General features: G+C 44.5%; 1 protein-coding gene across 1 annotated transcript; it reads right to left on the reverse strand.

The window, feature by feature from the left end:
* Nucleotides 1-26,593: 26,593 nt before the first annotated feature.
* Tacr1 (tachykinin receptor 1) lies at nt 26,594-187,845 on the reverse strand. The gene is made up of 5 exons (XM_032906306.1): nt 186,832-187,845; nt 94,953-95,147; nt 33,449-33,599; nt 31,446-31,642; nt 26,594-29,729 (listed from the first exon to the last, which is right to left on the reverse strand). Exons 1-5 carry the CDS (start codon nt 187,218-187,220, stop codon nt 29,438-29,440), a joined length of 1,224 nt encoding a protein of 407 aa, XP_032762197.1. The 5' UTR covers nt 187,221-187,845; the 3' UTR covers nt 26,594-29,437.
* Between the last annotated feature and the right edge of the window lie 100,513 nt (nt 187,846-288,358).

Genomic DNA, 288,358 nt, shown 5'->3' on the forward strand with positions numbered 1-288,358 from the left:
TGCTGAATTAGGTGGTAGCAGATACGACAAAGGACATCTGGGTAGACTAAGGGAGACAGCTCAGTTGGTAAAGTGCTTGTTGCACAAGCATGAGGACCTGAGTTCAGATCCTTGGAACCCTTGTACAAAGCCAGGTTCGATGGTACACTAAGGAGACTGGGGGTGGTAGGTAGAGCCCTGAAGTTCATTGGTTAGCTAGCCTAGCCAAACAGATAATCTTCAGGTTCAGGGAGAGACACTGACTTAAAAAAAGAGATTGGGGAACAGAGAGCTATCCAGGAAAGATACTTGACATTAACCTCTGACCTCCAAACACATGTATGTGCACACACCCACATTATGACTCACACACACAGACAGACACACACAGACACACACACACACATACACACACACACACTAATAGGTAGGTAGATAGATAGATAGATAGATAGATATAAACTACAGGGAGAGAGGAAAGAGGCAATGAGAACAGGGGTAGGAAGTAGTGGTTTTTAGGTAGGGTTATAAGGAAAGCCACATTGCCACAGTAATAAGGTGACAGGTGAGTAGGAAGTGGACATGCCTGGAAATGATGCCCTGAGTAGAAGGCACAAAATATAAAAGCCCAGAGAAAGGAACGCCTCTTTGCCTTCCTCCCTGTACTGGCTGGTTTTGTGTGTTAACTTGACACAAGCTGGAGTTATCACAGAGAAAGGAACTTCCCTTGAGGAAATGCCTCCATGAGACCCAGCTGTAAGGCATTTTCTCAATTAGTGATCAAGGGTGGGAGGGCCCATTGTGGGTGGTGCCATCCTGGGCTGGTAGTCCTGGGTTCCATAAGAAAGCAAGCTAAGCAAGCCAGGGGAAGCAATCCTGTAAGCAGCATCCCTTCATGGCCTCTATCTGCATCAGCTCCTGCCTCAAAGTTCCTGCCCTATGTGAGTTCCTGTCTTGACTTCTTTGGGTGATGAACAGCAATGTGGAAGTGTAAGTTGGATAAATTCTTTCCTCCCCAATGTGCTTTTTGATGATGATGTTTTCTGCAGGAATAGGAATCCTTACTAAGACACTCCCTTCTTCTTCCCTCTCCTCCACTCCCCTCCTCTGTGTTGCCTTCCCTCCCCTCAGATTTCTTCTATCATCTTTCTCTTGTTGTCTTTACTCTTACACATTATGCACTTACTCATTGACTTACTGTGGTGTCAGGCTAAAGAGGTTTGCTAACTTCTCATGTTAATCAAGATGCTTTAGTAAAAGAATCAGAAACTTATAAGGCAAACAAAACAGGACCAAACAGGAATTTTCACAAGAGGATAGTGCTGTCTTGAAGATCCAGAGCCTGGAGGGACATCCCTACAAATCACTTCCAAGAGCAACATTCAGCTCACCCATGTCTCCCCATGGGCTTCTCTTCTTACAGAATCATCTAGGGGCTGGAGAGATGGTATTAGGAGCACTTGCTGTTATTTCAAAGGACAAGAGTTTGGCTCCCAGCACCCATGTTGGGTGGCTCACAATTGTCCGTAACTCCAGTTCCAGGGGATCTGATGCCCTCTTCTGGACTTCGTACCTACCTACATGCATCTGAGTACACACAGACACACAGAGACAGACAGACAGACACACACACAGAAATACACACATATGTACAGATGCACATACACAGACATATACACATATGTACAGATGCAGACACACACACACACACACATATGTACAGATGCACACACACACAGAGACATACACACAAAATCAATCAGTCCTGGCTTCATGGGCCTGCAAAGTATACTTCAAAAGGAGTCACCTGGTTTTTGTTTGTTTGTTTGTTTTTTAGTTTTCTATCAGCACCTTAAGCTTTTTAATATTGTTGAATGAATGTCATTGAAATTTTGTTTTATACAAATTGTGTCCCAGATCCAGCTTAGATTGTATAACCACTAAGCCCGTTTCATCTTTGGTCAAGGGGTAGGGGCAGGGCCACTATGCCTGATGGTCCTTGCCTTAGTTACTGTTCTATTGCTGTTATGAGTCACCGTTACACGAATTCTTACTAAAGAAAGCATTTAATTGGGTCCTTGCTTATAGTTTAGAGGGTGAATCCATAACCATCAAGGTGGGAGCTTGGCAGCAGGCAAGCAGGCATGGTACTGGAGCAGTAGCTTAGAGCTTACATTTTATTAGCAAGTTGTAGGCAGAGAGAGATGGGGAGGGTTCAGGGAGGGAGAGGGAGGGAGAGGGAGGGGAGAGGGATGGGGAGGGAAAGAGACTATGCCTGGCATGGGCTTTGAAACCTTTAAGTCCACTTCGAGTGACACACCTCCTCTGACAAGGTCACACCCCTTTCAACAAGGCCATATGTTCTAATCCTTCCTAAACAGTCCACCAACTGGGAACCAGGCATGCAAACATATGAGCCGGTCAAACCACTATAGTCCCTCACAACTTACCCTCAAGAAAAAAGGAAAGGAGCTGGCTGGCCAGGTTAGAACAGATAACATGAACTAGATTTCTAAGCATGAGGTGAGGAGAGGGAGGAAGTGGGATTAGCCTGCTTCTAACTCAGAAGCCAGATCTCCAGCCTGTTTCTATTTTCACCCACCCATGCTTTCCCCATACCCAGCTAGGCTTGAAAGCCTGCCGCCTGCCCCAAGTGTCAGCAATGATTTCCCAGTACTTCTATGTAAGATGTTGAAAAAGAAGGTGTGTCCCAGGTGGCAAGAAAGTACAATTCTTATTTGTAAATTATATGTAATGTAAAACATAGTATTTTCTCAATCGAATGCAGCCCTTTGTTTTATGGAAATCAAATAGAACTTGACGTAAAAAAGAAACTTGACTGTCTGCATAATTAATTGTATGCTATCTTAACTCCCCTAGTGACTGTTTCTCCGCCTCTCTCCCATGTACATTTAGATCTTCAAAAGCACATTCCCGAGGTCCCTTTTGTATGCGCTTCACTTAGTACCCACTTCCTGCCACTTGAGAAAAGCAGGGAGCTTCGTAGATTGTTCTTCACAGGCAAGTTAGGGACAATTGCACAGTTCTGGCTTTGTTATTGCATTGCTATGGGTTTTCAAACCCACAACGAGCTGCTCCCCAGAGCCTTCGAAAACCTTCTCCCAGCTCTCACTGTTAAGCGATGTGCTCTCTGCTTGGTCCAGTGTCATCTGTGAAGCTCCCATGATTACTTCTATGCTCTCACTGCATCTGAGAGAAAAGAAGGAATATAGTTAATAGATATGAGCATTGTTTCATTTTCTGTTGCTGTGATAAAATAGCATGACCAAAAGCGACGTCAGAAGACTTTATGTTGCCTTATGGTTCCAGGGCTAGAATGTCATAATGGTGGCCATGGTGGTTTGACTGAGAATGGCTAATAAGTCTGAACACTTGGTTCTCCGGTTGGTGGAACTGTTTGGGAAGGATTAGGTAGTGTGCTTTGTTAGAGGAGGTGTGCTTCTAGGGGTGGTCCTTGAACTTTGAAAAGACTCTGGTCCTATTTCTGTCTTTCTCTCTGTCCCCTACTTGTGAATCAAGACATAAGCTTTTATCCTGTTCCTGACCTTTGCTCCACTACCATGGACTCTAATCCTCTGAAATTATAAGCCCAGATTAAACATTTTCTCTTAAAATTGCCTTGGTTATGGTGTCTTATCACAGCATTGGAAAAGTATCTAAGACAGCAGCAGGAGGAGGAGGCTCAGGGATCACATCTTAGCGGCATAAAGGAAGCAGAGAGCAGGAAGTGGGGAGAGACTATCAATCCTCCAAGTCTACCCCACTAATGTATGTTCTCCAGCAATGCTACACTTCCTAAAGGTTCTACAAACTCCCTAAACTTTAGGGACAAATAAAGAAGCAACTGTGACTGAACACATGACCAAATACATGACCCTACAGGGACATTTATCATTCCAACCCCGGTGATGCTAATACAAATTTAAGTAGAAAATCATGCATTGGCAAAACCATTGCCCATAAGATCAATTGAGATGTGTTCATAGTCTTAAGGCTGTAGACCAAACATGTTATGTATTAGAGATTTTGAGGGTTGGGGATAATAAGATGGCTTGGTCAACTAGCTTGTCTTGTAACCATGAATACCTGACTTCAATCCCCAGCCCCTATGTAAAAACCCCATTGTTGGGGCATGTGCTTGCAATCCCAGCATGAGGGAGGCGGGGACAGGCAGTTATTTGGGTATTACTGCCCAGGTAGCCCAGACTATTTGGCTACTTGGAAAGTTCTAGGCAGGTCCGTGAGAGATCCTGTCTCAAAGGACACACACACACACACACACACACACACACACACACACACACACACACACACACACACACACACACACAGTAGTGATGATGATGATGGCGACAATGGTGATGATGATGGTGTCTTAGGGTTTCCATTGCTGTGAAGAGACACTATGACCAAGGCAACTCTTATAAAGGACAACATTTAAATGAAGCTGGCTTACACGTTCAGAGGTTCAGTCCATTATCATTAAAGTGGCAGTGTCCAGTCAGGCATGGCACTAGAGGAGCTGAGAGTTCTACATCTTGTTCTGAAGGCAACCAGAAGTCTGTCTTCCAGACAGCTAGGGGAGGGTCTCAGAGAAACACCCACAATGACACACCTCCTCCAACAAGGCCACACCTACTCTGGTAGATAGATAGGTAGGTAGATAGGTAGACAGACAGACAGATCAAGGTATTTGAGCATTTCTAGAGGATAGAACATAGGCTAATTAGTGGAGAAAACAGCAGAAGGAAAATAGCAGGCCCCAGTGTGCTGTGTGGGTGGAGAGGGAAGAACAGTTCTCCTTCCTGGCCCCTGGAGGCTGTCATGGCGCTGTCATGGCTCAGTCATGGCTCAGTGGCTACAGGTCCCCAGCACGGATGACTGTGTGAGACATGCACACTTTACAGAAATGAGAATCGCAAAACAAGCAAACGAAGATCAAAGAAAGCCCAAGTGCCCAGCAGAGAAAAGGCAAATGTTCTTCAGAGAAAAAGCACAGAAAAATGGTTAAACCATAAAATGTGAACAACTTTGAAAATGGGTGTGGCAGCAAATCCTATAATTCCAATACTGTGTAGTTGAGGCAGGAGGATCCTGAATTTGAGCTCAACCTTAGTTACATAGATACTTAAAGTCCAGCCTGGTCTATAGGAAACCTTGTCTCAAACTAACTAACTAAATATTTGGATGCAGTGGTATATTCCTGTAACCCCAACACTCTGTAGGGTGAGGCAGGAGGATCTTGCGCTAGAGGCCATCTTCAGTTACTTAGGTAGTTTGAGGTCAGCTTGGATTACATAAGAACTTGACTCATATTTTTTGTTAACTGAAACATAACAAATTGAAACTAAGCAGATCGTGGTTGCTTACATAGGTTTGGTCTCCATAGATTCATGTGTTTCAATGCTTGGCCGTGGAGAATGGCCCTGTTAGGGAATGTGGCTTGATTGGAGTAGGCATGGCCTTTTTGGAGGAGCTGCATCACTGTATAGGTGGGCTTCAGGGTCTCCTATGTTCAAGTTCCACCCATCATGGAATCAGCCTTCTCTTGACTGCTTGCATGGGACAGTCTCCTTCTGCTGCCTTTGGATGAAGATGTAGAACTCTCAGCTCCTCCAGCACTAGGTCTACCTGCAAGATGCCATGCTTCCCACTATGATGATAATGGATTAAACTTGTAAGCCATTCCCTATTAAATATTTGTCTTTATTAAAAATTGCCTTTGTTATGGTGTTTTTCAGGGCAATAAAACCCAAACCTAGACACAGATATTACAACCTTTTACTAAACAAATGTATTAATCAGTATTCTCAAGGACTATAGGAGCCTCTCTCTCTCTCTCTCTCTCTCTCTCTCTCTCTCTCTCTCTCTAAAATGACGCATATTGGCAGAAGTCAATGCTGAGCTCAAGCCTGAAGGCAGTATGGGGGTTGCATGCCTTCTCTGGGGCCCTTGGTCTTTTTCTCTTAAGGTTTTCAAATGATTGGATAAAGCACACACATTAAAGGCCAGTCACATCTGCTTTATTCAAGATCTGCTGATTCAAATATTGGTCTCACTTTTCAAGCACATTTGGACCACTGCTCAGCCTAGGGAGCTGACAAAATTAGCAATGGACAATTGTTTTTTTTAAATGAAGATTGATCATATCCATCATGTTCCTGAGAAAGGGATCCTTTGCTATATCCTTGGTGGGAGAATAAGCAGATAGACCTGGGGACAAGTGAAACAGCATTCTGGGAATGTCTACAGAACCTTAAAGTATACATCACTCTCAGTCCAGGGACCCAACTTTTAGGTGTCTCATTCTAGAGACACTTGCACAGATGTACAGCAGGGATAGAACCTCTGTAGCCGTCCACAGGGAGCTGGAGAATTCACAGACCACAATGTCAACAAATAATTAAAACATGAAATTTATATGGACTGGCCAAACTTTTTTTTATTGGATATATTTCTTTATTTACATTTCAAATGTTATTCCCTTTGCCCCTTAACCACTCCCCCTCCCCTTCTATATAGGTATTCCCTTCCCCATCCACCTTCCATTTCTACCCCCTACATTCCCCTGTACTGGTGGTCCAACTTTGGCAGGACCCCTTCTACTGGTGCCCCAACAAGGCCATCCACTGCTACATATGCAGTTGGAGCCCAGGATCAGTCCATGTGTAGTCTTTGGGTAATGGTTTAGTCCCTGGAAGCTCTGGTTGGTTGACATTGTTGTTCTTATGGGGTTGCAAGCCCCTTCAACTCTTCTAATCCTTTCTCTAATTCCCCTAAAGGAGGTCCTGTTCTCAGTTCAGTGGTTTGCTGCTAGCATTCACCTCTGTATTTGACATGTTCTGGTTGTGTCTCTCAGGAGAGGTCTATATCCGGTTCCTTTCAGCATGCACTTTTTAGCTTCATCAATCTTATCCAGTTTTGGTGGATATATACACACACACATATATATATATATATATATATATATATATATATATATATATATATATATATATATATATATATCGCATCATGTGTGGGCAGGCTCTGAATGGCTGTTTCTTCAATCTCTGCTCTAAACTTTGCCTCCATATCCACTTCCTATGAATATTTTTGTTCCCCCTTTTAAGAAGGACTAGAAGCAACTGCATTTTGGTCATCCTTCTTCTTGAGCTTCCTGTGGTCTGTGGATTTCATTTTGGGTAATCCGAGCATTTGGGCTAATATTCACTTATCAATGAGTACATATCATGTGTGCTTTTCTATGATTGAGTTACCTCACTCAGGATGATATTTTCTATTCCATTTGCCTATGAATTTCATGAAGTCATTGTTTTTGATAGCTGAGTAATATTTCATTGTGTAGATGTACCACATTTTCTGTATCCATTCCTCTGTTGAAGGGCATCTGGGTTTTTTCCAGCTTCTGGCTATTATAAATAAGGCTGCTATGAACAGAGTGGAGCATGTGTCTTTGTTGTATGTTGGAGGATCTTTTGCTATACTCAGGAGAGGTATAGCTAGGTTCTCAGGTAGTGCAATGTTCAGTTTTCTGTGGAACCTCCAGACTGATTTCCAGAGTGATTTTACCAGTTTGCAGTCCCACCAACAATGGAGGAGTGTTCCTCTTTCTCCACATCCTTGCCAGCATCTGTTGTCACCTGAGTTTTTTTTTTTCATCTTTATAAATTGGGTATTTCTTATTTACATTTCAAATGCTATTCCCTTTCCCGGTTTCTATGCCAACATCCCCCTAGCCCCTCCCCCTCCCATTCTATATAGGTGTTCCCCTCCCAATCCTCCCCCCATTACCACCCTCCCCCCCAAGAATCCCGTTCACTGGGGGCCAACCTTGGCAGGACCAAGGGCTTCCCTTCCTTACTAGCTATTCATTGCTACTTATGCAGTTGGAGCCATGTGTAGTCCATGTGTAGTCTTTGGGTAGTGGCTTAGTCCCTGGAAGCTCTGGTTGGTTGGCATTGTTGTGTCACCTGAGTTTTTGATCTTAGCCATTCGACTGGTGTTAGGTTGAATCTCAAGGTTGTTTTGATTTTCATTTCCCTGATGACTAAGGATGTTGAACATTTCTTTAGGTACTTCTCAGACATTCGATAATCCTCAGCTGAGAATTTTTTGTTTAGCTCTGTACACCATTTTTAATAGTTATTTGGCTCTCAGGAGTCTAACTTCTTTAGTTCTTTGTATATTTTGGATATTAGCCCTCTATCAGATGTAGGATTGGTAAAGATCTTTTCCCAATCTGTTGGTTGCCGTTTTGTCCTAATGACAGTGTCCTTTGCCTTACAGAACCTTTGCAGTTTTATGAGGCCAATTTGTTGAATGGCTTATGATCTTAGAGCATAAGCCATTGGTGTTTTGTTCAGGAAATTTTCCCCAGTGCCCATGTGTTTGAGACTCTTTCCCACTCTTTCTTCTATTAGTTTGAGTATATCTGGTTTGATGTGGTCCTTGATCCACTTGGATTTAAGCTTTGTACATGGTGATAAGAATGGATCAATTTGCATTCTTCTACATGCTGACCTCCAATTGAACCAGCACCATTTGTTGAAAATGCTATCTTTTTTTTCCCATTGGATGGTTTTGGCTCCTTTGTCAAAAATCAAGTGACCATAGGTGTGTGGGTTCATTTCTGGGTCTTCAATTCTATTCCACTGATCTATCTGCCTGTCTCTGTACCAATACCAGGCAGTTTTTATCACTATTGCTCTGTAATACTGCTTGAGGTCAGGGATGGTGATTCCCCCAGAAGTTCTTGTATTGTTGAGTATAGTTTTCGCTATCCTGGGTTTTTTGTTATTCCAAATGAATTTGCAAATTGCTCTTTCTATCTCTATAAATAATTGAGTAGGAATTTTGATGGGGATTGCATTGAATCTGTAGATTGCTTTTGGCAAAATCTGGCCAAACTCTTGATCCTCTTTGCCTCTACCTTCCAGGGGCCAGCGCATGCATGATACTGTGCACTGAGAGAGCTTGCACATGCTACATAAGTGCTCTACTACAGAACTACTGCTCCAGCCTGGAAGCCAGCACTTTCAAGGAAACAATCGAAACCGTTGGAATTGTAACAAAGCTTGACACCCTGAGCTGTCACTTCTCTGCTTGCAGGCACCGTTGCAGAGACGACTTGGAACCATGGCAGTGATCATAGAGTTGAGTTGTCTAGAATTCTAGAGGGGCTGCATAGAACTCCAGCATGAAGCACTAGAGAAACTCTACAGGACAGTCTCCCCTCTTCATTCCAGAAGGGAGTGCAGCAGACTAGTTCTCTCTCCTCATTACTTTATCTTTTTACAATTTTATTTCTGGTGAAATTTGAATGACAAACGTGTCTTGCTATCAAACTTGAACAAAGATGGTTTTATTTTCCTGTGTATGTATGTAGTGGATTTCTATTGCTGCGATGAGACACCATGATCAAAGCACTTGGGGAGTAAAGAGTTTATTTGGCTTACACTTCCATATTGCTGTTCTTCACTGAAGGAAGTCAGGGCAGGAACTCAAACAGTGTGGGAGTCTGGAGGCAGGAGCTGGTATAGAGGCCATGGAGGGGTGCTGCTTACCGGCTTAATCAAGTCTTTTTTAAAATAAATAAAGCCCAGGACCACCAGCCCAGCAGTGGCCCCATCCACCGTGGGCTGAGTCCTCTCACAGCAATCACTAATTAAGAAAATGCCCCACAGATATACCTACTGTTCATCTTATGGTGACATTTTCACAGCTGAGGCTCCCTTCGCTATGATGCCTGCAGCTTGAGTTAAGTTGGCCTAAAGCTAGCTGGAACTGTATGTGTGCCTGCTTGTATGTATGAACACCCACAGTGCGCATGCCTAGAGCCCGTGGAGGCCAGAAGAGGGTGTTGGATGTTGGATCCCCTGAAACTGGAGTTACAGGTGGTTGTGATCTGTCATGTAGGTGCTGGGAACCGAACTTGGATCTTCTGAAAGAGCCGCTGGTGGTTCTAGCCACTGAACCATCTCCCCAGTGTGGGATCATCAGAGGTCATAATACACCTCCCGAGGTCATTCAGCCGTGCTGAAGAGACAGCAGCAATGCCTTTGTACCACAGCTGTCGCAGCGAAGCACCTCCTGGCATTTCTAGATCTCCAGTTTGAGAACAACGAACAGTACTAAATCCCCTTAGGTGGAGGGAAGGGTTACAGCGTAGCTCGCTTATTCTGAATGCATTTTAAGGTTTTGCTCATATGCTGACCCTTATGGGCAGCCGTACTCATTTTCCAGGGAAAACAGAGCACAGTAGTGACCAAGTCCTTTGCCATCTTGATCCCAGGCATACACACATGCATGTCTAAATTCAAAGTATTTAGTAGAGAAGATATTTTCTTTAAACAGAAATATATTCATAGCATAAGGATTACATAATATCAGCTTTTAACACAATTCTGTAATAGAATTCTATGTCCTTTAGGACCTCTGAGGCTCTGACCAAAAGTTTTTCTTTCGTTTTTGTTTTTGTTTTTGTTTTTTTAGATCTCAGGGGTTTCCAAAGAACAAATCCAGCGGCTCCATCTTCTTTAGATATATGAATCTTGAACACCAGAAGGTATAGTGGCACATCATATTTTAATCCAAGCCTTTGGAAGGCAGAGGCAGGAGGATCACTAACTCTGGACCGGTCTGTGATACACACACAGTGAGACTGTCTTTAACAAAACCCAAAGCTAAAATAAAAAGAGAACAATAAATCTGTGTCTGGAATGATAATCTACTCATCTCAAATAGTGGCTGTTGTTCTTAACCTCCCCCCCACTGGCCGCTGCCACTGGACTCAGGATACACTCGCCGTGCATTCTCATGTGTTTACTTGTATTTATCTCTGTTTTGACCCTCTCCCAAAGGTTGTGAGGCTGTCAACATCGAGGAGCAGTGCAACCCAGCAAATCAAGTCAGGACAGTGAAGCCTCACTGATAAGACGCCTCGGCTGAGTGTGAGGGCCAGCTGCTCTTGTGCGCTTCCTGGAATCCAGGAATGAAAGGCAAGCCATCAACCACAACAACTCTGCCCCGGGAAAGCGGAAGCTGACTGCTTCCTTCAGAGCGCCAGAAAGTCCCTGGCACTAAACCACAGAAAAACATTCTCATACACACGTTATTTAAGGAGTATAGCTTGAAACCTTGGGAAGAAATGGGTTAATAATAGCACCTTTCTCCCTAGGGACTAGGGAAGAGTAACTGAGGCAAAATGTGCTACAAGGGTGATTGGCGCTTAGGAAGAGAAATGGATGTGAACTACCTTCAGGATGCTGATTACATAAAACTCACATGCAGATTACTTAAGAACACAGAGCGCAGGAACTGCAGTGGCTATGGTTAATGCAGAAGTGGATTTCAGTTAGCTGAGCCAAGAGTATGGACACAATTCCATGCAAGTGGCCAACAGAAGCTGTCAGTGTGGGCCAGCATGGGGCTGTTCGATCTCTATATTGGATTAGAAGATATAGCAGAGGGGACTTTGGCATGATTGGTTTGCACACCTTTTAGAGCAGTGATCTCACATAAGTTTCTTGGTCATCCAATAAGGCATGAGGCTAGATCCTGTGAGTAGGGAACACATTGATAGTAAAACTCAAGTTCTTATAGGTGAACACTTTGTTAACTAATAACTGCTAAGTGAATTATCAAGAGTTAATAAAATCTGGCACTTCAAAATTTTCTAAAGAGTTTAACAGCCCTGCATCAAGGTGTCTGGCATGTTCCACGATGCTATAAAGATCACGATGTGAGATAGCCTGTTACTGATCAATCGTTAGCAATATGCAGGGTTTATTGTGCTTTTTAGTGGACAGTGTTCTTGGTTTTGTGTGTGTGTGTGTGTGTGTGTGTGTGTGTGTGTGTGTGTGGTGTACCCATGTGTGTATGTTCCTGTTTTTACTCATCATCATGCCTGCATTTGCACACGTGTACACGTGGATACCAGGGACGAACACTAAGCGTCTTCTGCCCATGCCCTCCTCATTGCTCTGAGACAGGATCTCTCCCTGGAGCAGGAGTTCAGTGACTCAGGTTGATTAGTTGACAGAAAGCACCAGTGATCCTTCTTTCTCTGCCTGGGCTCTGGGGTCACAGACCCACACTACCATGCTTGGCTTTGTACGTAGGTGAGGAGGAAGTGAATATTTACCAGCCGAGCCATCTCCTCAACCTCAGCTCTTGATCTTTAAACTTGTACTTTTCAGTGGGTTCATACTGGAATTTGTATTGTTCAAGATAACATCTGTACGCTCTGCTTGCTCCAGCGTGCTAGTCTCACGACCCCTTATCTCACGGAGTTCTCTGGCTTTCTCTGGCAGCAGCAGTCCTACTTATACCCATAAGATCCAGAAGCTTCTTCAAGCCTTCTTCAGTGGAAAAGGATTGAATGAAAGCACCTTTCCTGGAGAGACAGTTCTTACAATACAGCTGCCCAGGCAGCCATTCTTCCTGGAGACAAATCCAAAAATGTCCACTGTTTACTCGCTCCCCATGTTAACGAGACTTTTCATCATTACAACGTTGTGATGAAAGCAACATGGAAGGATTTAGAGAGGTTACAGAGGTTTCATTCAATGGTTGACTGGTTCTGTTGCTGTGGCCTTAGGTGGGGCTGAACATCATGGCCGATAGGGTACCAGAGAGCAAACCAGCTCATCTCATGGGACAGGAAGCAGAGGGAGAGGCAGGAAGTGGCTAGGACAAAGTATTCTGAGGACCCAGTGCTGCCTGGTGACCCTTTAAGCGATGGCTCTCTGCCCCAACTTGCCAGTATTTCTCAAAATGCCATCAGTAGGTAAGGACCAAGATTGCAAACTCAAACCTTATCTCATTTCTTTCCCTTGGTGTTGAAATTACTGATGGAGTCATCACTGTCTTCAGTAGCTACAGCATTGCCATCTCCACCAGGAAGATACCTACTCTGACAACTGGCTTTCTGTGCTTACGCATCGATGTGATGGTGACTGGGCCATGACCAACCACACCAGCCTGCTTGTTACACACCTCCAGTACTCTGTGATGTGGCTTAGAAGTGAAGCCACCATCAATACTGATGCCAATGGAATCCTTGGTGTCTCTCTGAGGATGAGAGGATAGAGAGGAGGACCACTTTGTCCCCCTTTTTTTATGCGATAAGTCATTGAGCACCGCAATCCAAATCAAAAGCGATTTTCAAGAAAGAATTTAAACAACAGCACAAAGTGCTGGATTAAACCTACAGCTCTAAGGATGCGCCTACCCTGGCAGAGACTTAATGCACGGGGTAGGGGGCTATCCAGAGGGGAGAAGGAGAGGGAGTATGGGGACAGGGTCTCTGTGAGGGGGGACTGGGAATGGGGAGCATTTAGGATGTAAATAAATAAACAAAAAGACAAAAAAAAAAAAAAAAGAGTCTACATTGTCCCGAATATGGGAGCTTTGCTAGGAGAATGCCTGAAGGATGGGGGTGGCGACTCTTCCTGCTCACGGTGCTTTTTCAGGTCCCGCCACTAAAGAGGTTGATTAAGCCAATGCAAGCACAGATGTAGCGCCCGTCCTACAACAAAACACATAAGGATCCAATTTTGTAGCAAATTATGGGCCGTTTTTAAGTTAAGCTGTTAGCGCAAATTGCTGGCAAGTTTCAGGACTTGAATGTGGAACATTTGCAGAGGAAAGGAAATAACGTCACGTCTCTACGTTGTAAATGGAAAGGTACAATGTGTTTACAAGAGCCCATTTAACACTGGGAATGAAAACGATTTATTAACTCTCCACAGGAGGTCAGGGATGGCTCCTGGGCTACACAAGCAAATAGCTCCAGAGGGAGGAGAGCGCACGAGGATGTAGTACCACAGAGATGACTGCGTGCCCTCGTGCAACATCCTTGGGAACTCTTACTTAAGACACATCAGACACATTCTGGTGTAGCCCAGGTTGGCCTCCAGCTTGCTATGTAGCCACAGATGCCCTTTAACTCTTGATCCTCCTCCCTTATGTCCTGGATGTTGCCATTGTGAGTGCTCCCCACAAAGCCCAGTCCGTGAGGTTCTAGAGACTGAAGCCAGGGCTTTGTGCATGCTAGGCGCGTATGCTAGCAGCTGAGCTACATTCTCTACACACACACACACACACACACACACACACACACACACACACACACACACAGAGCAGAGAGAGACAGAGAGACAGAGAGAGACAGAGAGACAGAGACGGACAGACATTTACTTTTTCGTGTGTGCACGTGCCTGTGTATACAATGATCATGCCACGGCACCCTTGTGTGGTCAGAGAACAAACTGAAGAGTTGGTTTTCCGCTTCTACATGTGGTTTCTGGGGCTTGAATTCAGACTGTCAGTCTTGGGGGTAGATGGCTTTATCTGTGGGGCCCTCCCTCTTCCCCCCTCACTTTGTTCCACTCTTTAAAGCGCATTTCAGGTGGGTCAGAAAATGGGTATCTTCAGAACCATGGCATGGTTCTCAAAGCCTGGTCCCAGAATCAGCATCCGTCTGTGGTCTGTCAGGGTTTGGAGGTACCTCCTGAACCTGCTGACTCATGGAGTCTAGGGAATCCCCACCAGTTTATGCTCACAGAGTGCGGTGCAACCTCTGGCCATAGCCACGGCACACCTCACTTTCTGCTTCTCAGAAAATTGAAACAATCATCCAGGGAGGTTTTTCTGACAGTTTTCCATTGAGCTGCCTTCACCCTTTGTCTCCTCTGTTCCCTCTGTGCTCAGCATAGCAGCATCCTGCTTTCCCAGAAATGGTTGGCCAAGAGTTCTTGCCTTTCCCTCCTGTAAACTTCAACTGCTATCTCTAGAGTCATCCCCACAGGCAAGGAAGCAAGTTCAAGATATGACCAGCAAATGCAAATTAAAAACCTGTCCTTGACTCCACACTCCCTCTAGCTACTGTGTTATTTTTAAACAATTCTTTATTTGTTTTCTTTATTTATTGCTAAGATATGACCTCGCTATTGTAGCCCTGGCTGACCCAGAACTCACAATATCAACCAGGCTGACCTCAAACTCACAGAGCTTGAGAGTCCACAGAGAGCCTCCAGGCGTTGGATTAAAGGTGCACGCCACCACATCCAGATATATATATATTTATTTTGAGATTTAATTTTAATTTGTGAGATTGTATTTTAATTACAACATTTTCTTCTTCCCTTTCCTCCCTCCTAATCCTGACAGAGCCACACATCCCTCCCAGCTCTCCTTCATATCTGTGGCCTCTGTCTGATCAATTGTTATTGGATGCGTATGTATTTATATCTATATCTTTATCTACATCTATATATATTCCTAATTATAACCTGTTGAGTCCATGTAATGTTACTTGTGTGTCTGTTTTTCAAGCTGGCCATCTGACACTGGACAGCCAGTCGGGATGCTCTTCCTGGGGAGGACCACCTCTTTTGTTCCCAGATTTACTCAGTTGCCTGAGGTTCTTTGTGTAGGGTCGAGGCCTGGTGGACTTTTCTCTGTCCAGTGTGACATGTTTGTTGGTCCTGTAGGTGAGACTTTATGGGTACGGCTTCTGATGTTACTAGGGGGCCCAGGCTCACAGCAAAGTCTATGATCCTCCGGCTCTTACAATCTTTCTGCCCCCTCTTCTGAAATGTTTCCTGAGCCTTAAGTATGGGAGGACATGGTAGATGGCATCCACTGGGACTGGGCTCCACAACCCTGGATATTGATTGGTTGTGGTTTTCTCTAATGGTCTCTGTCTGTTGCAAAGAGAAGTTTCCTTGAGGAGGGGTGAAGACTCTACCTCGTCAGGCTAGACTCTGGAGGAGAACGTGCGGAGTCTCGATGCTGATTTTTTTTAAGTTGTATGGATATGTGTATCGATACAGGTACATGAATGCAATGTAAGAGGCCGGAGAGGCTGCTGATTCCCCTGGAGCTGGAGTTACAGGCCACTGCGAGCTGCCTGACACAGCTGCTGGGACCTGAACCCGTGTCCTCTGCAAGAGCAACACATTCTCAAGTGCTAAGCCATCTCTCCTGCTCCTAAATACCACATTCTTCATTTTCTCCTAAATTAGGGATTCTGTAGCTTTGGGTCTGTATTTCTTTCTTGTTGTTTATGTATACTTATTTTTAATTTTATGTATATAAGTGTTTGTGCCATGTGTATGTAGTGCCTCTGGAAGCCAGCAGAGGATATTGGGTCCTATGGCCCCGGAGTTACAGATATTGAGTTGTCGTGTAGATGCTGGAATTGAACCCAGGTCCTCTGCAAGAGCAGTTCATGCCCTTAACCACTGAGACATCTCTCTGGCTCTGGGTCTGTCTGTCTTTATCAGTCACTCTTCCTTTCATTCTCCATGATCTGCTTCTATCTTCTGAGTCCGTCTCCACAGCCCTTATCAAGTGCAGCTCTGAGATCTTCATCACAGACCTCCCGGCACTGTTTCCCCGCTGGTTCTAGTTGTCAGTCCTCACACTCAGAGCTTCTTGAAACACATCCTTTCATTGGATGACACCACATCCCCTCAGTTTGCTTCTCGTCTCTCTAATGCTGTGACATTTTATTTCAGTTCTTCATGCTGTGGTGACCCCCAACCATGACATTATTTTTGTCGCTACTTCAAAACTGTAATTTTGCTACTGTTATGAATTGTAACGTGAATATCTGTGTTTTCCGGTGATTTGGGCGACTCCTAAGGGGTTGCCACCCACCGGTTGAGAACTGCTGCTGTAGTGGATCTGATTCTTCCTCTACCCAGCTGTTGGGATTTGCTGGTGACTATCATTACTCATGCCTAAAGCATCATCTGCCATCTGCCATTGACTTGGTGACTGCTGTTCTCAGTCAGACTGCTTACTGAACGGCAGTCCGGCATCTCCAACTCTTCCTTGGCATTTCCTCTGATGTCTCATTATCACCTTACTTTCAATATGCTCAAGATGAAGTTTATGTTTCTCAACCTTCCCCATGGCATTAGTATCATAATGTTCTCTGTTTCCAAGAATGGCTCCACCATTCAACTCTACACGAGAAGTATTAAATTTCCCTCTGGAATATCCTTCTTCCCTACGGACAGGGTAGTCCAATTGCAGAACACTGAACTGAACTCTTAGGTCTATCTTCTTTCCCTCATCTGTCCTCACTAATTTAGTTTGAGATCTTGATACAGCGAAAACAGATTTAGGGTCAGAAGGAATTAGGTTAAAATGCCAAGGCTTGGGACATTGTGGATGGTTAATCAGAGGGCTTGCAGCTAGTATGGATAGCTAAGATGTCTAGTGAAGAGGAGGGACTGGGCTCTGAGGCAAACAAGCCAGTCTCTGCAGGATCCTACTGGTTCCCATGAAGCCCACTTTGAGGATCACGCATGAGGCATTGTTATCCTTTCTCATACTCTTCTACCTAATGTAGCTAATTAAGCAGACTAAGTTGTAAGCAGAGATGAATGGTTTCTAAAATGCCCCCGCTAATCTGAAGGAGACCATTTCAGATTGCCTAAGTGAACAGGGAGTAAAGATGAGGTAACTAAGGAACTTCACAGCTACGTCTTGGTAGCTGTGGTAGGGCTTCGTTCCAGCTACACAGGCAGTAAAGACAGGTTACATGGTGAAATGTAGGCTGGTCATGTAAGTGGGTGAAGAAAGAGTATGGTATGGTTACCAGGTAGTAGACCCGGCTGCATTTGTGTCTAGCAGACCTAGTCAAGACCAGTGACTGGTAAACCAAGCCAAGTTCAAGAAATATTCAACAGGGCCACTTAACCATTCCACTGACAGGGAACATCGCACGGTCATCTCCCCAGTTGGGTAAGGGGCATGCACAGAGCCCCTTGACTTGTAATATTGGCTTGACTTGTAATATTCCCAAGAATGAACCAATTTCCATAGAAACACCCCAGTCTTTTTCCGGTTTGTTGGAAATCCTATGTAAAGTTCCTAGGAACTGGTTATGGGAGTCTCTGCTGGTTAGTTTTAATTAATTAACTAAATTAATTAAATTAATTAATTTTGAGAGTGTAATTTGACACAAATGAGAGTGATTTGGAAAGAGAGAACCACAACTAAGGAATGGACACCATTAGATTGCCTTGTGAGCGTATCCGTGGAGGCATTTTCTTTATTGATGATTAATGTCGGAAGGCTCAGCCTACTGTGGGAGATGCCATCCCTGGGCAGGTGCCACCCATGGACTTTGTAAGAAAGCGAGCTGAGCAAGCCAGTATTCTTCCCCTGCAGAGGACCTACTGATCAAACCCTTTCCTTCCCAAGTGCTTTTAGTCATGGTCTTATCACAGTAATAAAAACCTAATGAGGACAGGGTCTTAGTTTTCCCTGATTTTGATTTCTTAAATCGTGTGTGTGCTCATATGCACATCACAGCTTGTAAACATGTGCATAGGTCAGAAAACACCTGGCAGCACCAGTTCTTGCTTATCACATGGGTTCCGGGAATTGAACTCAGGTCGGCCTTGATGATGACAGACATCTTTATGTACCGATCCATCCTATGGACCCTTTCCTGGTTTTTAGCGCCTTTGCCTTCCCTTGCTCAGGTCTCCTCTGTCTACATCTTTACTTCAGCCCCTCTCAGATCGACTCTTGGTGACCGTTGATTGGCCTGCACCTTAGTTCCCAGGTCAAGTCCAACTAGAGAGGGTCTATCACTCTAAGTGGCATTTTCTAAAAGTAGATCACTGCTGTTGGCTCCTGAGTCTTTTGGTGACATCCTTTGTCTTAAGACTAAAGACCCAGATTGTTTTCTGGTTTCTGCTGATGTGACCAAACACCATGACCAAAAAGCAAGCTGGGGAGGAGAGGGTTTATTCATCTTCCACTTCTACATGGCTGTTCATCACCAAAGGAAGTCAGGACAGGGACTTAAACAGGGCAGGAACCCAGAAGTGGGAGCTGAGGCAGAGGCCATGGAGAGATGCCACTTATTGGATCACTCAATCTGCTTTTTAATAAAACCCAGGACCGCCAGTCCAGAGGTGGCACCACCCACAAAGGGCTGGGCCCTTCCACCTTGATCACTAGTTGAGAAATTGCCCTACAGGTGGATCTCATGGAGGCATTTCCTCAACCGAGCCTCCTTTCTCTCGGATGACTCCAGATTGTGTCAAGTTGACACACAAAACCAACCAGGACACATCAACCTGAAAGCTGTTTCCTATGGGAATCTGGGCTCTTTTTGTGCATGTTGCAGCCTGATGCCCAGCACATATCTTGTTGCACTGTGGTGTGGGTCCAAGACGGAAAGGGTGAAGGCCAGGTGTCCTCTGACTAAGAGGAAGCTCCCTACATTTTGGTCACAGTGACCTTTGTAGTTATTTCCGGGGTGTAGAAATGCCAGCGTAGCCTTTCTGTTGGTGAACAAGTCATGAAGTATAAGGGGAACATTTATACAGAGTTGGTGAGTGTCTGTTGTCAGGGTGAGTTTCAGGACATGTCACAATTACCCTTGTTGTCATTGTACAGCCCGGTTCTGAAGCACAGCTCTGATGTTATTCATGTCGTGAGGAGATTCAGGCACCATTATCTGAAGAGGGATGATGTTGGGGACCGTTGTGGTTTATAGTGCTTTTTATTTACTTGTAAAAAGGAAATGTGCCCTACTCCAACTGCATTTGTCTTGGTTATTTTTTATTGTTTTCTTTTCTTCGCTGTCCACATAAGCAACACTGCTATGATATATAGACCTTCCCCTTGGTTGGACACGAATCAAAGTTTAGTGTAGCGGAAAGCTATAAATAACCACCATGGTCATAAGACTGGAGTCTTAGGATGGCACAGAAATGAAACGTCTGTGGTGGTTTTAATAAGGAATCCCCCGTAGGCTCACACGCACTGGTTCCCAGGTTGGTGATGCTGTCTGAGGCTGTGGAGTCTTGAACAACTGGAGCTGTGCTGGAGGAAGCACTCCTGGGGGTGGGCTTGCAGGGTTTACAACCTCACCCCACTTCCTGTTCACTGCGTTTGCACCATGTTTGTGGCTGAAGACTTGATCTTTCAGCTGCCTGGTGCCATGCTTTCCCCACCATCATGGGCTCTCCCTCTGGAACCTTAAGCCAAAATAAACACTCTCTTCCATAAGCTGCATTGGTCATGGTGTTTAATCACAGCAGCAAAGATATACCTTAGTACACCATAAAAGGCACTGAGAATTGTTACAGAGTGTAGGGGAGCCAAACAATTCCACTCTGAGTCAGATAGACTTTAAAGATCAGGGTCTCATTAGTTCATGACTATAGTGTTTGTCTGGGAATCTAGAAAGTGCAGATTCCACATCCATTTTGATTTTGTAAACCTTCACAAAGGAAGGCTAAAATAGGGTAGGAGGCAGGTGAGCGACATGGAGGTTCTTTGTATAAGAGGGGTAATATTGAAATGTTGGAAGAAAAATTAGAAATGGGCCACATGGGATAGAGAAGGACTGTGTTGTAACCCCACCTTCCCATGCCTCCTCCTATTGCACCCCTCTGTCTTGTGGTGTCCAACCTGAAACCTTGCTCCTAACTAAGTTCACATGACCAGGCTTTTGAGTCCCTAGTTCTAGAGAGGCAAACCCCTGTATTAGGAAAAATGTGCACCATTTCCCTGGTTACAATTTATTCTTTGCTTTGAATCCTATCTTGCTGACTTTCTAAACCATTTTTTTGTTTTAATTCAGCCAGTCTACTAGTCCCATGGGTCATCTGCACAGTAACTACTGATGTGCTCACTAAATTCAGTTCCTGGGCTTGGTGGTGACTTACGAAGCCAAACACTCTGAGGATGAAGCTAGGAATCTAGACTATAGCGAACCCTTTCATTCCACCATGATTACAAGATTTGAAAATCATTAACCTGGTGCCCTCGGATTCTTTGCTTGAGTTCTGACTTCACCCTATTCCCTGATTCAGAAACTATTTGGACAACCTCTTGGGTGATCTTCCAGTACAGCCTGGCTCCAGCGAGCCCTTTAGTGTGCTCAATTCTCACAGACAATCAAGAGGTCCCTGCTTTACCCCTCAATGCCTCCAGTACCCAAGAAAACCTAGCCTGAGGGGGAGGGCATAGATCTCCAAGTTGCTTCTTGTAAACGTATTATTTTTCCCAGTGACATTTTTATTGCAAAGAAACCTTTATATTCCAAAGAAATGCCTTATCTAGGAATTTTTATGCACCCAAGACTGAAGGTGCCAAGATTACTTTCAGCAGGACACATTTGCTGAGCTCTCTCCAAACACCATGATCAGGGCCTGGCTGCATAGCTTGCCTGACTGTAGGAACATTTATAGCCACAAGGACAGTTTACTCTTTGGATCTTCTTCTTCTGATCCTACAAAAATTTGCTGCTTCTGAAAACACCACTTCCTGAACTAGCTTCCTGAAAATCTGTCTGGGGAGGAAAGACCCAACCAGACTATGGCAACTTGAAGAGAAATGGTACTATGAAGAATAAAGGGGACTCAGACTCAGGGCTTTGGAGTTGGGTGTCAGTGGGAATTGTGTTTCATCAGTGGGATCTCAGACAGCTTACTTCAACTATGCCCCATTATTTTCATGTTAAGGACAGTGACATTGACTTCATGTGGAGGTAGATCTTGCTAATGCACCTACTGTGCTTGGCCCCAGAGACACAGCGCAATGCTTGTTAACATATTTCATCTGAGATGGAGAGAGGGGAGGGATTAGCCATGTCCTTCAACATTTGGAGTCTGCAGACTAGTGTCCAGCTCACCAGCCATCCGGCGCTTTCACTAACATGACTCCTTTACTTTGTCAGGCAAAGGCTGAGGGAGACGTAGCTTTGCCTTCTCTACTCTGTGGAATACACAGACACAATGCAGGCTATATGGGCATGTGGGGGGAGCATTTAAAGTGGTCTTAAGCATGAGGAGAACATGGAGGGGAAATGCTGTTCACTCACGGTGATGGCTAAAGACCCTTCTGAATTTACTGTGGCTATTGGGTGGTTACTATCAGTTCTCAACTTGAAATCTCAAATCTCCTAAGAGAAGAGTTTCCTGGGAGGAATTTTCTAGATTATGGCTAGCCCCTGAGAATGTTTGTGAGGGATTAGCTTTAAAAAAGTATTCTTGATAATCTCATACATATATACATATGATATATAATTATATCTATCTCCCTATCCCTTCTCCAACTTTCACCATATCCCCCCATATGTTCCTTTTCTAACTCATAGCTGTTTAAAGACCCACTAAGTCCATTCTCTTCTGCCCATATGTGCATGGGTGTAGGGCCATCCCCTATATGATGGTAATTCTCTCAGTGGCCACATCCTCAAAAAAAGAATAATTCATCAGCTGCCAATAGCTCCTTAATAAGGCCTGGGGGCTGGTGATCATCGACCCCATCTATGCTGGGATTTTGGCTAGCTTGATCTTGTGCAGGTAGCCACAGCTGGTGTGAGTTTGTGAATGTGTGATAGTCATGTCATGTCCAGAGGACAACAATTCTTAGCATTCCTCCCCATCCCGTGACTCTTATGTCCTTTCTACCCTCTTTTCCAAGATGTCCTCGGCCTTGGCCAGGAGGAGAGAGTACTATGGTGTCCCATCATGACTGAGCACTCTGTCTCTTACTCTGTGAAGGATCGTTGTGACTGAGTTAATGGATGTGGGAAAACCCACTTTAACCATTTCCCCGGGCTGGGATCCAAGGCTGAATAAAAAGGAGAACGTGAACTGAGCGTTGGCATTCATTGTGTTTGCTTCCTGGCTACAGGTGCAGTGTGACCCGCTTCCTCAAGTTCCTGCCACCAGCCAGGATTTCCCCACCATGATGGGCTACACCCTTGACTGTCAGTCAACACAAACCCCTCCTCCTCTAAGCTGCATTCATCAGGGTGTTTTATCACTGCAGTAGGCAAAGTTAATAATACTGTCCTGCAATAGACCTTCACAGTCATCCTTGCTTCGGCTGCTTCTTTTAAGACTAACACTGAAGCCCTGTCCTGGGAATCAATTTAGAAAGGACTTGGGAATGGGGGTAGGGTTGCATGAGGTTGGAGTTTTGAGAGGGATTGGAAATGGAGTGATTTGGGGGTGGTGTCATGGTTGGATTGGTGATGTCTCCTTCTCTCTCTCTCTCCCCCTCGCTCTCTCTCTCTCTCTCTCATAGGTCATATTATAAGGGCACAAATCCTACCATAAATGCACCATCTTTATGGGAAAATTACTCCCTAAAGTTCTTTCCTTACTTAATACTGTCACATGACTAGGGGCTAGTCATGAACTGGGACTCAGAGATGTCCAGTTCTGTATTAGAGACAGGAAAGGTGACATTTCAGCAAGGAGAAGTTAGGAAGGGTATTTCAGGTTCAGAAACTGTGTTGGATTAAGGAGTGGAGAACATAATCAACTGGAAATAGAAAGGGGTTCTTGGATGAGTGGTCCTCCCTTGGAGTGTGGTTGACTCACCAAAGAAAGTACTCATAGAGAGAACTGACTCACCCTCTCCCAGCCCAGCACTCATCAATTGCCAATAGCCTCTTGGATGGGAGTAGGACTTCAGTATGGACACAAAGTTGGGTGGCTAGGGTAGTTGGGTGGCTCTAGAAAGTGCTGGATGGTGGAAGGGTGAGTATGGTTCAAACGTACACATTTTAAAATATCTAATAAAATATTTTTGAAATTAAAGACAAAATTTTTAAAAGGGGGAAAAGAAGTACAAAGAGCCCAGGCTTGACCCTGAATGGACTCCAGAGCTAGTTAAATGGGCAACACCAGCATTTGCCTCTGATGTCCTCTGTCACTTCTTGCTCATCAGCAATCCTTTCTCCTCCCAAGCTGTGCTGCTTGAGAGGGAAGCCAGTGTGACATCTGTGACCCCTGTCTCATGAGGCTGCAGAACCTAGGCCTCTTTCCCTCCCCTCTGCTCTCCTGAACTGGGTAGAAATAAGTTCTGTGTGGGATGATGTCATCATACAGGTGAGGCAGGTACAGGATAGAAGGAGACCTGTCATTGGACAAGAAGGAAGGATGGGCGGGAGAAAAGTTTGAAGGAAGAGGAGGAGACTGGGATGGAAAGGAGGAGGAAGAGACAGTCGGAGACAGAGTAGTGCAGGACAACATGGAAGCTGATGTTAAGATTCCACACTGTACCTTTACAGGTCGTTATGAATGTTCTTAAGGGATGGATGTGTACAGGGCTTTGTATGTTTAGGTGGGCAATTATGTCTTATCAATTGGGTCAAAGGTTATTGTGTTGTGTGTTGTTTCATGTAGCCATTTAAGTGTAAGAAAGTATGTGGAGGCTAGAGACACTGGGCCACTGTGGAGTTGGGATGTGTGTTTCTGGCATGGAAACCTGCCTTGGGAACTAGATAGGTAGAGAGATTACTGCCAGGTTCAGAGAGAGGCCTTTGGCAGTGTGATATGGGATGGAGCAAAGCGGGTGAGAGGCTTTGCTGTCAGAGACTTAAGATTTCTAGCAGATATCTTGGAGCACTGAGGTGCTGGACCTAGTGGGGGACAAAAGACAGGTTTTTATTTTTTATAATTTTACAGTAACAGTGCTGGTGTCAGCGTATTGCCTGTGGGGTCAGATGTTCCATTTACCCTGGAAGATGGGGAAGGACATTCTCCACATGTGTCCATTTCATCCCCCTGTGCTCAAGGCCTTGACTGAACTATCACACTAGGGTTCAGCACTGAGGAGGTCCGATTATTTTGTACCAAAAGGATTGAAGGAGTTCAGGGAGGAGTATTACCAAACCCTGCTCTAGCTACTGGGATGGATATTTCTAAGATGCCTGTCACACATTGCTGGAACAAATGAAAACATCTTTGTGTGTCCATATCTATTTTCCATACCTTGAGTTATCTGTTGACCTATAACTAAGGCGTATTACTGCTTATTCAAGGGGCATGTCTTTCAATGGAGAAAAGAGAGCACACCCCTTTACCATGAACCCGGTGGTTTTATCTAAAGCTTTAAATCACTGGGATACCTGAGAGAAAGTATGATTTTATTCCAAAAACTGTTTCCCTGCAGTTCACCCCTCTCTTAGAAACAACCCACAGCTTCTTTTGTTAGACATCACAGAGTTAAGGATTGTTTTAGAGGACAGTCCTATGTATGCCTTCCCCCACCCTGCAGAGAGAACCTGAGAGGTGGGGATCTTGAAGGGGACTTGTGGATTCCTTGAAGCTTATCCAAGGAACTGTCTCTAAGATGTCTTAATTTTAAAAGGAACATCTTCACTGTTCATCTTGAATACCTTGGACAACTGTATCTGTTTCCCCCTTGCCCTCTCTCTCCCACATAGTAAGTGTTTGCAACATTTCGTGGCTCCCTTGGTGGCACTGCCTGAGGGAGGTGTCCCAGCAGTGGGGAGCAGGCTGTCAGTGCTCACAGTGATTACCACTGCTTTCCTATCTGCAGGGGGTCTCCTGCCATGTTTGCAAATGTAGAGGTCCGGACCAAAGCTGTTGCAGCAGTTCTGCAGCTGTATGGCACAGGTCTACCTGGAGAAAAATATGGGTGAGGAGTGCCATTGGCTGGCAGCCACTCCCACCAGCCCAGGTGCAGCACTATGGGCCTGTCATTCAAGTGTGGACCCCTTCTCTAGGCAGGCACTGAGCATGCCCGGTGCCAGCTTGACAATTTCTGCTAAAGCAAATGTGAGCTTCTCTTGAGTAGTCTGCATGCACTGGGTTTCTCTTCCCCTTCTCGTTAGTTACTCCTCTGTTGTGATAAAACACCATGACCAAGGTAACTTACAGAACAAAAAGGTCATTTGGGACCATGATCTGGACTAATAGTTTCAGAGGGTTAGAATCATGATACCCTCAGTGATGTACATCCTAGCAGGGCTCCACCTCTGAAACGTTCTACAACCTTCCCAAATAGCACACTCTAAAGTAAGGAACTGTCTTAGTTAGGGTTTGCTGCTGTGAACAGACACCATGACCAAGGCAACTCTTATAAGGACAACATTTAATTGGGGCTGCTTATAGGTCCAGAGGTTTAGTCCAAGGTGGGAACATCCAGGCAGACATGGTGCAAGAGGAACTGAGAGTTCTACATCTTCATCTGAAGGCTGCTAGCAGAATACTGGCTTCCAGGCAGCAAGGACTAGGGTCTTAAAGCCCACACCCACAGTGACACACCCACTCCAACAAGACTACCCCTCCTAATAGTGCCAATTCATGGGCCAAACATATACAAATCATCAAAGGGACTAAACGTTTAAACACCGAAGCCCATAGGAGATGTTTCTCATTCAAACCTCCATACCCTATCTCCATGCATGTGGTGGTCTAGAGTTCTCCCCTTTCTCCCACTGTGCTGCTGGCTTGACCCTCTTCTCTTCCCATATGGTCTGCCTTGACCTTGCCTCTAGAACATCTCTTGTACATCTAACTGCCTTGTCATCTTCTCCATGGACAGCTTGAACTGACACCTATGTATTTCATGGGTGGCATCGTTGGTGTCGCCACACCACCCCGAGTTCCTGTTTCCCAGTCTGGAACCATATCTCAGATCTTGGCAGCCCAAACCCATGCCATCCTAGCATGGAGTAGATGTTGGGTTTCATCCTTCTGGCTGTGAAATTTGTGAGATTTCCCATCACTGTCCTATCCCACCCCCAGCAGGGTTCCTGATCCCTAGAGAAGGGACAAAAGCATGAGATAGCCAAAGCATACTTTATTTGCATGAGATTTTCTTTCCAGGATCCCAGGCCTCAAACACAGATGCCCCAGGAATGACTCCTTTCTACAGACACTCTTTTCTCCCGTGCCCTCTCCTTTCCCAGAACTCCACTCAGCCCCATGTCTCAGCATTCTGCTGAAGGGCTAAGGGTGTTCCTTCTATAAAGGTCCTCCCACAGCCTTCAGTTTCATTGAGTGTGGGGCAGACCTCAGAGCTCCTCTCCAGGCAAGAGCAGTGGCAGGAGAAGGACGTGCCTAACAGGAACCATGGCACTGGGATCCCACAGGTTGGAGGTGATGCAGGAAGGATGGCCCCATGGTATCTCCCAGCCTATAGATAGTGGAGGGTCCATCAAGAAAACTCAGGAGATAAACACGAACACATTTCAATAAGAGACCCAAGCACAGAGCACAAATCACAGTGTTCTCACAAATTGGAATTGACAACATCACTACAAGTTAAATGGTCTTTGGGGCAGGGGTGGTGGGGAGCTTTCTGGTCCTCTCTGAGGGATGCTTCAGCATATCCATGAAGCCCGGGCCACCTTGTCTTCCCTCACACTACACATGGAACAGAATTTCTCATCTCAGTCCTTTAGGGACCCTGGGCTGACTGGCGTCTCCCTTCAGAGTTACCTCAGAGAACTGCCATTGCAAAGGTTCTCTGAAAGCCCCACCCCTTGGCTTGAGTCCCCAAGTTGAAAGTCAGCTTTTAAAATCCTAGGAAGAATCTGCTTCTCAATGCCTCCATGCCTGGTGAGCAGGCTGGCTTCACCAGGACTGGTGCCTCAGGAACGTCAGGCATAGGAATCTCCTCAGGGTGGAAGGAGCTGTGTGTCCTCAGTTTAGGCAAAGTCCAGAGCAGACACTCCATACATCCTTGCGAACTTTACCCTAACCTTCTCTTCTGTAGATAAGATGCTGTGTGTCTTCTTCTTGGCTACTTTTCATAGCCACATTTCTTTACATCTGCACATAGCAAGATTCTTATTGGAAGTATAATATAAAATCTGGGCATTGGCTTTTGTTGTTCCTACACTTTATTTTCAACTGATAGGTTCTCATTCAGCAGCCCTTACTTAGTTTATTAAACTTTTCCATAATCCTCTGCAGAATATGGTTCTTGTTTCTTTTCCTTTTCTTTTTTTCTGGTTTATATTACTTCTGTATAAACCTTGCCTTCTCCAGGTATGCTGATGTCCTCAAAAGGTTTGATTCAACAAGGCTGGCAGAATTTATAAATCCTGGTGGTGGTGGCCTTGTTTTTTCTGACACGATGGACAGAGCTTTTGTGCATCCAATTACCTGAACCATGAGGATGCTCACGGATGTCACATGAAGCTTTCACTTCCAGTCACATCTGAGACAGAAAGGAACAGCATGCTCACCTGCGGGGACCCTGAAGCTGTATCAGAATGAGAAGTTTCAGTTCTTGGCTCTTGGCAGACTAAGTGTCCTTTCGGATTGGTGGATCCTTTAACTTCTTATAGACAGAGATCGGCAAAGCGGAGCAGGAGGGCAAGGTTCAGAGTCTGAAGAGAAGACGCAAGGCTCCTCTTTCCAGGAGTGTAGCTCTGGAGGACAGCCTCCCTACTCTCCACTGTGTGCAGCAAAAAGTGAAGAACATGCACAAAGACGCAAACAGCCAGAGCAGGAAGTCCACACACTTGTCCTCCTCAGTGCTGCTCTCAGCGCTGGGATGCAGCCTGCTGGAGACATCAAGTTTTCCTGTGAAGTTCTCTGCTCTGTCAAAGAGGAGAAACTTCCTGGAGAAGGAAATTTTGAAGCAGGCCTTTTGGATCAATGGGGGGATATTTATACACACCCATCTCTAAGTATTGACACCCCTGGTATTTTTGAGGCTGCCATTGCTTTTTTTAAAAGTGTGTGTTTGTGTGTGTGTGTGAGAGAGAGAGAGAGAGAGAGAGAGAGAGAGAGAGAGAGAGAGAGAGAGAGAGAGAGAGAGAGGGAGGGAGGGGGGAGAGAGAGGGAGAGAGGGGGGAGAGATAGGGGGGGAGGGAGAGGGAGAGGGAGAGGGAGAGGGAGAGGTAAAATGAACTATATACACCATTAAACCAGGGAACACTGAGATTCAAAGGAACACTTAAGAGTATTTGGTTCAGTTCTGATGCTTTGCAAAGAAGGAAAAGAAGCTCAGATAGCCTGGCAGGGATCTCCTGACTCTTGGTTAGAACATCAGCTGGCCTGTGTAGATGTATTCAGTCCGTGTTGGTTGCACTGGGGACACAATGCAGAAGAATCCAGTATTGTCAAGCCCGTGATGTTTGAATGGACTGAAACATCGGCGTGTCACAATGGCTGGTGTCCTCTCTTCACGTGTGCTTAGGTGGGGGTAGAGCTTTCATTGCAGTTTAGGTGGCACCTTCTTTTGCTCACACTGTCCTGTGGAAGGCTGGAGTGGTGTGAGCTAGTCCACGAATGGCTGAGACTGACTTCGCTGAAGAAAGACAGACGCTCCAGACAAATAGGTCAGGTGCCTTGCAGAATTCCTCCCCAGATAAGCACCTTGCATGCAGATGAAGTCATTTCAGGAATCATGGGATGGCTGCAGGGGAAAGCAAGGATGGCCTTCTCACTTTATAGAAGTTTACTAGTCTGCCTTGGGTCACCAGCATGGAGGATGGTTGACAAAGACAGGAAGGAATCCAGATTGCATACAGCATGGAACATTTTCCTTAAACCATTGTGACCCTTCCCCAAAGGCCCCAGTGCTAGGGTATTTCCAACAAAGTCCAAATCAAAGGCTTCCATGAATAAACAACACAAGATGGGTTAGAGGCCATGCCTTGGAAATATGCCTAGGCCAGCATGTTAGAGTAGAAGCTGGAGCTTTCTGTCATGGTCTTGGAGTTGCTGCGAGAGGAGCCGTTGGAGGTGAGATCCAAGGATGAGGGTGTGGCCTTGGGGCCTTCCTCGGGCTCCTCTTCATGGGCTCCCACCACAGTGGAGACGGTGGTCTCCAGGCGGCTGACCTTGTACACGCTGCTCTGCGTCTGGAGGTATCGGGTGGATTTCATTTCCAGCCCCTCATAATCACCAGCACTGATGAAGGGGCAGCAGCGAAAGGCGTGCTTGAAGCCCAGACGGAACCTGGAGAGGAAGGAAGGAGAGGTGAGCCCTGGGATGGCCTGCTTTAAGAGGGCATTCCTGCCCACGGTGTCAGCTCCTCAACGTGGGATCTACCCAGGCCTGGTCTGTGTCATTACAAGTGCAAATGAATTCACATCTGGACACGGGCAGCTGTCAAGGTGCAATAAAAGCCTTTATGGGGGTGTCCCAGAATTAGGTTGTTTCCTCAGGCAGGTAGACAGAAGACATTGGGTTAACTGAACATCAACGAAAACCAGCCCATACCATAGGAATTTGTGTGCGTTTACTGAACCCGTTGCCAGGGGCTGTGGTTTGAATGAGAAATGTTCCCCAAAGTGTTGGGCATTTGGATATTTGGTCCCCTGTTGGTGGTGCTATTTGGATAGACTTAGAAGGTGAAGCCTTGCTAGGCAAAATATGCCACTGGCTTGGAGATTTCAAAGCCTCCATCATTCCGGGCTTGCTTTCTGCTTCCTGTTTGCTGTTGGAGATGTGAGCTCTTAAGCTGTTTTTGCCACCATGTATACTCTCTGCTGTCATAGTTCCCTGCCACGATGGACTCTTATTCCCCTGGAACCACAGGTCTGTATGAATCCTTTCTCCTCATAAGTCACTTTGGCCATGGTGTCTTATTTCAGCCAATAGAAAGGTAACTAACACACTGGGCTCACGGTAAAAGTATGTATCAAGACACAGCCCTTGACTGCCAGTGAGGTTTTATTACTGTTTCCTCACTGGTTAAACATGGAGAATCATCTTCACTTACAGAGATGCTAGGAGAGTTAACCAAAAGAATTGGAACCAGGCCATCAAGCTCTTAGGAGACAGAACTGCGGGATGACAGACGGTGGGCAGAGACAAGTTCAAGAGGGAGTCATTCACGTACGCCTAAGCTTAACCGTCTCCTTCTATTCCCACCTCATCTCTGCATCCTTCCCCGGATAGGGGTTGGATGGTTCTTTGGGTGACAAGTACACTGTAGCCTGGTGTCTCTACCTGGTGCTCTCTACCTGGAAACCCTGACTTCTTTGCTTACTCTGTGTTCCTGGACATGCAAGACGAGTCTTAGGAAATGACCCCGATGAAACAGTAGGGTGAGGAAACCATCAAGTGTGCAGGCTTGTTTACGTGCAAGAGTCCCAACATGCCCCCAGCCCGCTAATGTAGTCTCTAACTTCTAAAAACCAGAAGACTAAACATTGGGAAGATGGCTCAATGGGTTCGAGGGCTCGCTTCACGAATGTGAAGGCCTGATTCAAATCCACAGAACCCATGCAAAAAGCCAGGTATGTTTGTACAGTACTTTCCCAGATGTGCATGCGTGTGGTGGGGTGTGCAGACAGAGAGATCACTGCAACTTACTGGCTGCCAGCCTAGATCTAGGTTTAGTTAAAGTCCTGTCTCAAGGGAATAAAGTGGGGGATGACAGAGCAGGACATCTGACATCCTTCTCTGACCTCCACCTGCAAGCACAGATACCCCCCCACACATACAGATTTGCACCTCTGTGAGGAAACAAATCATGTCACGCACGAAATTAAAGATACCTGGTTTGTTTGGTTTTTTTGTTTTGGAAAAGAAAACCAGCTCAATCTGGGCTCATGGTGTTGCAGAGCCCCGATGGGCATGGCTTCGAATGTGTGTTAGCTTGCTGCAGACCCGCCACTCCCTGTTCATGCTGGGTGTGGCTTGGGTGTGAGAGCATGGTCTGCTCACCTGTCGTTGAGGCAACAGTAGATGATGGGGTTGTACATGGTAGAACTCATGGCCAGCCACATGCTGGCCAGGTAGACCTGCTGGATGAACTTCTTCAGGTAGAGATCTGGGTTGATGTAGGGCAGGAGGAAGAAGACGTGGAAGGGCAGCCAGCAGATGGCGAAGGTACACACAACCACGATCATCATTTTGACCACCTGGGGAGAGGGCACAGCAGGCCTGTCAGCACTGTGGGGTGGCTTCTCTCCTCTCCCTGTCTCTGTACAGTGTGGGTAGGAACAGAGGTGTTTATAATACCGTCTTCTAAGGAGGCTGAAAGACCTTTGACACTCAGGCTTAAGGATCCTGGTTACAGTTCTCGGAGTGTGGCCCGGGACTGCCATTGTTGCTATCACGTGGGACTTGTTAGGAATTAAAGGTTCCTGGATGAATCCCTGTAGATTTATAGCTGAGGGTGGAGCAGGAACCCTTCAGAGGACTGTGGTGTGCTGTTATGTGACCTGTTGGTCAATATGTAGGGAAGACAGGGGAGAGATAGTGAGACGTACATGGGTTCTCAAGAGAGAAGGCACAGGGAAGGGAGCAGAGGCCTGGGCCAGGGGAGGAAGGGGCTGGGGAAGGTGTCTCGTCTGGAGACTGAAGCAGAGGAAGGAGAAGGGAGAGCAATGGAGAGTTCCTGTAGGGCACATCCTGTGTTTAAAGAGGGTTGGAGAAAGGTCTGTGAGACCCAGGAGCCTGAACGTTCATGTCAGGCCCCATCATATGCTGAATCTCAGCCGCCAGTGACATGTGGTATGTGACAGTATTAGGTCATAGGCCTTTGGGAAGCAGTTAGCCACCGAGAGCAAAGCTTTATAGACAGGATTAAAGCACTAATAAGAGAGGGCCTGGAGCTCCCTTGCCTTTCTAATGTGTGAGCCATGAGCAGGAAGAGCCCTCACCAAACTCTGCCTTGGTCTTGGACTCCTGGCCTCTAGAGCCGTGAAGACCAATTTCTCTTGCTTATAAATTCTCAGGCCAAGTGTATAGGCATGTGTGTGTGTAAAACTTGTATGTAGTTGAGTAGTATATATGTGTATGTATAGGTGTATGCATATGTGCATGTGTGTATGAAAATTATACATGTGTATGAGTTTGTGTATGTTATCACATGTGTATATGTATATGAACATGTATGGGCATAGATGTGCATGTATATATGTATGTGTGTATGTTAGTGTGTATATGAATGTATATGAGTGTCTGCATATGAAGGATTGTGTGAATACACATGAGTGTATATATACATATATATGTATATATTTGTTTCTGTGTATAAGTATGTATGTGTATGAGTGTGTATATTTGAGTTTACATGTTTGTATATGAGTATGTACACATGTGATATATATGTATATATATAAATTTATGTGTATGAGTGTACTTAGATGTGTATGGCATATGAGTATATGTATAGAATGTTCATGAGTGTATATATATATATATATGAGCATTTGTATGTGCATGTGTACATATGTATGGGTGTTTGTGTGTATGTGTATGGGTGTCTCTGTGTACATATGTATGTGTGTATCTGTATATGTGTGCATATGTGTATGAGTGTATGTGTGTGTATATATGTATGTGTATGAGTCTGTTTTTGTGTGTATATGTACATGTGTATGAATGTTTATGTGTGTGTATGTGTAAGAGTGTCTATATATGGATATATAGATGTATATGAGTGCTAGTGTGTATTTATTGAATATGATGTGTGTATATATATGAATGAATGTATGTGTATGATTATGTATATATATATGTGTATAATTATGTATATATATATGAGGGTTTGTACACGTGTATGACTGTATATGACTGTGTACATGTACACATGAGCATGAAGGAAGGCCCTGATTTTCTCTCCTGTTTCTGAGGTCCAGAGGTGCTTTATGGCTTTGGGGCTTCAAGCCGCCCACACTGTCAGTGCCAGGGTGAGCTATGCCTACTTGGCTTTTGCTCACCTTGCGCTTGGCAGAGACTTGCTCATGGTAGCGGTCAGAGGAGTCACCAGGGATCTCACTGGCCCACAGTGTAATCCCCACCACAGTGTACGCGTAGCCGATCACCAGTAGAGGCAGGAAGTAGATCAGTACAGTCACGCAGATGTGGTACCTATAAGGTAGAGAGAGGAGTCAGTCTTAGCAATAGCAGCAATTACAGTCTGTGGACTCCTTTCTCAGCCTTGGCCACCGTATGGGGAGGAAAACCATCCATTATCAAGAATGAATGGGTGATGGGCAGGAAAGAACAAGTCGATTTAATTTATATTCTTCATGTGGCCTTTCCATATGTTCATAACTTTTCTTGTTTCTGTGAGCAAATAAATATCTGACAGGAGGCAACTTAGCGGAGGCAGTGTTGATTTTGGCTTACACTTTGAAGGGATACAGTCCACCACGGCAGGAAGCATGGCAGCAGGAGAGGCGGTTGGTCACACTGTTGCTGTAGTCAGGAAGCAGAGAAAAGAACTAGGCCTGGGCTGTAAAACTGGGGGCTCCTAGCATCTCACTTTCCCCAGCAAGGCTCCATCTCCTAAGGTTGTACAAACGTCCAAGGATAGTGTCACCAGCCGATGACCAACTGTACTAACACGGGAGCCTGTGGGGGACATTTCACACTCAAACTACAGCAGTAGCTGAGGTTGGAGGAGGGCCTGGAGGTCCAGGTCTTTCTCCTCTGCCTCCAGAACAGATTGGGGTTGTAGGCATGCACTACATCTTTCTGGCCCAGAACCAACTTCTCACCACTGGGGAAAAGACCCGTTTTCTCCTACTCTCTTACAGCCAAAGCTAACTCTCCCTTTTCAGTAGGGAGCCCATGTAGCCACGCCTCTCAGCTTCACCAGCACTCCACTTGCTTTCAATCATTTCTTTGTAATTCTCCACAGCACTGCCACATCTCCAGCCTTCTGTGAATATGAAAAATTGGCAATTTGGAAATACTTGAGGAGTCCTGAGCTGCGAGCTGCAGAATTGGTGAGGCAGAGCGGAAACACATTTCTTATATGTAGGCAGGCGGATCTCAGTTCCTGGAGCTCTCAGGGTCCCCTGGGTAGTAGTCACCTCTTTCTATAGCCACCACAGCAGTGACTATGTGTGGTGTACCCAATTTGTTTTCTGTTTTCCCTTCAGGTCTCCGTGCTGTCCGTGCTTGCAAAGGAAGCATTTAGAGATGACAGGGATGGAAAGAAGCAGAGAACACACCAAGAGTTTCCCAAGGGCCCCTTCCTGAAAGAACAGCTCTGTCCCTTATTGACTGGTTGAAAATTACCCAATGACCCAACACTCAGGCTATGCCTTGACCGGTCACTGCTTTGGGTTTCTCTTTGGGATTGTCTCTCGAGGGATGCGTGGGACCCTATGTTAGTTCTACTGTTGTCTAATTGGTGCCTTGTTCTTTGGCTCCACGTGGCCCTCATAGTTGGCCCTAGAATCCCCTAGAGGAATTGAGTGATTGCAAAGGGCTTGGCATAAAAAACCAGCATTTATTTATTTTATGTATTTGTATGTGTGGTGCATACATGTGTGTACATGTGTATATGTAAGTACCTGTTATGTGTATGAGAATCTGCAGGCCATGGGTCGACCTTGATTATTTATTCTATGGCTCTCTACCTTAATTTTTGAGATAGGGTCTCTTATTCAACATGGAGCTCACTGATTGGCTAGACTGGGTGGCCGGCAAGCTCTGGGGATTGTCCTGTGTCTGCCTCCCAATTCTGCAATTGAACCATCTCACTGGGCTTTTGGCATGGGTCCTGGGAATCTAAATCCAAGTTCTCATGATTGCACAGAACTTTACCCACTATTTTCCTTATGCCAAATCCCTGCCCTTATAGCAAATTCCCAGGAGATGCTGCTTCTGTTCCTGGTTCAGAAATTGAAAAACATCGCCCTGCACCAGTGGGTCTCAGCTTCAAACGCACAGAAGAGTCTCTACTGGAACTTTTAATGCCCAGTGGCTGAAGGTGTTTATTCAATCAGCCAGGGTGTGGGAATATGAGAGTATAATCTGGAAAATTACCTAATTTATCATAATAGATAGCGAAAATGGGGAATTTCTATTTTCGGCTTTGAATCTGCAAGACTGATGAGTCCCTATGGGGAACCGATGGGTTTGTAATTGAATGACTTCATTAAAGTATGTGTTAAATTCGTTTTTTTTTTTCCTACAACTCATCCTCTGGCATCTGGGATCTTGTCGATCGGATGGGCCTGTGCTTACAGGGTAGCTAAAACCTAGAGATAATAACAATAACACTTATCCTCCCTTCCCCCTCCCTGATACAGGATCCCACTTATGTAGCCCAGCCCGGTCTATGATCTTGTGGTTATCTTCCTTCCTTGGGTTCCCTCAGATCCATGTACCATGATGGATCTTTAGTTTTCAATGAATAAATAAGCGATTTTGTTATTTCTTTGGAAATAACGAGCAATATGGACTTAATTTTGTTGTAAAAGGTGTTGCAGGGGCTGAAGAGGTGGTTCAGGTGCCGCGATGCTTTCTTCCCAAGAACGAGGGTCTGAGTTTAAATCTGCAGAACGAATAAAGCTCAGATGTGGCTGTACCCATGTGTAATCCAAACGCCATGGAGATGGAAACAGGCAGATCCCTGGAGCACACCACACAGACAGCCTAGCTCGACTGGTGACCTCCAGGCGCAGCGAGAGACCAAAACATAAGGTGGATGGTGATGGTGACTGAGGAAGACCAGATGTCAACCTCTGGCTTCCACGTGAGTGTTCAAACCTGTGTGTGCGTGCACATAACATGGACATGTTCACAAACACATAGTGTTACAGTCAGGTTAACCATTGCTGTTTCCATTGCTTAACAGATAATTAAAGATACTATAAAAATCATCAGTTCTATTTCTAGGCACACACTTAAAGAAACAGAAACCCCGAGCACAGGTACTTATGCAATAATGTTTGTGTATAACATGGAAATGGCAAGATACAAGTCAACAGATGAATGGATAAAGAAATTGTGAATGTTCTGTACTTAAGGTGCTACTCAGCCAGAAAGAGGAGAAGCATCCTGGTATATGACCCGGGCAAGCACTAGGCTAAGTGAAAAAGTGAGAACATAAGCATAAAAGGGTATTCTGAGGGATTTCACGTCATATGACACATATGCCATAGACCCAGAAGGCAGAAAGGCTTTCAGGGACTTGGGACACAGGGTAGGGATTCATACTCAGTGGGCACTGACTTCCTGATTGGGATCAAGAAAATTATCTAAAAATGGACTGATGGGGGTGTTATAGCTTTGTGAATGTTCTAACAACACTGAACTGTACACTTTGAAAATTATTTTTATTTTAAATTATGTGTCTCATATGTGGCTGGGTGTACATCTGTGTACATCAGTGCAGCGCCCACAGCGGCCAGAAGGGAGTGTCAGATTCCTTGGGATTCCTTTAGGGACCTGAACTTATGTCCACTGCAAGAGAGCTGTGTGTTCTTACCCACTGGGCCATCTCTCCAGCCCTGAACTGTGCACTTTAAGATGGTTAAAATGACAGGTCTTAAAGTACATTTTTCATAAAAAAACTATATAAAGTATTTTAGTGTGACCCTCCTGACCAGACTTCTCCAGATACACAGATTGCCAGCTCCTGTTTTATTCCTCCATGCACTCCCCAAGATGGAGTTAATCCTTGGACGATGTTACCGTCTTAACAAATTCATAAACCTTACTCTGATAGACTCCTATTACACAGAAATTATTTAAAAGAAACCCTGTCCAAATCGTGTCTGGGACATAAAACTTCTGAATGAGTGTAATTAAAATGAATGAAATCCCATCATTAGAAAACATAAAAGTAAATACATGACACCATGGTATGTGGTGTGTGTTTGAAGACTTTGTACCATACTATGTAGTTAAGTGGAGTTACACAACGTGTGTGTGTGTGTGTGTGTGTGTGTGTGTGTGTGTGTGCGTGTGCGTGTACTCCAAGTTTATTCTTTTAGAAAGCTGGTCAATAAACCCACGTAATACTGCTTTGTGTGGCTTCACACCTGTTTTGGCTTTCCATTTTGATGTTTCTTAAGTTCTTTTCAGGCAATGCTCTATGAGCTCTCAGAAGTGATATCTGCTTTGGGAAAAGAGCTTTGGGGCCAGCGATGCTTTAAAAGTGAGCCAGAGAAAGAGGCAGTCATGGGGACAACAGGCAGTGATGGGAGGAACAGCTTGCATAATAGTGGAGGCGAAGACACAGGTAGGACAGCACTTTGGCTTTAATTGTCTTAGAGACATGTCTACGGGAGATTCAGAAAGGGGGCGTGGATACCTTCCTGGCTTTGTTCCATCTACTTTACTCCTTTAAGCAGCTGAGGAGGCTTGAAACACTTCATATGAGGGAGCTTGCCAAAGACAGACCACGTGGCCCCCAAATCCCACAGGTTCCCTGCCTCCGATACCTTAGTACCTTAATGCACACAAATCCAGGTTTCCCTGTATCTCACTAACACGAGTCACTTAGTGTTTAAAGCATCAACAGTGTCAGTTTCTGAAACAGTCCTCAACATGTGAAACCAGTGTTGCTATGTTAATTAAATAGCATGATGGTGTCTTCAGAATGCACTTGGTGGGGGACGCTAGGTGCCCTGCAGCAGGGAATGAAGGAGGCCAGGCAGGCATGGACCTATGTTCCCCATCTTCGCTCCAAGGAGATAACTCTGAGGGTTGATGTGTTGGTGCCTGGAAGGCAGTAGGTAGAAGTTTCTAGTTGCTGAAGAACACAGACGTGATCCTAATTCCATGCAGCCCATTAGCTGCCTCTTGAGTATCCACTCCATGCAGGCATCATCCAGCGTCCCCTTGTCTACCCCATCACACGCCGCTCACTACCTCCAAAGCTGAGCCACCCCAGCTACCCTGGGGAGCTTTTCAGAGGTGCAGCCTCACAGACTCCACCTTCCAGAATGTGCACTTCAGACTCATGTGCCAGGGGAAGCGGGAAGCACACTGTTCTCTCGGTGCACATTGGGAACCAGCTGCAGCGCAAACACTGGGGGAAGGGGTATGGGAAGCCCTTTGTTGATATAGAGACAATGTAAAATAGATTAACAGACAATCATTTAGCAACAGCCTTAGCTATGTAGTGTTTTGTTACTAAGTGTATGGGGGGTGAGATGAGTGCATAGTTTCCATCCCACTGGTCAGGGGAGCTCCCTGGAAGAGGAGCTTCTGGGCCAGTAGACAGAAGAAGGAAGCAGCAGACCCAGGACAGCAAGGGGATGTAGTAGGAACAAAAACCTTGTGAGCATGAAGGCACTGAGGGAGGGTCTAGGCGTGAAGGGGTGACGTCACCGATGCCCCAAAGTGAATAAAATGTGGATGCTATGTGTGTGGAGCGTCACTGGGGGTTCTTAGCTACAAAGGAAGGCAGAAGACAGATCGTGAGGGACATGTTGTGACAGGTTAGAGAATTGTTAATTCTGAAGCTGATGGGCAACCATGAAGCTGCTTCTGACGAGGAATTAGCTGGCTCAGGACATGGTAGAACTTCGGTGGAGGTGGACAAGGCCAGAAGAACCAGTGTTTTGGATGCTCTGCGGTGATCTGGCAGCAGGAGACATAAAGGACATAGAGGACAAACCGATGGATAGGAGGGAAGGAATCACATTCTGTACATGCCACAGTGGGATGAAGTAGATCTGGGTACATGGCTGCTAAAATATAGCTGACTTGGCTTTCTGTCTTAGAGGAGGAGAGACTGGGGTTTTACATATATGCCCACTCAAGGCCAAGGCAGGCCTGTTAACCATCTGCCTACAGAGGAGCTAATGTGTACATGTACAAACATGCACTCTTAGCAGGCTTATGGGGGAATTGACCTTGAGGGGAGACAGGTAGATGTCTGGATCTAGAGCAAGAGGAGACGTCTGGGCTGGTATTAGATGAGAGGTCCATGAGATGGTGAAGTGATGTGAATGGCCACAAGAAGGGAAGAGGCCAACTTTAGATGTACAGGCCACAGATTAAGAGGCTCCAGGGAAGACGGCATCTACCTTAGAGAAGAGGGAGGATGAGGTTGTGAACCTTCTGTCTGGCTTTGGGACACTGAATTAGGAGGACGGCGATTAAAACAGGTGGGATGAGTCATGGGGAGTGCGGAAGAGGAGACGGTGTCTGGAGACTCCATTCTTAATGGTATTAGCCATGAGAGGGAGGCTGGAGGGCAGTAGGTAAGTGGAGGTCAAGTGCCAAGAGATGATGGCATACATGTAGTTGAAGAGGCAGGAGAAACAAAGACCCCTGTCCCTTGTCATGCTGTATGCCTTCAGAGTTGAAAATGCTGTAGAGAGAAATCTCGCAAAATAGGCTCCAGCAGAGAGAAGCCAAGCTCCCCAATCTACGCCCCTTCTCCTTCTGTCCTCAGGGACAGGGGGATGGGGTGGTGAGGGAGGGGGATGGGGATGAGGGAGGTGTATGGTAGGGAGGCAGGGAGTGCTTGTCTGTGCTCCTGTGCAGGCAAGGTGGTCAACAGTCCTCACTAGGGTTTGACTAGGCGGATGTGTCAAACAAACCCCACAGGAAGAGCTTCCATCCACTTCGTATTTCTGGAGGGCAAATGAGAGAGCTTTTGGTGAGGCTGAGGAGCCCACTGTGATTTGGGATAGGTATAGGAAGACAGAAGTCTAATTTGGGGTGAGGTAGAAAGGCTGTGGAGTTGGTGGGGGAATAAAACCACCAGGAATGGAAGTAACAGTGGGAAGGATATGGGAGAGAGAAACTCAAGCCCAATTGCTGGAAGAAGGACTTGACTAACATCTGGCAAGGGATTTCCTGTGGGCACCGACTCCGTGCTTTGTAAGGAATGGTGGTATCTGGTGAGTCTGACCAGCCTTATGCTGTCCTACACTGATTTTACTCTCCAAATCTCCGGTAAAATGTGCACTACCGAACAGCTCCATATAGTGTGGGAGTAGAGGAGAACTGGTTTAGTCTAGAGGTGGCTGACTTGGGAATCTGAGGTAGATAGCTACCACTAGGTGTGATGGACCAATCAGTGGTTCCTTTGGGTCACTGGCATTTCAGTAACTGGGCAACTTAGATTTTTATGTGCTTGGTCCACAGTACAACCTGCATATTCCACCCACTCTCTCCATAGCCCCACACGCACAGTGCAGTTTTCCAGCCTACGCCTTGTGCAGTAGGAACTTTGAAGATCCTGGAATATCGCAGCCCTGTAGAGGACAAGGCTGTGTTTTTATCAGAGATGTGTTTGCTCGTCAGTGATTGGAACACCAGAAGATTTCTCCTCAGGGCTTGTCTTTGTACCTCACCCACCCTCAGGTGCTCTACAAGGGTCTGAACTCTGCTGCGATGCTCTGTCTAAGGTTGGGTTGACTGAGTCACCGTGTTCTTTCTGGGTGAATGACCAGGGTACACATCTCATATGGGTTTGTGCCTCAGTGTCCACAGCCTAACATGAGTGCTGAGCTGCAGAGGTCTGATTTCTCAGTGGCAGAAATGAAGCTTGTGCTTTGCACACGGTCAGACACAGAAAACGAGCTGTCTGTCTGTCTGTCTGTCTGTGTGTGTATGCTCATGCACGTGCATTTGCATGCAGAAGCCAGATACATGCTTAACTCCTTCAGGAATGATGTACCTCATTATTCTGTTTTTAAACTTTTTGTTTGTTTTATGTGTTTGAGTGTTTGTCTGCATGTGCGTATGTGTACCGCTGTGTACCTGCTGCCCGTGGAGGCCATAAGAGGGAGGGCATCGGGTCTTCCGGAACTGGAATTACAGATGATTGGGAGCCGCCATGTGGATGCTGGGAATGGAACTCAGGAGTGGAACAGCCAGTGTTCTTAACTGCTGAGCCAGCTCTTACTCCCACATCATTTATAACTAAAATGTACACTTATTGATTCATTTCAAGAATGCGTATAGTTCAAAGGACAACTTGCTGGAGTTGACTCTTTCCCTCTATTACATGGGTCCCAGGGGTTGAAACCACGGAGTCAAGCTTGATGGCAGGTGCCTCTACCCACTGAGCTATCCCATCAGCTTGTTCCACCCTGGTTTTCGACCCAGGATCTCTCGCAGGGACCTGGGGCTTGCTGATGATTGGGTTAGAGTGTCTGTCCAGGGAGCTTTTCTCTGCCTCCCTGGCATGGATTGCCCACCACACCTGGCTTTTTTTTACATGAGTTCTGGGAATCAAACTCCATTCTTTATGCGTGCACGCAGCTGAGCAATAAAATGAACAGATTTTATGTGCTTCTAGTCAATGAACACCACATGCTGACCAGACCATCTTCCCAGCCAAAACATGGCTATTTGGAGCAGGGCATTGCTTAGAAACTGCTTCAGATAGTGCCACTGAATAACAATTGATATTTCCTCATATGAGTGGGTTTAGCCATAAATGTGGGTGTTGCCGCTGTTTAACACTCCTAGTATTCCCAGGGGCCGGAAGAAACACTTAAAACTTGAGGTCGTCCTGTTTATAATAACCTGTGACTAATGACTGTTTGTGTCCCCAGGTCTAGACCAAGTGCCAGGAATCCTGGCTTCTCTGCAGAGTCCCCAGTCTTACTGTTATGCCTGGGGAAAGTTTTCTCTCTACTCGAGAAACTGCAGCAAAACAAAAGCTAACTCATGGCCAGGGATCTTTTCTTCTGAAGATCTTTGGTCTGCTGTGGACATTGGTGTGAGGGGCGCAGAAGCCTCACACATTCAATGCCTGACGTGGGCGAGCACCTCTGTCATTCCAGCATCTGAGCAGTACAGTCAGAAGGATGAGGGGTCCAATGGCATCCTTTGCTCTATTGTGATTTCAAGGTCAGCTTGAGCTGCAGAAGACCCTGTCTCTAAAAAGAAAGTCACTCCAAACCAAACCAAACGGAAGGAGGATTCCCCAGTCTCTATGTGCAGAGGCTTCATTACAGAGGGGTGGAAAGGGGACTCAACTTTATCACCTGGGGCTGCAGGTGAGAGATGGCTGCTTCTCCCTCTGTTCTATATTGAAAAATTAAGGGGTAGGGAAGGTAATTGCCTTCTTCAAGCAATTTAGAACTGGAATAGGAAGAGAAGCCATAAGTGTCACTTTCTCATCCCATTTTCTTTCTGCTCTTTCCTCCTTGAGAGGAACCAAGCTGCTCAGGTCACAGAAACCACGGGTTTCCAAGAACGAGTGAAGATATCCATATAAATATTGTCCACTATACTCAATAATAACGGCAGATAATTCATTAAAAAGCATGGTTTAAAAAAATTCAGATTCTAAATAGAATTTCACCAAGATGGGTGATTTGGAAAGCGGCCAAGTGGATTCCAGTTTATGTGTGAGTTCCTACTCTATTTCCATAGCTCTGACCTGTCTTGAATCCTGAACCCAGAGAGGCTGTCAGCTGTCTGACGTATGTGGGAAAGATAAACACCCTACTTTCTGTGCCTCAGCATAGACTATTATGCCACGAGCCACATAGGCTGCTGGTCCATGGTTTCCATGAAAGAATTGAACAATGCAGCTGATATGCTTCACAGAATTAACCCAGAGGATGGCATTAATCAATTTGAAGTTTGCTGGGAGCTGTACGTGAGAAGACAAACATTCTTAATATGTAGTGTTGACAGAATTTTTGCCCCCTACCTTCTCAAGTTGTCCAAAGAGAATGTATTCATTTTCCGGACCACTTTTTGTACCTTGTCTTACAAAAGAGAGAAGATTTACTGATAAAAGAAAAGCTCGGCTGATCTACAGGGCAGCGATAGAAAGTGTGTGTGTGTGTGTGTGTGTGTGTGTGTGTGTGTGTGTGTGTGTGTGTGTGTGTTGTTGCATGGAGAGAGAGTTCAAAGCGATGACTTATGTATATGAAAAGCCTCAGGTTAGGACCTGGAGAGCCTCTCAGTGGTTAAGAGTAATTGGTGCTCTTGCAGAGGACCAGAGTTTGGGTCTCAGCACCAATGTCAGGCAGCTTCAGCTGTAAATACCTCCAGGTCCAAGGTGTCTGAACCCTGACCACCTCTCCAGACCTGGGATCCTATGGGCTCGCCAACATGTCTATCTTACTATTTTTTTCTCTCTTTTAAACATGAGTTCTGAGGCATCAAACTCAGGACCCTGCGTTTGTAAGGCCAGCACTTTACCATCTGATGACTTATCTCTGCAGGCCTAGTATCCTGATTGTGTCAACTCCCATATTCTTCACTTATAACCCCTCGTGGCTCACTCACCCACACGGGTGGCACCCATAGTCTTCTGAACTGACTGTGTGAAGCAGACCTGGGATGATCCAGTTTCCATTAGTGGGGTGGGCGGCAGTGGGTGGGGAAACAGAGATGTCTCTTTCCAATTTGTCATTTGAACTAGAAAATCAGGATTGGGAAGTAAATAATTGGCCCCACAGATAGGGAACATAGCCTTTGTCCATGTGAGGCACGCAGTTTAGGTCCTGATGGCTTCTGATTTAAGGCAGACATCCGAATCCTGCCTTAGAGACAGAGTCCCTAGAGACCCTTATTACAGTTCAAGAGAGAACAGCCATTTGTTATACACTGATGGGCCCCCAGGGGAACTGGCTGGCTGGCTGGCTGCTGGGACATCTCTCCGAAGAGCATTTGCTCTGAGATGTTCTCCCCAGCTGAGGGACTGGTTCCAGAGTTTGATCCCAGTGGCTTGTTTGTCATTGTGTGTAGTCACCTCACTCATGCTTTCAAGGACATGATTTGGGGCCAGTGAGATGGCTCAGTAGGTAAAACTTCTTACCTCAGTAGCTAAAACAATGCTGATGTCCACATGAAAGGAGAAAACTGGTTGCTGAAAGTTGTCGTTTGATCTCAAGGCCTGAAATAAATACTAAGTCATCTGTCCTGCTCTCTGTAAACCATAAATTAGGTCTTAGAGTCACATGGCATCCTCAGTGGCCGAGACTAAACACGTGCCCTAAACTTTACTAATAGTCGATTGGTGGGGGTCAGGGAGATGGTTCAAATTGTAAAGAGGATCCGAGCTTGATCCCCAGAACTTAGGCAAAAAAGACATTCATGTTGGTGTGCACTTGCAATCCTGGGGCTGGGAAGACAGACACAGATGGGACACAGGGATTTGCTTGCCAGCTAACCTAGCCTGCTTGGTTGAAAGATCCTGCTTCAAAGGCCGGAGAAAGGTGAGAAATTGATACCTAAGGATGTACTCTGACCGCCACACGCTCACGCATGCGCACGTGCGCGCGCACAGAAATGCATATGAGAACCTCCGCACAAGTCACCTTTTTTTAAAAAATTTTTACAACTTATTACATAACCACACAAAGGGGCTGTATTAGCAGATTTCCTTGGCCGCTGCATCTGCATCTGCACCCAGGCACTTTTGCCGCAGAGTGCCCGAGGCGCACCAGCCTGATTTTGCAGAATGAGAAGCCTCCCACACGAATGTTGACTGGTGCTGTCCTAACTTGTTGCAAAGGAACAATTTGACACCGTGCATCCCTGTCATTTTCATTTCCTGAAACTCCAGCCTTCAGCGAGAAGCCCATTAAGTCTGAGTTTTAGACGCAGGCCTCCAGCTGGAGCGGCTGGGTGGACCCAGGCCCGTGGGGGAGACAGAGCTCAGACTCTGCGTCCACACAGCGTGACTCTGCAGCATGGGGCTGATTCTCCAGGCAGACTGGACCTGAAGCTCATGTCACTCGAGAGACATTGTGTTGAGATGTCGCATTTTCAGCCCAGGGAGGTAGGGAACTTTTGAGAAACAGCCACGGAGGAATGCTCTGACATAAAAACACAGTGTGATGTGGATTTGCGTTTTGAAGTAAGAATAATGTTTTTCATTCATTTTGGGAGATGATGCTTCAGAACAGGATTCCTCCCAACCCGATCGCTCTCCTCTGTCACTGTCTCTGTTTCTTTCTCTCTGTCTCTGCCTCTTTTTCATCTGTCTCTGTCTCTGTCTCTCCCTACTCCTGAGAAGGTAGGTAATTAGCCTGCTATAATGGCTAATATTGGTTGTCAACATTTACAGGATCTAGCATCGCCTACAAGACAAGCCTCTGTGGATGCCTGTGAAGCCACGTCCAGGTGGCTTAATTGAGGTGGAAAGACTCCCGGTAAACATAGGCAGAGTCATCACATAGGCCTTCGACTGCAGAATTTAAATGATTATTTTATTCTTAATTATGTGGGTCTGTGTTTGGCTATGCACGGACGAGTGCAGGTACCCATTGGGGCCTGAAATGGCTGTTGGAGCTGGAGTTTCAGGCAGCTGTGAGCCACTTGATGTGGCTTCTGGGAACTGAACTCGGGTCCTCCTCAAGAGCAGCAAGCACTCTTTTTTTTTTTTTTTTTTTTTTTGGATCTTAGGACCCAACCCAGGGCCTTGTGCTTGTTTGGCAAGTGCTCTTCCACTGAGCTAAATCCCCAACCCCAGCAAGCACTCTTAACCACGGAGCTGTCTCTCTAGTCATATCCTCAGACCTAACCAGGAGAAAGGGAGCAGAGCAGCAGTTTCATCCCGCTCTGCATCCAAGCAGACGCTTGGAATTCCTGCTGCCGCGTCTTTCCCACCACAGTGGACTGCACCCTCAAACTGTGAACCAACGAGAAGCCTGACTACGGCAGCCTCTGTCACACGCAGGAGGGGCTGTGTGTGTGCAGACGGTTACACTTCCTGCCCGGAACAGAGCATTTCGGGATAACAGGATCAAAGAGCATCTAGCTCTATGGTATAGATAGATAGATAGATAGATAGGAATTAATTAGTCTTTTGGTTTTTAGATTTTCTAGGTTTACCTGTGTTTTTTTCCTGGTTTCAAAACTTTTAGCCTTCCATCAGGAAAACCCTTAGTTCCAACAAAGTGAGACAGACGTGTGGCCTCACTCACCTCTTGTTCTCCCAGCCGCCCTTCCTTCTTCATGCTGGCGGGCTAGAGGGCCGGGTATCTATTTAAGATGCAGTCCTTTGAGTCAAGGAAGTAGCCCTGCCGTGTATAACAGTATAGGCTTACGTCTTCTTATGCTCAGTAGGCTATGGCAAGGGGCCTGCAAGTCCAAAACCTGTCTGGGCTGCACATACAGTACATTCAAGGGCATCCTGGGCTACTTAGGGAGACCCTGTCTCAAATTAAATATGAAAAACAGAGTTGGGATGTAGTTCAAGAGAAGGGCCTTTGATTAGCATGTAGGGGGTCCTGAGTTCAAGCCACAGTGCAGCCAAACAGATGAAGATCCCCCCAACCCCCGCCAGAGACTGACATATGGAACTGCGACGGACAAGAAGCAGCACCCCAGACAACCAAGCTTTCCCCTCAAGCATAGATTTGTACTTGGACACGCCTTTGCTGTTCTGTCCCTCCTGATCTTATGTGTGACCTGGAGAGAGCTCTTCTTAGTTAGAGCTTGGCCTCCCCTAACTGAACACCCACACTCCCGTGCCCAGCACTGCTGCACACAGGTTGCCGCACAGTGGATGAGTCTGCACTAGCGGCAGCTGGATTCTTCTGCAGCGTGGCCCTGGGGAGCCCATCTGCCGCTCTACCCATGCAGATGCTTCTGTACCTTTCCGTCAGAGAGCTACATGATTGAACAGACACTGCGCAAACCTCAAATATTTAATGACTTACATGGAAACCACACACACACACACACACACACACACACACACACACACACACACACACACACACACACACCCCTTGGTGATGGATGCTTAGCAAACTGTTCTGAGGTACAGCCTTGTAGTCAACACTCAGGAATGTGTTCCTCATTTCTGCAACCATGCATCAAACATTCTCCAATGCATTTCTGTCACTCAAACCTGAGACGCTGCAGCTTCAGTGATTGACAACAGAGCCAAGCCCGCCTCTCTTAGGTTTCAGGCGTACTGCGGATTCAGAGGAACCATTTCAAGTATGAGGCTAGCCTGTGCTCTAGACGTGTACTATCATGCCAATGATCACCTCTCCTTTATTTTCTCCCACAAGCTGCCCCATTAGGCAGTTTCAGCAACGTGAGGGACTTTGCATAAGCGTGCAATGTGATTATCCATCCCTTCATTGCCAGACCTTCCCAGAATAAATCCTTCTCCCCTCAGGTTGCAGCAGCAGGAAGAGTAAGATCTCTGACCCATTAGGAAGGGAAGAGTCAGGCAGAGCTTCAAAGCCTGAGTGCAGTATCCAGTCCTTAGGAACCTAATGCTAGCATTGGTGTCTCTGCTGATTCTCCGTAGGTTTCTTGAGACCAGAGCACTGGATTTTATGCATGGATTTTCACGTTTTATGAGCTGAGTGATTTTTCTCATCATACCAGGCCTCATCTAATGTATCTGCAGAATAGAGGTGATGTTACAATTCTCCAAATGGGAGCTTGTCGGAACCGGATGGGACTAGTCAGGGACTGGAGAAATGGCTCAGTGGTTAAGAGGATGAGCTGCTCTTGCCAAGGACATGCGTTCAGTTCCCAGCGCCCTCATGGCAGTGCACAATTGCCTGTAACTCCAGTTCCAGGAGATCAGATGTTTTCTTCTGATCTTCACAGACACAGCACTTGAGTGCACAAAGCCACACACATACACACACACACACACACACACACACATACACACACACACACACAAAATAGTTAAAAATAAAAATAACATCTTTTAAAAATGGGGCTATTCTTGTACATTGCCTTGTACAGTACCCATTTCATAGTAAAAATTGATAAAAACTGAAAATTATTTTTTAAAAATCTAATTTTTATTCTGTAGTCCACATTTCTGTTGTTTCCTCTTTCCGGGAGGACAGTTTTCTCCCAGGCAATCTTGGTTGGCTTTCTGGTGCTCCGTCTTAACTTGCTTGAATCACATGATTTCTGCCATTTTTGTCGTTATAATTGCAGCGCAGAGCTGAACCCTTGGCCCTGGGGATGATAAAGGCTCCTACCCTGTCCATTAGAAGATGAATAACCTTTAAAGTGGTTTCCAGGCCATATGTGTCCCTGGTTTTATTTATTCCTTTTCTGATAACTGTGGGAAATGCTGCGTACCACGACTTGTCTCTCTCTATCCTGAGTGAAGAGATCGTTCTGTCCCTTTAGGTTGCTTCCCTCTGCCCGGCATTTATTGAGGTCACAAATCCCAAAGATTCTCAGATGTCTAAGGCAGAGTATGATAAAGTAATTTCAAAGTCCATCAGAGGGGAAGAGTGTGGTGGAATTACACACCTTTCCAAATCCTGCCCGCGGGTGATGCTTTCTCAATATGAGGGAGCCAGTAACATTAGGGGGAACTTACCCTAAAGGTGGCTGATCCAGTTTCATGTCTATTGTTCTGATAAAATACCCCAACAAAAATCAACTTAGGGGAGAAGAGGCTTATTTCAGTTTACAATTCCAGTTACAATCCCTTCGTCAAGGTAGGGACTACAAATTAGTCACAGCACACTCGGAGTCAGGAGCGGAAAGAAGTGAGCGCATACAGGCTTACTCGCTTTGTGCTCAGCTCAGTTTCTCTATTCTCACACACTTTGGGACACCCTGTCTAGGGAATAGTGCTACCCAAAGTGGGCCCTGTCTTCCCATATCAATTAATTTAATTAAGACAATTCTCCAGTCATGCTCACAGGCCAGGCAAATGTAGACAATTCCTCACTGGGCCTTTCTCCCCAAAGGATGCCGGGTTGTGCCTAGCTGATTTCTAAAGCTGACGATCACAGTATCTTCACACAGAAGCCACACAGCCACCTTCATTTATTTCCCATTCATTTGTCTGAATTTTTTTTCATGATAGCTCAATGACAGACCTATATTTTTTCTCTGCGACGCACGTTCTGTTCTGATTGCATTTTGATTTCTAATTTCTGTGACATATATCCCTTTGAGCACATGCACGTGGCTACAGGGTCATAATGGTCACAATAGGCCTCCATAATAAGTCTCTTCAGTGTCCCTCTCTCCCCTACTGTGGGGTATCACCTGAGGCTTAAAGCTCAAGTGTTAAACTTGGCAGTTGGGTCAGCACCACCACTCATAGTATCCTTCCTGCTCCCCACTGCTGGGCTTGACCTTTCTCCATACACCCCTAAACCAGAAGTGATTCCCAACACTAACTCCACCCACCTGGGACAACTGCTGCCCCAAATAGCTTGTGACCTCTGCTTTCTTGATTCTATTGTTCTACATTTAGTCTTTCTCTGGGAGGGGAGGTGCCCACACTCACCACTCCTATTCAGATATGATTCATGTACTTCTCAGGAAAAGTCCAAAATGGCCATCTAGACCTAATGTCTTCTGCTCTTCCTCTAGGGTGAGTCATTTCAGTTGTTCAGAGACTGGTCTTCAGGGGAAAATTCTCAACTTCAGAAGCTTTCTGCAAGGCTGATCCTGTGGTGCTCTTTGCTGGCATCTGGGGAGAAGAAACACTCCTGCTGTAGAAGTGACATTTACTAAGCAGCATGTCAGCTTGGGGGATGGGTCCTTGCCAAGAACAGAGGAGGTAGCTGGAAGCTGTTTTGAAGTAATTAAGCTTCCCTAATTTTGCATCCCAGCACTGGAGGAAGCAGGTACTCTCCAATCCAGCAAGAGGCTGATACCTATCTATTATACTTCAGGATATTAAGGTCGGGATGGAGTCAATGCTTACAGAAATTAGAAATCAAAATGCAATTAGAACTTTCTAATTAACCTCATATAAATATTTATAAGAACAGGATTCAATTTCAAATGGCTGGAATGCCGAATGTGTCTTTGAAATTTGAGGAGCCATGTTACTACTGCTTATCCATTCCATCCTGGGAAAAACATCCCCAAAGACAAAAGGATGTGATTGAGATGGAACACACATGCACATGTGCTCGTGCACGGACACACACACACACACACACACACACACACACACACACACACACACCACACTTTCCTATCTCCCTTTGGGCACTTCATGTTTGTATGAGTGGTTCAGTCAGGGATAACAGATACACTCCTTGCTTCCTAGGGCAGTTAAAAGGAATCAATAGGAATATACTTAGGAAAGTTAAACACAAAAAGGAAACGATATTCTTGTATTAGTTACTTTTCTCATTGCAGGACAGAATCAATTTAAGGGGGGAAGGATTGCAGCTCACAGGTTAAGGGAACAGTGCAGGTGGTGTGGCAATGGAGTGAGAGATGGGTAATCACATTGTGTCCACAGTCAGGAACCAGAGATATACAAACCCTGGTGTTCAGTTCCTGTTCCCCTTTGTGCTCAGGCCAGGACCCCAGCCTCTGAGACTGGGGCTGCTCACAGACACAGCGTCTCCTCTGTTTTCAATTAATCTTCTCCAGAAACATCCTCAAAGAAACTCCTAGACGTGTGTCTCCCCAGTAAGAGTCTAAGTCCAGTCAGTCGTCAAGGGAAGTTAACCACCACAGTACCCATGACCCATGGACAATAATTCTTTTTTATGGAGCAAGTAATTTGCAATGTAATTGTTACTTAGCCGTTACTTATTGCAGATAGGTTGGTATATGTGCAACGAAAATGTCCTAAACTATGTGGTCTGGAGTGGGGAATCTGGGAGCAAGGAAACCATTGGCTGGTGCCCGGCAAAGCAATAGGAGAGATGGTGTTAGAATGGATGAGTTTGCCAGGAGGAGTCAGGGAAGAGCCATCCTCATAAACCCAACTGGGAGATTGCAACACATCCAGGCCACATGACAGATTGTTTGAGAGAATAATGGGCATGTCAGTCAATGCATCGATCTCGCAATCCATCACATAGGCGCTAGCAGACAGGCAGAAGGAGATCTGGGCTGCTCCGCAGGGAAACTGCCATTGAGTGAGAAATATGATATAAGCTAACAGAATTAGAGGCACAGTCAATAGGACATTGTATGAAGTCAGAGCGTAGCGAGGCCCATTCCACTGTTGTCGTAGCAGCAATAATAAACCCCAGTGCATTGTTCAGGTAAATGGGATCCTGGGATCCACACTGGGTCCTTCCAGGATCAGCCCCATCTTCATATATGGTAGGTGATGGTTGGTTTTAATGTCAACTTGCTACGGTTAGGATCACCCGAGGAGGGAGCCTCCATTGAGGAGCAGCCTAAATCCCTGTGAGGAAACCCGTCTGAAGTGTGAACAGCGTCTTCAGGAAGCAGCCCAGATAAAGGGAGGTGCCTTTGGCTCATCTGGCACCACCAAGCTAATGTCCCCTGCTGCTGCTGTCCTCCTTCGATGGCATCAGGACCAGCATTTCCAGGCTTGCATTGTTGACTGAGGACCAGCGATTTTCAGAAGTCCTCCAGGTTTTTGGTGACAGGTTAGGACTCCTAGACTTCTGGACTGAGAGAAAGTGGGTTGTCAGCCCTTCCAGTGTGAGATAGCCACTGTGGGATGACTCCAACAACTGAGGCATCCATCGAGCCTCAGAGGGAACGACTTCCGAGGACCCAGCATCTCAGCTGTGAGACAACAGTTGAAGGAGGCCGATGTAATGAAATACATTCATCCCAGTGTTCTGTTCCTCTCACCTTGACTAATACAGGTGAGAAGCCACTGAGAAGACATGCATCATAGGTCCACAGGCAATAAATAGCTCCTCCCATTTTGAGGGACCTTGGAATCCCCTGGGACAACTTCTGGTGCCTATGTGAGATTTTCTCATTGACTGAACCTTCCAAAGGGTGGATGGTGTCGCTCATGCTGCCTGGTAGGTGGCCAAAGTGCACCTGTTCTGAGGATCTGACTCAGGAAAAGCTTGGATACAGTCATTGGGGAGCACATATGTAAACCCTCTCTAGATAGCCAACAGCCAGGGTCTGTGCTGTCCTGCAAGGCCAGGCTCCCAGAAGAAATCCAAGTGTTCACGATTTGTTTTTGGGACACCGTTAAGTTGTAAATTCTCAAGGCAATAGGGAGAGGTTGTAAAGAATGTTGTATCAGCTTGACTTGTAAGGTTTTAAATATTTAGACATGATAAGCAGACTAATTCTAGTTTCTGGTTTGTCAATATTAGTGGCAGACCTGAATTTTGCAATAATTTGGAATCAGAGGAGACCACCATTTCCTAAGAATCTGCATTTCCTGAGGCAGGTTGACACATCGCAAGGATGCGGGGAAGCCTGTCAGAAGCTGGTTTTGAAGTAATTAGGCTAACCTGCTCGGACGATAACTCTGGAAGAAGGGGTTACTTTATAACCATGCCAACTGTTTTTCATGAGTATCGCTAACCCTCCAGGATGTTAAGAATGGAGGAAGAGGACTGGAGAGTATTGTGAGCGCTTGCTGTCCTTGCAAAGCACCTGGGTATGGTTCCAGCTCTCACATGGTGGTTCATAACCATCTGAAACTCAAGTTCCCGCGGGATCAGATGCTCTTTTCCGGCATCCACAGGTACCAAGGATGCACCTGGAACATATGCACGCAGGCAAAAACACTCATACATATAGAACAACAAAAAAAGTCTGAACCCTTAAAAACAGAAGAATGGGAGGAGGCTTAGAATCACTGAAGTCAGCGGAGATGATTGGGGATTGGGAGGACTCGGCCTGAGATCTGACTTTTGCCTTGAACTATGTATTAAATGAAGAAATAAAAATCCCAATATGTGTGCTGGAAAATGCCCCTGAGGTGAGGATGGCAAGGATGACGTGGCTGGAGCCAGTCTCTGTGGGCCGTTTCCATCCATAGCCACCGTCTCTGGTCCCTGCCATGGCTAAACTCCTACCTTCCAACGCTACTGAAGGCACACTTCCTCCAGGAAGCCTTCTCGGGTTTCTACCTTCCATACATTTCCCTTTCCATTTCTCGCCACTTCCTGAAATTCCTTCCGCCATTAGCATGTACAAGCGTTCTAAGAAAGTCTATTGATACGACTGCCAGCCAGGTTTAGAATTAAGTTGTTTGAGCGGTGGGTTCAGTAGTTGTTACTTTGCCCTGTAGAGACCCACAGAGCGAAGACGGAACCAGGCAGCGGCCGGCTGTTGACAGCTCAGTTTGAACTCTGGGCTGTTCGGGTGGAAGACAAAGACAGTGAAACGTTGCTGGACTCCTAGGCTCCCCAGCCAGAGCTGCCTCCCACAGTGGAGGGGACTGAGGAGATGCGTCCTCTGGGACACTGAAGGCATGGCCCCATGCCGTTTATGTTGAGCTTCACATGTGTGTGATGGTTTTTTTTTAATCTTTTAAAACTTTGAGTACATTAAATTTCTTTTGAAAATTTTTTATAGGTATTAGTATTTTGCCTACAGGCTTGTGTATGTAGCACATTGTACAGTGCCCAAGGAGGCCATAAGAGGGTACTGGGTTCTCTGGAACTACAGTTGGCCATCATGAGCATTCTGTGAGTTGAAACCCAGTCCTCTGTAAGGGCAGTCAGTGCTCTTAACTGTCGAGCCATTTCTCCAGTCCCTCATGCAGATTTTATCCCATGATCCATATTCACGTGTGTTAAAACAACATGTTACATTATTTATCACTATCTGGGCCTGGCGTCACATGCCTTTAGCTTCAGCACGTGAGAAGCAGAGGCAAGCGGATCTTTGTGGGTTTGAGGCCAGCCTGTAGTTTGTGAGTTACAGTACAGTCAGGCCATAAACAAACAGCCCCAAACCCCAGACAAAACAGGAAAAAGTATCTATTACTGAGTGAAGCCGATGTCTTCAAAGGTCTAACCAGGCCTGTTTTATAAAGTGCCAATTATTCGTAGCACGGCGCACCGCACAGGGCGCACGGCACCGGGCGCATGGCACACGGCGCACGGCGCACGGCACACGGCACACGGCACACGGCGTACGGCACAGGGCACACGGCACAGGGCACACGGCACACGGCACACAGAGGATGCTGAGTGCTTACTCGCTGAAGAGGAAAGAGCAAGAGGCTGCATCTCGGAGCCTGGTGTTACAACTGGAAGAAAGAAGGTGTGCAGAAGGGAAGCTGAGACGAATTCCTCAGAGGAACCATGAAAGATGCAGCATCACAGCCGTGGGCAGCCATTAGGAGGCCCCGAAGGGAGAGACAGCTCAGTTCCAAAGGGCAGCGGGGGATTTCTTGCTCTTACAGGCATAGAGGGTGGAGAGAGGAGGTCCATGGCAGCAATCAGGAAGTCAGGAAGGCATCGATGACGTCTGGCTATAACTCAAAGCTATCTTGGGTCTGGGCAGTAGAGAGAGGAGCAGGCTTTAAGAGGGAAAGAGCTCAGCCTCTGGAGACCTGGAAGGTCATAGCATGCTTTCTTATCAACTGTGTGTGTGTGTGTGTGTGTGTGTGTGTGTGTGTGTGTGTGTGTGTTGGTATGTCATGGTTCAGCTTGAGGGTCTAGAATTCCACAATTTCAAAGAAGGAATGAGTAGGGCCAACGTACTGACAGCAGGTTAGGGGCCCACCAGGATGACTGGAACAAGACGTCTGACGTCTATGACTGTGCAGAGCTGGAGGGTTGCAGGCCGGGAGTCAAGTCATCTTGGGCTTTGTCTTCAGCTGTGTGACAGCCCCTGCCTGCCACCTCTGTGTGTGACTTATCTCTGTACCTACCAGGTAAACTCCTTTCTGCAAGTACAAACAGACCCCTGGCTTCCACCAGTCCAAGGACGCCATCAGACACCACCAGGAACCTCACGGAGAATCCCTCTCTTTGCTGTACCCCATGTACCCGATGCTCCCCTCTACATGTTAAATTTTCTTGATTTATGACTTTTTTTGTTTTGTCCCTGTTTTTACTTTCTCCTGCTGTGATAAAACACTGACCAACAGCAACTTGGGGAGGAAAGGGTTCATTTCATTTCACAGTTTATAGTTCATCATGAAGGGCGGTCAGGGAAGGAACGTGAGGCAGGAGGCAGAGCAGAAGCCGTAGAGGACACTGCTTACTGGTCAGTGTCATGGCTTCTTTGGTTTCTGATCCAATTCAGGACCACTCGCCTATGGGTAGCCCTGTCCACAGTGGACCTTCTCCCATCAATGGTTAACCGAGAAAATGCCTTACAGACTCGCTCACAGGCTAGTCTGATGGAGATGTGCGGTCAACTAAGGTTCTCTCTTCCCAGATGAGCACCTTGTGTCAAGTTCACAAAAACTAGCCAGCAGAGCGACTGCAAAATCTTCATAAAACCAAACACATGGGAACAGTGACCTGGAGCTGTGTTCCCCAGCCACAGTCATTCATATTTGGCTGCAGAACACACACTCTCTTATTCTCTCTGCAAACAAAAAGATAAAGTGATGCTTGAAGGGGTGAGTTTAATTCCAGTTGGGGCTTATGCCAAGTGAAGATGCTTGCCCGCCATCTTTCTTGGGCAAAAAGACCACGGGAAGTCACTGGCAATTGAACATCCAGAATGAAGGGGTTCTGGTGGAAGCCCCATCACTTCTGCAGTCAGCCTGTCCAGTACAGAAGCCACAGGCTACAGATGGCTGGTGAGCCTAGAAATACAGCAAGTTCAAACTGAGCTGCCTAAAGCACACACTCAACTTTGAAGATACTTCACCTCTACATCCAAAATGTGTAAAGTATTTCATGCACATTTGCACTACGAGAATCACAATGAGAGATTGTCTGTATTGGGTTGTTTTGAGGGCAGGCGTGTAGAGGGCTGCTGAGGTAAATGCTTGTGAGCGATTGTTTTAACTAAGCTAACTGACATGAGAGGACCCAGCCTACTATGGGCAGTACTATTCCCTAGGCAGGGGTTTCTGAATTGTGTGATGAAGGAGAAACTGAGATGAGCACAAGCAAACGAGTAAGTAGACCTACGTGCATTCATTCTTCTCTGCTCTCGACTGTGGTTGTGGTGCGACTACCTGTTTGCAGTTTCTGTCTTGTCTTCCCTGCGCTGATGGACTGTGACCTGGAATCATGAGTGAAAAATAAACCTTTTATCCCCCTGAGATGCTTTTTGTCAGGATATTTTATCACTGAAACAGAAATGAAAGCAGGACACCTTGATTGTATGATAATACTATGGATGTGCTAGGTTCAACCACGCATATGGTGAGATTTAACCTTCTTTCCTTGCTTTAGCTACCATGAAATTTAAAATTCCATCTGGCTTGCGCTCTGTTTTGTGTTACGTTTACACTGGTGGCACTGATCCGCACTCACGGTGTAAGATAACTCAGCCACAGATCCAGGAAAAAAAGGTCTCCTTCCTCAGGGCAAGACTTTGCTCCCCTCCCTCGGCAAACCAGGGCTGATTCACCTAGGCTACTTGGAAGACACCGTTAATAGATGCTCACAAAGAGCAGTTACTGTTTCCCAAACACATCTGACAGCTCTCAGTGTTGAGAGGAGCTGTAGAAGTGGAAATCCAAATAGAAACTAATTAAAAAACTTGCCCACAGAAGCCTCATCTGTCCTAAGCAGCTTCAAAGAGGGATCTGTGATTATATCCCCTTTGTGCTAGTCAACGCTTTCCGGGCTGCATCTCTAGGTTGTCACTGATCCACACCCCCCACGCTTCCCTTTTAAACAGTAAATAATTACATTTTCTGTTCACTTCCTTGCCCTTTCCTAATCACTCCTCCCCAGCAGAGGCCAGATCTTGTAAACATAACCAGTTAGTGCACTTCTATGAAGTAAAGTATTTTTGATATTGTGGTTTTAACACCTGAGGGCATCCAAGTTCTGGCTACCCAGCTACTATTTGTGGTAGCTGGCAAGGCTTCGTGTGAGGTTACATGGAGAACTTGGTGCCAAAGAGGGTCTTGATTGGGCAGCAGCAGTACACGGGGATATTTCTAGACCCTTTTCAGGGAAGCTCTTTGCAGTGGGGGAATGAACTCCCTGTATGTATGGCCTGTGGTCAGGTCATTCTTTGCCTCAGCTTTGTCTTGTAGCTGGAAGCTCCATCTTGCCACTGTGACAGGATGGATTAAGGTGCACAGGTCCTCCAGGTGGCTGGTACTACTTTGCCTGGCCTGCCCCAGGCCCATTCCATGCACCAGGCTCCAACTGCCCTCTCTAGTCTTGCTCTTGTCTCTGAAACTGGCCAGGCTGTCTCTAGCCTCCTGGCTGTTCCTTGCTATTGTCTAATTTTTTTCCCCTCGGGAAATATGAACAAGAATCTATTCACTCCTGATATAACACTGACAACAGACCAAAGGAACCATTCCATCCAAGTATATCCAAGGGAACCAATGAGTCTTTTTGGGTTACTTACAGCACAAGTGATTCAGGCGGCTGTAACACTGATAGCTCACCACAGTGTGGGTTACAGACTACTGGAAGTTGCCTGGAGCTCCCTACATAACTTGCTAGCGGAACTGCCCCCTTCAACACCCTGCTGTGTTTCATGAGCTTCCTGAGCCTTGTAAATTTTCTGGTTCCCCAATCTTAGCATCTTTCTTTAGGAGAGAATGTTTCAATTTAGAGATGGCTGTGCATACTTAGAGAGCCCTCTGCCTGGATTATGTCTCAGCAGATAAGTCCTCCTCCCAGTTTACCTCCTTAGGGCCCCTTCTCTGACCTTCCAATAAGCATGTGATCTCACAGATATCAGAGATTTCTTTCAAAATGTTCATCCTAGGTGAATGTATGTCTGTGTACCTTGTGCCTGCAGAAACCAGAAGAGGACATTGGATGCCCCCGACTTGAACTTACAGGTGGTTGTGTGTAACAGTGTGGGCATTGGGAATTGAACCCTGTTCCTCTGGAAGAGTAGCCAGGACTTTTAATCCATGAGCCATCTCTCAGGCCCTCTGGCATTTGATTTTAAGTGTGTGGGAGCTGAGGGAATGCTTGGGTTATTCACTTTCACTTTCCCAGGAGTAAGTGATTGTGGGATGACAGAATGCAGACATTTGGTCTGCTCCTGCATACTGTCACAGTGCCCTGGCAGAAATACTCTCATGGAGGAGGGGATATTTCCATCCGCTTCTCCTCCCAATAAGAGAGAATTCCTTAGTGCTTTAGATTATAATTACCGTATGTGTGTGCATAATGATGGATGATGAATTAGACATGCCAGTTGCAAGTCAGGCCAGCTCTGGTCCGCATGTCTGATGTGAGCTATCGCCTCACCTCAAGCCTGGACCTCCAACCACTTCTCCCTTCCTTGTCACTTGGTGTGGTTTCTTCGTACTGATCTTCTGATACTTCCTTTTCCTTGGGTCTCCGTCTGCACTTTTCCATGGCTCATCTCTTGAGCTGCTTGTGGCTTTCCTCGCCCCTCCTTACACGCTGTCCCCCCACCCCTCCTGCTAGTCTGGCAATTTCCCATGGGACTATCAAACTTAGAAAATGTACAGAGGCATTTTTATGTCTGATTCAATAAGTTAGTGCATGCATTTTTATGTCTGATTCAATCAGTGCGTGTGTGTGCATTCACGCACGCACGCGCGCGCGTGCGCGCGAGCGCGCACACACACACACACACACACACACACACACACACACACACACACACACACAGGGCTGGGGCCAGGCCCACGACATTGGTAGGGGAATTCTCAATCTCCTAGAGATCATAGCTGTCACAATATTACATGGCTGTTGCAGCAGGATTTACATTTTGCAAAATTCAAGATTTTTCTCATTAGCAAAATCTGCCAGGTTGCCAATGATCTATCGAGAGTCAGATCATCTCGCACTTCCGCATTGTCAGCAACCAATGCCAACTGTGTGTCTCCAGAATTATTGCCACAGTCTTCCTATGTCTGCTGCACTTCCCAACCTCAACACTGTCTTCAGAGAGTTCTGCTCAAATTGTATCCAGCTGCAGCTTTCTTCTGCTTGGACTCTCTCAGGAAGACTCACTGGGGGAAGCTGAGGTCCGTGTCATTGGTCTCTTCAGACTTATTTCACTTCCTTAGCTCACTGCTCTACAGCAAAAATGGCTTCCTCCTGGTTTCCTGATTGTTCGGAGGAAGTTCTTCCTCTGTGCCCTCTCTGCCTGGAATGCTGTTGCTTCAGGCATACACATGACCTGCCTGTCTCCTTAAGATGGTGCTGAAATGGATCTGACTCTGCATCTTTCTCCTGTGTGTAGCTGGGCAGAAGAGAGGGCATCAGTTCCCAGGCTTGTGGTCTGAAGCAGAGACCATGAGGAAGAGAGAGGAGACCGAAGGGAGGAGAAGACGCTATTGAGTAAGGAATCATGAGAACTGGCCATGAGGGCTGGCCAGTCAGGGTAAGAGGGACCCAGTTGGAACTTGTCAAGGGAAGTAGACAAAATAGCTTAGAGGGTTGATATCTGCCCATCACGCTTATACTATTAAGGCACACACACACACACACACACACACACACACACGTTTTGTCTTTTATCTGGGAACTAAATAACCTAAGGTGGGATAGAAAACCCCAATTGATATTAATATTAACTGCAACAACAAGCAAACTTTCTAGAAGGTACCATTTGATCAAAGCAAAGACACCAAACACAGAGTCCTTACCTCGTCATCTCCGAAGTCAGGATCACCATCAGCTTCGTTTGTTAATTGTGCCCATCATTTTGTCCAACAGGTATCAGAATTTACCACATCCACTTACTAAGACAACCGTCTCTCACCTCCATCAGGTCAAGGGGTCACTTCTGAGGGACCTGCCCATCTACTGAAACCCACTCCTGTGTCCTCCCCCAAATGTCTATCCTCTAAGGTGTGCATGCGTGTGTGTGTGTGTGTGTGTGTGTGTGTGTCTATCCTCTAAGGTATGTGTGCATGTGTGTGTGTGTCTATCTTCTAGGTGTGTGTGCATGTGTGTGTGTGTGTGTGTGTGTGTGTGTGCGCATGTGTGTGTGTGCATGTGTGTGTGTGTGTCTATCCTCTAAGGTATGTGTGCATGTGTGTGTGTGTGTCTATCTTCTAAGGTGTGTGTGCATGTGTGTGTGTGTTTGTGTGTGTGTGTGTGTGCGCATGTGCATGTGTGTGTGCATGTGTGTATGTGTGTGTGCATGTGTATGTGTGTGTCTATCCTGTATGTGTGCATGTGTGTGTGTGCATGTGTGTATGTGTGTGTGTGCATGTGTGTGTGTGCATGTGTGTGTGCATGTGTGTGTGTGTCTATCCTCTAAGGTATGTGTGCATGTGTGTGTGTGTGTGTCTATCTTCTAAGATGTGTGTGCATGTGTGTGTGTGTGTGTGTATGTGTGTGTGTGCATGTTCACGTGTGAAGGTCAGATGTCAACCTTGGGTGTTGTTTCTCAGATGCACCTTAGGTTTTGCATCGAGCTCATTGAGCAGGCCAGGCTGGCTCGTGAGCCCCAAGGATAATCAGCTTTTCCGGTTGGTTCTTGTGGGTAGGACTCAGGTCCTCATGCTTGCAAGGGAAGCCCTTTACTAACTGAACCATCGCCCCACCCCTCCTGCTCTTTTTACTTTAATTCCCATAGCATCAGACCTCCTAACGCATGGTCCAAACTGCACATTTACTGACCTTAGCTTTGGACAGAGCAGAGCATGATCGGGGTCTTCATTTGTGCTGATTTAGAACAGTGTCGGGCACAAATTTAACAAATACCAACAAATATCATGACCAGTTTCTTGTCTTGTGTTTAGTCTGCCAATCCTCTGCTTATGCTCCAAACTCCCGGGCATTCCAGAATGATCCACATTTCCCACCTTCCCACCAATGGGCACACCTAGACTGTCCCTCCTCCTCCCTGTGGAGCCTCCCTTCGCTGCTCCTTCAGCCTTCTCCCTTGGATTACTGTTCCTTCTGTTTTGTGTTTTCCCCATCTTTCTGCCACTCCATGACTAGAAGCAAATATTACATGTGAAAACCAGATAATGTCATGTCTTTTATGAGAAAATATTTACAAACTTAGGTGGGAATTCTCTTGAAGTAAAAATATAGAATTACCTACTTCACAAACCTTGGGAGGCTATAAAAAGTCAGAGCCATATACACACATCACTGGGCAAAGATGTGGATCGTAGAAGGTGGGGAGCAGGGATTTGAACCCAGACCTTGGTTCTAAAGCTTCCATTGCTTCACACAAGAAGCTCTAGGGCCAGGCTCTACCACTAAACAGGTCTGTGACTTTGGACAAGTTACTTAATCTTCTTTGACTTAGATCCATTATGTGCAAAATGGGTACAATCAGAGTGCCCACATCATCATGGTTAGGTAAAGATTAAAATATATGTAAAGCACTTAGTTTTCCACATAGGGAACAAGTGTTATTTCTACCCTTTCAGTCATTGCATTATCTAAGAACCGCTGAGAACCGTAAAAGAGAAAAGCATTTTCCAAGGAAAGGTAGTGAGCAGACCCTTCAACAATGTATCCTCTTTGATCCCACAGTCATCCTCCTGAAAGAAAGGAGTGTATCATCTCAGTTTCAGGTGTGACAAATAGTTTGTGTTTATCTCCAGTGGGATCTTTCTGACGGAGCTGTCCTTAGCCTTCCTCTGGAAACAAGGCTTCCTGCACTGCTCACCTTGTCTGAAAATGTCACTGTACCTCTATCCATTGCTGTCCCTCAATTTCCATTCAAGCCTTAACCTTCATGACAGGTTCATATTTGCAGCCGTTCACCCTCCTTCTAGTTGCTCCTTGGTATAAATTGTTTTATCCCACACATCAAGGTGCTGTTTTTTTTTTAATCTTCCATTTCTGAAAGAAAACCCCATTGAATTCTCACTAAACTTCCTTTCCTAGCTCTACCATAACTCATGGCGATTTTAAAAAATGGTCCAACTACCTTGGCTCTCATTCTCTTAATTTCACAAGTAGGGAATAGAATTACAGGCTATTCAAATATCATCTAGCTTTCTTGTGTAGAGATCAGATCCTGTTCTCTGTGTTTTGTTTTAGCATGTCCCATGTACAATAATAATGACGGCTCTATTTACAAGAGACTCACTGAGATCACAGCGACTCTGTCACAGCTTCTGAGGAGAAGTCCACCTAGAATTGCATCACCTAGAAGACAGCAGTCCTACAGCCTGAGGGGACATACAGGGTCCTCTACAACTGGGCTCATGAGATTTACCTCACGGAGGAGAATTCTTATTGCAGAGTGCTTGCCTGAACCTACTGTGCCATTGTGACTAATACTTTCTGGATGTTTTCTTCAGAGAATTTAGTGCAAATCAAATAGATCTGCAAGAGGTACATGGAAGCCATCTGGAGTAGCAGGGGGTGAGAGAGATGGTATTCAAGCTATCAAAACAAGAAAATTCATGGCCAGGAGCCTTTGCTGCTCTTTGTCATGTACCAGCAAAGTTATTTGAAGTGTGGCAAATTAAATTCATTTCTATTGTTTTCTGGGGCTATACATCATCCCTGGGATGTAGGCGACACAGGCTGAGTATTTGAGAGTGAGAGCAAAGGAGGGGACAGAGTGGGAGGGGGGGGGAATGTCTTGCCATTTCAATTTCTAAGACTTAAAACAGCCCAGGGATTTCGAATCGGGACTTCTTCCTTGATAGCTGACTCTCCTGTCAGACTTTCTACTGAGCAGGGAAAGGAATTTCCCCGACCACCAATGATTTTAGTTTCCCCATCATTACAATTCCCCACAGGAAACAGGAGTCTGGCAACGGAATGAACCAGGAGGGTTGTCTGCAAGCCTTCAGCTTTGCTCTCTCTGCTAGATATTCCCTGTCAGCAAACTTGAATTGGGAAACATCTGATCTGCTGTAAAACCCATGAAATTCCAAACTGATTTAAAACTGTGCTCTTTAGAGATATTGGAGGAGGGAGTAAGTGAAGGAGGAAGAGAAAGAGATAGAGAAAGAGAAAGAGAGAGGAGAGAGAGGGGAAAGAGAGCGAGAGAGACAGATGGTAGATAGATAGATAGATAGATAGATAGATAGATAGATAGATAGATAGATAGATATAGGTAGGTAGGTAAGTAGATAGGTAGAGTTGGGCTGTTGGAAACACGAGTCTGCAGAAGTCTGACAATCTCTGGATTGTCAACTCAGATCATCTGCAGAGTCTTATCTCTGGTGTTTGGTCAGGAAGTAATCAGAGGTAATTCTAAGGGGCCACAGATTTATGCCTGACAGTTTCTTTTGTTAACACGTGAGTAACCAACAGTAAATACTAATCGGTACATAGTAACTTATAAATAAGAACAGTATCTATATTTTATTATTAAAAATAAAACACCATGACTTTTAGCTTGTTTGCTGAATTTACTTGAGTCGAAGGCTAGGCACTGTCTTAGAATCCTGGGACACTCGCAATTGTCTTGCTGGTCTGGACATGTAGTCCAGTGGGTAGAGTGCTGGCCCAGGTATCATCCCTGGGACTGAATAAACGTGGCATGGTGGTGCATGCACAGCTGTGATACCAGCACCAGCCTTAAGGCAGGGGGATCAGAAGTTTAAGGCTATTCTTTGCTACATGGTTTGTTTTGTATATAAAAACAAGACAAACAATAAAGAAATGGCTACTTTGAAGCAACTGTCTTTCGGCAGATGAGGCCACAGAACAAAACCTGGCAAAGCCAGGAAGATATACCAAGCTTTCTGGTTCTAAGTAGCGTATTTTTCCTGACACTACCTTTCTGTGGTTATTTAAAAAGAAATACCATATTATGTATAGGGAATACTGCATGAAAATATTTCCTAACAGTGTATTGGTGATCAATGAGGCTACTGATTTTAGTTAATTTAGTTAATGGATATGAGGGTAAAATGCACTGCGCAGTTCCTGATCTTCGTTCATTCTGACTGGGGTGAGATGAATCTCATGGTAGTTTTCCTTAGCATTTCTGAACTTGCTAAGATACTAAATGCTTTAAAAAGATATTTCTTGGCAATTTCCATCTCTTCTTTTGAGAACTCTGCTCAGATCTGTAGTTATTGTTTACTCTGGTCATTTGCTTTCTTGACTCTTGGCTTTGAATTCTCTGTAGAGGAATCCTCCCTCCGACGTGTAACAGGCGAAGACTCTCCCGCCCTCTGGGGGCTTCCTCCTCACTCAGCTGATCTCTCTGGTGCACAGAAGCCTTTAATGTATGAGGTCCTTCTTGTCACTTGCTGTCCTTCATTCCTAAGTGAATGGGATCGGATTCAGAAAGTCCTCCCTGCACCTGTATCTGTAGGACACCACCTATGCTCTCTCTTCCAGCAGTTTCAGTGTTTCAGGTCTAAGTTGAGGGTTTTCATCCTCTTGGAGTTGATTTCTGTGCAAAGCCCTGTGGATGATATTCCAGGAGATTCTTAATCCTGCACCACTTGAGTCTCCGTTTCTTTTCCCCAAGAGTATTTTACAAAGTGCTGAGTATATAGGTATATAAAATAAATGTATAAATCATGCAGTTACTGATAATAAAGTCATTTATCTTGAAGAAAATTTTTGGCTTCCACATAATTTTACCATTTAGTAAAGACAGAAGAAAATTTGCACACCAAGGAGATGGATGCTTGTTTGCTTTTAATATTTGCCTCTTCAGGGGACACAGTATATTCAGTGTTTTTCAGATTTGAGTGATATTTTGATTTTATGATCATCAGTTTTGGGCGCACTGCTTCATACAAGTGCATACTGCAAGATGGCAGCAGGATGCTCAGGGCTACTTCAGAAATGGCTGGGAATCTTGTCCCAATCCCAAGCCAAAATTTATTTAATTTTTTTTTCTTCTTTTAAAAACAAAAGTCTACAATTCAAGCAGCAATTAAAAAAATCAAAGTTTCTTACATATTACAATCTGAAGATAGGCTAATTTACCACTTAAGGTACTGAGGAATCATGGTAAAGTTTTTTTTTTTTTAAATTAAGTCTTCTTTTACTGAAATTAAACCCTTACGTTTCCTTGAGAGCAGAAAACTTTGCATGTACAGTTAAAGCTCTACAGTTCCGATGTGTAACAGCCTCAAGCTTGAGCTGGGCTATTTCAAGCAGTGTTGGGGGTGCTGGGTGGTGGGTGGCCTGACTGTGTAGTGTGTGCTGTGTGTTCTGGGCAGAGGCCGCCGTGAAGTTGCACAATGTACCATGACCCATGGCTGCCAGAAACGTCTTGGCGTCAGTACATGTTTGACCGTTGTGCATTCATAAGCCTTGCACTGTTGACAGCATTTTCACGGCCCCCACATTCAGTCAGTCCTGTCACCTCATGCAGAGAGTGGCCTCAACTTAAGAAGCTGGGTTCTAAATGAAAGAGATGGGGATGGAGAGATGGTTCAGCACTTCAGAGCACGTACTGCTCTTGCTAGGACCCACGTGTGACTTCTTGTCCCCATGTTGGACTATTTACACAGCCTATAATTGCAGTTCTGAGGGATAAGATGCCTCTGGCCTCCACATAGGCACCTCTATGTGTGTACATATCCCTGAACACACACACACACACACACACACACACAAGCATACAAAAAGATGCAAATAAAAGATAAAATTGGATAAATAAGAAAGTTAAACCATTCATCTAGGTCCATGGTTTCCACATGTGCTCCATTCTAAATATTTATTTTATGTGTATCTGCATGTGCCTCGGCACACACGTGTATATCATGTGTGCACAGGAGAAAGATAGGAGCTCCCACTCCTTACCGAATACCACCCTTTTCCCCAAGTCACTCTTTGAATACATCAGAGCAGTTGGGTTGGCATATTGGACAGGGAGACCAACACTTCTGCAAAAGCAGGTCATGAGAGGACAGAGTCTTCTCAGCTCTTCCCAAACATCAGCCAATCCCAGCAGAGGCTCCTTAGAGTTTCCAAAGCCACCCAGAACCCACTTTGAAGGTGTCCTGGTACACAGAAGCACACGGGACTTGGAACTTGAAAACCTGGCTTTGAATCCTGGCTTCCCTAGTTATTAGGAATGTCAACTCGAGTAAGTCTCTTAACCTCTTCGGGCCGTCTTGTTCATTGGAAATGACATGGAATCACTTTACTTCCCATCATATAGAGACGTTGTGCAAATGCAGGTAATGTGTGAAAACTGCCAGACTCTGCAAGTGCAGGCTGTGTCTAAGCGTACGTACTCAGACACAGAACCAAAGCCTCCCTGCTGCCTCTCACCACCTGTGAGGCAGATACCAGAACTTTTCGGTGTCTTTCTGTGCCTGCTTTTGCCTCTCGTTCCACGGAGAACATCAAGACCATCCCCACCTTCTTCTCTTCTGAGAAAGTAGGGATCCTTCTTGGCTCCAGGGACAAATCCTGCCCTTGAGTTCACAGTCCGTTTCTACTATGCCTCCCTCGGGTCTTTGCTCCAGCAACCAACCCGTCTCTCCTGTGCCTTGCAGGACATCCACCCCCTCAGTTAGATCATGAGTTCAAGACTCTTGTGTCCCAAGAAAGGACTCATTGATTGAATGCAACTTCCCTTTTCACCACATCCCTGCAAGAACAGTTGCTTCACCATCCCCCACACTCATTTAGAAATGCAGAATGGAAGTAGACGCTTTCTGACCACAGCTAAACAGCCAATTAATTTGTGTATGTGTGTGTGGGCGCAATGGCTGTGGGTAAATAATCAAAGGTTGGTTTTCAGAGCTTTTTGTTCTGAGAAAGTGCACAGCGTTAATCTTTTTTATTTGCAGTCAGGGAGTCAACTCAGCAACTTATCTCTTCTTGTTTTCACTCTGAGATTTTAGCATTACTTTAGTGACTTTTTAATTTTTTTTTATGTTTTCTTTATTTTGGTTTTTCAAGACATGGTTCCTCTGTATAACCCTGGCTGACCTGGAACTCGTTCTGTAGATCAGGCTGAACTCGAACTCACAGAGATGCCCCTGCCTCTGCCTCTACCTTCTGAGTGCTGGGATTAAAGGCCTGTGTACCACTGCCCAGTGACTTTTTTCTCTTAATATAAGTAATGAAACTAATGTTGTCCTACGAAGTATGTATTTGGAGACTTGACCTAGAGTGGGTGTTAAAAATAAATGGTTGAAAAGGCAAGGGTAGGAGAGTTGCACCAGAGAGATGGCTTACAGTTAAGAGTGCTTGTTGCTCTTGCAGAGGACCAGTGTTTGGTTCCAACACCCACACCAGGCTGCTCACTGCTGCCTTTAGTTCCAGTTCCAGGGCATTTAACACTCCTGGACTTTGCAGGCATGTGTTTAACATGAGCATATGCACCCTTAACACATATACACACAGGTACAAGTAAAATGAATATATATTAAAAAGCACATGGAGAGACCAGCAAGCCCAGACGACTTAGCAAGTTCCAAGCCCAAGACACAATAAACAAGGTAAGTGGCACCTTGAGAAATGACACATAAGGTCATTCTGACCTTCACATACACACATGTGCATGCACACATGCATTCACATACATGTACACACAAGATGAAGAGTAGATAGAGCATAAGACATGGCAGGGACAGATCATGGTACGAGTCAAGGCTGTCAGGGCTCGGTGGGTCTCAGGGAGCCTTCTTACTCCCCAGTCATGAGGAAAGCACCTGATTACTCTCCATGTCTGCCAGTCACCTAACATGGTGACAGATAGTTCCCACTCGCTGAATCCCAGAGGTAGGCTCTGCTTTTGTCGTAGTAGTACGCGGACAAATTGTTCCTTACGTCTCTAAGTATTTGTCTCAGATGAAAGATAATTTGGATGTCTGCACATTCTTAGTGATGGCTCACAGCCCGTGGCTTGCTGGGGACACTTGGCTCCCCAAAAGAAAAGTCCCTAAATTCATGGCACACTGTCGTATAAATACTTCTCGAATTTCAGTTCCAAACTACAATACGACTGCGTGTGGGGCTGGGCAGCGGTGCCCACACTCAGCTCCCAGAGACGGAGCTGGGACAGCATTCATGTGCTGCCCGCATGTCTGCTCCAAGATGGCGCACGTGTTTAAAAACCTCAGACACAGGGGGATGCAGGCGGAGAGAAAGGACAGGAGCATCACCGCAGAAAAGACAGTCATTAAACAATTCCATTTTCAGAGAGGAGAGAGAATTCCAGGCTCAAATTGCTCTCACTGTGTGGTACCGTGAAATCCTCCTCACCGTTCTGAAGTTCTGCTCCCTCCCACCCACCACTTCCCCCTGAACATGACAAGCATTTCCACTTGCGATTAGGGATTCATCCTAAGCATTTTAGCAGTGGTGTGATACTTAGTAAGCAATCAAGCCAGCTTACATCGTGACGCCTTGAGGTTTTGCTTTCCATTTTTTCTATAGATTTATTGATTGATTGGTTGAAACAGCATCTCTTACTGTAATGCAAGCTGATCTTGATCTCACAGCAATGATACTTTAGTCTCTTGGGTTCTGACATTAAAGGCATGGCCGGCTACCATGCTTTCCGATTTTAGTTCTCTCTCTTTCCTTTCTTCCCTTTCTCTCTTTCTCTCCCTGTCTCCCTCTCTTGCCCCTTTTTCTTTCTACCTCACCCCTGCAATGTATGCTCATGTTTGTGTGTTAATGAACCCATGGAGACCAGAGGAAAACCTTGAGTATTGTTCCTCAGGTATCAAAACCATCTTGTGTTTCCTCTCTATTTATTTAACTACCCAGTCATGACTCTCCTCTCAGTCCCCCCTCGAATGACCACTCCCTGATCACTCCTCTGATAAGGGCAAGGTCCCCTCTGGGTACTAACTCACCCTGACACCTCAAGTCACTGTAGGACTAGGTACTACTGAGGCCAGACAAGATAGCTCAGTTTGGGGGACACAATCCACAGGTAGGTCACAGTCAGGGTAAGCCCTTGCTCCAGTTTTTGGGGGACCCTCATGAAGACCAAGCTGCATATGTGCGAGGGGCCTATGTCCAGCCCATGTATGCTCTTTGGTTGGTGGTTCAGTCTCTGGGAGTCCCCAGTGGTCCAGGTTAGTTGACTCTGTTGGTCTTCTTGTGGAGTCCCTATCTCCTCTGGGTTCCTCAATCCTTCCCCCAACTCTTCCACTAAACTTTCTGAGCTCTGCTTAATTTTTGACTGTGGGTCTCTGCATCTGTTTCGGTCAGCGGCTGGGTGGAGCTCTCAAAGGACATTTATGCTGGCTCCTGTTTGCAAGCATGGTAGAGTATCATTTACAGTGTCAGGGATTGGGTCTTGCCCATTGATCCCATGCTGGGCCAGTCATTGGTTGGCCATTCCCTGTCTCTGCTCCATCTTTGTCCCTGCACATCTTATAGGCAGGGCAAATTTTGGGTCTAAGGCTTTGTGGGTGGGTTGCTGTCCTTATCTCTCCACTGGAAGTCCTGCCTGGCTGCAGGAGGTGGTCCCTTCAGGCTCCATATCCCCGACAACTAGGAGCCTTAGCTAGAGTCACCTTAAAACCTCCTGGAGCCGTTCCTATGCCAGGTCTCTGGCATGTCCTAGAGATGTCCCCTCCTTCCCCTCGAAACCTTGATGATTTCTAGTCACTCTCCTGGCCCTCTTTCCGGCTCTCCCTCACTCTGACCTCCCCTCCCCCCTACTTCACTCCACATCTCCTCTCCCACCCAGATCTGAAACTTTCTAATCCCAGAAGTGGAAAATTATTACCATGAAACTTTGTTTCATGAACAACATTATCAAAACAATGGCATAAAACTACCTTTGGGCTACGTGAGTTGAAATTACACATGAAATAGGATCTCCAGCCTGGGATTTCCATCTCTAAGGTATTTGCATTATATGCAAATATCCCCAAATTGAAAACAGTTCTGAAATCTGTACGCACCATCTCTGCTCCCGAGCACTTTCAGTACACGCAGCCTGTAACTTCTTTTCATGTCCTAACCACAATTTTTCAGACCTCCAATTTCCTCAGCCCTCTTGTCCCTCTCCAAAACCGACATGATACAAACCTCAGCCAGGGTGACTCCAACATCTTATCTCCTGTTCTTTCAGATGCCCTGTGCTAGGAAATGTCATATGGTGAGCTTGACTGACATGCTTAGATTCTGTGTAACAAACCGAGCAGTGAATTCCTACCTCAGGCCTCATTCATGAGCTTCAAACATGTGAAGGCCCTCACTGAGGCTTCACCGGCTGTGGGTCTCTGATGGGAGTTTGACTTTTTACAGCTTTTCATCCCAAAAATGGACAGTAAGATTTCCTTCAGTGTGGCTTTTGTTCTCACCAGTTCTATTTCCATTTCTCTCTAACAAAAGCTGTTTCCCTGTTGGGGTGATGTTTTTGTAATCGGTGTGAAGGTGTGTCTCTGTCCTTCCTTGCCTGCCTAAGGCAACTTTTGATTGGTTAAAATAAAATGACTATGGCCTATAGCATAAGGCAGAGTAGTAAGGTGGGACTTCTGGACAGAGAGAGGAACTCTGGGAAGAAGAAAGATGCAGGAGATTCCCTACCTAGACTAGGAGAAAGTTAGACATATGAAACTAATGAGAGGTAACCAGCTACATGGCAGACATAAAATAACATAAATGGGTTAATAGAAGTTAGGAACTAGTTAGGGAACAAGTCTAAGCTAACGTCAAAAGCATTATAAACCAATATAAGCCTCCGTGTCATTATTTGGGAACTGGGGCAGGCTTAGGAAAGTCCCAAACAGTTACATTTCCCCTCATTTGTGGTGGGGCTTTCTCAACCCAACACTGCACAAGACAAAGCTGAATGATCTCCAGCTTAGAACTTTTTCATTCCCACCATGCCCCACCTTAACCCAGATATCCATAAGCTCTGTTCGGCCATACTGATCCACGGACTCTGTATGACTGTACCGAGTCCCTTAAAGAATCAATATGGAATAGTAGCTAAGGAATGAGCCCAAATCAGACTTACTTGCTTCAAAATTCAAGTTTTGTAACTGGAGGACCTACAGTACTGAGTTGCTAACTGTTCCCAAGGTTAGAAATCCATATGTGTATATCTATCTCTCTCTATATATCTCTGTCCTGTAATACATATTATATGTAACTCCTATTATGTATAATATATTTTATATTCTACAGTATGTACTATGCTATATATATATGTATATATATTTTTTAATTGCAATGCTTCTTCCTTCCCTTTCCTCCTTTCCATTCTTTTTCAGATTCATGGCTTTTTCTCATCAGTTGCTATTGCATACGTGAATGTATTTGGTTCATTTTTTTACTCTCAATTAGTCAACTTGGCACAGTCTAGGTTACATAGGAAGAGGGAGCTTCAAACTGAAAAATTCCATTATTGTATTGGCAGGGGGGCTTGTCTATGAGAGGTTATAATTGATGATTGATGTGGGATGCCTCACTAGGCTGTGGGCAGTGCCATTCCCACGCACAGACTCTACAGTGGTCCTGGGCTGTGTAAGACTGGCAGCTGATTACGAGATAATAAGTCAACGAACCAGAAAGCAGCAGTTCTCTAACACGTCTATTTTAGTTCCTGCCTCAACTTCCCTCCCGATGGCTTGTGACCTAGAGTTGTAAGCCAAAGCATACCCTTTCCTTCTCAAACTGCTTTTGGTTCGTGTTTTCACCACAGCCACAGAACAAAGCTAGACCAGAAGTTACGAAGATGCACTTCTTGGCAGAGCGCCCGGACCTGTGTAGGTGCTTGTGTTAGTTACAGTTCTCTGGGTTGGGTCCACTGAAGCTGTGGCCTCTAAGATGGAGTTTGAATTTTTATGACCTCTCATAACATGACAGGCATCAGCTGAAGTGAGGAATGGCTTGGCTCATGGTTTGGGGGAACATTCTATCATGACCCCGAAAGCATGATGGTGGTGGTGGCTGGGTTCCTCGCAGTGGGAACACGAGGCTGCTTGCTCTCTTGCAAAGAGCAGGAAGCAGAGGGAGGGCAAGTGTTGTTACTCACCTGGCTTTCTCCTTTCCCCACTTTTTATTCAGTACAGGACCATGGCCCATGAGCTGGCGCAGCGCACATTCAGGAAGATCTTCCTGTCTTGTCACAAATCCCTAGAGACGGACGGTATGGCTCACTGATGCCTTGGGTATTTCTTGATCCAGTCAGGTTGACAAGAAAGATTACCCACCATATTGCTTAGTGACCATTAGGGATTATCACTTCTAAATTTTAGTGTCTTAAAACCATCTAGCGTCTTTCTTCTGCAGTCACTTCCACCTCGAATGCACCCTTTCACGGGATACTTCTTGGTAGCCCCCCAACCCCCAAAGCTATGAGTCAACTGGTCACTCACTTGTCTGTTAGACACATTTCATGATCTGTGGTAAGGAGTATGCTTTCTTTGAACTCTTGGGATCTATGGACCTGCTCTTGGTATATCACGCACAGACTCTACAGTTTGTTTTTACTATTCTGCCCTGTAGATTTTATGAGCTTTGAAGGTGAAGAAGGTGTTTTGGTTACTGTTTTGTTGCTGTGACAAAACACTATAACCAAGGCAATTTATAAAACAAAGCATTTAAAGGGGGACTTGCTTATAGTTTTAAAGGGTTAGTCCATGGTGGGGAGTGAGGTGGCAGGCAGGCAGGGAGACGTGGTGTTGGAGCAGTAGCTGACAGCTTTACATCCTGATCTTCAGGCAGAAGGGAGTGAGGGAAGGAGGGAGGAAGGGAGAGAGAAACAGAGACAGAGAGAAAGAGTGAGAGACAGAGACACAGAGACAGACAGAGACAGACAGAGACAGACAGAGACAGACAGAGACAGAGAGCCTGGGTTTTTGAAACCTCAAAGCCCACCACTCCTGGAAACACATCTTCTCCAACAAGGTCACACCTCCTAATCCTTCTAAAACAATCCACCATCTGGGAAGCAAACACTATTCACGTATGTGCCAATGTTAGCTATTCCTATCCAACTCTCCACAGGTGGAATTCTGGCCACTGTTTTATGTCCAGCTTGTGCTTGCTATGGGTTCATAAGCTTTTTCTAGAATAATTTATGTAAAAGTGTAACTGAAAATTTTCTGAACACCCTTGGCGATATGAATATGCATTCCCCAAACTAGACTAATGAAAAGGGGGATGAAAGAATACGGTTGAAATAGCTAATTCATGTGTGGAAACATGCACCTAACCATCAGATTTTCCCTAACACAAGGAATTGCAATGAATAAATTCTAGTGTCTGTACCTAGCCAACCATGGTGATCAATGTAATTGCTAAATTTAAAAAAAATGATGAATTGGACGAAGAAGAAAATGTGATTAATTAGGTAGAGGATAAACTGATTCTTCTTGCAATATTTTAGAAAAACGAAAGTGAAAATAAATGCAGTAGAGACAGCAGCAAGAGTCTCGAGAGCCTACCTTCTATCTACCAATAAACAGATTTTATGAAAACCGTCAAGATGACAGAGACAAAAAATAAACCATATGCTTTGGAGTATGGCTTCGTTGTATTTTGTTCTTTTACTGTGTTGTGTATGACATTCAGGGCTCACAAATGTGGACGAATCTTGACCACAAAACAACATATTGACAGGGTTTTGCTAGGTAGCCCAGGCTAGATTCAAATTTGTGACCTGCCTCTCGAAGTGCTGGGATTATAAGCATGAGCTACCACATCTGGCTTAAGTACCATTTTTATAAGTCCTTGTATCGATGGTAATTTAAGAAACTAAACAACAGCAGTGACAACAATAAATAAAATAAATTAAAAATTAATGGATGATTACTGTATACTAAGCATTGTGCTCATGAAAATATATTAATATGATTAAGTATTTTATATATAATTATACACTATTATATAGTCATATATAATATAGTGATATGACAAATAACATATCAAATAATATATTAATATGATATATATTAAATTTTGAGATGTCTCATTATATAGCCTTAGTTGGACTGGAATTCCTTACATAGACAACACTGGCCTAAAACTCTAATGATCCACTTTCCTCTGCCCTTCAGTTGCCGTGCACCACAAGACACAGCTTCATGTTTATGGTTTTGAAGCCATACTCCACAGTATGTCTATAGCAGTGCACTTTATGTGTTACATAACACTATAATGGAATGTTTTCATATAGTTTTAAACAGAAAAAAAGGGAAAATTTCAGATCACAAAACCTCTTCTATCAGAACATATTTTTAAAAACATTCTGAGTCGATCAAAGTGATATATGTGTTTAATGATAAATTCATTTAATGTCTGGTTCCTGTTGCACTAATGGTCACTGGAATTAAAATGAAAGCCCAAATTTTGCAACTCTCATTTCAAAGGAATAGCATTTGTTGGGTCCTTTGGACACACGAATTGCTCTTGCCACTTCAATATCCACAAAGTTGAACTCATTGATCTATTGTGAACACAGAAAAACTTTAATGGAGTTGAAACTCTAAAGCCTTAGCTTTATATTTTCTTTTTCTTTTTTCATGATGTATGTGTCCTGCATTCTGTTCTTTCTGCCTTTCTTGGTCCCCTTTCTAAATTTTAGACTCTATCCACAGTGATACTTGTGCAAGAGCACACACACAAACACACGACGCATACATGATTGAGTGCATGCCTACAAACACATGCATGTACACATGCATGAACACACACTATTCCATTCACCCTCCTAATAACTCACTGCAGGTCCTTACTGCCAGTTTTCAGACCAGGAGCCGAGCTCAGTGGAGTGGTGTGCTGACTCACTGGTGGCGACCCTATGCTAGATATTTCCGGAAACCAGTTCCTGACTCATGAAAATCATGACAATTCTGAAACTCCATCTGTATATCCCAATCTCCCTTAGGCAACGGAAAACAGTGACATGTACATATTTGTCTGCCATCTGGTTTGCGTGGTCCGTGGCTTGCTAACACTTGTAAAACAGGCAGAGGTGTTGAGAGCTCCAGTGCCACAGGGGATTGTCTGCTGCCTTGGAATTCAGACACCACGTGAAGGAATATTGGGGATGGTGCAAGGTTCCGTCGCTTGTGCCACCCTGCTTGGCAGTGCTCCAAGGGCCACAGCTTCCTAGCCAGAAAACTCACAGCTTACCAAAGGTATGTTCCCACAGAATTTAGCTCAGTCAGTATAAACCAGATCAACCCATCCCTCAACGCCATTTTCTAAGTGAGTAGCTGGTTTTTGTTTGTTTTTAAATGATCATTTTACAAGTTATCTAAGTACGATTGTGGCACTTTGAACAAAGTATATTTTAATAGATTCTGCTTTCCCCTCATCCCCCTACTCCTCTGCACCCCACCCCGATTCCTCTCCAGGTCACAGGTCCATCAAGGCAGAAAGGGTAGGAACTCAAGAAAGGAACTGAAGCAGAGGCCATGGAAGGACGCTGCTTACTGGCTTGCTCTCCGTGTCCTGCTCAGCCTGGTGTCTTATAGCACCCAGGACCACCAGCCCAGGGTGGTACAGCCTAATGAACTGGACCTTCCCACATCAATCATCAGTGAAGAAAATGGACCACGGGTTTCCTCTTCTGAAGCTGCTACACTATCCAAAGTCACTGTTTATTACTTGGAGCCAAAGGAATCCCAATTAAAGCTGAATTAAAGAACATTTAAAGGCTAAGACACGTCTTGGCCTGGCCTGAAAACCGACAATGTGTATTTTTGATGACAGAAGGCTTAATATTTCAAATCCATTTTGCTTTTATAGATTAACATATAATATTGTAAATATTGTGCGTGGGGGGTACATTTCAGGCTTGGTTATAAAAGAGAAAATAATTTTGGCTTCCAGCAACAAAAGAGCAGTCTCCATGGAGCTGGAAACAAAGCAGGCTATTCCCATAATCTCTGCCCATTGAGTCTGCCATTTGCATTTATATAGGACAGAAATCTATTCCCAAACAAATGAGGAAGCATCTTTTAGCGGGGAATAAAGAGACTACCAAAAGGTATGTTCTGAGACAAAGAAAAACAAATCAAAACCAATAATTTAAAAATCAGGAGCTTGTTACAGGGCATGCTTGGTGTACAGAGGGAAGAGGCCGCCGTTGATTTCGCCATAATTATAAAGTGAAATAGGAAACATTCACAAGACAGCAGGTCTGTTTGTATCAGGATCCGTTTTCATTAATAAAGATTACTTAAGAGTCCAAGGAGCGTTGGTTTGTGTGGGCTCTCCTTGTCAGAACTTACCACATCAGAGAGGAAACCTGAGACACAGAGTGGGCGTCAGTCAGAAGAGCAGCAATAAGCTTAGAGATCAGGTATTAATTTCTTTAAAGGAGAGAAAGATTTATTTTACTTTTAAGTGTTTGTGTGTGCAGGAGATTGGCTTCCCTGGAGCTAGAGTTGCAGGTGGCAATGAGCCACGCTCCCCCCGTTTCCCCCATGAGTGCTGGGAACCCCACTTGGTTCCTCTGGAATTGCAAAAAGTGCTCTTAATGACTGAGACAGATCTTGATTTCTAGTGCCATTGTTCAAATACCAGTTTCTCCCCCAACCCCTGACATAGTTTCCCCTCCTTCCTCTCCTCCCAGTTCTTCCTCCCCACATCTCTCCAACTCATCCATTCCTTCTACCTTTTTCTTCAGAAAAGGGGAAGCCTCCCGTGGGTAAAACTAGCTTTGTTATATCAAGTTTCAGTGAGACTAGGCACATCTCTTACTGAGCCCAGAAGAAGCAGTCCAGTTATGGAAAAGGGTCCCAACGTCAGGCAACAGAGTCAGAGACAGCCGCTGCTCTCTCTATTAGAAGTCTCACCTGAAGACCAAGCTGCACAATGGTTACACATGTGCAGAGGGCCTTGGTCTGTTCCACACAAGCTCTCTGTTTGGTTCAGTCTCTGTGAGCCCCTATAGACCCATAGGGTTAGTTGATTCTGTAGGTTTTATTGTGGTATCCTTGACCCCTCTGGCTCCTTCAATTTTTCCTCCCTGTCTTCTGCAGGATTTCCCAAGCTCTGCCTCATGTTTGGCTATGGGTCAACATGAGGGAACAAAGTCAACATTATTCCACAATGGAATCTTCTCAGTTACTGCAATATAACAAGAAGTGTAGACAAGAAGTATTACCCTAAAACCGTGGAGACGAAACTGCCACTTACAGATGATCTGACTGTAATTCCCAGGAACGAATGATTTTGAACATTATTAGAACCAATACACTGGTAGGCAAAATAAGGATCTTAAAATAGGTTATTTTGCAATGCTACTAGTTGGAAACGTAAAAGGAATCATTTCAAAATGTGGAGTAGTGCTCTAGTTAAGCCCAATCAATATGGTTAATTCTTTCTGTTTGAATTCATCCCTGAAGTTATCAGAGAAATGCCACCATCCATTTTAGCTCTGGAAATGTCTGCAAGGTGCCACCTACTGGGTAGAACACCAAGTTCTTGAGAGTGTGAGCTGTTGGGACCTGGCTGAGGGAGGGTTGGCCAGCTAGAAGAACAACTTGCTTAGGCTAAGTTAAAGGAGCCTGCACCAGTCTGGAGGTTGCAAGATGGAGCTGAGGCAGAGCTGAGCAAATGAGTGAAGCTATACCCAGAGCTTTCTGTCTTTTTTGGAATGTATAATCGGTATCAGGGTAGGGCACTAACAGCTTAGGGGTGGATAGCCACTTCCCCTTAACTGACAGAGGTGGAGACATCGATGAACAAAGTTCTGGCTATCCCTGTGTGAGCAGTTCTGGGCTGAACCCACAGGGCAGCCAAGCTGGATCACCCTCTCTTCATCTAGGACTGGAGGCTCTGAGCAAGGACTCTTCCAATTTTAATCCCTTGCAACTTCCCCCTCCTGGATTACTTTGGACAAAGATGACCCTAAACCCTCAATAAATGGGTGTGTGACAGGCTCACATGGGGACCAATCTGAGGGAAAGGTCGGTGTCTCTTTGCGAGAGATCTTATTTCAAGGGAGGAATGGAAATTTAAAGTAAGCCTTTGTGTGTTTCTAAAACGAGATCTGAGAAGGAGGCAGCGAATGCAGGCCCCTGATAGAACTCCAGGTCCCAGAGGCAGGGAGCAGCAGGTAATCTCCTGCTCTGTGGTGTCATCAGAAATGCTTGTGAAGTCCCTCTGAATCTCGAGAAACAGTGGAAGAATTGATTGAGATGAGTAACATGGCAAGGGACATTCACTTGGGAAAATGATCTGCGTGTACCTCCCACTGCCTCGAAAGGAAAGCTGGAGAGGGGCCAACGACTTAAAAATAGACGGAGATTTCCCCAAATTAGAGATCTGACTGCTGTCATAGTGGGGGGCCTCAGCAATGACAGAAAGTATACGACTATAATACAATACCTGAACATAGTTTGTGGCACATATATTACATATGCAATAAAGAAAAATCTTAAATTCATGGAGGCAGAAATGATGAATTATCTAAAGCAGAAAAAAATTAGACAGCATCAAATTTCTTCACAAAACTAAAAGAGCAGAAAACTTTCTTTTAAGAATAATGATCTATTTTTCAGATTCAAGATATGTATCTTAATGCATCTTATATCCCTATGGGACAATATTTTTATTCTAAAAGTGAAGCCCTTATTATTAAACAGAACCGCCATGCATAACCCAGTGTGTTTTCACGTTCTGGATATCATTGGGTTGATGACCAAGATTGACCTTAACAGGGCAGGCGGTGTGGTTCAGAAGAGGAAAGAGCTTGACACAAAAGCCTGGTGACCTGACCCAGATCCCCATGACCCAGTGGAGGGAGAAAATGAACTCCCAAAAGTTGTCTTCTGACCTTTGCATGTGGGCTACAGCACACACATACAGGCTCACACACTGATCAATAACCTTTTTTAAAAAATTTTTTTGTAGATACATGATTTATAGTTAGCATGGATTAAGATTGCAAGGAAGCAAAATAAAAAATGATAACATTCAAGACGAAGTTATTGAGCATCATGACTTCCTCTAATCGATGGACTGTTACCTGAAATTATGAGCTAAAATGATAAACCTCCCCTCCCTGCAGTGGCTTGAATGAGAAACGCCCCCCATAGTCTGGTGTATTTATTTGAACACTGGTCTCCAGTTGGTGGCACTCTTTGGGAAGGTGGGTGCAGCTTTGCTGGAGGAAGTGTGTCACGAGGGGCAGCCATCCATGTTAATAGCCTTGAGTCACTTCCAATTCACTCTGTCCCTTGTGCTTGCATTTGAAGATGTGCACTCTCGGCTCCCTGCTCTGCTGCCTTGCCTGCCTCTTGCTGCTGTGTTTCCCTGACATTATAGACTCAGTCCCTCCGGCACCATATTCCTTCTATCCATTGCCTTGGCCATGGTATTTTATCACAGCAACAAGAAAGAACTGGTACACACGGCCTTGTCTAATCACTTCCCCAAAGGCCTGGCTCTGAACTCTGATTGCATAGGGAGCCAAGCCCGGAATACGTGGCCTTTTGCCTAAACAACAACAGTTACATCGTCTTGCTAGTCCTGGCAACCATTAGAGTCATTAAAATTCTGTCATTTAAAGACAAAACCATGAGTTTGTTTTTGTTATTCGTAGTGCTTGGGATCTAACCTAGGGCCTCATGCGTGTTAGGCGAGCTCTGTACTCTGGAGTTTATTCTCAGTCCTTAATTGAAAGTGTTGAGAACGCATTTTGCCTATTGATGTGCATGCATTGTTGCATTGACCAGTGTCTTTGTCTACTTGACAGCGAAAGGACATTTGGCTTAGAAATTTTGGCTATTATAAATAAAAGTGCCACGAACATTTAATTCCATTTTTAAAAGATTTAGTTTGCTTCAAATTATGCCTTTGTTCCCTGTGTGTGTGTGTGTGTGTGTGTGTGTGTGTGTGCGTGTGTGTGTGCAGATGCCGTGAAGTTTAGAAGAAAGTATCAGATGCTCTGAGCCAGAGTTACAGGCAGCTATGTACCACCTGACATGGGTGCTGAGGACCAAATCTAGACCCTTTGCAAGAGCAGAAAGCATTCTTAACCACCCAGCCACAAGGGCTTAAAAAATTACTGAGCATTAAACTTGACTGCTCTTTTTTCAGCCTTCCCCCTGAAACCTGTGAGTACACATGGGGACTAACGAGACTCACACACAAACCTAACTATGTGTGTGTCACTTAGAAACCTGTTTAATATTCATGATCAGAGTGTCATCAATGCATTATCGTATTCATAAGTTTGTACAACGATGTTGTAAACGACAGCCCCATTTTCCTTTGTATGCATTACTTAATCAGTTTATAGTTATTGGATAGTTGTTTCTAATTTACAATATAATTAGCCATCCTGATACCCAGAACTTCTGTATACATTTGCTACCCTTAATTTCTAAGTGGGTGGGCTGGAGATATGGCTCAGTGGTTAAGCGCACTGGCTGCTCTTCCAGAGAACCTGAGTTCAATTCCCAGCATCTGCAAAGTGGCTCATAATCATCTCTAACTCCAGTTCCAGGGGATCTGATGTCCTCTTCTGGCCTCAGCAGCTACCAGGCAAACCCACGACGCACAGGCATACTTGCATGCAAAATACCCCCACACATAAAATTACAAGCAAAGAATTCATAAGAGTGCATTTGTTGACTCACATCAAGCATGCATTCAGACGTTGATACGTATTGTTCAGTTCTCCTTCTGCAAACTGCATCCACCTGCCCCAGTAACTTGTTCATACTTAGAATTTTCATCACGTTTAGTGTGAGCTGGTCAAATGAATAGAAAATTGTCTCCATTTTTGGAATATGGCTTTTCCATATTCTTTCACAAGCTGTTGGGTCTGATAGTCTTGATTTATTGTTATTAATTAGCTAGAGGTCTTCCATCCTAACTTTAATAATAGTTTATTTCATAGTTTACATTTTCATCTATTTTTGAAGATGGTCATCTTAAGTTTTCTGTTAGGTAGGATTCTATCTATCTATCTATCTATCTATCTATCTATCTATCTATCTATCCATCCTCTATATATTTCCATGTATATTTGTTTCTATAATTATATCAGAACCAACAATCTGTTTCGTTTTGCCTCTGGCCTTAGGCATGTGCTTCAAGAACCTCCACTCTACCCCATCTTACTTGGAAGATGTATAGGTTTTAATTTGCTAGCAGGAAATCCAGCTTTATTTTTAACCTGGATTCTTTTCAGAGTACGTTTTAAGAATAATATCCCTGCAGGATGCTAAAAGGGTTAACAAAATAGTCTGTGGTCAAATAAACTTAGGAAACCCAAGATTTAAGCAAAGCAATCAGTCTTGCTGTCCTGCAACGCTTCTTACAGTGCAAAGTATGAACTACAATGTGATTAAAAGCAGCAAAACCCCAGGAACACTTCTGCTATAAATCAGGAGTGGATGAGCTAAGCCCACAATAGGGTTAGCGTGCAAAAGCAAATGATACAGCTGGAAAGAGGCAACGAGAAGGTTGCTGCAGCAGATAACAGCAAGGATAGCTTGCGTGATATATTAAGAAGGACAACATCAGAACATATGTCTACACTGAATTGGATGTTATAAAGAAACCCTGGAAGGACAGCAGGAGACTAAGATCAGTGGTTATGCACAGTGGGTGTTGGAGAGGGATAGAAAGACGGTGAGAAACTCTCCTGCCTACCCTTTTATGCTTCCTGCCTATTGAACCACACATGTTGCCCATAAAAACTTAACTTTTGAAAAGAAAAGGGGTTTAAACATGCGCACAGCTCCAGTGCAGTATCCACGAGCTCACTCCAGGGCAGGCTTCTACAGTGTTTTGAGTTATTCAGGTTTCAAACAAATATGTAATGAGCTGTCGTTAGCATAAACTAATGTAATATTTTATAGACTTGGATTTCTCTGGTCTATGTGTATGTGTGAGGTATAGTGTATGAATGCTGGGTGTGCATGTGCACGTGTGGGTTTTGTGTCTGTTTGTTTATGTACTTGTGTGTGTAGTTTGTGTGTGTGTGTGGTGTGTGTACTTCGTGCGTGTGGAAGTTTTGTGTATGGAAGTTTGTGTGTGGTATCTGAGTGTGTGTAGTATGTGTGTGGTATACATATAGGAATTTGTATGTAAGCACATATGTGGTGTGTGTGTGTGTGTGTGTGAGAGAGAGAGAGAGAGAGAGAGAGAGAGAGAGAGAGAGAGAGAGAGATTTTATTTTTTGAAGAACTTAGCATTGAGTCCTTCAATCTGGAAGAGCAAATTGCTTCCTGTCATTCTTTTCCATTATTTTGTTGATACTGAAATTACTTTTCTTCATTTTCTTGCAATAGTGTGTGTATATGTATATATATATATATATATGTATTCCCTTTATTAATCATCTAAAGTTGGAGCCGGTTGAAGAACTCAGACCTTTATGGAATTATATTAGACATAGGGGACATAATTATGTATTTTCTGAGTTTTCAATCTTGCAAGACCATTTCCCAAGCATTCTCATGTATCATTCAGTACAGTCTAAGACTTCTGGTATTTTCCGTCGCTTTTGTACAGATCCTGACTCTTTCCTAATCACTCCAAGTCCTCTTGTTTTGTTTCTGTTGGAAGAGATCCCTTAGGTTTTATTTTTTTTTTTATTGTTGTTCAGGATTATTTCTGGCATGAGCCGATTTTTCCTAAGAGATTAAATGTTGCATTTTAACAAAACATTATGACATTTATGGAGATGCATGAGTTGGTTCTCTCTGACCAATTAAGTTAATAAAACATAATGACAATAGATTTCCCGATAATTTAATAATCTGATTTGCTAGAAACAGTCATGCTCAGAAACAACATACTGCCTTTCTAACACAGCTTTGAAGTTTTTGGTAGTTTAAAGATTTATTTATGCTTTTGTATCCTGCATATGTGTGTTTGCTTGCATGATTTTATGTGCACTACATGTGTGCATGAGCCTGTGCAGGCTGTAAGAGCGTGTTGGGTCCTCTGGAACTGGAGTTACAGATGTTCGTGAGCTATGATGTGGGTTTTGGGACTCGAACCCCTGTCCTCAGCAAGAGCAGCAGGCACTGTTAATTAGCCGTCTCTCCAGCTCCTTGGTGAGTACTTTAATTGGAATGTTTCTATCTACACTTGTAAGTGGAATTGGCTTAACGGGTTGCGTCTGGAGACTAATCTTTGCCAGCTGCTTGTATTCCATTATTACAAGTGCACAGAGTAAATGATGAGGCCCTCCATATTGTTCTGTGCTCCAGAAGGGATCTCCTTGCACAGAGTTTTTTCATCCCAATGATTTCTATAAATACTTCTTTAAAAAGCCATGAAGCGTTTTGTGTAAGTGGTCAGCACGAATGTGCTTTGAAGAGTGTGTGTGTGTGTGTGTGTGTGTGTGTGTGTGTGTGTGTACACGCACGCGCATAATGTGTGCTTGTCTCTGTGCATACATATGCAGAAACCACAGCAGGACGTTGGAGGTCCTGATCTATCTCTCTTCACTTTATTCCATTGAGACTCTGTTCCTTACTGAACCTGGAGCTAGGGTGGGGACCCCTAGCTCTACAATCCTATTGGCTCATTTCCTTGACCCACCACTCACAATGTTGCAATTACGTTTGCATATGGCCAAGGCTTGACTTTTTTATATAGGTGCTAGGGATTTGAACTTACGTCCTATTGTTTATACAACAAGCATTCTTACTCACTGAGCCAACTTCTCAGCTCCTAAATACAATTCACGATTAGTATTTTCCTCCCTACTGGTTCGCAGCATGTGCCAGTTTGGCTATTCCTGTTTTTTCAGGCACTTCTATCTGATCGAGCATTATGCTCTCAGGACTGTTTAAGCCTGATCTTCTCAGCTGCGGTGGAAGTTGGCTCCAGCCTTTGGAAAGAATCCCCAGTTAGTGACCCCATCACTTTGACTTTCTAATTAGATGCAGCCAAGGATATGTCCTTTGCCCCAGTATTAACCACAGACATTGTAGATAGAATCTCTGTTGATGAGGGCTCAGGACTGTACTAATCTATTGGTATAACGGTAAGTGTTTAGAAGGCAGTTAGATTCTATATTTAACAAACTAATAGTAGCTCATGATGACTCAGCTCAGGGCCTATGAGCTCCTGAGTCATCAGTGCATGGACAGGTTTACAGTCCCAGGCATAAGATTCATGCTGTGGAGTGGGCTTTGTATCTAATCAGAAAGTAGTTGGTGACACCGATAGTATTCATACCACTATTGCCCCAGTGGGTATATCTCGGCAGTCTAGTCATGTAGCTCACAGAGTTCACAGTCATTGATGACCTGTTTCCCTCAGGAGTCTGTATAGGGCCTTCTGTCACTATGAACTAGCCAGTAGGGAGAAAGCTTCTGGGTCAGAAGCAGCTTGGTCTCTCCATGTCCTCTAATCCAACTCCAACAACTCAGAGGGAGGAGGGTATACCACTCCTGGTACTGAGAATTTTATCTCTTGTATGTGGGTGAGCATTGTCCCCTTCATAGAGAGCAACTGCATCTAAACTTTATATAAACATTATATTTATTGTAATGTAAACTATATATCTTATAAAATAGCGAGTTTCCATGTGACATTTTCAAACAGTTTTAGTGTTAGTTTTCCCCTTTCCATTTCCTCCTCTGCTCTACTCCCTTATTCCCCCTTCCCAGTGGGCCCTGGCTGCCATTATAATCTTTCCCCTTCATATTGCCCGTGTCCCCCTAGTCTTACATTCCATGCTACCATCTCTCCTGTAGTGTCAAAGAATTCTTCCTTCTTGGTATGACAGCTTCTCATCTATTGTGATGATGATGCTAGCGGCTCTGAGCTATGTTTATAAATGCAGTGAGTATGGGGGAAAAGATGAAGCAAATTGCCAAACCACAGATATACATTTCCTGGTCAAAGCCTGAAGGAGCTTGACTAAAATCTCTCTCTCTCTCTCTCTCTCTCTCTCTCTCTCTCTCTCTCTCTCTCTCTCTCTTTCTCCTCCTCCCTCCCTCCCTCCTTGAAAAAATAAAAAAGGTGGAAAATTCCAGAAGTTCTTAGAGGTGTGTTTTCTAATATTTTCTTTACTTTTCTGATCTCATTCTCTGCCAAACACTGGTTTTTTTCAATTGCTGTTATTAACGTAAGTGAAGAATACAGACATAAAATTTTAGCTGATAGTGATGATAGGTTTTGAAAGAAGAGAAAATACTGTAGTATTGACAGTGTCATCATTTTCAAAAGAGACTTTTTATTGTTTACCCATTTGAGTGTTTGCGTGTGTGCGCGCACGCGTATTCACCTTGTGCATGCCGTGCTCATGGTGACCAGAAGAGGGCGCAGTGCCATAAGTTTATAGTTTCCTGTTAGAATTGATGCAGATGATAACTTAGGCTAGTTAATATATCCATGCTGGCTTACACGTCCACAGCAGCTCCAGGTACTCCATCAACAATGACACTAGTCTCTCACATAATCTCCTTTGAAGACTACAGGGAGTACTCGGATTCAGAAGAGATGTGTCTTACTTAAGCTATACCACAAAGTTATGCACCTAGCAGCGTAATTTGCAGGAAAAGACAGATGATCAGAATAATGGATGAATTAATGATGCTGAAAGCCCCCTAGCTGCCTGAATTGCTTGGGTGTCTTTCTAATTTTTCTTCCTCATTACTGTCTTTCTCTTGATGTTGGTGGTAGGTTTTCCAATGAAGAGAGATTAGCTTATTTATCTCTTTCGTCATTAGGGGCGTTGCCCTGGTGCCTCCAGGACTGCTGCCACCATGCAGACCATACAGCACAGGAAAGAGTGACCAGCCTTAGCCAATCCCCTTGAAAACTGCTCTAATAGCAGTGGTGAGGGGCAGTGCCTTAGACAAAGACAGCTTTGAGACTCCTAGTAGTGGGGATATGGAGCCTGAGGGGCCAGGTCCTGGAGCCAGGCAGGACTTCCAGGGGAGGGTGAAAGATGTCAGCCCACAGAACCTTCAACCTGAAAGTTTTCTGGCCTACGAGAAGTGCAGGAATAAAGATGGAGCAGAGACTGCGGGAACGACCAACCAATGGTCACCCGACTTGAGATCCATCTCACTGGCAAGAACCAGTCCCTGACATTGTTAATTCTCTGTTATGCTTGCAAACAGGAGCCCAGCATAAGTGTCCTCTGAGAGGCTCCACCCAGCAGCTGACTGAAACATACACAGGCCCACAGCCAAAGACCAGGCAGAGCTCGGAGAGTCTTGGGGAAGAGTTGGGGGAAGGATGGAGGAACCCAATCAAAGAACACACAAGGGCTGGACCTAGGCCCCCTGCACTTACGTAGCAGATGTGCAGCTCGGTCTTCATGAGGGTCCCCCAACATCTGAAGCAGGGACTTACCCTGACTGTGTTGCCTATCCGTGGATCCTGTTCCCAGAAGTGGGCTGTCTTGTCTGGACCCAGTGGGAGAAGTTGTATCTAGTCCTGCAGTGACTTGAGGTGCCAGAGTAGGTTGGTACCTGGGAAAGACCTCCCCCTTCTCAGAGGAGAAGGGAGGAGGGGATGTGGGGAGAGGCTGTGGGGGGGGGACTGGGAGGAGGGGGTCTATGATGAGGATGTAAAGTGAATAAATAAATTAATGGAAAAAGACAACCTTTTCTTCTTTAGCGTCTCATCTTTTCTCTGTGATGTCTGCTCTAGTGGGTAAAGTTACTTTTGTCCACACTTTGTTCAACACTTTTCAGTCCAATCCACTTTTAAAGGATCCCCTGGGTTAGATTACTGTCTTGAGAGATCAGTCACAAGCAGGCTACTGGGTTACTAATTAGGGCAGGACTCAAGTGCAAATTAGTATTCATGAGGAGCCCAAGCCCCTATTTTTGTGACATTATTGCACTGGCATAATTTTCTACTACTGCAGATTGTGAAGATCAGCTGACAGCGACAGAAAAAACTCAGCTCGTCCTCCTCGGGGTCCAGGGATGCAGCTAGAAGCAGCCTACTTGGACATTATCTACCTCTCACATCTATGTACCTGTCTAACACATATTGATGTATCGTCTATCTATCAATCTATTAATTATCATCATATATATCCATCAACCAATTATCTGCCTATAATTTATCCATTGCCATCACTTATCAATTATTTATAATAATTATAAAATTTAAAAAATTATTTATAATTATTTTTATCAATTATCATCTACCTATATATTTATCATGTATTTACCATGTCTCTCTATATATCTATTTTAGATATATGTGTCATATTCATAATTACCTACTATCTATCATCTGCCTATCCATGTATTTCTTATCTGTCTATCATCTGTCTATGTATCATTATTTATGTTTGTTCTCCCTCTCTCTATCATCTATCTGTGTTAGCTATCAACCAGCCAATCAATCATTGTCTCTAGATTTCTATCAGTTTTCATACATAATCACATCATGTCGCAAAGATATGCTTAATGGCATAGGAAATAATTTATGGTATCAGAATAATTCAGTTATGAAGTATATGTGAAAGTCTCTGAGGAATTACAACTCACTCATGACACAAGGCCATGAATTTTAGCTTTAATGAAATGGCATATGTCCCCATCATCTGGGGAAAATCCCAAACAATATAATTTGTCAGCATGCGGTGGAGGAGTGGGGACTCTCACACATTGCTGGTGAGAATGTACCTTGACGCAATTCTGTGAAGACAACTGCTCACTCTCTGCCACTGACAGTTAATACTCTAGACGTCCTTACGTGAGAGATGTAAGTGACATAGCCAAAAGTTGGAAACCATCTTGATTCCCACTAATTAATGACTGTGGGGATGATGTTGAAGACTAGAATACTGTGTCCCTGGAATAACCAAAGTAGCCTTTTGTGTGTTGGCACAGAAACATTTCAAGACATCTTGTGAAGATTAAAACAGGCTGTAGAATAATATGCACAATAAGTTGCATTTTATAAGACTCTACTTGTGCTGACTCATATTAATATGTCTCCTCAAAAAAGAAGAATGGTATTCATCTGGAAGAATATCCGTTAGTATATATGTGGTTAAGTTTTTGTCAACTTGACACAAACTAGAGAACAGGGAAACTCAACTGAAGTAGACTGGGGGTATTTTCTTAATTAATGATTGACATGTGAGGGCTCATTCCACTGTGGGTGGCACCACTCCTAGGCAGGTGCTTCTGGGTTGTATAAGAAAATAGGCTGAGGAAGCCATGGGGAGCAAGGAAGTAGGCAGTGTTTCTCCACACTCTCTGCCTCCAGATTCCTGCCTGACTTCCTGCCTGACTTCATCCACTGTAATGTGGAAATGTAAGCTGAATGAACCCTTTCCTCCCCAGTCTGCTTCCAGTCATGGTCTTTATCACAGCGATAGAAAGCAAAGGAAGACAACGGGTTAGTTGAAACGGGAGTCCATAGAACCTAGAGAGTCATGGGAACTTCTGTTATACTCTGTAATATGCTCGTCTCTTAAAATGCAGAATAAAGTTGTACCTGTCTAACACATATTGATGTATCGTCTGTGACTGACTTTGTGGAAGTGAACATCTGTACATCTACATAGTTTTGAGGCTCCGAGTCTCCTGTCCATGAAGACAAAACCAACTGGGGCTGTGCCCCTTCTAGAGATAAGAATTTGTCTTCTCTTTCTTTAGCTAGTCGGGAAAAAACTCAAGGTGAAATGACTCATAGAAGTCAGCAAAGCAAAAGCAAGGGGTCCGGTAAGCACCAGAACAGGCGATAATCATTCCGATGTGATTTACTTTAAGGCAAGTTTCTGTAAGGAACATCATCATAGAGGCTACACCTCAGAAGAAAATTTCTCCTGTATATTCTGGGTAGACTATTTTGGTTCATCCTAGAGAAAACATCTTCTTAACAGCTTGTAGCAATAAGACTCTTTGTATTACATTTAGTTTCAGGTTGAAAATATGAACTATACAGGGTCCAAAGTAACAGAATATCTGTTCTCGCAACCTTTCAGCAAACACAGATGCCACGGCCATCAAGTTCAAGAAGTTCAACCCCAATATCCCACCAGAGGCTCCCCAGGCGCCTCCGCTCCCGCACACCTTTGCTTAAAGGGTGCCACTTCCTTGCTGGAATTCAATATTCTCCCAACTCATTATATATTTCAAAAATGTCATTTTTTGGTTTTAGTTACTTATTATTATTTTTATTGGATATTTTATTTATTTATATTTCAAATGTTATCCCCTTTCCTGGTTTTCTTTCTGGAAACTCCCTATCCCATTCTCCCTCTCCCTGCTTCTCCACCCACCTACCCAATCCCTTCTGCCTCCCTGCCCTGGGGTTCCCCTACACTGGGGCATCGAGCCTTCACAGGACCAAGGGCCTCTCCCTCCATTGATGCCCTACAAGGCTCCTCTGCTACATATGAGGCTGGAGCCATGGGTCCCTCCATGTGTGCTCTTTGGTTGGTGATTTATTTAGTCCCTAGGAGCTCTGGGAACTCTGGTTGGTTGATGTTGTTCTTCCTATGGGGTTGTAAACCCCTTCAGCTCCTTCAGTTCTCTTTCTAACTCCTCCACTGGGGACCCAGACACTATTGCAGATGCCAAGAAGTGCTTGCTGACAGAAACCTGATATAGCTGTCTCCTGAGAGGCTCTGCCAGAGCCCTGACAAATACAGAATGTCATTTTGCTATGCTTATTCTCGAATTTTGTAAGAGCCACCCATAGAGGTACATTTTGCTGACTTTATTAGTGATACAGGGTGCATCAGTAAACAAATATGCTACTGATGATTGTATGAAATCTCTCCAGCTTAGGTGAGTAAGAATAATGCTGATCTGAGAAAGATGCTATATGCATTCGGTTCAGAGAAGTGTTGTAAAAATATAAAAAATAAAAACTGTCTTTTATCTCCCACCAGATCCGGCACCGTGGTGCCCAAGATATCTGCTGGATATCTTGCCTGAAACACACATCCCAACTCCGTGGTGTCCCCTTTGCTGCCACACACTCTCCCAAACTCAATTCTCCACATGAAAAAACACACAACACAATAACCTTTGACCCAATTGATAAGATTGCCTACCTAAACATACAAAGCCCAGTACACATCCATCCCTTAAGAACATTAATAACAACCTGTAAATACACAGAGTGGAATCTTAACGTCAGCTTCCATTTTCTCTCCGCCGTGACTACTCTCTCTGTCCCTCCTGTCTCTCCTCTTTCCATTCCAGTCTCCTCCTCTTCCTTCAAACTTTTCTCTTGCCCGTCCTTCCTTCTCGTCCAGTGACAGGCCTCCTTCTATCCTGTACCTGCTCTCACCTGTATTTTACAAATTAAATGGGGAGAAGGTTCAGGTGAAGTCACCTGAGTCCTGAGTTCCTGACTAGGCAGCCCACCTTAGGGCAGTGGAAATAGCATCAAAATACAGATAACTCCAGGGCAAACCACAACCCGTTGGGTTCAGAGAAACATGAGCTTTGCTAGGGTAATCACCACTGAGAGAAACTTCTGGGCAAGTATAGTTCCTGTATTTGAGCATTTTTACAATGCAATTTTGCAAATTTAGATTTTGTTTCTAGCAGCCAACAAAAGTTTTCATTGTTTCTGTCTTTGCAGAACTTAGAACACTTAAGTTGGATCAAGCCAACAGCTAGTCTGAGGGTGTGTACCATGACCTCCTTATGGTTTGAATTTCTGCTTTTCATGCACACTAAAGTTAAATGTCTCTCTTATACCAATCAAATATTAGAACTTTCTTTGTAATGTGCGTGTTTAATACTTAGTCTATTTTTTCCTTGAGCCACCCGCCTTTCACAGTTCTTCACTGAATTTGTGTGCTATCAAAGGATCTGAATGATGAGTGTTAGCTTTGAAAGTTCACCCTGTGGTCAGAAGGCATCTTTGTTATTTTATACAATACTTCCATGTCATTAATTTGTTGGTACAAAACATCTATCAGAAATTGAGCCTAAGCGTCTGCTTGGCTTCCTGCCTCCCTGCCTCCCTGCCTCACCTGACCAGTGAATGTTGCTAATATCAGTTGTGAGCATTCATTAGACCCTTACCACATGCGGGCTGCTGGGCCCCACACGTCATGAGAGTCATTTGCTTCTGATATTATAAGTTGTTTTGTTGCTGAGACAAAACACCTGGAGAAAAAGCAAGGTAAAGAAGGAACGTTACTTTGGGTCACACTGTGAGAAGACACAGTCTATTACAGAGGAGAAGGCATGGACGCAGGAGCCCGAGGCAGCTGGTCACTTTGCATCCACAGTCAAAAAGCAGAAGGAGATGGATGCCCATGCTCAGCTTGCTCTCCTTTTTAAATTCAGTCCTGGATCTGAGTCCATGGCTTGGCGCCACTCATATTCAGGCTGGGTCTTCGTTTTTCAGTTACACCTTTCTGGGAACACCCTCCCACCTAAAGATGTGTTTTCACGGTGAGCCTAAGTCTTGTCAGACTGACCATTGGGACTAACCATCACGCTTACTTCTCCTAGTGCTTCCACATGGAGGACACGAGCAGACTTGAAGCCTGAAAGGAACTGCCTCTTAATGATTGAACTGGAAAGTGATAAGGCTGGGGGATGATCTCATTGAACTGGGGCCACCATGTTCATCCTAGTTATCCCAATGCCTCAAAACAGTTTCCATCTGATATCAACTTTAGGATTATTATGTACTATGGAAAGGACAATCACTAGTTGTAAAGGAGAGAATATAAACTTGTTAAAATTTGAACCTCTAGAAAGATAGCATAACACATTATAGAGGATACCAACGCACAGGAAATAGCGCTCAACGTGGAGACTGTTATGCACTGGTATTATGTTTGTATCATAGCCAATGTATGAATGAATGGCAAATAGGTTTTTTTTTAAACTTAGTATTAGAAAATAAAATTGTTACCTATCTCTTGAGTAAATAATCTCAAATGCTCACAACCCAGAGTCACGTTTTATAGGTTACCATTTTCCATTAACCATCAACTTGGTAAAACTTAGAATCATCCAAAATAAGATCATGATTAAGTACTTGTCTTTATGAGGTTGGTGTGGGGCTTTGCGCCAGGGTCTCTCCACAGAGATCTCTGTCCCGTCTAGGTGCTCGGGTTCAGGCAAAGGGGAGAGAGCTGTGGTAGGGAGGGGGAACAGCTTTCACCATCACCACCTCCGCTGCTGATGCAGCTCCACCTCTGCCGCTAGGCTGAGCCAGCAGGAGACTGACTAGCTGGCAAGGGGTGCAGGGAGCTTCCGGTGGCGATTTAGGGAGAGCAGATCTCTTCCCCAGACAGCGGTGATACAGCTCTATGACAGAAGCTCTCAGAGGCTGGAATAATTCCTGTACACCTTTAATCCTTCTGAACACGATTCTTTTTTTTTTTTTTTTTTTTTGTTTTTTTTTTTCGGAGTTGGGGACCGAACCCAGGGCCTTGCACTTCCTAGGCAACTGAGCTAAATCCCCAACCCCCTGAACACGATTCTTAAATACAGTTTTTGGATGGGTCAGTGTCTGACAGCAGGCACTTCCTATTGGTTTGCCCTGAGAGCTTGGGAAGACCTCATCTACATATTTGGGGGCGTGGTCCTGCTTCTTTGACTGAGCGGTCTTGAGCCTATGTAACCTGTGGTCACGTCCTCACCTTTGGAGGAGAGGCTTGCCCTATGTGAATGATCTATCTCAAACCTCTCTACCTGGGGTTGTGGGGGTGTGGGTGGTGCTGCGGCTATGTGAGAAGGGCCTGATCTCCTGGGAGACTGGGAATGCTTGCAGTCCCTGGTTATAGGGGGTTCGGGGGGATTCGACCTATCTCGACCAGGAATCAGGGTACCTTTCACAGCCCTTCAGTTGGCCTGTCTTTTGAAGATTGTCTTGATTGCCTTAATTGTTATGGAAGGGTTCAGCCCACTGTGGGGAGCATTGTTCTCTTGGCACATGGTATAAGAAAACTGGCTATGAGAGTGGGCCAGTAAGCAGTGTTCTACGGTTCCGCTTTAAGCATCTGCCTTGAGTTTCCTCAATGATGTATGGTAACCTGAGAGTATAAGCCAAATAAACTCTATCTTTCCTGAGCTTTCTTTTGGTCAGAGTGCTTTACTGTGGTGACAGACTGAAATTAGAACAGTGGCTGTGTAAAATAAACAGTGACAGCAAGCTCACCCACACAGCCCATAGCACCTCCCTCTGAGTTCTCAAAACGAGGCAAGATGACAGTCCCAGTGCTTTGCATTGAGTCTCAAAGGAAATTTCTAGTCATTAATAAACGCAAATCAACAAGATGTTCTCAAGCAAGTCTCTGAGTATCACTGTTTGTTGACTAAAACGCCACAGTTGTGTGGGAAGAGAAAGCTATTCAGGGTTCAGCTTTAAATTTGTTGTGAGAATAAAGAACTTGTGGGTATCTTGAGAGGTAGCTCGGTATGTGTTTGTTTTTATGAGGAGTTTTAACAGGTATTTTCCTCCTTGCTTGGAGGAGACCTGGCCGGGTCCTATTCACAGGTCTGTACAGCTGATGGAGCCACCCTCTTTGTTCCACTGAGACCTTGCTCATAGTTACGCTTCCCCAGAAAGACTTATTTTACAGCATCTCCTTAAGGGCTGAGCACTCACCCTCCACTGCTTGATGGATAGATTCCTTTGTCGGTGTCTGGAGAGCCATGTCTCAGTCTTACGCATTGCTTCCTGGCAAGCCACACTTCTGTGCTCCATGTAACAGACACACCAGAGGGGCCGTGTGACGGGCTTTGGAAGTCTCATATGTAAGTGACATGACAGATACCATGCTTTATCTTAGCACTTAGTAAGCTTAAAGGCCACGCAATTACGGTGTTGTCCAATGAATTCGGTTTATAAGTCCCGTTTGACATTTGCTAGTTTACAACGTGAGATATGCCTCATTTCATCCGATACTCATGACGCCTGTTTACAGGAAACAATGTTTTATTTCCTTCCATTCGGGAAAAGATGAGACGCTGGGATTCTTGCCTGTGATCACACGGCCAGTGGCAATTCATAGTTAAAATCTCAGGACTTCTGTTTCTCACATCAGCGCTGTTTTTTGATTCAAATAACAAGCCTGAGTTTGGAGGACTTCAGCGAGTTTTCCCAAAGACCCACTTTATCCTGGCTCTCTCAGTCCACAAAAATGGATGCTTATGTAAATTCCCTATCACCACTCTTCAGCTGGGTGGAACAAGGTAAAGAAAGAATAAGGAATTTTGGTGTTGCCTCCAGGGTAAGAAGCATTAGGGAAAATTACTAAGACATCTTGAAAAAGGGTTGTCCGTGACCAGCCCCCCTCCTGCAAGACAAGCAGGTCTGCTTGTATGTGTTCTGCAACCCCTAGACACTAAAAGGCCTTCCATGCTTGCATCTGATCGGGATGTCTCAGTTCTCACACTGTAAACTCCTGAAAGGGCTTCGGATTGATGCTTCCCTAGAGGCAGCTTATGAGCTAAGAGAGTCAAGGGCGGTGGCATTGTTTAGGAGGGAGAAAGGGGGCAGGAGGTAGAGCTGTGGTTTATAGGAAAGAGGGGTAGTCTATAACATACGTCCTAGGGTACCAGCTACCACAGGAGCAATAGCCACTTAGATTCCTTAGGAAATTGCAGACAGTGTGAAACATATGCTGCAGAGGGATTGTACCAGAGGGGAGAGGAGGAGGCCACTGCTGAGAGAGACTGGAGTAGAGACATTCCCACCTCCCAGCATACTGTGCCTGGTACAGTGACATCACAGAAACGTAGATCCTAGCAGGGAAGCGTCTTACACAAAAGGCCCAAGAGAGATGGTGGAGCACCCAAGGGTCTGCCGCTCCAGGATCCTGGGATGCATCTGTAACGGCAACTAGGTCTTAACTATCCTTAATCGCCGTACTGGGGACACCATCCCCCTAATAGTGGTAGATGTATCAACACTGTGTCAGAGCAGTGGATGTGAGGAAGTCAGGCAGACATGTGTGAAACCCTCACCGACGCAAGAATATAGAAGGAAAATGGGGAGAGGTCAGGACAAGGTTCTGCACAGCACCAAGCGGCTTCCGAGCCGATCACAAGACGGGCAAATCTCTACTCACGCTTTCTCATAAGTCCTGTTGGGATGCTCTGGCCACTCGATCATGCACACGACTCTGCTGGGCATGGTCTCTGTGGTGGAGTAGTAGCCTTGTGGAAAGGCCAGCAGGAGAGCCAGGACCCAGATGACAAAGATGACCACTTTGGTAGCCGTGGCTGAGAGCCGGGGCTGGAGAGGGTGGATGATGGCCATGTATCTGCAGTACAGAAGAAAGGACAGTGTTCTGTCAGTATGTGCTTTTCCTGCCTGTAGGAATTCCCAGATGCCCACTGGTTTACAGTATTTGTGCTTGTATAGAGGCCAGGAGCCAATCCCCAATGTTGTTCCCCAGAAACCATGTACAGTCTTTTGAGACGGTCTCTCTCTGAACCCTGGGGCTCACCAATTAGGCTATGCTGGCTGGCCATAGCTAAGCTACAGGGATCTGCCTGACCCTGGCTGCACAATGCTAGGATTACAGGTGTGTACCCCCGTGCTCCAACTCTTCCACATGAATTCTAGGGATCAAATTCAGGTCCTTTTCAGGGTGGGTTTGGGAGAGCCTGAGGGATGGCTCGGAGGTTAAGTTCTCATGCTCTACAACTATGGACACTGGAGTTCAGATTCTAGCACCTATGTAACAAGTTGGGTGTCCCACAAATGCTTGTAACCCTCTGTGCCAGGGTATCAGATGGAGGATGATCGTTGGGGCTGGCTTCCACTCTGGCCAAGTTATGAGTTCTGGGTTCAGAAGAGACCTCACCTCGCCTCAGTGGACTAACTCAGGTCCTCCTCCTTGCACAGGGGGGCACTCAGTGACTGAGCTCTCTCTCCAGCAGCCCCTCTCAATGATTATTTACAAGTATTTTCTGAACTATTTTTTTATATTTTTATCCTTAGACTATATGACTTATGACACTTAATACTAAAAAAAATCATAAGGAATGTCAGATAGACTTTTAAAAATCGGGAACCTATTTAGCACCATTCTGAGAGGAATTTTCATTTATTGACATCTTGTAGCGCATATCCGATGGCTAAGTACGTGTCATTGGCTTACAAAATGAGAAAAATGACATGTAAGTACTTTCAACATCAAGAGTTTTATCTTGGAGGCTAGAAAGATGGTTCGGTGGGTGAGAGTCCTTATTGTTCTTCTAGATGACTTGAGTTTGGTTCTTAGGACCCCCACTGGATGGTGCAAAACTGCCCATCACACCATTCTAGTTCCAGGGAACCTGACACCCCCTTCTGGCCTCTTTGGGCAACTGCATTTATATGTACAGACACTCTCGCATATACACATACATACACACAATTAAAGACAAAGAAAAAGAAGGAATTTTGCCCCACTTTCCCTCCTGATGAGAGACTGAACCCAGGACCTTGTTCTTGTCGGGCAATTGCTCTATACTGAGAGACATTCCCCAGCCTTCTCTTTTATGCCATTGCAATTAAGGGACGTTGTTGATAGGAATACAGCACTACAGGAGAGGTTTCAGTCTGCAAAGCACGGCATGGTGGTGCCATGAGGTGCCATGGCCTTGTGACCCTGCAGCTGTCTCAGCTTGTGGAGCCGTGCAAATGCTTGCATAGCGATTAAAAGGCCTGCTGCGTTTTCAGACGGTGCCCTTCGTTGACAGAGTGGGATTGCAGCTGGTTTAAGAGTTCTTATGCAGCATTATAAAAGCTTAACGATGAGCTGGGTGGGTATTAAGAGCTCAGTTGGGAGGGCGGCATCAGCTACTACCTGGGCGATGGAGTGTGATTTCATGAGGAAACCCTAGACACAGTGTAAAACACAAAACTAAGAGGGATTGCACCAGAGGGGAGGGGGAGGAGAAGGGAGTGGGGGAGGGGGAAGGAGAGAGAAGGGAAAGAGGGAGGGGGAGAGGGAGTTCATAGCTCTGCTCCACTAGTAACTTTTGAGAGCTTTTGGGATGGAGACATGGCCACCTTCTGTCATACACAGGTGCTGGGACCTGAACTCCAGGCCTCATGGTTGTAGAGCGTGAGACCTTAACACAGATGTTTACATTACAATTCATAACAGCACCAAACTTACAGTTCTGAAGTAGCAATAACAATGATGTTACGGTTGGGCTCACCACAGCCTGAGGAACTTATTAAAGGGCCACAGCATTAGGAAGGTTGAGACCCGCTGCTGGCTTAGAGAGTCAGCCATTCTGGGGTCCCCTCACCCCTGTGGTCTAGATTAAAAGATGTCAGCCTGATAGGCTGTCCCCCTGTCCACAGCTGTGCATAGCTTCTGAGAAGCCACAGAGATCTGAGATACAGACAACGGCAATCGGCACTTTACGTCACACAGTGGTCCCGCTTGTCCCTTTGAAAAGGTCTCTCCTGGTGTGTGTTTTTCTTACAGATTTCATTGATTCACTTATTTAAAAAAATGCACTTTCCCCCCTCAGAGTGGGGATGGTATTTTATGCACCCATTGGGGTCTAAACATTATCTGACAGGCAGGCATTTCTGGTTTCTGTGGGACAGAAGATCAATGCAGATTTCAGCCGTACACAAACATCTGTACAGCTGTCAGCTGGTTCCACAGAACTCCGTGTAATTCTGTATTCTCTGGTCTCCTAGGAACTCTGGTCAAGGACTGGGGCCAGGTCACTAGCAAAGCAAGTTCAGTCAGTATGAGCGTCAACAGTTCTTACCAGGCACCTGCTGTGTGCAGAGCACAGGCCTCCCTTCAGGAGGTTGCAAGCATCTCTCTCCAGGGGGCAGGCACACAGACAAACAACTGCAATGACCTCAGGTGGAAATTGGATCAACACACAACACCTTAAGGATGGTGTGGAGGCAAGGACGCCTCCGAATGGTAGGCGGTCTTCAAGATTCGGGCTAAGCCGGGAGAGCATTGTGCTCTGGGATCAGCAGTGCTTGGAGCTGTCTCCTGAGTTGGGATTAGGTCTGACAATCTGGAAGGGTTGATAGTTTGATTTGGACAGAGGCTTAAAAACTTTAGCTTTCTCAGTTGTCAGTGTTGGGTCTGGGTTTCCCTCTTCTGGGTTGTTAAGAACAAGGCCCGTGGCAATGCTCTTCGGGGAAGCAGGGTGTCTGGAAGGTGCCCCAGGCTAGCCTTTCTGTAAACACTGGGAAGGGAAGATGGAGTTGCAGAAGCAGCTCCATCAGTGAAGCACTTGCCACGTAAGCATGAGGGCTTGAGAGTGAGGTCCCCAGAAGCCATATTACAAAGCTGACACGGTGGCACACCCTCGTGACGCCGGCACGGTGAGGTGAAGACAGGCTGCACAGTGAGAGAGCCTGCCTCAGAAGCAAGGTGGAAAGATCCTGAGGAATGACCTCTGTGGCTGACCTCTGACCTCTGCATGCACGTGTGCACACAGCCAAACATACACTTACCCCTACCCAATAAATAAAATTTAAAAACTTAAAAAGAAAGAAGCTGTGAATCCCTGGGAGTTATGCGTCTTTCATCAAGATTTCCTGCCTCAACTCCAAAGCCGTGGAGGAAGCCGTGGAGGAAGCCGTGGAGATGTCATATCTCTTCCGACCCTGTGCAGATGTCCACCCTCACTGGCAGCTGTGCACCCCAGGCTTTGAACTAGAGAGAGACCCACAGGGGAGCGTGCAGTCATTACAGTGCCCCCGTTTAATATGATCTCAGACGCAAGGTTTTAATTTGCTTTTAACTCAGGATAAATGCTCACGCTTAAATAAACGAATCCCAGCGCCCGTCCCCAGACTGGCGATGCACCACCTCCAATCAGTGTGACTATGCTTTAGGGGCTTTGCGTCAGCGTGCTGGCAGAATGTCCCCAAATGGGTGGCAGAAAGTCATATTTTTATCTTTACTCCAAAAATTGCTTGGAAGCCCTTTCCAGTCAACGCTGTGCCATTCTTTTACACTAACAGCCATTTTGGTGACAAACGAGTGAATTATCTATAGAAACCCCAAGGTAGCATCTGAGATTGGCTTTTAAAAATAATTTTTATCTGTCCAAAACTAGTTATAAACTACTCTTGCTTCCTCCTTTTTCTTCTCCCTTTTCTCTGTCTGCCTCTGTGTCTCTGTGTCAGCATCTGTTTGTCTCAGTCTCTCCTTTCTCCTCTCCTGTGGCTTATGTAACACACGTTTTTCTTATCTACACAGTGGTTAGCCTCAGTTGAACAACCCATATAATATATAGGTATTTCCCCCCTACACTGCATCCCTAACTTGCATTAACATATAGTGCATTTATCTGGATCCACCCTCAAAATCTCTTTCTTATTTGATTATGAGATATTATCATGGGAGTGCTCCAAGCCCTAGGAAAATATACTTAATACATATTTATCAACTGTTCCATGCTCAGGGGACACCAAGGCAGTCTTTCTGCCTTACCCATTAATCATCAGACTGCCAGAGTCAGGTTCAGAGGCTGTGAGGCATGCGGGTTATGTTAGTGACGTGGGTTCCTCTGCCTTATAAAAGCCTGTCAGCTCGTACTAAAGCTGTGTGTGACCTCCTAGCTGAAATCTGGAGGTGTAGTTTCTTTCGGTCAGAATGCTTTATAAAAAGAAAATCCATGGAAGCACCCTCTTAATCTGGGAAAGAATAGCACTGCATATTTTTGTCGTGGATAGAAAGATCTTCTTGTAAAAAAGGATCCTCTTTTCCCCAGCGGCTCAGTTCTCACGACTTCCTGTTAGTCTAGCCCCAGACCGCTGAGCAGAGGATCGCCCTACCAAGCCCTTCACCAGCAGTCAACTCAATCACTCCTCACTCTTTCTCAGTACAGTACAGACCTCCTTTAAAGAACTCCATGTCCCTGGGTTCAGATGCCCAGAGATAGGGTATGGCTGTAGATGAAGCCTACCCTTCACAGTGGTTGGAGAGCAAATACAGGCTTCAGGGTCCATGGTTTCTCTCTGCTACTCAACCCTCCCATTATGGTATCAAAACAGCCATAAATGGGAAAGAAACCATTGGATATAACTGTGTGCCAATAAACCTCTATTTACAGGGAGATTGTGGGCTGGACCTGAGCTTCCTTATTTATGAAGAATGATGGATAAGAGGACTAGAACAACGGGGCATCATGTTTAGAAACACTTTTCATCTTTGACAGAGCATGCACAGTGAAGTCAATACACGTTCAGTCTGTCACCAGGAATATGGTAGTCATCTTCTGTGGGGCACTACTCGGAATCGTGCCCCTGTCTGAGCACACAGGTCTCTCGGGGAAGGACTGTTTGGATCTCAGTCTTTTCCTGCCTGTCTCCTTCATCCTCGCTTCTGTGGAAGGATTTGATGAGCATCTTCAATGCTGTCCATTTCACTCCTCTTGTGCCGGCCACAGCTCACTTATCTTTCTATTTGCCTTTCTGTCTTCCACAAAAGAGTTCCCTTAGTGCTTGGGATCTAGCAATATTCAGTGAATACTAACTGATAAATAACTATGCAAATTTCTTGGCATATAGAAGGGGCCCCTTAAGTAGTTGAATAAAATCAAATTCAAAACAAACATAGATGCTATAGCTTTATTATTCCCAATCTGAACAGGCGCATGACTGTTAAATGACAATAACCATTGTTCAAAGTATTTTCTATTATATGGATAGCCAAGATCATCCTGTAGGAGTGACCCTACTGGTCCCTAGTCCTTGGATATTCCTATCTTTTGATTTTTCAAGCCTTCGACAATTTTCAGTATTTGTCCATTGACTAACACGTCCATGGACAGTATTCTGGGAGCCACACAAGGGTCCTCTTCTGCAAGGTCATCTTCTGGGACATCTTTTCCGAGAAAGACTGCCCCATCTTCCTTCCTTCCTCCTTCATTAGAGGTCATTATTATTTCATCAGCTGAGAGTTTGATCTGGGGCATTACTTTTATCAATGAACTCCAGAGATTTAAATTGGAAAGTTGTCATGACTTTCTAAATTAAATTTCGTAATGCAATTCAAAGCTTTAGATAAACTCAGGCGTTCATAACTGTAGCCAAGGAGGTCTTTGTTTGTCTCCCTGAGGTGGTGCAAAGATCGCAGACCATGGAAACATCCCCAGAGCCCCTCACATGGGGACTTATTCTGTGCCCATTCTGTAAGGCACATGTCTCTTATTCCAGGGGTCCACCAATGGCTTACTTCAAATACTGCCAGAAGATAGGAGTGACACCACCAACAAGAACAAGAGATGGGTGTGAGGCAGATGGGATTGAGGACCTGTGACAGTCTGAGGTGGGGCGAAGCGAAGGACAGGATGCAGCCTACTGTTGCTGGATATCCATGCTTTCTGTGTGGTCCAAGAAGGCTCTGTGTGGTTCAAGGAAGAGTCAGATAGAGTTCCAAGACCATTGGGGAACACAGTTTCTATTGTAGGGAACAATGAGAGGAGATGATCTGAGACCCCACAGGCAGGGGACCAGTTCTGGAGCCCATTTCCTAAGCCACTGACATCTGTAGAAAGCTCTCCCATCCTATAAACATGTGTGCCGAGGTCATCTTTCTTTGGAAAACAATTTTGGTTGCTTTAAAATTGTATGCCCTTCACCTGACTGCCTAACCACGTTCTTGTGAGTCATGCTTCCTTATTCCATTCTCACTTTCTGTCTTATAGAAGGAGAATTTTCCTGCCTGTTCCTATCACTAGACAGTCTCCATCCCCAGGACACCGTGAACACCCATCTCCTAATCTTCTGGGAGCCTTGGGTATCAACCAAATCTTGCCTGGTTGCCGGGTGACTTTCCCCATATCGTTTCAGCAGCTTCAAGCCACCAGTTCCTCGGAGAGCACACAGACAGATCTGATAGAGGCAGAGTGCAAGGGGCTGGAGGTGTGAGCTGTGGGTCCTTTCCTTGAGAACTCCCCCGAAGCTGTCTTGGAATGTAAGGTACAAGGCTGGGATAGAAACCTGCTCTGGTTGGGCAAGTGTAGAACCCAACCCCTCAGGTGACAAAGGCACCCGAGACTAAGTTGGATGAGATTGATTGGAAAAACGCAGTGAAATCCAAAACCAAGCCAAGTCTAATCTGAGCCTCTCTGCCAGTAGCAGTGGGCCAGGCACCAATGGCAGCAGCCGCTTCTGCAATGCACAACAGAAATCTCATATCTTCTACGTGGAAGAAACGCATTATTTTGCATAACCCTGTTTACAATGAACCTTATTAACTTGCAGAATAACTTAAAAATTAATAAAAATAGGACAAATTGGCATGGAGACTGGGCAGATGGGTTAACTGAGTACTGAGTGCAAGCCCAAGGATCTGTAACTGGATCCACAGCACCAATGTACAAAGCTGGATAAGGTGGGTGTGTGTATCTGCTTGGGAGGGGAGATAGGTAGGTTCCTAAGAGCTCATTGCTTAGCCAGCCTAGTCAGGGAGCTCTCAGCACAGAGAGACCCTGTCTCAAAAACTAAAGTGGACAATGATGCTCAACCTTGATCTCTGGCCTCCACCTATATACACACACATGCAGGCATACTGGCCGGCATAAGCATGTACACACACACACACACACACACACACACACACACACACACACACACACACACACCATACATATAAAAGATCAAAACTCATATATCTTATATATGTATGAAAATATCAAAGGGAGACATTGTCTCCTACACTAGAGCACTAGGTGAAAAATAGGATAAAAATAAATCCCAGGCCCCAGGGTTGGCTTGAAGCTGAGGGTGGGGAGCTTAGGTAGGGTGAGATGGCTTGGCCAGGTTTTGTTTTTGGCCTTTTTTCCTGTGTACAAAGAACATGGAATGATGAATTCACTGTTTTAGGGATGCATTAATAAATTGTCCAGTCACTGGAAATCACTAAGGAAGTTTGTCAAAAATTTACAAACGGAAGTACGCCATGACCCAGCCATACTACTTCTTGGCATGTGCCCCAAAGGATTCTAGGTGAGGGACACCCAGCCTTTTGACAGTGTGACATATGTTGCTATTATAAGAGCATTGGGCAACGTTCGTAGTTGTGCAGGAATGTACATGGCCCAAACTGCGCAAGTTGGACACGCCTACCCCAGTCAACACACCACAGAGACCTGCACACCCATGTCGATGGCTGAACTGTTCCCAACAGCCACGTGCTGGGATTGATCTGCATCTGCCAATAGATGAACCAATAAAGGAAACATGCTATATGTACATGGGTGCACATGATCGGAGTGTGGGGCACACTTGAAAGAGTGTCTCTCTGTGAATCCAGCACTGAAGTACAATAGAGTATTTTGTAAAAGGAGAAAATGAAATTATTTCATTTAATGGAGAGTGAGCACTACCAGAGGATCATCATTTTCAGTGAAGTAAGTTAGATGCTGAAAGACAAAAATTACGGGTTCTTCCACTTGCGGATCCTAACATTCTTGTGTGTATGTAACCGTGTGGTGATGTGTGTGTGTGTGTGTGTGTGTGTGTGTGTGTGTGTGTATGCTGTTGCATTTATTGCCTGTGTGTGCATATAAGTCCTAAGGTCCAATTCTGGTAGCATTCTCTATTTTCCCCATCTTAGTTTTTGACACAGTCTCTGAATAGAGCTCACCATTTGGATAAGCCGGTGGGCAAGTGAGCCCTGAGGATCTACTTGTCACCAACACTCCTACTCCAGCACTGGAGTTACAGATATGTGCATCCACACCTGCATTTTGTGTATTGTTGGGCATCTGAACTCAGGTTCTCATGTCTACAAAGCAAGCACTTTACCCACTGGACTGTGTTCCTAATCCCTAAAGCACAAAACCATTTATTGCTATATATAATATATGAATAACTAGTATACCATCTATTCACACACATACCTTCATGATTGTGTACATAAAAATAATATATATATATCATATATATCAGGAATGTATGATTATACACACATACATAGACACACATATATGACAGGAGAGGGGAAGGGACAAAGGGACTTTAGGGAAGGACCTCCCTTTAGGGAAGGGAGACTAAGGTATGGGAGAGGGAGAGGGTGGATATGATCACAGTATGTGACACACTTGGAAGAGAGTTTCTCTATGAAGCCAGCATTAATACACACCAAGAAGACACCGACAAAGGAGCAGCAGAGGGGAGCCAGGAGACGCCCTCTCCTTCTGTCTCAGTTGAAGGTTCTAGTCACACAACCTGCCGGCCATTGTATCTCTGATGACTGCTTTTTTCCCCTTGGGGATTTCACGCTTGAGTCAGGGATCCGGCCCTGGGGGTGCTGATAAGTTCCTCACATCCTTCCAGCCCATGGGAAGATGCTGCAAGGACACATTCCGTTTCTTGGTGGCACTTGGAGACTTAGAACTGAAGATGAATGGGAGGCCTGTGGCACGTCCAAGAGGCTCCATGCACAGAAACCTGGTCTCAGAACCAATGGCCAACTTTAGCTCCACAGGCAGAAGCAGCAAAGGAAGAACTCTGGATTTTACTTCCCTGGTATTTTAATTACTCTTGGGGAGGAGGATATCTAGATTACCAGACAATGGAGGGAAGATCACATCCAGGGCCCCTTTCCCTGTTTGCACTGTGCTCCGGGGCTCTGTCACTGTAGTATATTGAACGACCTCTCTAGGTAGGGTCACATTCTGTACCTGCAGCCTTGAAGGGCCCTAAGTCCCCAGGCCGGGGAAATCATCAGTATGGTGACCATGCTGGATGAGGAGACATCCTGGCATGGAGTGTGTGACTGCCTCGGGCACCCTCGCACAGTCTTGTCTTTTTCTATCCAGTGTAACTCTACAACGATCGATTGACTCATTAACTTTCTTGTGAAAACAAAGTGTTGTGTTTTTGTGAATCTGAATCGGCATTGGCACCAAAAGGCTAACAGGTGGGGAAGGTGAAAGGGGAGCAGTGGAGGCCGGAAGTCAGCCGCAGATGCCCTTCCGCAGGGGTGCTCTCCATTTTGGCTTTGGAGACAAGATCTACTACTGAAACCCTAGGCTCTGGGATTCTGCTTGGCTTGCGGACAGGGAGTAACAGGCATCTACTTGTCTCCGCCTCCTTATCTCTGGGATTATAAATTCCAGACAACACACCTAGCTTTTTCTGTGGGTCATGGGGATTGAACTTGGGACCAAATGTTTGCCCAACAAGCACTTTTTTTATTTTAAAACCAAGCCATCTTCCTAGCCATGCAGGTAGACGCGGCTGCCCACCCTTGTGACTCCAGCGCTCAGAAAGTTGAAGCAGGAGAGTCAGAGGGGAGGACTGCTACGTAGTGGGGCCTTGTTTGCTTGTTAAGGGCAGTTGTTCCTAAAGATACCCAGAGGGTGCTCATACAGAGGGAAGGGAGCATTCGCCCGCCTACCTGAGAAACACGAGTTTTTGTTTAGACGAAATAATTAATTTTAGTCATTCTCAATTTCCCTGTTGCATGGACAAAAGGTCAAGTCATAGCTATTAATCCGTTGGCTCAGCTATCCGAAGAACTTGCCAAACAGAAAAATGATTCTAATTTTATATCAGAGTCATCAGATCTTTTTTTTCAAACAGAAAATCAGCTCATTTCAATGATGCTTCATCTCTCCTTTAATCCAATTAATTCTTGGATGCAGAGCCTTTGGAAGGTGAAATAGCTGGCTGTCATTGTGTGAGCCCTCGAGTCCAAACCTCGGCAGTGAAGATAAAGCCATTTGTTTTTCTGCTGATGAATACAGTGAGTCGAAAATACTGTTTTTACTAAATTAAGAAAGCCTGGGACAAGAATATATTTTTATGTCACTAGGTGGTACGCGTAATTTGCAACGGTGTCAAGCAAGCTGATGCTCTGTCAATTGAAGTGGAAGCTACAGCGTTGAGATTTACAAGAGAATGTATTGGTGTTTAGAGTCACCGAACTAATTTATTTTTGTAATATTTCGTTTTTGATGAATACAAACTTCTGACTCAGTTAACACTTCAAACGTGTTCGAGCCTTTGACAACCTTCTGCGAATTAACTCAAGTAATAAAATTGATTCTAGTTGCACGACGTTCCTTAAAATTAGCCAAAGATCGTTAATTAAAGTGTTTTTTAAATGAAGAACCATAAAATATCGAATTATGAATGAATTACGATTCTTTTTTGCTAGAGATTTCTTTTTATTTGATATGTCTGTGCCTGAGTGCATGTCTGTGCACCCAAATGCACCCGGTGTTTGCAGAGGCCAGAAGAGGGCATCGGGCACCCCTGGAACTAGGGTCAGGGCACTTGGGAGCCTCCAATAGAAGCTGAACCTACGTCCTCTGCAGGAGCAATGAGTGCTCTTAACCACCGAGCCATCGCTACAACCCGATAAAGGATGATTTTTGAATAGGAACATGGTAAGAATGTATCAAAATGTGTCCCTAAGAGACAAGAGGAGAGCCAAGCAAGAAAAGCCTGTGTGGTGTGCACAGTTTAGTTTTTAAAATGTTACAACTATTTCAACTATTGAGAAGATTTTTTTCCAATGCATTTCTCTGTGTTGCTAATTTACGATCCATATCAGAGTGGAGTGGTGTGAAATTGGGAAATCATTTGGCTTTGCAGTATTTAAATTGAGTAAAATATTCAACAAAGAATATAGAGATGCCTTCTCTACTAAGACAATTTAGTTTTATATCCTTGATTTTTATCCCTTAAATTTAAGAAACATTTACAACAATTACTTTATATGCCTGAGTATTCCCCAGCTTCTACATACACATGTGTGTGCACCGTGTTCGTGGCCCATGGAAGCCGGAAGAGTGCATCGGATACCCGGAACCTGGAGTTATTCATGGTTGTGAGCCGCCACATTGGCCAGAAAACCAAATCCTAGTCCTCGGAAAGAGCAGCCAGTCCTAACTGCTGAGCCATTGCTCCAGCTCCCGGTGATGTCCCATGCTGCACTGTTTGATGCCCGCTGTGGATTTGGGTAATTTTGGGGTTACCCTTCCAGCTCACAGACTCTCTTCAGGATATAGTCATTGTCTATTGAGCTTCTACATTTTAACTATGGCTGCATTTCCTTTTTGCAATTTTGATCTGCCTTGCACTTTTTGATTTGCCTGCTTGCCATGCTTGGCTTGTACACTTCTCTGAGAGCCCTCTTTCCATCCCAGACCCTTAGGAGAGGAGACTGTTTTTCTCTATTGAATCGAGCACTAAAATTAGAGACGGGCGGGTTTCTCTGCCAACATTGCACAGGTAAACCAGTGGCTTTCCAACTCTGGTCTACTCAAGGTAGAGTCGTCTAGCTCCTGCCTTTGACAGGCTGGGTCTTACAACCCTTCAAATGCAAGTCCCAGGCTTTTACTTTCATACAAGGTCATGATCTAGGTCAAGTACTCAGGATGACAAACTGACGTCCTTGCTCTGATTCCAGTCACAGAATGTTTACCGTCAGCTCTTGACTCTCAGCATTCTTCACTGTCTACCATGGGAATATATTCATAGAAGGTGATACTTTGTGGTGTGCAAGTCAGCATTTTTGTCACCATCAAAGCACCCACCAAGACATATACTTTTTTTTCCCCCAGGGAGAAGTGTTGTTGCCAAGTTATTCCTGGTTGGGGGATGGTTTTGTGAACTGTGTCCACAGATCTGGCTGCAGTCCGGACATTGTCACTGTCATTATTATTGAAGCATCTCCTGTCTTAATGTTGTGTAACAATTGTTCTCCGTCACCTCTGATTGGTTAATAAAGAGCTGATCAGCCTACAGCTGAACAGGAAAGTTAAGACAGAACTTCCAATTCCAGCAAGGGGGCAGACCCAGGTCGAGAGAGGAGAGGAGTTGCCATGGGGGCGTGTGTGGGGGTTGGAGGGGAAGGACCAGGAGAGTCACTCGAGCATATGAATGAAGAAGGAGGCCAGGGTGAGGCCAAGATGCCAGGTTAACAGGACACGCAGCTGGGAAGTAGCTGGGAAGTAGGCCAGACCAGCATGGTCAGGTTCGAATAGCTCAGTATGAGCCCGGTCACAGTGCTTGAAGCCTTTAATACATATACCAGGTCTCCATGCCATTATTTCAGCAAGGGCTGGCACAGAAAAGCCCCGTACTTACACCTAAATCTCAAGATGAAAGAAAAGCTCGCCTGCACATCAGTCTTTAAGAGTAGCTCGCAGCTAGCATCCAGCACGTGCGGTTAATGCTGGTCTCAATCTTACCTGCTTCCCGTGTGTTAGCGTATTTATCCTTCTCCAACTCTGAGGAAGGCTAACGTCAGACTCTCATTTGCCGGATGAGCTGAGACTCAGGTGAAATCAGTTCCTCTACCAAGTGGTGCCGGGGCTGAGGCTGAACTTGGCAGCTGCCTCTGCTTTTAATCAGGAATGACCCAGGACTCTCACTCCCACTGCCAACAGCGGGCACAGCCTTCCTTCCTCTCTCTGCACATCTCTGCACACAGACATGCTTTTCCCTGGACTGATTTCCCATTGATTCATTCGGTGTGTCTTAATTAACCTCTCTCTGTGTGTCAGAGCAGAGCGCAGGATGCCAATGTCTGTAGGGATGACTGTTTCTTGAGCACACACACACACACACACACACACACACACACACACACACACACACACACACACACACACACACACACACACACACACACACACACACACACACACACACACACACACACACACACACACACACTCACACACATACATACACACTCACACATGCACACACTCACACACACACACACACATACACACATACACACACACTCACACATACACACATATACACTCACATATACACACATACACACACACACACACACACACACATACACACACACACACACGTATAAAAAATACACACACACTCACACACACACACACACCTCACACATGCACACACACACATGCACACACACACACACACATACACACACACACACACACACACACACACACACACACACACACACACACTCACACACACACACACACACACACACACACACACACACACAATGATGTTCGCATGAGGTACTACATGGAGAGGTTCACTACAATAGGAGCAGCAGCCAGTATAGACATAAGGCTCTGTGGGCATGCACAGGAAAGAATCTTCTCACTGGAGATGACACTTGAATTTGAGCTTAATTAGGTGAGGGCATGTATGGAAAACAGCATGTGTCATACTCTTGGCGCCTGTGAGTGAGGGGGGCACACACATGTATGTGTTCGAGTATGGATATGGAGGCCAGAGGGGAGATCACCAAAAGGTTAGGCTGGCTTGCCAGGGAGCTCCAGGGATTGCCTAAGTCCACTCCCCAGCACTGGGACTTTAAGTGCTTACCACTATGTTTGTCTTTTTAAATGTGGGTTCTGAGGTTCAAGGTCAGGCTATTTTCATGTCCCCCAAAAGAAGTTTACATACCTCAAATTGTCTAGGATCAGAAGGCTACCAGAGGTTGCTATCCTCCTGCCTCAATGGGTACATCTGAGCTAAGTGAGTCTCTCTTCCCCCACATTCTTTCCCTGAAATTCCCTCCTCCTATGGTCCAGGAATCAGAGACACCCTGACTACAGCCTGGCTTTCTTTCTCTGGGGTCTATAAGAAGGGACTTAGGCCCTGCTTCGTGAGCCTGAACTCTCATCAGGGCCCCTGCCATGCTGTCTGCCATTCTGTCTGTAAGTCCATAACTCATAATAAACTTTTTACCCAAAGGGACAGCAGTTCAGCGTCTCCCTTGAGCCCCAGACCTGATTGATAACTTTCAAATATTACATCCTTTGAAGATCTGTGTCACCTGACCACAGATTGATGGATCAGCCCTTCCCTTTATCAAGCAGGCCGCAAGCAGCAGGCGGAGGTTCTGGCTACTGGCTTTGCTTCTTGCTAAAGTCAGATGGAAGACCAAGGAGGCAGGCTGGGAGGAAGGGCAAGGTCTGTGGACCTGGGAGGGTGGGTGCCCGTAGAACACACTAATTTTCAGAGGATATGAAAGGTGTTAGAGGCAGAAGTAAATACAGAGTGTCAAGGGGAAAAAGGGAATATTTCTAGAAAGTAAACATTCCATCACCCTTTGCTTATTGACCACCCACAGCCTGTGTGCACTGAAGGGAGGGTCTTCCTGGTCTGGGGCCTGGGGCCTTGCATCCCCCTCTGACTGAATAAAGCTATGATTTCCCTCTTCCAGAGTAGCTCCCGACACAGCACATGAGTAGCTCCCGACACAGCACATGGTTTTTGCCTCTCCCGGTTGATCCCCCTCCTCGCTTTTCCAAAACCACTTAATCTCTCCTAAAGTGGCGGCTCTGAATCGGCGTTAATTTTTCCTCCTGAAATGAGGGTTGATGGTAGTTACCAGGCAGAGTGAGTTAATAGACATGTCAGGTGTACGGCGGCGCACACAGCCAGTGCTCACATTGCCTTCGTGTTCCGTCCACGTGCCGTCTCCCCAGGGGTCACATAACTGACTCTTAGAGCCTCCGTGCCTAGCTTAAGCCCAGGGTATGCCGGACACCAGACGCTTGAACCGCCGAGTGGCTGGCTGGATCCGGGGCCAGACGCCCAAAGATGCGAAACACTGAGGAGGCAGTGGCGTCAGCCTAATAGCTGCTGTCAAGGATGGAAGTACTCAATTACAGCCTAAATAGTATTTCATGGGGAAAAAATAAATTAAAGCCACATTACTCATCCCTCTCAGTCCAGTGAGACGATTCAACAAAATAATTGCTGAAACCTGGTGTCAGAGCTGAGAAAGGGGTCCCAGTGTCTGGCCAGCTACACACTGGAATGAGTTACCTCCTGGCCCGGAGACCCCAAGACCTGGCTTCCGCGTGGCCGAGGAGTGTGGTGTCTGCTGCCTCTGTATACTCGCTTCCCCATTCGGGATTCCTTTTGGTGCTCTTGGAAGATCGTGTTTCTGCCAGCATTTGGGAGAGGTTCTCAGAGAGTGGTTATGAGAGAAGGAACCAGTGAGAGAGGTCAGATGCGGAGATGTTTGGGATGGGAGTGTTACCGTCACAGAGAAAGGCACCTTCCCAAGGGAGAAGGGAGCAGAGGAAGGCAGGGGCCCATAGGCCTTTGGGACAGAGGGCTGGGGGCAGGGCCCAACCCAGTCCCCTAGGATCCACAGAGTCATGTACACAGTCCTCTTTGAACCTCCCTGCCCTGTTCCTCGGGGGCTTCCTCTGGAGACACAGGTCTTACCTACTGTGGCTTGGTACTCAATGTTCACTATGTTATCATCAACCATAACCCAGGACAACCTGACTCTGCTCCTTCTGGTATAAAACAACAAAACTCATTGACGTGCCGCCAGGGTCAGGAAGAACTCGGCAGTACTCTCATACAGGGGGCAGCTTTCAGGCAATCGCCTCATTTCCACTTTCTCGTTTCCTTACTGCTGGGTGGTTTCTATAAGAGCTTTGTGCGTGTTTTGCTACAGGTCAAGGACAGGGAGGCAGAGCTGGAGAAATTTCTCTCTGTTCCCGCAAGGCCCGTCTCCATCCCGCTCTACCTTACGGCACCTCTCAGCCAGCGTCTCCCGCTGTCCCCTCATTTCTGTCAGAAGCATCCAGCTGCCTAACAAACACGAACTTTCCCACCTCTGTGAGTTTTACAGTCACTGTGATACAGTAGCTGGCACAGCTTGAGGGAAGAGTGATTTATTTCTGCTCACGGGTACAGGGGTTTCAGTCTGCGGGCTTCTGGGCCCATGATGAGGAAGAGGACCATGGTGGAGAAAGCACATGGCAGAGGTTGCTCACTCTGTAGTGCACAGGAATCAGAGAGAGGGTGCGGGGGGCAGAGACAGAGACAGGTAGACAGACAGACAGACAGAGGACTAGGGACCAGGTATAGCCTCAGAAGGCACCTCCCTAGTGATCTAGTTCCTCCTGCTAGGCTCTGCCTCCCACCAATGCTGAGCTCCTGTCAGTCACCTCTCCCCTTGCTGTGTGACTTGACAAAAAGCAGCTTCAGGGAGGCAGGGTTTACTCAGCTCGCAGTTTAAGGTTCTCCTAGCAGAAGGATCATGAGACAGCTCTGTGAGATTGTGTCCACAGTCAAAGGCAGAGGGAGCTGAGTGCTGATTCCAGCTTGCGCTCTCCTTTTTTTTTTTTAAAAAAATCAGGTTTGCAACCCAGCCCCTGGGGTGGTGCTGTCTATGCCCTCAGTGAATCTCCTCTGGAATCAAGCCTTTCTGGAAAGGCAGTTACAGATAAACCCACAGGTGTGTGTAGTGGTTTCGGTGAGAAATGTCCCACATAGGCTCACATATCTGATCGCTGGGTCCCAAGTTGGTGGTGGAGTTTTGGCGGGGGGCGGGGGTGTGGGTGTGGGTGGGGTACCTTTAAGGTAGGTAGAATGCCTCTTGGGAGGAAATATGTCACCGGGGACAGAACTGAGGGTCCATAGCCTCATTGCTCCTCGGTTTCCTGGTCTGGCTGCCTACTGCCACGCCTTCCTCTCCAACATGGACTCTCTGGAGCGATAAACTAAAATGAGCTATTTCTTCCCCGAGTGACTTTTGTTTACAGTGCTTTATCCCAGCAGTAGGAAGGCTGCACGGTAAGGGATATGGTAGGTTTCCCCAGTGATTCAAAAACCTAATCAAGGTGACCATAAATACCAACCCCACAGAGCCTAGGCATAGCACCCGGAGATGATCAGAAGAAGGGGCCATCTCTGCCTTGTGAGGCATCACTGTGAGCCTCACACCAGGCTCGGGAAAGACAGACAGGAAGACAGTCTGTGCTGACCTGATATACGGGAGTTTTAAAAAGAACCAAAGGTGCATGGGGCAGAGTGGAAGGTCTGGAAGACTCCCTAGGGTATCTGTTCTGTCACACTGCCACACAGTGCCTCTCACACTGCCACACACACACACACACACACACACACACACACACACACACACACACCACACCACACTGGCCTTAATCAGAGGAGGCTTATGTGTTTCCTCAGGACTTCAAGGAAAAGATGCTGGGTCAGGGGCAAACACACTAGAAGCAATTTGAACCAGGGATTAGGTCCACTTGTCTGTAGCACTTGGATGCTGATGGCATTCGTGATCCAGTGACTAGGTAGGCCGCTAGCATGGATGGGCTGATTTGGGGTTGTTTAATCCAGCTCCTTCATGAGACAGAATAGAGCTTTGAGGTTCACTGAGGTGCATGAATACTCAAGGATGAAGCTAAACTGTGCTTGAAGTCAGGAGTGTTTCCAGAATCATGGACTAGAAAGTCTAGGGGAAAACTTGTGTTAAAAGCACAGGAGAGGATCATCTTGAAACTCTGTGTGTGTGTGTGTGTGTGTGTGTGTGTGTGTGTGTGTGAAGTTGCATAGACATATGTGTGCTTATATATGTGTAGGCTAATGAGGAAAGCCCTGGATGTCATTCTCGAGGCACCCTCCACCCTGTTTTGCTGAGACAGGGTTTCTTAACTGGCTCACCAAGTCCACCAGGCTGGGCTGGCCAATGAATCCTAGGGATCCACCTGTCTGTTTTCCCAGGGCTGGGGTTGAAAGTGTGTCCCACCATTAAGCTTTTAAAATGTGGGTTTCGGAGATCAAATTCAGGTGCTTGTGTTTGCAAAGACAAGTGCTTTACCCACTGAGCTACCTCCCCTGGCCCGAAGCTGTTTTGCATAACATTTTACTTATGGGTAACCAAGCATCATGGGTAACCATGACTACATGGGGAAAGAGAAGGGAAGGGCTGACCCTGAGGGAAGAACAAAGCCCTGTGGCACCTCTGTGGCTTGGTATTCCTAGTCCTGTCCCGCATTTCCCCATGAATTGTGGGAAGAGTCAAGCCCCGATGAGCTCTCACCACCACGAGCCCTCCCTCTAGACTAGGCAACCTCTACCTCTGCCAGGGGCCCATGGAGACAGATATAAGGGCAAAGACAAGCCCAGTCATGCCTGCCCATGGCACAGAGATTCTGGGCTCTCAGTCTCTGCCCAGTTTAGACAACCAAGAACACAATTTCCAGCAAAGAGACCAAACACGCTAATGCTAGGCTCTGTTACCACAAAGAACACGTGGAAAGCCAGCACTCCGTAGAGTGGGATGCTATGTGTGATAGGAACTGCATGCAGAGACCAGACTCATTCATGCAAGCTTCGAAGTGTACTCCAGAGGTCTTGTGAAAGCGCTCTCCCACTGTGTGTGGAAGGCCTCTCATCTCTCATGCCTCCTTTTCTGTGCCTTGGTGACAGGTGTCGCAAACAGATTAAAGACGCTTGTTTGAACAGCTTTGGCAACTTGGTATCTGTTTCATGGCTGCCGGGCCTGCTGAGCAGCCTTTCCCCTTAAATGTTTTCTTTCTTTCTCTTTTTCCTCTTGAGATCATTTGCTCAGAGTGGTTTGCAAGTTCCCTGGGTGAGAGGACCAAATGGCAGAGATGGCCAGGGACCACTTCAGGCGCTATTTTTGTAAAAGGGTCAGGATGCCCACTGCTCAATCAGTTCTTGTAATCTCAGGGTGGATATGAGACTAAGTGGGGTGCCTCACGGGAAATGAAGTGGGGTTATTTGATTCAATAGAGTTGATATCGCTTCTTCAATATGACAAGGCCAACAGATAGCAGTGCTTTCACAGTATGAAACATGTGAAAAATGTCTTCTCTATCCTTAAGCCCGCTCCATTGCTTTCCTCCATCTTGTGGGGTGTGTGTGTGTGTGTGTGTGTGTGTGTGTGTGTGTGTGTGTGTGTAAGCCAGAGGTCAACCTTCACTGTAGTTTCAGAGATGCCATCCACCTTGTTTTTTGGAGAGAAGGTTTCTCATTGGCCTGGAACTGTAGGCTGACTGACCAGAAAGTCCCAGAGATCCACCTATGTCTACCTCTCTACTGTGGTGTTATAAGAACACACCTTTTTAGCTTTTTAGCTTGAGTTCTGGGGATCCTAACTCAGGTCCTCATGCTTCTGTGGAAAGTACTTAGCTCCCTGAGTGATCTCCCTAGTTCTTTTTTTCTTTTTCTTTTTTCTTTTTTCTTTTTTCTTTTTTTCGGAGCTGGGGACTGAACCCAGGGCCTTGAGCTTGCTAGGCAAGCACTCTACCACTGAGCTAAATCCCCAACCCCGATCTCCCTAGTTCTAATGTCTGCCTTTTAAATGTGGAGACTGAGGGTTAAACTCAGGCAGCCAAGCTCGGGAGAAAAGCACCTTACTGGCCAGGTCACCTCCCCAGCACTTCTTCCGTATTTAAAGGGTCCATTTGAAGGGAGTGAGGGGAATGGCGTATGGAGTAAGAAATGGGATACAGGCCAAGAAGGGGTAGAGGCACCTTGTACAAACCTCTGAAACATTAACGACCTGGATTTTATCTTCATAAGTTCGTCTCTGCTGTCTGGTCTTACCCATGTTCACCTGTTTACTTTTTCGATATCCAGTGGGCTCAGTGACCATCTATAACCATTCTGAGGAGTCACTTCTTGCCTGGAGGCTGTTTTTATAAAGACATCCAACTCACTGTGCTCTGAGATAAACTGTGTAATCTCTAGAATACAGACGCTGGTAGTCTGCTAAACCTTCATTTCTACTCTTTCTGCTCAGCAATAAAGCCTTGATTCTTGTTGAAACCAACCAGAGTTTGAGAAGTCCATTAGGCCCCCTTCTCCCTTCTTTTGTCTGGCTGCCTGGAACGTAATTCTGTAACCTCACTTTGGACGACAAGAATGGAAACCCTATATAGAGAAACCGAGAGTTAAAAATGTGGGCATCCCATAGGTTCATGGGGACATTATATCGATGCACACATGTCTACTGGCTTTCGGGTCACTCTTAGGTCATTGTCCTACATGCCTATTTTATGTGACAGAGTAAACTTGTGTAGTTTAGACAATCAGGCCCTGGGGACTCTCTGCTGCTTAGAATGCTGACAATGAATCCAGCATCTATAATTCAGCTGTGGCAAAGAAAAAAAAATAGGAATGGCATTGACTTATTGTACAAGGAAAGAAACGTTAGCGACTATGGTAGGGTGGAAGCTTCGTGATGGCCACCACATAGCCCGCATGCGTCCTTCTGCACGCTGCAAGCCAGATCTCTAGCTGCTCACTGAAGAAGCATTATGATCAGTGGGGTTTAGGGGCTCATTTCTTGCTGTCTCTGTAAAGTCCTGTGAGAGGGATGAACTCAAGCTAGAGCTAGGGAAACTGCACACTGAGACGGAGAGTAGGTGGGGTGGAAGAAAGGATATGGTTCTTCTAGGAGATATTGTCATCTAGAACATGGCTGGGCTGAGAGGGTGCTGAGCTCTTGAATTAAAGTGCAGAAAAACGACAGTAAGATGGCTGTCCTTCAGAGGTGATTGGTACCTTTTGGCAGACACCAAACCCCTGGTACTAGCTGTGCATTGGGTTGGTCTTTTGTAACTTGACACAAGCTAGTCACCTGGGAAGAGGGAACCTCGACTGAGAAAACGCCTTCTTTAGACTGGCCTGAGGGCAAGTCTACAGAGTGTTTTCAATCACTGAGTGATGTGGGAGGGCCCAGGCCATCATGGATGGCGCCATTCGTAGGCAGGTGGTCCCAGGTTGGATAAAAAAGGAGGCTGAAGAAGCCGTGGGGAGTAAGGAGCACTCCCACACGGTCTCTGTTTCAGCTTCTGCTTCCAGTTGTTGTCTTGACTTCATGACTGACTATAAGATGAATCATACCCCAGTAGCTTGTTGTTGCTGCTGCTGTTGTTGCTGTTGTTGTTGTGGCTGCTGCTGTTGTTAGTTTTTTTCCTCAATAGAAGGCTAATCAAGATACCACTTTCTCTTGTGTCGCAGACTTTGGTGTCTCCGTGGACTTTGGCTTAAGGAAATCCCAGTATTTGCACATCTCTGACATCCTCAGGCTTTCAAAAAGTAGATCCCCAGCCATCGCAGAGTTTACTAGAAAGTCCAAGTTTACAAAGAGGAAGAATAGCCTGTTTTAGTCTACTCCTCCAAATTATTAAAAATAGTGCTTCTAAAATAGAGCTTTTATAAACAGACTCTGAGCTATTTATGTAGAGTGGTCTCATAGGGCACCCCTCTCAATTACCTTTCTGGATTTCCTCATAGACCCATATACATACAGAGAATCTGACCCCAGAGTCCTTCAGCATGTGAGAGGTTGAGAGTGAATGCCCTCGCCCTTCTCATACACATTCAGTTCCCCCACTCCCTGGCTATTAGTGCTTCTTCATGACAGGAACTCAGGTCTAAGATGTTTCAGGGAACCTAGTTTAAGATGCTGGGCTTCCATGATGCTTCCCAGGGCTTGTTTCCACCTAAGACAACTCAAGAGCTTCAACTAATAAAATGGTACGGACTCTGAAGGCCAGCAGCATGGTATAGCAGGCAAGATGGACATGCTTGCTATTACTGTATCTCTTAATAGTAAGGGAGAGTTTAAAGAGTAGAGACAAACCACCCCAACCCTAGTTCCCACAACTCCATGTTAATTTCTCATTGCGAGCATCAGAAGATGTATGTAGCGCACCCTTGAGTTCAGAGGCACAGCAGAGAGACAGAGGGCTGGGAGTGACTTCTGCAGGCTAACAGCAGCTACATATTTCAATAACTTCCTCTGCCTGGTGCTGTGCATCATGAGACACCTCCATTTTGGAAAAATTAGTGATTGGAAAACATTAAAATTCTTTTTTCTTATTCACAACTGTGGATACCTAACTATGGGTTGGCCGTGAGAGAAGGTAAGGTCTTCTTGGTAAGGTCAAGCCAAAGGCTTGAAACCTCAGAGACTCTGAAGAGATGGGCTCCTGGCACCAGGCCCCTGTCATGTAGCTGCAGCCCCCCATAGATTTGTAGATCAGTCATGTAAGGGCAATGCCTCAAGCCCTTCCATATGCAGATGAGGCATCCCTAACATCTCAGACCAAGACAATAGGAAAGAGACATGACCACAGTCAAGTAGGCTTAAAACACAGTTCTCCATGCTAATGAGGTACATACCCGGAGGCCGGGAAGGCATTGCCAATAAGCTTCCCTTCCAGATATTCCTCCGTGCAAAAGGTATTTAATCTCAGGCCCACACTGAGTTTATCCAAAAGTAAAAAAGTATACACATCCATATTCCGCCATGACAATAAACAATTCGGAACCACAGACCGTCTGTCTCTTTTCACCAAGATCCATCAAGGGTAGCCATGAAGGCCTTCACCTACAGAGCCACAGTCTAATCTCCCATAGGAGGCCTCTCTGTGCTCTCAGCTACCACTGCCACCAAGCCTGCCACCACCAAGCCAAGGACTATCTCTGCTGGGACTAGTTGGAGCTCCCCTTTTCCCCAGCCCTGGGCTAGATGCTGTCCCCAGTCCTGGGGTCCCTGACTTCATTCTCTGCTCTTCTGAAACTCTTAGCAGTGCCTGGATGTCCAAGAGCCTGAGAATCCCATGGCCCTGGCCTCCACACAGAACCAGGGACCCCTGAACCAACTCTGACTTTCTAACATCTTAGACTGTGCTTTCCCACCCCTGGAGCAGTGTCTTGGTGTTTCCATGTGGCCCAGCACCTACCCTAGTGGCAGCGCGGCACCTCCCCAAGCAGCCGTGCCCTGTGGTGGAGTGGATGTAGGCCAACAACCCTACACCAGACTAGATTTCTTGCCTTGTTGCCAAGGGAAACTTTTGGGTGAAAAGAGACTTCAAAGTTAAGATGGTGCCATGCCTATTATGACACTCCCTGCATCCCCCCTTGCACTTTCTTGACAGAGAATTGAGGGACCGTTTGAACAAACGCATCACAACAAGTAGGAATGTCACTCAGCTGTTATGGTGGTAGTCTGATGACTCATTCAGCTATATTGTATCTTGATATGTTACGAGGGAGGGAAAAAACCCTCTATGGGGCTGTAGTTATGTAAAGTGTTGGAGGACCTACTTCTTATGGACTTGACCCTTCTAGTGATCACTGTCACCAGGAGGCAGCCTGGACACTCACTTCATTGATTCGTTCAGTCAATCTTCATTGTGACCGAGGAATGTGGAAGAAGAAACTGTTCATATCTCCCGTTCCCTCTGGAAATTCTAGTCTTAGGACTGGGTGAGCATGATTGGTGCTTCTCAACTAAACATACACATAAATGTCCATGTGTACCTAGGGCAGGATCTGGGAAGAAGAATGACTGTACAAGCCTATGACACGGAGACCTGGGCAGTCTTCGTGGTCAGAGAGTGATTTAGAGGGAATGATATCTGAGCTGAGGCTTCCAGAATGAGTTGGGTCTGGTAGGTAAGAGGTAGCCTGAGGGTGGAAGCATTCCAGAAACTCGGGGGAACTGGGATACAGGTTGCAAAGTAAAGACCACTGACAGTTGAGGGTTTCTTCTGTGCTGGAAAATGGCTTAAGTATTCTATGTATGAAAATCCATTTAACATTTCAAGAGTCCAGGGTGTTGGCGGTAATGTGCCCCACACTGCACAGATGAGAGAGCTGGGCCTCAGAAAATTCTGTAGTGCACACGAGGCTGCTTGGCAGCTGCATGGTGTCTCTGCAGGCAGCCTGGCCCCAGGTAGGGAGCAGTGTTGCAGCGTCACACCTGATACAAGCACGATACAGTTTAAAATGTAAAACTTCGAAGGGCAGGACACAGGCTTCCTGATGAAGCCTCCAGATCTTAGACTCTTCGCCTCCAATCTTCCTACTTAGCATGTGTAATCATGGGGCTAGTGGTGTGTAAAATGGTGCTCAATTGTAAATCAGACAAATATCCCAGGTCCTTAGCATCCAGGAAGGGAGACTCTGAAAGGTCTATGAAAATCTTTGTGCCTTCACCCGGGCTCTGCTGTGGTGCAAAGTCAGCTGGACTGGCTGCTCCTATATTCGGTCTTTGCAAGCTCTGAAGGTAGCTTCCTCTCTATGTGTCTGGGGAAGCTGGCTCTCCACCTCTAGACTGGGCACAGAGTCACATGCATGACTTCGTCAATCAAGGCACTCTTACCTCTCTTGAGCGCTACTGAATCAGAATTTCTGGGGTGATTGCTGGAAGTCTGAATCTGTGGCAATCTTCCAGGCTAAAGCAGGTCACACCTAACATCTCTTTTTGCTACAAGATGATAATTTGGAGTTTCTTTTCTGGATCCCTACTCTGGGTGGAACAGGAGGAAGCAGGCAGGGTTTAGGCTCTTTATGTATTTCCTCTTGTTTGATGCTCAGTCTGGCTCTTTAGGGGTCGACTGCTATCCTCAGTGAAGCAAGAGATAATTGGGTGTCAATTTCTGGCAGTAAATATTAGAGCCAGGATTTGAATCTTTTTCTGTTAGCCCAGACACCCTATGGCAATTCCAGAATTGTCCAATATTTTCTTAAGGGCCAAGTAATAAATGTTTTTGATTTTGTGAGCCATGTGTCCTATTTTTACTTTTAAATAGGAACCTCTTTTGTCTTTAGTTTATATAATTATATAATTAAACACACTGTGAGGAGGGAGATATGGCTCAGCAGTTAAAAGGATTTATTGCTTTTGCTCAGAACCCAGGTTCTAACCATTCGTGACTCCAGTTTCAGGGGACCCAATGCCCCTCACTGGCCTCTGCGGGCACAATGGGATTACAGGCACAGTCCGATATGGCTTTCATGTGGGAGCCAAGGATTTGAACTCAGGTACAAGTGTTCTTACAAGTAACACTCCACAAGCTCCAAATAAAGATTTTACCACCTCCCCGTCATTTCTCAATATGTAAGTGACAAATGTTTGGATTGCACTGTTAGAATGTTTGAGTTTTTACCATTATTGTTTGAGCTGCTGACTTGAATCTCAGGGGAAAAAAGTCAGTAAATGAGTTTGGCTTGGGATTATACGGAATTCCTCACAGTTTCCGGAATTGTCCTTAACGCACGTCTGTCATCCTCCCAACCCCACACCCCCTGTCTCCACATACATATTTATGTGCAGCAGTGTTCTCAGCACTGGTGATTATAAAACAAAAATATTGGGACCTAGAGAGACGGCTTAGCAGTTAAGAGCTCTTACTGCTCTTTTAGAAGCCAGAGTTTGGTTCCCAGCACTCGTATTGATGGTTTACAATCTCTTGTAGCTCCCGGCCCAGGGATCTCCCATAGGTACCCGCACAAACACATAAATAAAAAACAAACAAATCATTAAAAATGTCCATCTGCTCTGAAAAATATTGAAAACGCCTTATGTCCTGTACTATCAAATATTCAGCCAAGATTTAATTATTTATGTAAAAATAAACAAGCTCGTCCATCTCATTAGCATACAAATTCTCTTTCAAGTCTAATAAATGTTTAAATTACATGTATACTAAATAATTGTTTTGAAGTCCCCTTATGATTTATTACCAGTAACCAGATGATTTATATACCAATTTTTGTCTATGTACCTGGAGTCATTTAAAAGTTTCCCAGGCAAAAAGAGCTCATAAGTTGAGAATGTTTGAGAAGCTCTGTTCTAAGGGAAATAGATAAACACCATCCAAGCATTCAGTAGGAAATGGTTGACTAATCAGGTTGTCGGAAGGCCACACTACATAAATAAATAGCTTTTATTTTTAAATAAATAGCCTATCGCCCAAGTATTGCATCCATACTACACAACTACAGAACATGGAGCACAGAGCAATGAGGCAATGGGGTTCCTTTCCCCAGGGTTACTCTGCTAGGGAGACTTTGGGGCAGAAGAGACAACTGAAAAAGCAGAATGGACGACTGGAGTCATACAGTAGGCAGGCCTGTCCTGACGGCTGGCTCACATAAGAAGCCGTGATGTCTCTACTCAAAAACGAACAGCAAAGGAGAAGATGGGGGTGTTTCAGGCTACAGCTGTATCGTGCACCCCGGAAGCCTCGTCTGAACTGGGATTAAGCTGTTTTCTCTTCTCCTCCATAGGGTCATGCTAGCATGTTCTGAATGCCCTTAGACCACCCAGGGCCCCTCCATGGAGAGTCAGAACTGTTGTACAAAAACCAGAATCGTTTAGAGCTTTCTTTCCCTCACATACAAACAAGCAAATCATCGCCGTTCAATATTCGGGCAACAACAGTAATCTCCTTCCCGTTGAGTGGAAGATGAGGGATTTGAGAAGTGCCACTAGGGGAAAGACAGAAACCTGCATTGAAAGTTTATGTGAGACACAGTCAAAATGCTGGCCTCTCACTCATGAGGGAAAAAATGCAGCAGGATGGGGAGGAAAGGGCCAGAAAGATGCAACAACATTTAATGCCACGGCCTGGTCAACGCCATCAGACAATGAGGTGTATTATTTCCAGATGCACACTTTGATATTACTGGGGGAAAAGAAAACCTGCAATTCTCAAATCTCTTTCTGTTCTAAACTAACATGTTCTATAAAGATGGAAATTGAAGTCCCACTATAAGGAGGATTCATTTCTGAGTAATGTAGCATCACCTCTGACTATAGTGTGTGCTTGCATAAGTGTCTATGTGTGTGCACATGTGTCTTGTATGTGTATGTATGTTTATATATGTGTGTATATGTTGTGAATGTATGATATACGTGTGCATGATGTAGTTGCATGTTTGGCATCTGTGCATGATGTATCTGTGTATATGTGGCTATGGTGTATGATATATGCATCATAATGAATGTATATATGTATATATGTCTATGTATGATGAGTGTGTATGTATGTATATGTTGTATATATATGTGCATGACAGGTAATGATGAATGTGTGTGTGTGTGTGTGTGTGTGTGTGTGTGTATGTGTGCCCATGTTCATGAATGTAAGTTTGGGTGTATGTGTGGAGGTCAGAAGTTGAACTCCAACGTTGATCTTTATCTTCTACCTTGTGTGTTGGTAGTGTTCCTGTTTGCTGGCCTGAAAGCTTTGAGGATTCGTCTGTGTGTGTCTCCCGTCTCAACGTAGGATCACTGGGATTGCACACATGTGCTACCGTACCTGGCTTTCGGTGGATTTTGAGAACATTCAAGTCCTCACACTTGCTCAGCAAGTGCCTTCCCGTCAGCCATGGCCTCAGCTCTGCTTCTGTCATTCTCGGTCACAGCACACAATCAGAGTCGTCCAGTATCCTTTGGAAGCTGCGACTATGAATTTCCCCGAGTAGCCCACTGTCCTTGGCATCGTGTGTAGGTACTGTTTTGCAGAACAGGAATCTGGATGAGTGCGGAGTGCCTGTCTTCCCCTCTATTCAAGTTAATCTGGAAAATGTGAAGGAAAAATCCTGGAAGAAGCTGTGTCTGCAAAGACTGATAAAGAGACCAGACCTTCAGTGATGTGGAGAGGGTAGACTGTTCGAGGCCCAGTGCCCTATTACAATGTATCTTGGGCTATTTTTATCTTCCTAAATAGCTGGCTCTTCCTTGCCCTGCTCTGTGTCAGACCTGACATTCTGTCACTAACAGATAAAGCCAGACCCAACATTCTAATAGATAAAAAGCGGTTTAGAATGTATTAAGGTAATAAAACCTCAGTTTTCCACCAACCGGGGGCTAAGATTGTTATCAGGCAGCATCCTCTGCTTTCCTAGTCACCTACCTAATGTTTTCATCAGAAAAACATTTTGATTTTAAATATATATATATGTAGCAAGGATATATATTCTATTACTGTGAAAACCTCATAAAACAGTTTCCACATTGGACCATGAAATTTAAGGTAAGCTCAGTCTGTGTTCCCAGGTTACAGTCACTCATCCTTGGCTCCAGAAGGAACCATCTCATATTCCCTTTGAGGTGGGGGCTATGTTTTTGTATCAATAAAAGCAAATGCAACCAGAAAGGAAGGGAAGATACAAAGGAACAGTCTCTTTGTCCCTCTGTTTAGGAAAAAAGTATGTAAAAAAGAAAGAAAGAAAGAATGAAAGCAAAGGAAGATAAATGATAAATAAAATAATAAATAAGCATAAAATAAAAATAAAAATAAAAAGATAAATAAAGGCTTACTTGGAGAAATTGCTTTTAAAATTATGGAAATAAGAAAGTCAGTTGTGCCCACAGAGGGCTTTCTGTGGCATGGGCTTAAGGTGAGCAGTGGCCAGAGCTTTTTCTGCCTTGGGTATGTCCTGCTGGTGTATCTTGGGAAGTCTTGACAGATTTTGAAACTGCTGTACTCCATATTCTTCCAGACCAAATCAAATCTTGCTACTTTATTTTTAGACTTGACTCGGGTGCTGGAGAGATGGCTCTGTGGTAAAGTGCTTGCCATGCAAGTGTGAGTAACTGGGTTTCATCCCTTGAAACCATGTGGAGGAGCCTGGCGTGGTGGTGTGTTTGTAATCCTGATTCTGAGAGGGTTGGAGACCCTTGGGCTCCCTGGGCTCCCTGAACAACCAGTTTAGGCAAATTGGTGAGCTACTGGTCAAATGAAAGAACCTGTCTAAAAGAAGAAGAAGAAGAAGAAGAAGAAGAAGAAGAAGAAGAAGAAGAAGAAGAAGAGGAAGAAGAAGAAGAAGAAGAAGAAGAAGAAGAAGAAGAACAACAACAACAACAACAACAACAACAACAACAACAACAACAACAACAACAAAACCAAACCAAACCAAACCAAACCAACTGCTCAAGATGATATCTGGGTTTGATCTTTGGCCTCCATACATATATTCGTACACACACACACACACACACACACACACACACACACACACACACACACACACACATTCTGTGTAGCCCTCCAAGAAGTACCCTTCAAGCTTTATTTTTTAAATATCTACTTCCTCTGCTCATCTCAACTGAAAATAAAATGTAGCCTTGGCCATCCTGGCTTGTAACCATCTACAATGGGCCTGTCAGTCTTGCATTTCTCACGGGTGTCCAGAACAACACTAAGTTCAGAGAATGGAAAACAAAACTTTCCTCTCCAACAAGAGCCCCTTCCTGATAAGGGCGACACTAACTTAATCCAGATTGATTTGGTGGAAACCCTTCCTTTCATATCTTGGTAAAGTCCAAAGCATGAGTCAGGACAGGTGAGGACTCGCTTTAATCCTAATGCTGAGGATGTTGGAGACAGGGGGATGGATCCTCAGGCTTCCTGGCCAGTCAGACCATGCAAGCTGATGAGCTCCAGGCCTTTTCTTCTGTGGCTTGCATTGTGCATACTTCCTTAATGCAAGGACTGTGTCCCCTTCCCTCCCCCCCTTAGCATAGATGCATAACTCATCCTCATATTTATGTCCACAAGCAGTCTGCTAAGTACTTGGAATTTAGAGCTCTCAGGAGAGTCTCATTGCCTGACTGACTCTTTCCTTCTCTCATCTTTCTCTGAGATTCTCTCAAAGCATAAATTCATCTGTAATCGTTAGCTTTAATTATTATTTTGAAGTAGCCTTAGAGTCACCTGGGAAGGGAATCTCAATTAAAGGATTGCCTACATCAATTGTCTAGATCAGATTGGCCTGTGGGTATGTCTGTAGGAATTTGTTCTGGTTAGAGATGCAGGAAAGCCCAGTCCACTGTGGGCACCATCATTCCCTAGGCAGGTCTTCTAGGCTATATTTGAAATCTTCCTAAGCATGAGCTTGAGTTCCTGCCTCAACTTCTCTCAATGATGGGCCATCATGGAGTAATTGTATACCAAATAAACCCTTGTTTCCTCTAAGTTGCTTTTTGTTAGAATGTTTTATCACTGCAAAAAAAATTAAGCTAGAACATTATATTTTCTTTAGCATTGGAAACTTCCAGCTCTGTTCTTTGCAAGTGCATGGCTGTATATTCAGCAGAGCAAAGCCATCTCATCACATGACATCATTCTTGGAAAAAGGTATCTTTCCTATTGCGTTTTAGAATTTGCAGTCTCCAGCATGGAACCCTTTCTAACAAAGGTCCTCTGTGGTATTTAGGATTTTCTTTAAGAGCAGAAACCTCAAAGTTGCCATGTGGAAGAGCAGTAGAAACTCCAGAAACCCCGCTGAAGTTCTGGGATGGCATGACCTCATCGAAGCATAGAGAGGCAGGCGGGTGCACCAAAAGAATGATTTTCAGGAATCACTGACTTCCTCCCATCACGCATAGAAGAGACACACAAACACAGAGCTGAGAATTGATCTGGATGATGTAGCTGAGAAAGAATCAAAGAGCCCAGGAGACAATGCCAGGTTATGCCCTAGTCTGCACACCATTCAATTAGTCAATGGTTTTTAATAAAGCTATGACTGTGCACCAGGAATACACAGATGAGTGAGACATGGCCCTTTTCCCAAGAAGCACTTACATCTGCTAGAAAAGTTTGAGGTCATATGCACTACAGCGGCCTCCTGTAGACTCTTGGGTATTTGAGAAAGTATTTTGTGTGATCTATCTCAATTTGAAAAAAAAAACAACGGAATTTATTATTGGTTCTTTGAGAATCTTTTGCATGATGTACTTTGATCCTATTCACCCGTCCCCTAATTCCTTCCAGATCCATACCTCCCCTCACCTAACTTACCAGGGCAAAACTGACTTTCCGTCTCCCAGCAGCTAAAGATTACTAACACATAGCTTTCTCAGCTAAGGGTAGAATGTCCTACCCATCTCCTCTTTCTGTGCTGAGATCTGGTCTGGATTGAGCTCGCACAGGCCACATACCTGTCGTCATAACCACTGTGTTCATGCAGCTGCTTTGCTGTGTCTAGCAGACATTGCTTCCTTGTAGTCAGCCACTGCCCCTGACCCTCACACTCTGTGCCTCTCTTTCCACAGTGATCCCTGAGCTGTGGGAGGATGAGCTGTGATACAGATGTCTCACCTAGTCTCTTCTTCTCTGATCAGGTCTCTGTGCTAATCATCACCTACTGCGGGTAGAAGCTTCTGTGATGAGGGCTGAGAGAGGCACTGACCTACACAACAAGTCATTGCCAAACAGTTTAATGCTAGACACATTGTGCAAAGTCATAGTGATAGATTCTCCCCTAGGGCCGATGACTTGGAACTGTGTATGGTCCTCTGCTCTAGCTTTCTGAAGGCTACGTAACCCATGTCTGCCCATTCTACGAAGGATGGTCTCAGGCTGCACCTGATTATTCTGCTGCAGTTTCAAGGCCCCAGCTTGAGACCCAACAGTAAATGCAAAGGAAACAGTTATCACCAATTGTTTCCCTGGCTCCTTATAAGAAATGGTGATGTCAGCTTAGGGAGACCAGAGCAGCCATGAATTGATCAACGTGACCAGTCATGCAGGTCTGAGAGGAAAAGATGGGGTGCGGTCTCCATGCCCTGGCTACTGCTCCCAGGTTCTGTCTGCTTCCCCACTGAGTCCATTTAAGGTTTTGGCTCTGGCCTCCTGAACATGCAGCTCTCCTGTTCTTTGTGCCAATCCTCATGCCAAGCTTGAAGCTGCCAAGTATTTAAGTCTTAGGGGAAAGTTGTTATTACACAATAGTCTTCTGATCCCCTAGGCTCTTTGCTCGGGAAGATGAGGAGCGGGGAGAGACATAAGGTTCTCAGCGCTGGGCAAACAAGTCTGGTGATGGCTGCCAAAATTGAAATAATGGTCTCTGCCTACCTTACGCACCCCTCAGTTATCTGAAAGCGGGACAGGAATAAACAAAAGCATCAAACTACAAAGGACAGAAATGCTACAAAGAACATTCAGTTGTTAATTTGTTTTTGGATTACATTATTCAGTGCCAGGGACTTAGTAAGGTCCTGGGGACATAATGCAGACAAGACTTGGGCTTCTCTTACAGGAATCCACGAATGTGCTACCCACAGGGAAAGGGCACACTAGCAGGTCACTGGTGAGAGAGTGGGCCATCAGTGGGGAGGGAAGGCTATCCACAGAGAGTGTATGCTAACCAGAATGGAGACTATGTTAACAGAGAGGTGTTATTAGCTCAAACCTGGCTGATCCCCAGAAGCATTCCAGTTGTTTTGTAAATATCTAGATTTCTAGCTCCCAGCTCCAATATAACAAATTGGAATCTCTTCTCCTACATATCCATTGCCTCTGCATTTAATGAGCTTCTGCCCTGATTTCTACAACTATAGTAGTCACCATCTATCCTAGAGGAACAAGAAGTAAACACCATTGCTTCCAAAGAGGTTTCCCTTGGTACATGTTAAAGCTTCACAGAGGAGGAAGGGTCAGAAGTGAGCCGCCAGAATTGTAGACAGGCAAGTTAAGTGCATGGGCTGATGAAAAGAGAGAAGGGGCCTTGAAAGTAGGAGAAGGGCCCATCTTAGTCTCTCTCTCTCTCTCTCTCTCTCTCTCTCTCTCTCTCTCTCTCTCTCTCTCCAAAAGTCAAAGAGTATTTTAAAAATTAACTGTAAATCTATCATATGAATTTGTACATTTGAATTTCAATATTTTCATTTGTAAGTAGCATCAACGAATAACAGATTCGTTAGTCCAGAAAACTGTATCATGATTTGAAAGTTCAGTTTGAGACACTTCACCATGAGCAAAAGACAAAAATGAATGTATTATGTCAAAGTATGACAGAGGGTGGGTGACACGCTTTAGCAGGTAAAGGCATTTGCTACCAAGTCTGATGACCTGAGTTCGAACCCCAAAACTCACATGTTACAAGGCAAGAACGAACCCCTGTAAGATGTTCTCTGACATCTACACGAGTACTGGGAAATGCACCCCACCATATGCATACACACATAAAAATGAATAAATAAATAAATGTAATTTTAGAAGATATCAAAGATACTAGGGGTGGGTTTAGGAGATAAAATTTAACAGGAAGTCATGAATGGAACACATAATTTGGAATGTAGTCTCCTGAATTAAATGAGATTTTAAGTTTTTAAACTAAATAAACCTCGCGGGAAAAACATTACTACAAAATAATTCAGTATTAGGGATTCAATTAATATCATTTTTATATGACCAGATCAAAGGAGAAGTAATTTATAACCATTTCTTTGGAACGATTTAAAGCCATTTAATAGAAACTTAACATCATCTACTATGCAAGACACAAATAGGATGATATATCATTAATAGAATAAAGTAGATGTATGTAACACAAACGATGGAAATATTTACAAAATAATATGAAAAATAGAAGCACTCGACGCTCATCACAGGTAAGAGCGGAGAAATGCGCAGTTTCCCATCAGGATGCTTTTCCAGGAGTGCTGGCCTGCGGAAGCAAAGGGAGTGGAGGGTAGAAACGGGGAAAACTGTCATTGCTGTGGATGCAAGTGTCTGATTTACAAACCAGAGGCAACCAACTGAAAAACTAATTAAAACAAAGTCAAACAAATTGGATTTCAGGAAACAGCTGGTTTCAAACCAAACACATCGAGAATCCATAGGTTTGAGCCTGGTTATTTATAAAATGTAAGAGGATCCCATCACAATGGCTGTGGGATGGTTCGATACCTAGACGCAGAGATGCCCCTGAAATAGGTCAAAAATACGTGAAGACAATTTCCAGATGGTGATGTATCAAAAGCTAGTGAAAATATAAACGAGGGAAGAGACAGCGCACGCTGCTGAGTGCAGCTTCAACACGGAACCACTAGGGTGGTACAGGGAATTCAGACTCAGGTATGTGAGGCTGGCAGTTCTGGAACATGAAAGAGAGGATGTCTGTGTGTGAGACTCTTCTTGTTCCTGGATATGTATATCTATATGGTTTATATCCATTTATTTATATATTTAACTATCGTCTTCCATATAATATATCATCCATGCACATACCCATTAATTATCTATTTTTAATCACTCATCTGTGGCTCATCTATCAATTATTTGTTATGTAATTATCTTTGTATTTATCTATAATGGGTTAATCAATCATCTGTCATCTAACTATCAATCATGTCTCTATGTATCTATCAACTATTTATTTTTATATTACCTGTCTCTATCATCTATCCACCAGTGAATCATCTTTCATCTATCTGTGTTATCTCTCATCTATCAACCAATCATCTATCATCTTTTTATCATCTACCACTCTATATTGAATTCAGTAGCTAGATCTAAATTGCCTACAAAAATATGTTGTTAACGCTCTAGAGTGAAAAGATTAAAGCCACAACAGGGGTGAGATTGATAGTGTATAGAATCCAAAGAGAATGGGCTGAAAGGCCCATCTTGATGAATATCACCATCCACGAGAGATATGGGATGGAGGGAGTAGCAAAAGGATAAAGACAGGAGGAAAATTCTGAGAGTCTCCATATCAAACAAGACAACTTGAGGAAGTAGGTGGTAACTTAAGTCCACATAACAACGCCAGATCAAGATGGACGAGGGTTCATTACATCTGGCTTCTGTGGGAGTAATAATCAGTGTGGCAAGAGTGAATGATGGTTGAGTACATTTATTCCATCCTGTCTCAGGCTCAGGGAAAATTGATGAAGAGGGAGTGGAAAGAACTTCTGGAGCTAGAATGTCGGGATGCGAAATGCTATCTCCGGAGCATGATGTACCCATTGCAAACACGCCCTCAGAGCTGCTGTAGTTGCCTGCACTGGTCTTGCATAAGAATGTGCCAACCAACAACCAATCATGGATCTGGGAGGGACTTATGAGACCCCACCCACTTCCTGCTGAACTACTGGCAACTGACAGACTCCTAGTTAGGGGAAAGTGGTTGCCTTCAGTTGTGTGCCTGCGAACCCACCAGGCTGCCGTGAACAGCTCCAAAGCTGTGGCCGCAGAGAGAGTCCTGTGGCCTAAACAAAACGAAAAAGCCTGAATGTGGGAAAAACGCTTGTAGGAAAAGGCGGTCTTCAGGGACAGAAGGGCCATAGGAAAGGGCGGAAGTGAAAGAACGGAACATATGTACATACATGAAGTGTCAAAGAGTTGATTTAATCAATCAAAAAGCTTGACGACAAAAGGAGGAAAGGAAGAGAAGAAAGAAAAAAGAAAGAAAAAGAAATGCAGGGAGGGAGGAAGGGTTTCTGTGGGATTATTGAGGTGATGAGCTCGAGTTCAAGATTGGTTCGCTTTGCATTGTGTGAGGTCGCTAAGTCCCAACAAATCTCAATTTCCTCATCGATAGAATTTCGGGAAAAAATTAAGTCATTGTCACATTATCATTTGCTAAAAACTATAGAACAGATGTTGGGGTCTGCTGATCTTCCAGGCAGCCCTACAACTTGTAATGTGCTGCAGACGTGGCAGCGGGATAGGAGGTCTCCCTCTTTTCTCAGGGCCTCCTCCATAGTGACAGTGCTTCAGCCTGAGATGAGCTCTGTGGCTGTTAACACAGAAACACAATCTACCGTGCGCCTTTGCACTGACGTCAGGAAGCTCCTGGGGATGCCAGGGGATCTGAAACATCTTGCCGTGCAATGCATTGTTTTGGCTGTCAAGGGAGGAACAGTATTCCCATTCCAGTCAAGCGAGGTGGCAGAATGTTTTCCTGTTTGTCTAAGTAGATACCAATGCTTAAATACACAGTGCTTTCCTTCCCAGAACTCAGTGGCAAAGCACCCCTCCTCACACGCACCCCAGAGTCGATTGGCACATGGCCCAGGGCAGCTGACGTCTCAATTGTCCTTCATTTCTATTATAAGACTCTCAAATGCCACCGGGCTATTTCTCAGACCTGCGATGGGACATTCCAGTGACAACCATTGAATGGTTGTAATGTCCCTCCCTTCTCTCACCCATCCCTATAGGGAGCATCTGCTAAGCATCTGCTAAATGTCAGGTACTTGTCCAGGATAAGGTACGAGAACAGGGATGAAATTGACTCCTGTGCAAAAACTTCACAGTTTAGTGAAAAAAGAGAAGTATGTTTCACACTTATATAATATGACAAGATGAGAACTTTAATAAACATGTGCTCAGAGTTCTATGGGAACCTGGATGGGGGTTCATCCAGTAATACGAGAGGCTGAAACTGTCAGGATCTGTCTGCCTTTAACTCTGCCAGGAGTAGGGTTGGTAGCCGCTCACAGAACACAGTTGTATACAGTAGAAGCCCAACTGAAGCTTAGTAAAGACTTGGATACAATAAGAAGGCCAATTACAGCTTTCTTAACCATCCTGCTGTGAGTTCCCTTCCATTAGAGTAGCATACTTAAAAAAAAAAACCAAGTGTGTGTCATGTATGTGGGTGGGTATATGCATACATTTGGGGATCTGTGTACACAACCATGAACACATGTGGAGGTCAGAGGAGGATACTGCGTGTATTGCTCTACCATTCTCTACGTCATTCTCCTGAGAAATGGTCTCTTACTGACCTTACACTAAGCTGGTGACTGGCAAGCCCCTGATTGCCCCATCTCTATGCCCCTTCCCCTGCTCACACAACCCATGCAACCAATCATGCCTTCCGTGGCTGCTGGGATCCAAACGCAGGTCCTCCTGCTGGCACAGCAGCACTCTTAGCCACCTATCCATCTTTTTATCCCACTCTGACCTCCATGGGAGGTGGACCGTCATTTATTAGGCGTCAGTAAGTGGATCAAAGACTCTTAAACCAAAAGTGTGGTCAAGGTCATTTATGAGAATCATTCCAGGCAAGAGGTCACTGGGCAGCCAAGTGAGGGACAACACAAGGTCACTGTCACCTTCTTAATCTCAAGAACATTATGCAGAGAAATGAAAGGAATCTTCTTTGAAGTCACCCTCACCTCTGTGATGAAAGATCACTGGGGGAGGGGATAGTATTGAATCCAAAATGGGTCAGCTGAGGCAGGATAGGCCACTTATCTCTGTGAGGTCTTCAGACTCCATTTGTGAACTATCGAGGTCAGGTGGTTGTGTTTTGGGATCTCCTCCAGATATACCAGCCTAGGATATATTTTCAGAATCAGAACATTAATGAGACCCCTGAATCCTTAGAGGATTCTTGAAGGAGCACAGTACCTGTGGAGAAGCAACAATGTGTGTGTGTACGGGGCCACAGGGGACATAAATTCACCCAGGCACATTCTCTGTTCCCCTTTGTGTGGCTGTTGACACTTTTAACTTGGAGCTACAGAGGATCCAGGTTGGCCAATGAGGTGAACCAAAGGGAGAAGCAGTATTACACTCTCCCAAATGTCTTCCCCTTTTATATGTATAGCTGTCCTGCTTGCATGTCTGACTGTCTGTGTGTCACATGTTTGCAGTGCCTGTGGAAGCTAGAAGATCCCCTAGGACTGGAGTTACAGACAGATATGAGCCACTGTATGGCTGCAGGGTACTTGGACCTGATCCTTTAGAAGGGCAAGCAATGTTTCTAACCACTGAACCGTCTCCCCAGCCTTGTCTCCCTTTTCTACTGAAGCAAACTCCAGGCTATTTTGGCACACTTGAAATTACATTCTCTGTGGGAGTAGCCCATGGTGAACAGCATGGCTCTGTCTTGTTCACACGGCTGTACAAAGGACTGCGCTGAGCCTGCTGTCTATGGACATTGGCCTAAGAAAGCATGCTAGCCTTCCTGTAGGACTCTGGGAAAGACTGAGCCTGCTGGTTGACTGACTCATTGAAGAACAACATGTTAGGGGTTTATTGTATAGAACGGGATCCATTGGCTGTCACTCTCTGAGCCCACACACTCTGTGGCCCACAGGAAGGTTGGCCTGGTGTGGCTTCCTGCAGGCTGCTGGCTTCACTTCTTCTGAATATCCTGTTTTGAACACCCCTACAGCAGAGCCCCGAGGGGCTCACAGGAGACAGACTACCATTGACTGAGGTGCCCTGAGGGAAGGTGGCATGGTTGAAGCTATTTACCTTCAGAGGTTGCTGATGAGAAGTTTGGCCAAGGAAGATGATTAGGCAAACAAACAAACAAACAAGTAAATTAAATGGAAAAATTAAAAATAAATCAAAGATCCAAACACTGGGAGTCCAATACCAATCTCAGCTCAGCTGAGGGGAAATGAAAACCCATCTGCCATGGTATCTCTTTGAGGGAATGCCCTGGCTCTCCCCTCTGCTTTAACCTCACTGTTGGCCAGTAGGCCTGGATCAGGCTCTGTCTTAGTCTTGGTTGGTGGCTGATAGCTTTGTCCTGTGCTCTCTGGTTTTCCCCAAGGTGTATCCCTTCCTCTGTATCCCTGCAACTGTGTGTAGTGTTCTCACCACACACTGCTGGGTCCCCGTTCTTCCCCTTTTCCCCAAGACTCTGCTGGGGGCTCCCAGGTCCCACCCTGCTCCTCATTCACAGCAGCCTGCCCGGGAATAGGCAGTAGCCATCTTCCACACATCAGAGCTCTGCCCACTCTTTTATTGACCAAATTCACACTGGAGGGACCCCAACTTCCCACACTGGAGGGACTGGCTTCCAGCTACAACTTTATTGATTTTCAAGGGTTTTTTGTCTTTGTCCCCCATTTCAAAAAACTAGACAAAGAAAAGAAAACTGCAGCTCAGGTGGGAACAGTCCAAGACTAGCATTTTCCCTGCCTCCAGGGATCTTCTCTTCCATCCTGGGACTGTGGATCTTCCCTTGCCTAACTTCCCCCTGCTCTGAGAGATCTCTAAGTGTCCATTCTCCTGTCGTGGACCCTTGAGCTCACTCAGCCTCCTCGGGATCTAAGTTCCTCTCCAGTTATGAACGGCGTCAGCCATCCTTCTCCATTTCCTGTGTCTCCTCTTTCCCCCTCATTCCCCATTCTATCTCCCTCTCAAATGTGCATCACAATTTCCCCATTCACAGCCCTGCTCCACGGCACCAGCTCAACTAACCCCATCCCCTATAGAAGGTTCTAGTCCTTTCAGAGACATAGCCGCATGCTGTGCCTTTAGGGTCACAGAACTCTGACTCTTGTCAACAAGGTCAAGATCATCCCTTCCATGCCACCATGACCTTCTCCCCTCACATTCTCGCATGGCTAGAGCGGGAGCATGGAAAGACAGAGCAATCACAACCTGCGAAGAGAATGAAGGCAGAGAGCAGATGGCCGGAGTTATGCGAAGGCTACAGGAGATCTTTAAAAACAGTGATTTATAATAATTTTATTATTCTAACCCAAGGCAGTCAGATGGAACACATTTGGATAGCTGCCTGTATTTTTAAAAAATATGTCTTCTGGACAAAGAATAATCTTTACATTTTTAAATGTCTGGGGGGGGATGAAAAGAATATTTTATAATGTGTGAGAATTCTATGAAATTCAAATTTTGGCCGCATAAATTAAGTTTTCCTGGCGTGCAGCCAGGCTCTCTTGTTTACTCAGGGTCTGCGGTGGCTTTTGCAGTTGCCCCAGAGTTAGACATCTGTGATGAAGACCATGTGGCCTATAAAACCCGAGGTGTTTATTATCTGACTGTAATGTGTGGAGGGATGGTCCCCCCCAAAGCCTGGTCCAAGCCCCTGTGCCTGGTCCTGTGGATGCTTCCTTATTTGGAAAAGCAGTGTTGGCAGAGACGATTAAGGCTCTTAAGGAGTCTTCTTGGATATTCTGGATGGACCTCTAAATCTAACTACAAGAGCTCTCGTCGGACTCTGAGGAGAAGGCCGGCTCCACAGAGACGCCTGTGACGGCAGAGATCAAAGTCAGGAAGCTATAAACCATACTAAATGCCTGGAGCTACCGGAAGCTGGGGAAAGCCAGTAAGGATTTGTCCCTATAGACTCTGAGAGAATGTAGTCTTGCCAACACCTTGATTTTTGGGCTTTTGGCCTTAATAACGTTGACAAAATAGTTTCCCATTGTCCTGTGGCAAATGAGAAACCTCAGGGCTGTGGCAAGACATGGCAGTGCCCCATTCCTATGCCTAGGTAGGACTGTTCCTTAAAGCAGGGGAGGGGGACTAATAGATTTATCTTATTAGAAGTCTGTCCTAAGCAATTTGAATATGCAAATAGGACATGGAGATGCTGGCCTTTCCTAGGATGCTTTCCTGCTGTGTGCCAATTTGTCTTCTGCATTGCTTTTCGGTACAGCCACTCCAAAGTGAGTTTACATGAAGATGGATAACCAAGGATGAAGAGGTGGCCCCACAGCTAACCATGCTCCTTGCTCTTCTAGGGGACCAGAGTTCAGTTCCAAACATTGGGTGTGCAACAATTGCCTGGACCTCCAGCTCTAGGGGATCTGACATCCTCTTTTGACCTCCATAAACATTGATACACATGTGGTGTACACATACATAAATACATGTAAGTAAAAATAAAACACAAGATAAAATATTAAAACAGATGGGTAAGAAAATGGAGCTGGACGTCATAGCACCTACCCATAATCCTAGCACTCAGGCAGCAGAGGCAGGAGGATTGCACTCTCAAAGCCAGCTTGGGCAACCCAGACAGTTCAGAGCCAGCCTGGGCTAAACAGTTACGCCTTGTCTTAAAGACACACTCAGTAGCAACAACCACATACCAGCCACTCTTTAATTTATACCTTGGGTGTGTTGATAATGTGCCGTATACACTTACTTTGGTACACCTGGAAATACCTTGTCTTTTTGCTTCTTTTAAGTAAACTATAATTTTATAAAATAAAGTAAAACAACCCTCAAAAGAAAAAGAAAAAAGAAAAAAAAGATCTCTGACACAGATAAAGGAGATTGAGAAAACCTGGCCTGCATGATCAAACTCCTGCTTACATGGAGGCCTGGGGTAGAGCTGAGAGTTCCTGGTTCTAGTGTATTCCATCTGTTAGGACTATTGGTCAGAAACAGGCTCTGGGAGCATAGTCTCCTTGGCTTTTGCTCAGATTTATAATTGGAGAAGGCCAGGCATTGGGGGACTGACTGAGGGGAATAGGGAAGCAGAGGAGGCACCATCTTGAAGGAGATTGAAAACAGGCTTGGAGGAAGGTCAGACAGAGTCCCTTCAAGCCTAAGCAGACCACCTGTCCCTTCATTTCTATCCCTACCATCTGCTCACTGCAGCTCTCCCACCCACCCATGGAGTAACAGCGGTGTGGTGACTTGGTAGATACACTTCTCTTCCCTGGTTTCCCAAAGGGAGTCCTCAGGTCCAATGGAGAAGCCTTTGGTAAGGATGGAGGGCCCTATCAAGACAGGGCTCTGACTCAGTGGCTTCTGAGGTGGTCAACCTAAAAGCTGCAAAGGTAGGTTATACCAGCCTGCACCCACCTGCTTTTACAGTGTGTAAAGGAAAAGGCAGGTCAGTGGCACAGGCAACCATACCATGGCCCAAGGCAAGGCCCATGACAGACGGGCAGCCCCAGACTGAGGCTAGACTCAAGGGTGAAGAGTCTCACACCTAAGTGAAACTGTCCGCCAACAAAAGAAAAACTGATAAATTTATTATCTTACACTGGAAGAGGTCAGTCTTGAACAAGTTTAATATTTCTTCTCTTCATTCTAGTTGCTGGCCATCATTAGGATGACAAGGGGACAAAGAAATGTAAAATAGAAAAAAAGAAAAAAGAAAGAAAAAATCTGATAGCAGAGAGAGGTTTTCCACTGGCCAAGCAATTCCCAGTGAGCATCAAAGTCCAAGTTCCTGGGGGAAGCAGCTTTAGTTTAGAGCTCACTTCTCAAGAACTTGTATGTGTATACTTACATTCATGTTTAAGCTCATGGGTTAGGCTTGAATGTTGTTTTGCCAGTGAAGAATGGAAACTTGACTGTAGAAAAACCAAGCTGAGATCTTAGACCAATGAGGGCAGGCAGAGTCTGAGAGTCCCGCTGTGGCTTGGATTGGTGTCCCAATATCCATCACTACCTCTGGATGGAACTCACTTCCAGGAGCTGCCTCTAAGATCTACAGTGGCTACAGACCTGGGCAGCTCCGGGGAAAGTCCTGTGCAAGGTAGCTACCTCATCAATGCAATTTCAGTCAGAGTGAGTGGGCCTGGAGAGACTCCCAAAGCTTATTAACTCGTCTTAGTTCTCGGCCTTTTGCTTGGGCTGAATATACACATCATGTATTCCCAGGCCCCAGCTTACTAAAAGGAAACAGTCTAAAGGCAGCAACAGGGCGGCTATTCTTCTAGATAACGAAATATATTTAATTAGATAAATAACATAACCAGAAATGGTCCTAAAAGGAGGACTCAGATGAAGTTCTAACCTTAGAATCTGTTAATTTTGAGCAGCAATATTACAAGTTGGCTTTTATCAGCTCTGGGTGATTGCCATAGATTTTCAGCAATTAATTTTCGTTGCGATGCCTGCTGAGTCTGTGGTGCGGCACAGAGGGACGACTGATGTTTGCAGCCTAATTTAATTTGTCAGCCTGAGCCCTGAAAGCTAAGTATTTCCCAAATTAATATAGCTAGGGTCGCATGGGAAACTGAGCTGAAAAGCAAGACTCTGTGGTCAGGTGAGCTGTGTTCTCTGTAGCCGTTCCCTCTGCAAACTCAAATGGTCCTATGTTCCGGCCTGTGCTCCGTTGCTGATAAACTGTGCCTCTGAGTACCTGTTCCCTCGTGCACCCGTGGAACTGCCCACGGCACCAGCTTCAAAGGGCATTGGGTCACATTTTCAGTTGTATCATTATCTCACTTAACTCTTACAAGAATCACTATTTAGACAACTTTTTTGCTTTAATCTCAGATATAAAGAGTTAATTTTGGTGTAAAAAAAAAAAAAAAAAAAAAAAATAATTCAAAAAAAAAGGTCAAGGAGTAGAAAATATTGGCTTCTGGTCCAGCTTGGCATAGCAACTAATTCTATCTCTGAAAGAGTTCAGACAGGAGGAGTAAAAAGGAAGAAAGTGAGAGAAGAATTTGGTGGCAACGAATCACAAGTTTATGCAATGGAAAGCAACGATAGCAACAGGCAGAGGAAGAGCAGGATTAAAGGAAACGGGTGGTGAGTTTCAGAAATGAAGTATAAAAGCAAGTAGGACACATTTAAATCAAATAAAATTTGACGTAATTAAATTCGAATTTAAGCCAGGCTTGATGCTGTGCTCCTTTATTCCTTTGCTCGGGAGACAGAGGCAGGAGGGTCATGAGTTTGAGGCCAGGCTGCATTGAACGGGGAGTTTCAGGCCATCATGTGTCATGAGACCCTCCATCAGGAAAACAATAGCACTAACAATAACTTAAGATAAATATATGATGAAGTTTGGTGCTTTAGATATGACTTAGAATAACACTTGAAAGATGATTTTAAGTTAACAATCAAAAGATTAGATGATGAAATAAAAGGACTATTGGTGGCAGGGATGGGGAGCAAAACTGAAGGAATGATTGACACGAGAGAGTCCTGGAGTTCTGAACGCAGCTGCAGGATGACATTCAGGAGTAGAGCAAACGGCTTGCAGACAGTGACGTAAGAGCAAGGAGGGAGTCTGGATTACTGAGCTAATGAACAAGAGGATTTGGGCTGAAACCATGATTTAAGATCTAATAGAAGAAAATGCTCACAGACCAAGTGAAATCTCTGTGTATACTGAGAGAAATCTGTTTTTGTTGGGGGGGATATTTTATATTTTCTTTTACTTTAGAAATAAAAGTAGAGGGGCTGGAGAGGCAGCTCAGTAATTAAGAACACTTGCATTTCTTAAATAGGACATAGGTTAAACTCACAGCACCTACAGGTCAACTCATAATCATCTGAACTCCAGTTGCAGGGGATCTGCTGCCCTCATCTGGCCTCTGTAGGTACCAGGCACACACACAGTACACACACATATTCACAGGCAAACGCTCATACACATAAAATAAAAATAAATACATTAAAAAAGAATTTAAATAGGACACTTGTGATGGCCTCTCTTGGTTGTGAACTTGACTACAGCTGGAATGAACTAAAACTCCCAATGGAGCGCATAACTGGAGGGATTTTTTGTTTAATTTGAAGTGAGAAGATCTACTTTTAATTTGGATCTTTGAGATAGAAAGACACATTTTTAATCCAGATCTTGAGGTGGGAAGACCCACCTCTATCTGGGCCACGCCTTCTGCTGGAAGCCTGTATGAGGACAGACGAAGGAAGCCCTTGCTCTCTGTCTGCGATTGCTCTTGGTTTGCTAGCACGTCCGCGCCTTCGCTGGCATCAGGGCCTACCTCGTCGAGATCCCAGCACACACTGATCAGCAGCTGAGACATCCGGACTCGCGGGCTGAGAAACTGCTAGATTCTTGCACTTTTCGTCACAGGCAGCCATTGTTGGATTCACTGTACTACAGTGGCATGCCATTCTAGTAAGTCTCCTTTACCTCGCTCTATATAAAGGGAGATTGATTCTATAAGTCTGTTACTCTAGAGAACCCTGACTAATACAACTATTAAATTAAAATTTTTCTATAAGAAAAAATGTATCAGGCTGCTTTCTAAGTTTTTCCTGTCCTAATATCAGAAATGAAACTATATTTTTTAAAATTATGGCAGGAGAAATCGTGGTTATCTATCTACCTAAGTAGTTATTCATGTGCTCAGCTAAGGAAGAACTTCTCAGGGTCATAAGAGCTCAAAAATGCACCCACCAGGAATAGTGTCCCTGGAACAATGATAACAACAACAACAACAACAACAACAACAACAACAACAACAACAAGCCAAGAATGCCCAATGAACAATATCAGAAAGAGAAACTCCTCAAAGACACAGTTTGTGTAGAGGAAGAGCTGTGAACAGAACGAGAAATGGAAGATTGTTAATTGAGAGGACAGGGTCAAACACTGCAAGCGTTTAAATGGAGAGTTAAGGATTTACAATAGTTGTAATTATGCACAGAAACCTTAATGCAAAGATAAAATTTCAACGAGAGGTTATATCACGTAATTTTATATGTACATATGTAATTCATATAGATTCATTGTTTGTGGTGATGGGATTCATTAAGACACTCTCACAAAGTGACGTCATGTTCTTTCCCATGCTGACCCCCTTACCTCCCCTTTTTCCATCCCCTCATTCCACTAGTTCCTTCTACATGCCATGGTAATCACACTTCTCCTTTCATATCAAATATATAAATAATTTATAGGTTCATAGGAAATCTAGGATCCACAACTAAGACAGGATGTGTACTATTTGTCTTTTGGAGTCTATTACATCTAATACAGTGATCTCTAGCAAATAAACTACATAATTTTGTTCTTTTCTTTGTTTGAATAAATAAAGCTGTGTCTGTCTGTGGATGGACATGTGGGCTGAGTCCATAACTTGATTGTCACGGCTAGCACAGCAGCGTGGCAGCTCTGGGTCCCTCATCAGCCTACAGGAGAACCCAGCAAGCTGTTGTGCTGGAAGGCAGAGTTTGCCTGCTGTGCTTGCTCTGCCTGCTCTCCCAGAAGGTTTTTCTTTACACATCAGGTTTGAGTTTGGAGGTGAGAAGTTCCCTTGACCGGCGTCTACATAATTTTTCACAACCCACTCAATACATAGGGAGGAACTTGAACGAGAGAATGCCGAACTTTGAATTTCCTTCCTAATGACTTGTTCTACCAAGGTAATATACAGGTGGATTAAAAATGTGACGTTCATCCAAGCAGGGTATTCATGCTACAGTCCCAGCCCTAGAGAGGCTGAGGCAGGAGGATTGCCATGAATCCCTAGCCAAGCTGTGATGCATGAGTTCTAGGCTTGCTGGGGTACAGTATGAGACTCTCTTTAACAAAACCCATCATTTTCAACCTTGTTTCACTAGAGGCATTTTGTGATTTGTTCTTTGTATGATTGTCAGGTAGATTATAATGAGGTAAGCGAGAAGAGAGACAGAGGAAAGAGAGAGTGGGGTATATTCTTATAACACTTTAATTTAATTGTTTTACTTTATGTCTTTGGGTGTTTTCCCTGTAGGTATGTCTGTGCACTACATGCACGTCTGGTGCTCATAGAGACCAGAAGAGTATTAGATCTCTTGGGACTGGAGCTGTAGCAGACAGTTGTGATCTGTCGCTGGAAATTGAACCTAGGTCCTCTGCAAGAACAGCCAGCGCTTTCAAGCATTGAGCCACCTTTCCAGTACCCAGAGAGAGATTCTTACTCAATAGTGAGCTTTTGGCTTTAATGCATCCAGACAACAAAACTTGAAGTCACTAGTTAACTTGAGTCTAGTTAACAATTACTGCAGGTTAACTAGTGTATGTTTTGTACAAAAGGATTGTTCTTTCACTTTCGTAGAGAGTCTCACGGAAACAGTATAAACATTGTTTGTTTCTTTAGTCTCAAAAGAAACACACGTGCCCCCGAATAATGGACAATTGGCTATACAAAGACAACCCAGCGAAATCAAGCTGAAGCTTGCAGCAGTAACTGTGTTTACATTGCACAAAAATGGGAAAATAATGGCGAGAATAAATTATCATGTAAGATGAAAGACATTTCCTGAAATACTCCAGTCGTGAAAATGGAATGCACTGAATGAAAAGATGGCTTTCTAGGAAAACACAAATTACCCTGAGCAATGGAAGCATGGGCTGGCAATAGGAAAAGCACAATCATCTTGGAATAAAATGAAAAGTTCATTTGTTGAGTGGATTTGGGCCTAAGGAGTTTAAGAGAGGAGAGGGGACAGAAGAGGAGGGAGAGGGGGAAAGGGATTTATGTGACCTTAATACTCTTTTCACAGGCCCCCAAATGATAAGTAAAAGATTTGCAGTACACATTGGTGACTATATGATATATGATGTACAATAGGGAAAACGCCATAGTCTAAGGAGAATCTTCCAGAACTGTGATTATCCATAGGCATGAAAGCCTTGTCTATTGGGATCTTAAATCACTGTGTTCCCTTCTAGTTGAACAAGCTGAAACTTCAACTTGGCCTGGCAGGATCTGACAATGCTGGTTGCAAATTCTATAAGCACCTCTCATAGAACAGCCTCAGTAGACTGTAGCCTTGTCTTCCTCTTAGGGTTTTAGGCCCTTTCTGAGTCAAAGATGCTAAAAAGAAAAGGAAGTCTGTATCTGCCCACTGCAGGGTCCTTACAGGGGCTCCAGGGGAGACTCGTGTCCATGATGTACCTTCCATGCAGGTCAGAGCTCTGGCCTGCTAGTGACGCCCAGGAAAGGCCAGACTCTAGTTCCCAGAAAACTGGGCAAGCCCATATCTGGCACACTCTCCTGATCACCACAGAAAACCCCTTAGTTTCAGGTCCATGTCTTCCTCCCGTCCACCTCCACTTCCACAAGTGGCCAGTGGCAGAGGCAGGGAGGCAGCCCACACTCCACCAGGTTCCAGCCTCAACTCTGTTTCTTTCTCCTTCTGTAACACGGTGTACTTCTGGCCAAGTTCCTAATCTGCCTAATGAAGTTTATCAAGAGGAAAACTCTTTCCTTTCACGAGCTGCTGAGAACAATTAATATCCACTAGTGCACTTTACACTTACAACGCTGTGCAAACGGAGAGGTCCTGAGAGCCATCATTTGTCCTCTGTGACTTAAGAGGAAGGGACCATCAGCACAGTGTAAACCATGAGGTTACCAGACATACCACTGTATTATAATAACGATTACAATGACTGAGATTAGAATGTTATTAATTACGTGCAACACCATTAGGTTTTATGGTGGCTTGAACAACTTATTTTTTTTCTTTTAAGCTTATTTAATATTTGAATTCTTATTTTCTATTTTCCCAGACCCCAGAAAACAGAAAGTTTTAGATGACCCAATATTTTGTTCCAGAAACATACAGTCTTATCAGCTAATTCATAAAAGAGCTTTTTACAAAGGTGCATCTGGATAATTAGAGCAATAAAAGTCTTTTAGGCATTTCAAAATGTGATCAGTAAAAAATACATGATTATTAATAAGGTTTTTTTTTTTAAAGATAGTTCCAGATTTCTCTTAAAAGCAATTTCTGTTAAAGAGTACATGATTGTATGGTGAACGAGAAAGTGAGACGTCCTAGCGGGAAGAGGCTCATTAAAACAACCAACAGTGTGCACGCTACGGTCACCGTGCTGTGTATGTCTCCTTTGCGGGTGGCACCTGGAAATGGCTGGGAGGGACTGGTTTCTGAGAAGCCCCCTTTTTCCTGATCAACGTATTATTACCCAAACCCTCGGTATCCATGGGGAAGGTGACCAGACAGAAGGAGAGCACTCCTTTAAACAAAGAACAATTTTACAGATCACAGTAAGTGGGGGGTAAAATGTCAAAAAAAAAAAAAAGAAAAGAAAGAAAAAGAAACCATGATCTACAGGACAGAAACTTCTGCAAGGTGTTGCCAAGTTTGTATTTGAGGACCTTTGGTGCCTTCTGCCACATGGAGGGAAAGAAGTACAGAGCCAGCTCAGGTGGCTGCTTGGGCAGAGTGCCAGTCTCAGGCCTTGGCAGTGCCAAGGAGCAGACTGGAAAGTAGACGGACAGCATCAGAGGAGCATACTTAAAGTCTTTAGCTTCTAAAATTCCAGCAACAACGACTTTTCTCTTCTTCCCTCCCCCAAAGACAAAGAAACAAAATACTTTCTAAAAGAGGACTTGTTCTTTCTAGAGGTCATTAAAAGTTTTGGGGGGAAACAAAGGAAAAAATATTCATGGAACAACCTGCCACATGACAGATCGATAGTTACAATTTAGGGTTGTGAGAGCAGCTGAGTCTCCGACAGTCCAGTCAGCTGCTATGAAACTAGACTGGGGGAGGGGGGAGTCACAGCCATCCTTTAAATTACAGTACTTGAAGGGTTTGCTGGTTTGGCTTGGTTAGGGTCTTTCTCTGAAAGGGTGACACATCGCACATAACCTGCCACTTAGTGACAAAAGAGCCACTACGCTCACAAGAGAGCAGGGTCACAGGTTGCACCCATCGCAAACATGGCTTTCTGGCTCTGCAGAAGATGCTGAGCCCCCTTGCTTGCCTAGCGCTCTTCAGGGCAGAAGTCCACCCACCGCACCTTCTTGTCACCCACCTTTGAAGGGACTATGACAATGACCATCTCATTCCAGGACAGGGGGAATATCTGTTGTCACCAACATGGAAGGGAGACGCAATGTCAAAGTCAAACGGATGTGATTCTAATGGCCAAAATGAAATGGAAGGCACGGGAGGCCAGAGAGGGAGGGGACAGGCAAGAAGTAAGGCTGATAGATTAAAAACAAAACAAAACAAAAAGCTCTCACAAGTGGTTTGTTGGTGTTGTTCTTCATTTTGAGGTTTCATGTGAAGATGTGATGATAGGACATGCACTTATTTGGAAGTACTGGAGCAATGCCAAAGTACCTTTCCAGTGAGCCCTGCTGTAACTCGGAGAGGCTAAGATTCAAAAAAGTAAACAACCAGGAGAACAGGGTTCCGGCTGAGCTGTGCTAGGTCACCGTGGAGGGACTGTAGTGTGTGAAGACGGAACCCTGCTGTCTAGATTTTCTCCTGATGAGCTACCCAGATGGTGTAGTGTAAGAGGCTGCCCGGAAGACAACGTAACCATTCGGTCTCTACTCGCTTCTCCTAAGAGATACAGGGAGTTCCAAATCCCAAACTTCACTTATATATTAGGTTCTACTCCAAAATTTCAAAGCCCCATTATGAGTTATGGTTGACTATGACTCAAAATATGATTCCAATTTGTAGATGAGGTACAGGGATCCTGGCCGATCGACCTAAGAACTCAGAGGCATTCTCAAGGGCAAAGACGAAAATCTGGACCCAGAAGATGAGCTTGTTAAGTTGTAGAGGTGTTCATAAGAGCAGCTGGGGGCTATCCTTGGCAACAATGCGCTTCCTTTGTGTAGAGGGGCATTAAGGGGAGAATAAATTACATCCTGATGCCCCCAGAGTTCAGAGGCCCCCCCTGCATGATGTAAGCAACATGTGAACTCCTTCTTAACAGAATTTAGATTTGACAAATGATTTTTTTTTTTTACAGAACACTCCAAAAACATATTTACCAAATGCACAAAGAAAGCCACTGAACACCATCAGAATCAAGGAGCTGCAGGTCGCAGCTCGGACCAGCTTGCCCTCCACAGGTGCTGCTCACACTGCAGCCACCAGTGTCAGCACCTCAGCGTCAGCACCTCGGAGGCTCCGCTGCTCAGCGCTGTCCCCTGCTCCCAAGGCCAGTCCTGGCGCCATACAGACAGGGCCATGCAGTGAGGTCAGAGAAAGCACTCTGAAGTGATGCTATGCAAGCAACTCTCCTTCACGCCTTCCTCTGCCCTCCCTCAGCTCCGCGTGGGACTCAGAGCCCTTTGGCACCATCAGTGCAAAAAATTAGAGTCAAACATCCAGGTACTAATTTTTTTTACTGGCCTTATAATCAGCAGTACCCGTGGCTAGTGACAGCCATGGTTCAACTCAGTAGTGATTCAGTTTCCAAAACCTCGGACTCCTCTCCCACCCACCCCACCCCTCTGCAGCACCCACCACCACTGAAGCATTCCATTTCTTGAACAACTTATACATTTAGATGCTTGGTCCCTAGTTGGTGGAACAATTTTGGTAAGAACTAGGAAGTGTGGCTTTATTGAAGAAAATGCAACTTTGTTGGGGAAGGTGTGTTACTAGAGGTGGGATTTGAGGATCTCTCTCTCTCTCTCTGTCTCTGTCTCTCTCTCCCTGCCCCCTTTTCTGCCTCCAACCTGCTGATAAAATGTGAACTCTCAGATTCTGCTCTAGATCATGTCTACCTGCTGCCATGCTTCTTGCCAAGATGATCATGGACTCACCCTCTGAAATTGTAAGCAAGGCCCCGAGTAATGGTTTCTTTTATAAGTTGCCTTGGTCATGGTGTCTCATCACAACAATAAAAAACTAAGATAGGTTGCTAGAGACAATCATGGAATCTAGCTACAGACCAAAAATGGAGTTGCTAAAACGCAACATCTATTCTTGATAAAACCTTGGGGACGGGACTGGAGAGATGGCTCAATGGTTAAGAGCACTGACTGCTCTTCCAGAGGTCCTGAGTTCAATTCCCAGCAACAACATGGTGGCTCACAGCCATCTGTAATGGGATACGATGCCCTCTTCTGGTGTGTCTGAAGACAGCTACAGTGTACTCATATAAATAAAATAAATAAATCTTTAAAAAAAAAAAGACCTTAGGACAAGAGCTTTCTTCATCTGGCAGAAAGCATTCCCTGTAAGAGGCACCACATAGAACTTGAAAACCGTCCTCACCATCTAAGAGGGCTGTTATAAAAGCCGTGCATTAATCCCACTGCTGTAAGCACACAGTGTTAGCACGGTCCTCCAGCCTGTCAACCTGAAGATCAGGCTGGCCTGCTGGCTGTTTTTGTTTTTATGTCAACCTGACACAAGCTAGAGTCATTTTGGAACATGGCACCACAAATGAGAACATTGGCCCACCACACTGGCCTTTGTGCAACCTGTAGTATATTTTCTTGGTTGATGATTGGTGTGGGACAGTCCAGCTCATTGTAGGTGGTGCCGCCCCTGGGCTAAAGGTCCTGGGTGGTGTAAAAAAGCAGGCAGAGGAAGCCATAATGAACAAGTCAGTAACAGTGTCCTCCACGGCTTCTGCTTCAGTTCCTTCCTCAGAGTTCCTGCTCTGACTTCTCTCCATGATGGACGATGATGTGGGGCCTTACGCATTCCTGGCTGCACCCCATCTTCTACTTATTGTCTTTGGGCTCTAAAATATCAGCAGCTCCTCCAGAATACACATCTCTTCCTAAGTCATGTTGGAGGACAGAGAACAGGAGGGAGACCATAGTAAGTCAGGGCTACTGGAGTCACGTGATAAACTCTTAGGCGCCATTAGAAGTCACATCTGTTTTGTGTTCTTCAAGGTATCCAAGGGAGGCTCTTTGCTGTGTGGGACAACTATGCTTGAGATACAGAACCAAGAGAAAGAAAAAACACATTCACGTTCCTTCCAGCACAGACCATGCCTCTGCTTTGGGGCAATAGGCTTATTTTTTTCAAGAAATAAAATTTGCTTTTTGCTTGCTGTTGCTAGTTACAAAATACCTATCAAAAAGCAGACCTTTCACACACTCCCAATAATAACTAAGACTGCGTATAATGTAATGACATATTGTTTCATGAGAGCAACATCAAGGCAAACCATCTGAACAAGCCATCTAAAACCCGAACACATTTGATAAACACATTTAACAATTGGCCAGAGGCCTGAAGTCTACATAAGAAAAGGCTTTGTGCTGCGGAGCTGTCTCAGGCAATGAAGTATCTGTGAGCTCAGAGACCCGAGTTCAGTCCCCACACCTCATGTGAAAACCCAAGCATGGCAGAGAGTCTATAATCCCAAGGCCAGGCGGGTGGAGGCAGGCAGATGCCTGGACCTCTATGGCCAGCTCTAGACAAGGGAGAGGTCCTGTCTCATGAAAACAAGACTGAAGAACGCCACGCTTGAAAAATGACAGATGAGGTTGTCCTCTTGTCTTGACCCACACACATGTGCATCTGCACAGACATGAGCAGGAAGATTCACACACAGAGGAAAAAATAGTTATAATGACAAAGATACTTCTTATTTTCAATTTTAATGACATTCCAGTGAAAACCAGATTTTTCTAGAACCTTTTTCTTTAGTGACTCCAAAGTTCACAGGGAAAAGGGGCTGGAAAGGAATCTAGTCTATTGAGAGAGGGGAGGAACACAGCGTCTTTATTACTCTCTTTTTATTTGTGACTTGAGAATAAGAGTTTCCAGAGAAGAGAGCCTGTTATAAATAGACCCAGTCCCTGTGAGCTCTGTCCCAGTGCAGGCCTTCAGCTTATCCTGTGAGGACACATGTGACACACACACCCAATGGACATTCGCAATGATGAAGAGGCTGGACCCTAAAAACCCCAATGCTGTAAATTTAGCTCAGAAGCCCTCCTTGTGCACACGAGTATTGAACCAGGCCTTGGAAGCTTCTGTGGGGTAAAGTTCATCCCTGTCAGTCTAGCTCGGACCTGTGACTTTCAAAAGGCTCGGACTCAGCCATTTGACTGCCGAATACCAGCCCTGCTTTCTTCCTCCCTGTTCTTCCCTCCTCTGGAAACTTCATGGAGGAATTTTCCCTCAGCAGTGAGCTTTTCCTCAGCACATACTCTTCTTTAGGCTTCACCCCATTCACCCAGTTAAATCAGTCTCCAGTTTTCATACAGACCTGGGTCGTTAACTTTCAGTGTCGGGTAGAAGAAGGAGCCAAACTGGCAACTCACTTTTGGGTCCCTGCCCCTGCAGAAAGCTCTCTCTCTCTCTCTCTCTCTCTCTCTCTCTAGTCTCTCTTTTCTCTCTCTCTCCTCTCCTCTCTAGTCAAGTTTTGCTGCCCTCCTCCCCATCCCCAGACAATGATTTTGAGAGCTACTGACTCAGAGTCACTTAGGTGGCCATTGAGTTTCCGGGGCTCTCATTTCCTGAACCGAGAAACCATTTCCACTGCACTCGAAGACCCATGAAGTAGCACCACTAAGTGTGGCGGTGTAGTTAGGATGGCGGTGTATTTGGGATGGTGGTGTATTTGGGATGGTGGTGTAGTTAGATGGTGGTGTATTTAGCATGGCGGTGTATTTAGGATGGTGGTGTATTTAGGATGGTGGTGTAGTTGGGATGGTGGTGTATTTGGGATGGTGGTGTAGTTGGGATGGTGGTAAGAGGAACCTGCTCATCCAGACAGATAGTAAAAAGAAGTCTTGGTCATTTAAAATGTGTGGTATAAACACAAATTTGGAAAGATGACTCTAAGAACGACGATAAAGTGCCTGCAGACTTCTGCCTTTGCTAAGTTAGCATAAACAACCACGGGGTTATAAACATGTGCAAAGAGGAAAGGTCTGCAAAGAAACTGCATCATATTTTGGGGGAGAAACCATTATCTTAGGAGGTGGCTCGTCAGTAAAGTGATTGCTGCAAAAGCCTGAGGGTCTGAGTTTGACATTCTGTACCCACACAAAACCAAAAGACCAGGCACAGAAGCATGCAACTGTAACGTCAACATCGGGAGGTGGGGATGGGCGGAGGTCTGACATTTGCCGGCCAGCCATGCTAGACGAATTGTGAGTGTCAGGTTCAGTGAGAGACCCTGTCTCAGAAAGCAAGTGATTGAAAAAGACACCTGATGTAGATCTCTGGCCTCCTCCACATGTACACACACACACACACACACACACACACACACACACACACACACACACAGAGAGAGAGAGAGAGAGAGAGAGAGAGAGAGAGAGAGAGAGAGAGAGATAAACAGACAGATGCACACACAGAGGGGGAGACAGACAGACAGACAGACAGACAGGCACACACACACAAACACAGAGTCATTCTCTCACCTCCCATACAAAACTCTCAAGAAAAGAGAGACAAGTACCTGAGGTAGTCAGAGAGTTTTCTAAACTAAAACATGACAAATGAGAAAGAATCTTAACAGACTATGTAAACCTCTGAATTCAAAGACATATAAGAAAAATTGAACAAGCAAAGAAACTTAAAATATATTTTTGTCTTTTACTAAGAGGTAATGCTTTTATGACATTTAAAAATTAGTGCACACTGGAAAAAGTTTCCTGAACAAAACACCAATGGCTTATGCTATAAGATCAAGAATCAACAAATGGGATCTCATAAAACTGCAAAGCTTCTGTAAGGCAAAGGACACTGTGGTTAGGACAAAACGGCAACCAACAGATTGGGAAAAGATCTTCACCAATCCTACAACAGATAGAGGCCTTATTTCCAAAATATACAAAAAACTCAAGAAGTTAGACCACAGGGAGACAAATAACCCTATTAAAAAATGTGGTTCAGGGCTAAGCAAAGAATTCACAGCTGAGGAATGCCGAATGGCTGAGAAACACCTAAAGAAATGTTCAACATCTTTAGTCATAAGGGAAATGCAAATCAAAACAACCCTGAGATTTCACCTCACACCAGTGAGAATGGCTAAGATCAAAAACTCAGGTGACAGCAAATGCTGGCAAGGATGTGGAGAAAGAGGAACACTCCTCCATTGTTGGTGGGATTGCAGACTGCTACAACCATTCTGGAAATCAGTCTGGAGGTTTCTCAGAAAATTGGACATTGAACTACCTGAGGACCCAGCTATATACCCAAAAGATGCCCCAACATATAACAAAGACACGTGATCCACTATGTTCATTGCAGCCTTATTTATAATAGCCAGAAGCTGGAAAGAACCCAGATGCCCTTCAACAGAGGAATGGATACAGAAAATGTGGTACATCTACACAATGGAATATTACTCAGCTATCAAAAACAATGACTTTATGAAGTTCGTAGGCAAATGGTTGGAACTGGAAAATATCATCCTGAGTGAGCTAACCCAATCACAGAAAATCACACATGGTATGCACTCATTGATAAGTGGCTATTAGCCCAAATGCTTGAATTACCCTAGATGCCTAGAACACATGAAACTCAAGACGGATGATCAAAATGTGAATGCTTCACTCCTTCTTTAAAAGGGGAACAAGAATACCCTTGGCAGGGAATAGAGAGGCAAAGATTAAAACAGAGACAGAAGGAACACCCATTCAGAGCCTGCCCCACATGTGGCCCATACATATACAGCCACCCAATTAGACAAGATGGATGAAGCAAAGAAGTGCAGGCAGACAGGAGCCGGATGTAGATCTCTCCTGAGAGACACACCCAGAATACAGCAAATACAGAGGCGAATGCCAGCAGCAAACCACTGAACTGAGAACAGGACCACCGTTGAAGGAATCAGAGAAAGAACTGGAAGAGCTTGAAGGGGCTTGAGACCCCATATGTACAACAATGCCAAGCAACCAGAGCTTCCAGGGACTAAGCCACTACCTAAAGACTATACATGGACTGACCCTGGACTCTGACCTCATAGGTAGCAATGAATATCCTAGTAAGAGCACCAGTGGAAGGGGAAGCCCTGGGTCCTGCTAAGACTGAACCCCAGTGAACGTGATTGTTGGGGGAGGGCGCAATGGGGGGAGGATGGGGAGGGAACACCCATAAAGAAGGGGAGGGGAGGGGTTAGGGGATGTTGGCTTGTAAACCAGGAAAGGGAATAACACTCGAAATGTAAATAAGAAATACTTAATAAAAAATAAATAAAAAAAATTAGTGCACAGTGACGGTACACACTGTGTGCACACAGTGTGACATTTCAATACATGCGTATGCTGTATAGAGACTGACTGGGATACTTGACACATTTGTCACTTCAGACATTGATCTGTGTGTGAGGGACATTCGTATTCTTCTCTGCTAGCTCTTCCGAAATATCTAGTTAACTGTTGTCAAGTACGCTGTTCCAACGTACTAAAGAACATCGGAAGTTACTCTGTTGATCTAACTGTGCCTCTGTACCCATAACATATTCTCTTCGCTCCTCCCTCACACTCTTCCCAGCTTAGCTCGATTAGACAAACTTTTAAGATTCCCAGCGTAGTGCTATCATGTGACATTTGTCTTTCTGTACAGGATTTATTTCAAAGAAGGCAATGTCTTTCAGCTCTGTACAAGACTAAGCACTGTGACCAAAGACAATAGTTCCCAGTTAGGGAGAAGATGGATAAACCCCAACATGAGCATTATCAACGAGAAGAGGCCAACTTTATAGCATTAGGGAGATCTGATCTGGAAAGGTGTAGTTAAAAGCTGCAAAGATCCTAATGTTACTCCGAGGAGATGTACAGTCATGGCGAAGGGTCCAGAGGGACACCCGAGAAGGTCTTCAACTCGATCAGTGTAGAAGTCAGTCTCCTTGGCTGATAAATGGTGACAAGTTGGATCTGCTCATCCACTCCATTCCTGCTATCTGTAGTCATGCACAGAACACTACCAGGGCTGACAGAAGGGACTGGAGGCACGGCTGTGTGCAGTCTCTTATCAGTGTAATTACTCAGAATGGGCCTCTTAGTGGAGTCCGAAAAATATATCCTCGGGGCTCATATGAGGCCAAGTATCATTTGTTCTGTATCTTTAACCCAGAAGTACGCGTCCATCCTTGATGGAAGTGACATTCAAATTCAGCTGTTCCAGTTCAGCAAACCCCAACAGTTACAGGCCCAGCGGATGGAGACTTTCTGAATGGCGTCATTGTCTCTGGAGAAGGATTGACTCAGCAGGTTGGAGTATAAGATCTGGGACTGTCCAGCTTCAGGGGAAAGACCTTGGATTAGAAGATGGCCTTGCCGCACTTTAATGGTGTCAAAAAGGATTCTATGGGTTTAGGATTTTTTTTTATTTAAATTAAAAAATAACATTTACTTGGCACACGTGTGTGCAAAAGCACATGCGTGACTGTGTCACAACGCTCATATGGAGGTCAGAGGACAAGTTTAAGGAGTCAGTAATTTCCTACTACTTGGGTCCCGAGGATCAAACTGAGGACTTGGGTTTCATAACAAGTGCCTTTACCCATGCAGCCATTTTGCTGTCTCTCGAGAGTTCTTTCTTTCAAAATACAATTGAAGAAACTGTTTGGGTTCATTAATTATCAAGAAATTACTGTTAGTGCAATAATGTGATACAAGTTTTTCTTTTCAAATTGTCAAATATTATGATTTAAAAACCCCTAGTTACCTAGTCTGATTCCTAAGGTACAAAACCAAGCATTTTCTGATGAGTTAAGACTTTTGGAAAGAAATCCAGCAATTATCAAGAGTTTGGGTATTGAAAAAAAAAAAAAGCAGCCCTTGGCTTAGAATTCCAACTTTAGAAATTTGCCCTCTGGAAATATTCGGTTTGCACAGCCTGGGGTAGCACATGTTATTTATTATTCTAAAAAACAGTGATTCAGATGCCGAACAAACAGGGCTGGTGGAATAGGCAATGGCTGCCTAACACTTTGGTTGACAGAATACGCCCCCCTCCTCAAGAGGTCCAAGTCCTAAGGAACTCTAGGAGTCTGCTCTAAGTGTTGCCATTTTGCATGGCAGGAGGGAACTTTGAAAATGTGACTGAGTAGTTTGATGTGAGGAAATCATCCTAGTATTGGGATGGTCAGTCTGTCATAAGGGTCTTTAAAGAAGCAGGCTAATTTCTCTCATGTGGCCCCTGGAATTCTGGGAAGGGAAGCAGAAGAACTGGACATGGGGAAACAGTGCTACTGGCTTTGTAGCCAGAGGAAAATGGCTTGAGCTGAGGAAGGCAGGCGGGTTGAGGGAGCCAGAGAGAGCAAGCACACAGATTCCCTGGTGTGCCAGCACACAGCAAATTCTAACGAGTGAGATCTTTGTCAGACTTCTGGGGCTTATCAATAACTAAAATAAAGTAGGACATGAGTTTGGAAGGGAAATGGGGAGGGAGCAGTGATGGATGGGTATGACCAAAATACATTATATGAATGTATGAACATTTCAAAGAATAAAAAAAGAAACGCAAGGAAAGGCTCACAGGGTAAATATGATCAAAGTGCATTATACTCACGGACAGAAATGGAATAGTTACCCTTTACTTGGCACAATTAATGTAAGCTGATTTTAGAAAGAGGCTGTTTCGCTGCACATAACAAGCAGATCACAAAACTCTAAATATGCAGGCTAATGAAGCAGCAGCAATTACAGCTTGATTTCCTAGTCTCCAAGTTAATGTATGTAACCGATCTCTCCTTAGCGATCAGAAAAAATACAAAGAGATGTAAAACCTCAACAACAACCTCCCTTGAAATGGCTGTCCCCCCTCCCACAGTGAAGATATAACTAGTCTTTAATCCTCAAATGTCTACTAGTGAGCGCTATTACTATATGACTGCTTTTAACAAATTGTGGATATTTCAATTATTTTTCTTAAAGTTAAAAACATCTTGCTTCTGCGATGGTGTGAACAACAGATTTTGCCCACAGGCTTGTAGTTCGAACGCTTGTTCGTTGAGGTTGTGGATGGAGTTCTGCTGGAGGAAGGTACCTCAGTGCTCGGTGGGGATGGGATTGAAGCGTCTGCAGCCTCAGACTGCTTTCCGGTTGCTGTCTCTGCCTCTTGCTTGCCTTGGAGATTTGATCTGTCAGCTCCTTGCTCCTGACACCAGGCCCGGCTTTAGTTTTCCTGCCTCACCCACTGTTATGAAGATGCCCCGCCCACATCTGCAACCATACATTCCCAATGAACCTCTTCCTTTAGCTGCCCTTGGTTGTGGTTTTTAGTACAGTAAGAGAAAAGCAACTAGTACAGATTCCAGCTTAGTTGCTATGTAGAAACTGGGGTAGAAGGTTTGCTAGATTATAATTTCATGATTTCTCCTCTGGGTCTTCGATTTTATTAATTTTTTCATTGTGTTTGTGCATTGATTTAGGAATCCAGGGGAATGGTGTGATAGCTCTGTGTCCACAACCCTTGCACATCTGAAACCACCTTCCATGCGTGAATGATAATGTAGGTGAGTATACGTAAGCTCATGACATTTTACACTGCTCTCTTCTGGCCCAGGCTGGCCTTGTGTTCACAATGTAGCAGAGGATGATCTTGATCTTCCGATCCTCCTGCCTCCACTTCCTAACCATTGGGACCATAAACAGTTTATCAACACCCAGCGTCTATAATGATGTTAGGAAAAGAATCAAACCCAGCATTTCCTGTATGACCGGCAGAAACTGGACCAACTGAGCTGCATTCACAGACCAGAAAGACCAATAGCGTTTCTGCTTCTATTCATTCCCGCTGACATTTATAACATTCTATCAGAGGACTTAATTTGGAGTGATTCTTCCTTCCTATCGGGTCTCATTTTTCCCACTGGAATATATAAAAAGAACTTTTCATTTTTAACGTAGACTTAGGAATTAATGAGGGCAGAGTTCCCCGTCATTAGCATCCCTTTGGATGTAGATTCCGGGAGGTGGGTTCATTCAGGAAAGTCTTGTTCTATTCTATGAACTTGTTCAGCTTGGGCTGGTCTTCTTTCTAAGAATCCTCAGAATCTGAAATTGGATTTGGGCTTTTTTTTTTTCCATAGCTAATAAATCTTCTCCAAAATTTTCATTTTTCTTCTCCTCTCTTTGTTCTAGAACAATTTCCATTTTCCCCTCCTACAAGACAAATTTGGCTGTTACATGGCTGCTGCTATCTTCACTGCCATTTTAATCCTGAAATTGCATCTCACTTTCCGCGTGGTCTCGTTTTCTTCTAATAGGTCTTCTTTTGCTTTTCCCTTCATCTGACAGGGCATTTAAAAGATGCAGTTTTTCTCCTTACATACGCGAAGAACCTAATGTAGACATGTTCTGCTTTTTTTCTTTCCTGTGCTGTATTATTCAAAGTGTTATTCTTCGCTAGAAGAATATGTGTTTTACGCTACAAATTTTTGCATTTCTAATTCTTCTATGATTATGGTGGTGCTGCTGCTGGTGGCAGTAGTGGTGTGTGTGTGTGTGTGTGTGTGTGTGTGTGTGTGTGTGTGTGTGTGTGTGATATATGATTTTGGGAAATAAGTCTCACTGTGATGCCTGGGATATCTCTGAACTTTCCACATCAGCTTCTGACTCAGTTGAGAATACAGGCATATCTCTTCAAACCTGACCTTGGGATTTAATGTATTAATTTGGGGGGTGGGGTGAAAAATTCAACTCATAACAGTACAAGTAGTTTAATCTCCATCTGAGATTCTAGAAACAGCACAGTTCTGGTTAAGGGGCACAGGCGAGTAGGCCTTGATAAGCTGATGGCTCAGTGAACACTGCCCCTTACACTGCTGGAAATTCAACTATTAGCTTGAATGCCCAGTACAGACTCTTATTTTTTTTCTGCATTGCCGATGTCAAGCCTGAAACAGAGCTCACCTCGGGAGAATAAGAGACAGTTTACTTTTAAGCCAAATAACCCTAACTGTGGTCTAGGAGCACAGATTCGGGTTAACCCAAATACTAGGTTGCAATGTCACAGGTTTCATAAAGTTTTCAGAGTTACAGAAACCAAGACAATTACAAACCAAGGAGCTTTAAGAATACACTGGCAGGAACATCAGGTAGATGCTTACAGCCAAGTGCGGGCATCTCTGCTATAGGCTTCAAATCTGATGGCATTCATAGCCATTGGGTCGGTGAAAAGTAGGAACCTTTTAGTATACTTGATGATTCTACCTAAGACTCAGAAGGACAACACACAGAGGCGGGCTATGCATGGCTATTTCTGGGGCTAAAGAGAGAGCTCAATATAAATAACTTGGCTGTCAAGCTGCAACACTCACACTCTGTTCAACCTCTGACTTCCCCGCAGCCCTGTAGAACCTTTAACACAGGTGCGGACTTCTTTTGTTTTCTTGCTTTTTTTTTTTCATTTCATTTTGTTTTTGTTTGTTAGCTGGCTTTCCTGCGAACATTAGTTGGAGCATAGCCCAGCAAGCCCACAGCCCACGGTGGTTTTGTCAGGGATTATTAATTTACAGCTAAATTAACCTTGAGACTTGAGTCATCGGATATTTGCTGATAAATGAGTCATTTCAGACTCTTTGCCACAGTTCTCCATTATATGCCGTTAATGTCAACTATACTCATGCCTTCCCTGGGCATCCTACTGAATCACTCAGAGGAGGGGGTTCCTTCCCACCTAGGAAGGCTTTTGATCTACTTGGCAAATAAATCTGGTTAAACTAAAGGAGTGCAGAAAACGAAGGAGAGGTGGGAAATCAGCCTGTCAAACCCATCATTTTACAAGAAGGAAGGAAAACACCTCTATCTGAACCTCCACATTGGGTTGTGCCTCCAGCAAACCCAATGGTGGATGTTGTCTAATTATGCGACAATTATCTACTCCTCTATTCATCATACTTCCCCTTCACCAAAAGAGAACATCCCTTGACTTGGTAACGATCAAACCACATTCTTAAGTAGAGAGAAAGCAGGCATTAGAGCTTCCCACCTCCATGCAGAGAACTGTTCTGTAATGAGCCATCTCACCCTGTTCCACCCCCACCCTCACATCACAGTAGGCAGCCTCCCCTGAGGAGACAGCCTGAAGTGCTAAACAACATGTGGGTGCCCACTCACCCTGGGGTGGGCTAATTACAACACTGTGCTTCAGGAAGGAGGTGTGCCTTCCCTTGCCTTCAGTCCTTGCCCACTCCAGGATGTTGTTACCAAACAAGAGGGCTTTCTTGCCTCAGAATACCCTGTTGGGGTCCCCAAAATGTCATCTGTGTGATGGCATCCACTGTAACACAGAATCATATCATGCTGAGCCCGTCCCACCTCTGCGTCTAAGGGATGACCGTGGAAGGATAGTTAGATAAAAGCCCCTCCCCCCCCGTGCACACCCTGAATCCACAGCAGGGAAAACCATTCCCTTTGCTATTTAACTAAACCAATTCTCCCCGCTGGTAAATTTTTATAGTAACTAGGGATCTCATTAAGATGTCTCCTTGGGAAACTGCATGGCTATGGGCTGGTGCAGTTTCATTATTAAATGCAGATTCTGTTCTCATGCCTACCGTCAGGGTCAGGGCACAAGGAAGGGCTAAACATGCACTGGCTCTTAGGAAATCAGTTTGGGAATTTTTATTGATTGATCAGAATTCCAGAAGGCTATTGGTCTTGACTTTGCAATAGTGTCTGAGGCCCTTGAGTACCCAGAAAGTGTCTCTGAAACTAGGTTTATGGTTCAGAGCCATGCTCAGATCCTAATGGGGGCTTATAACCTTTTAGAGATTTTCATATGGGAGAACATGGTGCTGGCACTCACGTGTAGGGGCCAGGGATGCTGGGGACCCTATGATGAGTGGCCTAGTCTTATACCAGGACGTCTTGTAGTACCCCCAAATCATTTTTTGATACATAATCACACGCATCTCAAGCTCATGATGTAGCCAAGGACAGACCTGACCTTCTGATCTTCTACCCCCATCTCCTGAGGAGCGTCAGGATTATAGGTGTATACCGCCATGCTCAGTTAGTGTGAAACCAAGCACTCTATCCTGAGAGCTACATCCTCACTCACCCCAAGTGAGCTTTGGAACATTCCTCTAAGTAGACATACATATAAAGAACGGGATTACTGTTCTGCTTAAAACAATACATATTGCTTTCAGATTTAGCACCTAGAAATCTAAAATGGGCTTTGCTGAGGCAGAATCTTGATGTACATATGACTGTTCTATCTGGAGGGTCTGGGGATACCTGTCCCGCTCAGTGTCCCAGTTCTGGAGCTGTGTGTGGCCCTTGTTGCATCCTCCATTGGTCAGACTGGCAGCGTAGCATCTTTATTCCCTCTCCAATCTTAACTTTTCCTCTCACTTTAACTTTTCAGGGCCCAAGTGTGCTGGACTCACACAGGTAGGGTCATCTCCACATCTCCCGACCCTTAACTCTGTCATATCTGCAGAGACCTTTGTGCCACGAAGCCTCCCCACTTCCCAAGGCTAACACACATTCACACACACACACACACACACACACACACACACACACACACACACACACCAATCATATATATCAAATGTCTGTCATAGAAATAAGGGCTTTATTTTCTATTAATTACCAATAATAGCTTCCATTTCAGAAGATCATGCTCCCAATATGTAGCATGGATTACTATATTTGTATTCAAATAGAGAGAGGAGTTAGAAGCCCCATTCCTATTTCTCCAGGATCTGCTGCTATTACAGTCTCTTGGTTGGGAATAAAACTGTGAGCCTTCCTCCTTCACCCTCCATCCTGATGCTTCATGTCTGCCCATTTACACAGAAATAACTTGTTTGATTACTAATTGATTTATTTCTCTTACCCGTTTGAAATAAAGCACATTATATTGATCCTTGCTCTTGCAAATAGTAAAAAAAAAAAAAAAGTAGCTGGACTGCAATATCTGTACATTCCACTGAAGTTCTACATGGGAATGTTACAGAATATCTGTGGTTTAAAGAGTAGAGCATAGAGTCTGCTGTGAGCATCTCAGAGCCTGCGGCCTACAGATGAGCCTGCAGCCTACAGATAACCCATCACTTGTGCATCCCATCTCACCCTTCCAAACTCCTCCAAAGCGCTGATGGACACTGACGCTCTGCCCATAGCAAGACCTCGGGAACTCCCACAGAGGCCTGCACATTCCTGTTCAGACCTCATCCTTCCCATGGCACCGCTAAGAGATGCCTTCATGTCCAATGGCAAGGAGGCAACTCCCGTACAGGAGACTATAAATTGTCCCATAATCGTCCCAAGACCAATCCTTTCATTCCTTTGCTCTCTGGTCTCTACCAGAGGCTTCAGCTTGTCCAGTCACCAATTGCCTAGCGTTTATCTCCAATATGGGGCCAAATGTTTTGCTAGCCTGGTGTTTCCCCCTACCCTCTTCAAATTCATATGTCACCCTCCTCTTGAATGGAGTCCTTCTCTTCTCCACCTGTTTTGTGGTGCTAACTGCTTTTCCTTCACAGTCCGTCTACCTCTGACTCATGCTCCCATCTCCACAACTGGAGCTACTCTGCAGCCATACCTTCCCTTCTGAAGTTGTTTTTACTGGGTATTTTATCACAGCAATAAAAAGTAATGTATTGATCTGTGCTGGGAACATAGCTGATATAGTTGCATGTATGTAGCATGAACGGCTTGACTGTTGAATTTTTTCCCGTATCTTTATTCTTCCCCTTCAATGTTTGAAGTTACTGTCACTGCCGACTTTGAATTTGTTCTAGTTTTAGAACGTCTTTAGGGTTTTAGCATTGGGGCATTAACAGCTACGACACAAACATAGATTTGAAAGGGGCTGTTACATTGTGAGTAGGATCTGTCTGCCTTAGGCTCATGTTTGAACATTTGGCTCCCGGCTGCTGGTGCTGCTCCGGAAGGTTATGGAACCTTTAGAAAGTGGAGCATTGATGGAACTGGGTCATTGGAGGCAGCCTGTTGCAGCCCAGCCTTACTTACTGTCCACTCTCTTCTTTCTGACGGCGGGTGGCATGTGGGTGGGTGCTGCCTCTCACTCCCACCACCATGTCTCCCTCATCACGAACTGTGTGCTCCTTTAAACTGCTTCCTATCTGGTACTTAGTCACAACATAAAGAATGAACAGCGCGGTTACACCTGCTTGACCTCTGCACCCTACTGTTTCCTGAGAACACACTGTGCCAGGCTACAGGAGGACGGAAATACATGTGGGGTTGAGCTGAGCCTTACTGGTCTTCCCTAAAACAAGGTTAGATCACTTGGCAACCAGTTGCCCACACAGGAGCTAGGGCTCATTCAGGAAGCAGACAAGTCCAAACTGGCTGGATGCCGTATTCTAATGAGTAGGACAATCGTTCATTATTATGGACCAATGAAATCAATCATATAGATGCTTCTTACACAGCCTCAATGTGGCAGTAAGTGGCTGATACACATGGGCCTCAGGACACTGGATGTCCACAGAGAGAATGAAGATGTATACAGTGGGTAGACTTTCATTGTTGTTCAGCCTTTTCTGTGTCTTGGCTTCCAGATTTGAACACCTCTCCAAAGTCAGTACCTGGTGACAACCCTCAAATCTTTCTTCTTTCCTCCCTTGCAAGTGACTAATGGTCTCTAAGTCATGCAATTGCACACTGGGATCTTGTTTCTCCACTCCGTATTTCTGAGGACATTTCGGATCAGCATTGTGACAACTCCTATTTAAAATCCACCACGGTCATTTCTTCCTCACATTCTCCCTTAATTCTATTAATTTCATTAGCTTCCAAATCAAATACGGATTACAGTTAGAGCAAGACTGAGAGGTCATTTCAAAGTACTTCCTTCCCAAATTACCTTTGAAAACACTTAGGAAATTACTTTTTAAAACAATGGAATGAAATGTAGACCGAGTTATACAAGCAGGGTAGGTGACCACAAAAGAAAGCATCCTAGGGAATACTCACCATTTACTATCTGCTGTTAAAATGGTTCATCTGTGACGTTGTACCATGTTTGTCCACTTGACTGCACCGGGTATCAGCTGAGAGGTACCACCTGGATGGGCCTGAGAGATATTTCCAGAGAGGATTCACAGAGAGACGTCCTCTCCTACAGTGGGAACACTTCCCCACAGGTGGCCGAGTTAGAGAGAGATATGAGATGGGACCTGCCTGCCTTTGATTCTCGCTCTCTGCTGCAGTGATGGCAGAGGCTATACCATCCTTGGTTAACGTCAGGACCTGGCTTCTTCAGCCTTCCACTGTGAAAGACCAGACACCCTCTAGGAATCTTTCAGGCCCTCCATGCCAGGCTGGGATGGTTGAAGAACCCAGGTTTGTGGACTGAGCAGCTCTTGGGGTCTTGACTTCGCCAGTGTATAGATAGAAAGTCACTGCTGGACTTCTGAGCCACTATCATGTGAGCCAAGCTAGTGAATTCTTAATACAACACAATAGTACAATACTATAATATAATACTATAATATAACTAGTAGAATAATATAATATATACTATATATGATGTTAGGTCCATTTTCCTAGGGAACTGTAATATTCCTCCTATAAACTCTTAGGACTGTGAAAGGTAATTTCATGTGGCTCTAACATTATCCTTGTGTTACGCTATTCTCACTGCTGTCTTCCTACTTACAAAACCGAGGTCGAACCCCTGGTGCTAACTTCCCTGTGGCAGCCTGTGGTAATGGTCACTGGCCTGCAGTGAGCTCTCCTTATCGCCTCTCCCTCAATAGTTGCAACAGTAGTGATGAATTATCTTAATGCTTCTGAGTTATAATTTTATGTTTCTCTTGTTTAAAAAATCTTTTCTATTAATTTTTTCATTGACAATTTTATCCGTTTATATAGTATGTTCTGTTTACTCTTAGCCACAGCCCTCTCATCTCCCTCCCACCCACAGCTCTCTCATCTCCCTCCCACCCCCCCCTGTGTCTTCCATTTGCATTCTAATTTTATCCGTGAATAAATTTTTAATGCAAAAGATGGGGAGGCTAAATGAAAAGTATTTGTTTCTCCTCCAGTGAGTCTGGCTTCCTCCCACCCAGTGTTTTCATTAATGCAGTGATCTTCGTTACAAGTCCTCCCCCCACGTCTGACCTCACTCCTCTTAATTAGTTGGGATTATATTTGGTTGCAAACAGCAGAGAATCTGTTTGTCACAGGCTTAAAGAACAGAAGCTGCACCACTGTTTCTAACGAGGAGCCCTGAGCGAAGCAGTGTAGGGCTGGCAAGTGGATCAATATGTTGAAGAAAATGATTGTCAGTAGACAGGGGCTCTTCTCACAGATGAAAGCCCGCTGCTAGCTTCTAGGTCTCTTGTTTGCTTTCAAAGGAGGGGAACAAAGCATTGAAAAGCACATCTTGTTGCCCTTTTAAAAAAACACATAGGCGTGTGCATGTGTGTGGTATATGTACATATTCATGGCTACATGCGACTCTAGAAGCCAAAGGTCAAATGTTAGGTGTCGCCCTCTATCTCCACACTTCTAAGATGAGATCTCTGAATCTGGGACTCATCAATTCGCCCAGGCTGGCCGGCCAATGAACTTCCAGTTATCCACTCACCTGTCTCTGCTGCCCAGCACAGGGACTCTAAGGACACACCACCGCGCCTGGCTTATTATGTGTGTGTGTTGGGGATCAAGCTCAGATCTTCCCAATCTTTGTCTTTTTGTTCAGGACAAGAAGCTTAACCTAGAGGTTTCCCTCACCACCCCACTGCCTGAAGCGCTGAGGTGGCCTGTACTCTAAAAAAGGCCAGGGCACTGATGACATCATTGGTAGTGGGTGGGACAAGAGAAGGGGGACGTAAATGGCATTTGCGTAATGAATCTACAGTGCTTGTAATAATCCCTGGCACTAATTACTACGCCATCCTTTAGATCTTAACCTAGAACCATTCATTCAAACAATGTGTGCTTTCCTATACACTGAGAATGCTGACATTTTGGCCAGCTGTTCAAACAGTCAGAATTATACATTGATCTGAAAAAATTGCTATGGGTTGAGTCTGAAATTCTCTCTACAGACTCCTGCTCTGAACACTTGTCTCCCGGCAGGTGGCACTGCTGAGGAGGTGGGGCCTGGCTGGCAGCAGCAGGTCCTTAGGGGTGGGTCTTTGGTGGTTGAACACCTGTTCTGGTTACAGCTCCTTGCTACTTCCTGGTTGTTTGTGTCCGTGTGAGGAGTTTCCACATTGATCTTTCTAATACGCTGAGCTGAAATCTCTCTGAAACCTGGGGCCAGAATCTATCTCCCTGCCTCACACGTTTATCTGGTATTGCAGTCACAGCGATACCAGGAATAGCTGAAGAAACAGCGGGCTAAGGCCAGTGGCTCCCATCTGACTACAAGAGCTTGACTTGAGCGCAGAAATTCCTGAATCTTACTGACTTGCATTCTTGGGGTCCAGGTGTGTATTTTATGGTTTGTGCAAATACTGAGATCTAGGGCTGAGGCCATGGCTCAAGGGTTAAAGTGTTGGCTTTGTAAGAACGAGGTGTAGAGTTCAGATGTGTAAAAACCACGTGAATGTCTGTAATTTCAGCCTCAAAAGTTTGATTACGCCTCTGGCTTTGATTAAGAGACCATGCTTTAGTGTATAAGGTGGGAGAGAGATGGAAAATGATTCCCAACCTAAACTCAGTCTTCTACATACATGTGCACGCCCCCCCACATGTGCACACACACAAACACACGTGCACATACACATATACACACACACACATGCACACACACGCACTAGTAAGTGCACCCCCACATGTGTACCACACAAATGCAAACACGCACACACGCACATGCATACCACATATGCACGTGAAAATGGAAAAGAAATAAACAAATATTGAGATCCATTTCTCTGCAGGCTGAGTATATTAAGTACTAGGAGACCAGAATAATCATCTTTTCAAGATGAAACTACAAAATACCAGATTTCACCTTGTCAGTAACAGGTGGAAAGCCAATACCTTACATGTTTTGTTGACTTTTTAAACTACACCTAAGGCTTATTTATATTTCTCCCTCAACACTCTCTGATTGTCTGCAGTACTCATGTTGTTTATGGGAAAAGGAGAGTTTGCAAAAAAACAAAACAAAACAAACAAAAAAAACCCCTAATGTGTTAATGTTAAAAAAACACAAGCCTCTGAAATCCACCCACCACCCGCCATGTTATCATCATGCTCTGAGATAAACAGTTACATTACTCACAGGCTTCTGAAAGCTACATAGCACACCGAAGTTGAGAAGGTCTGTGCTCCTCTGCTGTGCTTGCGTGTTACGTCATAGGTTTGATTAAAATCTACGCCTCTCCCGAGAGTGCTTCTCTCCCAGGGTGCTCTGTGCTGTGGCAGGAAATGGCAGCACCTGGAGTTCGGCTTCCTCCCTAGCTGAGGAGCTGCAGTGTCTGTTGTAGACACTGCTGAGCTGCTCTGCTCTCTGCTCCACGCTGAGTGAGGAGGACTTCTGAGGAGGTCCTGATGGGCATGGAACATGTGATGTGAGGCTAGGGTGCCTTCCCCGGTTCACACCTCTGTGTGCGAGGACGGGGTCCTCAGCCTGCTGTGAACGCTCCGCTCCTCTGGCTTTCTGAATCAATAGCCCGCCCTGTTAGTTTTGTCTTCCCTGCTCTGCTTCTCTTGAAGACCCAGAAAAGCCCGTGCTGGTGCGCATCATAAATAAGCAAAGGAAAGAAAGACGTGATATTAGTTAAGAAATTATTGGGTGAGAAGCTTTTTTACTGAAGTTCATTTATTTTGCCTAACAGAATCAACCTTAGGAAGAACTCGTTTCACTTATTCATAGCCCCGACAGCAAAATTTGAAAAGACAACATTAAAAAAAGGAATGTGCGTGCCAGTTGTACTTCCCTGCAAAGACGTCCAAGCATAAATAAAATATTAATGAGCAGAGTTAGCACTGTGCTCAAATAACAAAGCCTTAGACCGAACAGCATTTGTTATAGGAATGCTAGAACAGTCGAAAAATAAGAAATTAGGTAGTGAGGGTAAAAAGGTGGTGGTGGCTGGTGGTGGTCAATGAAGCATCAGGAGCGGCACATAGAAACACAGAAAGGTGCAATTAAAAATAATAAGAAAAATTTTTTAAAAGGCGGGATGATCTGGAGAAATGGCTCAGAAGTTAAGAGTTCATTTTGCTTTTCCAGGGGTCCTGAGGTAGGATCCCAGCACCTATATGGGGCAGCTCGCAGGCATCTGCAACTCCAGCACCAAGGGATCTGATGCCCTCTTCTGGCCTCTATAAGCAACTGCACTCATGTATGTATGTCTGTATGCACGCACATGCACACGCGAACGCACACCCACATCCCCACACACACACCACACATAATTAAAAATAATTAAAAATAGGTCCTTAAACATCAAGATCTCATGGAAGCTCTTAGTAAACTAAGGATAAAATGATATAATTTTAAAATTTCTACCAGAAAGCAGGAGATAATATACAGACAGGGATTTTAAGAGAATCCTCCTGGTAAACATGTAATAGAAAAGATTAAGTGGATTGTGAATATCGGCCAGTTTTAACTACCATTTCGTTGAAATGTCTATTAAATCAGGTTGTAAAGGGCAAAGAAAATAGAAACAAGAACAAAGATTGGTGACATAGATTGTATCACGATCTCAGGGAGAGACCCTGAACAATCCCCAGAACTCCAGCTACAGAGCAGTTAGGTATCTTAGCATCAGTGGCTTTCTAACGCCAGACATAACCCATTAGGAAAAAATGGGAAAATTGTTACACTGCATATAGCAAATACAATTGTTAAGTTTATATGTGAAATATCCATGATTTATAAACATAACATGGGTGATTTGTTTATTTTTAAAAGATTATTTTTTCTCTCAAGTGTATGAGTGTTTGTCTGCATGTATGTATGTGCACCACACATGTGCAGTGACCATGGAGGCCAGAAGAGGGCACTGAATGTCCTAGAACTGGAATTAAGTGGGGTGTGAACTACCATGTGGGTTCTGGGAACCAAACTCCCACCATGTGCAAGAGCAGCCAGAACTCTTGACCACTGAGCCATCTCTCCAGACTCCAAGTATATTTAAATTTTAAGGAAATGTATACACTCCTCATAAAGAAACCATGACCACATGCATATAAGGTGCATACATTTGCACCTTGAAAAACACCCGCTGTGCTAACAGTCTTCTCCAGACACACTCTGCAAATGTACCATGCATTTCAGTAAAAACTCCAGTTGGGGTTTTCAGTTATTAAAACTGTAAAAATTTTAAGAAGCATACAAAGAAATAGGTTTGCTTGCACTGTGGTATGCACACACAAACACACATACACACACACACTCAGACACACACACTCACAGACACACACACTCTCACACACTCTCATATACACACACACTCACACACACACACACTCACTCTCACACACACACACACACACACACACACACACACACACACACATACTCATGTACACACACGCTCACACACACGCTCACACACACACACACACACACACACATACACACACACACACATACACACACACACACTCACACACACACTCATACACACACACTCACACATACATGCTCACACATTCATACACTCACACACACTCATACACTCACACACACACACTCACTCTCACACACATACACACACTCATACACACACTCACACAAACACACTCACACATACACTCATACACACACTCACACAAACACACTCACACACTCACACTCACACACACACTCATGTACACACACTCACAGATACACACACTCATACACACACACACACAAAATTAACTACCCCTCTATCTATCTCCTTTCCCTTTCTTACCCCCTCCATTTCTCCCTTTAGACCTTTTCTTCCACGTCACAATCACAACATGAGTATTTAAAGTAATAAACCCACAATGGTTAGGAAGGATAAATGCATGTCTTGTGTGAATCTAGGCTAGATAAACATACCATGCTCTTTTCCACATATAAAAACAAAGCAAACAAAAAAGTTAGCTTGAAAGCAGAATCTTAATTACTAGGCCTGGGCAGAGTGCAGTGTAGCTGAACATGATTGGTGCATCAGGTATCCACACGTGGAAACGTCACGCGGAATTCCATTAGTGTGCGTAATTGACATGTGTTGTAAAACAGTTCACGTGATTAAAAATACAGATCACCTGAAGATGAGAAAAATTCAAATTAGGGCGAAGGTATCTCAGATCAGTATGGAAATAATTATCGAATAACTGTACAGGTTTTTAGAGCAGAGATAGTCCGTGTCAAACTACTGATGGGTAGAACCTCGAAGACCTTCAGAACCATAAAATAAAATTATTTGTGCACATTTATTTACTTTGGAACCAAGTAAGGTTTTTCTAAGCATGATGCAAAAGAGAGAAACAACTTTTTTCAAAAAAAGGTTGAGTGGTCATAATTATATAACAACTCTATTTACATTGATTGTTAAGGAGGAAATTTAAAATGGAACTGAAAACACCCGAGACCATTAGCATAGTATAAAAGTCACAGGGAGGATCCTTAATCTAGAATGTGTTCCTTTAAAGGGAGATTTTAAAGTCAGTCATGTAACCCAGGAAAATATAAAAAATAATACATTTATAAAAAGATATTTTTAATACAAAGTGCATTTTACACGGTGTTTTGCCTGAACGTGTGCCTGTGAACCACACATGTGCAGTCCCTGTGGAGGGCAGAAGAAGGTACAGGAACCACTGGAGTTGGCCCCCAGTGGGTGCTGGGAACTGAACCTGGGTCTTCTGCTGGAGCAGCTAGTGCTCTTAGTAGCTGAACCATCTCTCCAGTCCCCAAACAACATTTTGAACATTTACAGTTGGGGAAAAAAAAGATGTAGACCATGTTAAGAGAGTAGCAACACTCCTGGGTGCTGTACATAACGTCTCCTTCCAGGTGCCGCTAAGTTGTTTAAATAGTCTGAAGACTGATTTAGTTGTACAAAGCATAGCCTGAAGGTATTCAACGTTCTGAACAGACTTCCCTTAGAGGAATTCACCCTGATAGTAACATATGCATGCAAGTTTAGTGAAAATATTGACAAAGTACAGATGTAGCAGAGAACTAAAAACACCATTCAGTGTAAGGATAGGAAATTATTTGAATGGTCATATTTTCCAAATAGTCAACATAATTTTGTAGAAGAATGTTTATCCCACAAAAAATATTTTTATGTTATTTTGTATCACGGTTCATCTTCCTTGTCACCTTGTATGGATTTGGAGTCACCTAGGAGGCACACCTCTGGGTATGTCTGTGAGAGTGTTTTCCAGAGAGGTTTAACTGAAGTGGGGTGACCCCGATTCAATGAAGATGGGTTATCCCACACACTGGCAAAAAAAATGGAAAACAGAGAAAATGAGCTGAGCCGAGAGTACCAGAGTTCAACTCTTTCTGTTTTTTGACTATGGACAAAATGTGGCCAGACCCCCATACTCCCGGTGTCTGTCATGCTTTCCTGACTGTGACTAAGTGTTCCATCAAGCTATGAGCCAAAGAAACCCTTTCTTCCTTAAGGGCTCCTGTCACATCAGTGACACAATTTTGATCACATCAGTGAGAACAGTAACTAATATATATTATATTAATTCAAAAAATTAAAAAATACCTACTGGATGACTGCTATAGCTTGGATCCTGAATGTCTCCTGAAGGCCTGAATGTTAAAGGTATGGTCACCTGTCTGTGGTTACTGGGAGGTGGTAAAAGTGTTAAGAGATGGGGGCCTAGTGGGAGGAAGAGAGCCCACTGGGAGTATGCTTTGAAGAGCACATTAGCACAGCCCATCGCCATTACCTTGGAGACTACAGGCTTCCTCTACATTTTGCTCCTGCTGGGGTGTTCTGTGCCAACACAGGCTCAAGGAAAGGGGGTCATGTGACCACAGACCACTGCCTCTGGTGCCATTAGCCAAAACAAACCTTTTCTCTTATTAGATTGCCTGCCTCAAACACTTGGTCATGGCAATGGGAAACTAAGACATTAGCTCCATATATGATAACGACCTTATGTATAGAAAAATTGCTTTGGAAAGAAATAATTTCTAAGGATTGGCGATGGCTGCTTTTGGACAGTCCGACATGGTTTGATTTGCTTTTGTTTCTCTGCCTACTGTATTTTGGTAAGTTACCAATTCTTTTTAATAGACATGTGATTTTTGTGGCTTAAGACAGGGGACATTTGAGTGAGACCAGGGAGAAATTTGAGGTTTTGCTTGTGGTGTTAGAAAGTAAATTTTTTCTTTTCCCACAAAAAAGTAGTTTCTGTTCATACCTCAATAATGAGCAGCCTCCAAGAATCTTCTCTGCGTTCTTATGGGCACATTTGCTTAATGAGAACACTAGTAATTTGATTTTTTATATTGCTGTGCAAATGTTTTGTACATAACAGCTTTTGTTTTTCACCTGCTCTATCTCTGTTTTTCAGTTGTTGACATTTACCAAGTCTGTGCTGGCTCCACAATGCAGAGAAAGGGCTGGGAGGGAGAACAAGGGATGTTCCCTTCAGGGAGGGGCGAGAGGGACAGAGGAAAGACACAAAAGAGAGGAAGAGGAGAGAGAGGTGGGGAGACAAACCCTGGCGCAAGGCCCAGCTCTTGGAACGCTGGCCTCGCCTCAATGCCTATGTGTAGCTCCACTGACGAAGGTGCTGGAGAGCTAAAGAATTAACCCTGGCTCTCCCAGCAGATTGGGCCTGTCGTCATAATTTCAACCCACTGGATCCTGGAAGCTCAGTGGGACTGCCATCTAAAGTGTCTGTCTGTCTCACCCACATATACCTCTCCCTGCCCTCTCTGCTTGTCCGACTCTGTCTCTACTTATTTAAGATTTATTTTATGTGTTTGAGTGCTTGCTTGCATGCACTGTTGTGCAACATGTGTGTGCAGTGTCTGTTCAGGCCAGAAGAGGGCGTCGGATGGTCCACGCTGTGTGCTGGGATTAGAACCTGGGCCCTCTGCAGGAGCAGTAAGTGCTCTTAACTGCTGAGGTATGTCTCCACCCCAAAGACTCTTCTTCATGAGAACATTCTTCCAGGTTAGAAAGCATGGCCAGGACTGTTAGGGACTCACAGTGATGTCTGAGGAGGAAGAGAAGACAAGTTCAACCTCATTTGATATCTAAATTCAAAGTTCCTGGACACTCAGGCTGGATACAGCTCTGACAGACAGGAACCCTGCTGGTAGCAATCTGAGCTCCTGGCAACAGGCCCCAGTATTCTCCTTGGCATAGTTCGCAGAACTATTTTATGGAAAATCAGCTCCAGATATTTTTTCTGTATTACCCAGATTCTGATACTGTCTATACCACATACTGGTCTAGTCTCTAGGATTAGCTATCTTGATTCTCCATCTCCGCAAAGATTCTCAGGGTAGATTGGCCAAGCTTCTCTAGAGACTTGGAGCCCATGGGATGGATATATGTCGGAATAGAATTTATTAAGCCAGCTTATGTTGAAATAGTCACAACAGCTCAAGCTGTCTCAGGGCTGAAAGGCTTAGGGCCTATGCTTGTCCAGTCCTTGAGGCTGAGCCTTAGCTGGTAGAATAGTCCCACACTGGACATCTCATGATGGGGACGCTGGCAACCCAGAGGCTTCCTGGTCCACGATCCTGAGGGCTTCAGTCATCCTGACCAGGCACTGAGCACCTGAGAGTTTCCCAGAGAACCTAGTCCTTAGTCAGTGATAGAAGCTTAAAAATGCCAGTTCTGGTACTTATAAGGAAGCAGCAGCAGCAGCAGCAGCAGCAGCAGCAGCAGCAGCAGCAGCAGCAGCAGCAGCAGCAGCAACAACAGGGCAAACTAACTCTGCGGCAAGGAGGGCAAGTAATCAAAATGTGAATAATGCTTTATCTGGGCTGCTGCCTGAAGGTGCCTCCCACATTCCGGGGTGGATTTTCCCATATCTGTTAAGGCAATCAGGACAATTCTATAGGTGAGGGTTCCTATTCAGTTGAGTAATATGTGGCAAGTTGTCATTAAAACAAGCCATCACACCAGGTCACTGGAAAAAAAAAACAAGATTATTCTGGTTTTACTGACACTCCAGTTGAGTCTTGGCTTTCTGACTTCCAGACCCTCACCATCCCACGTAGGAAGAGGAGAGCATTTGGGGAAGGGGGACTCCAGAGAGGATTTGGCCACGGGATTTTGCATGTCGTCTTGTGCTAGCTCTTTAAAGAGCCCAGATACGTTGCTATACTAACTAGCTGCCTTTCACACTGCTCAAAGAGCAGGTAATGAAAGAGAGAGAGAGCACATTCTGGCCTTGAAATACAGATGAAATCTTCCAGTAGGAAAGAAGTCCCCATGAGCCCCGCCTCCGTGTGCTTTTAACAGCGGCATGTCTCTTGGCTCAATTCAACTTGCTAAATCAGTCTGAGGCTACGAAGGGAGTGGAGCAGTAATTGGGGACCATGAATCTGTGAAGAAGGAACTTGGGAACAGCTCGAAACTGACTTGAGCTGGTTCTAGCCTTGGTGACAGGGAAACTCCAGGAAGCCAGGGGGCGCTACCTCTGCCTGATTGTTTGGTCTAGCATTTCAGACCATCCATACCCCACCAGTCACTGAAGTCCATGAGGATTCTGATGTCACTGACTGACAGGTCCTCAGCATCTCAGGTGGGAAGAAAAAGGATTTGGGAAACCATTTTAAGTGATGACTCCAGAGACCGTTGTCTCACAAGGCTTTATGTGTCATCCTGTGGTATCTCTTTGAATAGCCCAGTTCGGTTACTACACTAACTAGTTATAGCCTCACTCCGAGCTGTGTCTGTCTTGAATTCCAGCTCCCTCTGGCTCCCTGGGACTGTTTAGAAGAGCATTTAAGTAGGGTTTCCTTTTGTTTAACGGATTCAGAGGCAGACAAATCCTCTTATGAAAACATATTAATTAACCAAGAGGCCATTTCTCCAGAGTAAAATAAAATTAATAAATCGTAAAAGGTGGGTGTTTAAGTTTGTGCTCCCAATCTCATCACATGCTACTAATGTGCATATTAGGCTTTTAAAGATTACTGTCTCGGTTATATTTACAGAGCAGGAGGGATGCTGCCCGACTATTCTGCGGCCTCCCTTCGTGAGCTTATGAAGGTAATGGACGGGCAAAGGAGGTGCTAGGGTTGAACTGTAACCATAGAATGTGGTTTCTTTTTAAAAATGTTGTATGTGTGAGCATGTGTGCATGCATGTGTTCCTGTGTGTGGTCTGTGTGTAGGTGTGTGTGCATGCATGTGTTCCTGTGTGTGGTCTGTGTGTAGGTGTGTGTGCATGCATGTGGAGACCAGAAGCCAACCTCAGGGTATCTTTCCTCAGGACACAACCTCCTCGTTTTTTGAGAAAGCCTTTTTTCCACTGGCCTGTAACTCACCAACTCTGGTCGGGTGACTGGGCAGTGGGCCTCAGGGACCCATCTGTCTCCCTCTCGCCAGAGCTGAAATTCCAAACACATACCACCATGCAAGGGCTTTTTACATGGCTTCTGGTGAATCAAATTTAGGGATATATATATATATATGTGTGTATGTGTGTGTGTGTATGTATGAATGTGTGTATATATAATATAAAATATAACACACACACACATATATATATACATATATATACATATATATACATATATATATACATATATATATATATATTCTAAAATCTAAGGCAGTGAGGAGAAAGGGAAGAGAGGCATCCCATAATTCCTAGTTACAAGAAAGTCTTCAACTAGTTGACTGGAGAAAAGAATGCCCCATGATTCTGGGTAGTTGATTGTGCGTAGTTGTTTGTGGGGAGTTGATTCTGGGTAGGATCCAGGTTCCAGAAAGGAAGTCTGTCATTGAGGGCTTTGTCTCAAGGGGAAAGAGCGCTGTTGTGCTATGTGAGAGGCACATGCGTTTGTGATGACTACTGATTTGTGTGGGCATGTTCACGTGAGTGTAAGTGGCCATGCAAGTGTGTATGCAGGGGAAGGTGTGTGTGCATGGAGGTTAGAGGGACACCCTTGGCTGCTGTTCCTCAGATGCTATCCACCTTGATTTTTGAGACAGGGTTTCTCACTTGCCTGGAGTTGGCCAAGCAGCCTACCATGACTGGCTATTGTGCCCCAGGCATCTGCCTAAGTCTGCCTCCTCCGTGCAGGGATTGCAAGTACACAGCACTGTGTCGGGAATTTCTTTGTTTAGATGGAGTATGCCGTAAGGCCCACAGTGCAACTTGGATTGAAATTTTATATATACACATTATTTATGTATATATACATAATTATACATATACTGCATAAGTATATATTATAGATGAAACTTTATACATACACACACAGACACAGACACAGACACAGACACAGACGCATTTTTTTCTCTCTCTGTGTGATGGTCATTCTTAGTTTTCAATTTGACTACATCTAGAATTAATTGAAACTGGAGTGTCTGGATACACCTGTGTGGAAATTTTCCTTAATAAAATCTTTTGGAGAAGGAAGAACCACACTAAGTCTGGGTCTTTTGAGGTGGAAAGATCCACCTCAAACTTGGTGCACGCCTTCTGTTGACAGCCTATCTAAAGGTCATGGAGGAAGGAAGCTCTCTGCCTGATTATCCTTGCTTTTGCTGGCAAGTCCATTCCTTCGCTGGCACTAGAGTCTACTTTCCCAGGATTCCTGTGTGTACTGAAGGGCAGCTGAGACATCCAGCCTCGTGGACTGGACAACTACTGCATTCTTAGACTTTACGTTGGTGGATAGCAATTGTTGAACTAGCTGGACCACGGCCTGCAAACCACTCTAATAAATCCTCTTTACTCTCTCTCTCTCTCTCTCTCTCTCTCTCTCTCTCTCTCTCTCTCTCTCTCTCTCTCTCTCTCTCTCTCCTCTCTCTCTCTCTCTCTTCTCTCTCTCCTCTCTCTCCTGGCTATAATGAACCTTGCACTACCTCTGGGCTCTGTTGGCAAGAAAATCATCAGCAGATACAGCATTGGGAGCCAAAATAAACCCCTCTTCTGTGTGTAATATAACATTACTTACATCAGAGAAGGGATTGATCCCCATAAGATACAATAAGAGAAGGAGCGAGGGAAGAAAGGGGAAGGTGTAAGGTAGGAGTATGTGGAATGAGGTGTCACACAATCCAGTTCTTATAAGTTAGATGATAAGATTGTAAGGTAAAAAATTAGGAGACAGTAACATTTTGAAGAAAGCCAAGGGAACAGAGTATGTGGTTATTAGGAACTTCAAAATAACCCCAGAGGGAAAGTATGGGTGATCTTTCCGGGCACTAGGTAAGCAGATCTCTGCTGGGAGAGGGGCTTGGATCTGGGGTACATCTCTGGGCAAGACCCCCATGGAGAGCCCTCATATTGTCACCTGTGACTCAGCCCTGGTTTCAGGACCTCAGATGCCTGTTTCTGACAGTGCTGTTTGGATAACTTGGGGAGCTGGGAAGGCATTAAATAAAAGAGACAGAGGCGCTTAGGAGGTGGTTCAGTTGGGAAAGGTCTTGCTGTGCAAACATGATGATCTGAATTAAGATGCCCACATACAAAACTAGGTACGAGGGTGAAATCTCAGTCCAGTAGGCTGGATTGCTGGAGCTCACTGGCAAGCCTGCCTAGCTGAATTAATGGCTCCAGGTTCAAGGAGATGCCCCATTGCAAAAAAATATGGCAGACAACAACTAAGACATATCTAATGTCTATAGGTGCACATTGCTCACGTGTGTGCACGCACACACACACACACACACACACACACACACACACACACACTTGTACTTGAGAAAAACGATGAAGACACAGCAGTGCTGGGGTAACATTGTGTGTAGGGAAGTGGGCTCTGTGGTGCTCATAAGTTGCTGTAGAAATAAGAACTTAACATATTGGAGCATTTTATTTGTAAGATTTTCAATTTTAATTTCCATGTTCAGGAGGATTAGCCATTGTATTTTGTATTTGATATTGGGATACATGCCCACTGGTTTTGTAAGTTTAATTTTTGGGCAGTTGGAGTGCTTTAGGAGAACGCTATCTTGAGGAGTATTGAGGTATTGGGCTTATAAGACATATGCTAAATCCTGAGAGAATGCATGTGATTGCTCCTGCTAGGGGTTTGATGGTTTTAAGAAAGAAAAAAAAACAGATGTATTAAATTTGTGGTTATAATTTAGAATGTTTAGGAAGAACTTAATTAGTCAAGTTTATAAGTGGTACTTAGATTTTAAAGATTAAATTTGATTTGCTAGATTTGAAAGAGCTGTGACTAACTGGAAATACATTTTTAAAAAGTTCTGATTAGTTTGGAAATGGCATTGAGATGCTTTAGGGGTGGGGCCTCAGCTCATGTTTAGGAGCTCCTTGAGCATCAGCCAAAGGTCAAGAGAAAGTGATGCCTGACATCAACACACGACTACTTTCAGGACAGCTTTCTGATTTGGTGGATGCGATAAGGGCCAAATAAAAGCCATAGTTCTGATGACTTAGGTGTCAATGAAAGCTCACACATTGGCAGGGGTGCATGCAAGGACCAAGGAACACCATCTCCCTGAGACAGTGGTGCAGGGACACATTCAGGCTTGGGAGAAGGTGGGTCCAGCCTGCAGCCCCTAGGCTCCATGCATCCATTGATAACTGTGACTGTGGACCCAACACAAGATTATAAACTTAATTTGGTGGTTCTTAAACATGAACCTGGCAGAGGACAACGTCATTTTGCAGTGCCGGAAGGTTGAACATGCTCAGCTAATGCATGGTAGGGGGAAAGCTTTTAGTCCCTCTGCATCGAGAGCTGTAATTATGTAAATGATGGACTTCTAGTGGAGTGTGCACATCTCCACGGGTGGCGTCGGTGCTGACAAGCATTTATCCAGAGATGGGCGGCTCGATCAGGAAGATCTTAAACTGTAATCTCATCGAGGAAAGGTGCTTCACCTTGACGTTATTGTGCCTGATGTGGAAGAAAGCCGAGGGGGCTGAGACAGAAGTGAAGACGCCTAATGGATACGGGATAAGTCAGGGCTTATTAGAGATCACGATGCTAATTGCCACTAATGGGGTCTTACTGGGTGCCAATGATCTGAGACAGTCTTGTAACTTTTACTCTCTCTTGGTGACAGTGCCTCGTGAGGTTAGGTTTTTTTTTAAAGATGCGGTTTTAATATTTTATTCCTGTGTGTGTGCACGCCTGTGTGTGTATGGGTTTGTGCACAAGAGTGCCATGCCCACAGAGGCCAGAAGAGGATGTCAGATGGTTGTGAACCTGGTCACTGTGGATTGAGCTCTCTCTGGTCTTCTGGAAGAGCAGCGGTGGTCCTCACTGCTGAATGGTCACCTCTCCAGCCCAGGGTTAGTTTTACTGACTCCGTTTTATTAGATGTGAAAGCTCAGCCAAATCAAGTGATGTTTGCACAGCTGGGGCGTGGCAGAACCAAGGCTGGGATCTACTGCCTGACCCTTTCATACTGACCGTGGCTGGCTTGCATGTTTGATTGTTTGTTTATTTAAGTGTGGGCTCTGAGAATCAAACACGGTTGATCCTGATGTTGGTAAGGCCATCTCTTAGTCAACTGAGCTGATCCCTCCCATAGATACAGTTCTCAAAGCAGTTCATGTGTTAGGGTGAACTCATGCTGAGCACGAGACCTCAAAGTCACAGTTGAAACCCCTCTTCATTCTCTGGGGTCCCTCCTTTAGAGACTCTCCTGCTACCCATTCCTCTGAGGTCAGTTGCAGCCTTTCCTGTGGTGCATGAGAGGGCCATACAGTCAGTCTCCTGAGTACTGGGCATTTAGGTAAGCACTCTTACTGAGTATAGCACAGAGACATATCGCCAGTCCTGGATCTTGGAGGGCTGGATGGAGTATAGGTTTCTATAGGTTTTGACTTGGAGAAAAATCCAGAGATTTGATAACATGCTAGGGAAGACAATTGTCTATGCATTCCCAGTCTGGCTGGAGAGATCGGAGGTGTGATGGCAATGGTCAACACATGTTTCAGCTTACAGGTTTTCTCCTGAGGCGATAGTATGTATGTGCTGGGATCCTCAGGGAATGGGTGAGGACCCCATGGGGATTGCAAGTGGTATGAGGAAGAGACAGGGTGAATTAGAATAGTTGGTATTCTAGAATGGACCGAGAGCCCTTGGTGACAAGTGTTCTGCGCTGCCAGACGGCCCTTTATAGCAGACACTTAGCAATATTCTTCTTATGTTTCAACATAGAACATTTCACACGTGCTTTAGGAGTTGCCTTATACGTTGAACTTGGTTTTCAGATCTTCTAGTGTGTGAGAGGGAGGCACAATCAGTTCGTCCATGATGAATACAGTTTAGTGAATTGCTACTTTGTGCCAGGTACTGTGTAGGTGCTGGGAACAGGAAGCAGACAGAGCGGCCTTGCTGCATGGAACCTGCAGCCCAATGGGCAGGAAGGAGTGTCAGGAGCTAACACATCACATACAGCTCTAGTGCTACTGGAGAAAGGCTGTGGAAATAAGTAAAGGCATCTCATTTAGACCAACAGGTCAGAGGCAGCTTCTCAGTACAAGTGTTGTGAGCTAAGGACATGTGAGGGTCCGTCAGCACATGGTGTTGGGCAGGGTCATGTTGACAGGATGGATGTTTCATTCCGGTTACCTTCTTCTAAGAGATTCCATCAACAAACAAGAATAATGAAGACAGAAAGACGAAAGAGTGGTAGGCAGTGAGTGAACTAAAGATGAGGAAGACCCCGGGGGCAGGGGGTTCACTGTAAAGGTTGTCACAGAGAAGAGACATGCGACCAGTAGAAACCACTCCAACCCAGAGATTCAGATTTCACTTCTGCACAAGGAAAGGATTTCTAATGTGACAGTCAAATTGAGCCAATGGGATAAACAGATGGAAATTTAAGTTGTGTTTGAAACTCCAACACTGCCCTGTCTGAAGGGTTGTGAGGTTGAATTTGTTCGGGGGTAGAAAATTGTGAAGGCAGCATTCGATGTCCTCTCTGGTACTGGAAGAGGCTTTATATTCCCTGCTTTAGGTTGGGGCTTTCCTTAATTATTGTCAAAAAGCCACCATGAGCAGTCATGTGTGGGCTCGTGCGTAGGCACACAGACTCAACGTCAGTGGTTTTTAGGTTCTGAGAGGGTGGAGAGTTGACAGACAATGATAGAAGATGTTGCATCTAATTTTCATAGCAAGGTAGGCAAAGAATCCTACTTTCAGCAGGAGGGTTGGATGAGACAGTGAATTAGAAAGCATACAGAAACAAGACATTAACAATTTTATTAACATGAAATCTGCTTAGTTTCCAAGTAACAAATATTAATAAATCATTATGAGCATCTTTGAGCTTAATTAAAATACAAAGCTACACATTCTTTCCTCTGCAGCCCACTCCTCTTCTGCCCCCTTTCCCTCCTTCCTTTTCCTCTCTTGGAACCAGTAAACATTTCTCACATTCCCACAAGAGGTCTTTGCTTTGTTTGCAACCCCCTCCTCTCTAGTGTGGCATTGGTTACTCTGGGTTCTGTATTTACATCTGTGTTGATTCCTGAAGACTGAGTGAAAAAGGACAAAGACACCGAAGTCATAGTACTTCAACATCTGTGGGCAAGAGCTGAGCTTAGGGCTTCAACGTCTGGCACAGAGCAGATGCTCAAGAAGTTGTGTGGATAGCTAAGGAGACACTCAGTCATTCCCCATGTTTCCCATTCTGTGGACACGGTCTCTTTGCAGGTCACTAATGCTCTCTAACTTTGAAGCCCAGTGTTCTCAATGTCCTTGACTCTAATGAACATGAACCAACACAGGTCGCTTTTCTTAACCTTTGTCTCTTCTCTCTTCACCTGCTTCTTCTCCTTGTGCCTAGTAGGATATACTTGTGACAGTCATACTGTGTGACTTTTACTCAGTAAGCACATATCCAAGTAGAAGAGGCACTTTCTACTTCTATTCAACCAGATAGTCATCACTTCTATGCGTAGAAAACTTCTCAATCTGTGTTTTGATACCTGACTCATTTCCTAACCCATCTACCAACTTGCTTATCGTCGTCAGTATGTCTTCACATCAAAAAGATTGGACTCATTTTCTTCCTTCTGAGTCTCCTCTTCACCCATCCCACATTTATATGAGAATATAAATCTATTCATTTAATCTGCTATCCTCCCACAGATATATTTGAACTCAATGCTTTTGTCTCTTGAATACTACCTTTTATAAATATGCGCGCGCGCGCGCACACACACACACACACATATGTCCCCTTTCTGAGAAGGAGTAGCCTCTTTCTGCAATCTTCCTTGATCATCATTGCTTCTGATCATGAACTTTCTCTTCTTCCTTCTTTTTTTTAAAGATTTATTCATTTATTATATATAAGTACACTGTAGTTGTCGTCAGATACACCAGAAGAGGGCATTGGATCTCTTTTACAGATGGTTATGAACCACCATGTGGTTGCTGGGAATTGAACTCAGGACCTCTGGAAGAGCAGTCGGTGCTTTTAACCACTGAGCCATCTCTCCAGCCCCTCTCTTCTTCCTTCTTGTAACATTTACCCATACAATTTTTTTAAAAGATTTATTTATTTATATGAGTATATTGTTGCTTTCATCAGACACGCCAGAAGAGGGCATCAGATCTCATTACAGATGGTTGTGAGCCACCATGTGGTTGCTGGGAATTGAACTCAGGACCTCTGGGGGAGCAGTCAGTGCTCTTAACCACTGAGCCATTTCTCCAGCCCCTGCCCATACAATCTTCATGAGCCACATTGTCCAGTGTCTTACATTGTAGTCTCTAAGTCAGTCTTTCTCAGCCAACACAGAGCACAAATGCTTCAAGAGAAGACAAAAATTCCTCACTTAGGAAATACCTTGCTCTGGGTTCTATGATATTTTTACTTCATCCCTCAAACCTTCTAAGTCTGGAGGACGTTCTCCCTTGCAATCCTTGTCCTAGCATTTTCCAAACCAATAGAACAAGAGCAACATCCTTCTTATGCTTCTACTGTATGCCTTTACATTGAGAAGAGCTTTCTACTTTTTCCCAGTGTGACCTACATTTCTGCAAGTAACTAATAATAGTCAGAAGCTGGACACAACCCAGATGTCCCTTAACTGAAGAATGGATAAAGAAAATGTGGTTCATTTACACAATGGAATACTACTCAGCTATTAAAAATAAAGACATCATGAATTTTGCAGGCAAATGGATGGAACTAAAAAAATATCATCTTCAGTGAGATAACCCAGACCTAAATGGATATACATGGTATGTACTCACTGATAACTGGATATTAGCCAAAAGGTTTAGAATATCCATGATACAACTTGCAGATCATATGAAGCTTAAAAAGAAGGAAGGCCCAAGTGTAGATACTTCAATCCCACTTAGAAAGGGAACAAAATAATCACCAGAGGCAGAGGGAGGGAGGGAGGGAGAGAGGGATCTGGGTGGGAGAGAGGAAGGAGAAAGAAAAAGATGGGGCAGGATCAGGTATAGGGGGAGACCGGAGAAAAGTCCAGAGGGCCAGGAGAATGAATGGAAATATGCAGCAGTATAGGGTGGGAATGGGGGGAGGACCTCTATAAATTCCCAAATACCAGGAATGTGAGAGGCTCCCAAGACCCAGTGGGGATAACCTTAACCCCAATGCCCAAGAGTGGGGAGATAGAACCTAAAGAGACCACCTCCAGTAGATAAACATGGCTCCCATTTGAGGCACGGGGCCACCCACCCATCTTCAAAATTCTTGACCCAGAATTGTTCATGTCTAAAAGAAGTACAGGGATGAAAATGGAGGAGAGACTGAAAGAAAAGCTACCCAGAGAGCGGCCCAACTTGGGATTCATTCCATGAGTGCACACCAAACCCTGACACTATTACTGATGCCATACTGTTCTTGCAGACAGGAGCCTGGTGAGGCTGTCCTCTGCGGGGCTCTACCAGCAGCTGACTGAGACAGATGCAGATACTTACAGCCAATCATTGGACTGAGGTCAGGGACTCTTATGGAAGAGTTAGGTGAAGAATTAAAGGAACTGAAGGGGATGGCAACCCAGTAGGAAAAACAATATCAACTAACTCGAACCCCTCAGAGCTCCTGGAGGCTAAGCTACCAACCAAAGAACATACATAGGCTGGCCTGTGGCCCCAGCTACAGATGTAGCAGAGGACTGCCTTGTCTGGCCTCAGTGGGAAATGATGCACTTAATCCTGTAGAAACTTGATGCCCCAGAGAAGAGGATCCTAGTGGGGTGAGGTGGGAGTGGGTGGGAGTGTGGGGGAGCACCCTCTCATAAGCATAGAGGAGGGGGGACGGGGGTAAAGAACTCATGAAGGGGGGGCCAGGAAGGGAGGCAACATTTAGAATAAATAAATAAAATAAGTAACAAAAAAGGAAAAAATAAAGAAAATCAACAAAGTGCCCATCAACATTCTTGACTATCCTGACACTGAAGATTCCCAGAGGTTGGGAGAACATGTGACAGAGTGTAATGGGACAGCTCCAGAGAGGAGGTGAGCTTTGAACCTTTATAGAGAAAGTCCTGAGCCTCAATGCCTTAAAGTAATAACCTCAGATTTGACTCACACCCACACTGACATTGCGGGCTCCTGATTTGCAAAGACTGGGCCGTGGTGGTGGTTGCCTAGTCATGGGAATCTAGGTCCATCTCAGTTAGTTCAAGAGATCCTGAACTCCGAGGATGCCTCTGTATAGTGTAACAAAAGACTGAAGGGACTGCCTTGACATGGTCCTGGGTCTCGCCAGTAAGTAAGGCTCACAGGTAGACCGAGGATCAGTCAGAGACCTGGAAGCCATGTATCCCACAATGGGATGGGTGCCTGGGTCAGTGGGTAGAGGCTTTGTTACTATGCATGTCTTTGTTTTAAATTTTTTTCTACTCATTTGGAGCACGCTCTTTTCCCTTTGTCTCTGCATTTGCCACTATTGGGGTCATTCTCTTTCTGGTCTCAGGTTTTCTAGAGGTCATCCCACTGGGCTGCTTTGATTCACTCAAAACACAGCAGTACAGAGCCAGTCTGAACAGCAACCAACGCTTTCCTCTTATCTCACCAAAATCACACCCGCCTCTTCCAGGAAGAGAAGCCATTGGCTTTCATAGCCTCCTGTGGCCGTGTGGCTGGTTCTTGGGCTGCTTGTGTTTGGCTGAGGCCCTGGGATCCATCTTCCTCTTCCTTACGTCCCCCTGATAAAATGTTCACCATCGTGAGCCCACAGACTGAGGTTCCACCTCTGGACAGCCAGGAAGCACCACACGCACACGCCTGTACCACTTAGAGCTAACAAGAATGCTTGAATTTTAAGTGTGACACAGGCAAAGATCCCTTGGGCTTGTTGAAGTTTAATGGGAGAAAAACTGAGCTCATTTAATTTTGTTTACCTCAGAAACCTAACCACTGCCTTCATGTAATGGATATTTCGGTGCTGGAGAGAGGGGCCAGTGGTTAGGAGCACTTGTTGCTCTTGTGTAGAAGACCTGGGTTTAGTTCTTAGCATTTGCATGGCGGTTCACAACAACCTGTACCTCAGTTCTATGCGACCCAACTCTTCCTCTGAACCCCATGGGTACCAGGTAATCAGGTGACACACAAGCATTCAGGCAAAATATTCATACACATAAAATAAAATAAAATGAAATAAAAAAATCTTCCCCAAAATGGCAGTTCTTCTAGAAGACAGGCCCTCCCTCCATCCCACCTCTATTTACAGAATGACTGCAGGAAAACGTTAAATTAGTAACGAAATCTGCAGTTGAAGTTTTATTTCTCTTTTTGTTTATTGGTCCTAATAAGAAATTTGGCAAATTTTAGAAAGATAGCTTATCCAAACCACCTTGCTTCAGGTAATTTCTTCTCAGGAAAGGAAGAGAGACACTCTTAGGGATTTACGTCTGGGAGCCTACAGAACAGCTCATTTGCTGGACGTGCTTGCTGCCAAGTCTAACGCAGTTTTATCTCTGGGACCCACATGACGGAAGGAGAGAACCAGACTCCTGCAGCTTGTCCTTTGACCTCCACATATACCATAGCGTACACGTGCCCCCCCCATAATGCAATAAGTAAGTGTAAAAAGGTTTATGTCTAGGATGTTAATTTTCAGAATTACTATAATAATGGAAAATGGTTGCAGTCATGGAATATAATGCATCTACCAACTGCTCCACTTCTTATGACTCTGAGGATTGAACCCAGGACTCTGTGAGTCCTAGGTAAGCATTCTACAACTGAGCTGTATGCCAGCCATCTTACTTAAAAAAAATTTATGACATGGAATGTATCCATGCTACCGGGCCAAACCACAACAGTATTTGTATCGAAAGCCCTGGAGAAGAAAATCAAAAAAGCCAAAAAGCCACCCATTGGTGGTTTCCGTTATGATCTAAAATTTGCCCCTTGACATGTAAATGGAGGTATTGAACATAGATGGAAGGGAACCTGTAAGCCAGCACGTCAGGAGTTTTAGCTGGCTGATTGCCACTAACGGGATCTTTAGGTACTATTTATATTTTTCTTTACAATTTTATGTCTCTCTCCAAATGTTCTCTTAGCAATGTTTTACTTATCAATTTGTTTTCAGGAGTCAATATTCAATTATTCAATAAACAGGTAGGTGAGCTATCAAACCTTCTTCTGCCGTGTGCTAGGAAGATTCAAATGAATCAGGTGGAACAGTGCAGACCTTGCTCTGCCCCTGGTTTACAACCCTTTAAAATAAAGAGGCATAGCCTTTTATCAGATGGTTCATTTGATTCAGTAATTGTACTTCTGGGACCCTCACCTAGTCTAAAAAATGTAAAACAAAGTTATGACATGGAAATGTTCATGAGAGCCTAAGAATGATCAAAAAAAATAAATAAATCTAGAATTGCTTACCCACACAAGGGTGGGGGGATGGGTAAATAGTAACATGTTTATACAATGCAGTACTAGGAAGTCATTAAGAGTATATTTCTGAAGACATTACATTTTTATTGCTGGATTGTTTCACACAATTCATCATATAATGAATTTTAGTCATTTGTGCCCCATCCTCCTCTCTTACCTCCCTTCCTCCCTGAGGAACCTTCTGTCTACTCCTACTCTCATGGCTTCTCTTTGTATGCGACCCTCTGGGTTTTATTAGAATCTCCTGCCTGACAAAGGTAGTTGTAATGTCCCCTGTTGACATCAGTGGAAGATGTAAGCTACAGACATACAGAAAGCAGTCTCCACAGGTATTTAACATCCACAAATGAGAATTTCAAGTGTTAACAGGTGTTGTTCAGGATGGTGCGGTAACGGTTTGAATTTCTTTGTGTCTCTGCTCTTCCTACTTCCCAAATCTTCTGCAATAAATAAGGTTTAACTTTATAGCCAGGAAAAAGCATGCTGTCATCTTTAAAGATTTGATTCAGAAGTTGCCTGTTAAGAATCTGAAGGACATAAAAATATTTAGCACTTCTTGTAAGTGCGTATCCATGTTGTGGGAAGCAGTGATTATTCCCGCAGACACAGTTTATAACCTCCTTCTTCCGACAGTAAGCATTCTTGGGAGAGACTGCATGGCCATACATGCAGAAGGCATCTTCATGAGCAGCCTGAGGGAATGAACTCCCAGAGTGCACATGAAGCTCGGCAAGAGCAGGAGTGTGCCCTTGGGGCGCACCAGTCCACCAAAAACCTGGGTCCTAATTTTAATCTGAAGTGAAACCCTGTTAGCACCACAGAGCCACATCTGCCCATAACAAACACCTGGCCTTTCTTGTGCCAGGGCATCTGAGACCCTTAGAGCCACTGGGCAGTTAGTTGTCCCACTGCATTTAGGTCCTGTCATGATTTATAAAGATAAGCAACGCTGGGGCTGAAATCTGGCTTCCTGCAACAATCCAATGTGAGGACCTCCCACTCTGATTTTAATCTCAGTTCCCTAGAAAACAGCAGAGTCCTGGAATATGTCCCCGTGCAAGTCAGAGAGAGAGGGTGTCTGTTGGCGAGCACTCCCAGAGCTTAGGCTCACACGGTCTGTGAGCAGGTCTCCCGGAAGCTCAGACAGGGCCCCATTGCAGTAAACAACAACAAAAACCCAACCAAAGAAAACCCAACTCAGCTCTAATTCATGGGACGATGAGGAAACGTGCGTGTATGGAACCGAAATGCCATGTTTCACTAATACATCCGGCTGCACACCATGCCGAGGGGTATTTAGTTGTTGTTTAAGGAATCTTCCCTGAGTTGAATGAACATGTCAACACAGAAATATTTTACAGGCACACGTCATTTTCACCAGAATCAGTGTCTGAAGGCTGGCACAGTCCAAATGATAAGCTTGTAAAATAGTTCCTTTCACTGGCAGTTTGAAGAATTGGTTTACATCCTGCATTTAAAATACAGATCAATTCGCACCACATGTCTTACCCCAGACATGTCACAGAGGAACTTACAACGACTGCACGCCATCGCCAAGATGGAAGTGGAGAATCTTTTGGTTTTCAAAAGTATTCACTCCTCACAGATACCCAGCTACAACTTACACATGGTCTTCAAATACAGGGGTGTTGTAATTTGGGATATTTTTTTCCTTGATGTTTTCCCATGGGCTTCTCATATTCATTAATCTCAACAACAATGGCAAAACAATCCACTTTCCTGTCCCTGTGGCAGCCGTTAAACACACTTTTACATCTCAGTAAACAGTCGGCGGCCCTGTCCATATAAACCACGCATGAAAGACCCGAGACACGAAGGAAAAAGTCAATTCCACTAAATCTGTGTTCTGGCCACCACTTTCCCCTCATGACACCTGAAGAGCCATTCCTCCCAGACTGCCAGCCTCTGCATGTGAAAGGGCCAACCCTAGCATTTCCAACGTGCTTCAGAAACCTAATCTGAAGGTTGGAGGTGATTGGTTCTCAATTATTTCTAATAAGAGCATTTCTCTGTGGAGACAGAGGCTAAAAACATTGACCTTTGGTAGAAAAGGCAATTTAGACCCCAGCCTGGGCAAGCTTCCTGGATCCCTGCCTGGGGAAGCCCTGGAAAGGAACCTGGTTCTCCAGCCTGAGTGGGAGGATCTTAACAGCACCCAGTTGCTAAATGAGAGTCTGAAGTGTTTCTAGACTGTGGTCAAATGGCTGTCACTCTCACACAACACTGGAGAGTTGAAGTGGGCATGGAAAGTTCATGTACCTTTGGGGAAGGTTGAAAAAACGAGGAATTTGCTGAGGAATACTTAAAACACAAAGCCATCAGAGTGTGACACAGAGTAACAGATCTAGAGGGGTTCCCAAAGTTCCCTTGGCCAACCCCTCGATATCTCCCATCCATGCACTAAGGTAAAAGGAGAGAAAGGATGTATGGGAAAGAGTAAGACAGGAGATGGGAGTATTGAATGGAAAAGAAGAGAGGCTAGTGAGGGATGGAGAAAGTAATGAGAAAGAGAGGTCTGGGGGGTTCTAGCAGACAGAGGGCATGGCGCACAGGGTGGCTCTCCCGCTACATTGTATCCAGTCCCAGACCTCCTTAGCAAATTCCCAGTGCTCTGGGCACTTTCTTAATTTTACCAACTCACCTGTCGAAGGCCACGGCTGTCATGGAGTAGATACTGGCGAAGAGAGCAGCAATGGGGAAGAAGTTGTGAAACTTGCAGTAGAAGAGGCCGTAGTACCACACATTGTGGACTGCGTAGGTGAAGTTCACCACCGTATTGAATGCAGCCATGCAGGCCTCAGCGAAGGCCAGGTTCACCAGGAAATAATTGGTCACTGTCCTCATTCTCTTGTGGGCCAAAATGATCCATATCACCACTACGTTGCCCACCACGGAAGTCACCACGATGACCGTGTAGGCAGCCGCCCAAAGGACGATTTGCCAGGTAGGCTGCACGAACTGGTTAGACTCAGAGGTGTTGGTGGAGATGTTGGGGAAGAGATCAGAGTCCATAGGAAGGACGTTATCCATTTTGGGGCAATCACCAACACACACAAAGGTACACACACACACACACACACACACACACACACACACACACACACACACACACACACCTCCTTGCTGCAGGACCCTGTTGCAGATGGCTGAGGCCTGAGGTTCTGTCACACAGGAAGTGGGAAGTTTCCTGGGCAGAACTCAGTCCTGGTTAGCAGGAGACTTGCTCACAAGAGCAATGCTTCTCCTGTGTAGGCTCTTTGCCTGGTCGCTCTAAATTCCTCCACTTTCAAGCTAGGCTCTTGTTTGCGTTAAAGCAGCTGCACGCCACACAGTTCCAGAAGGCAAGAGAACCCGCCTTTCTGCACCTGCTGCTGCTAGCAACTCCCACTAACATACGTGCGGCGGGAAAGGCAAAGCTGGGTGCTGGGTGGGTGCTCGAGGGATAAGAAGGGCTGCTCGCAGTGCAGTGCTGCTTGCAAAAGTTCTGGTCCTCTGGCCGGGTTCTGAGGTCCGCATCCAGCTGGTGAGCTCCCTTTTTCTTTGCTTCGCTTGAAGCCTCTACTGTCACCCGCAGCTTCTCGGTCTTGGTCCTTCTGGGCTCAGGAGTTAGCAGAGCCTTGGCAGGGTGCGCACTAGGCTTTTATAACCCGCTGCAGAGACGTCACTGGGAAGGGGCTGTACCTGGACTGCGTACTCGCTGGTCCCGGAGCGCAGCGCAGCAGCTGCACCAGTTGTTGGCAGCTGTGTCGCTCCACCACCGCAGCCACCACGCCTTCTGCTGCTCGTGACCTGCTGTGGGCGTTCTGCAGGCCGGATGAACCCAGCACTCCGCGAGGGGGCGACAAGGTGGCCCGGGAAGAAAAGACCCAGATAGGGCTCTTAGCTGGAAGCACGGTCGTGGCAGGGATGCTAGCAGAAAGGAAGGATTTTTGGAAACAGCTGAAGTGGAGGACAGTTAATGTTCTGAGGCTCACCCCGGGGGAGTGCGGGGGGTGCTCAAGACAACCTCAACACAGACGCTAGACTGTTTCGGTGGGAGTCCGGCGACTGTGGAGGCGGGGTGCCCACCGCTACACTCTGGTTGCTATCAAGAAGTGACAGGTGACCGACACACCCTGCTTCAGAAGTCCAGAAGACAACTTTCCATCTGTCAAGGAAACCCCCAGACACCTAGCTCTGTTCCCTGGTGGATTAATTTCTCTTCCCTGTTCCCCAGCCCCTCAAAACAGTGATGGGCTCCAAGTATTTGGGATACCTTTTCCCGGCCACTTTCTTGACTTGGTTCCTATCCCGGCTCTCCAAAACCCCGCGACTACCCTCTCAGCTGCAGCCACTGGGAACTGTGCGCGGCTCTCGGCAAAGCTTGGTGAGTGCAAGAGCTGGGCAGAAGCTCTTTGGTCTGCAGCCTGGACTGACGATTCTGGGCTCCTGGCCAGTAGTACCCTTCGCAGACTAGTTCGCCCCAGGCCGTCTCACAGCTTCCTTCTCTGCGCCTGTCCCTTTTGTGAGGCTAGATGAAACTGGAGAGGCATGGGAAGGGTCTCCATCAGATCACCCTTTCCAGTTTTGCATCGGACTGAAGGGCAAGTTTCTGTCTGTCTTTTCTCCCTATCCTGCCTGACACCCAAGGCTGTTTTAAAGGATTAAGCTGGTGGCTGGTCAGGGAGCAGATGGGCAAGCCTCCCCTGCAACATCAGCCCTTTTGAAGAAGCTGAGATGGGTAGAGCTCAGGAGTGTATTCCTGGCAGATTGTCCTTGGCAAGGTTCCAGGAGCTTCCAGCTGCCCCTCAGCGGGTCTCCTCCGCCACTGCGGTTCTGGGATCTGTGAGCTCCCTGTGGGGGTGGGAAGCATCGGTCCGTTGCTATGGGCTGCATCCCTCCTGGCACCAGGGAGGGATGCCTTTACACACTGGTCTAGCAAGCCCGCGCACTGTGTCGCACATGAGGTGTTTTGAGGCTGTGTGATTTATTGTCCCGGCATCAGGCGGCTAATATTCCTCTGGCCGGGGAAGGGGGCGGCCTACTGAGCTCTGATTTTGCTGGAGGCTGAAATTTCAGCGCGTTTGGGAACCACCAAACTTCCTGTTTGCAGGTGCCTTCCAGGAAACCCCTAAAACCCCTAAGCCCCACAGAGCAAACTCCGGGATGCCTTTCAGAGAACAGTTCTGGGATCCGGATTGAGAAAGAAAAGCTTGTCTTCTCCACCTCACATCTCTTACTGCTGAGCTGGGGCCCCAGGAGAAGAACTAGGTGAGAGAAGCAGAGAGCGGTGGGGAGAAGGCAAGCCCTTGCAGTCTAGTGCAGAAAGGAGCAATGACTGTACAAAGCGGGCACTGTTTCAGAGACAACTTCATCCGAAGAGGAGGGAATGCAGGGAGAAGCCTGAAGGAGGAGCTAGGTCTGGGAGAGGCTGAGGTGAGAGAGAAGAAAGTGCCAGAGGCTTTGTAAATTGACCCGTGTCACTTCAGTTAAAGTCTATAGGCACCACGCCCTTCATTTCAAACCACGCCCACTGTCCCTCTCCCAGAGCTTCCAAGCTTGCTTTGATGCCTGGGCTGAACTGATAACTTAAACAAGGAGTGCTTGCCACTTGCTTAAGTTATTATCTCTCCCAGGAAAAATTAAACATCCTATGTTGGAGTCACAATTAGTGGAACAGCAACAATACATAGCCCCAGAAATGGGAAGTGTTGCCCCGACTGCACACCCTGTCTGCACACACACTGACTGCACACTCGGATCGTGCAATTTCTCTGAAAGCTGGTTATTTCCTCCTTTATTCTCGTATTCATTTTGTTCCCATTCCTTGACACACAAGACAATCACCCATCCCACAGCAAAGCCTGTTGACAAAGCAGTCTAAATCCTTGCTTGTTTGTCCAGGCTTTCTGTAGGCAGATGGAAACACAAACACATAATGCCCATGCTGGTAAATGCAAACGGGTTTTCCATTGTCCTCCGCCTGCTATTTTTCTTGCCTGAAACCTTGTCCAAACACTTCCAAGCTGCTAGACATGGATTTAACTCATTCTTTTCAATGGCTAAATATTATTTTATGTTGTAAGTGCAGTCTAGCTCACACATTCATTTTTCTGTTCGTGAAAACTCACTTCGAGGTTTTACCACTGAGGGCAATGCTGCAGGGCAGGAGGACTTAGTGGTTAAGAATACGCTCTGACCTTACAGAGGATGGGAGTTCAGTTCCCAGTCCACAGGACTCACGACAGCCTGTAACTACAGCGCCCTCTTCTGGCCTCTGTGGTCGCACGCATGCATGCATGCACGCGCGCGCGCGCACACACACACACAGATACAACTTTAAATGAACCTTATAAAAGACAAGACTACAATAAATGTTCCTTACTTTTGTCTCCAAAGCTTGGGGCTATGATGTTTCCTTTCATTCTTCCTCGTTCCTTTCTGCCTATCTGATGTTCAAGAGATTGAACCCAGGACCTTCCATAATTTAGACAAGCACTCCAGCATTGAGCAACATCAGGCAGTGATTTTTTTTTCCTGTGTGATCAATTCTGAGCGGAATTTCTGGGCAATGTGAAACACTGGTGATATTCACACAACTGATGCAAAAACACTTATCTTCACATTCATATAGCGTGATGTTTGTGCATGTGCAGATCTGATATTGTGTGTGTGTGTGTGTGTGTGTGTGTGTGTGTAAGGCGAGGCTGTGTGTGCCCATGACTACAGTGCCTACAGAGGCCAGAGTAGGGCATCGGATCCCCTGAGGTGGAGCTGCAGGTGTTTGTGAGCCCTCTCTGGTGTCCTGATGGGGACCGGACTCAGGTACTTTCAAGGGCAGTGTGTGCTCTTAACCACTGAGCCACCTCTCCAGCACCCAGTACCAGGTCTGAAACGCCATTTTAGTTATTTTAAGTCTGTTTTAGTGGCAGTGACAGAACTATAAAATCATTTTCCCAGCTACTAGAGCTTTTGGCTGTCTGGATGCTCCCTTCTGGACATCTCTTCTCATGGCCCCTGGCTTTGTCTCAGTGATTTACCAAATAGTCATTAAAAAAAAACAACATTGTCTGTGTGGGCAGGGTGTGTGTGTGTTGAAGTGTTTTGGCCTGGTGCCCAGAATAGGGCATTGTGTTCCCCTAGACTGGAGTAACAGATGATCGTGAGCTGCAAAGTGGGTGCTGGGAACTTGGGTTTTCTGGAAGAGCAAGCACTGCTCTTAAGTGCTGAGCCATGTCTCTAGCCCCCTCCTCACATTTTTTTTGTATTTTAGATATGAACACATTGCCTGTCAGAAATATTTGAAACATTTTTAAGGAATATTGTTATTTCCCCTAAATTTATATGTGGCCATAAAACTTCAATGATTTTATGTGGTCATATCTGCTTTAACAATGTGTGGGCTTTCTAGTCCTGATTTGAGAAAGTCCCACCAAATGCTAGGAATTTCCGTAGTCTCCTGGATTTTCTCACCAATTTTTAGTTTTGTTTTTACCTTAAGGTTATACGTTCATCTTGAGATTTTACCTTGTATTGGAAAAAGTGAATGAGATCAGTAAAATAAATCCTTTAAAAGATAAAGCAAATGAATGAAGGTAGAGTGAAAGGACTGTCTAAGGTTGAAAAGGACTAAGAAGGTGGGTGGAGCTAATGGGTGGGCGGAGCTAAAAGGGAGGGTATCAGGGCATGGGGACCATGCTTAAAGCACATCGCATACACAGATGGACATGTCTTATATAATCAGTACCTTGTATAATGAAAAAAACATATTTGGGTGAAACATAGCTTTAAAAAGTATAAAGCAGGGTTTGGGGGAGATGCTCAGTGGTTAAGATCACTGGCTACACTTCACAGAGGATCTGGGTTCGATTCTCAGGTCTCACAATCAATCATCTGCAACTCCAGTTCCATGGCTTTCAAGAACACAAGAACACACCGTGCATAGGCATCCATGTAGACAACCCCCCCACACACATGAAATAGAAATACATAAGAATTTAAAACACACATGTAATATAACTTATTAAACATATGTTAAGTAGATACACATATATCAGATTGCACAGCTTTGTGTCTGATTTGAAGTATTGATTCATGCAAAAGTTTAATCGAAACAATTGAACACACACACACAGATTAAAGAAGTTAACTTTTATTTTCTTTCATGTGGTCAGTGAGTTTTGATGGCTTCATTCATTCTCCTAGTGAATCAGATGACAAGCCTTGTTACTTTGTGAACCCATGTTAAAGTATCAAACATTGTACAGGTGGCTGAATATTTAATATGTAATTAATATATACAAATTTTCATATGATTCCTTGTTTTTCTATCCAGCTCCTCCCTTGCCATCAGGCAGGGATAATGTGACTACTTCAGGCCAAAAGCTTGTAAGCAGACATTATTCTTCCATGTCTATTCTAAAATATAGAAAAATGAGGGAGGGGAAGGAGGAAGGGAGATTGGTCCTGTGGTCTTTATCTGTGCATCCCCATGCTCCAGAAGATACAGCTGTAAGACAACAGGCCTTGATCACATTGAATTCCCAGGTGACTGTGCAGCAGAGGCCCTACCAGATCATTTCAGGAATTAAACACGAGCAAGAAACAAACTCTCATGGTGTTGAGGCACCAGAATTTGAAATTGTTGCCAAACTCTAGCTCATGCTGAATACTGTGTAATACCAATTCTAACATCCAATGGAGAGGTAAGTCCACCTATGCAGAATTCAGATGTCCAGGAGAGAAATTCACCAGTCTGCCCATGCCTTGCTTTTCTTACTGATTTTAGTTAAATTTACATGTTTTTATTCAATTAAAAAATCCCAGTGTTTAGAGAAATGGGTCAGTTATAAAGAGTACTTGCTGCTTTTGTAAAGGACCCAATTTCAGGGGATCTGATGCCCTCTTCTGGTCCAGATGGGCATTGCAAGCATGGGACACACATACACACAGGTTAAACACTCATATACATAAAGTAAAATAAATTTATTATGAACTAAACAATTCGAATTATATCTCAATTAATATTCTTGTAGTAAGTGATTAGAATTTATGCTTATTTTGTAAAATTGAGATTTTTATTAAGAATTTTTTCCTTGTCTTCTTAGATATGTTATAATTTTGCTTAAATGGTATTTTCCAAAGATTACCAGCTATAATTATTATTTAATGCTATAGTGAACATACAAAAAAGTTCATATAGTTTTCTCAAACATAAGTTTCTGCTTTAAGTGCTATTTTCCCAAAGAGGAAATTCTCAAGTCTGTATTTCAGTAACCTTCCCCACCTCTGCAAATGAATTTGAAGATTTTAATCTTAGTTCTCAAACCTGGTCATGGCATCCAATGCTTCTAAAGGGAACATGGCCTTATATGATAGGAAGTTCAGACACAAATAGGTGTATTTAAACTTATATTTAGTTTCTGACAAGACATTGCACAATCCCACAGGGCACAGTGACACATGGCACCGTCCGTATACTACCAATCAGCAGTTACCAACTACACGCTCTAAATGAAGGTATTTAGCAACTGATAGTTTTTTTTCACATTCATTTTAATCGAACCAGGTTTATATTTCATTCTCAAAGGAAGTCAGTGCTGGATGGTGGGCATTTTATATACTGCTTCTCCTGGTCAGTTTTACATGTCAAGGTGGCATTAGCCTAGAATCATATGAAAAGAGAGCCTCATTTAAGCAATAGCCCAGATCAAAAGCATGCCTCTGAGGGATTGCTTTTGTTTGTTAATTGATGTTGGAGGGCCCTGCCCACTGTGGGCAACACCAACCCTAGGCAGGTGGTCCTGGGTTGTATGATAAAGGTGGCTGTATGTGGGCCCGATAGTGTCCACCAGCAGTGCTCCCCCACTGTTTATGCTTCAAGCTCCTGCCTGAGTGCCTGCCCTGATTTCTCTCAACAAAGTGCCTGGAAGTGTAAGCTAAATAAATCATTTCCTCCCCCTGCTTTGCTTTTGGCTAAAGTGTTTTATTGTAGCAATAGAAAGAAGGCTAACACAATGTTTCAGATATCACAATATACAGTTGGAAGTTATAAGAAGTGCCAATGTTAGTGAAGCATGGTGTTTTTCACATGAAGTGGTGCTTTTATTTCCTGTTATTTCCTATTTTATATTCCTGTGATTCAATGCCCTGACAAAAGCAGCTTAAGAGAGAAAGGGTTTATTTGAGGTCGTAGCTCCAAAGGGATGAAGTCCACCGTCGCAGCAGGTAGGGAAGGCAGGGTAGCAGGTGCAAGTGTGGATCCATAAGCCGGAAACCGAGGGTGAACCGGAAGTGGCTCCTGCATAAAGCTACAAGACCTGCCCCCAGTGCCAACTTCCTCCGGCAAGATTCCATCTCCTAAAGAATCTACAGTTTTCCCAGAAAAAGCCGCCTGCTGGGACCAGGTGTTCAAACACAGGAGCCTATGGGAGACATTTCACGAGCCATTACTGGTAGTGTAGAACTCTGCAGCTCTTCCTGAGAGCTGCCGTGCTGACAGATTACTGCAGTGTATGCGTTTAGTCCTTGCCTATCCAAACACCTCACCAACTACTGAGGCTGCCTGGAATCCTTGCTCCTTGCTTCTCTTGCATTTCCCAAGGACTCTCTGGTGCCCAGACAGACTTTTCCTGGTCATCTCATTGTCAACATTTTCTCGGCAAGCATTTCAAAGCAAGTGCCGCTCTGAAATCAGTCTACAGTAGCCTCTGTCTAGACCACACTGTCAGGTGATTTATCCATCTCACGGCGTGACAGCTTCCCGGCTCCAACCAAGACTCCAAAGCAAAACAGTAACTCTTCAGAATAGATCGCAAAGTGGAATCAGTCTGTTAAACACGACAGATTTCGGAGTGGGAGCCCTTCAGGCCAGCAGAGACTGGATGTGAGCATTCACCATCCTGAGCATTGCTCTCTAAGCTTTCACGAGCTCCAAAGAGAAGCTGTTGAAGCCCAGAGGAACCATTTCCCAAACCCTTCAACTCGTTTTACTGGTCCAGAGTTTTAGATGTTATCATCGTTCTTCAGCTGGGGGTGTTTATTTTTATATTTATTTTATATTTTTTGGGATAGGGTCTTATTTATCCCTGGCAGGCCTCAAACTCCCACTACATAGCAGATGTTGGCCGTGGACTTCAGATACTCCTGTCTCAACGTCCACAGTGCACTGCTATTTTAGTTCTTGTTCTATTGCTATGAAGAGACACCATGACCACGGCAACTCTTATAAAAGAAAGCATGTAACTGGGGGGCTGCCTACCATTTCAGGGGGTGAGTCCATTAACATCATAGCAGGAAGGCACAGTGCTGGAGCACTTTACATCCTGTTCTGCAGGCAGTAAGCAAAGAGAGAGACACTGGACCTGTTATAGGCGTTTGAAACCTCAAAGCCACCCTGAGCAATGCACCTCCTCCAACAAGGCCACACTTCCCCCCAACAAGGCCACACCTCCCAAATCTTCCTAAATAGCTTATCAACTGGATACCATGAATGCAAATATATGAGTCCCTGGGGACCATTTTTATTTGAACATCACAACCACAACTGGGGACCAACGCAATGCTTTGTACATGCTGGGCTGTATAAGTAGGGTGGTCTTGGAACTGACAGTGACCAGCAAGGGTGTTCCTCTATGGTTTCTGCTTCAAGCTCTTGACTGAGTTCCTGTCCCCTGCTTCCTTCAGTGTTGGACTGTGACCCAGTAAATCCTTTTCTCCCTTTGTGGCTTTTGGTTAGAGCGTTTTATCATAGCAACAGAAGGAAGGCTAAAACAATGTTTCAGCTACTACAATACACACTCAGGCGTCATCAGGAGAACAATGCTAGGGAAGCTGAACAACCCCTCCTGCACCATCTTCTTTTCCTGGTTCTTCACAATGATTCCAGGGCCTCCTGCATGCTGAGAATGCTCTACCTGTAAGCTGCACCCCCAACTCTCTGATGCATTTTATTTATCATATATTACAATGCAGTCTGGGACTGAAAGGACAACAGAAAGAAAACAGATTACAGCAGAGGATAAAGAGACACCTGTTGGATGGCATTCCGGAAGGAAGAACAGGATTGTCGTCAGAGCGGTGAGCCAAGCGAGCGTTATTATTTTTTTTTAAAAAGAGAGAGAGAGAGAGAGAGAGAGAGAGAGAGAGAGAGAGAAAGAGAGAGAGAGAGTGTGTGTGTGTGTGTGTGTGTGTGTGTGTGTGTGTGTACTTGTATGTGCATGGACCCAAGGAAGCCAGAAGAGGGTGCCAGAGCCTACGGAGTTGGAGTTGCAGGTGTTAGAGAGCTGTCTGATATGGATGCTGGGAGCCAAAGTCTGGTATTCATGATTGAGCGTCTGGTGCTCAACCACTGAGCCGTCTCTCCAGAACCCCAGATTAGGGTTTTTCTTCTGTGATTTTTTTTTGGGGGGGATTACACTTATTTCAGCATATTTTACAGTTTATATTTCAAATATACTGTTAATGCTAGAACAAAGAAAGCTTTTGGGTTACCTATAGGGATGAGTTAACATGTGGCCATATACACCCTAACCACCATCACTAAACTTCTACCCTTCTGTTATAGATTCCCATCATATAGTTAGTCACACTGAATTTCCTTTACTCTCCAAGACATGTTAAATTGTAGACGATGGTAGCAGATATTTTTGCGTGGTTTCTAAATTCCAATTGAGAATTAAGGTAGTGTTTGCCTTTTAGCTTTAGGTTATATTGGTAAACTTTGTAAAAAACGGTATTTTAGGTGTGAGTGGTGCATTTCTAGTCGACCTTTCGGTATTATGGAGGTCTTCTATTATTTCATTATTTCATTTCATATTATTTCATTATTAATTTTCAGTGTGTATGTATAAATGGGGCATGTGAGTGCGGGTGCCCATGGAGGCCACGAGAGGTCACCAGATGCCCTGGGACTGTAGTTAAGGATGGTTGTGAACTGCTGTGTAGGTTCTGGGAATCCCCCTCAAGAGTACCCAGTGCTCCCAACCACCTCTCCAGTTCTAGCAACCTGTTTGCAACAAGTACTCAGATCAGTCTTATCTTAATTAGGGTTTTACTGCTCTGAACAGGCACCATAGCCAAGGCAACTCTTTTTTTTTTTTTTTTTTTTTTTTAAAGATTTATTCATTTATTTTCTACACTGTAGCTGTCTTCAGGCACACAAGAAGAGGGCATCAGATTTCACTACAGATGGTTGTGAGCCACCAAGTAGTTGCTGGATTTGAACTCAGGACCTCTGGAAGAGCAGTCAATGCTCTTAACCACTGAGCACTCCAGTTTGATCAAGGCAACTCATATAAGAACAACATTGAATTAGGACTGACTTATAGGTTCAGAGGTTCAGTCTGTTACCAGAGAGTGGCAGTGTCCAGGCAGGCATGGTATAGGAGGAACTGAGAATTCTATACCTCCTCCCAAAGGCAAACAGGAGAAGGGCTAGGAGGAGGGTCTCTAAATTCACCACCACAGTGACACACTTCCTCCAACAAGGCCACACCCACTACAACAAGGCCACACCCACTACAACAAGGCCACACCCCCTACGACAAGGCCACACCCCCTATGACAAGGCCACACCTTCTAATAGTGCTACTCCCTGGGCCAAACATTTTCAAACCACCAGAGAGTTTTATTGTAAATCCCATGCAGGACTTCGAGCACTTTATTTCACCTCTAGTGTTTTCTCCTAGTACTTTTTTCAAAGTATTATTCCCTCTCCCTCTGTGCCCCTTACTCCTTAGAAATCTTACTGTCAGCATGCTGCGTGGAAACTTCCCCTGACCCCTGGGTGATGACTTACGTTTTCTTTGTTCTTATTCTAAAGAAAGAAATACCACAGAACAGAAACGCCCACGTGAGGTGGGCATTATTTGGTGACCTTTATACTCTCACTACCAGCCTCTGTGGACAAAGTTTCCACAGGCTAAAGGTCTTAAAACCACATGCTACTGTTTAAAAAGTCATTCTGAAGTAATCCCCATCTTTAAATTCTCCTCACGGCTTCTGGCTTTCTGATAAGAGACCTCTCCCATAGTTCTGCTTCTGCATCTCTCCTTCGGGCTCTTTGATACAGCTGCTGAGTGTTTTGGCGACAATGTTTCAGTGTTTTTGGTGCCTGAGGATCGTGTTCTTCTGTACTATGCTTTTTTACCTTTTTCCTTTTATTGTATATTTTATGTATTTACATTTTAAATTTTATCACCTTTCTCAGTTCCCTCCTCTCCCATCCCCATCACCCTGCTTCTATGAGGATGCTCTCCCTTCTCACCCACCCACTTCCACCTCAACACCCTGATATTCCCCTACACTGGGGAATGCAGCCTTCACAGGACTAAAGGCTTCTCCTTGTATGGATGCCAGATAATGCCATCCTCTGCTACATATGCTGATGGAGCCACAGGTCTCTCCATGTGTATGCATTGGTTGGTGGTTTAGTCCCTGTGAGCTCTGGAGGATCTGGTTGGTTGATATTGTTGTTCTTCCTGTGGGGTTGCAAACCCCTTCAGCTCCTTCAGTCCTTTCTCTAATTCTCCATTGGAGTCCCCATGCTCAGTCTGACTGTTAGCTGCATACATCCTCATCTGTATTGGTGAGGCTCTGGCAGAGCCTCTCAGGAGACATCCATATCAGGCTCCTGTCAGCATGCACTTCTTGGCATCAGCAATAGTGTCTGGGTTTGGTGATTGTATATGGGATGGATCCCCAGATGGGGCAGTCTCTGGATGGCCTTTCCTTCAGTCTTTGCTCCACTCTTTGTCCCTGTATTTTTTTAGACAGGAGCAATTCTGGGTTAAAATTTTTGAAATGGGTGGGTGGCCCCATCCCCTAACCGGGGGCCTTGCCTAGCCTCTGGATATGGTCTCTACAGGCTCCCTTTTGTTGAGCATTTCAGCTAATCTCATCCCTGTTGGGTCCTGGGAGCCTCTTGCTTTCCTGGCATCAGGAACTTGCTGGTAGTTACCACCAGTTTTCCATTTCCCATTACTACACATCTCTGTTCAAATTCCTGACCTTCTGTATATCATCCCCATCACCTCTCATACCTGATTCTGCCCCCCTTTTCCCCTTATCCAGCTCTTCCTCCCAAATTCCTCCCACCCTCTACCTCCCATGAGTATTTTGTTCCCTCTTCTAAGAAGGACTGAAGCATCCACATTTTGGTCTTCCTTCTTCTTGAGCTTCATATGGTTTGTGAATTGTATCTTGGATATTCTGAGCTTTTGGGCTAATATCCACTTAGTGAGTGCATATTATGTGTGTTCTTTTGTGGCTGGGGTACTTCACTCAGGATGATATTTTCTAGTTCCATCCATTTGCCTAAGGATTTCATGAAGTCATTGTTTTTAATAGCTAAGTAGTACTCCATTGTGTAAATAAACCACATTTTCTGTTTCCATTCCTCTGTTGAAGGACATCTGGGTTCTTTCCAACTTCTGGCTATTATAAATAAGGTTTCTATGAACATAGTGGAGCATGTGTTCTTGTTATATGTTGGAACATCTTCTGGGTGTATGCCCAGGAGGGGTATAGCTGTGTCCAATTTTCTGAGGAACCTCCAGACTGATTTCCACAGTGGTTGTACCAGTTTGCAATCCCACCAACAATGGAGAAGTGTTCCTCTTTCTTCACATCCTCGCCAGCATCTGTTGTCACCTGAGTTTTTTATCTTAGCCATTCTGACTGGTATGAGGTGGAATCTCAGGGTTCTTTTGATTTGTATTTCCCTGATGACTAAGGATGTTGAATATTTCTTTAGGTGCTTCTCAGCTATTCAATATTCATCAGTTGAGAATTCTTTGTTTAGCTCTGTGCCCCATTTTTAATAGGGTTATTAGACTCTCTGGAGTCTAACTTCTTGAGTTTTTGTATATATTGGATAGTGGCCCTCTATCGGATCTTTTCCCAATTTCTTGGTTGGTATTTTGTCCTAGTGACAGTGCCCTTTGCCTTACAAAAGCTTTGCAATTTTATGAGGTCATATTTGTTGACTGTTGATCTTAGATCATAAGTCATTGGTGTTCTGTTAAAGAAATTATTCTTGGGGTTGGGGATTTAGCTCAGTGGTAGAAAGCTTGCCTAGGAAGCACAAGGCCCTGGGTTCAGTCCCCAGCTCTGAAAAAAAGAACCAAAAAAAGAAAGAAAAAGAAAAAGAAAATTTTCTCTGTGCTCATGTGTTCGAAGCTTTTCACCACTTTCTCTTCTATTAGATTCAGTGTATCTGGTTTCATGTGAAGGTCCTTGATCCACTTGGACTTAAACTTTGTACAGGGTGATAAGAATGGATCGATCTGCATTCTTCTACATGCTGACTGCCAGTTGAACTAACACCATTTGTTGGAAATGCTGTCTTTTTTCCACTGGATGGTTTTAGCTCCTTTGTCAAAGATCAAGTGACCATAGGTGTGTGGGTTCATTTCTGGGTCTTCAATTATATTCCATTGATCTACCTACCTGTCGCTGTACCAATAACATGAAGTTTTATTTTATCATGAATGTTCTGGCATACAGCTTCAGGTCAGGGATGGTGATTGCCCCATAAGTTCTTTTATTGTTGAGAATAATTTTTGCTATCCTGGGTTTTTGGTTACTCCAAATGAATTTGCAAATTGCTCTTTCTAACTCTACGAAGAATTGACTTGGAATTTTGATAGGGATTGCATTGAATCTGTAGATTATTTTCAGCAAGATGGTCATTTTTACTATATAAATCCTGCCAATTAATGAGCATGAAAGATTGTTCCATCTTCCGAGATCTTCAATTTTTTTTCAGACACTTGAAGTTCTTGTCACACAGATCTTTCACTTGCTTGGTTAGAATCACACCGAGGTATTTTATGTTATTTGGGACTATTGTGAAGGTTGTCATTTCCCTAATTTCTTTCTCAGCCTGTTTATCCCTTAAGTAGAGGAAGGCTACTGATTTGTTCGAGTTAATTTTATACCCAGCCACTTTGCTGAAGTTGTTTATCAGCTTTAGTAGTTATCTGGTGGAACTTTTGGGATCACTTAAATATACTATCATATCATCTGCAAATAGTGATATTTTGACTTCTTCCTTTCCAATCTGTATCCCCTTGACCTCCTTTTGTTGTCTGATTGCTCTGGCTAGAACTTCAAGAACTATATTGAATAAGTAGGGAGAGAGTGGGCAGCCTTGTCTAGTCCCTGATTTAGTGGGATTGCTTCAAGTTTCTCTCCATTTAGTTTGATGCTGGTTATTGGTTTGCTGTGTATGGCTTTTACTATGTTCAGGTACGGGTGTACTATGCTTCTTAAAGGACATGCATTACTGTTATATTTTATTTAGGTCTTTGTCTGACTCTGCCACTGTCAGTGTTGTCTGAGTGCTTTCTGACTGCCCATCTTCATATTCTGTGATGGTCGGGTGATTCACTTAGGCTTCTTTCTTTCATTCACTTATTTGTTTTCATATATATATGTGTGTGTATGATATATATATATATATAATTCTATTGTTAACTATTGTCACTGTGTACAATAGACCTCCATATTTACTGTGCCCATCTAACTACTCTCCATCCCTTTTAACTAAGAGGTTCACCCAATGCCTCTCTAGTCCCTGGTAACTAACATCTAATTCTATGAGTTTGTCTTTTTAAGAACTATATAGAAATGACATCATGCAATATTTACCTATCTTGTTTCACTGAATACAGCACCTACCAGGTTTATGCATATTTCTGTGAATAACCACATTACCTTCTTTTCTGTGATGACTGCATTCCACTGTGAATACGAACCTCCTTTGCTTTGCTATTCGTCTAGCGATGAATATGTGAGATGATTCCATATCTTGGCCAGTGTAATGGGGAGCCCTTATACATCATTGATGGGAATGCAAATTAGTGGCCATTATGGAGAGCAGTATGAAGACTTCTCAAGAATATTAAAAGTAAAGCCACCATGTTGCAATGTCATTACTGGATGTATAGCCAAAGGAGGAGAAACTGGTATGTTAAAAAGAAATCTGCAGCCCCGTTCACTGCTGTAGAACCATGAAGACTAAGATAAGGGTTTTTCTTTCTTTATTGGATCATCTGGCCTTGGGACATTTGGTCTTTCTAGTGGTAATAATGCAAGACTAGAGATTTATTTTGGCCTATCCAAGGTTGAAAGGTCATGTTTGATAATGTGCTTTTGAGGATGAATTCCTGAAACAGAACATCAGAAGACAAGGTGTGAGACAGGGGACTCAAAGAAACGTAGCCAAACTGGCATTCGTAGCTGAAACCTTTAAGAGAGCTCCTTAACTCATTAATCTATGAACAGTGGCACACGTGAATTATTCCACTCATAAGGGCAGCCATCCCCTTAGATGCACGTTTCGCTACCTCAGAAAGGTGATTGAATTTCAGTAAGAGTTTTAGAGAGGCCATACCATAGTCAAGTCATTCCAAAGCAAAGATTCCAAGCAGTGAGTGAGAGACTCCCAAGAGGCAAAAGCAGTCCAGGTTAGCGAAAGCCTGTCCCCTGCTCACCCCATGTCTATACCATCGAAGTTGTCAAGCGTTCTGTTCTTTCCTCCTTGAAGTCTCCCTGTGTTCCATTTTCTCACTCCATGGCATGAAGACTCGGCTCACTCTCTTTCCCTTCCCAGGTGTGCCCAACCGTTAGACACGGCGACACCATATTTACATCTCCAGAGTTCACACTCTAAAAACAATGAATAGCTATCTGATAATGTTTTAGGTTTTAGCAAGTAAGTGTTGGTCGGCATTCATAGAGCTATCCAGGGGCACCTACAACCCAAGACTCATAATAGACATTCTAGGAGGGAGAGCTGCTGGGGCAGCTGGGGATCCCATCGGTCTACCATTACAGGGCAGCTCGCCAGTCTCATCGCCAGGCCTCAGTCTCTTTCTTTCAAGCTCACCTGCTGCAAGCCTCTGCGTTCCTATGCCGAGCTCCTTTAGTGCCTAGCCTGACAGGGGAATCCATATCTAATTCTATCATCCATTCAGCCTGGTCCTCCAACAGATCTCCAAAGCCTCACTTATTTTTGGCCAACATTAAATCGTGAAACTACATAGATGAAAAATTGGGCTCCCACAAACTGCTAAGTGGGTGTCCTCTTCTTTCATCCATGGTGCTGATGAGTTATATCAAAAAAATATTTATTTATGTATATGAGTGCACTGTCACTGTCTTCAGACACACCAGAAGAGAGCATAGAATCCCACTACAGATGGTTGTGAGCCACCAAGTAGGGGCTGGGAATTGAACTCAGGACCTCTGGAAGAGCAGTCAGTGCTCTTAACCACCGGGAAGATTATTGTCTGGTGTGTAGTGTGTCTCGTTCAGGCTAAATTTTGGTTCTGGAGGCTCATTCACGTCTGTACCACCTTGCCTAGAGGACAGGCAGTGTCAATATGGTAAGCTGGGTCAGTTAGAGTGAAAATAGTTCATTTGGAGGGACAATATCAACCAATGAGGCGGTGACAGAGCAGAAATCACCCAACTTTCCACCTTCGCACCACAATGACAAATGTTGATGGTAACCTGAAGGGGAAGCGCTCGCGCATGCGCGCGCGCACACACACACACACACACACACACACACACACACGCACGCACGCACGCACGCACGCACGCACACGCACGCACGCACGCACACTCTTTCCGCCTGTTTTATGCGCACCGACTCTCTCCGTGTGACATTTTCCCAGCTCTTCTAACTTACAAACCCAGGGCTGGCTATAGCTATTTGCTGGTCGTTCCTCTCAGGCAGCCTCGCCTTCCATGTGGCACTCGCCAGCGGAGTTGTGTGACCCTTGTGAACTGGAGGCAGTGGGGATGGCAGTGTGGTCTGCTCAGCCAGAGAGGGGACAGAGGTTTCTGTCTGTCTGAAAAGCTTATGCAGAAGGGAGTGAGATGTAACGAGGGAGTTTCTGCAGTGCTTCAGTCTGTGCCAGGGGAAAAGTCTGTCTTCAAAAGCCTTAAACAAGATGTAGTGTTATAGCTGAACTGAAGGAGAGTTTCCATGTACACGATAGTTTCTGGGAAAGTACAGGGAAGAAGGGAGGGGGAGAGAGAGGACGGGGAGGGAGGAAGCATAAGAACATAGCCCAGCGGGCGTGTTTTGGAGGGAGTATGTGGTTTTTAGGCATTGTGTGTTTCTGAGTTAGAAACATATCAGCGTGGGAAGAGAATGGTTGTATTTTATTACACTAATATCTGTCTAGAAACATTTCAGATTTATTTTTCATTTTTATGTGGTGCGTGTTTTGTCTGCATACACATATGTGCACCATGTAGATGTGGTACCCTTGGAGGCCAGAAGAGGGCAGTGGATCCCTTAGAACTGGAGTTCCAGACAGTTAGAAGCTGCCCGGTGTGTTCTGGGAATGGAGGCCAGGTCCTCTGTGAGAACAGCAGTGTTCTTAACTGATGAGCTGTATTTTTAGCTCTATGCCTAGAGACTTTTAAAAAAAAACTCATATATGGATGTAAGATATGCATAGCAAACTGTCAGTTTCTCATACATATGATATTCAACAGAAATAATTCATCCATCAGCACCATATACACACTGCAATTTTTTTCCAAAATAGAAGGTGCCAGATAAATTGGTTCAATCAGAAAGAGTTTTTTTTAGAACTTAAAATTTATTAATTCAATAATTGCTCCTTTCCCCAAACAGTCATATTTAATTTTTTACCTCACACTCAGTTCTCTTTAAAAATATAATTAGGCACATGAAAATAAACCTTATAATGAAGACTGCAAAATCCAAACAGAGGAAATTATAGCGGGGAACAGAGATTTCAAGAGAACAGATCCTTAGTCACCTACTGTTTCCAGTGTCACTGAATGAGAAATGTGTGCCTTATCTCTAGGGCTTTGGCATGGGGTCTTTGCTAGTAGAGTTCTAAGAGGATATAAACTCTGGAGAAGACAGTTTCATGTCGCCTATTAGTGGTTTCAGACAGGACTTAGCCCTTTGATCCAGTGACTTTATTTCTTAGTTTTAGTATAAAGAACAATCAGAGTCAGGCATGGGAATTTTAAATGTTTTATTTTTATTTATGTGAATGTGGATTTGCCTATCTATCTATATGTGTACCATGTGCATGTAATGCCCACAGAGGCCAAGAAAACAAACAAACAAACAAATAAACAAACAAACAAACAACCCACCTTTCCCAAGCCAAACCACTGTTTCCCTTGGGTTCCAGTCAGCTGCGAGCCACTGCTGCAAACAGAAGCCTGGTCCTCTCTAAGAACAGCAAATGTTCTTCATCACCGGGCATCTCTCCAGCCCTGTGCATTGGAATTTTACTTCTGTGCACTCAACTTTAGCTTTACAAACTGTCTTGGTTCCTGCTCTATTGCTGTGAAAAGACACCATGACTAAGGCAACTTATAAGACAAAGTATTTAGTTGGGGACTTGCTTACTGCTTTAGAGGGTTAGTCCATGATTGTCATAGTGGAAACCATGGTGGCAGGCGGGCAGACGGGGCACTGGAGAAGTAGCTGAGAACTTATACTCTGGGGGAACCAGAGATTCAAAAGTTAAGTTGTGTCCTAAAAATCCCTCTCTGTTGCTTTGTCTCTGTCCCCTGCTCGCTCTCTCTCTCTCTCTTTCTCTCTTTCTGTCTCTCTGTCTCTCTGTCTCTCTGTCTCTGTCTCTGTCTCTGTCTCTCTCTCTCTCTCTCCTGAAGAATGACACCCAAGGTGACCACTAACCTCCACATACCCAGAATGGGGGAGGGGAGAGAGGTATGAGGCAGGGAGGGAGGGAAAGGGAGAGGGAAGGAGGGAGGTAAGAGACCCATCAAAGATTAGCACAGTAACAGTTTTGTAATTGCTTAAGATTTCCTTTGCTCCACTTTTCAGCATGTCTAAATCTTTATGATTAATATATTTTCCTTCCACACAAAAGAATACACTTTGAAGCAAGGCTCTGTACTTTGGAAAACCAGGGCACGTTATGAGGTTTGCATTTCAACAAGAATGCGGTTGGAAGGATTCCTTTGGCGTCTCCTGGAAAGCGAAGAAATTATCACCCAAGCCCTCTCTATACAATAGAAACTCTCTCTACTAGCACCTGGTGACAACACCAGGTTACATGGCAGTGTGGACTGGGGAATTTCCACAAGGTTCCACCTCCTGTTATGGTGATCCATGGCTGCCAAGGGAGGGAGAAGCCATTGACTTCAGGGAACAGCTCCCACATACATTGTCAGTTCCAAGTGGTCAGCCCTGGACACATGTATATACAGGCAACAGTGAAGGAACTCTGTACACACACACACACACACACACACACACACACACACACACACACTCACGAGAGAGAGAGAGAGAGAGAGAGAGAGAGAGAGAGAGAGAGAGAGGGGGAGGGAGAGAGAGTTTTAGAATAATCGTTTACTTGCTTTGGCTTCCAGGGGCCGAATGCTCTCACATCTGAGCATTATGACTCACTCCCCACTCAATTCTAGACCACACTCTTAAAACTCTAGCTCTGGGATATGGCTGCCTTCCTCTTCTGGAGTCTTCTTGTTGGCCCTCCTCAGCCAGGCACCCTCTCAGGACCCTAACGTCACAGAACCTCCTCAGGGTGACTGAATGTTTTGGGGCTCACCGTTCATTTTCTTGAGTTTGCAAACATAGCTATTTATAGGGCACGGCTGTGAATCTCATTGGCTTCTCAGTGCCAGAGACACCAAGCTAGGACTTGGGAAGACACAGAGACCTGTCACTTAGCTCAGTTCTCACTGCAGAGCAACTGTGAAAATGCTCTGCTTATGCGGGAACATTCTGGCCTCCAGTTACAGTCCTGAAAGCTTGTTAATTAGATTCCCTTGCATTGGGTGTGGCTGGGAAAGATACTGAATTTTGTATTGTATCCGTTTCTTTCATTATTGAAGAGTTTGTGATGGTTTGTTAAAACTATAAACATGGAAAGAGAGTGGAAGGAAAAGCATCTCCTTCCAAGAATACGGTGGATGGTTCTCAAGAGCATGGCTGCTGCCTTCACACTCCTGCTTTGCTCCTCTACTTATGAGCTCCTCTTTCCGAAGAAGATGGGATCCCATCCAGTCCATGAAAACGAAACACACCCCCACCCCAACCTACAGACTCAGAAACCAGGAACAGAGGAGGTGGTTTGGCGATGAGGATGTGGAACAATTTCTATCAAACCCTCTAGGTGATTGGGACGTATGTCAAAATTTAAAATCCACCATCACCATTCTAAGGTCAAAGACATACTATTAGACAAGTAAAATGTTGTTGTACGTACTGGATAGAGAGTTGGCTCAGGGGTTAGGAGCAGTAGCTGCTCCTACAGAGGGCCAGAGTTCAATTCCCAGCACACACATGGCGGCTCACAACCATCTGTAGCATCAGTTCCAGGATATCCAACATCCCCTTCTGACCTCCGAGGGCACCATGCTCCCACACATGGTGGCACATAGTCATATCTGTCAACAAAATACTCATATACATAAAATAAATAAATCTAAAAAAATTAAAATATTGTTACATTCAAGGAATTGAACAACATATCCCATTTAGTTGTCCTGAGCTATCCTAAAATGTTGCCAGTTCTTTTTCTTTTTCTTTTCTTTTTTTTTCTGACCTAGATCCAGTCAAGGGTCACTTCCTGGATTTCAGTGTCATGCTAACTACTTTAGCCAGGTGTGAAACATCTGGAGTCTCAGCACTAACAGTGACAGACCCAGGGCGCCTCCTTCTTGTTTCAGAGAGGGCAAACTTGTGCTGCTGAGGAACTGCACTAGTCGTGTTGGTGGTGGTTGTTGTTGTTGTTTTGCATTGTGTGGTTGTTGTTGTTGTTGTTGTTGTATTGTGTGGTTGTTGTTGTTGGTATTGTTGTTCTTGAATCAACTGAGCTGAGGCCATTGTCATTTGAGAAGAGGCAACTTCAATTGAAAACATTACTTTTTCAGATTGGTCCATGGGCAAGCCTGTGGGGGAATTTCCTGGTTGATGATTGCTGTGGAAGGGCCCAGTTCATTGTGGGCAGCCATCCCTGGGCAGATGGTTCTGGGATGCATAAGCAATGGGCTGAGCAAGCAGGAAGAGTTGGCAATAAGCAGACTTTCTTCACGGCTTTTGCTTCAGTTCCTGCCTCCGGGTTCCTGTCTTGAGGTCCTGCCCTGACTTCTCTGCATGACTGACTACAGCTATAAGCTGAAGCAAGCTGCCTCCTTCCCAAGCCACTTAGGGTCAAGGGTGTCTTTGTCGCATCAATAGAAAGCAGACTGGGACAGGAGCAGAGCTAGAAAGCTAGCTGTACTAGCTAGTACTCAGTGTGGGTACCACCCACCCCCACCACACGCCTGATGGGAACTGAAGGCTCCTACAGCTGGGCTGGAGCTCACATGCTCGGTAGACATAACCTGGCATCAGATCCAACAAATATCTACAGGATGTGCCCTTCAACAAGTGTACAATAAGTGTTCTCCACAGCCTGTGGGGCGCTCTCTAGGGTGAATCATATGAGAAGCTACAAAACCAATCTCAGTATTTTTTTAAAAAAATTGGTATTATATTAATTATTTTTCCTAATCACAATGCAAAATGTTCAGCAGCAAGAAAACTCTGGAAAATGTAAAAATGCACGAAAATGAAAAAAAAATAACATACTATTAATCAACTGATGGATGAAGGAAGGATCCAAGAAGAAATTTTAAGATTTTCAATAAATGAAATTGGAGACACAGATTCAAAACCTATGGAATCCATTAAAAGCAGAAAAAAGGGGGAAGTTTGTAACATCAACATAGAAAGAAGAAAATAGGACACTCTCCAGTAAACAACCTCAAAGAACTAGAAAATCAAACGTGAATAAATGCAAACTTAGTAAAAGGAAAGAAATACACTTCAGAGCAAAACCAAATGAATTAAAGGGAAAAAGAACAAGATCAATAAATGGAAGAGATGAATATTTAAACACATAACTTCACAAACCCTTACCTTGATTAAGAAAGACTTAATGCTTGAATGACTGTAAGCAGAAATGACAAGATGTTGTAAGTCAGATGACAGAAATACAAAGAAGTTTAAGGTTCTTGTGTTCAACTCCAGGCTGACAGATCTGATAATTAGAAAGATGGATCTCTGCGTCAGTCCATCTTAACGAGGCGGAGAAGAAACAGAACAGGTGGTCAGACTGATAACACGTCACAAGATTGAGTTAGTTATAAAAGCCTCTCGTTAAAGACAGTTCTAGAACCAATGTCTCCTCCATGGGATGTGCGCAGACGTCTAAAGTGGTAGTAATTCTAAGGGAGACGTTTTCCAAGCCCGTTCCATAAGGCTAGCTGCTGGCAGCCATCAAACAACAGTAACAAAAAGCTGTTATCCTCGAAGAACATAGATGCAAAAGGCCACAAACTAAAACCAGCAGCACATTAAAGTGTCATCCGCTATGATCAGGCAAATTTTATCCCAGGGGAGGGGTGAAGATGGTGCAACATATAAAAATTTAAAAGTGTGATACAGAACACAGCACAATGTAGGTCAAAGCCACACAGCCATCTCAACACATGGAGAAAAGTAGTGGGTAACATTCAGCATCCTTCCTGTATCAAAACTGAAAACTTTGGACCTCGAAGATAGCTTAGCATAGTGTCAACCACATGTCAATCAACTTCTAACATCATTCTTCATGGGGAAAACAAGTGGAGATCTTTTGAGGATCAGGGACAAAGCAAGGATGTGAGTGTTTACCACTTTCATGAAACCTTGGACTAAAATTCCTGGCCAGAAAAGAGAAAAGAGCAACACACATGGAGAGAAGAAAGGTAAGTATGGTAAGTATGTCAGCTGGCTGGTTTGTAGATGCCCTGCTCTCTTAAAACAAGTGTGTGTGTGTGTGTGTGTGTGTGTGTGTGTGTGTGTGTGTGTGTGTGTATGTGTGTGTGTACCGCAATTTCCCTGAGCCTTAAAATTCCTTCATCAACGCTAAGCCAAAGAATATTAGGCATCTCCAACTCTTTTCAGTAGGCTAGGCTATCTTTTATAAACGCTTCAGCCAACCATTCAAACTTCTGACACATTTTTAAACTGTATGAGCTTCCATATTAAACCTACAACCTTTACTCAAAGGACTCATGTCAATAAACTCAGCCTGATCTAGCCATATGTTCCTTCCACCATTATCCCACACCCTTAAAAGCCATTCCCACACATATTCCTCAGACTCCTTGAATGAATTAGCAAATTCATTAATCTCCTTAGTAATGTAGGGCATTTCCTCACAGACTACACTTTCTACCTCCCCTCTAGGAGCCTGCTTTGTCTTGAGTCTTGTTATAGAAGACACCAGAAGAAACTCTTGGTGGGCCCTGAGGAACATCAGTATTGTCTTGCCTGGCATTTTCTTCAGAAAAAAAATCACTGCTGGTTTCTCAGACAATGAAGGATTAATTTCCTCAGGTGAATTAGACAATATTTCAAGGGTTTGAACTGAGGGTCGTGATGTAAACCCACGACAATCTGAGGATTCAACGTTATCAGCTCAATAGGGTCCTCCCACACATCCACATCCCAAGTTATAGGATCCCATTCTTTGCCAATTAATGCCCTAACTTTAATTGCTGACAACCTCTGAGGCTGACACTTGAATTTTCACTGTAATTGGGCCAAGGACTTTGGTTTGATTTTTCTGCAGCTCAAGCTCTATGGCTGCTGGAGAGAAGCTTCTCTTCAAGGGCACACTTAGGAACCTTTGGATTGTTTCCTTGCATCTGGAGCTGGTCAGTTTTATCATGCAGCTCATTCCTTCCCTTTATCAATTTGTCCAGAGATGTTAAGAGTATTGAGCCAGCAAAATCACTTTCCTTATTTCCCCCCAAACAGTAGAAAATTTCCTATACTGGGTCACCTAATTCATTGTCACTCACAATTGATGGCTCAAGATAATCAAAGGTATTTGCTTCTTTAAGTTTGAAATACAGTTTCTACCACAGGCTTTTCATATTCTCTGAGCTCCCAGGAGAGAGAGAGTGTCTGGAGAGGTTTCAGTGGTTGAAGGTGATAATAAATTAGAAGGTGCTAGTGAGTTATTAAGCTAATTCTAGACACTTAAAGGATTCATCCTGATACTTCGGCTTCTCTAGAACCACTCCAGGTACCAACTTCTAGTCAGGGTTCTCTAGCGTCACAGAACTTATGGAATGCTTTTATATATTAAGGAAATTTATTGTGATGACGTTATTGTGTGAGTCTGTGGTCCAGCTAACCCAACAATGGGCAGCTGTGAATGGGAAGTCCAAGGACCCAGTAGTTGCTCAGTCCCACGAGGCTAGTTGTCTCAGCTAGTCTTCTGTATAAGTTGGAATCTTGAAGAAGCAGGTACCAGTAGACGTTCTGGCAATTAAGTGCAAACAGGCTAAGAAGCGTGAGTCTTCCTTCTTCCATGGTTCTTATATAGTCCTCCAGCAGAAAGTGTGGCCCAGATTAAAGGTGTGTGCCTGGATCTGGGACTTGCTTTGTCCAAGGCTGGCCTTGAACTCAGAGGTCTGCTTGCTTCAGTCTCCTGGGGTTAAAGGCATATACTACTTTGCCTGGGCTTAAGTTTTTCAAGCTTCAAGATCTCCATGTTAGGATCCAGGTCAGAAGGCTGAGATCTGGATTACAGGTGTGTCCTTCATTTTTGGGTCATAGTTCATTCCAGATGAAGTCAAGTTGATAACCAGAAATAGCCATCACAGTGTGTTAGTGTGTGTGTGTGTGTGTGTGTGTGTGTGTGTGTAAGGTGTACATGTTTTGTGTGTGTGTGCTGTGTGTGTATGTGTGTGTGGTGTGCTGTGTGTGTACATGGTGTAGTGTGTGTCTATGTGTGTAGGGTATGCATGTGTGTGTTGTGTGTGCACATGGTGTGTGTGTGTGTGTGTGTGTGTGTGTGTGTGCATATATGTGTATGAACAACAGTTGACCTTAAGTCATTCCTTAGGAGCTGTACACCTTATATTTTGAGACATGCTCTGTCATTGAATCTGGAGTTCATTAGTTCAGCTAGTCTTGGTCACAATTCTGTCTATGCTTCCTAATTACTGCGTGATAGGACATTTCAGGACTTTTATGTGGGTTCTGGAGGTTGAACTCAGGTCCTTGTGCTTGTGTGAGAAGCACTTCACCAACTGAGCCAGTCATCTCCCCAGTCCTTAGCATGATCTTATCAATAGGAAAGCCCAAAGACGCCATAAAATCCCCATTTGAAGTAATAATTAGAATAAGTTCAGGGTTTTCAGGATATAAAATTAACATACAAAATTAGCATTGCTGTTGGGGATTTAGCTCAGTGGTAGAGCGCTTGCCTAGCAAGCACAAGGCCCTGGGTTTGGTCCCCAGCTCCGAAAAAAAAAAAAAAAAAGAAAAGAAAAGAAAATTAGCATTGCTGCTAAATACTAATAGTATAACATCTACAAAGAAATCCCAGAGGTAGCGCCATTTCCAGAGAGCACACAAATGCATAGGACTAATGTAACCAGAGTAGTGAAAGATCTTTACAATGGAAAGCAGAGAACACTGAGCACAGAATCCAAACATACACAAATGGACATGTGACCCTCATGCATGGATTAGAAAATCAATACTAATAAATCAATACTGATAAAGTTACTATATTATGCAAAGAGGAACTATAGATAATGATAATGAAAATTGTATTTCAAGGAACTAGAGGCTGGAGAGGTGACTCAGAAGTTGGGAACATTTGCTGCTTTGCCCAAGGACCAGAATTTGGTTCCCAGAACCCATACTGGGAAGCTCACAATTTCCTGTAACTCCAGCTCCAAGGAAGTTGATGCCCTCTTCTGGCCTCTTTGGAGACCTGCACAAATGTGAATATGAACATAGAGAGAACACACACACACACACATACACACACTCACACACTCACACACACACTCACTCACACCTACACACACATACACACTCACACTCACACACATACACTCACATACACATTCACATATACCTCACACACACACACACACACACACATACAACAAACACACACACACACACACACACACACACCACACACCCACACACACACACACACACACACCCACACACACACACTACACACACACCACACACACACCACACACACACACACCCCACACACACCACACACATACCATACACACACACACAAACACACACCACACACACACACACACACACCCCACACCACACACCACACACACTCCACACACCCACACACACCACACACCACACACACACACACACCTCCCACACACACCACACCACACACACACACACACACACACACCACACACACACACACACACACACACACACAGTCACACACACACCACACACACACACACACAGACACACACACAGAGACACATACACACAGAGAGAGAGAGACACAGAGACAGAGAGACAGAGACAGAGAGACAGAGACAGGAAATAATTGTTTAAAATTAGTCTTTACTGAGCAGGAAAGAATTTTGAATCTTTTCACCATAGAGACTTGAAATATTTGAAGAAATATTTTTATTGTAACTTAAGCATTACACAGCATATACATGTATCAAACCATCATATGGTGGCCCCAAACAGATACCATTCTTAGGTAATATCAGTTAAAAATAAGCACAAACCTTATTAAAGCAAGTTCCTGTGTGGCTTCCCTCGTTCCGGGCTGTAACTGTTATGTCGTTTTGTGCTGTTTGACTCTGTGTTCATTGTCATATAGCAGTCCATTATTTGGAAATTATCAGACTCACTGGTGATGGATGCTTGAATTGTTTAGCTTCCGGCTAAGGATGATGCTATTACATCTTTTTAGTACAGATTTGGGCGTTTTTGTTGGATACATGCCCGGGAACGTAGTTGCTGGGTCATAGAGTTTTCTCAGTTTCAGTTCACATTTACAAACACGGAATTGCTTATGCCAGTTGCATGCACTCTCAGGCTGGTCCATGCCCTTGGAAATGAATGGTGTCATCAGTCTTTTTAATTTCTATCATCCCAAGGGCAGATCCCATTTTAGTTTTAGCTGGCATTGCTCCAGTGAAAGAAAGAATGTGGTTGTTACATTTCCATCTCTTCTCTGCAGAGTCTGTTCTCGTTGTTTGCTATTTTAAAAAAAAGGCTAGTCTCTTTTAGTGTTTCACAATAAGTCCTGCATACGTAATGGGATAAATCCTTTTCTCTGGGTATGTATTGAGAATTTCTTTGTGGGCTTTTTTGTGTTTCTTTGTTCCTTCCTTCCTTCCTTCCTTCCTTCCTTCCTTCCTTCCTTCCTTCTTTCCTTCTTCCTTCCTGCCCCTTCCCTTCTCCCTTCTCCCTTCTCCCTCCCCCCCTCTTTCTTTCTTTCGCTTGGGGCTGGTGCTTAAGTCCAAAGCCTCACTACCTAAGTGCTCCATCATTGGCTACCTGTGCAGACTTTATCCTTTGATGTGCCAAAATTCCTAATTTCACAGCTTATCCCTTCTTTTCCTCTTGGATAAATTCTTTTTGGCTTTGAGAAATCTTTGCCTGCTCCAGGTTCCTAAAATGTTTGCCAGTTACCTTCTCTGTTCTATTTTCACATTTACAGCTAAACCTATAATCGCTCTGGAATTGACTAATGTGAATAGTGTCAAGTGGGATTTTCTTATTCTGTTTTTGTTGTCATGACAAATATCTGAGACAGACAATTGAAAGGGAGAGAATTTATTTTGCTTGTGTTTCTAGAGGTTTCTGTCAATGGCCGCCCCTCTCTGCTATTTACCAGGGCTGTGGCAAGGCAGAGACACTGTGGAAGGAGGCTCTGGGAGAGAAAAACAAGAGTTAACAGGGGCAAAATTCCCTTCTCAACTACCTCCCAGTGGTCTCCACTTTCCGTAGTTCCAACACCCCCTAACAGTTAATCCAAATTTGAATCTATTTAGGCATTGGTTTTATCAGAACCCCCCATGATCTGTCTCTGCAAACTCTCTCTTGGCCTCTCTCAGTCCACTCAAGTTGACCCTCAAGATTAACCATTCTTTAAGAGACTAAGATCCCTCTCCATCCATGTAGGTATCAATTGTCCTAGAACTTGAAATAACGTTCTTTATTTAGTCTTCCTAGCTGGGTTGAGGTGAGAGATCCCTCCAGCCCACCCTATGACTTTCCTGATAGGAACCTCTGAAACCATGAGTCAAAATAAATGATCTTCCTCTTAATTGTTACTCTCAGATGCTAGTGCTGTGATATCAACCAAGTGTCTGCAATTGGAGGTCTTTCTCCCGAGTCTCCATCGTGTCCTATTGGAGTATTTGTACAGGAGACAGACACATCCTTAACCACTGATCCTTCTCTCTAGCCCTGCCTTATATGTTTTGATGTATGGGCATCATCAAGTTCAAACCTATTTAAGAGCGACAGGTAGATTTTTCTGTTAAATTCATCTTTTTATCTTTGTGAAATACACCAAGATTCATGTGCTGCCTTAAGGCTTATTCTGTCTAATATTGGCAAAATGACATCTTTCCTTTAGTTAGTATTTTCAGCTTATATTTTGGTTTTGGCTTTAGAATCTTGGTTTTTAAATATGCTTTCTACTCTGCTGAATGTTTTAATCTGATTATTTAATTTATTAAGCACATCGATTGTAGCATTTTTCTTGTTCATGCTTGGTTGTTCAGATACCCATTTTCTCTTGAGTTTAAGTCAGTTTGTGTTTTTTGTATGTTTTAATTTTTCAACACAGAAAAGAGTGCAAGAGAAGAAAAGAAAAGCAAGGGGCAGGAGAGAGAGAGAGAGAGAGAGAGAGAGAGAGAGAGAGAGAGAGAGAGAGAGATTTAAGACATTGAATGATGCTACATTCTATTAACCCCAGGGGGGAGTTATTTCTGCTCCTGACCTGCAGTTGGAGTGACTGTAATCTAATCAGGACGTGAGCTGATTAGGAGAGACAACTGAGCATGTGTGCGACCCGGAATATTTCAGTTCTCTATTCTTCTTCAGGTAATATGTTTGGGAGTCTTAGGTAACTCCTTGGATATTTGTAATGATAAGTTGTATCATTTGTTCTTTTGTTAAAAAAAAGTTATTACATTTATTTATGTGTATAGACACACACACAACACATATGCACACACACACACACACACACACACACGGAGAGAGAGAGAGAGAGAGAGAGAGAGAGAGAGAGAGAGAGAGAGAGAGAGAGAGAGAGAGCGCACGTAGAAGCCAGAGGATACCTTGCAGAAGTCTGTTCTCTCTGCCCACCCTGTGGATCCCAGGGAATCAGACTTCAAACCCAGGTTGTCGGCTTGGCGGCAACTTTCATCCGCTGAGGCATCTTGCTGGTTCTTACTCATTCTTCCTGTTCACAGAACTTTCTAGTTTCTTATTGTTGCTTAAGCCCCAGAAATTCCCCAATGTCTTCTTGATTCTTCAACTTCTTAGTCAGTGCCCAAGCAAAGCTGGAAGTGGGCAGGAGAGAGGGCAAGAGGCCCCTGTGTCTGCACACTCTTGGAAACAAATAGAAGAGAGTTTCAGTATTCTAAATGTATAGACTTTCTTGTTTAGAGGAGTGGAGGTTTATAGGGAAAAAGAAATGTGTAAGTTGTTATGTATGTTCCTCCCTGTTTCCCTACCTGGATTAGCCTTAGCCATGACCCACAATGGTGACAGCTCTGATTTCCCATGAGTTTCCATATCTCACAGGAGATTTGACAGAGAGACCTAACGACTCAGTCCTGATCCACCTCCTTCCTGGTGACTTTGCAATGACATATCAGACTAGCAAATACAAAGAGAAGGGACCTTTGTCAATAAATGTCACCAGTTCAGAGTCAAAATTCAATATTTATAGGCTGCAGAAAGAACTATGTTACTGAAGTGCTTGGAAGCGTGAGGATCAGAGTTCAAGCCCTGCTACCCACAGAAAAGAAAAATTTGACTGAAGCAGTGGATAACTGTAATTCCAGTGATGGGGGAGGGGTGGACAGGAGGAGCCCTAGGGCTTCTTGGCCAGACTGTCTGAATCAGTGAATTCAACCAAGCACACGCATGTGCAAGAGAGAGAGAGAGAGAGAGAGAGAGAGAGAGAGAGAGAGAGAGAGAGAAAAAGAGACAGAGAGAAACAGAGACAGAGAGAAACAGAGACAGAGAGAAACAGAGACAGAAAGACAGACAGAGACACACACACACACACACAGAGACAGAGAGACAGAGAGACAGAGAGACAGAGACAGACAGAGAGAGAGAGAGAGAGAGCCAGAGAGACACAGAGACTGTCAGCTACTAGGGGAGCACCTGAGGTAGACAGCTGGCTTCCACACACATGTGCACATGAACACAGTCAGTCCTTGTAGGAGAATTGTCAAGTTATACTATCTGACAGAACTTAATGGAAAAGCATTGACTGTTTATTCTTTGAATCTTTCCAGTACAGTGGTACACACACACACACACACACACACACACACACACACACACACACACACACACAGATGAGCTAATGCCTGCCTTCTCCAAAGTCAGAGCCATGAATTTAATTAGAGCATTGCTAGCCTGTTCAGTTTAGTTCCGTTTCCTCTCGCTACCAACTCCCAAAAGGAAACTTCAAACTTCCTTTTCTAACCATTGCTCATGTCATTGACAATAACTTTTTGGTATAGGAATATTGCATCATGGTTTTCCTTAGACATAATTTCACAACATTTTTTAATTCTCCCATAGAACCTCCCATGGCTCTTTAATTCTTAGTTATTACATCATGGCCAAATTCTTTTCTGCACCAGAGTTCCTTTCTCAGCTGGACTATCATAGACCAGATGTTATACAAAGTCTAGTTGCAGCCTGGCATTGGCCAGGGACACTTCCAGAGATATTTTAGCCAAATGATTTAAAACTTTTGCTCTTTAATGTTTTTGTGTGTGAGACCATTTTCATTGACTGTTTAAAATCCACCCCCTTCTTCATTAAGCACTAAAATCCAAGGAGCTCAGGGAACCTGTGTTGTATTCCAAGATGGATTAGACTCTCCAGGTAAATACAGTTACTTTCTTCATAATCTTCAAGAGCCACCTGCAGCCAGTCTTATCTCCTGTAACATGGTGCACAATTGTTTGCTGGCTTCTCATCAAATAATATAATAATCCTGTCCTGGGGTGCTATATAATCAGTATTTATCAGATCATTAGAAGTTTGGTACCCTGAACATTCCAGTGCCTCTAGACATTTTTTCCCCTTCACAACCATAACTGGGAAAGCATATGGTCTGTGGGTTTTGATAACGATCCAGTGAGACGTGAGTTCTCTAATAAGATTCCTCAGATCGCTAACTGTTGGTCAATCCTTCTGTGGGAGCTCTGAGTCAGTTAGCTTTCTGGGGAGCATGCTGCTGCTTCGAACACTGCCACGTCATGTTCTCATGATGAAGATTGTTTTACTTCAAGCCTCAGGCGCTCGCTTTCAATCTCCCCTTCACATCTCTGAAACAGAAATGTCATCAAAGTTAAATTTGTCTGAACTTAGCCCATGGGCTTTGCTAGAACAATGCCAGCAATGAAAGTCTTCAGAGAGTTATTGTATTTCCTGCTTCCCTTCACGTTCTGATAGAAAAACTACCATGATCGAGAGGCCATTTATTAAATGTATGTCATCAGCTACAACCTTCAAGGGCTTACAGTTTGACCTAATCAAGGCGCATCCCCTCCTGCTATTCTGATGGGGCATAAAGACTCACCAGATCTGGATGTGGTATGTTCTGAGACATCAATGTCACTAAACCAAACTTAGTAATCGCTGTTTGATCACTCAGCAAATGTTGGGCTGCTAGAATATCGAATCAAGGTTTCTGTCCTGGTTAGGGTTTCTGTTGCTGTAATGAAACACCATGACCACCAAAGCAACTTAGGGAGAAAGGGGTTTCTTCAGCTTTTGCTTTGATGGCATAGTTCAGTATTGACAGAGGTCAGGACAGGAACACAAACAGGACAGGAACCTGGAGGCAGGAGCTGATGCAGAGGCCATGAGGAGTGCTGCTTACTGGCTTGCACCTATGGCTTGCTCAGTCTGCTTTCTTACAGAGCCCAGGATCACCAGCTCTGTAGTGGCTCTACCCATAACAGACTAGGCCCTCCCATATCAATCACTAATTAGAAAAATGCCCTAGAGCCTGATCTTACGTAGGCATTTTCTCAATCAAGGTACTCACCTCTCAGATGACTACAGTTTATGTCAAGTTGACTTAAAACCAGACAGCACAGTCCCTGTCTCCAAGAGAGAAATACAACCAGGCAAATACAATGCAGGACAGCATGTGGTAAGTTGGAGGAAGCACGGAACATGTGGACATTGGGCCTGGCCTCTGGAAAGTCAGGATGTCTTCACAATAAATGACACTTGAGTTGCAGCCAGATGGATCATCTTCCAGATTCCAGTGGCGTATCTGACACAAGGCTTTTATGTTTTCTAAATTCTTCTACAAGATGCATTTGATTTAAATTACATTTAAATTTTTTAATTATTTATTTAAATTCTAGCCGTCACCCCCCCTCCTCCTTCCCACAGTTCCTTATCCCATTCCACCTCCCACTTGTCTCTGAGAGGGTGTTCCCCTCACTGTGGCATTCCCCTTCTCTGGACCTCAAGTCTCTGGAGGATTAAGCATATCTTCTCCCACTGAGGCCAGACCAGGGAGTTCTCTGCTATATATGTGCTGGGGGCCTTGGGCCAGCCTGTGTATGCTCCGGGTGGTGGCTCAGTCTCTGGGAGCTCCCACGGGTCCAGGGGGTTAGTTGAGACTGCTGGTCTTCCTATGTCACCATCCTCCCCTTCAGCTCCTTCAGTCTTTACCCTAATTCCTTCATAGGGTCTCCTACTTCAGTCCAATGGTTGGGTGTAAGTATCTGCATCTGTCTCAGTCAGCTCCTGGTAGGGCCTCTCAGAAGACAGCCATGCTAGTTTCCTGTCTGTAAGCCCAGCATGACATCAGTAATAGTGTCAGACCTTGGTGCCTCCCTTCCAATCCCCATGAGATGGATCCCAAGTTGGACCAATCACTGGTCAGACCTTCCTTCAGTCTCTTGTCCATTTTTTGTCTCTGTGTTGTTGTTGTTGTTGTTGTTGTTGTTGTTGTTTAGATAGGAACAATGCTGGGTGAGAAATTTTGTCCATGGGTTGGTAACCCCATCCCTCCTTTGTGTGTGTATGAGTGAGAGAGGAGGGATGGAGTAAGGGGGGAGGAGGGGAGGAGGGAGGAGAGAGAGAGAGAGAGAGAGAGAGAGAGAGAGAGAGAGAGAGAGAGAGAGAGAATGCGATGGTGTGCTCTTGTGGAAACTAGAGGATAACCTACAGTTAGTTCTCTCCTTCTACCACATAGTCTTGGGGATTAAACTCAGGTCATCAGGCTTAGCAGCAGGTACCCTCACTAGGTGAACCATCTTGCTGGTTCTTGTTGGAATTATTTTAATAATATTTCCTCATGGTACAGGAGGTCTCAAAGCATACCTGCCATACTACAGCTGGAGGTCTAGAAAGTATTACCCGCCATGGGCCAAGGAAGGAAGAACATGCAGGAGGATTATTGAATGTATTGTATTGCCTCTGCCATGACCCATTCTTCCGGTCACCAGATGTTCAATTATTTCTTTATTTCACACATAGAATGTAGTGCAATCCTTTTAAGTCAATTCGGCATCCCAGCCAAGTAGATAATCAACCTCGACAGTCAGTATAACCATATAGGAATGCAGATTCCCTTGATCTGGAAACACATGAACTAGACATGGAAAAGCACCTGCTTTTAGTATGTGGCTGTGAAATAGCACAGGAGAAATCGACACAAGCATTCTCATTGGTCAAGAAGCAGAACGAGGAAAGACAAAACAAGCTCCAGTTTGTGGCTGTGATGACATCCTGCAGGTAAACCTCCTGGTCCTTTAACTCAGAGGAGTTTTTCTCTCAAGGGAATTTTCCTCTTTAGGGACCATGTAATGATGTCTATAGATGTTCTTTTGTTGTGACAACTGGGGAAGAGAGGCTACTGCCCCGGAGTAGATAGAGGTCAAGAAGGACACTAAAGATCTTGTGTTGCACATTTTGGAGATTAATTATCCATTACTGTAGCAAAAAGCTAAGATGACTTGATGTAAATGGAGGAAAGGTTCATTTGGACTCACAGTTTCTCGGTTTCAGTCTATGGTCAGGTGATCCCATTGCTTTTGGTTAATGAGATGATATATCGTGGTGTGTTTGTGTGTGTGTGTGTGTGTGTGTGTGTGTGTGTGTGTGTGTGTGTGTGTGTATAAACGTGAAGTACAATGCAGCTGCTCAGAGAAATGAAAGAGAAAGAGAGCTGGGGCTGGGCTCCCAGTAATATAGCCTTCAGGACTGTGCCTGCGGTGATCTAACTTCCTTCCATGAGGCACCACTCTGTCTAGGTAGCGTCTCCTCTCTGTGAAAGCAGAGGCTGATCACACTTAGGTCTTTGGGAATACCGGTGCACACAGGATAATTCCTGAGAAATTCAACTCCAGGACTCAAAGGTCAACAGTGAAAAGTCTGAGGAACCCTGCCCTAAAGATCAAGTTTTGATGATGTCACAACCTGCTGCCCCACCCACTGTGGTTTGTGGCTCCTTTCCCAGTGGGCAGCATCTGAAACACTTGGTATTTGTCTTCCCTGGGCACTCAGATGTCACCTTCCATAAGATCAGGTGCAGGAAGAAGGAGCGTTAACTAATCTTAATGCCTTGAATGGTCAAGTTTAAGTTTGCTTTCTGTGTTCTTTGACAGATCAGCTCTTTCGGAAACATATCGATTTGACTTTTGACATTTGCTCGTGAGCCTACCCTTTCCCGGGTAACAGATGTTCCATGGACTCCAGCCCATGATTCTGATGGCTGTTGTGTATCTGGACCCATGGGTTCAGCTCAGGTTTGCAAGGCCTGCCTCAGAGTAACTCTTTGTCTCTGCTTTATAATCCCCAAGCTTTCTTCATGGAGATCCTGAGTTTTGGGAAAAATATTGTTCATCAATGGAAAAGCTCCACACCCAATCTGATTTCTGACATGGAACTTAATTTTAACGGACTCTGCCTCTCCTTGACTTCATCAACATAGTCTATTCCTAGTCAGGGAATTAACTATGGCTTTTCTAGTCCTTGGTGGCCATCAGCTTTTGATCTATCTTTTCCCTTTCTGTTTAATTACATCCTGCTTCATCTCCCCAAGTAATTTCTTGCCAATTCAGCCAAATAAATAATACACATTATTAAGTTTCTTCTTTTTTATAATTTCCATCAGAGCCGAACAACTTCACTCTGGCAGTTATTTCTAAGCAATCACAGAAAACATCCATCTTCACATCTTACGCTTTTCAGCCTGGAGTAGCACTCTCTGGGCCTTGAATATCAAACGTCCTACATTGTTGCCAGTGCTAAGACTAACTCACAAGTATCAGGCTTGTACTATGGTAGTACCAAATTCAGCCATCATTTTTGTGCAAGATTGAAGCCACAGGTTTGCATTGCGTTGTCACTATTCCCGGGGAGACATAAACCAACAGCTACTCACCCAATAATGGGGACCAAGGACAGAGCACAGTGAATGTCACTCTAGTGAAGAAATGAATTTAATGGAGTGACTTACAGGAGCAGAAACAACTCAAAGACAACTCCATCACCAAAGCCCACCCCAGCATGGGTGATGGCTCATGAAAACTGGAAACGTGGAACTCAGGCAGCTGTGCAGGGTGGACAGCGCCTTTTCTAGGCGGCTCTTCTAGTCTAAGAGCACATCTAGTTTCAACAATCGTTACGGCTTTCCTAAGAACACATGGGTGGGGCCCGATACATCTGGTCAGTTTAAGGGAATTCCTGAAGCTATTTTGAGTTGTTTACTTCCTGGGTCTTAAGGGATTCCCTGCAGGATGGAGTGTGGTTTCAGAGGAGAGGGCTATGGAACAGACAGTGACGAAATGTTTCCAAATGTAACGTGGTAACAAGATACTTCTTGCTTCTCTCTTTAAATTTCACCCAAAGGTTATCACTGACTTGGTTGACCCTCTCTCTGCCATCACTCAGAGATCTTGCTTCATTCTGACTGCCCTGCCTTACTCCATGTTTGCTGTTGCTGGTGAAGCAAGACATAAAAGCCACAAGCTTTCACTGTGTCAGGCTAGACGTGACGCACACCACTTTTGACTACCTTAGTAAATGCTAAGCAATATGGCCCCGTATGACATTACCGGGGCTGGGAGTGTCACCTTACCAAATGCTCAGGGAAGGAGAATGGAAATAAGAGTTATAGTTAAGAATTTTCTCTGCTTATCTGAGAGCTGAAGAGTTGGTAACACGAGGGGCAGGGAAGAGGGGAGAGAGCTCAGGAGGGAGAGGCGAGAGACGAGAAGACTTGAGAGAAGTGCTCTGCAGACGGGAGGACAGGATGGGGAGGAAAGGTTGAAGGCAAGAGATGAGAAAAGCCTGGTTGTACTCTGTTGTCCGGTAGCTTCTCTGAATTGAAACATTCCCTGCGAGGCAGAGTGGGAGGCTCAGGAGTCTGCAGGTAAACAGACTTCTCATGTCTGGAAAAGCTGCCACAGATCCATGGAGAACCTCGCCTGCTTCACAGACACAGAAAAGAACTCCTGGGCAGCCCATTCGGACCAGCTCAGCTGCGGAGAGCAGACCTCCCAGCCCTGCCTGTTTACCTTGTTTAAGTTGTGCAGAGAGCTTCAGAGTCTCAGCTCTCCTGAGACAGCTCTCCTGCTGAGGCAGACTTTTTGATGATGCAGCCTCCTGAGGCAGCCTTGCTCATGTAAATAACCATCACCCACACTCTGTTAGTGACCCCAATAAAAACACCAAGTCGGGTTTTGATATAATCACAGTTTTTGTCTGTCGTGGGTTTCCTTTCTGGAATAAGTCGATGTATGTGCATGTGTGCATGTATGCACATGAGTATGTGGGGTGTGTGTGTGTGTGTGTGTGTGTGTGTGTGTGTGTGTGTGTGTCCTGTTAAGAACAAGATGATAGAGGCTTGCCTCTCTTCCCTAAAAGGGTTACTATCCTAACATCATCTCTAGCACAAACCCCTATTCTCTTTAACTTAACCCCATAAGCCTGAAGGGAGGCTTTTGTGCCATGTGTTTTCCTTTGGTCTGCATGCTCCCCCTGATTAACAGTGACAGCAAGGCTCTAAAGAGGCCTCCAGACCTTAATAGAATGTGAGTGTCCCCAGGAGCACATCATTGTTTACAGTTTCTGTTGTCACAGCTTTTCATAGGGTCACTTTCCGCTTTCTGCAAACCCACCAGCTCTCTCCATTGTCTTGCAGGGACTGCCTTTGTGATAGATCCAAGTAAGGGGTGTATATGGTTTAACACATACTTTAAAAAAAGTAGTCACAACGAAGGTTCCAGTAATCTTGAGGTGACATGTGACTCTTCATGCAGTAAATACTGACTCCATGATTTGGATTATCTTCCCTTCGAAGGGAACCTGGCATCAGGGCACCATCTTAGTCTATCTGAGGTCTGTGACATAAAACCATTGGCTAAATAGTACTCTCTTGGGCAACAGAAATGGATCTTGCCCGGCTCTGGGGTCTGGGAAATCCGAGGTCAGGTGAGCACTCAGGTCCTGGTTCCTGCATGACACACCTTGTGTGTCTTCACACAGTGGGAGACACAAGGCAGCCTCTCGGGACGTTTTTTCTAAGGGCCTCATCTTTTCTAAGGACCCCAAGTTCATCCGTGACAGCTCATTTCTCATGACCCGATTACCTCCTGAACACCCTGCTTCCTTACAAGCTGTGATCTCGTTTCAACACCTGCGTTTTGCTCTTTTTTACAGTCTACGTCTTTCATTTCTTTGCAGGCATCTACTAAGTCATGTGTTCACGGGGATCAGGCTGTGTGTAGCTCGGGCTACTTCCCACAAAGTGTGCATCTTTGGGTGAGGGAGCTGGCCCTTCAGTAGAACCTAGGATCTTTTCTCATTGGGTCCCTTTCTTTCTTTAAAAAATAAAATCTTTTTATTTTACCTTTAAGATTATAATTTAATCACAACGTTTTCCCCCTTCCCTTTCATACCTTCAAAAAGAACAGAGGCCATAGAGAGGTGCTGTTTACTGACTGGCTCCTCATGGCTTGCTCAGCCTGCTTTCTTGTAATACCCTGGATCCTTACCCCAGGGCAGGAACCTACCCTATCAATCATTAACTAAGGAAATGCCCTACAGGCTTACTTACAGCCCTATGTTATAGAGACATTTTTTTCAATCGAGGTTTCATTCTCTCAGATGACTCTAGCTTGTATCAAGTTGAATGAAATAAAAACTAACTAGCGCATCGTCTTACCCATCCATATTAAAAGGACTCGTAGAGACTGAAGATTCTCTCGACGTTTTAAAGGCATACGTAATGCCTTTCTTATCAGTTCTTATTAACCAATATCATCAGCTACCCCCTGTTTGATCCCACTCCATCTCTCTTTGGTGATGGCTCCCACAGTGCTCCATCCCGGTTGCCTACTAATAGCGAGGCACGCTCAGAAGTCACTGCCTCCAATATTCCACACCGATCACAGGAAGTCGGAAGTATCGTACCTTTACTTCCCATGACCCTCCACCCCCCTGCACGCAGCATCTCGCAGAGATTCAATAAAAACAGTGTCTTCCATCCCGACTGCAACCGCTCTCTCCTCTGGCTCACGTGGGCTTCCACAGAAGCAATTTCCATTCTTCCTCAAAGCCTTCTCGTCCATCATCCACCAAATCCCTTGAGTCCTAAACTCAGCGCTTTTGGCATGAGACAAGTGTTTTACTTTAAAGCTCTCCCTACAGGAGGATGCTGCTTCAGAAGTAGAGGAAATTAAAAGGCGGTGGCAATAACAAAAAGACAGGAAGAAAGCATTCAGATCCCAAGCACTTGTCCCCGAAGACCGGTGTTCATCTTGTCTTAGCTGGCCGTTTGAAAGGGTTGAGTTCTTGCCTGAGAACAATTCTTGGTGAATAATTTAAGAAAACAGTCCAACACACGCTTAATGAGGCTGCATTTTCTTTGGATAGAAGTTGCCCTAAAGTAAAATTGTTTTCTGAAGAATTGCAGATAGAAAGTCCAGTGGTGATTGGCGGGCACAGAAAAAGCCTCTCTGGGGTAGGAGAAAACAGATATAGGAAGAGGAAACAAACAAACAAACAAACAAACAAACAAACACCCAGACAAGGCCTTGCTGACAGCGGTTGTAATTAAGTGTTCTCTATTAGAGAATCTACAGTGTGGTGGTAGAGGAGAAGCAGGCAGGGTAGGCGCAAGCTGCAGAGCTCTCTGGAAAGTGGGAGGTGAGAACAGAAGCCGGACAGTTTGGAGGACTGGATGGAGCTGGGTTGAGGAAGCTACGTTTGGGATCATTTTGTTTCTCCAGATCAGTTATGGCAGGAACAGAGCTTTGAGTGCTCTACCAAAAGGGCTTACTCTTTCTGGAGAAGCTGACCTGTGGGTTTAAATGGATGATGTAGGTGGAGTTGTTAAATCTTGGTTTCTCTTCTATGAGATGCTAGAAGGTTCTGCTAGCCTGCAGTAGATTGGCAGAAGACCCCTAAAGAAGATGCATGATCTCTTGTTTTCATGAAGGACATTAAGTCCCCACGAGTGTGGATGGTGGTTTGAAAGAGATGTTCTCCATTTGTGTCTTGGGCATTTGAATGCCTGGTCTGAGGTGAAGCTGTTTGGGTAGGATTAAGCGGTGCAGCCTGGTTGGAGGAAGTATGTCTGTGGAGGTGGGATCTGAGAGGTGAAAGCCTCATGCCGTTTTGAGTTTACTTTCTCTGCTTTGTACATGCAGTTCAAGATGTGAGCTGTCAGCGTCCTCTTCCTGCCGGCATGCCTCGCTCTGCCATTGTGGACTCATCCCTCTGGTACCCTAACCCCACAGACACCCTTGCTTCTGCAAACTGTCTTGGCTGATGTGTAGCTCAACAGAAAAAAACCCCTTCTCTTTACTAACTTTTTATTTCATATTGCCCCTTACCTTTTGTCTAAAATCTGTGTGTCCTTTTTAAGAGTAGCTGAAATCATGACCTTCATAATAGTTTGCATGAACAGAATCATTTAATATTATTAACCACTGTGAATCTTTATCTTTATAGGTTAGAGCCTAAAGAAACTGTAGAAGTTACTTTCTCCTGCTTGATATTCCACAGACCAGAGTCTATGGACCCAGCTGTTCCTTCTTGGCCTTCCCCTGTGCGCCCGCCTCTCATGCTGTGCAGTGGGAGAGAAGGTGGGATTCAGAGCCCACTAAGGCAACCCTACTCTTCCATTAGAGCTATAGGAAAAAGGCAGCATTGGATACTAGGGGGTTCAAGCAGACCAGCAAGTAGCCTCCCCTTGAAGGCTCAGGGAAACTTTTCCAGAGCCAATGACATGTGAGCAAAGGAAGAAGACAGAGCATAGTAAAGGACTGCAGGAAAAGAGGCCCAACCCAGCAAGGGCCTTAAGAAAGCTGGGACCATTTCTCAAATCCTCAGGCTCCAACTTCCTGGCTTCACAGAACAGCAAATGCTAGACCATCTGAGTGGAATTACTGCAAAGAAATGAGGCGAATTTCTCTAACAATAGCAGTATCCACAGGTCAACACTTAAATAATTCTAACACAGTGTTATCGGTGCCACCACAGAGCATAACTCAAGGAGCATCTTGACCTTCTAGGCTTTCACACCAGGCATTTAACAAGTGGAAGTAGTGACTCTCAACACAGGGAAGAGGAAAAAATGGTTGCAGGTTTATATATGGGAAATATATAACATAATCTGGGACACAAGAGCCCAGAAGACAGCAGAGAGGAAAACTATTTCCACAGTAGAGTCATAAGGTTCAGGAAATAAAGGAACTCATAGGTAATAAAGCCCTATGACAGAGTTTTTAAAACGAGGTCATTTAAGAACATAAAGAAATAAAGGATAAAATGAAATGCATGCCTGGTGGAGAATCTTAAGATATGGGAAGGTGCATAAACAAGCATTAGGGGCATTTTTGAAAATTGATGGAAATTTACAAAGAAATGAACTATGTATGTTGAGTAACTTGGTAATTAAGTGAAGGGTTAGTTCACTGAAATGTTCCAAAAAGAAATTACCCAGCAGGTAGCACAGGGAGACTAGGGAAAGGAAAAAGGAAAGAAAAACTAAGAGACAGGAAGTATCTCATAAGAAGCCGTCTTGTCTGCATGAAGGCAGTCCAAGGACAGATGAAAAGAATAATGTCAAAATAAGTGGTGCCATGTTTTCCAATGTTAAATATTGGTTGTGAATCTTTAGAGAAGTGCTTCTTAACCAACGGGTTGTGACCCCTTGAGGGTCTCATGTCAGATAGCCTGTATATCAGATATTCACATTATGATTCATAACGGTAGTAGATTATACTTATGAAGTAGCAATGAAAATAATTTTATGGCTGGGGTCATTACAACTTTTTTAATAGGACAAATAACAATGTTTCATTGACATTGTCATAGATACAAATCATTGTACTTTGCTCATAATTGTCCCCATTGTCTATGCTTATTACCAACCCCTTCTCTTAATGGCTTCCTCCTATCCACAATATAGTTCCCCCTTCTACATTCATTAGAAAGATAAGTATATAGATAGACAGACAGGTACAGATAGAGACATAGATGATTGATTCTGCATATGAGAGAAAACATTCAATTATTATCTTTCTTTTTATCTACTTGTCTTTTCTCCCCTTCCCCTCTTTCCATGGCTCTTCTGGAAGATTTCATAGAGCATCTGATAGAGGTGATGATGCTAACACAGGAGAGAAAAATGGAAATCTGAATCTGCACTGTGAATTGCCAAATAAAACCGGTTTGTTTGAAGGATGACAGAGTAATAGTTTGCAAACAGCTACGAGGAACACAGGTCATTCAGCCAGCGTTTGTACCTATAGATTGTTGGCTGTGGGCAGTCCTTACCACAAGGAGGCTGTGGGAAAGAAGTTGCCTCAGAGACTGGGAAGGTTTTTCAGTGAATATGAAGGTGGAAAAAATTTTGTTAATCATGGAGTGCTTGATTCTCTAACACAGTGGAACATTTCCAGGATGAGGCTAACGGTACAGAGATAAGATCCAGGAGAATGGTTATGGTATGGAGTAAGGGAAGAGCAAAGAGACCCAGGGCACCAGCCAGAGTGAAGCAAGACAGACTAAGGAGAGTTATGGGAAAAGGAAAGGATCCCCAAGTAGTCTGATTGAAACTCACTGCCATCTGAGAAGCAAGAATTTTAATGCAATTAACATTTACTGTGAGAACTACCAACATGGAGGCATTTTGTGTTAAATGGGCAATGGCCAGGATTTAAGGCTTGTGATGTGGAAACTTCTAGTTTCTATGGAAAGTTAGTTATGTCAAATGACGTTCTGCTGGAGCACACGGGTAAAAGGACGTCTTGCTAAAGCAGATACGTGAAAGAATGTTTTTCTGAAGCAGACGCATGTGAAAGAATGTTTTGATATAGCAACCAGGTGAACGGAAACTTGATGAAGGAGTATAAATACGACCCCACAGGCTGAGCATTGGTTTGGTTTGCTCCACCTCACTATTCTTTGCTAGTGACGTGCATGTATTGGTTCGCCTTACATAGCATTGTTGACCTCAACTTGTGGTAATGCTGCCATTGAGAGAAGCTCACCCAAGAATGGCCCATGAGGATCCTGTAACAGTTTGCCACTTCTGCAGCCTCACCTCTGGCTGATTGGTGAATCTAACAGTTCCTTCAGGACTGAACTACAGTTGCTGGTTTGTGCCTGGTGTCTGCCTGCCTAGAGGATTGGTCCATAGCTGGCAGTTCCTGTGTTCTGTCTGCCTGCCTAGAGGATTGGTCCATAGCTGGCAGTTCATGTGTGCTGTCTGCCTGCCTAGCGGACTGTTCTGCAGCTGCTGAGTCGTATTTGGTGTTTACTGCAGGACAGAACTGCTGCCAAAGAAGATCGAGCTCGCCCCCAAAGAACTGCTGTTGAACATGTCCACTTCCCCCATATCCTAATATCTTTGCTCTTTCACTACTACTGTTGGGTTGTGGGCCAGAGGAGAGGTTGAGCCTTATTAAAAGGTAACAAAAAATTTCTGCCTACAGCCTGAGTGTATACAACCTTGGGTAGGGCCTTCTTCTCTCCCAAATATGCCCTGGAAATCTTTCAGTTCTCTGCTCTGGCAACCTACTACTATCCCTCCCCTACCTTGGTCATGGTATTGATCACAGTGTCAGAAAAGGAACTAATACACCACTCTTTAAAGACAGTAACTAAAAAATAACCCAAGTCTTATCATGACTCTTGCTGATTAAGATAAAAAAAGCATGTCTTTTTGAGAGACCATATCCACACTCTTAGACATGTCTGACTTTCTTCCTAAATGCTTTCTCTTAATCCTTGTGCTTAAAATCTACATTAAATGTCTTTCAGGGACCCAGGGAGAAGGCTCAGCCATAAACTGAGTGCTTACTGCTCTTAGAAAAGACCCAAGATTGTTTCCCAGGACCCGTGTCAGAGAACCCACAACCACATGGACCTCCAGCTCTAGGGAGAGCAACACGTGTAGCCTCTGCAGGCGACTACTCTCATATGCACCAACCTCATACACACACAATTAAAACAAAGCTTTGAAAATGTCTTTTAATCAATCCCAACTCTGTTTCATACTTACTAGTCCTGAAACTCTTTTTTGGGAAGGTGAGATTTTGAACAAAGCGATGGGACACTAAGGCCTCTGCAAGGAAACAGTTTCTTTAATGTGCATGCACAGACTCAGATGGCCTTGTTTGGAAAGAAACTGAATGAAAAATGCAAGAAAACAGGACTTTTCATATGTTTTTTTTCATCTTTGTCTTCCATATATGGTAACTTATATTTCCACTGGTTATTTTAATGCCTTATGGTGGGATTCTAAAGATGGCTGGAGGCTTCTGAGGGAGATAGCAAGGTCTCAGGTAAGCATGCTAGAAGAGACTAAGCCACAGAACAGAATCTCTGTTTTACCTTTAACGTCTGTGGAAAGGCTTACAGAACAAAGAGGGGGTGTGGGAAGAGGTTTGGTCCAAATTTTTTGCATATTCAAAGACTTGCTCTGCCCTCACGACTTATCTTTCCCTGACTCTCAGCCCTGATCCCTCCAAAAACACATTTAAGCCAAGGATCGTGTTTTATCTGAGTCAAGGTTCCTGAAGGGTTAACGGAACATCTCAGGCTGCTGTGGGTGAGAGTGCAGCCGTGTTCCCGTCCAGCTGCTGCTGACAAAAGAATTGGAAGGCAACCGTACCATATTCTTAGCTCTGTCAACTGTAAGTCAAGAAACGTGTGAAACACCATGGCCAAGGCAACTCTTGGAAGGAAAACATTTAACTTACAGGTTCAGAGGTTTAGTCCACCATCGTCATGGTGGGAAGAATGGCAGCAGGCATGGTGTAGAGAAGGGGCTGAGAGCTCTACTTCTTGATCCGAACGCAACCAGGAGGAGACTGTCTTCCACACTGGGTGCAGCATGAGCATACATAACCTCCAAGCCCCGTCTCCACAGTGACACACTTCCTCCAAAAAGGCCACACCTCCTATAACAAGGCCACACCTCCTAAAAGTGCCAGTGCAGTGATGTATCCATTTCACCCTTCAGCTGGAAAGATCAACTGGAGGAAGATGGTGGAAGTCGGTATCACGGAGGTGGGGTCAGGGTGCTGACTAGGAACTATGTGGAATAGGATGCAGCCATGGCCAGAAGAAGAAAACAGGGAGCTGGGGAAGTTTTTGCTCTGAGAGCTTCTCTCTTCTGACCTCTGATCACTCTCCAGCATTTCCTGATGTAAAAATAAAATAAAATAAAATAAAGCATAGAGGCAGACAACAGGCTGAGAGCACCTTATTGGAACATTGAGAGCCCCCAGCTTTTCTCGGGATGAAGGTTGAGCACACTTAGAGAGGCTGAGTGACAGTTGTATGTACACACACACATATGTGGGCAGCTACCAGGAAGTTACTGATTATTTTTCCTGGTTTTACTTTTTTCTGTTTTATTGAAAAACCAATATTACTTGGGCATATTGTTTCTGCAGGGGCTTAGCCATTCTTTATGACTAGGGGCTATTGCCCAGTACAACCTGACTCAGTTTACTGAGGTTATTACCTAACACCAAACTCAGTATAATCAAGTGGCAAAGGACACCAACTGAGGTGCTCTGTAGAGTTGAACCTCTTCATGGACAGGGCATAAAGAGAAGAGAATGGCTTTGCAAAAAGGAAATAATTACTATTAGAAGTCAAAAGTTGGGGAGGGCCTGAGGGAGAGATGGCTCTGTTGGTAAAATGCTTTCTATGTAAGTATGAATACCTGAGTTTGGTCTCTCAGAAGCCACACAAAAGAAATCTCAGTTGGACAATAAATGCCTATAAACCCAGCAATGGGAGGATGGACACAGGATGATCTCAAGAGCTCACTGGCAAACAGCCCAGCTGAATCCATGATCTCCAGGTTCAGTGAGAGACTTGATCAAAAACTAGGGTAGAGCGTAATTGAGGAGGATATTAGAGGTTGGCCTTGGACCTCATATGCCTGAACGCAGAGGTGCTCATACACCAAGTAAGTCAAGAGAATGAGTGGATGGAATATGGGCACTCAAGTTTGAAGGAAGACTGCTTCTAGTCAGTTTTGAAGGGCCTGAGCCCTCTAATGTGTATGCACTCTATGGAGACAAACAGGCTCTTGACCAACCTTCTATTTCTCAGTTACACAGGTGATATGGATGAAGTCATTCTCGGAGCTGTCAATTTATAATGAGAGTACCCATGATCACCAGAGAAATGGAAAGAGCTGGGCCTATCTTTAAAAGAAAGATTTATTTTATTTCTAGTTATGCATGTGTTTATGTCTCTATGTGTGTGCACATGAGTGCGGGTGTCCTTGGAGGCCAGAAGAGGACACTGGATCTCCTGGAGCTGGAATTACAAGCAGCTCTGAGATGTCTAATGTCAGTGTGGGAGTCAAATCTGTGCCTTGGGGAAGAGCCACAAATGCTTGTGGCTCTTGAGCCATCGATGACTTCATCCCCAGTCAAGCATTCTTGAGCAGTGACTATAAAATTGTACATGCTTTAAAAAAATCTCAAATGCATGTTGAAATATCATCTGGTAGGTGGAGGAATGGGGTCTCTGTGGGAAGACAAACTAGAGTTAGCATTCAAACCATCCCATGCTTCACATCCTCCTGTTGGAAACTGTATTCTCTCCAACTTCCTACAGGTGGGGAACCTGCACGGTCAACTGTCCCCTTCTTGTCTTGTGTCCTAGACAGTGAAGAGTGTCAGTTTCCAATGGTGGTCAATTACCAGCTAGTTGGAAAAAGCCCAGTGAAGCAACAGGGAGGTTAAAATTATAATAATAATTCTTTTTAAAAGTTCTGCATTTAAATTTGTTAAACCTATTAAAATATGGAAAAATACTGTAATGAACTAAGTGTTTTTAACTTACTTTCACCAGATGTTAACTTTTTCTGATACAAGGTTGAGGAGATGGCTCAGGGCTGGGTTTATGAGAGGGACACTGCTTCCAAGGTTAGATGGAAAAACAATTGAGAATATTTCCTGACTTCAATAACGTCGAAGCAATACACATTTGTCTCACTTTTTATTTTAGAGAAAATGCCTTGAGAGTATTATCATTTGAGTGTAGTGTTGTGTACAGTGACATGCTTGATATCTACTGTGTTGAGATGTGCTCTTCCTATTTTGTTTTTCCAGGGATTTTTTTTATTGTGAAGGAATGTTGAATTTTATGGAAAGCTTTTTTCTTTTGAGATGACCGAGTGACTTGCATCTACTTATATGATTTGCATATATTAAATATTTCTTGCATTTTTTAAACTGAAACCAATCGGCCACAGTGAATGATTGGTGATATTTTGGGTAGGCCACACATGTCTAGAAATTTATCCACTTCTTCTAAGTTACTGGAGGTATTCTCTATTCAACCACTGATTTTCAAGGTCCCTGCTTAGTCTCTCCAATCATATTAAATTGGATCTTTTCTTCTTCTTCTTTGAGTTGGCTTATCTAAGAGTTTTCCAAATCTTGTTTATCTTTTCAAAGAACTAATTGTTTCTTTCATGGATCCATCATATTGTTATTTTATTCTCCATTTCATTAATATCATTGATTGTCTTTATTATTTCTTTCTGTCTGATAATTTTTAAAACTTTAATTATGTGTCTGTAAATGTGTGTGTGTGTGTGTGTGTGTGTGTGTGTGTGTGTGTGTGTGTGCATACTCTGCACAGGAAGGCCAGAAGAGGGTGTGAGGTCCTTTACAGCTGGAATTATAGATGTTTGGAATTGTTCCATTAAGCCCTTTTAAACTCCAAGCCATCAGGGCAGGAGAACTCCTCTCCCCGCTCCCAAGATCAAGGCCAGCCTGGACTAAAGAGCAAATTCCAGGCTTCCCTGAGCTAGATAGCTTCTCTGTGTTTAGTTTTTGTCTCGCCTCTTTCTACATCAAGGTATTTTAGGTTTGGTCTTTGTATTGTGTCTAGGAGTTCTGGAAAGTTGTGGTCATGCTTGCCTTTTGTTTTCATTTATCCTTGTCATTAGCACAGGCCACAGGTCTGCCATCACTGAGCACAGTCCACATATCCATCATACTGATCAGACTTGTCTCCAGACATAAGTAGTGTCCTGGGAGGCTTTCTGTTAATATTACTTTCTAGATTCTGAGTGGCGTTTCTTTGTTCCTTAAAACATCTAGCAATTTTGTGTTATACAGCAGATCTTATGGACATGCATTTGAGATTCTGGGTTTGTTTTTATTTTTCATGAGAGATGTTTACGTTTCTCTAGTTGTCAGTGAAATGGGTGAATGGACTTGGTTTTAGGCCTAAGGCAAAACTATGACTTGTCTATGGTGACTCTTAACCTTATGGGATGAGATCATCTCTCCAATTCTGAATTCCCTGTGGGTGTTGCCCCATTTTACAAATCATTAGGGAAGGCATAGAGATAGTCTTAACCTCTATCAAGGATCAGAAAATCATGGCCTATCAGTAAAATCTAATAAGTAGAATTGATTGGAGAAAGCCCTGTTTAATAATTTGTGTAATTTCACACTAAACTGCATAATTGAATACTTGCAACATGAATTGTGTGATCTTCAACCCATAAATGATGAGTATGAGACCCTTCTGGGAGATGTCCACCAACTGTTTTATGGCATTGCCCTGTCACAACTGAACATGAAGTTCCACACGGCATATCTGTCTTTCTCCTCCCAGCTATTTCCTTTGTTGTGTGAAGTAGGTTACCCTACCACTCTGTTGGGCATAATGGCTGGCGATGAGAATACTCTATACGGTAATTCTATAGTTGTGGGAGCCTGCTCTGTAAGGCATCCCAACTGCCAGTCCCACCAGGTAGCTCCTCCATCCCTGGAGTCTGTGTTTCCTTGAAACCTCCGGGGGAAAAAAAGAGGTCCATTTTGATCCTTTTTCCCAGAGGATCTTTATGAGTTAAGGAACCAGAAATTTTCCACGAGGAAAAGGCAAACTCTTTCCTTTTGCTAGACATCTCTGAATCTCTTCCCAAGATTCCTTGCTTTCTGTTTCTCAACTCTAGGTCTTAAAGCACTTCCCTTGAAATAAAATGTGACAATTGAAAATTTTTTTCCCATTGAAAAATGTGACAATGTTACTGAGGTAACCCCCCAAGTCTAACTACTCAGTGAGTCTGAGAAGCTGGTTGTCCCAAAGAAAGTGACTGACTCAGAGTTTTAAACAGGAAAAGAGTCTCCCAGACTTCCCAGTTTGCAGAACAGTCATTTGTTTGTTCAATAAATGTTTACCAAGGACCTACCATGTTGCAGATGCTCACCTAGGCAAAGGAACAAGGAAGCTGTGAGCACAGACAGGCGTCAAGCATGTGATTCCATAAATAGACTCCCAGTTATAATGTAATCATCCTAACAGCTTTGAGGGAACCCCCAGGTGGCATAAGAGGGCACAGTGGGGCACTGAGTTCAACACACACAAGTGGCCCTGGACTGATTAATCCTTCCTTTGCACAGCACTCCTCATCTCTCCTTGAGAATATTTTTGGATTAGCTTTGGGTGGCATTTTGCCCATGGATTTATCTTCTGCCTGTGGCATCCACAGTGAGTATGATACACAGATGCTAACAGCGAGAAGTAAGGACACACAGATAAATGTTTCAGTAGCATCTAGGTTCTCACTCCATAAAAAAGCCTATATAATCCTCTCTATCAGGCAGACACAGAGTGAGAAGGCTGTATCATGGCTGACATATTTCTTCCATAGAATAAGCAGAGAATTCTGAAGCAGGTTCAGAAATGTGATTGGTAAGAGAGAAGGCTAAAGGTGGGAGCACAGCTGATCTCTGTGTCCAAACAAGTGACTGGGACAAATCACATCTCATCGCGTCAACCTTGGTTCTAAGAACTCGCGCTTGTTTATGCTGGAAAGACCTATGACATCTGAACTCAGCCTTACCATGAAAAGAACAAAGCAAAACACAACCAGACAGAAACAGACCAACGGTCCACACAATGGCAGAGTTGAGTGCCCAGCAACCCCACCCCCACCCCTCTACTGTCTGAATCCCAGTGTGGTGGTTTGAATTTGCTTGGACCATGGGAAGTGGCACTATTAGGAGGTGTGGCCTTATTGGAGGAGGTGTGGCCTTCTTACAGGAAGTGTGTCACTGTGAGGGGTGGGCTTTGAGGTCTTCTATTGATCAAGCTCTGCCCATTGTGAAAAGCCTCCCCCTGGCTGCCTGCAGAAGTTAGTCTGGCTGCCTTTGGAAAAAACCGTAGAACTCTCCATTCCTTCTCCAGCACCAGGTCTGCCTGCATGCTGTCATGTGTCCCACCATGGTGATAATGAACTGAACCTCTGAAACGGTAAGACAGCCCCAATTTAATGTTTGCTCTCATAAGAACTGCCTTGGACATGTCTCGGCACAACAATAAAACCATAACTAAAACACCCAGGCACCCACTTCTTGGGGTTTTGTTGATTTGTTACCCAAGTTTAGAGGAGTCCTGTCATCTGCAGTTAGTAGAGAAATACTTCTTTGAAATGGATTTAAAACAGAACAACCCCTGCAGGCATGGTGGTGTACATTTTAAATCCCAGCATGCCAGACAGAGGCATATGGATGTGAGTTTGAAGCCAGCTTGATTTATACTGCAGGTCCCATGATTCACAGTGAGACCCTGACTCATAACAAGTAGGCAAACCCTAGCAACAACAACAACAACACAACAACAACAACAATCATAACAACAACCACTACTATAACAATAAAAAACCTAAAAAGCAATAGTCATGAAATATTTAGTCATCACCCAAATGGAAGCCTACAATAACATATTCATGGGCATCAGACTTTGTTTATTATTTACCTTCTAAGCTTCTTTATTGATTTCACTATATGTCATATGCACCTTTCTTTGCACCAAATAGGTTCTGCTAACAGAAGAATTACAAACTGGATAAAAACCACAATATTCAAATAAAGTGGGTCATGGGGGCGGGTGGTGAGTCGGAGGAGACCCACAAGAAATAAGAAATGCCAAGAGAATTCCCAACTGTGTAGGTGGGTTTCATAGGCAGGGTTCCATATCATCCTCAGAGAAACCCTCAGACTTTGGGGCATAAGGCAGAACCAGCCTGAAGGTCATGGTGAGGGGCTCAGTGTTAACTCCCCACTGCCTTTGCCCCCACTTCTCTGCCAGCTGCCTCAGGTCCTCCCCATATCTTCCCATGCTCTACCCCTCTCTTATCCTTGCCTGGTGCTCTCCGGTGCTGTGCACCAGCTCCCAGAACAAGGCAGGTGATCCCCACAGGAGAACCTACCACCTTCTCTTGGCTTTTACCAGCCTCCAAGGCAAGTTGGTTAGTCTGACTCCTTCTTGTTTGCAACTTGCTGCTTTTCTTCCTTTTTCTGTCGGCCATCCTCTATGCAGATATATTTAGCTGCTTGTTCTTTGGACTCCAGTACTTGTAGGCTAGCCTTGCCTTCTCCCCCTCCTGATGCACAGCTCCTGAGTCTGTTTTCGCTGTCCTCGTCGGTGTGCTCTGTACTTCTAGGAGTAGATGTCTCTCTGAGAGGTGGGGCAGAGGCCAGACTTTAATTTTTAAGTTGATTTACCTATAACAAATGGAAAATTCATACCATACTTGCAAGGTTGTATAAAATGGACCCATTTCCTTGTCGAAAAATTGACTGAATTTTCCAAAAGTCATATTTATTGATCTTCAGGCAGCCTTATTTTGTATCGGTTAGACCCTTGCTGAATATTTGAAGTATTACCTACAATTTATTATCTCAACCCCTTAAAGTGTAAAATATTGAAGTGTTAAATGTGTGTGTGTGTACTTTATGAGCAAACCTCTAGAACTCTCTGAGAAACCCTGAGAGTATGGCTACTTGGAGGATCCAGTAGCCTCTGGAATACAGACATCAGTGAAGAATTTGAGAACAGTTAGAAAGTCTGTGAAGTAAACAAGTGAAAACTAGGTTCTTCCTGACTACATCTGTACAGAACCTTTGTTGGTTTTCTGAGAAAAAGGTCTCACGTAGCCCAGGATAGCTTTGAAATTAGTATATGTTTGATGAATGATCTTGAAATTCTGATCCTTCTGCCTTCACCTCCCCAGTGCGGGGGTTGCAGGTGTATGACTCCATGCCTCCAGTGTGCAGAGCTGGGACCAACTTCATGTGTGGCAGACAAGCACTCTGCCAATAAGCCACACCCCCAGGCTACTTTTCAGGCCCTATTTCTCCCCTATTCCATGTACAGTCAATGTTATGCTAACAGACTGATATGAATTGCTAATTCATTATGTGCTGTTCTAAACTATACAGCCCTCTGAAAATGCATACTCTCAGAAAAAAATTTGTTTATTCAGATAGCATCTTGTCACCTACCTACGTTTCCTTAGCTGACTTCTGAGGAAAGTATGCAAGTGTTTGTAGTGTTATTTTAAAATGCAAGGATATCTGGGGAATCACTATATAGGGACACTGCTCCATTTGGAATTGAAAACCAAAGCCTAAATGAGTCACCTTCAGCCCACTCCATTTAGTATTGCGAAGTGACACGAGGCTCCTAATAGCTCTAAGATTTCCAGTATGTGCTGGTCTTGTAAGGAGGCTGGAGCAGGGTGGTAGCTAATTCAATGGAGCTGATACATAAAACAAATATTATGTGTGTGTAATAAATGCATAGATTATCTCCATAGAACATCCTATTTGTGTATCGTGACAGTTAATTTTAATTGTCACCTTAATACAACTGAGTCACCTGAGGAGCGAGCCCCAGTGAAGCATGGTCTACACCACGTCAGCCTGGGGGTTTGTCCTTGGGTGCAGAGGGCATCTTGATGGCATTGATTGATGTGGGAAAACACTGTATTAATGCTAAACGTGGGCAGCGCCTTTCGATAGCGCTCAGAGAAGAGGACCTGGTAGAAGGAAAGGTTTTTGTTGCTGTTTTTTGTTTTCTTTCCTGCTGGCTTGTGAGTTCTCCCCATTTGCTGCCACTGCTGATGACTTTGCTGATCTCAGAACTAGAGGCTCCTGATTCAGATGTGGACTGATGACCGGTGCCTTTCCAGACCCCCACGGACCTTCAGCACTGGAGGAAGACCATGCAATACCCAGCCTGCACCTACTGAGTTTCTGGCCTCTCTCTGGTGAGGCAGCTATTGCTGGGCTGCTCTGATTCTATCATGGGAGCCAGTCTAGTAGATCCATCTTTATCCAAGCTTATCCAATCAGCTCTGTTCCCCAAGATAATCCTAATGCTCATGTACATATGTATATAACCTAGAAAAAGCAAATGCATAATACACACACAATGTGCACACACACAAGCACGTGTGCTTCTACACACACACACACACACACACACACACACAAACTCACACTATAAGGGGTCTTTATGGAGGACAAAATCAAACTCCACTTTATTTGCCCAACCTGGAGCTCAGCGGATTGTCTGAAGCCTACATGGGAATGAATATCTCCTCTATTCAGTCCCTCAGTCTAGACATTCTCTCAAATAAAATCAGAAGTAATGTTGAACCGGGTATCTGTGAGACCCAGTATGCAGCCAAGTTGACACATGAAACTGTCATTGAGTCACACACGTGTATACAAGTGGAGGAACAAGCACGGGAAGGCAAGTGGCTGCCTGCGCTCAGGCTTCTCGAAGTCATAAAAAGTTAAGAGGGAGAAAATCTGGTTCTAACGAGGAGCGCGCTTGTGTGCTTACCAGCATTAAAAATCAATTTCACACCTGATAAACAAGCACACCCAATCTGAGTTCAGGGCCAAGACTGGCGTGAGCCTTCCCTTTCGGAGGCCACATCTGTTTCTCGAAGGTAGGACTCACCATGCTCTTGCTTTCTTAGCAGCAGCTCATGTGGAAGAAGAAATACAGAGAGGACGCAGACACTAGAAGGAGGAGCACTTGAGCTGCCATTGGAACTCCAGACATGTACGGCATAACCCAGATGATTTATTACCGCCATGCTTTTCCCAGCTATAAAACGTATGGCTGTGAAGTAGCATTAATGGTGCTTTCCCTGGGGAAGGAAAAGAGGATTGGAGGATTAAAAGAGATAGTGCATGTCTTCATCGGTGCTTTAATGACGTAAGTGACCACAAAGGTCCTGAAACACTTGCCTGCTTAAACATCTCTCTTTTAGCATTCGCACAACACACATTGTGTGTGTGTGTGTGTGTGTGTGTGTGTGTGTGTGTGTGTGTATCACTCAATATGTTGCTGAGCTAATAAATCTAATAATGGATTCCAATACTGAATTCTCTGCCTCTCTCCAGGAAGGTCGATACTCACACGTTTAGTAACATTATGGCTAAGTTGGAGAGGATGTCCTTGAACCCCTGATTTTCACTGGGACTACAGGGATGCACCACCACACCTCCCTCACGCAGTGCCGGAGACCTAGTCTAGGGTTTTGTGAATTCTAGGAAGACAGTCTGTCACCTGAGCACGTCTCATCCCCAGCCTGCCTCCTGTTATTTCTACCATTAACACTTACCACCAGGTAAGCAGTGCTGTGGATGGCTTTGTGTGCACACCTCCTTCCTGGAGTCTCCTTTCCTTGGTGTGTAGGAATGGAGACATGGGCCATTAGCTGATTTACATCTGACACTTGAACAAAACTGCTGGCGTGTTCTCCAGTGGTGACCGTCTTACCCCTGGGCTCCATCTTCGCCCCACCCCTTCTCATGAGTCTAGTCTCTGTCTTAAAAATGACAGTCCACATGCTGGGTATGGAGTGCAATCTCCACGCAATTTTCATTTTCTTAGTAAGCAGTAATGCTAAGTGTCTCTTAGTGAGCTTATTGACTATTTGTGCATAATCCTCGAAAAAAAATGTGTAGGAGCTTTTCGCTCCCTCAACGTGGTGTCTTGTTCTTTTGCTGTGAGTTTGAAGGCCCTTTGTTTATTCTGTGATTACTTTTATTTATATATTCTGGAAGGCAGCTATGCTCACCACTATACCACCAATGCTATTTATATATTCTGAATAGATTCGTCTTAACTATACCACTTTCAAATCATTTTCCCCGTTCTGTGGGCCACCTTTTCACTTTCTTCAGAGCATCCTAAAGAGAGCTCAAGAGAATACAAGGCTGGATCTTTGTTTTTGGTTTGGTTTCTTAGGCTTTAAGTGCTATAGAAAAGAAGGACAACTCCAAGCCCACGATCAATCTAAGCCAATTTTCTTCTAAACAGTTTATCTGGGGTCTTATTTGAGTTCCGCTTTCTTTTTCACATGTTGACATCCAGGTGTCCAACAGCCAACACCATGGGTTAAGAAGAAAATTTCTCCGCTGAAATTATTCTAATGTTATTAGATATAGTAATTGCTATGTATATTCAATAGTTTATTTCTAGATACTCAGGTTTTTCCCCGCTTATATGTTTGTGTGGTATACATTTATGTATATATGTTTGCATGTCTGTGTGCACATGTGTGTGATTGCATGTGGAAGTCTGAGGTTGACATTGAGAATCCTCCTTGATCCCTTGTCCAGCTCATTCATTGACAGGGCCTCTCAGAGAAACCCAGAGCTTGCCAATAACTTTTCCTAGACAGTTTGCTCTCAAGACAGCCTATTTCTGCCTTCCTAGGCGGCAGGTGCAGCTGCCACTCTGTCCACCTGGCATTATGAGGGGCATGACCTGTGACCTTCGGCCTTGTCCAGAAAGTGCATCAGCCACTGAGCTGTCTCTCTAGTCCAGACTCTCTGTCTTATCGTGTTGATCTATGTGTCTGTCCCTCTCTGCTGCCATAGTGTCTTCAGTACTGTGGCTCTGCACTGAGGTTTTAAACTGGAGATCTTAGTTCTTCCTGTTTGTTAAAAGTTTGCTTGGATCTCTTGTGATTTTATGATTGTTAGGAACAGCTTGCCAACTTCTCCTTCACCAACTAATGAAAAGTAAATAAATAAATAAAAAAAGGAAGAATGAGAGGAAGAAAGGAAGGAAAGAAGGAAAGAAGGAAGGAAGGAAAAGGAAGTTGGGAGTTGGGTGAGACCTGCACTGGATCAGTCAATAGCTTTGTGGATTATTCCCAGTTTGTCTTCTGATATACAGCCTTTGAATGTCTTAGCATCTAGAAAGTCATTCTTAATTTCTTTCAAAAATGTTCTGTAACTTTCACATATGTTTTGTACTTCAAGTGTGTGTATATATGTTCATGTGTGCACATGCATCTCTGTCTGCATGTAGAGGGCAGAGGTCTACATGAAGTATCTTTCCTTGTCAATCTCCTCCTGGTTATTCTTTGCGACAGGGTCTCTCACTGAATCTGTAACTTGCGGAGTCATCTAAACTGATTGGCCAGGAAGCTCAGGGACTCCTTCTACTTCCACCTCCACCTCCCCAATTTATGGACCCCGGGCATGGCTTTTACTTGGACGCTGAAGTTGTGAGCTCAGGTCTTCAAATTCACCCATCAAACAGTTTGAAGATTGAGCCAGCTCCCCAGCCCCACTTTTTGTTTTTTTTAACATGAGTTTTTATTATTGTTATTATCTACAATTTCACACATAAACAACTTATATCCTGACCACTCTTACCTTCCACTTTCTCACCACTTCTGTCCACTTTCCTTGATCTATACAAATCTCCCCATACACCCATGTTTGTTTGCTTTTTGACCCAGCATGATCAGCCAGGGCTGTGTGTCTGACCATGACTACAGACTATCCTGTTAGAGCCTTGATGAGCTTACAACTGAATATGGTGATTCCCCCATCTTCCTAACATTGTAGATCCCAATAGTTCAGAGGTAAAGGGAAGTGCTCTGTGAGTCCCTTTCCCTTCCTTGACTTGTGTTGCTAGAGTTGGTCTTGTGTGCAGTGCAGACAACTACAGTTGACAAGATGTAATGAGTACAAGAGATGTGTAGGTATAGGAAATGGTGTTTCATAGCCATGTACCCTGTCTTCCTGCTCTGCTCTTATATACTCTCTGCTCCCTCTTCTACAGTGTTTCCTGAGCCTTAGATGGGGTGCTAGACAGGACTTGTTTAGAAATGGGTCCTCATCTGTGGATTATTTTCTGCATCTTGGGCAGGCATGAGTCTCTATGCTCACCAATACTCTTCTAGTAAGATTACTCTTTTAGTAAGATTTTACTTAGGCCTTTACCCTTTAGGTATACTGTAGTGGTGAAATTCCATTTACATTCATACTGTTTACTACTGGAGTACTGATGTACAATTAATTGTATCTTGAGAACTAGGTGAAGTGGTTTTCATGATTTGGGATCACATGGTTTGTGATTTTCTATGTATAAAACATATCATCTGGAAAAATAAAGATACTCTTTCCTTGACATATGAAAAACTTTCAGTTCTTTTTCTGGCTAAGTTTTCTGACTATAACTTCGGGTATAGGGGTAGTAGATGTGAGGACAGTCGATGTCCTTGTTCTCATTTCTGGCAACTGCAGAAAAGTGTTCAGCTGCTCACTATTTAGAATGCTAATTACCCATATGTTTTTCAAATTTGGTCATCCTTTGGTTGTCTTAAAATGCCAGATTAGGCTCTTGACAGGGAGCCATCTTTTTCCTGCAGACAGGCACTAATGTGCACAAATTTCCCTTGTAGTCACCAATTTAGCTTTCTGAAATGTTTTACTATACTTTTTTCATTTTTATTTAATTCAACATTTTTCAATTTCTTGATTTTTTTAACCCACTGGTTACTGAAGAGTATATTGCTTAATATATACATAAAATATACAAATTTTATCCATTTATCTCATAATAATTTTACTCTGTTGTGATTAGGGTACAACAAGAGTCGTCATTTCTCCACTCTCCTCATGTTCTTTCAATGATGTGATCTGTAGTGAAGCCTTTAATGTTGCCGATTCCCCTTTCAGTCAACTCAGAACTACTACTGTGCCTCTCCCACTCTGATTTAAAAATGTTCACTGATTTTTATCTTATAATTTCTATCTCTTCTTATTACCCTTCACTTGACACATGTCTTCTTCTTTAAGTTTGGTTTCTGTTACTTTCTTTGAACATATCTCTCTCAATGCCTGCTTTGAAGTTCTTGCCTGCTAAATACAATTTTCAGGCTTTTCAAAGTCTTTTCATACTGTACTTTTTTTTTTACAGTGTGAAAAAACCTACTTTATTTTTCATGTTTTTATACATTTTGGTTGAAAATTTTAAATAATATAGTTACAGTTATACTTAACACCAATCCTTCCATCTCCCCTTTCCTCACACGGGGGGAGGGGGTTGTTCATTTGTTAATTGACTCAGCTTGGCTATTTTAAACTATTTCCCTCCCCTACGTGAAGTCTTGGCCATTTCCTCTCAGAGGGCTCAGTCCTGGACATACACAGTCACCTCGAACTGACAAGGTGAAGCCTCCTCAAGACCCTTTCTTTCCCTGACTCTTGTGTTAAATTCCCTACACTGGTTACTATTGCATACCCTTGTTGTTTTCCCTAATTTTAGCTGATTGCTAACTATTTCCAGCAGTGTCGTGAGGGAATAAGTCATCCTCCATTTACATCTAGTCAGGTTTCTGCACTTTGTTTTTGCAGATGCTCTATGGGCCTTGTTTGGCTCCAGGTGAGCTTTCCTACCCATTTCTTGCCTTGTCTCCCTCTGTAAGACTCACAGCCATCCAGTGGTTGCATTTGCTGCTTGTGTTGTTCTGGTAGAACTGATAGACTTAAAATCAACATTCTATTCCAAATAAATCCAGTTTCTTTAAATACAGCTTTAAAGTTCTTAAGGAGGCCTCTACCGCTGGACAAATTCATTGTTCCATTTTTTTTCTACATGGTGATTCAGTTTCTCTGTAAAGTATTAGCCTTGAGCCTTCATGAACTGTGCCAGCTGACATCAAGCCCTCATCCCATGAGCAGAGTGTCAGGAGGACACTTGTGCCCAGCAAGACATGACTTCCATCTATGGATGGTGACTGTGAGTGTTAAAACTAATAAGAGGTAGGTTCAGGAAAGGAGCTGGCTGAGAATGATCCTTTAGAGAACTTCAGAGAGGCATTACTATGGAGGTCATGATCAGGCCTTCAATTGCGAGATACATGGCGAGATACAGCCAAAGCTAGCATTATGTGGTCTAAAATGATAGAAAACCATTCCTTTAAAATCCAGAGAGGATCTTCATTAGAGAGACAGCCACTGTGTACAGCATGGTAGAGGGCTGAGGGGAAAGCCTTTAATTTCCATCCAAGATGAAGGATTCTGAGTTTTGGGTCTTCAGGAGATGGTAAAAAGCCCTACAGCACATACTTAGCCATGCCTACCAACATACCAGGGGTCACGAAGCCACACTGAGGCAAGCACTAGAAAAGACCATAAACTTATCTTGCAGTTACAAAGGGGAGGGACTGAGCTTAGTCCCGCCTCCCCTCATAGCATGAAATAACCTGTCAGGTCTTGTTTCAAAAGAACAAACTACAGGGAAGAATGGCTTGATTTCTCCCAGGCTGAGGCATCTGATTGATTAGAGTGATGATATTTTAGGCAGCAGGCTCCTGATCAAATAGTGTGGAAGACAGGGCTCTCATGTCTCTCAGCTGATCTTGTCTGCAATGATGTGTTCCACCCTGATCTTGAGACTACAGTGGACAGGATACCATGGAGGGTCATGGATGAAAAATGTTGGTGACCTCCTTCTTACTCCTGGATGACAGCAAACTCCTGTACTGAGAGATGGGGAGACATCATCCCTATCCTCTTGTCTTAACCCAGCTGGAGATGAGCTCCCATCATGCTGAGCTGAAGGGCAGAGGAATGCCTCAGTCTTTCACTTTCTTTGCCAAGATAGTTCTTGAATAACCATACCTCCATTTATCCAGAGAATCATTTTTTCTTAGATAGTTTTCAGCCATTACTGTTGTTTTTCCAGAGCAGAATCTGCTCAGCTGTTGACATTGCAACCTGGAAAGTCTTGGAAGCCTTTTGTTGAAAACAATGCTGAGACCTGTTTCATATTTCACGTATTCACAAGAGCCACAGAAAGATGAAAATACCAATGAAGCAATCACTGGAAAAGCTAATTACATGGGGGGCGGTTTGGGGAGACTTGTGGACACACACTTCGTATTGTATTTCTAAAAATATGTGGCCTCATTTCATTAGCACATCTCTGTTATCCCAGGAACATTGGGGCATCATAAGACCAGATTGTTATAATAACATCAACCAGCATTTGTGTGGCCCTTAACTGTGTTAGTTTTTCATTTGCATAATCTTATAGTGGTTGGATGGTGATGAGCATGTTCATGATGGCGTTGCTCAGGTCTTCTTAGCTCTGCCTCATCTTTCCCTTCTGCCTCTGTTTTGCATAAAGAATCTGGGGAAGTGAAGTTAAGCCCCGCTAGAGGAGAAACATTTGGGCGTTAATCTGCTCGTTTACTCTTCCTTCATCAAGCATTTGGCTCGTTTGCATCTATTAAGGGCATATAATGTGTGCTGCAGAATATGTGAGCGTATGTATTATTTATTCGCATCAGACTTTGTTTCAAAAAAGAATATAAGGTACCTTTTAAAAAACCCCATTCAGCAAGAGAAAATAAATAAAAAGAAGAAAGAGACAAAGAGGAATGTCAGTGTTGAGAAATGAGATGGTGCGCCTGGGATGCCTGGTTATACCACAGAAAGCCGTATTTCTAGGGAAATTCCTCAGTCTTGCACAAACATACTCATAACGCCATCAAGTCCTCTCCGGCTTCTTCCGATATGCCAAGCCAGTTCTAAGCATTTCGTTCCTGTAACAACCCTATCTTGTAGTTTACAATGATTTTTTTTAAACCATAGGGTAAAACAAGATGGAGGCACAACAGCCTCAAGTATCTTTCTTAAGTCAGTGAGGAGGTCATTTGATGAGACTTGGACTCAAAGACCTCCAAACCCAGTGCTGGGTACCTCAACAGAAGCCCCCAAATAAACATGCATTCCCACATGTGTACTATTAGCCAGATTTTGTAAGTCCTGGTAGCAAAAGAAATGTTATCATTCACAAATTTCACCCTGTACATAAACTAATAACTTTTCAAATTTGTGCCCATGGATTTCTCTATGCAGGCACTGCTGTGGGTGCTAAGGATAAAGCGATGTTTAGAGCAGACAGAGCAGCTGCCCTGGTATCTGACAGGGCAGGGAAATGTGCATTAGAAGCAAATTCATGTTTAGGAAGAGGGTGGCACAAGAGGATGGGTGTTATTGAGGGGCACTGAGGTGCTACTGGGAGCACTGGGGTGGAGTTGGGGAGCTCTATCAGTTTAAATAGGGTGTTGAGAGTAGAGCTCAATGAGCATGAGCCCGGAGAACAGCAAGCTCTGTGTCCATCTAAGGAAAGAATGTTTTAGGCAAGGGGAATCACATAGCCTGGGTAAAGAGGCTGAATTGGGAGGGACTCCGTGAGTCTGAGATTCAGTGAATCAAATAAGGGCAAGAAAAACAGGAAGAGCAACTCAATAATGAACATTCTGATGGCTAATTTTTATTGCAAACTCTATTGGATCAAGGGAATCAGTGAATCACACCTCTGGGTTTGCCTATGAGTGTGTTCCAGGGACAATTAACTAGAGAGCAGGGATCCATCCTGCAGGTGGGTGGAGCTATCGCACAGACTGAAACCTCAGATGTACAGAAGGGAGGAAAGGAAAAGGCAGTTTAATAGGGAGTGCCCTTTGCTCTGTTTCCTTGCCCACCATGATGTGAGCAAGAAGCCTCTTGCTTCTGCCGTTGTGACAGAGAGATGTTTTTATGGCTTTGCCTTCTCCACTGTGATCTCTGCATCTTCCCAAACCATGAGCCCAAAGAAACGCCCCCACCCCCTTTCCTTACCCTCGCAGGTAATTTGGTCTCAACGATGAGGAAATGAATGAACACAGACCTGGAATAATGCTGTATCTTAGTGGGCGGGACATGAGATGGTGCAGACAGTGGTGTCTGTTGTGAGTGAAGTGTGATATGGCATAGCTTGCAGTTTGAAATGATTTCTAGTTGATGTGCTGAAAACTGACTTTAAGAAGGAAAAGGAAACCAGAGACATAAAATATGATGCTAGACCAGTTTTCTAGGAGAGAGGGGAGTGTGTCTATGTCCAGGATGTAGCAGTAGGGTTAATATGTCTGGTCAGTATAGCCCTGAGGTGAATTCTATAGAATTTATTGGTTTAGACAGAGAAAAGGAAGGCTCAAGGAAGACTCCAGAGCATTGAGAAGCTTAAAAGACAGGGCTGCCATTAAAAAGTCTGTGGGTTAAGAACAGAAGTTCAATTCTGGATAATAAAAGTTTAAGGCATTGTATTACAGCTAGAGGCATTTAATAAGCCCTCAGAAGTATGATTCCAGGGAGAGATTTGAGGCTGGAAATCTGTCTTTGAGAAGGTTCAGCTTATAAATTATTCTTACAGTTACAAGGCTCAGTAAGCTCACGGAATGCATGTAAATATGAAGGGGAAACCGACTCGAGCCGCTGGGCTTTCCTGTGTGAGGAATCATGGAGACTATGAGAAATCTAGTTTACAGGCCTTCCCTTTAGAGGAAGGAGCCAGTGTGGTGGGAAGACGTTGAATTGAACATGACGGAGGCCCAGAAGAAATACTCTGAAGGAGACAAGAGCAGCTAGCAAACCCTGCTGGGGGGAAGGGTGTACAGGTTTGAGAGTTGGCCACAGTCATGTGGGAGTCACTGTAATATTGATAATAACATTTGATTGGCAATGGAAGGTGAAAAGCTTTAAGCCAGATGCCCAGGGTTGAGGAAATTATGGTCTACCAGCTAGATTCAGCTTTCATAAATGCAGTCGTACTAGACTGTGAGTAGCTGATTTTGTGTTGTCTGTGGCAAATCAAGTAGTCCCAGAAGAGCCTACTGACCAGAAATAACTGATAATAAACATCTGCTGACTCACGGTATAGACAGTACTCCAGATTTATCTTAAAAGTAGGAGGAGTTGACTATATTTTGGAAAAGATAGGAAAGAGATAAGTCCTCTGGAGAGAGATCGCCATGCACTAAGCTGGATTTTTATGTGTCTGGATCCAGAAAACTCAACACTGAAGGGCTGTTCCTCCCAGCAGTTCTCTACTCTGGCCTAAGTATCATTTCAAGGCACTATCAGCAATGTATTTTAGGTGTTTCTAGATTCTGCTTTAACATAGAGTTGGTGTTCATAGACCCACGAATATGACACTCCCGATTTTTCACTTCTCCTTTAAAATTTTTACAATTTATTGTGTATGTGCCTGCTTGTCTGTATGTGCACAACATAAGTGCAGTTCCTGTGGGGACCAGAAGAGGGCATCAAATTGCTGGGACTGGAGTTAAAAGTAGCTGCAAGCCACCTAGTGTATGTATGGGGAACTGAACCAAGGTCGTCTTCAAGGCAGCATGTGCTTTTGATCATTGAGCCATTTCCCCAGCCCCTCTTTTCTTCTCTTTACTTTTATTTCCATCTTTTAAAGGTGTGTGTGTGTGTGCGCGCGCGTGCATGTGTTTGTAAAGCCAGAAGAGGCTACTATGTATTCCCTGGAGTTAGAGTTACAGACAATTGTGAGGGGCTTGACATAGGTTCTGGGACCTGAGCCTGGGTCCTTTGCAAGGGCAGCAAGTGCCTTCAACAGCGAAACCATCTCTCCCCCTCCCCCATATTTATATTTTATTTTAGATTGTTGCTTTGGTTGCTTAGGCTTTCAAGCAACCAGAAGTGTGGATGATCCGTACCATGAGTCTGCAGCACAGTTGTATTGGCTAAAATGCAGTGACACTGTGGCCAGTTTAAAGGAGGAACTTATGGCACCTAATCTGAACTAGCCGGCCTGGTGTCTGCACAGAAATAAGACAAGAATGTGTCTTCGTGACAACACAAGGTAGCATGTAACACCAGCTTAAGTAGCCAAGGCTACCTCAGTAGCTCGCCTGGGCTGTTGCTCTTCCTGCTCTTCAGCCTTCCCATCTTGGTAGACAGTAATTCCTTCTTAGCTGCTCAGGCTGGGCTCCTTGACCCTCTATCCTCTCTCATACCCCCCTGCCTAGTTTCTCAGGAAATGCAGCCAGCTTTGCATTTAAGGAGTGTCCTAAATCAGCCACCTCTTGCCCATAATCTCCTTTGTCCTTTACTCCGTCCCCAGCCTTACCTCTGCCATCCATCTTTCACTGCATCCACGGAAGTGGCAATGCTACCAGTGAGCTGGCTGGTTGTGGTTCTGCTCAACGGAGATGGAAATCACCAGAAGGAGAGGAATAGTCCCTGTCATGCTTGGCGGCTACACCAGTCAAGGTTCTCTGGAGAAACAGACCTGGTAACGAATGAACATCTGTGAAAAGAACATTTCTTGCATTAGACTCAGGCTAGGAAGATAAGCACTGGCCATCAGCATTCGGGATGGGGTGAGAATCTGGTATCTGCTTGGCCCATAAAGCCTCAGTAGTCCCCATGTGGTGATGAAGGAGGGTTCCTGAAGAACCACGGATCTGCAGCTCACTTGGGAGGCAGAGAAGCTGAGTTCTGATGTCAGCAGAGAAGAGCATCTTCAACAGAGTAGATGCACTTATCCCCAGAGAGTGACAGGGGGCTGAGGAGAGCGATGTCACTTTCCTTTAGACCACTGAACAGGACAGGGCTGTCCACTCTGGGGAAGGTGTTCCTTCTTCAATTAATTTTTCTAGGAAACATTCTGACAGATAAGATGTATCTCTTAGTTCACTCAGATTCGATGAAGTTGACAACCATGATGAACTGTCACAATAATCACGGGTCCTTGAGTGCTGAAGGCTTATTGGCTAAGCTGGCAGTACCAGAGACTTATAGTTCAAACCCATGAGAACTAGAGTCTTGTAGTTCCGGGTCTCAGAATTCAAAGATATATAGGTGCTTAAGTTAGAAGCTAATTTTTCTGTGTTCTCAGTGTCAGCAGCCAGGTACCCAGTAGCTAGTATAATCCTTACCTTCAGCAGCCACCAGAAGTCATTGGCAGCAGTCAGCATCAACTACTTACTGCTCTCAAGACTTGGGGGTTGGGATCCTTGGCAGCTCCTAGGAGCCCTTCAGGGACCATGGCTGTGGTCTTCCACCCAGCACCTTCTCCTTTCTGCAGGCTTGCCTCTGCCTTGCTCACTTTCTCTTTAATTCTGCTACTTTTCATGATTTCTACTGCATTTGTTCCCTTCTGATTCTGCCCTCATCTGCTCTTCAGAATTCTTCAACTTCCCTTTCCACACTCCAGCCATTGCTGCTAATCTTGCCACCGCCAAGACGGTAGCTACTCCTATTTCTCCATTACTGGCTCAGCCCTCTCTACTCATGATAAAACACCATTTAGCAGAAGCATTCTATGGGGCTTAATGTGGGAAAAACACACAGGAATTTTTCTCTACTGACTTAAACAGTGAGATAAACAGCCTAATTATAAAACTCAGAGTGTGCTGTGCCTTGGTTGTGCTATGCAAACAAAGGGTTGTAAATCCACCAATCACTTCATAGCTTTCAGATCCACTCATCACTAGCTTTTTGCTGGGGAAATGAGGAAGTAAGTGATTGTCCTGCCATCTTGGGTAATAATCATTTAAAGTCGTCCAAGGCTGGCTTTGCCTGGATGCTGCTTTGCTGGGATGCTGCCTTCCCAAGCTGCTGCAGGTTGTCAGAGCAGCCCTAACTGGGAGCAAGGCCCCCTGGAATAGGATTATGGCTTCTGTTTCAATGGCCTTACAGCCAAAGTGCTGCCAGAGTGATTAGAAAACACCCAAATAGTTAGACTGCTATGAGGACAGCCTGAGCTCTTGTCAGAGAAAGAGTTGCTGGGTAAACAGCTTCTTACTCTCAAAGTGCTAGGCACAAGAGGAGGACTATATTCTACTACTCAATGGCTTGAATGGACAATTCACGTTGTTGTCACATTCAAAGGAAGACAAACAAAACAACAGAGAGATGGGATGCTTACCAAAAAGACTTGAAGAAATCTCAACACAAAATGAACATTCTAAACAGGATTTAGCAGGGTGTCAGCCTAGCCCTTGCCTCTAAGCCCTGTGGGGAGTTGTATCTCCCCAATCTGTGTCAGTAGCAGACACCCCGACTTGACTTTCCCACCCGCAATCTATTCTGAGAAGATAGCCAGAGTGGATCCTATGAGACGTAACTCATACCAGCTCACTCTGCTATAAATCTTGTGGGGAGGTCACCATGTCACAATGAAGTGGAAATTTCCACTTCCACTGGAAACTCCGTTGTGTCATGTGATGTTTTTTCTGGAAACTGTCTTAAGAGAGGATGTTTTTTGCTGAAGCAGACATGTGGTGTTTTTCTGGAAGCTGCCTAGAAAGAGCACGTGATGTTCGGCTGTAGCGGATGCTTGGAGAGGACGAACGATGTTGGGAAAGGATATAAGTGTAACCCAACAGACAGTGGACGCTGCAGTGGCATTGGCTCGCCTTGCCTTCTTCCCTGAGTATCATTTGTCGTGACTCAGTAGGGAGAAACGCACCAAAGAACTTCTGGTGTATTCCAGTGGCTTTTTAGCCTCACGGTTTCTTCCAGATTGAACCGCTCTTGCTGATTTCTGAATGGTGTTTGGGAGTGGAATGAGATCCCACTGCCAACTCGTGTGAACTGAACTGGTGCTATCCCGACAATCAAAGATTGGAATTGCCCCCAAAGAATTATTTCTAAACAGGTCCACATCCTCCTTTGCCCTATTAACCTTTTCATTCCACTACCTCTTGGTGGGTGGTGGGATAGATGGGAGGTTAAAGCATTTGAGAAACCTTATTAAAGTAGCTTCTGAAAAATCTAAGCCTGAGTCACTCACAGTTGAAACAGTCCTTATAACTCAACTGGAGCCCTGGCTTTAGTGCCTTGGGCCTTGCGAGGAAAGGTAAAGCTCGTTGAATGATTATCCAGAACTTGTTTGCCATATGAGGTCTCAAGATGCCCCTTACGGCTAGCCTTTCATCCTTAGAGAATAGTTAATAGTCTCGTTGTGCTTTTCTTCAACTAGGACTAGGAAGAAAGTCAAGGTCAATGGGGCTGGAAAGATGGCTCAGCAGTTAAGAGAACCTGCTGTTCTTGTAGAGGACCAGAGTTCTGTTCCCAGCACCCGTATGGAATGGCTCACACACCCCTATCACATCAGCTCCAGGGAGTCTACTCTCTTTTCTGGCTTCTTTGCACATTGCACTTGCATGAACATAGCACTCACAAACATACACATACACAGAATTGAAAATAAAGTCATGTTGAAAGGCGAAGATGGAATCCAGAGGGCTCATACTCTGGTTTGACAGTGTGATTTAACTTCCTCTTCCTGGCCCAATCGCCTTAATCAACTGCAAAGCGAGACACTGCATCGCCCACTTGAATCCTCCAGTAGTGTCTGGAGATCAGGCCACACCACATACGTTGCTCGATTATACGTTTCTTCTCCAGGAACATGATCCAAAAGCCAGGAGAGAAATAGGCTGGTTGTAAATGTGTCCAACATTTTGTTTAATTAAGGGATACTAAACCTTTACAGCAACAGACAGAGGAAGAGCTGGAAGTTAAGCCAGACTCTGACTTCATGGCAATAATAAAACGAAGAAGGAAAGGTGTCCTGCTGAGCACATCCTATTTCTGTCAAGGATGTTTATGACTCAATGTGGAGCCGGACAGCTCAGAGGCGGAAGCCTCGCTCAGCCGGCTTTCCAAAGCTGAATAATACATGCCAGGGCCATGTTTACTGGAAACCAGAGACCTGTTTCTTCCTCTGAGTTTTATGTCCTTCATTGCCCAAGAAATCCTTTTGTCTGGACACCACAAAAGAACTATGGGGCAGAAATAGAATACAGAACTATGTCAGCTATTTCCCCGCTGCTCCTTTCCTAGAATATGTCTCCAATCCCTTGAATGGAAATAGCCCAGTAAGCTGGTTTTGTGTACAATTAATTCTCCAAAGATGTTCAATTGTCATCCTTGATGGCTGAATAAACAATGAGAAATAGAAAAGAAAAAGGGAAAAAACCAAGCCAGTTTGGAGAGGCTCTGAGAATTAGCCTTGTGCCTCAAATGGGTTCCTGTGTAGCCCCAGGGAAGCCACTCTTCCTTACAATGGCAGTAGCCATGTATGACAAGTAATTTTATGTCCACTTGGCACAAACTTACACCATCAGTGATGAGGCAACCTCAGTCGAGAAAATGCCTCCATAGGATCAGGCTACAGGCAAGCCAGACTGTAAGGCATTTTCTTACTGATTGATGGTGGGGGTACTGTTTTGGGCAGTGCCATCTGAGGGTTGGCACTTCTGGGTGCCAGGTTGAGCAAGCCAGAGGGAGTAAGGCAGTAAGCAGCACCCTTGTGGCCTCCATATCAGCTCCTACCTCCAGGTTCCTGCCCCGTTTGAGTTCCTGTCCTAACTTCCTTTGAGTGATGTGCTGCAACACGGAAGTGTAAACCGAATATACCCTTCCCTCCAAAAGTTGTTTTTGGCCATGGTGTTTCATCACAGCAATAGTAAACCTAACACAAGTTGGTACCAGGAGTTGGGTATTGTGACACACCTGACCATTTGGGTGTTTGTTTGTTTTGCATTGTGGAAATACTTTGGAATTTTGGGCTAGAAAAGCCAGTGAGTATTTAAAGCTTAGTGATTTGCTATGGCACTTTGGAATATAAGATTGTTGAGAGCAATGTAGACGATGAGGTCTGGTTTATGAAATTTCAAAGGGAAGTTTGAGAGTCCTTTAATAACTCTATCAGATCTGTTTGAGTTAAGAGTCTGTGGTTCTGGTTAGCTGGGGCTGAAGAGTCAGCTATGATGAACAAGATACTAGAATCATTGATGTCAAACTACTGCCTTTTGGGATAATTAATACTGGTTAACTGGAGCTGAGAATAAGAAGAGACCAGCATGACTGAGGTGAAACCATAAAAGCATTTCCTCAGAGTCAGCACACGCAGGCTGTGTTCCAGAGGTGGCCAAGGTTGTTTCTTGTGCTGGCAGCTAAGTGTGGTAATATGTAAGTATGTCCCAGTGGCCCTGGTTTTGAAGGCATGAAGAGGTTATGGAGAACAGTTGAAGCCTTGCACTGTGAGAGGCCAGGAGAGGAAGTAAGAGGTGAAGGTACAGCTGGAGTGGCAGTGGAAGCCTCAGGATTTAAGGGATCATTGAGAAAGTTGAGGCTTTGTCCCATAAAGAGAGCCAGGAGAGGCTATTGGCCCAGTCATAGCAGAAGTCCCCAGCATTTTGGAGATGCCAGCACCATGGTATGATCACCCAGACTAGAAGCAGCCATGGAGTGGAGCCAGCCTGAGCCTAGGAGGCAAACTATGTGTGTTAAAGAGAGTATAGCCAGAGAAGTGACCCAGCTCTTCAGAGGAGCCCAGAAGATCATGAATGAGTCCCAGATAGTGATTATTGGATGATTTGTACTATTAGAATTTGTTTTTACTTTGATCTGATTGTGACCATGCCCTGATTATTCCCTGTTGAAACAAGTATTTAAATTACTTTTTATTTCATAGGAGCTCACAGGTGAGATACTTTCTATTTTTAAAAGAGACTTTTTTTTAAAAAAAGAGATGAATTTTTAAAGTGTTTGAATTTGTAAGACTGTGGGATTTTTTAAGTTGGTAAAATATTTTATATTGTGATATTTATATTAATGTGTGATGTTGGGGATGAACAAGAAAAGAAAGGTTGTGGCTTTACAGTGATGGGTTTGTGTGTCAAGCTGACAAGGGGTCAAGTGTGCTAGATAGTTTTATGTCAACCTGACAGAGGTAAAGTCACCCTCATAGAGGAAACATCAATGAAATAAATTCCTAGATAAGAGTTGGCTGTAGGCATTTTTAAAATTGCACTATTAAGCTATTGATGGGGGAGGGCACAGCTCACCCATTGTGGATGGTGCCATCTCTGGGTTCGTGGTCCTGGGTTCTATCAAATCATGAGTTGAATAAGTCATGAGGAACAAATTAGTAAACAACACCCACTTGGCCTCAGGAAGTCCCACATGGAACTCCTGCCTCCAGGTTCCTCCCTGCTAGAGTTCCTGTCCCCAGGGTTTTGCCAATAAACTATTATTTTGAACTGTGAGTGATATAAACACTTTCTTCCCCATGTCGCTTTTGGCCATGGTGTTTCATCACAGCAGTAATTACCCTCACTAAGACACCATGAATACTTGTCCCAGTGGTTTTTGTGTTTGGTCCTCTTCTAAGTGTGTTTACACTTTATCTCATTTAGTTCTTATGGTAGTTACTCTCAACTACCATAGTTATGTTCTTAATGCTATCTAAAATCACCTAGGAGAAGCCTCAGGGCACTTGTATAGGTAATTATCATTATTAGCTTAATTGATGTAGGAAAACCCACCCACTGTGGGCGGCACACTGCCCTGGGTTGAGATTCTGGGCTCTATACAAATGAGAGAGTTGGCTGAGCGTGCAGATTTGTCACTCTGCTCTTAATTGTACTTGCCATGAGGTCAACTCCCCTAAACGCCTGCTGCAGCAGCTCCCCCACAGTAATGGACTATACCCTGGAACTGTGAGCCAAACTAGACCCTTTCTCCACTAAGTTGCTCTGTCAGGGCAGTTTTCCCAACAGCAGGGGAGATAATTCAGCCAATCCCGAATGACCTATTCCAGTTAGGATAGGAAGCAGCCCCATGTGGAAGGCTTGGCCCCAGATGGCGATTTACTCAGGAGGAGACTGGATCATGGGAGCTCTGACTTCACCAGAGGTTTGCTCCTTGGGCAGATTTGTCAAGCTTTATTGGAAAGTGGGAGAAATTAGGGGACCGGCCTTGCTGGAGGAAGTGGGCCCGAGAGGACATGTCTTTGAAGGGTAGAGCCTTTTCTTGGCCCTGTCCTCTTTCCTCTTTCTGATTCTCAGCTACCTCATGTCTCTGCCATGACCATCTACCATGATATTCTGATTCACCATGTCCCAAGAATGACACTGGAATTACGTATTACATGTATGTAGGGAAATGTTTTCTTCTTTTACATAAGGATGAGGATGGGGGTGCTGATCAGATGGCTCAGCAGGTGAAGACACTTGCTACAAGTATGACAACCTGAACTCTATCCGGAGGGCCAACATTGTAGAGAGAACCAACTCCAGTAGGTTGTCCCCTGACCTCTATACTCATGCTGTGGTATATGAGAGTGCACATATCTGCACACCAGTCAGTCAATCAATCAATCCATCAATCAATCAATGATATGTAACATTCTTAAATTGTTAAATTGACTTTAATCTCAGGACAGACAGACTTTCTAACAGTTTCTGAAGTAGCCCAAGAAATTCTTTGGCCATCTTGTACTATGCAACTCTGCTAAGTCAGCATTGCTGAGTATAAAATGACCTCTGGAAAATGTTGAAGATATTCTGTGTTCTTCACTCTCAAGCATTAAGATAAGATTTAATTCTTCAGTGTAAAACTAATCACATTCATCCTGTCCGTATGCAGGTCTGCTTTCACCTTTAATGAATGGTAAAACAATATGGATACCAAAGAATTGTTTTAAGGTGAATTTCATTACAGCTTAGTAAATGTTTGAATGCCTATTTATATATAGGCTCATGTAGAATGTTTTGGGCATAAAAAGGGATTGAGAGTGGGAAGTGAATGAAGTTGGTATTGTGCATGCTGCCTAGCCTTCATGTTAACCTTTTGGAATCTGATTTCTGTTCTGACCTCCCTAGTAAACATGGCCGTCCCTGTTAGTTAGAACCCACCTGTAAACAGACCCAGTAGATCTCATCAATTGCCAGTCCCTCTCCCCATTCTGTGACACTGCCTTGTGCATGGCGGAGCTCTTTCCTGATTTTATTTTATCTCCCTTCCTGGCTTCTCCTGCTCAGTTCTCTCTAGTAATCATAAGGTGCCCTCTATATTTTAGCATTGTTCCTTTCGAGTGACCACTCCAACTCTCCTAGTTCCTATTACAGCCTCTCTACAGGTACTCTTATCTGGCTCTACAGATCACTCTCATCTCCAGAAACCCAACTTAGTAGCTTGTCCTCTAAAATAAGCCCAGGAGAATCAAAGGCTCTTCATAGCATCTCTCATCATTTCACATCACCTGGCAACCTGGTGCTTACCATTCCACCTCAAGCAACTTTCCACTACAAAAGTAATACTACCATTAGGTACCCAGCCCTTGTGCAACCCTTCTCTGATCCCACAGCATTAATAAATGTGTAAACTTGACATTAGTTGGCTGTCCTGGGCCTGATGTTTGAATTTCATCTGACTCACTTCAATAGCATCTATAACCTTGTAATTATTCATATACTTGTGTATCACCACAGGACTCAAACTCTTGACCTGAGAAGGTCGCTTTCTTCTGCTTCTAGATACCAAGACTACGACATCCTGGAAGGGATAGGCCAAGTGGGAATTGAATGGCTGATGTGTGTGTGTGTGAGGAGGGTGGGGGGAACCTAAGCTCTCTCAAATGCAGGCCCCAGAGGCTGGAGACAGAGTGTCAGGGAAGGGTAGGCAGGACATGTGGCTCAGACACCAGAGTTTAAGAGGAAACAAAGACACATTGCCCAAACTTCTGCTTTTTCGTTAGCCTCATGCACACCATGTCCCTGAAACACTGGAGGTTAATGGCCACACTTTCTAAGTATAGAAAATGTGTAAACTACAGAATATGTAAAGAATGAAACAAGAATCTCAACAATCCCACTACCCCATGATAATAGTCAACTTCAGCATGAGCAGATGTGCTAGGCTGACTCTGCCATATTGCTTTCAATATGTATTCAAACTTGCAACCATTGTCTACAATTAAGATAATGACATTAGTGTTGCTGATAGGAGACAATCTGACCGTGTTATTTTGCATTGTTTCTTCATTAATGCATTGACACTCGTCCTGTGTATCACTGTGGTTTGCCGAGGACTGAGGTAGGAACAACTTTGTGAGTTTGAGGGCAGCCATTTCATAGATGTCAGTCCTAGGTCAGCTATATGAACAGGCTGCAGGTAAGCCAGTAGGGCATTTTCCTTTATTCTCTTTTCTTTTTAAACTTTTTATTCTTTATGAGTTCCACATTATATACCCCTATCCCACTCATCTCCCTATCCCCTCATATACACCTTTACCTTTGTAACCTCCCCCTCCAACAAAAGAAAATAAAAAATGAATACAAATAAATAAAACAAAACGAAGTATAGAAACATCTCAGCTGTAGTGTGCCACTGTGTGTCTTACAGTGTATCCCTCTGCCCAGACATCTTTGCTTGTAAATGTTCATTATAATGATTCATTGGTCTGGTTTGGGATCTCTGGCTTCGGTCACATCAATTATCCTGTTGTTGCCCTGTATCATGGAGATCCTGCCGCTTTGAATCAGTAGGACTGGCTCTTTCGCACGCTCCAACAGTTCACAGATGATATAGCTGTTGGGTTGAGACAGTTCAAAGCCCTGGATCTGGGCCTGGGTGGTAGCTGAGCTGGTCAGTCCACTGGCCCTCTCTTACCAACACTACCAGGACTACACTCCAGCACTGGTCTGGCTAGGCCATCCGATGTCACACGTTCTCACGGCCTCTAGGCTGGCTCACCTATGCCTCTGACAGCAGGGCCAGCTCCACTGTGTGGCCCAGGCAAGGCTCAAGGCCTGCTCTCCCGAGTGCATAGTCTGTAATGGGCAGAGCTTGCTCTCCTGCTCTTCTTACCTCAAGGCCAGCCCTCCAGACTTCTGCAGGTGATAAGGAGCAAGAATGTGGGAGTGCATCACCCCCATGGGACCACTTTCCCTAGAGCTGGCTCATCTACCTGCCCCTTCCACCAGGGCCAGATCTACTGTGCTGCTCAGGCAAAGCGTATGGCCCACTCTCCTGAGTGTTGCAGCTGGTGAGGGGCAGGGCCAGCTCACCTGCTCTCATGACCCCAGGGCCAGCTCTCCTGACTGAAGCAGGTGGCGAGGTAGAGCATTTTCTTAATAAGTAATTGATGGTGGAAATGTCCAGTCCATTGTGGGTGGTGACATCTCTCATCTGGTGCTCCTAGGTTCTATAAGAAATCAGGCTGAATAAACAATGGGGAGCAAAGGAGTAAGCAGCAATTCTCCATGGCTTCTGCATCAGCTCCTGTATCTACATACCTGCCTTACTTAAGTTCCTGTCCTGACTTCCCTTCATGATGAACTGTGATGTGAAAGTGTAAGCTCAAGTTTCTTTGGTCATGGTGCTTCACCACAGCAATCATAACCCTAACTAGGACACACGTTGATACCAGGGTATTGGCATATGGTTGTGACAGACCTGATGATGTTGTTTTGGGGAGGATTATGGAACTTTGGGCTAGAAAAACCACTAAGTGTTGAAAGGTCATTGAAAGGTGTTCTGTAGAAAGAGTGCTGAGATCCCTGCAGAAGACAGAAGTCTGTCTTGTGACATTTCAGAGTGAATCAATGTTCCCCAATGGATCCTCTCTTATCTCCTCAAATCCCCTTATAATTTCAACTGATTCAGCCTCTCAAGTTGATCTTCTGACATTCCTTTCTCTCCTACCATATTCTGAGATATGTTTTCTCCCTATATTTCTAGAATATTTTCTCAATTTTAATTATCAACTCTTCTGTTGTTGTATTAGTCAGACTCGTCATCACCATGAAAAGTATTTGGTCAAAACAATTTAATGGAGGAAACTACCTAAGCTTACACTTTCAGATGTCATGGTCATGGCTCTGTAGGTTCTGAGCCCATGGTGAGGAACTTCATGGAAGCAGAAGCCTGTAGTGCAGGCTTCTCACTGTGTGATGGACAGGAAGCAGTGAATGAGATGAGAAGGGGCCAGGATGATATATTCCCTTCAAAGATCCACTTCTTCCAGTCAGGCCACACTTCCCGCAGTTCCATCTCATCTAATACTCTCCTCAATTTCTGGACTCAGTAGTGGGTTAGCCAATTTGTTAGGACAGAGCTCTCTGGATCTAAGTCCTCTGAGAACACCCTCACAGGTACACCCAGTGGTTGAGGTGCACCAGTCTCGTAGGCATCTCTCAGTCTAGTCACATGGAGGATCAAGGTTATTCATCATAACTATGTTTAGAAAAATACAGCTATTCTTTTTCATCTCAATTTATTTGGATATTTGCTTTTAAGATTTCCACTTTGAATATTTCTTTAAGAAACAAAGTTCTTATGTTAACCTGTATATTTTTAAAGAGAACATTCTAAAAGCTACTGTTTGTGAAGCTGGACACAGCTCAGTGGGAGGGTGCTTGCCTAGCACACTAGGCCCAGGATTGATTCCCAGAAGAAAAAAAAGCCACAAACAAACCCCAAAACTAATAAAGATATTATTCCAAGTAGCTTGAAAACACAATAATTTGACTGTGTAATCCTATTGTAATACACACCAAGAGAAAGCTATCCATAAATATGTGTAAGCTCTTTTTAGCAACAGTACTTGTAGAAATGATTTGGTCATGCCAAGACAATAGGGTTTAAACTTCAATGTAAAATAAATTACTAATTGCATGAAATTCAAACTTCATCTTCAATGTCATTGAAACCAGTCTCAAGGCAGGAGGAAGATCAAGATAGGGGAGATGAAGCAAAGGCTGGGTGATTTGTTCAAATTAGATTTGGACTGAGGGCATTGTTTTATTTTGATCATATTTTGTATAATCTAAAGTTCCAAGTACTATCTATCTACTGAAAACACCCTGGGATAGTCACTAACGCAGCGGCAATAGGTGTCTCTAGCAGCCAGGTGAATTATTTTAGGCTAACACTTCCTGTACAAGCAGTCAACAATCCTTGGAGATTTGGCTGGTTCCTGGCCTACAACAAATTGTGAGACAGACAGCAAGAAAAGAAATCATGAACGATTGATGACATCTTGGGAAAGGGCTCAGGTGCTCACTTTAAAAAGGCCTTGCCACCAAAGATCAGACAGCTGAGCGTCAAACGGGAAAGTAAGTGCAACGGATTGAGACACATTAAACATGTTTAAAATCACAAGCTCATAAGCAAATCAAAGAAATCGAATTGATCAACCTCAGAGATGGCTGGGGATTGGACCCATTAGTTTGAAAAATGGTCAATAGAATCCAGTTATTGATGGAAGGAGTTTCTGGAGAAGCATCGCATGAATAAGTGAAAAAGGAATGACAAGATTTCAAGACACCGATACTGCAAATTGAATGGATGTAGGTATGCAGCAGAAGCTAAACGTCTTCCAGAAAAGACCCAGGGAATCCCAGTGTGTCTTCTGGTGAAAGAGTCCAGCACCAGCCATGATGAGTCCTGCTATGGAAACTCAGAGTCCTGTCAGCCTTCACTTCTAGCTCTTGTAGTAAAGAAGCAGAGCTCAGGGGACCATACTTACTGTGTGTCCTAACTTAGCACTGAAAGAGAAAGAGGCACACCTTAGGAAAGGCTTTGGCCTCAGACAGACGAGCAGAGCTGTCACTCCAGAGAACAGTTTTAAAAAGGCATCAGTGGCTGGATGTGGAGGTAACAGGCCAGCAACCCTAGGCTTCAGGAGGCTGTGGCATGAGGAACTCAAGTCCCATCCCAGCTTGGACTGGTCAGCAAGACCCTGTTAAATGAGGCAAAGTAACAATGTATAAACAAAATGTAGAATGTGAGGAAGCCTGTTAATGGGGTAGGTATGAAAAACTTTACCCGAATTATATTTTTCTGTTTTTAGTCCAAGGTTCACTTTAAAAGTCGTATCTCGGTGTTTACAGAGTCCTGTGAAATAAACGTGAAGCTCTAGGCTGTCTGCCTCCTCAGGGGATCATAGGAAGTCACTTCTGTGGCCACTTCAATTTTTTTTTTGTTTTGAATGTAAAAAAAAAATAAAGAAAAATAGACAGAAAATAAAACTTTCTATTTGCATCCCTTTTAAGTTTGCAAAATAGATTCCTGTCACATGACTACCACCTCCTCTATACCCAGAGGTCTTTGTGTTCCCCAGTTGAAATGGTGGCTGCCTTCCCTCAGTCATGGCAACCCCTGGGTAGTTCTCCTCACGCCTCTGTAGGTTGTCTTCCCTAAGTACTTGATAGAAGGGGAACTGGACAGTATTCATCTTTCTTTAAATTTTTTAAGGACTGGGTTGTTTTACTTTGAATAATGTCTGTAGTGGTCATTGTCAGTATAGCAAATGATCCTCCCCCTCCCCCAGTCACTCTCCACCTCCTACATTTTCTCTATTCCCTATCTGTGAACGGGGTGCTGTTGTGAAGATGTGATGACTGGTTGGTTAGTACTGTGTTACTTTCCATAGAATAACAGACAAGAAATAATCTGCTATTTCCTACCTCATGCAGGCTCCCAATTCACTATTAGTGTTTGCGGTGTCTCAGCCTGAGGCATAAGAGATACGCGCTAAAGGATTTAACAGGAGAATTTCACCATTTGAACTGTGGTCTTAGATTTCAGACTTGAAAAAAAACACGCATTAAATATTCCCTTGTTCCAAAATAGTGCGTATCATTGGTGGGCTCAAAGGGGAGACAGCTTAGAGATCGAGATCACCTACTGCTCTTCTAGAGGTCTCAAACTCAGTTCTCGAATCCATATCAGGTGCCTCACAACCACTGGCAAGTCCAGCAGATCTAATTCCCTCTTCAGACTTTGTGACACACACACACACACACACACACACACACACTTAAAAAATAATAAAATACATCTTTTAAAAGCAGATTGGTATTCAGAATGTGCTAAGACAATGATCTAAAACCAGTTCTGCATCTCCTTGCTTCTTACATAACACCAAGCTCTTCAGAAGCAAACCAAGGATTCAGCAACAGATTGATGGGAATGTCATAATGCCCGAAAACCGTCCGCCTACAGAAGACGAAGACGAAGCCCCTCAGGCTCCAGAGAGGTGTGTGATGCTCTGAGATTGCAGAGGAGGGACCCAGATTTCTACTGGATTTCCTGGGGGCAGCTGGCAGTTTGGATTAGTGGAAAAGAAGGAGCCACTGCAAGTCAGATGCCAATGGACCTGTGGAGCCAGCATTGATACCGCAGGACTTGGAGTGCTTGGCATGGTGTTTTGAATAGGAATGTTCCCCATAGGGTCATGTATTCCAATGCCATACATACTCCCTTGGCCATAGGGAATGGCAATATCAACCCTAGTGCCCCATTATCAACCTTAGGAAGAATTTACTACTTTGGCAGTGATCAGGCCTCACTCCCTGTTATGAGTTTTTTCTCCCCAGACTCCCCAGCCCCTGATTATGAAGATGAAGTATCTTCTAATACCACTGTCCAGGGCTGTACACAGCCACACAAACCTTGCCCCAGAGATCCTGGCCGTCTCGCCAGGGCTATAAATACCCCTTTCTCTCCCTGCACCTCCCTTAAACTGAATCAGTTCTCCAAAGCTAAAGTGTGTGTTCGTTACTGAGCACACACTGCCAACCAACATCTTGTCTGCACCTACTTCACCCAGCTAAGGCTGCCCAGATATAGACATGGGCCAGCAGAACAAGGGGCTACATTACAACCCCCGCGAGCAGCAGAACTTGGCAGATTTGGCCATGTGGTTCTGGCTTTAGAGTTGAGAATAGAAGAAACAGGTTATAGCATCTCCCTTCACTACTAATGGAAGCTGCTGAGGACAGGCATACGGCATGGGTTTCCTTGCAGGGAGATGCATTGTGTGGAGCTAGCTGTGAATGAAGCCTATATTGCTTTGGAGATCTCAGGAGAATAGAGATTCCTGATCATGAGATACCGGCCAAGAAAAGCTCCTAACAGAGAGTAGGACCAGCCCAAGAGAGAAAGACTTGTGCTGCAGTCAACGAAACTGGAAGTAGTGGGAACCACGAGATGCAGGGTCGGAGCTCGTCCAACTATTTTTTCAGCCTTTCCTCCATTTTGGGATGGTAATGTTTATCCTGTGCCACTGCATGTTGGAAGTATGTGATCTGGGGTTTTTTCCTTTGATTTTCTTTGATTACAGTTAAAAGATTGCATGAATCTCAGAAGACACTTTGAACTTCGGTTGAGACTGTCACAGGTTATGGGTAGAATTGAGGCGGGACTGGATGCAGCATTACGGTAAGGTTACAAGCCTATGGGGGCCAGGAGGAGAATGTGGTGTTTGAATAGGAGTGGCCCCATAGACTCAAGTGTTTGAATCTTGGCCAGAGGGAGGGGCACTATTAGGAGCTGTGGTCTTCTTGGAGGAAGTCACTGTGGAGGCAAGCTTTGCTGTCTTATATACTCGAGCTATGCCCACGGAGGTGCAAAGTCTCTTTCTTCTGCCCCTGGATCAAGATGTAGAGCTCTCTGCTCCTCCAGCACCATGTCTGCCTGCATAACGCCATATTTCCTGCCTTGATGATGATAATGGAGAAACCTCTGAAACTATAAGCAGCCCAAATTAAATTTTATATATATGTATATATATATATATATATACACACACACATACACGTGGGTGTGTGTCTGTGCATGTATGTATATGTATGTATGTATGTATGTATGTATGTATGTATGTGTGTGTGTTGTGATCATGGTGTCTCTTCATAGCTATAAAATGCTAAGACAGTTGGTTTTCATTAGAGATCGAGGGCCTCACCACAGTCTGTTAGTCCTATAGTCCACTATGCATCGGATGTTATCATCTTCTATGATCATCTCAATAAGCATGGAAGCACTAGTTTACGTATTTAATAAAGTTCTGTTGCACTTGCTTATTCGGGAGGGACGGTGTGTGCCGCAGTGTCCATGCCAGTTGAGACAGCTTTCAGGAGTTGCTTCTCTCTTTCCCCTGTGCAGGTTCTATGTATGGAGATCCGGCTGCCAGCCTGGCCATAGGCACCCTTGCCTGCTGAGGCATCTCACTGGTCCTATTTTAAAGCTCAGAATTTGCGTTCTTGCTTAAGATCATAAATTCATATTTGACTCGGACACCAGACTTCCACCTTGGACATTTGTAATGGTTACTCTACATTGTCAACTTGATAGGACTGAGACACATTGCAGGGGTTAGTAAAGCACACTCCTGGAAGTATCTGGAAGGGCCCTCTTCAGAGATGCTTAACTAAGGAAGAGGGGAGAGGATGTGTCCCAGATTTTGGAAGCAACATTCAGTAAACCTGGAACCTGGGCAAAAGGAGAGTGCCTACCAGACTGAGTGCTCTTTCTGCTTCCTGACTAACCTGGGGTGACCTGTTATGTTCAACCACATGCTCCCTGCCATAGACTGGAACCTATAAACCAATGAACGGGAAGGCTAGAGCAATTCCCCATAGCTAAGAGCACTTACTGCTCTTGCAGAGGACCTGAGTTCAGTTACCAGAATTCCCATTCGGCAACTCACAGCTGCCTGTACTCCAGCTGCTGGAGCCTCTTCTGGTCTCCACAGACACCTGTGCTTTCCTGTGCACATTCATATTCACACACACACACACACACACACACACACACACACACACACACACACACTTAAAAATATTTTTAAAAACAAATATGTAGAACAGATCTTAAAACAATGAGACAAAATAAAGCTTTCCTCCTTATAGCGGTTTGCTGGGGCCTTAAGTGGACAGGAAGCTGGCTAACCCAGCAGTGGAACCTGCCTGGCGAGCACTTCTTGCATCTTAAAAACAAAGCAAAATAAAACAAAACAACAACAACAACAAAAATCTTCACATGCAGCCTTGCTACCGCTCCATATCTTCTTGTGGACTGAGGATAATTTTGTGTTTCTTTTTGTTGGATAAAAAACATTTCTAGTCAAATATATAATTTTTTTGGATTCTTTCTGCCACTGGAGATATTACTTCTAAGGAATGTACATATTTTTAAATATAGAAACCAAACAGGTATAGTCTCAGACTGGTGTTGGAAACCTGTGGTTTTCTTTATCTTTGGTGTTTCCTTTCTGCCTGGTCATTTTTCCCTAGCACGTGTCCTCAGGTAAATCATGCTGCTTCCCGACTTCCCATATGACTCTTTTATCTCCTAACACTGAATGCTTGGAATAGATCACTCCCTTACTCTCCCATTTCTACAGTGCTAGCTCCTCTCTTTCCTAAGAGCCTGTTCTGGTAACAGACCCTTTTAGTCAACGACCACCTCTCTGTCTGAAGTTACTGCCTGCTGCCCTATAGGAGTAAGAGGCCATCCTTAGCTGGAAGCGATTGGTAGTGTGGAGGCTTGAATATGCTTGGCCCAGGGAGTGACACTTTTTGTAAGTGTGGCCTTGGAGTAGGCGTGACCTTCTTGGATGAAGTGTGTCACTGCGGGTGTCTTAGCTGCCTGGAAACCAGTCTTCTCCTGTTTGCCTTCGGAACAAGATGTAGAACTCTAGCTCCTCCTGTGCCTTGCCTGCCTGGGGTCTGCCATGCTCCAGCCTTGATGATAATGGACTGGACCTTTGTACCTGTAAGCCAGTCGCAATTAAATGTTGTCCTTATAAGAAGTGTCTTGGTCATGGTGTCTCTTCACAGCAGTAAAATCCTAACTAAAACAGATAGCTAATAAGCCTTTTTCTCCCCCAGTGGTGTACCCAGTGGTAAGCTGCCCATAATCCAGTTATACACATGAAAACAATCTTACTTAAACTTATTGAACTATTTTTAAAAGTGGGAGGGGTGAAGGGAAGAAAGAGATTGTGTAATTATATTTTAATTTTTAAACAGGACATGAAAGTAGGAGGAAGTTTGTAGGGAAGAGGGGTTCTAGGGGTAGTGATGAGGGACAAAGAGGAGTCTGGGGAAGAATATGATAAAATACCTTATATTTAATATGAAATTATCAAAATCAAATTAAAATATTAAAGAGAGGAAGAATTCCTGTGAATTTATGCTTGATATAAAAAGCAAAGGTCTGTCTCAAGACATTCCTCAATTTTGAGACATCTTGGCTGTTGGGGAACAGCTAGCTTGTTTTATGGGGTACTTGAAAGATCAGCATAGACAGACCAACTTGTCTCACAGGCATGGCTAGTCTGCTCATGACCCAAAGAACAAGAATAAAGAGTACTCCCAGGCTGAAAAGGAGTGCTCCTAACCTGAGTTTGATTCCAGCCAGCAGCACCTCTAAGGCTTTTTGGTTTAAAGAAAGGAATGCTATGCTAAGGTTACCTTTCTAAACCCATTTAGAAAAATGGGTTTAGGTCCCTATTCTATGTCACACACACACACACACACACACACACACACGTGTGTGTGTGTGTGTGTGTGTGTGTGTGTGTATGAAATGAGAAAAGGCCAACTCTGTGGATCTATGGTGCTCATAGTGGGAGGAGAAGGAACAAACATTTAAAACTTCAATTATGGACTCCTAGAACAAGGATTCTTTCTTTCTCTCTCTCCTCCCTCTCTCTCTCCCTCCCTCTGTGCCGTGCGTGTGTGTGTGCGCGTGTGTGCGTGTGTGTGTGTGTGTGTGTGTGTGTGTGTGTGTGTAGGCCCGATATTAATTCTGCTGTCTTCTTCAATCTCCCCACCTTATTTTTTGAGACCTTTCTGAACCTAGATCTCATTGATTTGGCTAGATTGACTGACCAGAGAGCTCCAGTGATCTAAGGAGTTCTTTCTGAATCAATAGAGATATGGAGGTGCCTTTACTCTCACCCAAGGGACATTTGATAATGTCTAGAAACAATTTGTATTGTCGAGATGGGACTAACAAACTACTGATAGCATTTGGTGGACAAAGGATACTGCTGAACACCCTATAGTGGAGAGGGTGTACATCGCACTAGAGGTCTCTTGCCATGGGTGCTGAATTTGAGAAACCCTGATTAATGTGAAGATGAAGAGGCTAGCTGCAGGTTCCTTGCTGACTGGGCTGGAGTTCAGGGCCAAGATCCAGTAACAATAGGAAGAAAAGTAAACAAAATTAAACAAAAGCCCGGGAACAAGAGCTGAGGGCCAATTGGATGCACTAACTACAAACATTGGCAGAAAGGGAGGATGTGTTTCCATGCTAACATCTCCCATACATCTGAGGTGCCAGTAACTTGGCCATAGCATATGACTCCCGGTTACTGCTGGCTAAGAGAGAGGGTCAACACAACTGCAAACGGCTCTCGTGTATTGCCTATGTAATCTAAGGATAGGGTACAGTCTCATGCATATTTATATCCTCCGTAACGTGGCACCCACTGTTCTATAGTCCTTCAATTAGTGCATATTAATTGACTAACTGATGGATGATGTCCTTAACTAGCCATGTCATTCACGTCCATCTCGACTCAGCATGGCCAGGACAACTTGGACGTGTTCCAACCTATTGAGGAACAATCTCCCAGTGAGGGCCCAAGCAATCACACCGCCACTGGACTTGGACTCAACTCAGAATCTAAATAGAAAAATAACAAGCCCGCGCCAACCCTGTGTGGAGCAAGAACTGTAATCAGCTTACTGGTGGTGGCTTGGCCCCCATGAGGAATGATAGTGATAGGCAGCCACTTTGGTGATGAATCACAGAACAGCTTCATTTAGCTCGCCCCACATAGACAAAGCACCCCACCGGCCTCTAGAGAAATTAATGCACCTTAATTTGAATCCGAGGCTAACTTGAAGTCAGCTATTTTCCATAACTAGTTGAAGCTTCTTCCCTTCCGGGGTTATTTCTTCCCCCCTACATGCTCGGATATGGCTCCGGCAGCTAAATATCAAAACTAAATATTCTGCAAATCAGATGCCGAAGTATGAAGAGGGGGCGTGGGCTGCATCCTAACTTCTGCAGTAATGCCTGGCCTTGTGCTTTTTCTACAGAGCCTCTTTCGAAACTGTCATTAGTGAGTCTGGGAAATTGTTATCTTCTCCCAAGGTGGCTTCCCAGTAGCAGAGGAACCTAAAAGTCAGAAAGACTGTGCGGACCAATTAAATAATTCTCTAGTGGTAGGAATAGAGAAAAACCTCTCTGGTGATTTGATTGAGGGATGTCCCATAGGTTGGGGTTTTGAACACTGGGTTCCCCGGCTGGTGGTTCTGTTTGGGGAACTTTAGAGGTGTGGTCTTGTGTCATGGAGACAGACTGGGAGTCTATAACCTTACTCCATCTGTAATTACCTCCCTCTGCTTTGGGCTTGCAGTTAAGATGGGATCACTGTGCTTCCAGCAGCTCTCTCTGTCAGTCGCTTGCTGCCATACTTCCTGACACGATGGGTCCTTGTCTGTCTGGAATATGAGGCAAAGTAGATTTCTTCCATAAGTCCCTTTTGGCCATGATAGAACCGAGAGCCAATTCCACACAGGACCAATGAATCCCCAGAGGTATTGGTGATGTAGAAAGTCTTCTAAATTTGTGATGGTCTTTATTGCTGTGGGGACTTCTCTTCTAGCACATGTTAATTGTTGGGGTGGGAAACGTCTTCCCTAGGCTCATGCGTTTGCAGGTTGGTCCCCAGCACTGTATTGGAAGGTTGAGGAAAGACGCTTTCAGATAGAAGATCACTGGAGGTGAGCCCTGCAGTTCTATAGTTTAAGTCCACTTCCTGCCTATGCTCCACTTTCTGGTTGCAGATGCAACATGACCCACAGCCTGTCAGGCCTTCACTGCCAGGACAGACTGTATCTCCCCTTCCAAGTCCCACCCCATGTCTGGGAACTTGAGGCGCTGTCTCTAGGCTGGGGAAAGCAACATCAGCAAATGTATTTGTTAACACTTGCTCAAGTTGCTTGTCAGGTAATTTGGTCATAGAAATGAGACCAAAAACATGTCTGAAAAAGACACTGATGCTGTGGCCTGGTACTGTGAGGGGAAAGCAGCGAAACTCGATCCAGAGCTGAAGTAAGACTTACGGTAACTTCTTAATGAGACTCAGTCTCCTAGATGGGAATAAAACAAGTCAGAGGAGATATGACTGACTGAACTGGGGCGCTGTACTGTACAGGAAAACAAAACAAGGCTGAGGGCCTTTTCTCACTGTACAGCAAACACACCAAAAGGATCAGTCATTTTCACATTTGGAACACTGGGTTGACCCAAAACTGCTGGTTGCTCGTGTATTTGGGGGGAATGCCAACCATAGGTATACAGAAGGGGGAGGGGTGAACTGAGAGGCAGTGTCACAGAGTGGCTGCTTTCCCCAGGTATGGAATGCTAGACGATTAGAATGCCTCTAACCCTACTAAGGATAAGAAGATGCTACTGTTTCTACAGTAAGTAGCCAGCAAACAGTACTAGCTGAAAATAACAAAGCTTTACTTGTGCCCTCCTTCTGTGACCATTATGAATTTGCAGGCACACTCTTCTTCGTGGCCATTTGGGAACATTGTTTGTTCAGGGCTTGGTGCCACCTGCCTCTAATCCAAGCACTGGAAGCTGAGGCAGGAAGATGACGAGTTCAAAGACAGCCTGGGCTATCCAGCAAGACAAGTCAGAAAAATAAACCAAGCAAATACAGAAAAATGTCCTGGTTCAGGAAGTAGCATCTCTGCTCGACCTCCAAGTCACATGGCTACATCTGACTTCAAGAGGGAGGGAAAGTCTTTCTTCCATGCTTCCAGAGTTTGGAAGCTGAATGTGTGTGTGAGTGACTAGCCTTGCTAACTTCATGAAACACATGTATAAAGAGAAGGCCAAGGAACTATGTACTTTATTTCTTCGTTGCTAATCAGAGAGCTGCATAGTGGCCCCGGTGGTTCTTCAGCCTAACCGGTTGGAAGTCTCCTAGGAGACACAGCTCGTGGGGATGTCTACAAGGATGTTCCCAGAGAGATTTAACTCAAGAGGGAAGACCCACATTGAATGTGGGTGGTCCTGTGTCATGGACTGGGGTTCTGGACTGAATCACAGGTGAGAAAGAGGAAGTGAGCAGAGTCTGGACTCCTGGTCTGCGGAGGCATGAGCATGTCCTCAGTCATCCTTGCAAGCTGCTCTGCCCTACCACCCGCCTCACTGTGTAGGACGACATTCTCTCAACCATGAACCCAGATACACCTCTCCTCTTGACAGTCCTTCTGGTCAGGTATTTTGTCACCACACTGAGCAAAGTAACCAATACAACCTCCACTATCACCATTGGTGGAAGGTTTGCAGATAGCCTAGGTGGGCTCTTGGGGCAGCAAAGGGAGCCAGAGAGATGACACTTTGGGATACATCCCTGATATAACGCCTACTTTGATTTTCTACACATGTGCTAGGAGAAGAAACGTTCTAATTGGTATGCAGCAATTTCCACGGTAGCACACTTGACCTACTAGCAACACTGCACACACTAGGTATGCTGTTCTGTGCGCCGTAATTAGAAGTGCTGTTTCCAGAATGGGGAAATGGTGTCAGAAAGCTTCCTTATAGCTTGTAATTTTAGCTCCTCACTCAGGAGCTCTGCCACACAATGATGAACTGGTTTCCTTTTGGCTGCAGTCACAAATAACCGTAAACAGGTAAACTGAAACATCAGAAATGTATTTCTTGCTTTCTATAGTCTAGAAGTCCGAACTACTGACATCGGCAGGGCTGTGCTCCCCCTAGAGGCTCTAGGGAAAACCCGTTCCTCCCTCTTTCCAGCTCTCATCTTATTCCTGTTGGTCATATTGCCTCTTCCTCTCTTGCGTGGCTTCTCCTCTTATGGCTGTCCTCGAATCCCCCACCACCTCTCTTATATAAGGTCGCAAGTGATTGCATGTATGTTTAGCCAGATAATAAAAGATAAACTCTTGAGATCCTTAGCATGGCTAGTGAGATGAGACGGCAGGTAAAGGTGCTTGCCACCAAGTCTGCTGACTTGAGTTCCATCCCCAGGACCCACACGGTGGAGCACGACAACTGATTCCTCTATGCACACCCACACACAACCTCCCCCTACATACAATTAATAAGTAAGAGGCATTAAAATTTTATGCTTAGGTGAGGGGCTGATGAGATGGCTCATCAGTTAAGAGCATTTGCTGCTCTTCTAGAGGACCCAATTCAGTTCTCACCCCATATTAGGAGGCTTACAACCATCTATGCCTACACGGTTCAACTCCAGATCCAATGCTTCTGGTCTTCTTAGGCACTTTCAATCACATGGACATACCCACATGTAGAGACACACACTTACTCAGAATTTAAAATGATAAGAATAAATATTTACCAAAGATACATAGTTTAGCCACATCTCTGGCCACATAAACTAACACTCGCCAGTTCCAAGGATTAAAGTGCACATAAGTCTTTTGGGAGATGTACTAAGCAGGCTATAGTCAACTGAGAAAATTGGATCTTAATTGAGAAAATGCCTCCACAAGATTGGGCTATAGGCAAGCCTGTCGAACATATTCTTAAATTAATAGTTGATGAGCAAGGGTCCAGCCTTTGGTAGGTTGTCCCTGGGCCTGGTGGTCATTGGTCTTATTTTCTAAAAGCAGGCTAAGCAAGCTATGAAGAGCAAGCTAGTAGGCAGCACCCTCTGTGGCCCCTGCATCAGCTCCTGCCTCCAGGTTTCTTCCTCCAATAATGAACAAAGACATGGAAATATAAGCCAAATAAATCCTTTTCTCCCCAACTTGTTTTGGTTATGGTGCTTCATTGAGGTTATAGAAACCCTAACTAGGAGAGGAGACCATCAGTCATTGTGATCCTGATCAGATCATCTCCTTCCGGGAAAACCCAGAAGGAAGGACTGTTCAGGGAACCTGACCTCAAACTATGCTCTTCAGATATGCATGAAGCTTTGACTAGCTGGCAGGCTGTAACTGATGGGTGAGACCCACAGAGCTTAGTCCAAGGACACTGTCAGGTGGAAACTCAGAGGAGACGTGTCAGGGGCTAGTGACTCAAGGAAGCAGTTTGGAGGTCAAGTCTTCCAACTTAATCCCTGCTTTACAAAAGTAAAGTGCACTCTGGAGGAACAGAGAGGACTCGAAAGCCTCTATTGGGGAGGTGGCTCCAGGTCAAAACTCCAAACTTGTTCTTCCAGCCTTGACCTGAAGAAAGTGCCTTGCTTTTTCTGACACTGGAGGGGACACTTGCTCTTCTCATGCTGGGCTTAGTGTCATCTAGACACAAAGGTTTTTGAGGGGAGGTTGGGATCCAGTGGATCACCTTAAGGGTTATAGCTGGGTCCTGTTTGCTCCCTGACTCATGCATTCTCACTGCAGAGGCCATGCGACCACCCCAGCTGACCATGTCTCTCTGCACATCTGCGTTTCTAACTACGTACCTCTGTTTCTGAGCACTGTGCTGGTGAGTGGAGGTGGGGTTCAATTGAGACCCAGTTCAGGCATCTCAGGTCTTACTGGGGTTCTTGGCCACCCTTTCCATTGATATGGACTCTCCTACTCCTGACTCTTGCCTCCTCCTGTCACTCCAGGCCCTAGAAGGAGGAAACGGCAGGAGCAGCCTGTAGGAGTGAGATTTTGCTACACTGCTTTGGTTCCTGGCGGATTGCACGCACGCATGTGTGTGCATGTGCAAACACACACACACACACACACACACACACACAAACACACACATGAACTATCTTTGGATCTGAGAATGAAAGACACACGTACACATTAGCTTCTTTTTAAAATGCCTTGGCTACCTCAAAGTCTGCACACTCCTAAACCTTCCCCTGCACGCCCAGGCCCAATCAGGGACGTGGTCAGTGGCCACTTCCCTGAGATCTCACAGGGCTGGTAGGCTTCATCTCCTGCCGATCCTGCATGCCATCCTTCTTCCTCGAGTCATGGCAACTCTTCCATTCCTCTCAAGGTCCTACCCTTGCAATTTTAAGTGTCCCGCCCCATGCCCAACCGTTGGCCATGGGCATCTTTATTGACTGATCAAAAATCAACTGGGGACAAGGACCTTCAGCCTCTGGACATGCAGATTCTCGATTGAATCAAAACATTAGCACCAATCTCCAACACAAGCCTTTCGTTCCCTGGCTGCAATTACTCCCCTGCCCTTCATCAGGTGCCATTCCACTGGGGAGATTGGACACTGGAGAGCTGGCACTATGTCCCTTTTGTCTTATTAATTAACTGCCACATTAAGGGAACAAATGTTTAATTGCTTGGCTGCTGCTCTGATTGGATAGTGTATTAGTCAGGTCCTCTAAAGAAACAAAGCTGATGGTGTGCGTGCGTGCGTGTGTGTGTGTGTGTGTGTGTGCGCGCGCACGTGCGTGCATAATTTCATTAAATCAGCTTATGTTGAAGTGCTAACAGCTGAGTCTCGCCTGAGAAGCTGAGGTTGGGTGCCTCTGTAGTTAGAATTGTCCCCCAGGGGCTGCCTCACATAGGGGGGCTGCAGTCTATAAGGAGGGGTTCCCCAGAGTCCCAATCTGTCACCAAAACCCTGCAGGGTTTCTGGGAGAACCATTGGCCCTCAGTCAATCATGGGAGCTGGAAATGCTTGTTCTGGTAGCAGCGAAGGAATCATCAGTGGGGGTGGTGGGGTAAATCAGCTCAGGGGCAAAAGGGAAGGCCAAGAAGCAAACAGCAAACAATCTTGCCCTGCCGTTCCCTCTTCAACCTGGCTGTGGCCAGGAGGTGCTCCCACATTTGAGGTGAGTCTTCTCACACGAGGTTAAAGTGATGGGGAAACTCCTTAGCTGCATCTCCCTACTAAGTGATTCTAGTTTAGGGCAATTCGATATCAAAGCCAGTCATCACAGCCTGCTGATATCTGGCAGCTTGCCCCATCTGTCAGATGTCATTTAAAATATCCCATTTTCACTAAAAATAATGAGGCGTGTGAAGAAACATGAAAAGGATGTCTCTACTCAACATGAAAAAGGAGGAGTAGCAGGAAGAAGAAGAAAAGAAATTACAAACTAATTCTACAGTTAGCAGACACACTAAGACAGCCATTATCCATACCCTCAAGCCTTTAGAGGAAAATATACTCACAAGAGTCAGCAAGTAAGGAATTCTGGCAGAGACACTGTGTCAAAGTACCAACTATCAATGCTAACGCTGAAAAAGAAAATTATTGAAATGAAAACAATCGTTCGGTTGATGTAGCTATTCGTTGGAAATGTCTGAATGGTCAATTTGAAGTCTGACTGGTGGAGGTTGTCTAATTAATGGGAGTTATCCAATGAAAAGGACAGAGGGGAAAACAATGTGCTCCAGTAGCTAAGAGCATGTGTTGCTCTTCCAAAAAGCTGAAGCTCATTCCCAGCAACCATGTTCTCCAACACCTATAATTCTAGCTCCAGAGGAGCCAATGTTTGGCCTGCATGGACATTGCCTTCTCTCTCTCTCTCTCTCTCTCTCTCTCTCTCTCTCTCTCACACACACACACACACACACACACACACACACACACACACACACAGTGCTTAAGAGCTCTGCTACCCTGGCAGAGGACCCAGGTTTGGCTCCTAGCACCCGCATGGTGGCTTGCTCCACCATGGAGTCCATAACTCCAACTCTATGGAATCTGTCACTCTCTTCTGGCCTCCGTAGGCACAAAAGCACAGTGCATTTACATACATACAGGGCAAAACACTCACACACATAAAATAAAAATAAATAAATAGTCTCCAAAAAAAGCTTAAATCACCCAGAGAGTACTGAAACCATTTAGTAAGCAATTTTATATATCGTGTAATAATAGAAATTCCTACTTGAGAAGAGAAGAACAGAGTACAAAATATATTTGTAGAGATAATGAATGAATTTTTCTGAATGGCATTGAAGAGATCCAAAATGTAACACATGCTAGTAGAAAATGCAAAAGAAAAAAATAGTCACATCACCACACATAACAATCAAGCTGACAGGATCCAAAAGCCCAGAGGAAGATTTGAGAGCAGGCAGAGAAAAATCACGTAGTATAGATAGAGATAATTCTCACAAACCACGGCTGGTTTCTTACTAGAACAACTGAGGAGGGAAAAGAGCAACCTCTGTGCAGCCAGCTGTGACTCATGGCTCCGTCACAGGATACACTGTAGCTAATAGTCAGAAATCTGCTTTAATTACCCCCCACAGACTGTAATGACAGAGGTTAAGAGCCATCCACTTACACATTATGCTATTACGCAGGCCATGGGCAGCCTCCGAAAGGTGGATGGGCAATAGGATACCAGGCTTGGAGAGGAACGCAGTGACTCAGTCCATTTCTGTGTAGGCAAAGCTAAGGAAGACATTGTCTAGGAGATGTCAGGTGGGAAAATCAGCTCAGAAATGTTAGGGATGGGAGAAAAGTTATGACGATGATGGCTATGTATGACGCTGATGTGCCTTAAGTCCTCCAGTCTCCTTTAATATTTAAATAAAATTGCTTTAAGTTCCTGGTGCATTCCAGCCCCGGACATATGACTGCATGCTCGCCTGTGTCTGCCTCAGCCTGCCTGCCTTCCTGTCTTCTCTGTCTTTTTCTCTCTCTGTCTCTCCTGTGCAGGTGTGAGTGTGTGCACGTGTGTGCACGTGTGTGCGTGTGCATGTGCGTGTACACTCACTCTGCTTATTGGTATTATTTGCCGTCTTATCTCTGACAGTCACCATCTCTTCTTCTTCTTCTTTTTTCTCCACTTCAGGGATAGAACAATTACTTTCCATTCATTCCCTGACGTGCTACTAACTCAAGGATACTGTAAGAGAGAGCCGTGCCCAAGACAATAGAGAATAAATTCTGTGCAGCTTGGTGAGGCTGCATGTCAGACAGTATTCCTGGAAGTTATTAGTCAAGTGAATTGAGCAGGGGATTTCCCACTGACTGTTCGACTTTGTTCTTTTCTTAAGCATCTAATTCCTCCATGTCGTTTGGGCTACAGGAAGCTGCAGTGTCTGCCCATTGATTCTTTCCTTTTTCACTGGCTTCCCTCTGGGCACTGCCTAGAGCTGAGGGGGAGTTCCCAAATACCTACTAATTGATTGCATGGGATGAATTGTCTTTGATTTACATTATTTATTTTCGAGAGTAACTCAGTAGCATAACCCCATATAACAACAACAAAATCCACCATTTTGTTTGCCATGAAGAACTCTTCGGTCTCCGAGTTGTGTTCTCCAAGTCACAGACCTGGGATGACAAATCAGCGAAAGTCCCCACCGAAAGTCATGAGCATATCAGAATCCTTTAAAGGTAACTGAGTCCAACAAACTCGACACAAAGGGTTTATCTGTCACCACCTTGCTGATGCAACAAAATACGGGACAAAAGCAACTTGAGGAAGGGTGGCCTTGCTTTGACCCACAATCAGAGGGTACAGTCCACATATCAGGGAGCCGTGGGGGCAGGTGTTTGATGTGACTGTTCACATTGTGTCCAGTCAGGAAACCGAGAGATGCATGTTGACGGAAGCCTGTCTTCTCCTTTTGATGTAGTCTGAAACCCCAGCAGGCAGAAGGGTACCACCTACATGTAGGGTGGGTCTTCTCACCTCAATTAACTTAATCAGACTTGTTCCCATGGTGATTCAGAATCCTGCCAAGCTGGTAATCTTACACACAGCGTTAAGGACTACTGCTACTCACTATTCCAAAGGAGCAAGAGTGAGAACTCCAAGCCAGGGCAAGACTCAAGCCAATGATGCTTGCTGAAGAGGAGAGAGGCCTCCTATCAGCCCAAAACAAAGTAACGTGGGGGATGTGGGGTTGGCGGGAAAGCCTCTTGTCTGCCACCTTTCCCTCATCTTCATTACTGGGCTCAGATGTAGACTGCAAAGGGGACCTTCAGAATGTCTCAGGTGTCAGCATCTCCCAATCCTCAGGAGAGACAAATGAGGCACCTGAAGGGAACACTCGGCTCAGAAACACTGAGGAAAACGGTTTGCCTGCAGGTTCTTCTAAGAGTTCCCAACTGTGAGAAGAGTAATTCTCAAGGAGATGGACAGATGAGTTTCCAGGAACGTGACTTGACACGAAGTTGGACTAGTTTGTACAGGATTGATTTTCTGATATCCTAACTAAATCTGTTTCTTCTGTGTTCGACAAATCTCTCAGAGACATGTTTATACATTTTTACTTTTGAAAGAAAATGTCCAGGGCTGTGGATAGAGGGCCATGGTTAGAAGAACAGTTGCCTAGCATGCCTGAGGCCTTAGGTTCAACCCCTGTCAGTACACAGGAAAAATAAAAAAAAGTGAAAATAAAGCTAAGTTGTCATAGTCTACATGAAATCTGGAAGAATCAGGAACAAATAACTGTAATGTTTCTAGCCAATGCTTTGTCTCAACTAGTGTTCTCTCTCTCTCTCTCTCTCTCTCTCTCTCTCTCTCTCTCTCTCTCTCTCTCTCACACACACACACACACACACACACACACACTTTTGTGGATTTATAAGAACACATTTTAGGAGTTGGTACATTGCCTCCTAAGTATTTCAAGCTGTACTACTCCCAGTGAGACAATTTCTGAAATAAGATAATGCCATTGTCGAGCTCAGAAAAGTCAATATAATATTCAATATGTTCTAAGCCAGCCATGGTGCCTCAGACCTGCAATCCCAACACTCTGGATGCAGGAGGAGGGCTATAAGTTTGAGGCCAGCCTGGACTATATACATAATGAATCCCATGCCAGCCTGGGACAAAGTAAGACCCTGTCTCATAAAGCTGTGTGTATGTGGGTGGTGGTGGTGGTGGTGTGTGTGTGTGTGTGTGTGTGTGTGTGTGTGTGTGTGTGTGTGTGTGTGTGCGTGCGCCACATATTTAAACTTTGTCAGTTATTCTCACAGTCTTCTGTGCTGTTTTTAAAATATCCAGGGTTCAATATGATTTGCACTACATTTGGTTTTTATATCTCCTTTGATCTCCTCTTATCTAAATTGATACTTTTTTGCCTTTTTTGACACACTTTCTTTTGAAGATTGTGAGCCAATAATGGTCTTCCAATGAATTTGCGTGATTGTTTCCTTATGGTTCGGATTATACATTCTTGGCATTAGTGTAGAAACATTAGTGCTTCTTCTGTTCTGTGATAAATCACTGACCAAAACCAACTCAGGGGGCGAAAGGGCGTGTTTGTCTTACACTTCCACTACACAGTCCATCGCTGATGGCAGGATCTCAACCGGGAACTGGGGGCACGAACGGAAGCAGAGACTGTGAAGGAGCATAGTTTACTCCCCACGACTCTCGCAACCTGCTTTATTACGTGACCCGGGCCCACTTAACTAGGAAAGGAGCAATCTCCCACATCAACGATTAATCAAGAAAATGTCCCAGAGACTTATCCACAGGCTAATGTAATGGAGGCAGCTCCTCAACTGAGGTCTCCCTTGAAGGTGACAAAGCCAACCAGCATGCAGTTATGTGACTTTTATTTGCATTTGAGAACCACTGCCAAATTGTGTCCAGCTCTTAATGTTTTGAAAATTTATACTATAAAAGCCATCATTAAATTTTCAGCATGAGCAGATGCATATCCTAGACATTCCATATGCTGTCTCATTAACTTTTATAACAATACAGTAGATACTGTTATTATAGCTTCAAAAATGAGAAGACTGGAGCTAAGATAATTCTACTGCCAACAAACAACACAGATGGGGGTGGACTCCAAACCTGTGTACCCCTCAGATTGACAGCAGAGCCAAGCATCTCAGAAGTCTACTCAAAGGTAACTCAGAAGAAGATGGAAAATGGCTGGTCCAAGCTTGAGGCAGGGCCGGAAGACGCTGCTGAGGAAGTCAGGCAGGCTCCTTTGCTGATCACTGGTATCCAAGGGATATGATGTGGTGGGGCAGACCAGGAAGATGGGTGCCATCCAGGTGCTTCATTGGAGTATCTGACAAGGTATTCATTGATTATGTCACTAGAGCTAGCTTTGCCATGGGTCAACCACCAGAAAGATGGGTAAGCCAAAAGAAATAGCCGATGTAATAAACAGTCGAATAAAACACAGGGCTGGCTTGTATAAGCTGGTCAACACGAATGTCTGTGAGGTCTACCATAGTTAGAAATCAGACATTTGTTTATGGGATGGAGACCATATTGATTAACATGGAGCAGATATGTTCAGGCAAGATGTCAGAAAAGACATGGGAAGAAGGAGGATATTGACCAAAAACACCATGGCTTTAAGTTTTCAGCATCAATGTCAGGTTAGAGCTAGACATGTAAATGAATGAGGCTGTCAGGCAGGACCTTGCGTGTCAGAAATCTACAAATGTAACATTTGCAGTTTACCTGTTGGTGCCTTAGATCTCCAGCAGGGCACAGATGACCACACTGAATTCAAGATCTGGTTTTTAGGATGAAAACGAACGATTAAGACTGTAACCTTTGGGCTGAGGCTCAGTGGTCACTAGGACAAGAATTGCTCAGATTTAGGGGTTCCTTCCAAACATCCAGTAATTAGAGGGTTGAAGGATCCGTTCCTCGAGCACTTATGTTGAATACAACTTGATTCTGTCCGGTGATTTCCCTGCCAGCATTCTTCAGCAAGTGAGAAAGAAAATGTTCCTGTCCCTGTGTGCCTTCCATTCTAGTGAAAGAGAAAACGGTGATAAGTAAGGTTTATGCTTTGTTGTAAAGATAACAATAAAAGTAGATGTGATTACTTGTGTATGCTAAAGGGAAACTCCAAGTTTCTGTGTGTGTTTGTGTGTGTGTGTGTTTGTGTGTTTGTGTGTGTGTGTACATGTACTTCTAGTACCACCATACCTGTATGGAGATCAGAGAACAACATGGGTGCTCTATTTTCTCCTTCCACCATGTAGATCCCAGAAATCGAACTCAAATCAGGAAGCCCAATGGAGGCACATGCCCTTACCAGCTAGCCACCTTAGCTGCCTGGAATTTCAGTTTTCAGTGAGACAGCCAACATGACTCACTTTACTTTGAAGAGGGCATTTGACCAAAGTCTTTTTAAAAAATCATTCTCATGTGTGTGTTGTGCGCCTGCCTGCATGAGAAGCACGTGCATGCCGTGCACGGCGAGGCCAGGGAGAGCATCACGCGCTCTGGATCTAGAGATGCAATGTCATTCTTTGGGAAACAAACCCGGTCCTCTGCCAGAGCATCAGCTGCTCTTAACCACTGAGCTACCTTCCCTGCCTCTTGACCAAAGTCTTTCATGGAAACCAGTCCTGTGGCTTTCTCAGGAAAGAGTTTATAGGAAAGAAACAGCCGACGCAAGGTTCCTAATGAGAGAATGTCTTACAAGGTGGGTGTGTTGGGAGTAAAGGACCATGTAAAGGAGAGAGAAGGAACATTATGTACTGGAAACGTCCATGTCAAAGCAGCAGTGTTAGAATGGAGGCCATTCTTGGGGGTTTGGGACTTGAGGACCCATCCCACCCAGGGATCCACACCATTGAGTCCAGAGTGGGCTATTGAAAATTAGGGAAGGTTTATTATAAGGGAGACTTTGAAGTCCCTCTGAAGCTCTCTTACAAGGCGCTCCTTTCTGCCACGTTATAACACAGCAAGGGCCAGATTCTGCCTCTTGACCTTGAATTTCTTAATCACAGGACTTAAAGACATTTCTGTGCATTTCGTTGTCGCAGCATATTATGGGCCAGCCCCCACATTAAGTTCTCACTATAGAAACACCAGCGCTGTCAGCTTTCTTCTCAGATCTGGCAGGATGTTGAAAATGTTCATGTAGTTAATTTCTAATTATCATCAGTGGAGCTCTTATTAAAATGAAACTCTATCTGTGCCCTTGTGCTTCACAAACGATACCTCAACGACATTACGATGCTTCAGTGTGCTTCGCAGACAGCTGCTGTGTGCTTCTTACTGCTCTGAACCAAGCTTTGTAGCTTAACATTTATTATTCTACAATCCTGCAGGTCCGATGCTCCAGATGGACGAGCTAGCTCTTCACAGGTAAGCCTGTGTCTGCTACCGGATGCCTCATGGGCCCTTTGCTTCTTGGTTCTTATTTAATATAAAACACCATGTCTAACATGTCATCTTCTTTCCCTCTTTGTTTCTAGGCTTCGGCCACCACTCTGCTACCTGTGTCTGGGGTCCCTATCTCCCTTTTAGGTGCATGGTGGTCATGCTGGTTAGCATTGATTGTCAGCATGAAACATCTCAGAGTCTCCTAGGAAGAGATGATCTCAGTGAGAGAGTATCTATATTGGTTGGGCTGTGGGCATGTCCATGAAAGAGTCTCAACTAAGTTAAATGATTTGGCAAGGCCCCGCCCACTGTGGACAGCACTATTCCCTAGGCAGAGAGTCCTGAACTGGGTAAGAGGGGAGGAAACAAGCTGTGTGCAAACTGCAAGCACACAGCATGCTAACTGGTCTCTCCTTTTGGCTGTGGATGTGATGTGGCTAGTTGCTTGGAGTCCTGACCTTGACTTTCCTACAATGATGAACTCTAACCTGGGACTGGGAGGCATAACAAACCCTTCCTCTTCCAAGCTGTTTTTTTGTCGTGGTGTTTTATCACATCAACAGCTACGAAACTAAGACAATACTGATGACATTGGGCCCCGTGAGATAATCTGGGATTTGATTTAAAATGTTTGTTTAATCATGTCTACAAATCCTTCTTTTTTGGGAAGAAAACATTTCATTGGTTCTGGAGATTAGAATGTGAATGCCTATGGGAGGCCACTATTCAGCCAGTCAGCCAGGAAGTGAAGGGGAAAAAACAAGATAGGAGAAACCAAGCAAGAAAAACAGGAAGGCAACTGGTGTATAGGCGACCATGAGATCACCCAGACACTGCAAACAAGCCTTGGAAGCTGCCCAAGCATCTCATCTGGAAAAGGGCTGTTCACAGTAGCTAACAGCCACAGGAGAAACCTCCATCTACAGCCAACAAGGCTTTAGAAGACTAGCCAAAATGCCACAGAGAGGCTTGGGAATAAGGACTAGTTTAGATGCTAAGAACCCCAAATGCCTATATTCCAAGCCCTCAAGAGGCAGAGGCAGGAGGATCATGAGTTCAAAGCCAACCTAGGCCACATAGGAGTTCTAGTCCAGTGTGCTCTGTCTGATGGAGGTGGGAAGAAATAGGGAAAAGGAAGAGAGAGAGGGAGAAAAGGAGGGAGGAAGGGAAGGAAGGAAGGAAGGAAGGAAGGAAGGAAGGAAGGAAGGAAGGTGGGATGGAGGGAGGGAAGAAGGGAGGAAGGGAGAGAGAAAGGGGGAAAGGAGAGAGAGAGGAAGGACAGAGGGAGAGACAGACTACTAGACATGTCACAGCAAAGAGCATATACGAGTTAGCTTACGCAAGAGGAAGTTATATCTCACAAGATACTAGGGATCCAAGATTAAGGAGTAGCAGACTTGCTTTCTCCTGGGCTCGCTCTCCTAGGCTTTTAAGCAGCCTTTTTGCTACGACCTTACATGGCTTATTGTCTCTTCCGTCTCTTCCTTTTCTCATAAGGACATCAAGTTTATTGCGTTAGGACCATCTTATGATCTCATTCTGTCCTGATAACCTCTGGGAAGGGCCTGGCTCCTAGTATAGTCCCTTTGAAGGTTGGAACTTGTCTGTTAGTTATGTGGGAGGTGGGGAAAGCACAGTCCTTTCCATAACTGTAGGTTATCAGGATGTGTTGGGTAGAACATCATCCCAGGATTGCACCACACAGTGACAGTATATTAGCAATTAGACACAGAGGACACCCCAGGATGTACCAACACTATACTCAGGAGGGAGGGGCTCTAATTCCACTCACTATGCAGTCTCTTCCATAGTCTGGCTGTTGCACATTTTCCTAGCTGACAGCCTATGAGCAACAACAGGAGGCAGAAGCCCTGTACGGCCCAGGGTATACATTTGGTCTTGTTCTTTGGCTTCCAGTTGCAGGGTTTAATTGGTTTGGACTTGGGTCACTCAGTTTTACAGATGGTGAATGAAGCTGTATTCAGTGATTTCTTTCCCTGGGAAGAATCCAACTTCATGTTATAAAACATACTCATGTTTATATTTTCATTTAATATTTGAAAATTCCAGGTGACATATACACTTAAATATTATGATATGCTCTTCTTCGCAAGTGCTAAAGGAGGCCCTCCAGAGATCAGATAGGTATGTGAGGAGCATGGTGGGAAACATTAACTCTAGGGTCAAAATTGTAAAGATTGCTAAAGTTGGGAAGAGAGGAGATGGAGAAATGGCTCAGTGGTTCAGAGCACTGACCCACAGAACCCAGAGCATCTGGGTTCACTTCTCAGTACCCACAACTATCTGCAACCTTAGTCCCAGGAGATCCGACACCATTCCTTCTTTTTTAAAGCTGGGAAGACTACAGAAGGGCTACAAGGCTAGGAGCAGGGGCTGTGCAATAGGGTTTTGCCTGAGGAAAAGGAGACTAAAGTCAACTCTGACCCCAGCAAGGGCAAATAGGGATTTATAACCAAGGAGGAGAAGTCAGTGAGACAGATTGCCAGAAGAAAACGTTGAAACAGGGAATTCTAGTCAAACTATGAAGTCTTTCAGGATGCTAGGATAGCAAAGGTGGTGATATTGGGTAGGATAGGTAGGAGTGTATGTACCAAACTGAATAAGGACAGTTCTGTCTAAAAATGGGTTTTATACAGACAGGAGAGAAGTTTAAGGTTATAGCTGATTAGACAAGAGTACAGATAAAGTTAAGAGAAAACATTTTAGATAGATACAGATAGAGATACAGAATACATATATACAGATGATAAAATAAATGACAGATAATAGGCATGATCAGTTTTTAGATCAGTGATTCTCAACGTGTGGAACATAACCTCTTTGGGGGCATAATGACCCTTTCACTTGAGTCACCTAAGACCACCAGAAAACACAGACATTTATATTATGTTCTACAATGGTAGCAAAATTACAGTTAAGAAGTAGCACAAAATTAATTTAGTGGTTGAGGGGATTCACCATCATATGAGGAACTGTATTAAAGGGTCTGCAGCATCAGGAAGGTTGAGAACCTCTGTTCTAGATGATTGATAAATATATCAATAGGTAGGTTGATTGATTGATACCTCCATCTTTTGCTTATCATGCTATTAGAGGTTTGGTATTAAATATTCCTCACATCTTATTTGTCCAAGGTGTGTCCCCAGTGCAGCACATTGGGGCATTGGTGACTGCTTTCTGAGGTCTCTGACTTCATCAAGCAGATCGAAGTCACATCAAGTCTTTTATAAATGTATGGCTCACACAGATTGGAAGGAAGGGCTTTGCTTTAAAAGCCCTCTGTGGTTCTGTTCCTTGCCAACAGTGAGCAGCTCTGTTCTAACCCATGTTCCCTGCCACCATATCCTTCCTCACCACAGACATGGATGCCCCAGAGTCAAGAGACCATGGACTGAAACCCTTGAGGCCATGAGACAAGTAAACTTTCCTCCAGTAGGCTGTTTGTCTCTGGTATTTTATCATAGCAATGGAAGTGGACTACTGTACTCATGGTTAACTGTGGTCTAAATATAGCAAATGAAAATTCCCATATTAACAATCCATAGGCATAAATTTAAATGATACTGCATTGTGAGAGGGTGTTGGAATCTCATGCTACCCTTGGGATGTGAAGCTGGCTGTGTTCAGTGTATCCAGGCTGTGTGTGCTTCCTGGCTACTATATAGTTCCCATCTTTGTTTTCAGATTAACTTGTCTTGGAGTTCAGTTAAGCTGGTGTTCAGTTAAGCTTTATTTTCCTTACTAATGGCCTCAGGACTGATACACCTTCAAGAACCCTTGAAGTCCTTTATCTAAGTGGGAGAAAAAAATCACAACTTTTGACTTAATAAAGAAAAAAAATGTATATATTGAAGCTAAGCTGTGAAATAAAAAGGAACCTTCTATTCATCAAATTATAAAGCAATAAAAAGAAATTCAAGCTAGTTTTGTTGTCATACCTTGGGCTACAATAGATTTAGCCACAGTTGGAGTATACATGCTTACTTAAGATGGAAAGTCCTTCACATTTGTGGGTAGAAGACACGAACACTGTCTTTCCAACAGCAATGCCTTGCATAGGTAAGCAAGAGCTTCAACAAAGACTCGGCCAGTGAGGCCCTGAAGCAACTGGTACAGGGCAATTCAAGCAGGGGTGGTCACATAGATCAAGGAACAGGCAAATGTAGAGTTTGATGCTCTCTGGGTCTGGACCTGCAGGTCTTGGAAGACGTCCCCCAACTGACAGTTGACAGTCTCTGTAAAACTGAGAGAACAATCCCCCATGCCTCCTAAGGTGGGACAGATGCCCTATGAGTGAGAAAATCAAAAGCACCACATTGTCACCTTTCGGCAGATGAATACATGAGGGAGATGCTATACCTCCAGGGATTTAAATTAGCACAGGGGAAAGATGGTGATCCAAAAGCTTAGCCTGGGTGTGGCTCAGTGCAGCTACCACAAAGTACTTGGTAGAAGCCGTCATCTTTACACGTCTTTGAGGGTGATGTAAGCAAGAGGTGGCAGCCTGTGCCAAGGTCTGAAAGGTATTTGTTGTAAAAATATAATAATAATATAGTATTGTGGTCTTTATCCCGCTAGGTCTGCACCGTGGTGTCCCATGATATCTGCTAGATATCTTGGCAGAAATACATCCCAGCCAACACTTTCCTACACTCAAACCGTCACATAAAAGAACACACAACACAATAATCTTAGATCCAATTGGTAAGATATAATTGCCCACTTAAACATACAAAGCCCAGTACCATCCATCCCTTAGGAACATTAATAACAACCTGTAAATACACAGAGTGGAATCTTAACATCACCTGCCATGGTTTCTCACCCTCTCCTCTCTTGTCTCTCCTTTTCTGTTCCAGTCTCCTCCTCTTCCTTCAAACTTTTCTCCTGCCCATCCTTCCTTCTCCTCCAATGACAGGCCTCCTTCTATCCTGTACCTGCCCCTCACCTGTATTTTACAAAT

Source organism: Rattus rattus, chromosome 6 (genome assembly GCF_011064425.1).
Source record: "Rattus rattus isolate New Zealand chromosome 6, Rrattus_CSIRO_v1, whole genome shotgun sequence".
Lineage (NCBI taxonomy): Eukaryota > Metazoa > Chordata > Mammalia > Rodentia > Muridae > Rattus > Rattus rattus.

Coding starts and splice junctions, on each gene's coding strand:
- Tacr1 (XM_032906306.1), bottom strand. CDS start 187,220: ATGGATAACGTCCTTCCTATGGACTCTGATCTCTTCCCCAACATCTCC. Junction 95,148..186,831: donor ACAGCCGTGGCCTTCGACAG/GTGAGTTGGTAA, acceptor TCTGTACTGCAG/ATACATGGCCATCATCCACC. Junction 33,600..94,952: donor AACAGGACTTATGAGAAAGC/GTGAGTAGAGAT, acceptor TCTACCTTATAG/GTACCACATCTGCGTGACTG.